Source organism: Melanerpes formicivorus, unplaced genomic scaffold, assembly GCF_026170545.1.
Source record: "Melanerpes formicivorus ecotype bairdi unplaced genomic scaffold, bMelFor1.0.p_v2 SCAF_8, whole genome shotgun sequence".
Taxonomy (NCBI): Eukaryota; Metazoa; Chordata; class Aves; order Piciformes; family Picidae; genus Melanerpes; species Melanerpes formicivorus.
The window spans coordinates 15,040,196-15,328,553 of NW_027142360.1; the positions used below are offsets into that span (position 1 = coordinate 15,040,196).

General features: G+C 38.3%; 5 protein-coding genes across 8 annotated transcripts; 1 reads left to right on the top strand and 4 right to left on the bottom strand.

Annotated features, from left to right (window-relative positions):
• Positions 1-22,310: 22,310 nt before the first annotated feature.
• On the bottom strand, positions 22,311-38,150 carry WASHC3 (WASH complex subunit 3). 2 transcript variants are annotated; one of them, XM_068142256.1, is made up of 7 exons: positions 37,977-38,150; positions 35,981-36,079; positions 33,135-33,200; positions 32,344-32,472; positions 29,807-29,914; positions 26,089-26,153; positions 22,311-23,167 (listed from the first exon to the last, which is right to left on the bottom strand). In XM_068142256.1, the coding sequence occupies exons 1-7, from the start codon at positions 38,025-38,027 to the stop codon at positions 23,083-23,085; spliced, it is 603 nt and encodes a 200-aa protein (XP_067998357.1). In that variant the 5' UTR covers positions 38,028-38,150; the 3' UTR covers positions 22,311-23,082. The 2 variants fall into 2 exon arrangements, with proteins under 2 accessions (XP_067998357.1, XP_067998356.1); XM_068142255.1 differs by having other exon boundaries at positions 29,807-29,917.
• Positions 38,151-41,829: 3,679 nt separating this feature from the next.
• Positions 41,830-65,104, bottom strand: NUP37 (nucleoporin 37). The gene is made up of 10 exons (XM_068142257.1): positions 65,024-65,104; positions 63,556-63,776; positions 61,296-61,420; positions 59,222-59,294; positions 53,514-53,608; positions 46,667-46,757; positions 44,204-44,385; positions 43,675-43,725; positions 43,183-43,276; positions 41,830-42,367 (listed from the first exon to the last, which is right to left on the bottom strand). Exons 2-10 carry the CDS (start codon positions 63,709-63,711, stop codon positions 42,254-42,256), a joined length of 981 nt encoding a protein of 326 aa, XP_067998358.1. The 5' UTR covers positions 63,712-63,776; positions 65,024-65,104; the 3' UTR covers positions 41,830-42,253.
• A 154-nt stretch (positions 65,105-65,258) lies between these two features.
• Positions 65,259-104,746, top strand: PARPBP (PARP1 binding protein). 2 transcript variants are annotated; one of them, XM_068142258.1, is made up of 11 exons: positions 65,259-65,322; positions 66,581-66,733; positions 67,817-68,047; positions 68,782-68,892; positions 70,297-70,467; positions 72,997-73,151; positions 84,911-85,094; positions 89,044-89,222; positions 92,178-92,259; positions 100,028-100,178; positions 100,931-104,746. In XM_068142258.1, the coding sequence occupies exons 2-11, from the start codon at positions 66,584-66,586 to the stop codon at positions 101,263-101,265; spliced, it is 1,749 nt and encodes a 582-aa protein (XP_067998359.1). In that variant the 5' UTR covers positions 65,259-65,322; positions 66,581-66,583; the 3' UTR covers positions 101,266-104,746. The 2 variants fall into 2 exon arrangements, with proteins under 2 accessions (XP_067998359.1, XP_067998360.1); XM_068142259.1 differs by lacking the exons at positions 72,997-73,151; positions 89,044-89,222; positions 92,178-92,259; positions 100,028-100,178; positions 100,931-104,746 and having other exon boundaries at positions 84,911-85,067.
• On the bottom strand, positions 101,421-102,799 carry PMCH (pro-melanin concentrating hormone). Its single transcript, XM_068142260.1, has 3 exons — positions 102,551-102,799; positions 101,841-102,042; positions 101,421-101,670 (listed from the first exon to the last, which is right to left on the bottom strand). The coding sequence occupies exons 1-3, from the start codon at positions 102,791-102,793 to the stop codon at positions 101,621-101,623; spliced, it is 495 nt and encodes a 164-aa protein (XP_067998361.1). The 5' UTR covers positions 102,794-102,799; the 3' UTR covers positions 101,421-101,620.
• An 11,181-nt stretch (positions 104,747-115,927) lies between the features above and the next one.
• On the bottom strand, positions 115,928-179,590 carry IGF1 (insulin like growth factor 1). Of its 2 annotated transcripts, XR_010987802.1 has the most exons (5): positions 179,308-179,590; positions 174,785-174,941; positions 139,397-139,578; positions 117,580-117,666; positions 115,928-116,528 (listed from the first exon to the last, which is right to left on the bottom strand). XR_010987802.1 is itself a non-coding variant. In XM_068142261.1 (4 exons), the coding sequence occupies exons 1-4, from the start codon at positions 179,368-179,370 to the stop codon at positions 130,639-130,641; spliced, it is 462 nt and encodes a 153-aa protein (XP_067998362.1). In that variant the 5' UTR covers positions 179,371-179,577; the 3' UTR covers positions 122,678-130,638. The 2 variants fall into 2 exon arrangements, 1 of the variants encoding a protein (XP_067998362.1); XM_068142261.1 differs by lacking the exons at positions 115,928-116,528; positions 117,580-117,666 and adding an exon at positions 122,678-130,698 and having other exon boundaries at positions 179,308-179,577.
• Between the last annotated feature and the right edge of the window lie 108,768 nt (positions 179,591-288,358).

Consider the following 288,358-nt stretch of genomic DNA (forward strand, 5'->3'; position numbering starts at 1 on the left):
AGGATGTGGTTTCTATGATTCTGTTCCAAAAATCATCTTTCTTCATGACAGTCAACAAATTAGCCTTACTTTCCTCCATTTTGTGGTCTCAAGCTAATGTCTGGGGAATATCAGTGCATGCAGGTAGTAAGCCATGGGTGCTCTCTGACTTGACTGCCAACCAAAATCAACTCTCATCTGAGATCTTGCCTACAGCTGGCATGGCTTGTTAGCTTAAAAGTGTTTAAATCAAATATTTGGGGTAATTATAGTATTATAGCAGTTTTTAAAGGGTGATTGCCAATGCTGTCAAGAGGTGAAGCTAACATTTTTTTCAGTACCCCTCCTTGCCAAACGGCTTTAAGATGTGAACATTATTATTGTAGTAGCATAGCATGTGAGTCTTCAGCTGAATTTAAAACGTGCTTACTGTTTAGGTAGACAATACAAAATCCCCGTTGCTACCTTTCCTGGAATTTCAACCCAGAGGAATGGTACAACATTATATAATCTTTTTCTCTCTCTCTCTCTTTTATTTTTTAAATCAACTTACAGTTTTACATGGCATCTTGTGTCTGCTCATGGCAGCCAGAACTGAGCACTGCCATTGAAAACAGAGAGCATGGCAGTGCATTCACTCCAAAAATACCTTCTGGTTGCAAAAATATTTAACAATGTTAGGACTAAAGAGGAATGAGAGGAAACTAAAGAAAGACAGGGTTGGAAGCTGTTCATTGCACTGTCAGATATAAATTCAATATGGAAAAAATGCATAAACAGACAAATAAAAAAAAAACCAATTTCTGGAGGGGGAAAAAAAAAAGTGCAGCCCTACAGACCACTGAGTTTCCTTGAGGAGGGGTTGAAAGATGAACGTGGGTTGACTCAAATCACCCGGTTAAATTCAGCAATCAGAAAGCATTGTGCATTCAAACATTCAACTCAGGACTGAGGACAGATAAGTCTCTCCCAGATTTTTAGAAAGGATAGAAACACTGCCTTTGCACATAACTCTGGGGTTTGGAAAAAACAGAAATCTCAAAACCCAAAATCCTAGCAATATCAGAGATGGGTTTTTGAAAGCACCCCATAAATCATGGTAGCAATGAAATAGCATGGAAAAACAGGAATTAATGATCTCTGCTTTTTCTCCAAGGGAAGCTGGAGGTGGGTCATCATCTGGAATACTAAATTATGAAACCTTATCAACAATTCCCCTACATTTTTGTCAGTTTTGTCAGTTGCTCTCAAGACATGCAGACTCAGAAACAGCTTAGAAGCTGAGAGAACAGGCAAAGTTGAGGAGAGTCCCCATGTTAGAAAAGAAAGAGTAGGATTACAGGAGATTGCCTCAGTGTTTGTGGAAATGAATATGCCATTTGTCACTGGCCACACTGGAAACAAAGAAAAGCATAAAGATCTCTTTGTTATCCTGTAATGAATATACAATCCATTCCATTAAATGTCATCTCATTACATAGAAGGAGCAGGAAGCACTTTTTCTCCAGTTTCCAGGTACCATACCTCTGTAGGTTTTTTAGGACCAGCTGTTAACTGAAGTCACAGGACCTGAAGAAACATCTGCTCACAGATTGCAGTGGATCAGACAGAGCCAGGAGGATTTCTCCCATTCTCCCACTGAAGGATTTTCAGTATAGAATTTGGGATCATGCTTGCTTGTAAAGTTCACGATGAAGCTTCTGGTGGGAAGAACTAGAAGAAGAACAGAGCCTCTGGTAGAGGATACACCAAGGAATCAGCAACACAGTAATGATATTTGTGGTGATGGGCTCCAGTCTCTGGTGTCATGTCTGGGAGACTCTGAAAAGTATGGCACTGCAGGCACTGCTTGACTGTGATGGGTTCTCCACTCCCAGCAGCTAAGTGAAGGCTGAAATACATCTCAAAGATTCAATGCACAGGAACACTTCACATCACAAGACAGGAAAACATCAAGCTAGGTCAGGAGCTTCATGCTAATCACTGAAAATGTAAATACAATAAAATAAAATAGTTTAAGAAAAATGGTGAAATGGAAACAAAACACATACAGATCTATAAACCTCTGGTGAGTTTAATGAACCAGCAGTGACCTGGTGAGGAGGAAAAGGAAAAGAGCTATGCTGATGCAGCTAGAAGAGTTACAAAGTAAATAGTCACCCATCAAATAATGTGTAATAAAATCTTAAGAGACATATTGACAATCAGAAGGAGGATAGAGACTCCAGCTTAAAAGAGTGGAGATGGCTTCTCTTACCTGTGTTTATACTGGGCTGCATTCAGGTCAATCAGATGTGCTGTCATACTTCATCTAATCAAACCTATGGAATGAAATTTCATCCCCTAAATACTCTGCTCTGTTAGTTTACTGGTAAACCACTGTTTAACGTAAAATATTGCTAATCTGAACTCACTCCTTAGTGTACAGTTTTGTGTTGCCCCAGCCATTTATTTTTGGGCTGTTGTGAATTGTCAGCATCATTTTCATTTTCTTTTAAACAAGGGAACACATTATTCAGAAAGTGCCAAACAACATCTTGATCATTATTATGGAGTCTCCTATAGAGCGTTTCCTGTTAACTTTCATCATGTTTTGAAGAAAATTCTTTTGAAGGCTTTTGTAGGCTCTTGTCCAACATATCTGGGGAGTCTGTTTTTTCAACATCTAGTTTTACACTTCAACATTTTAATTTTTTTTCCCCTAGGATTATAAAATACTTTTAAAACCAACTTACTCATCTCAGATTCACACAGATTTGAACAGAGACCAGCTAATTCACTAGCAATTGAAGTGTAATCACAAACTCTGTTCTTAACATTTCATGTACAGCTTGTGTTCTTCTTTCAAACTCCATACACAAGCAGGCTCACAGAGCTAGCTTTGTTTCAGCCACTTGCAGCTACACCAGAACAGTGCAGGATACAAACAGGAAGCTGTAGAGGCTGAAATCTATAGCAGATATTGTGAACAGGACATGAATTCCAGTGCAAGTTCCTTTCAGGAAACCCAGACTATGCTACCACCCCTTATCAGAACTGCAGTTTAAGATCCTAAACCAAACTGTAATGACAGGCTTATGTTATTTACAAGCTGCTTATAAAGATCAGAGTGGCTGGCTACTTCATGCATCTACATTCAGAATCATGGGTGCAAACATTTTTGTAATGAATCCTTTTAGATTTGAAATACAAATCTGATCACAGTCTGAAACACCCATTCTCTTGAGATCATGTCATGTTTGCTGCTGGTTTGGATTCTCCATGTTGCTCATGATAAATCAGCTGGTGCAGTGTAAACTAGTTTCCTCTGCCACTCAATTCCAGGCATAACACACTGCATCGTATACAGCTTGTTATTTCCTAACATCTACTTCTAAACAGGGATAGTGCTGTTTCAAATCAAGGCAGAAATGACTAAGCCTTTTGTACTATTGCCCAGGTAGCCTTCTGACAGCCTGTGTTTCTGCAGATTGTATTGCAGTTGACGTCAAGAATGCCACACAGAAAGAGAAGATCCTTTACCTAATGGCTGAAATATTCTTAATGAGTAAATGCTTAAACATAGCTGGAAACTGGCAGAATATGAGGGGTGTCCTGTTAAATAGGGCATCTGATTGTAGGATATTCCAAAATAAGGCCCTAGGAAGGAAAACTGTGACGTGAGAAATTGTTTGTGTTAAGGCTAAAGTGTTCAAAAACCAAGTATTGTTATTAGATCTGAATTTGTTCCTCTGATGTTACACCAAACCTTATTAGCTTTCTTTTAGCAAAAAGCTGATGCTGTTGCTTAACTTTCTGGAATGAGCCATGAATTCCATTGTTTTTCAGAGGCTGTGGTTTGATTCTCAGAACCAAAATGAATCTGATTCTGGAGCTGGCATATACCCTTAAAGCATTCCTAGATCAGGGCTCTGAAAAGAGAGGCTTTGGTTTCAAAACCTCTTCCACATTAATGGGTTCCTTATGGGTGTTAATAGTGCAATTATGAGAGATGAAGAGCCAGTCTGAGAAAAGGGTTATGCACAGTCGCCCTTTTCACAGTCATCATCAAGCAGGAGTAGAGACTGGGGGTGCTTAAATTTGGCCTCAGGTGGAAAATGAGATCTAACCATGCTACCTTGTAGCTGCTGTGTTAAGAAGGCTGTTTACAAGAGGTCTCATGCAACACCACCAAAATCCTGTGGAATCTTTCCACTCTGCTTGGTTTTAAATCACATTCTGTCCCTGTCACGCCTATCTGCTCAACATTAACAACCTTGAAAAGGCCTTCAATAGCCATTTGCAGGAAAAAAACACACCAATTAACAGTAACATATGAGACAGGTAACCAGTAGTGGTTACCAATGCCATTTTTATCTACTGACTTTGAACACTCATTGCCTACACATCTTACTGGTGGGGCTAGACTGTATAGTTGTTGTTTCCTGTTTGCCATCACCTCTCCAGCAGTTCAATAAAGTAATGAAATTGTGTCCTCATTTCTACAAACACAGAGGTGCTTTGAGCCTGGGCACGTTCAAATGACTGGCCAGGAGTTCTGTGTGATGCTGTGCAACAACAAGTAAAAATGACCTTCTCTTGAAAAGAATTAACTATCTGTACTGTACAATGACGTAACATTTAAGTGTTTCACAGATATCAGATTGGATAGCACCACATGTCCTGGACTACCCAGCTCAACACGCTGGATTAATTAGCAGATTACAACTGGCACTCCATTTATCATAGTGGAGCACCAGAAATGGTGCTCCAAGTAAAGCAAGATTGATAATCATGTATTCATTTGCAAGAGAACACAGAGCCAAAGCTAACATAAGTTTTATGCTCATTAACACTCTGCCAAAACCTACAGGCTTCACAAAAGAGCTTGCTGATACCTTTGTGACAACAGTGTTGAAATGCCCAGCACACTTGGCAGGCTGTTTTTAAGCATTCATAAGCATTTATAAGGCTGTAGATGTAGAAGTCTTGTGCAGCTGTCTTTATCAGTCCAGTCTGCATATGTGACCTCACCTTTGACCTAGCTATAGGAATAGTGTCAAAAATTATATCCCACCTGATTAGGTAGCAGTCAGAACTGTCTAAATGTGATCTGGATCATGTATCCAGATTCAACAATAGACTGCTGAATGGAACGTTTCAAAGGTATTCTTTGCATAACAGCCTTTTGAACGACTGACACTCCTCCATCTAATAGAAACACTAGGTATTTGATTGTTTTTCATGAAGTGATCTCCAAATGGTTATTTTTCTCTTCTTCTGCTGCCCCACTCCCTCCCATCAGTCCTGTATTTAAAGTAATTCTATGCTAGATGTGAAGAGAAAACTAGCAAGAGCCCAAGGTCAAACATTCATCAGCTATGATGGCAAAACCAAACTCCTCAGGCTTATACTGTGATTAGATTAGGAAAATTCTTTAATGTGCCTGGACCAAAACTGCTATGTCCTGTCTTCTGGAGCTCTTCAGGGTGACAAAGCTTCAATATTCATGTGGAAGAAGCCCTTGAAGACTGCTAAGCATGTGGGCTTCAAAGCACTTGCCTTCATTTAGGAAGGCATCCAAAAACTTACTGATTTATCTATTAACCAGCACATTAACTTTCTTGCAGTGTTAAAATGGAGAACATTTGCTGTGCAGGTTTGTAAGGCACAGGATATCATGTGTGATTAACACCTTCATGCAGGAAACAGATCTTCCAGTCTTACAGCACAAGAATGGAAGTACCAATGAAGAAAAACTTCTTGCATATGTTACACATAAATTAATACCAGTCAGTACCAAATCTTTTGTTCTTTCAGCAATTCATGAGGAATGACAAACTTTTCTTATACAAATCTACACCCTTGGTCACCAGAATTCAGTTAGACTAGACTAGAAAAATACTTGTTATTGCCAAGGAAAGTGTTCCTTGTGAATGAGGCAGTTAGGGGCAATACCACTATCCTCAATACACCAGGCTGCATCTTATGAGATTAAACAGGAAAGCTATCTTTACAGGAATTACTCTTGCCTTTTTGAGAAACAAATGGCAACAGTCTGGACAGGAAAGTCCATTTATTCTGAAAGAATACACCTAAACCTAAGAACTCAAGGGGAAAAGGAAGGAAAGGGGAAAGGAAAGGGGAAAGGAAAGGGGAAAGGAAAGGGGAAAGGAAAGGGGAAAGGAAAGGGGAAAGGAAAGGGGAAAGGAAAGGGGAAAGGAAAGGGGAAAGGAAAGAAAGGGGAAAGGAAAGGGGAAAGGAAAGGGGAAAGGAAAGGGGAAAGGAAAGGGGAAAGGAAAGGGGAAAGGAAAGGGGAAAGGAAAGGGGAAAGGAAAGGGGAAAGGAAAGGGGAAAGGAAAGGGGAAAGGAAAGGGGAAAGGAAAGGGGAAAGGAAAGGGGAAAGGAAAGGGGAAAGGAAAGGGGAAAGGAAAGGGGAAAGGAAAGGGGAAAGGAAAGGGGAAAGGAAAGGGGAAAGGAAAGGGGAAAGGAAAGGGGAAAGGAAAGGGGAAAGGAAAGGGGAAAGGAAAGGGGAAAGGAAAGGGGAAAGGAAAGGGGAAAGGAAAGGGGAAAGGAAAGGGGAAAGGAAAGGAAAGGAAAGGAAAGGAAAGGAAAGGAAAGGAAAGGAAAGGAAAGGAAAGGAAAGGAAAGGAAAGGAAAGGAAAGGAAAGGAAAAAGAAAAGAAAAAAAAGTATGCATTTATTGTCTGGAGGCAGGCCAACCCAATGAAGAAAATTGAATTATAAACTCCATGAACTTTGTATGATGCTGAGATTTGTTTATTTTTAACAAAATGGAGAAAAAAGAGGCATGAGCACCTATCTAGTAAAATGAACTTTAAAGAATAAAATAAATGTCTAAGAAGCAGTCATGCCCAGGAATCCAAAAAAGAAGTTTGTTCAAAACGTGAACACAGGCACAGCTGTCACAGTGCTGACTTAGCATTCTTCAGGTTTCAAAGGGAAGTCCATCATTATTTCCATATCCAAGTAAATCAATACCCAGCCTTAGCTGCAGACACTGCACTCATTCACACTCCCTGATCAGGGAAGCAACCAGAATGTCAGATGTCCTTGGACACATAAAACACCCAAGCAACGTGAATAATCGCACAGTGATACTGTTTCTGCCTCTGAGTTACAAGTTGTCATCATTTTAGTTGCAGTTTGGAAAAGTGATTCTCAAGCTAGTCATCCACAGCAATCCTCAGAATCACTGATGCTCTGAGCTCCTGGCAGACCAAATCTGAATGGTGACAGTAGTTCATTGTTTTAACTTCTCAAGTTATTACTGACCTGGAACATTTTTTCTCTCAATTATTTTCCAGAAAACCACTTTCTGCAGTCACTTAGGTATTACAGTGAGCTTTGGCTGCAGCAGTAGTTTAGGAAGGGTATGGGGTTTTTGTCCTCAGTACATAACTGGCTATTGCAAATTGCATGCAGGAGATTTAGAAATAAGATAAGCTTTCCAGGGGCACTTTACCTGGAGAAACCAAGCCCTATTTTGTACAGTCTGCAGGTTGACAGTTGGACTCGATGATCTTAAAGGTCTTTTCCAATAGAAACAATTCTATGATTCCATGATTTCATTTTAAAAAATGGGTGAAAGCTTGCATAGTGTATTTCCAAAATGTTCATATGTTGGCAGATGAGTAAATATAAAAAGCTAAAATCAAATGAGAATTTGAGTAATTCACTCCATTTGACTGGAAAGAGCATTTCCTCTCTGAATACTTGGCTTTTTGAAGTTAGAGGGCAGTGGGGTTATTTTCCAAAGGACAGGTGTTTCCACATCTGGCCAGCCTACCAGTGGCAGGAAGGATGGAACCACGCTTCATTTACTTGATCTTAGTTCACCAAAACAAGGTTTCAGCTGTGGTTTTAAAGAAGCAGAAAACATGAACAGCCAACAGCAGCAGCTGACGAGAACCAAAGAAGAAGGCAGCCTGCTGTGAGACAAATGGAGAGCTAGGTGGGTTAGTCTCCATTGAGCTCCTACAAAATGGTGGTTGGGACAGACACCTGGGGGCTCCCACCTGGCAGAAAAGTTCATGCTGTTTGTGAAAGATGAGCACTAGGGGGACAAAACCCCAAATAGAGGCTGTTGTGGTAAACTACAAAGAAAAAGCCAGTCTTCTTTACTGCTGCCCTCATCCTAACTTCAGTTTGTCACTATGATAATCTTGGCATGCCGAAGAATATTTCTCCTGTAACCTTCTGTTCTTCTTCCTTCTTGCCGAGTTTTTGGTGCCTTGCTAACAACACTTTGCTTGCTTAAGAAACACAGCTCTGCTGTAAATCTCAGGTACAGCTCTGTTCTCAGCAAGTTGGACCAAGTGGCAGCTCAAAATCTGGCAACTCCCTGCAGAAGGACTCTGAGTTTTCCTGCCTTTGGTGGATCAAAATTGGTGGGAGGTAATTATTGCTATTTTTAGCAGAAAGCAGAGTGCAGGAACCGTAAACTGGCTGGAAACAGCTGAAATGTGGAAAATATGAAATTATCCAAAAGTTTGGTTTTAGTCTTAATTCATTATCACAAAGCAACAAAATCTCATTCTCTTCCTATTGGTGAAAGCCCTCTTACTGACTAGTCTGCCACATGGCTGTTGGCACCTCTGACCTCAAATATCCTTGATCCAAGGTTTGTATCTGTGATTCAAGCAGCAGTGAAAGAAAGCAAATTTGTAAGTACTGAATTAGTTTGGATTGAATGTGATTTTTGAGCACTTTTGAATTGCCTGCCTTTAAAAGAAGCAATAAAGAATTGTTTTAAATTAGCTTTCTGCACTAAGGTGATTGAATCTCTTCCATCCCTCTCTCCCCGGTCACCCTGGGTTTTTTCACTCTAGTATTAGTATTACCACTTTGAGAATAAGTTCCTTATGATTTTGCTTTGTGGAAAACTATGCGCCAGCTTTAAAGCTTCTACAGTAAGTTTTTATTTGTGAGTCATTTGTACCAAAACCAGACACTTTTGGAACTGATTGCTGCCAAGTCAGGACATCTAAGGAAAACAAAACTGAAAATTTGACATTAAATCTTTTAAAGTTCCTTACAATGATCTGAGAGCAGAAAAGCTCCTGCCTCTTGTGATATTTAGAATGTAATATTTTACCATGTATTCACCTAACTGTACTGAAGCACTCAGCTGTGATAATTGCAGTAAAGGTAGTGTGTTGGCACTTTGGCAACAGTTTAGGTATTCTTATATTTGATATTTTAAAACAGAAAGAAAACTTTTGGAGTTTGGCCACATGTACACATATGCTGATGTGGGACAAAGGTTTTCTCGGTGTGAGCTCAAACTTTCTGCTCATACCCATACCTGCTGGGAATCCTAAGGGACATTTATCATCCTGGAATAAGTTGTTCTCTCATTCTGTCTTGCCATGATGAATGTATGGTCAGAGCAAGTGATGTCAAACCCCAGGAAGTTCATACCTGCAAACCACTGTTAACAACAGTCATGCTTTTTCCTCACATCTTTCTCTCCCATATGTACAAATCATCTCTGTAGACAAGAAAAGGAGCAAATGCAGTGATGGGTAGAACTGTCAATTAGAAATTATTTCTAGCGTGAAATTCAATCCATCCTTGTGCAAGCACAAACCTTTTTACTGCAAGGATGCTAGGGAAGCCAATAAGCTGATAGAATAGAATCATAGAATCAACAAGGTTGGAAAAGACGTCAAAGATCATCAAGTCCAACCTGCCACCCAACACCTCATGACTACTAAACCATGGCACCAAGTGCCACATCCAATCCCTTCTTGAACACTTCCAGGGACAGTGACTCCACCACCTCCTTGCAGCACATTCCAATGGCTAACAACTCTCTCTGGGAAGAACTTTCACCTCACCTCCAGCCTAAACTTCCCCTGGCGCAGCTTGAAACTGTGTCGTCTTATTCTGGTGCTGGTTGCCTGGGAGAAGAGACCAGCCCCCTCCTGGCTACAACCACCCTTCAGGTAGTTGTAGACAGCAATAAGGTCTCCCCTGAGCCTCCTCTTCTCCAGGCTAAACAATCCCAGCTCCCTCAGCCTCTCCTTGTAGGGCTTGTGCTTGAGACCTCTCACCATCCTTCTCTGGACACGTTCAAGTGTCTCAATAGCCTTCTTTAGTTGAGGGGCTCAGAACCGGACAGAGTACTCAAAGTGTGGCCTAACCAGTGCTGAGTACAGTGGCACAATGACTTCCCTGCTCTTGCTGGCCACACTATTCCTGATGTTGCAGGTATTGTACCAATGATGTTAATACAATTAAGACTTCCAGCTTGTCAAACAGGCAAAAATCACATAATGTGGTTTTCCTTTTGCATATTTTAAGTATGAGAAAAAGTATGGACTCTTGATCACTCAGCTCCTCTTCAGATAACAAAATGCTTCTGGATTAAGTACAGATTAATCTAAAAAATCTACATATGTAGAACAAACAGGAGTCTGTCCATGCCTGCTTTTAAATTTAAGACAGGATTGGGATGAGAAAGAAAGTAAAAACGCCTCCCTGTATAACATAAAAACAACAAAAGACATCATATCTTCCTTAAGATTGTCTTAGGAGCTTTACATAAATGCTTCTGACCATAAGGATCTGGCTGACAAAAATCATATATCAATTATACCTGCTTCCTACTGCTTTGAAGCCTTTCAAAATCAGAAAACTGATTAAAATATGTTCTTTCCAGATCCTTCCATGAAATCTTTCAAATACTCACTTTGTCAGAGAACTCAAACTGACTTGCCTAACACAAAATATCTGCAGCAGCACAGATGAACGTATTTTGCATTTGTGGAATTTAAGCTATTGCCCTCCTGGAGCTCAAAGGAATGACACAGAGTCCTACTGGCTGTCGTTTCACTAGATTGCTTGGTTGGTTGGGTTTGTGTTCACTTGGGCATTTCAGAGAAAACTGAAAACAGTTCCTCTGTGATCTCTTCTGATCAATTACAGAAAACCCGCTCCCATATGGGACACAACATCACCACGTCTGTGTTTTATTATTTGCTACTATCTTTTTTTTCTCATTAGGATTCCAAGTCACTAACCATGTTAGATGGAAAAATACAAGTTTACTGAAGGCTGTAACTGAGTTTTGACTCTAAGGAAATGCAGTTCTAACTCATTTTTGCAAGTGCCTGCCTATATATTTGGGGATAGCCAAGATACACAATTTATACCATCCAGACATCCAAAGTGGGATGCAATTTTCTTTAATCCTAGATTTGCCCATTTTTCCACTTCTCCAGCCAAAATATGTGTTTCAAGGATGTGTTATAGGTGCCTGTGGCAAGTGAGTATGTTTATCAGGGCATCTGCTGTTGCACCTTTTTACTGTTCTGTCAGAAAACTATTTCCTTTCATTATAATTGGAGTTTTCAGTTTTCTTTCAAGAAACCCCTCCAATGCTCAGAGAGCCTTTTGGTGTATGATGTTAGTGCCAAAACATAAAGTTTTACCAGACCTCTTCCCAATGTTTAATTTATATGCACCACTGCCTATTTTTTATTAGGTGTTATTTGGTATCTTTTCCACACTATCCCTACCCACACAAGAAGAATGAGTCAACCCTTCTCTCTTTGTCTCTGCCTCTTAGATGTATTAAAGTTTCAAGCCAAAACTGGGCTTTGCAACTATCATGCATTTTTTCCCATACACATACAAGCTGTAAATTCTCAGTTTTAGAGCTACCTGTGCAGTAGTACAATCTGAGCCTCCTCTGCAAGTGTACTGCCATTTGTGTTTTGATTTTGCAGTTGCACTCTGTACTTCCATAGGGAGCCTCTAGTTTCACTGTCTTCCCTGTGCAGCGGTGCAGGGTAGCCATTAGTGTCACGGTTTGGGCATATGGGATTCTGGTGCTTTTAATATGAGGGTAGCTCGGCAGAAAATGTAACAGAAATGGCCAGGGAAAGCCCTGCTGTGAGCTGCTGCACAGGTTCTGCATTCCTCCCACTCCAGTGTGTTTTGGTGCTGGGCTCAGTGCTACCATGGGCACTGTCCCCACTTGGCACAAGAGGGAAAGGGCAGGCAAAGATTTTACTACAAGCTGTAATGTTCTAGTGGGTCTGGGCTTCACTGGGAGAAGAGTGACAACTGAGGAGGCCAGTTACTTGGACTCTTGGTCAAAACTGGCTCTTGTCACCAACCCTCTTCTGCACACCTTGCCCAGGAGCTGGGGGACTGTGCTTGTGCTGGCCAGCAATGTGCCCTGTCTCAGCTCCTGTTTTACCCTCCATTAGAGGAAGGAAATCTGTCCTTGGTGATTCCTGACAAAGGCTTTCCCTCTGATCTAAAAATAAGGACAATGAGACTTCTCTTTTTTCTTTGTTTTGTTTTGTTTTGTTTTGTTTTTCTAAATGCAGAAAAAACCCTTGACTTTTTCTCCCAAACTTTCTGAATGAGACATTTCAGGAACAAGTCATCTTGTTAGGGTAAGGGTCATTATGGTTAGAGTTAGGGTCATTAGGATTAGGGTTTAGGGTTAGGGTTAAGGTTAGCTTTTAGAGTTAGGGGTAAGGGTTAGGATTAGGGTCAGGGCTACAGTCAGGGTTATGGTTAGGCGTATGGTTAAGGGTTAGGGTTACTGTTAGGATTAGAGTTAATGATAGTATTTGTGGTTAGGGTTAGGGATTGGTGTTATAGTTAGGGTTAGGGTTTGGGTTAGGATTAAGCCATTAGGTTTAGAATTAAGGTTGGGCCATTTGTGCTATGGTTAGGGTTGTGTTAGGCTTTTAGAGATAGGGTTAGACCATTATGGATAGGATTTGGGTACTAACATTAGGTTTAGGGTTTGGGTTATGTCTTTGGCTTTAGGGTTATGCCATTACAGATGGGATTAGAATTAGGGTTCAGTTTAGGCCATTTAACTTAAGGCTAGGTTTTTATTTAGGCCAGTAGTGTTAGGGATAGGCACTTAGGCTAGTGTATGCCATTAGTGTTGGCCTAACCCTAACCTTTCCTTCCTTCCTTCCTTCCTTCCTTCCTTCCTTCCTTCCTTCCTTCCTTCCTTCCTTCCTTCCTTCCTTCCTTCCTTCCTTCCTTCTTTCCTTCCTTCCTTCCTTCCTTCCTTCCTTCCTTCCTTCCTTCCTTCCTTCCTTCCTTCCTTCCTTCCTTCCTTCCTTCCTTCCTTCCTTCCTTCCTTTCCTTCCTTCCTCCCTTCCTTCCTTCCTTCCTCCCTTCCTCCCTTCCTCCCTTCCTCCCTTCCTCCCTTCCTTCCTTCCTTCCTTCCTTCCTTCCTTCCTTCCTTCCTTCCTTCCTTCCTTCCTTCCTTCCTTCCTTCCTTCCTTCCTTCTTTTGTAGCACAGAGCATTTACAAAGAGAATTACAGGTGGCTTCCTGAGAGTAATGAACCAGAAGAGGACAGGGACAGCAGCCTTACAGTTTCTTCTGTATAAAAATCTTAACCAAGATGCTTCTGTTCCCTCTCATGCAATTTTACAAAGCTGTCTTGAACACAACTACCAAATCACAAAATTATTCAGCTACTACTTTTCCAACATCCCATTAAATAATTCAGATATTGCCCACCCTACTGTTTTGGAGTTGGGTTGTTTTTTCACTTGTGTTTTGTTAAGGAATGACTTTTGTAAGGCTGACCTAATGTATTTGTGATTTCCATTTGGGACTCTTAAATGGAAGTGCTAGGGAAGAGGCAAGCTTTTATGTGGCTTTCCCTTCCCCATTTCTTCTTTGCTGACCTAGAACCATCTGATCCTGGCTTGTGCTTAAAGGGAAATAAACCAGAGCTGTAACTGCAGTGTAATGGTTTTAATGATTTTACAGAAGGTTTCAGCACAATGTTCCTCCTTCTTCCCAAATCTTGAATAACAAAACCCCATAAACCAAAGGAAAAAACAATTCAGTGCAAGGTGAGGAGATGCCAGGAAATGATTTGTGATGGCAGGAATTAGGGGAATTTAGTTGAAATTAGGGATGCTAATGTGTATTGCTATCAGTCCATGAATTTCAACAAGTCCAAATATTTTTAAAGCCCCTTGAGGCAGCAGAAAAGAGAATTTCTGATCTATGAAAACACCAAAGAAGTTTTATTGTTTTGCTTTGTTTTGTTTTGTTTTTTCATCAAGTTACCAGCTGCTATGGTTAAAAACATATCCTGTCATCATCTATTTTGTTAATTGCTTGTTTTTTTCAGAAAAAGAGTGTAACTTGTAGACTAAAACCTTATGTGGGTCACTAAGGTTGCCTACAAAACTGTGTAAATGCTGTCATAAAACCAAACAAAGCAAAATTATTCTGCCATAAATAACATGTGGTTACCATTTGTTTACAATTTAGTCCAGCTATCAAAACAAACTAAACATTTTGATAAAGGGTTCACAGTCATTTTGTAAAGAACACAGGTTGGAGGAGGTTTATCCAACATCTGCACTTCTAGTGTCAGCAGTACCCCTGAACCTCAGCTCCCTCTGTCTGGGCAATACACAAGGTACTGAGGTCAAGCTGCATAGGCTAATTGTATATGCTGCTCACGGCTTTCACAGAATCACAGCATCACCAAGGTTGGAAGAGACCTCAAACATCATCAAGTCCAACCTGTCACCACAGACCTCATGACTAAACCATGGCACCAAGTGCCATGTCTAATCCCCTCTTGAACACCTCCAGAGATGGTGAATCCACCACCTCCCTGGGCAGCCCATTCCAATGGCTAACAACTCTCTCTGGGAAGAACTTTCTCCTCACCTCCAGCCTAAACTTCCCCTGGTGCAGCTTGAGACTGTGTCTTCTTGTTCTGGTGCTGGTTGCCTGGGAGAAGAGACCAACCCCCTTCTGGCTACAACCACCCTTCAGGTAGTTGTAGACAGCAATAAGGTCTCCTCTGAGTCTCCTCTTCTCCAGGCTAAGCAATCCCAGATCCCTCAGCCTCTCCTTGTAGGGCTTGTGCTCGAGGCCTCTCACCAGCCTCGTTGCCTTTCTCTGCCCTTTCCACTGATGGGCTCTTCTGTTGAAGCCATCCTAATATCTTAAAAGAAAAGAAAGAAATGCAATTAATTTCCTTTTAGTTTCATCTAATTTTTTTGATGCAGAAAAGGATGTATAAAGAGAAGTGCCACTTTGGGGTTGACAACACATAATTTTCTTAGTACACAAAGGACTTAGGATCAGCAGTTGTAATTTGTCTGGGGGATAAACACGGAAATATTTTGCACTAAGGAGCTGTTGGAAGTGATGTGCGGGGTGGGGGTGGGGGGGAATGTCTGGTTGCCTGTGGAGGCCGAAGGGAGGCCTCCTTCAAAGCCAAGTTTCTAATATCATCTGTTTTCACTATAAAACTATGTAACAAAACAAGCCTCAGTAAAATTTTCATTTACGTGGGAGAGAATTTAATTGTTTTGCTTTTTTTTCACTGTCATGTCTCCTGTAATTCAGGAAGATGTTTGTAGGAATTTTGACTGCCTGGGTCTTGGACTTAAATAAAGAATGTGCACTGCTCAGGAACAGATGAAGTGGCACAAATTGGAGCTAAAAATGTAAACACGTTGGGAAGCTAAGAGCATGTACGTGAGAATGTGGACATGGGGATGCATTTTTGTGAGGTGAAAGAGTTTATATAATGAACATTTTCAAAATCTAAGAATAAAGACTGTCCATAATCAAGTTAACCATTAGCTAATGCATTTTTGATCCCCAGTTGACTGTACTTTCATATGTAGGCTAGAGAAAAAGAGATCAAGCAAACCACTAAGAGTGGCACTGCACTGAAGTGAATCTGCTCTGCAAACCTAAGATCAGAAATGCTGTCTGTCTTCTAGCTCAGTATGAAGTGCAGGTGTAATTGGAGAAAAGACATAAACCACAGCAGTGGGCATTTGCTTGAACCCAGAAGATGAAACATGGCAAGTATCAGCAAAATTACTGCTGATGGTAAGTTTCTCTCTCATGGCAGGGTGATAACACGTGGCAGATAATTCCTGTGTGATACAAGGTCTCAGAGATTTTTTCACACAACTGCATCTCAGGATGCAGATTGAAATATCAGGATGCAGACTGAAAAACAACCAAAGTATTGCATTCAGAGTTGCACGGCTAGTATCTGAACTGATTGTGACATTAATTGTGGCTATAGCTTGATTGTGTTCAGTGTGTGGATAAAATGGTAGTTGAGATGCCAAACAGAGGCATGATAAAAGCTAACAAAAAAGTGTCACAACCTCTTTTTAAAGAAGGGAAAAGGAAGTTTTCTTGGAAGAAGATGGGGTTCATGGCTCTGAAGTCAGGTTATTGGATCAGCAGAATCCCACTGTATACAGTCTTGCAAACCCTCCTACTGACAATGCATCCATTACTTATCACACCGCCCTAGCAAAGGCATTCTGATGAAAGTATCCAGCATCAAATGCTTTGGCAGGACTGAGAAATTCAGTCCCTCCAGGAGAGGTGAATTAGCAACAAGCCATGCAGCAGCTCACTTGGGATCCAACAAAAGGTAGCTGTACTTTGTGCTGCGGGTAGTGCATAAGGCCTGCAAATCCTGTGGAGGGCAACAGCGTGTAATAGAGCAAAGGGATGGATGCCCAGGAGAGGCAGGTCCTGGAAAAAACAGCTAGTGCAGTGCATGCTGATGTGTATGACCCTATAGACACAACAACTGAAATGGAAAGAATGTCCAGAACAGGAGAAGGACAAGTTCAGTTATGCAACCCACGCTGTTTACATGGTCAAAGTTTGTACTCCCACCTAATTTTTTAAGGACTGCCTTACACAACGCTAGCACAGTGTGGCCCACTTGTGAGGACAATACAACTAATTCCCAAACAGAACTGCCCTGTTGTTTCTGTCCTCTTTGCCAAAGTTTCGGTCGCCACAAAAGCATGGCATCTCTCTTCATCCAAGTGGGTCACATTTTGGAATGATTTCTGGTAACTGTATACTTACAGCAAGAACTTCAGGGAAATGAACAGAATTTGATTTCCTAGGGAGCTCGAGCATGTGCTCAAATGGCTTTGATTTCCAAGATCCAGGCTCCATACGTACATTTCCTATAGCAGGGCTGCAGCCCACAGCCTTGTGCTCATAAAAATCTTTTGAAGGCAATTGAATCAGCTTATTGAACCTGAGATTTTAGCTGCTGGCAATGAATCAGTATTGTGCTGTTCTGCTGAATAAAGAAAATCTGGGAGACAACCCTAAACCTGAGTTGGGCTGTACCTACAGAGATCTAAAGATCTGATGAGAGAGCCTATCTTTACGGGATAATCCTGTGTACTTTATAACACATCTAACACTGATCATTTGGGGTCTAAGACGACTTCAGCTAGGGATGCAGCATTTCTTCCTCTCAAATGCTATCACATTAGCTCTGTCTTTTACCCTGTTACTTATATTCATCAAAACCCTAGGGACCCTGATCTTTAAGACATCTTCCTCTACCCCCATACCAAAATGCAACAGGAACTAGCCAATAGATTCTGAAAGCTGAGGAAAACTAAGGAAAGACACATGTGATTCCATAGTAAATCAGGCTGCAGCACTTTCCACAACTATAATGTTATTCATAGAGTTATCCTATAAAGTGGAGGAGCTCTGAAGAGAGACTTGCATAGTGTTAACATATGGGAATAGATCAACTCAACAACATTGGAAAAGCAAGGATGCTAGGAGGCTGGAAGAACAACGACAAAGCCTGACATTTACAATAGGAGGCAGACATGAAAGCCAAATCAGAGGCAAGGAGATCGCAGTAAGAAAAATACAAACAATCACCACCCTGCCCATGATATTTTAAGTGGATTCCACTGCAAATGTCTTCTCAATATGTGCTTTTGTGCAGGCAGGCAGGCTTTTGACATCAGATCTCCAAACCACACCAAACACACAAGAAAGCATTATGAACCATTTTACACCTAATCAATTTTTACAATATTCTGGCTGATGTCTACTTCACCCTTTGCTTTTGATGATGCCAGGCTCCATGCTGGGCAAACAAGACAATGTTGTTCAAGGTTTCTTGCAAAAAATTTCCATTGTTGTTATTTGGCAGTTGCCTAAAAACACTGCACTGAAGAAAAAGCAACTGATAAAACTACTGAGAAAAAGGCACTCCTTGTTTTCTCTGTTTTTCTCCCTCTCTGCTTCTACTCTTCTAGGTGAACTGGATGAAGATAACCAAAGGATCAACTCAGCATGCAAAAAATATTCCTTTTCAATGAGCTGTTGGGAAGTTTTAGAGATAAATTAGCAGTGTGAGATGTTCACTGTGAGATGCTGTGAATAGTTTAACTCTCCCTGGGAACGTTACATGCCCCTGAAAGCAGTGTTAACCGTGCTGCAAGAAATCATTTGAGAATTATGGAATCTTCTGGGAGCATGGAGTTAGCTGAATGCTAGAGATACTTATTTGAAAGCAAAAAAGATAATCACAGGTCTTAGGAATTACTGTTTAAAATGGGCCTTACAACTTTCCTTCAGTATTCAATTCTTCGCAGCAGGGTAGTTCAAGTGTACTCAAGTTCTCACCACTGGAAGTGACACAAAGGGTAAGGTTTATTAAACAGCTGATGGTGAACACCTGCAAAAAGAACTGTTCATACTAGTGTAAAAAATTACTCCCTTTCTTCTGGCCTGTCCTTTTCAACACTCAGATGCATGCTCTTTCCAGGAAAAGATTGGTCCCGAGCCTGACATCCATGTTACTGCTAGTTCTGATTCCACAGACCATAACAGAAGGTGATAGTGAAGCACAACAGTGGATTTCTAGTGTATAGAGAACAGCATGTCCTCAGAGTAGACAGCTTTCAAATACAAGCTCATGTACTAGAATATACAAGATCTTGATAAACAAAAAATATATTAGAATCATAGAATCTTAGGGTTTAGGAGGGTCCACTAGAGATCACTGAGTCCAACCTCCCTCTGCCAAAGCAGGATGACCTAGGGCAGGAACACATTCAGGCAGGCTTTGAAATCCTCCAGGGGAGGAGACTTCACAAACTCTGGGAAGCCTGTTCCGGTGCTCTGTCACCTTCACAGTAATGTGCTGGAACTTCCTGTGATCCAGCTTATACCTGTTGTTGCTTGTCCTATTACTGGACACCATCAAAAAGCATCTATCACCTTTATCTTGACACCCACCTCCCAGATATTTATAGATATTAACATGACCCCCTCTCAGTCTTCTCAAGACAAAACAGCCCCAGTTCTCTCAGTCTTTCTTCATAGGAGAGATGTTCCTGTCCCTCACCCATCCTCATAGCTCTCCATTGGGACTCTCTCCAGTTAGATCTGCATCTCTCTTGAATTGGGGAGCCCAAAACCGGACACAGTATTCCAGACATGGTCTCACTAGGGCAGAGTAGAGGTGGAGGAGGACCTCCCTAGACCTGCTGGACACACTTATCTTGATGCACCACTTAAATGAGAGGATGCTATTATTTACCACTTCATTCCTTCAGGGAAAGCATACCAGTTACAAAGTCTGATACCAATGAACAAACAAACAAACAAAACCCACAAACAAAAAAATCCCAACCCCAAAACAACAACAAAAACCTGCCTGCAAGGTGAATGTTGGTTCAGAATTTTCCTTTCCACTCTTTAACCTGAAAATGGGAAACACACCAAATAAGAAAACTGTACAATTGTTTATGGCCAAGACACTGACTTAAAAATCCCCAACAAAACACGACACAATAAAAGGAGCATTTCATGTTACATTAGTCCTCAATTAACAATCTCCTTTTTAATTTACAGTCTCTGGAAACTTGTTTTGTCAAAATGAGTACATGGAGACACATCCTGCACTAACCTTGTTTCTGTCACTCGCTTTCTGTATGACAAGGGGTATGTTCTTTTCATTTTCTGCCTAGTTTCCCTCATCATTAACTAGCCCATGAAACTCTCTTAAAATAATATTGTCTTAGGAAAGATAGACAGTCAAATACAAGACAGGACTATCCAGAGCTTCCCAAATTAATGCAAAGGGGTTTGGAAGCACTAACAAACTTGTAATTTAGCACTGAACATCAATCACCGCTCACAGCTGGAGTAAAATCTTGGTGGCAGGAAAAGGGGCTGCTCAAGCACTGTGGTACTCCTCACATCTTCCGTTGAAGCATTCAGTATTGAATTTTACCAGAGACAGAAGTGCAAGACTAAGCAAGCCACAGGCCTGAGTTAATGTGGCAGTTCCTGTTTTGCCTGTACAGTGGACTGAATGGAGACACCATCACAAGTATTGGGAGAATAACACTTTGGACAGTAGCACAGGCATCTGACCTGCGGCTGCCTCAGACAACAGGTTGCCAGATTTTCTGAAGAGTAAGAAAATAACCACACTGTTTTGCAGACAAATTCTTTGCAATGCTGTAACCTTGTATCAGCTTTCTGGAGGTAAAAGTGGATGCCCAGAAAGTTTAAGACCATGACAACTTCTGTTCCTTGCTACATAACATTATGTAAAGTAAAATGGACCTGAGCACACGCATCAGCTCCAAGAGCTGATCTTAGTGATACTCTCTTTTGCCAAGTGCAGGCTATAGCTTCATGTGCCTTGTTTTCACAGAATGTCAGACTATAGGCTTACTCACTGGTGTATATAACACACACTGGAAAGAAAAACAAGAGAGGAAGAGACCCGGCTTGGAAAAAGAACCATCAATTTTCTTTTCAAATGTAGCTGAACAGGAGAGTTAAGAGGGAACAGATTAATGAATAGAAGTGCTCAACTAGGACTTCAGTATAAAGTTATTATCATGTCCAGATGTTGGGTTTGCCTTTGACAGCTGGTTGAGGTTTCACTTACGTAAATACAGATATGCATCTAGTCTTACGGCACCTACATGCATCTACATTGCTTTTAAGCAACTGACCTTTATACGTTCTGCACTCCAGATCACCTACAAGCTGAGGAAGACGGTGGCAGGGTTTTAACATTGAATACATAATTTAATAAAAAGCACATAATTAATACATAATCAGTATTAATAGGTGCACTCAACAGTTATTCCAGCAACAAGCCGAAGAAGTTCTCATGCCTACGCATTACAATGTTGTCCTGTATGGTGACTTCAAATCCATGTAAAAGTCAGGTATATTAGATGTGCCTGACTGACACCTTTTAATGCATTGAAAGTTCTTTGCTGCAAGAAGCTTTTTAAAAGTCATTTGAAAAATGGACTTCTTCCCTTGAAAGTATTACATATATCTGATTACTGTGCAGCCAAGTTGAAATGCTCCCTCCACCTTCTGTTCCAAAACAGATGGCAAATAATGAGCAAGTTGGAATATTCTCTGCTTATAGTATTTAGCTTGCGGTTATGGACTTTCCAGCATTCTGGGTTAGCACCACCTCACTAGAAAACTGCTGTAGATCAAGGAGGGCTAGCACAGCTGACATAATTCAGTCACAAACCAACCTTCCCATACTTAATAGCTTCTTGTGTCAGCATGTGTCCTAAGTTGAAGCATCTCAGATTGAATTTGGCCACAGCCTAAGAGTACAAGGATGTGTTTTGCAGATGAGGCTGGCAGGAAGAGAGGAGCTTAATGTGGTCAGAGGTTCCAGAGGCAGTGGAAGCACTATGGCTGCTGATGCACTGAAGGTACAAGCGAAGGTTTTGTATTTTTCACCCTTTGTACATCATGGGTTAGACACCTGGATTTTTATTTTGCAGTGTGCTACCACTCAAGTAGGAGAGGAGGAAAAATGGCAAGATTTTACTTAACATTTCTGCAAGGCTGCACTATTCCAAAGTAAACAGCTACCCTGAAAACACACACATCATAAGCAACTGAATTCACCATGCTTAGTAATGAAATCATTATTCCATAGCATAGTTAATTACCAATTAACTGTTCTCCATTTTAACAAGTGACAGTAGGCCAGAGGCTTTCTTTTTCATTCCACATAAAAATACATCCTTAGTGGTGTAAAAGGCAATCGATTTTAGGTTTTTCAGACTGAAATTACTCAAAAAGCTTCTTCAAAATTATAGATGGAAATCATACCTCTTTAAATGCGTTTTGGTAACCTCCTTTATTGTTTTATAACTAATTCATTACTGTGTCTCAAATCAACTCTTCAAATCAGGCTACTTTCTTACATAAGTTAATATCAGTTCAAGAGTATTGAACATACAATTTTCATTCATTTCAACCTTCCTTACATTTTCTTTTTAGAAGTGGCTATGGGAAGTTCAGTTCCCTGATTGGGAGTGCTAACATGGCTTAGGATAAACCCCAAACCCCTGTTTTCAAACCTCTCCCCTTCAGCTAGCAGACTGATGCAACTTCAGTGTAACTAGTTCTGGAGAAACATGAATTACAGAGACTTCTGAATACTTTTCATTATCTTGTTTAAAACAACATATGGGTATAAAACAGAATCACAAATTTGGTTTACACAGCATAGCTTTAATTATACAGATTGCTTCAATGAGTTTTCAAATAACAGAGTTAAAAAAAAGTCAGCAGTGCTTTGATATATGGTTTCTGAAATAACATTGTAACATTTACCTTTGAAAGACTTATTGTTAGTGTGTTGATATGTCACTTGTACCAAGTGTTAACTATTGAGTTTTCAATAATAATGAATGCATCACTGAAATGCCATCTCTGGGCCTTCTCTAGGGCACTTATGTTTTTGTAGGGATTCAGGCATTGCTCTGATTTACTGGTTATGAAGGGCCTAAATAGGTCTACTAGACTCAAATGGAAGCTGTTATAGGAAAAAAAGCAGCTGTTAACCTACTGAAGTAGCATAAATAACTAAGACAGAAAGATGATGACTTAGTCATAAAAGCTAACAAATTTATATACTTAAGAGTTTCAGATTTAGTCTTCTCTTGGTCTCAGGATAAATGTGAAATACCAGAAAATGAAAGATTGCCTGGCCCACAGCATTTCAGAACCATCAGAAAGGCATCTTGAATAATGCAGTATAAAAATTGCAAGGATCTCATAACTCCTCTTCCTAGTGGAAAAACTTCAGTTGAAGGACGTTTCCTGTTCAAACCTTCTGGGAGAGAACATGGAGGATCTTAGTTCTTAAAAATGCTGTCAGGGAAATCATATCACCCATGTGACCCATGCAAAATCACAGTATGCTAAAGCTCCAAGCACATTAGCATTTAACAGAGGTTTCCAAAGGTCAAAACCAGTCTCTTTAGTCACTAAATGAAGATTCACTGTCAGAACTGTCTTCTGCTTTCCCATCATCTCCCCAGGCAGGCACAGGGGCATCTGGGGTCCTGCAGGCAACAAAAATGTTCTATGTTGTAAATCACAGAAGGTGGCTGAAACACAAGCAACATAGCAGGTAATGCTAATGTCCTTTGACACATCAACTGTTTATGACTCACGAGCTCACACCTTTATTGGTATTGCTTCACTCACAACTAGAACATAAACACTAGAAACTGTAACTTGCTGGACATCAGAACTCTAGCCCTGAGTTTGAATGCACGCCTTTTGAGTGTTGGAAATAATGACAGTTCACTAAAGGAGTTGAAAGCAGGCAATACTGATTAATTCAATTTTTTTTTCAATTTTCTGAAGTTCTAGGGCTGAAAGGAACATCCTGTACACCATTAAGCAGTGTAAATAGTACGTGAAAATAAAAGACAGGAAATGAACAATATTGTATCCAACTAAAACTGCAGGGATAATTTAGAGACGCAAAAAAGAATTACTCAGAGTGGAATTTGGCTAGAACATTGGGTTAAATTTGACATGCAAGAGCAGCCATGGGATTTTTATTGACCATTAATGATCAGGCCTCTTGTACGTAGTTTTGAAGAGACTGTTTAAGATGGATCTTAACATTGTGTCAAAACATTTCTCAGGGAGTCTACTGGGAATGAAGGGGAGAGAAGCAAGCCACCTAAAGACGAACACTACTGACTGAATGTGCTCCCTGGAATCTCCCTCCCAAGTACATAATGAGTTTGACAACATCAGCAAGGCTGAACATGCTAAATTCTGAAACGCAGGCAGAAAATGCACACACAGTTATACTTGGGGAAGGGGAATAATGATCTTCACAGACACTAGCTTCCTGTATGATGGTGAACTGCTCTCTCTGATAAAATATTTTAAAGTAAGCCAGTCCCATTGTTATTTTCCTTGGGGCTACCCCTGTGTGTCATGCCACAGAATTTATCTTCCAACTTCGGTTCTATTTATTATAACTTCTGTCAGAAATCACTTAGGTGCCTTTAAAATGTTTCCAAACATCTTGGGTACAAAAATGAGAAGTGCATTAAAGAGCTGTAAGAGAGCCTGCTCCCCTCCCCCCTGCACACCTCTAAAATAAATTAAGAAAGCATTTGCTTTCTCATGCAAATACCACTTCACAATATTATTTCTTGTTGCTGTAGTAATGACAAAACAGAAGAGCTGTGCAAAGACATGTGATCTGGAGAGAACAGTCCAAAAACTCTCCTCTAGTAAGGCGAGGAAGATGGCAAGGAATTCTTTTAGTTTGTGAGAGCAGGGCAAACTGTCCCTGAAATTGTTGACAGGCAAGAGAGAGAGGCTAAGAAACAGAAGCTGAAATAGATAAATTGAGAGCTTGATAGAATAGGCAGTTTTCACATTCTGCAAAATGTTGATAAAGGAGCAACAATAGCTGAAGGAAGAGATTATAAACAGCTCCATACGATTAGAATTAGCACCTCTGCAGCCACAAAAAACACCCATGCTCAGTCACTGACAAGCAGCTGGGAAACTCTGCAGTAAGCAGTGGAATGTAAGGCAATAAATATATTTTTCTAATTTTCACTGGGGCTGAGCAGGCCTAAGGAACCTGAAGACTCAAGAAAAGTGCTGTGAATGGCAAGATACATATATATTAAAAAAAAAACAAACCCAAAACACTATGACATTGAGACAAGAAATCAAGACAACTGAAGAAAAGTCAGCCCTGACTCCTTAAAACATTGTGCACTTTGCCAAATAATTAGGGTTTGGTAACCAGGTAGATTTGCTATTCAGTTTTCAAAGCACTAACATTTTAAAGAGAATCTGCCTAAGCATTAGTAGTGCACAGATCTTTGTAGACAGACTGTGAGACCAAAACCTAAATATATTCCACATACAGTAAAACCACGCTTGATAACCCTGTCTAAAGTTCTTGCTTGTGGGATGTGGCTTTTTAAATTTCTCATTCAATCAGTACAAATATCAAATAAGGAAGAACTGCTTCAGGTTTATTTAGACACCAGGCAGTAGCTGGGAGATACAGTGATTCAACATGTGGTGCTATTTCAGTTCTCCTGTATTTTCTTTTCTTAAACAAGTCACTGGTTTCAGGATAAGCCTTTCCAAAAAACATACAAAGAATTCACTGGAAAGAAGAAGCAGACTTTCTAATACACTGACAGTTTCTGAAGAGGATGCAAAAATGTTTCAAACAGTTTAGTGGCTATCATGGAAGACTGAAAGTTAATATTTTCATCAGTTTAACAGATTCTGTGAAACAGTCAGTAAAACTAAGTGGCATGTCAAATGTAAAATCAGCCTAAAATTCATCCTTACGGCCAAATAGCTTTGCAAGTGAGTATCTATTCTTAGCAGTCTTCACATCTGGTTAGCTCAATCAACAGTCACTATTTCAAACTGCTGACTTCAATTTACACTGAGGGAAACTGGAAACAACTGTGCAGTCCCTCATCCATCCAGCAAACTAAAATGAAAATGTGTTTTTATTACTCTACAATGGTGACATTTCGTTGTTGAAATGTTGAAAGAACATATGCGTGAAAAACTTCACAGTCTCTAAACAAAACAGTGAAAATAGCTGCTGGCCTATTATTTGAACCCTCATCTCTAAATGTCCATTGTCAAATGTTACCTTGTCATTGCTATTGCCTTCTCCCTCAACTGCACCACCTCTGCTGGATGTGGAAGAAGTGCTTCTGTTTTCTCTCGAGTCTGGAAGGTAAAGCCCTGCAACTTTCTGTTTGGGAGGATGCAGTAACTACCCACTTATATTCCAGTCTCTGTATTTCCTAGGCCTTGGATTGAGAAGATGGCTCACTGCTGAGACTGCATCCCTCCTACCCTTGGTACTCATGCCTCTCTTCAGACCTATGAAATGCTACAAAATTCTCCTAAGTTTTTTAAACACATGGCTGTGTTCCAACCCTACTGAAAGTTACAAATTACTTACTCAAGAAGATCTGGATTTAGCCCTTCAGAAATCATTTTGTTTCGTATTGCCATTACAGGAACACCCTGCGTAGGAGGAGGAAGAATAATATGAAGCTACTGGACACAAACAAGTGAACTAAATTCCACACAAATGTAGGCATTCCACACAAATTTATTGCTGAACAAGACCATGGAGTGATAATTTTGCTTGCCATCAGTATGAACACAGAAGCAAGAAATGACTGAGATCAAAGGACCTTTCAATCCTTCTTATATTTAAGTCAAACCATGCAGAGAAAGTTGCAGAGAGAGAACTGGAAATTCATGCAGACAAAATGAGGAAGCTTGTTATGTATATGGATGAGAATGTGAAGAAAGCACAAAGTAGCACAAAGAGAGCAGAGAGCAGCTGTGCTAGAAAGGTAGAGAAGACTCCTTGGAGATGCTGGAAGTATGGCCAAACAGAGAGGGAAACTAAGAAAGTGCATCTGCTACAAAAAGATACCCTAAGACAGTGCTAAAAATTGGAAAAGTCTTTAAAAAGGAAGCAGCAAAAAGGCAAACAGAACAGAAGCACAACTTAAAAGTGATCCTTCTGAATACAAGTGCTTGTACAGTCAAGCTAGTTCTATAACTTGTGGACAGATTTTAGCCAACTATGTATGTGTTAAAAAAATTCCTTCTTTTGCCTCCAAGTCCTTCCACATCATCTTCATTTTACTCCTCACCACCTAAACATCCCCTCATCTTGGATCACATACCCAAGAATGTGGACACACATCGTCTTACGAGATACATTCCAACAAACTGCTCCCATGTTTCTCCCAGCACTATTCAAACATAACTCCTTGCTTTGCCATCCCCTCTTGCAAACCACCAGAAAAATCACCTGAAGCACTGCATGCCATAACAGAAGGGAATTAAAAAAACAGAAAAAAGAGGACAGAATTTCTGATCTCCAAGAGACAAAGTTCCTGGAGGTCTAGGAAGTTCAGCACAGGCCTCAGAACCTAAATGAAAGCAGTGCAGGATTCTTTTGGCACAGGACAATTACATTTTATCCAAAGTAAGTAAAATAATGATAAAATAGAGGGCAGCCATGACTAATGTTCCAGAGAAGCATGTGGTACCAGTGACAGTTGCAATTGCTAACCTGGCCAAGTGAGAGCTAAGCTAGCTGTCTTACTCCTTGTGTGGTTTCACAGTAAGACTCCCCATCAATACCTGTGCATGAAGGTTCTGGAACAGCACGCAGATAGGTATGTAGTTTTAGCAATCTATTAGGTGTATCAGCAAAAATGTGACTCAAATAGTGGCAAAGGGTTAGCTTGTAATAAAGAATAAAGTAATAGAGAATAAAGTAATTCACAACTAATGCTCATGACCATGTAAAATATTCTAGTCTAGGTTTGGACACCAGGGATTGTGTCTCTATACTTTGTCTTGTACTCTCTCATGCTTTTTACCCTCTCCTGACTGCTCTTAGAGTTCCTCTCCCCAACTCACAAGTCACTGATGAAGTGTTTATACATCAATACAAACCACATGAAAACAAGACTGAGTCAGATCAAGCAAAAAAGAACTTGTATTTTTTCTTTCAATGAAAGGGAGCTTAGTGTATGAACCTCTAAGAATGGGCTGGAAACTGTCTCATTTTTATATCCCCACTTGGAGAAGTGTTTTATTCCAAAACTGTACCTACATCTGTTTATATTACAATTAGGGCATTACAATTGCTTTATCTTTCACACACCCAAAAGTTTTAATCTGGAAAACTGGACCCTAATGCTGCTGTGTCCCTAAATCTTACTAAAATAAAACTGACAACTATTTTAAATCTAAACAGTAACTACACTGAGCCTCCAGGTCCACTGAAATGGCCCAGGTGTACTTTTCTAACACAGGAACAACGAGTACTAAATCTCCAATCGCATTTGTTCTGCCCAGTTAAGATTTGAAATAATCCAAATCACCACACGTTCAACAGAGCATACTCCAGCCCTACTCCCAGCCTGCTCCTGCAGCTTGGGAAACGTGCAGGTCCTGAGGAAGTCACAGTGCACATAGCAATCTTGTTGCAAAACAGGTTTTGGTTCTGTAGAGTGCAGGAAGTGCTGGCAATTCCTGAAGATCAGTGCACTCTCAGTCTTAAGCTTTTATTTCAGCTCTTTCAAGCAAGTATCCATCTGTATCAGGCCAGTCAGTATCTTGGCATCTATGCAGTCAGGTTCGGAATCGTGTTAAGAATATCTGCAACTTAAGTTTATCTGAAATCTTATAGACTGCTTCTCTCACACTGTCATCAGAAGTGTTCTGGACACTTGCAGTGAATATGATACTGAATATGATATGGTTTGCTGGAATATTACTGGTGCATATTTAAAACAAATGAATTTATTAAGCCTAACTGCTTCCCATTGAAATGAGATTGTTACTACTTCACAGAAAAGCTATCTTTAGTGCAAAAGAAGTCTCTCTTCACAGTGCTAATTCTTGAATACTACAAATATTGTGAGTACTAAAGAAATGAGCAATTCAAACAAATCTTTAGCGAGGAAATGTAATTTGGGCAAATAATTGACACTAACTGTAATCCTTGATGGGACGGGAAGACAGGTTTGGCAACTACAAGAACACACATTAATTTGTAGTATGTTAGTTTGACTTTCCTACCACACTGTTTACAACTGGCAGAGGAGTCGATAGGAACTGCCAGTACAAAGATTAAATGTGGAAAGTGAGATCTCACTTCTTCAGCAGACAGTGAAACAAAGAAAAGTCAAAATAATTAGCCCATCCAGCACTTTTACATCCACTTTGAAGCCTGGCATCAAATCAATACACTAATATAGTGTTCTCCTCTCTGCTACTACCCCACTGCTAGGCTTTCAAAATGGTTTGTAATAAGCTACCCATAAAGTGACAATTTGTGACTGGAATGAAAAATAAGTACCAAGCACACCAATTGTAACAATTGCTCTGAAGAGGGAGTGAAATCATCAAGTTAGTTTTTTGGAGGAAAATTTCCACTGACTGCTTGAAAATGAGGAGAGGTTTGCCTTTCTTTTTTTTTTTTTCTTCTCTCTCTTTGTTTCCAATCTCATTTTTAAGTTTGTGAATGTGAAGAAAATCTGCTCTTGGAGCTCCAGGACTCACCGAGAGCCTCCCATTCTCCTTTTTGCTCCTTCGTTGGTTAAAACACACATAAATATTGAAATTACATTCATTTATTTCCTATTTATCTGTTTAACAGCCCACAGATAAAAGAGGCAAATAAAGCCTACCTCATGAATAACAGGAAACTGAAGTGGAACCAAGTAGGAAAAGCAGTATTTGCATCTCTATTTTGAGCCTGACAGAAGTATCAAATGTTCCTGCTCTGGACTATACTAGCAAAGCTGTATTTCTCACCCTACAGCAAAACCAACATGTAATCATATCTGTATGTATGGAATGACACCAATTCTACTGGAGCAGCTACACTTTCAGCAGCATCTTATGTGACTCCAGCTAATATCACTCTGTATTTACACATCTTCACACCCTCAGTTCAAGTATATTGGCAGACTACATCACATCACTTATTTATCAGAGATGTGCTAGAAATATTTTGATGTTATCCCTGCTTAAAGATTACTGTTGCAACATGTGTCTTTGGACATTTAATGATCACTTTCTGCGTGTGCCATTCCACATAAAAATAATGGAGTATTCAAAGAACAAGAGAAATGACTCACCACTTGCACCATTTTGAGATATCTGGCATATCTTGGATCCTTGGACACAGTTATGACATTTTCTGTTACTACCTCTGTTTTCTGTAACCCTTCTTCATGCATACTGTTCTGCTGTACAGAAAGAAGGTAAGATTTTATTCATAAGGTATGCTGACCAGAAGCATGCACAGATTTCAGTCCATGAAGTCTGTGACTTGAGGGTAAAGTGCAACTTTCTTTCAAGATCATTCTGATTTATGCTCATAGCATCAGACATTTCCAAGACGTATGAATACACAAACCACAGCTTGATCATTACTGACTGTTACAAGTGTGACTTTCTACTTTTAGTCACCATTTTAAGGAATAGAATAGAACAGAACAGAACAGACTAGACCAGACCAGACCACATTGGAAGAGACCTTTGAGATCGTCGTGTCCAACCTATCATCCAACACCACCCAACCAACTAACCCATGCAACCAAGCACCCTGTCAAGTCTCCTCCTGAACACCTCCAGTGATGGTGACTCCACCACCTCCTTGGGCAGCCCATTCCAATGGGCAATCACTCTCTCTGTGTAAAATTTCCTCCTAACCTCCAGCCTAAACCTCCCCTGGTGCAGCCTGACACTGTGTCCTCTTGTTCTGGTTCTGGCTGCCTGGGAGAAGAGACCAACCTCTGCCTGTCTACAACCCCCCTTCAGGTAGTTGTAGACAGCAATAAGGTCACCCCTGAGTCTCCTCTTCTCCAGGCTAAGCAACCCCAGCTCCCTCAGTCTCTCCTATGACACACCTGAGGATAAAAAAAAGAGCCTATAATGGCCCTGTTAAGTTTGTTATTTAATTAATAAAACAGAATTATATTTAAATACTTGCAACTTTTTTTTTTAAAGTTTATATCTATCTATCTATCTCCTCTAGCAGTCCAATACATTTTTTCCTCAAAATATTGATTTGATTCCCTGACAAATGCTTCATACAGAAACCTATTTTTATGAAAAATGGGTATCACAAAAAAAATATTAAAAGAAGCTATAGTACTCTTTAAAGGATAACATATTTGGTATTAAGCTAACCCTCTGCCCTTTTCAGGCTGGGGTCAGAGTGGCTGGAGAGCTGCCAAACAGAGAGGGACCTGCGGGTGCTGATTGACAGCTGCCTAAACATGAGCCAGCAGTGTGCCCAGGTGGCCAAGAAGGCCAATGGCATCCTGGCCTGCATTAGGAATAGTGTGGCCAGCAGAAGCAGGGAAGTCATTGTGTACTCTGCATTGGTTAGGCAGCACCTTGAGTACTGTGTCCAGTTCTGGGCCCCTCAGTTTAAGACGGACATCGAAACACTTGAACGTGTCCAGAGAAGGGCAACAAGGCTGGGGAGAGGCCTTGAGCACAAGCCCTATGAGGAGAGGCTGAGGGAGCTGGGATTGTTTAGCCTGGAGAAGAGGAGGCTCAGGGGTGACCTCATTGCCCTCTACAACTACCTGAAGGGTGGTTGTAGCCAGGAAGGGGTTGGTCTCTTCTCCCAGGCAACCAGCACCAGAAAAAGGGGACACAGTCTCAAGCTGTGCCAGGGGAAGTTTAGGCTGGAGGTGAGGAGGAAGTTCTTCACCGAGAGAGTTGTTAGTCATTGGAATGGGCTGCTCAGGGAGGTGGTGGAGTCATCATCCCTCGAGGTGTTCAAGAGGAGACTGGATGTGGCACTTGGTGCCATGGTCCAGTCCTGAGGTCTGTGGTGACAGGTTGGACTCGATGATCCTCGAGGTCTCTTCCAACCTTAGTGATAATGTGATACTGTGAAAGCAGCACTGGAAAGCTCCTTTCAGGAATAGCCATTCAGGAGGCACATCTCAAAGAAAATGAGATAACTGTCATTTTGTGGCATGACTGAAACATGCAGTGCTAACTGTCCATTCTGTCTCCCACACTGTTACAACCTTTAACAGGCAGGGAAAAGCAGCAGAGTACTCCAACCACAGCAACCTCCACTAAATAAGAGAATGAGGAGAGACTGGAATTGGAGATTCCAAGAAAATAAACTATAATAGGAAACTAGGGAAAGAACTCCATCCACAAATGAGACAGAAAGCCTGACTTAGTGAAGTGGTCATCACAGGATTTATGTCTGTGTAAAAAATCAACAATAAATCAATTGCAGGGATAGGATGTTAATGTTGATGACTTGTAATAAGCTGGCATTTTCTGAACATAGCTATAGAAAAAAATCACTGTAATAACTTCTTCAACATAAATTGTGCTATAAACTCCAATCTGAGCTGAAAGCTCAAATTCCAAAGGAAGGAGAAGAGTTGGAATTATGCTATTCGAACTACTTTTTCCTTCAGTCCCTTGATGTAATTAGCGTTCACATTCTAGTGTGATTGAAGAAGGAGGCATTTAACCATTAGATTTGAGTTAGTTATAATTATTTAAGCCACATGGTTTAACTCACTTGTTAAAACAATTTTGATAGTTAAAAAGAGGTAGTTTTAGGTCTTTCCAGTTGATTGACAAGGAAAGGTACATTCCTTCAGAGTATCAGCTATGCTTCATTACTTACTGCAGACTGAGGTGATACAGCTGTCTGTTGATCCGTAGTAGCTTGTGCCACAGGACCATTTGTAACACTATTTGTATTTGTACTGGACACTTCAAATTTGACATCCTCTAGGCCAGGAATAGAGGATAACTGTATATAAAACACATCATGAAATAAGCATTAAACGTATCATAATTGCACACATACAATAAAAACTGCTTACCATATACTCCCCAGATAGGTTTCACAGTAGAAACACTGTAAATTTTTATCACTGGTTTTGGCATACTGCTTGACAAAAAAAAGATTCTTCTATTCAGGTAGTTTCTACAACAAAAAATGCCAAGCCACTCCATGAGAGCTTTCACTGTTAACCCAAGGGTGCAGTGCAGGACAGGCTTCAACACATCCTCAGCATTTTGCTACTGCACTTACCAACCAGACAAGAGCCGTGACATCTTCTCTACTTCCTCTGCAGTGGAAGAAATCATGACAAGAACAACTCTACTACCTAACAGATTGATTACTAGTTACAGATTTTGCAATTTGCTACGTCTTTTTTCCTGTTCAGTGTTTAACAGAGACAAACCCAACACTTCTAGCATGGTTATTTCCTTTCTTCTGTGTCAGCTACATGTTCAGTGTTAAACAATGTCAGTGGCAAGGCATGCAAAGAGAGAAACTGCCATGTAAGCGTTTTGCATTAGCTCCTTCAAATCAGTGAAAGCTCAATCCAGACTATGAAAAGGAAGCTAGTTCATGCAATCTAAGAGGCTGTCACTGTTGAAAGACAAAGCTGTGCATATACAAACCTTTGCATCCAAAATATTGAGCGTCATTTCAATTTGCTGGATACGGAGAGAGAGTGCCGACAATTTCTAGAACAGAAAACAATTAGGAAGGGGAAACACCCTCCTGGGTCACTTACACATGCAAATCAGTGCACAACTAGCTAAACAAAATCACTTTTGTCCTAAGTGTAAATGAGATGACAACATTATCAAATAAATGAAACCATGACATCCATTTTTACTACAGTAGCTACAGTGGCTCAAATTTTAAGTCTTTGACTAGGCAGTTAGCTTTCCCAAATGATGACTGACAGAAATAAAGAGAGACTATCTACAAAAGAAAGCCAAAGTAAACAGGGTATTACTTTGGACAACTGGAGAATAGTGACAGACATATTGTACTCTTGCAGTTATCAAAATATCTTTCTTCAAAGCTTTCTCCAAGTGTGGAAGATGAAAAGATGGGATGTGTGTGTATGTAACTGAGCAAACAGAAAGTATTTAAAAGTGATTAAAAGTCCTATACAGTCAAAATGCACAGTGAACCAGAAGTAACCAGAAGCTTTTTATGCTCCAGGTGCACCTCAATCTAATTTTGACACTTCTTTTTTTTCTAAATTACTCTAGAAGAACTGTCACTCTTTTAACTAATTGCTACCATACTCCACCAGACCTGTCCAAGTGAAGTTGGCTAGCATACTGGCTGGCAGATATATACCACTCTGACAGCTTTCTGGCACACTGGCAAGATTCTGCCTGGCTCTGAAGCAGAACTTTAACACCCTCAGAAAATGCCATTTCTGCCAATATGCTAAAAGAAGTAAAAAGAGACTGACAGGAGTTAGTCTTTTTGGATAGTGCCCTGACTTGTTTACAGATGGTTCTTTGTTCATGAAAGGGAATTTTTTCCTACTGAATGGAACTATGTGCCCTATATGTAGCTGGGGAAAGAGGAAGAAAGATGTAGGAAAGCCAGTTTTATAACTTTATAGGCAAGTTTGACTAGACAAGAGCACAGAAATTTAGAGTGAAGGATGGCATTAGCCATGATATTCTGTTGATTCAAAGTAGGACTTTTCATATTAAAACCATTTATGTACTTCATAAATAAATATTTTTTTCAAGGAGTTTATAAAGCAAGTATTTAGTCTCTTGAGTAACAACATATTTAGGTTAACTAATGATTCTTATTAAAATTATCTCACAGAGTTGCTGCATGAGGAAGATGGCTTTAAATAGACGTGCTCTGATTTCCATAGTGCCTATGCAAGCAGTAATCTTGAGATAATGTGACAACTGAGTTTTGGACAACTGACAACAGCATCACTAGGCTTCTACACTGTCCCATGCATCAAGTTACACTAAGTTAAAACATCTAGAAAAAAATAGTATCTTTTTTTCCCCTCTCTGAAGCTCCATATGTTGATGCAGTAGCCAAATTTTATACTTGTCACTGGTCTGGCTCTAAGCTTTACTAAAAAATAACAGAATTTCTCAGATTACAAGGCCTAGTCTAATTGGATTTGACTGCTGTCCTAGCCCTGCTGGCTAGGCCTCTATAATAGTCTTTGTTGAATAAACTAGGTAACAGTTACAAAAAACCTGCTAATGACAAAAAGGTTAAGCTCAAAGCCACATTAGAAAACATACTTTCTACAGAGAAGGAAGCCCTCTTGCCATGCTCAGTGGATATTTCTTGTCCTGTCAGTCTGGTATATTTCCACTGACACTAATGTCACCATACAAATGTTTACACAAAACATTTTTCTGTTTCTCTTTTTAACCAGACACTAAAACTAATGGCTTCATGTTACAACTGCCAAAAATGTCTTTTTTTTTTTGGTGCATCAAAATTATTGACACTCAGAGCTCAGTGTAGAACCCTTTTAAATTAGAGCAGTAAAATCTGGAAGCAAGTTTTAATGCAATATGCTAGGACACAAATGAGAAGGTACTGCTTATCAAAATGGATTCAGCACCACAGGAATATGGCATCCTTCTTCCTAAATAAGACAGTATCTTTAGATGGGGCTGCTCAGAACAAATTACATGTATCAAAAAGTTCACAGACTGTGCCAAGTACAAAATTTTATTGAAACAGAATTAAGTATGGTATAATCAGCAGTTCATGTGCCTATATCCTCCCCCTCTACTCAGCCCTGGTGAGACCCCACCTGGAGTACTGTGTCCAGTTCTGGAGCCCCTATTACAAGAGGGATGTGGAGGTGCTGGAACGTGTCCAGAGAAGGGCCACAAGGATGATCAGAGGGCTGGAGCACCTCTCCTATGAGGACAGACTGAAGGAGTTGGGGCTGTTCAGTCTGCAGAAGAGAAGGCTCCGAGGTGACCTCATTGTGGCCTTCCAGTATCTGAAGGGGGCCTACAGGAAGGCTGGGGAAGGACTTCTCAGGATCTCAGGTAGTGATAGGACTAGGGGGAATGGAATGAAGCTGGAGGTGGGGAGATTCAGGCTGCATGTGAGGAGGAGGTTCTTCCCCATGAGAGTGGTGAAACCCTGGAATGTGTTGTCCAGGGAGGTGGTCGAGGCCCCGTCCCTGGAGGTGTTTAAGAGCAGGCTGGATGAGGCTCTGGGCAGCCTGATCTAGTGTAGGGTGTCCCTGCCCATGGCAGGGGGTTGGAACTAGATGATCCTTGTGGTCCCTTCCAACCCTGAATGAAACTATGAAACTATATTGGTGGAAAAAAAAATTCTCTTAAGCACTTACTCAAGATAAACCTCAAACAGAAAGAATAAACTCTTCTAAGCTACCAGCATTATTGCATCAAAGACACTGAAGTGCATGGTTCTTATTTCTAGGACATTTTTATTGTATAAATTGACAGACAGAAAATAATAATAAACATACCTCTTCACAAACAGTAGAAAAGCGGTTGAGAAACTGCACTGTGTGAACCACAAACTGGTTTAGAAATGCTACAGTTCTTTTCTGCTGTATAGCAGGAACCTGCATTAAAAAAGAAAACTAAGTTAGATGACAATTCTTACATTTGGATTCAAAGATGTGTTAAAAAATGCAAACGTTTTAGAATAAGCTCTTTCAGAATCTGCTTTACATACACTTGCTGTGAATGCATACATATACTAACATGTTTTTCATGCATATATGCATACACATATAGAGCCTGTTTCTCTGAGAGTCTACTAACATGATGGCTGAAAAGTTGCAGAATACGTAGAAGAGTCAACATGATCCACATGAATAGAATAGAATAGAATAGAATAGCCCAAACCAAGTTGGAAAAGACCTTTGAGATCATTGAGTCCAACCTATCACCCAACACTATCTAATCAACTAAACCATGGCTCCAAGCACCCCATCCAGTCTCTTCCTAAACACTTCCAGTGATGGTGACTCCACCACCTCCCTGGGCAGCCCATTCCAATGGCAAATCACTCTTTCTATGAAGAACTTCCTAACATCTAGCCTAAACCTCCCCTGGCGCAGCTTTAGACTGTGTCCTCTTGCTCTGGTGCTGGTTGCCTGGGAGAAGAGACCAAGACTGTTACCTTATTTAAGAAAGTAATTTTACATTAGATTGTGACAGTCCTGAAAGCAATGTTGTTGTTTTTTTAAACACAGAGGAAATCAGAATCTTTCCTTCCAAAGCTCAAGAAGGAAAAGCAACCTTGGTCATCCATACAAACACTCAGTTATAACCAACAACATAACCAAGGAGTAGTGAAGCTCCTGTCTCAGTCTTCAATGGCTACCAATATTTTATCCTATTTGCAAGGCCAAACTATCATGAAATTACACTTTAGTGTCAGTCCTCCAAGTCAGACCTGAGGCATGCATACTTTTCAGACTAAAAGGTAGAATATTATGTTTGTCAAAAAAAATGCCTGGTGCTTATAATGTAACAGACAGTTGGCATTTTTATTTAAACTGCTATATAAGACTGGAACTGGAAACATTCACACATCTATGTATAAAATTATAGTGCCTCAGGTTACCTTGGACAACCATTTAAGTCTTAAACTACACACAGGAAATTACTCAATAGAACTGTAATTGGTTAAAGTGAATAGTTTACAACTGCAGAGTCAGGCTTCAGTCGTCCTAAGCAAGTCTGTGTACATAGTGACTCTTCACCTAAAAAGAGGGTCTTCACCTCCTCTTTAAGTTTTCCATTTGTCAGTGTAGCCATTCACTACGCTTTGCCTGCCTTAAAGAGTCCTGCTTTTTGGTAAGACTTCTGTTGATGTTATCTCAAGTTTTCAGTCTGGGGACCTGTATAGCAGGGTTTCCTCAACTTCAATTTTGTAGTTCTAACACTATTAAACATGATAAGAAGCTTATGGAGTAGTACCCACGATCGATGGGGTCATTGGGGCAACTGGGACTGTTCTATCATTATGCTCTATATTTGAGACACAAATTTAAAACATGGTTTTGCGTCATTACAATACAGGAATAAGCAGCTTTGAACGGGATTTACCTCCCCGTTTTATGACAGAAATGCTTTAACGATTAAATCTAATACTGCCACAGAAATGGTAGCAGAACGCCTTCGGCAAACAGTAACCCCGCGCTGCTGCGGACACCGCTCGAGATAAAACCCCGCTGTGGGAACTGGCCGCTGCTACAAAGGCCGCAGGTGCCGAGGGCACTGTCGCGCCAGCCCCCAGCACGTCACTCTAGGACCAGCTCTCCTGGCCGAGGCTGCCCGGGGGGTCCGGCGAGGCAGCGACCGGGCTCAGGGGCGAGCCTGACGGCCAGGTCGGGCCGGGTAACAGAAAGAGGGGGAGAGAGGCGGCTCGCCCAGCACCAGGGCCAGCGCAGCCGTCATCTGGGGAGGAAATGGGACAGCTCTAGACCCCTGGGCGACCGCAGCCCATACCTTCGTGAGGTCAATGCCGGAACCCACTATAGGCAGCCCGTCCTCGTCCATCCCCGAGAGTCTGAGGCCGCGGGACACAGAGCGACCCCACGCCCGCCGGCCACCTCCCGCGGCACCCCGGAAGCCTCAGCTGCTCCGCGCGCGACTTCTCAATCTCGGCCCGGAAACAAAACCCGTGCTGCTGCGCAGCGCAGGCTTCCCTGGCGGGGCAAAGCACCATGGGAAGCGCAGTCCGAGGGCCAGTTCGGCGAGCTGCGGTACCACGTGTTCTGACCCCGCCCCCTCCCGCCTCAGCCCTGCTCTTTATAACCTAACTCTGTCTCTGCAGACCAGCTTGTTATACCCGTATACTCCTGAAGTATAAATGCGCAGCTTTTGCCAAAACTCGTGTGGTTTACTGTGTAAATCGCCCTGGCCGGGCTGGGGTAGTTGTGGGGGGTTAGGGAAGTGGCGAAAGGGGCAGCCCTGAGGAGAGGGGAATTCAAAGTCTAGTTCTGCTTCAAGTCACATTGACTCACACCAGGGTGGACTACACAACTTCAAGGTCCTGGGTAATTTAGCAGGTTGTGAAGGTGAAAGTGTCTTCCCCCGTAGCCAGACATCAAAGTACTAATATAAAAAGCCAGTGATGAACTGTTTCTGTGCTTTTATGGACTGAGTAGTGAAGCGCCATACTTTGAATACTGAGAATAAAACAAACAAGCACTGACTGCCGTTAGGATCTTCTGAAAAAGACAGGCATGGCTGCAATCAAGTTTGGAAAGATTGTGTGCTTCGGTGGCAAGTGAGAGGACAAGAGCAAATGGCCTCAAATTGCACCAGGGGAGATTTAGATTGGATATGTGAAGAAACTTCTTCACTGAAAGGGTTATCAAACTCAGAAATCGCCATTTCAGAAGGTGTTTAGAAGATACATAGATGCAGTGATGAGGGACATGGTTTAACACCAGACTTGGCAGTTGGTTGGTCTGGACGATCTTTAAGGTTTTTTCCCAACCAAAGCAATTCTCTGTTTACCATCTTGCTGTCATCCATACATAATTTTTACTCTTTTGCTAAAATACTATAGCAAAATCTTTTTGCTCATACTGTTTGAATTGTTGAAGAACCTGTGTTTCATACTCTGTTTTTTGGGTAATGGTATGTACTTGGCAATTTCTCCCATCTCCCAAAGAAAAGACAGGCTGTTAGCACACGAAATTCAGTAGCTTGAAACTACCTCAAGTTCTCTAGTTTAAATCTGTTTATGTTATCCAAGCACATTTTAATACCACCTTGATTACCTAAAAGCCCCCACCTAATTGATATTCAAGTATTAATCTTATTTACCAGGCCATGCCACAGAAATTGAATCATGTAAATGCTTCATCAAATCTTAACTGAAGCTCCTTGTCTGTTAAGCTCACAAGAATATGCTCTTTGGTGAACTTTTTGGTACTTCCTGCTTTTAATTTGGAAAAAACAAACAAACAACAACAAAATATAAAGTGAAAAACAGCACATTTTCTCCCAACTGGAATTAGGAAATGCAGGGTGTGAAAAGTGGAAAACACAAGTAAAAATGTGTTAACTGAACTAGCTTGTTAAACTGGAACAATTTATGACTGAACCCCCAGTGGGAGGATATATAAAGAAAATAACTGAGGGATATCCAGATTTAGAGAGTGTATGATTTGAAAATATATTTTGTACCAGCCCATCCTGGATGACAAATGTCAAATTAAGGAATAAGTATTGTAGTCTGATATCTGTCAGTTTATACCCTATGTATATGCACATTTATATGCAGGTATTTAAAAACAGACATGGAAGTCCACCTTTCAGTGAAAGAAAGATTAAAGACTGTTTAACAGTTACTGAAATGTGGTTCATTTGAACATTAGTATTTGAAGATGTTAACTGATCAAAGCTTTGTCTTCATCACTAGTAAAAAATACTGTCTTGCAATCACAAGGTTTTTAGCATCATTAAAAAGTAGGGGCAAAAGCACTGAAACTGATCTGCTATGTAAATTTTATATTGCACAAAATCAGAGCCTCTAGTCAACTGCAAAACAAAACTGCACAAGCTGAAAAGAAACTGGCAAGTGCTACTGTAACTTACAATGTTCCTACGCATTTTGTATGCTTATAAACTGTTACAGGTCCCAAGATGCAGTATTCTGTTAGAATCAGCACAGAACTCAAATAGCTATACAACTGAGAGGGAAGTTAAAGAAACAAAAAGCTGATCCCAAAAATTTTCCAGACATGGTGTCACCTGATCCTCCATAGGGGCAACAGTTGTTTTTACTAAGGTAGTCCAATGAACAGCTGAAAAGGTCAGAATGTGGATTAACATTTTTTTTTTTTGATTTCCCATGGAGTCTTCTAAATCCATGCTTGCAATGAGTATTCTGGCAAAGCTTTCTATATGAAACTGATATTGCCTCAATGATATTTCCCTCCACTGAATTACAGAAGGAAAAAAAACCACACCAAGCAATTCCCCTCAATAACATAGGCATGTCAGAACATGCAGAAATTTAGCAAACAGGTTCAGAGAATTACCAACCCTTGACAGTTAATAGACTGAGAAATTCAAATGTCAGGTGTTATGGAGGTTCATTAAAAACCAAACCAAACCAAACCAGAAATTAATTGATAAATGGTTTGCAGTTCTCTTGAAAAGGGCTTTTCAAGTTTCAATTTTCCAAGTACTGTGCTAAGGCAACGTCAGAGGATTAACCAATTATTTTGTTCTGTACAGAAGAACATGGGGAACATGCTACAAACATTAGCTGCCCCCTTTTTCTTTTTTTAAATAATTCCTAAATACTCATTTTATGCTGGAGAAAAAAGTAATACGAAGAGCCTTGGACTGGGCATGATTGTTCCAATTCTTGGTAAATAGTTTGAAGTACGTCAAACCCGAGTATTAAAAGTCAGCATCCTGGCTTCTGAAGTAACAACAGGACAAAATAATTTCTCCTCCCTTCCCCCCAGAATTTGAAGAAATTCTAAATAAAAATGTGTGGTGGTTTTAGGCTGTGCCTTTAAAATTTAGTTACAGATTCTGAGCAGAAAATCAAAATGCACCTGCACATATCTAACACAAATTCCTTTTGTCAGTATGGATACTAAGGTTAATGGTGCCCCTGTCCAAACCTTTCAGACCCGCACAGAATTTTAGTTGTTTTAACTATGGATAGAAGATGAACGAAGTGATGTATCACGAAACATCCTCCAGTTTGCTTTTTTTTCTTTTACAGTTTAAGCATACACTGAAGTCAAGATTGGAACCTATGAGGAATTTTGTATTCATCTTCTAGCTGAATTTTGGTGGCAGTTGAAAAGCAGGATTTTTCAAGAATATAAGATTATAAGTAATAAAATATGCTTTACTTTAAGAGGTGACTGTAATCTCAGTTTTTGCAGTCCTAATGCTAAATTGGTTTTCTGTGTCCAGCATAAGTAGAGGCAAAAGACTGTTTTAAAAAAATCAAATTACTGCTAATAAGGATGGCTACAATGCTGTAAGGAGCTGTTAATGCTAGCTGAACATCTTGATATCACTTCACTTGAAAAGACATACAAAATTGATACTGCAGAAATTAATTACCTCTTTTCCCTTCTTTAATTCATTTCTGGACCTTGTATGGCAGGGACAAGAAAAATACACTTCTAGAAAGCAGACTGTCTTTGATTTTCCTGTAAAAGGCTAGAAGTAAAAGACTGTAGAGACCTACACACTGTTTGGCACACTTGAAGTAAATCCCTCTGTCACTTATTAAAATTATCATTCTGATTATACCATTGGCTTCTTCACGGTTAGTGGTTACTAGTTTATTCAGCAGATACATTCACAGACAACATTTTATGACAGTATAGAATTTAATTTAATTTCTTATAAGACAGCAATGGTCTAGAAAGTTTATAGAGACAGGTGTTCTTTCTGTACATACTTTGGACAACTTTGAAGTATTTGAGGTGTGTTAACCGTGTGATGTTGCCAGACTAAGATTGCTGGATACAAAAAAAATCTCTTAAACACTTAAAATTCCCCTAATTTTACACCCAACACTGTATGAAAAAAAGTGTGTCTTTTATTTTAAGTGAAGTAACCAAGTATGAGCTGCATTTTACAAAAGCTCTTGTATTTGCAAGCTAAAAATCAAATATAAATGTTTCATATTTTACTCGTTTCTTACTCGTCAGTAAATACAAAGACTGAATTTCTTCATTTTACTTGAAGAAGCACTATGCTGTGAAGTTCCATATCGAAGGCAAATACCTCTTTTACATTTCAGTTACCCAGAAGAAGATTTTATGATCTCCTCCAACTGCACACAAAGGAAGTGTTCTATGCCACGTCAAACCAGATCCTACAGCTGCAGTGCCAGTAAGAATTGGCTTTAAAAAACAAACACACACAAAAGAAAACAAAACAAAACCAGAGAGAAATATCAGTACAATGTACTACATACATAATTTCTATATACAATATACCAAGTTTCATAGACAAACACCACACTAAGTTTAGTACCCCTTAACAAATACAGGTAAAATACAATAGAAATCCAACTGAAAAAGAATTATTATCTGCTACTTAGTTCTCATAGCTACTTAGTACATTTCAGCAAGATGAAGCAAAATACTCCATGACAACAGTATGTTTCAACTATTTTCATTATTGACATTATCATTAAGGCATACTTTCAAACTTGGAAGACTTTTTCAATGAAAGTGCCTCCTGTTTTTTTAAGCATAATTGTAACTACTAAGTTTGGAGGAAATAATTTTACTGTAAAGCATTAAAAATGTAGACTAACTCCAGGACACCCAAAATATTTCCTGCGCTGTGCGTTCATTGTCTTGTGATATATTCTCATCAATGCTTTAAAATATAATTGGTTCAAACCTGTAACCAGCTGGGTTTAGCCTCTTTAGAATTAGAGAAAAATGTATTAAAAAAAAAAAAAAGGTGCTTTTCTTCCCCTTCACAACAATAAGGCAAAGCAAAATAAAACCTACATATCAAAGCAGCTTTTGAAATTGCAGGTTATGTGTAGTATGGTATTTTTTTCCCCCTGTACATGGATGACAGAAACCAAAACAAAATTGGTAACCAAGCAGTGTTTACAGATGGTTCGGGTTAGTTCTTTTGATTGTAGCTTTTAGCTATTTATGATCCTGATTTCAGTTAAAAGCTGAGCTCCAAAGTTTACCTGGGCATGTCCTAAATGATGAACAAGCAGTTGACTAGTTGTCTTTCCTGGATATCCAGTGGTTGCAAACAGATTTTCATTCACTCGGGACCACCTAGGAATAAAATTGATGTACTTTTAAAATATGCCTATCAGACTATCAGAAGTGCACACAAAGTGGAGTTCTCTCCCTTGGGGTTAATTGTGTGAAACTGTCAGATAGTTCACTGACAACAGATAGACAAATTCAGAGAAATGGCTTGTAAATTATTCACCACCCACAGCCCTGTGTGCACATCATTGTAGAACAGAAGAAATCAGGGATACATTACACATACATACTAAACAAAGGTCATTCACTAATTTCAAATGGAGCAGGTCCCCCTCAAAATTATTTAAGTGTAGACTCCCCACTCCCTAAACACATAACTGCTTGCATTGTGCAGTTGTGATATCAATCTGTGTTAGATTTTTTTATAGACAAAACCCACAGAACAGAGAAAATAGTTATACCTGAATAATCTGGCTCGATCAACATGGACAGGTCTCTTATCCTGTGGATAACTACAAGAGACACTCAGGGTAAAGAACTGTTCTGCAAACACCCACAGCTTGTACTGTAAGTACCAAAAGCATGCATCATTTAAGCAGTGAAGGGGACTACTCTGTGAAGAAGCTGAGGGAGGAGAAGAGCAGTCCTGAAGCTTACATCTCCATATGGAGCAGCAAAACTAAAGAAGGTATCCAGTTTACTATGGTTCTGTTTGTGACTTAGAATGAAACGTTATCAAACACAAAAAACATGCAGCAAGAAGTGAACAGCAGTGAGATGCTGTCTCAAATGGACAAAACCGCAAGGTTTATTTTTAACAGAAAATACCGATAAAGATGAAACAAAGACTACCAGGGAATGATGTGTATTGATTTCCTAATTTCTGGTGAATGTTAATTTGTTTACTGATAGAATACACATGCATTTAAAAAAAAAAAGAAAAAAACACTGCTTAAGAGGAGAGGAAACCTACACTGCATAAAAACATACCTGGAGCGAGTGATATCCCAAATTAACCAATCACTTCCAGCAACTGCTCCAATTTTTAGAGTATTTTTGAAACACCAGTCTGCTGACATCAGCGGCGTTTGCTCACACTCTAGGGAGAGAATGGCCTGCTGTGTAATTAGATCATAGAATCGTATTGTTCCGTTCTTCTCTGCTACCATCAGCTGTGAAGATAAATTATTAGAATGTTGTAAACTTAGCAGGGACCTTAATATCTTTTCTGAAGTCTACAGCAAAGCTAGCAAACTTTCAAGCAAATATTAGTAACATTAAAATAGGTACAATTTTCACTTTGTACTAGAAAATAGAATCATAGAATCAACCAGGTTGGAAGAGACCTCCAAGATCATCCAGTCCAACCTATCACCCAGCCCTATCCAATCAACTAGACCATGGCACTACATGCCTCATCCAGGCTATTCTTGACGATCTCCAGGGATAGTGACTCCACCACCTCCCTGGGCAGCACATTCCAAAGGCCAATCTCTCTTTCTGTGAAGAATTTCTTCCTAACATCCAGCCTGAACCTCCCCTGGCACAGCTTGAGACTGTGTCCCTTTGTTCTGTTGCTGGTTGCCTGGGAGAACAGACTGACCCCCACCTGGCTACAACCTCCCTCCAGGTAGTTGTAGAGCGCAATAAGGTCTCCCCTGAGCCTCCTCTTCTCCAGGCTAAACACCCCCAGTTCCCTCAGCCTCTCCTCACAGGGCTGTGTTCCAGGCCCCTCACCAGTTTCATTGCCCTTCTCTGGACACATTCCAGTACCTCAGCATCTCTCTGGAATTGAGTGGCCCAGAACTGGACACAGTAATTCCAGTGTTCCAATGCTCTCAGTTATGTTACACAGTGACAGACAAAGGAAGTTTATTATTAAAAGATGCCAAGAACAATGCACTGCTGAGTGTATTAGAGCTGTGAGGCTTACTAAACACATAGTCTCCTAAACACTCTTCCACCAGTAAAGAAAACCCACTTTCATCTATATTAATGTCACACTATTACTATATACGATGACTACATTATTTTAGCTATATATTTTAGCTGTGCTTTTAGAAGTGTAAAGCAAAAAGTTATCCTTCTAAAAAGTTCCTGTTCTGAATACAAAAAACTGGCATCACGCTGTAGAAGTAAACCATAGTATTAATCAGTGTAACTGCAGAATCTAGATTCATCTTTACAGATTTTATCTAACATCTTACTTCATCATAGGAGTCTGCAACAGATTTTATCTAAACATTTTTTGTTAAAGTAATACATTCTATCAGTTGTTTATTAAACATCATAGAAAGAGTTTCCTGATGAAAGCGACTTTGTCCTTGAGGAGAAAATGATTCTCAGAGAGCCATGAACAATAATTAAGGCAGGCAAAGAAGCATTAAAAACAATGCTCCAACAACTTTGAAGTGTGTCTGGAAAAAAGAGAGCTGTCACCAAAATGTGCTGTTCTACAAACCAAAGGATGTGGTGCAGTAAGCATTTTGACCTGCAATTAGCTTTTCAGCAACCACAAAGTCTTACTGAGTTTTACTAACTTTTTGAAGGGCTTTTCTTTAAAAAAAACATAATCCAGTGCCTACCCTTTGATAAGAGTCAAAGAACACATGAGCTAATATGTAAGATGGGTGTAATATTGCAATTTTTTGGTCAAATGTAGTAATTTTGTGCTAACAAAGCTGTACATTCAATTATGTTATCTCCTGAACCAACAGTTTTCTGGTTTTCTTAGTAAGGCCTCAATATTGATATTGGTGGAAAGTGTAATGGGAAGAGAGATCCTTCCCTACTGCTATGTCAATATTTTGATACCTTATTTGACTGCTTTTCTCTGGTTTAAGTATGTGTTTTTGTGGTAATCTGAACACCTATTTGCAGCCGCCTTGATTGGCGCAGCAGGAACAATAAATCCAAGACTGCAAGCTCTAGACCACTAATGAAGCCAAATATTTTGGTATGTATTAGCTGATTAATCCTCCCTAGTACAATAAACAGGTAAGTGTTAAGATCAGAAGTTGTTGGGTTTTTTTCAGCACATAGTATATATATTCTGAGTAAGAATGACAAGAAGAAAAATCCCTTGGCATGCTTTATAAGAGTTATGGTGAATTGTGTTACCATGGCTGAGAAAAACTTGGAACTTTTCTTTGGTAAATGTAATTTAATATGCCATTGGCAGCTTAGCCATCAACAACAATTCATGTATGTAATCCAGAAGGAATATTTCTGATGGGAGGATTGAAGAACTGAGAACTGAGTGATGAGAATGGGAATGAGAATTCATTTACACTGATTTCACAGTAGCAGATACAACCAATAACAAGTTATTATTTATACTAAACAGCTCACCAAACTTCAATCTTACTAAGAATATCAGAGAGGCATGGTTTAGATAAGTCTAGCCTCCTGTTATTTTAAAGATGCCAAGAGTGAAGAGCTGAAAAACACAACCTTAAAAGCCTCCTCAGGATGCCAGCAAACACTCATTCCAGGAGAACGTAAAACAAAATGGGCCTTCTCATTGCCTTCCAAATCCCAGACCCTAAAGAAAAAATAAAATAAAAATCAACAAAGCATTAGACTATTTATTTTCCTTTGACTGCAAATATGTTAACTCTCAGTGCCTCAATACATTCACAAAGTGATCAAGTGAAATACAGTTTGTGCTTTATCACTTCAAGAAGTCAGTACAGGCAGTCAGTGCTGCAGACAATGCACTTTTAAACAGAGGCTCTGCCTAGTTCATCAGTGATAAAGAGCAATATCCAAATAATTTGACAACTACAGTTGCCTAGACATGAATATAGATGATACTTTCCCACTACATTCAGAAGTCAACACTACAGCCTTTGTATTATACCATAAATAACAGAGAGACAACACAAACCAGGAAGGTCAGTATTCATCTAGCTGAAACAAGCAACCTAGAGTGAAATACCAAGCAACTTAAATCATCTATATTACCACATAAAGGGTAAGACCATGCACTATAAAGTTTTTTTTTTTCCTAATATATACATTTCTTTCTTTTTTTTTTTTTTCCTTTTTTTGGCTTGGCAAGACAAGATTGAGTAATGGAAATAAAGAAACTAGAAATTAAGCTAAAGCAAACAAAAGTATCTAAGGCAGAGGTAATACTAGCCCACAAAGGTCTTGGCAAGCTTTCAACAAATAAATCACATGTGTCAGTTTAATCCTACCCCATAGAAGCACCTACATACAAAGCAGCTAAAAAAAATAAAATTAAAACCCCCCAGTATTTGGTCAATATGGACCCACTGGAAGTGTATGCTTAAATACCAAAACCAGGCTAGGTGACAAATGAATTTCCATTGGATGCATTCAATGTAAGTGTCAATGAGCCATGAAACTACTTCCTTTATAAAACACAACAAACCCAAAACTGTGACTGTTACCTCACAGCCACTGCTCAACTGCTTTTTTTCCTACCAAATCAGTAGCTTAGTTGTAGGACAAAGACATCACAGTTGTGACCATCGGTTCAAGCCACAAACTATTTATACACATTTGTACACCAAAACATACACACGCATCCTTCCACTCTGACACATAAAACCTTACAAACATGCCACTTTTTTAATTAGAGTTCTGCCTAGTCCTTTTGAGTTAGATGAGTGGCTATGGACTATTATTGTTTATTTTAGAGGATTTTTGCTGACTTCCTCCAGACTGTTTCAGTTTATATCTCACCAGGGTGCTTAGAGGTTTATATTTAAGAGATTTCAAAAAAAACCCTCTTAAATAATACATCATAAGTCTAGACAAAATATATGGGAATAAAGTAAATCTATTTAATGAACAATGTTGTTTTCATATGCCAAACCACAACAGATCAAATATTTGGTCTCCCTGTAGAAAACACGGGGGCTCTCATCTTGACAAATCAGTGTCCTTATTAAAAAAAGTCAAAACAAAATCCTGACAACTGCTTAAAAAATGAAATATCTACTTGATTAGGTAATTTAGAAACATACAATACTTTCTTCTACTGCCAAAAATTTTGCCTTGTAGATTTGTCCAAGTCAAATCAACACTTTCCATGTGTATTTACTGTGCAGGGAGAAAATTATGATATAACAGATGACGGTGAATCATTTTGGCCAAAGGAGCATACCATCATATTTCCTCCCCTGAAGTGAGTGGGGTTATTAGGTGTTGACACAGGAATTTATGCTTTCTACCTCCCTAACTTTGTTATTTATAAAATGCCAAAATCTATCTCGTACTTGGTAAGAATGGTAAGATTGTTAGTAACAAACAGGGCAGGAAAAAAGGATAAATGCCTCATATTTTCTTCTTTATTTACTGATAACAAAGCTGGTATCGTTTAGCATTGGGAAAACAAAACAAAACCAACCCAGGAAATTCTTACCAATCCTTGTCTGAATGCATCAAGTTCATGCTAGAATGGCAGTTAATGACAACATATGTGTTCAATTAACTCTTTATGATATTTCTTGATGACTATCTCAAATAGAAGAAAACGTTCAAAGACCGAAAATTAAGCCAAACCGAAGTTTAGTTGCTCTGTTACTCAGTAATCATGACCAAATCAGCTACAGATGCTAAAAAAAACCACCTTCGATTTTCCTGTACATTCCTATCATATAAATCAATCCAGAAAGATTGATCATTTTCTTTCCCATTTAAAAGTCCTTGAAACTACTAACATTACCATGATTTTATACCAAAGCAGTGTCTCCCTTTTGCCAAACACTGTTATTTTTGGAACTTTGCAATGTGTATTACTAGTCCTGCCCTCAGTAGCCATTGTTGTACAGATTGTTGTACACTTAAAAAAGCTTCCACGAGAAATTTTAAAAGGACACAACTGAGAACAATCACAGCTGAAATACAGGCCAAAGTATGAACAATGGAAAGGCTCAAAAATATGTAATCTGCTCAGTAAATTAATTATTTTTTAAGTAACTATGGACTGAGAAGTTACATGCTGCACTGCTCACAAAATATGAAGTAACACAAAATACAGATGCAAATGCCATTGAAGAAATTTCTTGAGTATTAGTACATTTCTCGTCACTCACATCCTGTGATTAAGCAAATAAATGTCAACTGCAGTTATCTCAAAATGCAGTTATTCAAGCTATATTGTATTCTATGCCATCTATACAAATATGGATAATGACCTGTTGCATACATACAGTAATCTTATCATGCTATTGACCTTTATTAGAGTTGCAAAGCAGTCATTAGAACACCTTTCTTGTGGCAATGGAGATTATCATCTTACACTCTAACTTTCTGAATTCTGAACAATTCTGACTAGAGAACAAAACCAAACCCTAACTCAAAAAAAAACCCAAACCAAACACAACAAAAGTCTTCATTTGCAATAGTGGAAGAACAAATCTGTATTTCAACTCTCAGGCATTTCTCAAATCCCCAGAAGATGAAACTAAGAACAGGGAATTCTTTCAACAGGAGATTTCCATCAGTTTTATGGAGAGTGGTATGAGAGCTAGAACAAACCTTGACATCTTGTATTATGCCCAACCACAAACCATGATCAACAATACTTGACCCATTACTCACTGTCTGACCTACTCTTGAAAATGCCCAACATGTTTTTGTTGTTAATATCTAACTCAAACACACCTTGCTGATGTTTCTATGTATCTCCATCAGATGTAGTCCGGTGTAAGGAAAATTGTATCATCCTTGTAAACCCTAGAGGACTATGGAGACAGGAGAGATTCTTATTACAGAGACTGGCTGAGAAAGGTGAAGAGTGAAGTTGTTACCCACTGAGTACAAAGACTGAGGAGTGGAAGACCTCAGAAAAATTGTATCGCAGGTATTACTTAACACTGTGAAGAAAAAGGTGTAATAATTTCCAGTAATTTATTTTATTTTACTGGCAAAATAAATGGAGGTTTTATAAATCAGGTAATGCACTGCCCAACTAACAGTTCACTGCTGTAGAATCTGTAGCAGAATTAGGTAAGAGTTTACTATATAGCACACTGTGTGAAACAAGCCACAAAAGTGGTTACGTGGGGAGAAGGGAATTCATCTGTGCTGCCTGGCAGTAGTTCACCAGGTGCAATCCTATTAACCTATCTGACTCAGCACACATGTTCCTAAATTTGCACCTGTAGAGCATTTCTTTCACTTACTTTTGATCCATGAAATAAAAGCCTTTTCACAAATACATAAATCTTTTTTAGATAGTTGACCCATGTTCATAATTTCTTTTGGTGGCCAAAGGAAATGTCACTGTTATTAAAGAATCAATGGTTAGAATCTTTCAGATTTGGCATTAAAACCCACATTATCTCTAGCTTTGCACAGTATCTACTTGGATATGCAATCATTGATCTATCTTTCACTGGTAACTGTGAAAGATATCTGCTATAGTAGTGGGAGAAGTAAAGGAACACACATGTAATATCTGAGGCATCTCAACTGAGTATTCCTCGCTAACACGTATTTTGGAACAGTCACACTTGGAAATAAGACCACTTGATGACCATAAGAATTTGCCATGCTGCCATTATTAAGGGCCTGATACCGTCATTTTTCTTTCAGTTCAATATGAAGAAGCAATAGAAGGTTAGTGTCAATCAGATTGATTTAACCTTTAACAGTCAGAGGTTATTTTTAAGCGAGCAGATGTGACTCGTGGGTTTTACCTGGATTGTATTTTGCACAAAATAATTCAAGATACATCAGATAGTGTCAAAAGCTACCAACAGCAGAAAGGTGTCTGTTAACATCATGCTGTTTCCCAAATATTCCCTATGTTGTTTTTGCAGAGGCTTGCATCAAGTATCAGAACAAAATTATTTGTATATCTGAATTTCTACAGCCTCCTATATTGTGTTGCAAATGCTAACAAAAAAGCAGAATGACACTCAAAGCTTCACATTCTTGTTCTGGTTAGTCTAGAACTTTATTCCAAAGTTATTACCAGATGATGCATCCTAAGAACAATTTCAGGGTAGAAACTCAGTACAAACAGAATTGCTGCTCCTCTTACATGACTGCTCAAACAAATTACACAGCAAGTAAGGAATTGTTTTGGTAAGTCCCAAGGAATGTATTTTCCATTAGTTTTTGAAAGTGTAACCTTTAAATTCAATAAAAAGGTCTTCATGCTCCACATGCGTGAATGGAAAAAATACGAACTGAAGCAGCCAAAATAAAAAAATCCTACTCATTTCCCATGCCTGTTAGCCAAAGACTTCATGGCTTACTGCATAAAATGTCTTTAAGAGTCACCAAGTTGAAATCTTGGTAGCATACATCAATTGTGTATTTTTTATTTCCTTTCAATTTAGTATCAGGTAGAATATTGGTTTTAAAACAATTTTCATCACATGAACACTGAGAATTTCATAAAAGAAACAAAAAATTGCACACATTCAAACAGCTCTTTGCTGAATAAGCCCAATATTAATCTAGAGCTGATGAAGAAATCAAGGAAAGGAAATAGAAGAAGCTACAAATAAGTCATACATTTTTACTATTCATTCTTTATGATTTTGTTGGGAATATGGAAATACGTCTACAGAAAATCTGCCTACTGGTCAAAGTAGTATTTCCGAGTTCCCTAGGAGTGTTAAAATCACAGGCCTTTAAAATTTTCTGTTTATGTAGCAGAGTAGCTCAATTAAAGCTACTGAATCATAAAATCATCAAATGCCAGGGGTTGGAAGGGACCTCCAGAGTCCAACCCACCCTGCAAAGAAGGACTACCTAGGACAGGTCACACAGGAACACATCCAGGTGGGTTTTGAAGATCTCTAGAGAAAGAGACTTTGCAACCTCTCTGGACAGTCTGTTCCAGTGCTCCATCACAACTGTGATTTATATCAATTAGGATCTATCCTTTTCAAAATATCATACAGAGTAATCATTCTAAGAGCTTTTCCCTTCTCTCTTAGCAGGTATAAGATGATTTAAGTGAAAAATTATTTCCCCCCAGCTCTGAATATTACCTGGTCATTTATACCAGAATTCACAGATTGCATCAGGTTGGAAGGGAGCCACAATGGTCACCTTGTCCAGTTCCCTTGTAGTGAGCAGGGACACCTCCAACTAGATCAGGCTGACCAGGGTGACATCCAATCTGATCTTGAATGTCTCCAGGGATAGGGCCTCAACCACATCCCTGGGCAACCTGTTCCAGTATTTTACCATTCTCACTGCAAACAACTTCCTCATTATGTCCAACCTAAATCTGCCCTGCTCAAGTTTAAAATTATTGCCCCTTGTCCTATTGCTAGAAAGCCCTTCTAAATGATACTTCCCAGCCTTCCTGTAGGTCCCCTTCAGATATCAAAATGTAGCTGTAAGGTCTCCCCAGAATCATCTCTTCTCTAGACTGAACAGGCCAAATTCTTTCAGCCTGTCATCATAGGACAGGGGCTTCAGCCTTCTGATCATCTTGGGGGCCCTCCAATGGACCACTCTCTCTTGTGTTGGGAGCCCATGGCTAGACACAGTACTCCAGGTGAACACTGATATGATTTGAGATGGTATCAAATCATATTTGAAATATTGATATTGAATTGTTACAGTGGTAACTGCAATGAGCAAACATATAATTAATTATCTCAGTTCCTTAATTGAGATCTGTTTTGCATTAGCATAACTACTACAAAGAAAAGTCAAAGATAATACTTTCTCGATTCTCTTGCTGTTACTGCAATGACTCACAAAGCCTGCATAGCTGCCCACCTGATCTCCAGCTGTGACCTGCATTGGTTAAGGATAAGAATAAACATCTTTATAGATTCACATGCACTACTAGAAAAGGAGGATGGGGGATCTTTTGACAAGTTAAAACTATACTACAAAACTTTAACCAGTGGCTTTCAAAGTATATAGCCACGTTTCCCTTTTACTTCCACTAAATACATGACTGAAGCAGCCATAAGGCTGGTATTATGAGCTGCCAGTACCACTCTATTGGTATGGTACCATCCTTAGGCTGTATCATCTCTCCTCCCTAGTAAGGTTGATGAATTTTAGTAAGTGGACAAGTTCATGTACATTGAGTTTAAATTTGGCTCATCTGATGGCAGAATGCATAGTTGGTATAATTCAGTGCTGAGCTAGCAAAATAAGCTAGTCCATAACCTAGCTAACAAGAGTAGCCCATTTGTTTTCTTATTAGTGGACTAGTTTTGTTAGTGGACTACAAAGGCCCACTGAAATGAAATAACTTACTTATTTGAGCAAGCATATAAAGTATACCCAGTGAAAAAACCAAATGCTTCTACTTGAATAATGTTTTGAACAAAATACATACCTGCAGGTGTGATCATCACTTACACTTGCAACTTCTTGGCCATCTTTGGGAGCAAACACCAGATCATTAATGTAATCTGAGTGGCCATTAATTGTCTGTCAATCAGGAAAAAAAACAACAAACTTTTTCTTAGAGCTGACTGTTCCATCAGTCCACAATATAATTAATACATACTATAGGAAAGATGTATGACTGTTAATATAAAGCTATCATACATGAAAGGCAGAAAAGGTATCTACCAGTAACTGAGTTCTTCAATTCATGTCTAGATTGATACTGTAGGTGAAAAAGCCCTTCATTATTCCTTGTAGTTACCACAGTCAGCTTGATGTTCTTGCCTGACAGAGATCAGTGAATCACAACACAAGTTTTAATCCTGTTTTTAACTGCTGAATTTTGAAGTAGAAGTTAATAGATCTCAGAATAATAGCCAGAAATGAATGTATGCATGATCTACATATTTTTAGGAACTCTGATTGCTGGTTAAGTAACTCTAACCTCTGAATAGCAATTTTTACAAGAGATTCATGCAAGCAGCAAGTTTTTTCTTGAAGGAGCAATAAACCAACCACTTGTCCAGTATATGCCCTTTTTACAATCAGTCAGCACACAAACTACCTAAGAGGACATGTCCAATGAAGATAGCAGACCAAAAGGTTACTATTAGAAAAAACCTAGTGAAGGAGGATGAAACAGAAGACAATGCACACTGAAGACTAAGAAAAAATGAGTAAGAACAGCACAAGCAAAACTAAGCAAACCATACAACATCTTAGCAATTAAGCACAAGTTCTGCTAAGCATTTGAGACTAACAGACAGTGTTTTGTGCTTTCTGCTTTATAGGCTGTTGTGCTAAAGAGGAAAGAACATGGAGTACAGTGTACATTCTTCTTTTACTGTGAATTAATAAATCATCCATAGTAAATATTAAGAGATCAGTAATCATGGTGCAAACCCTTCATGTGAGCTCTCATTCAAAAGCAAGTATTTACAGTTTTATCACAAAGCATGATGTTGTTTCAAAGGGAATCTTGACTTTATAATTGTTATCACCAGAAGCTTCTTAGTCTTGACGGCTTTATGTCAGAGTACCAAGAACAATGTGATTGTAACAAACCCCAATGTATCACCATAGCTTTTCTGAATACAAGTAAAACCTCAGTTTTAGTTAAAAAAACCCCAAAAGTTAGGTATTTTTCACTTATTTCAAAGCCTTTTATGTTTTCTTGACAATAGTATCGAGACACCTTTTTTTTTTCCTCAATTCTATTAAGTGTTTTGTACTTGTTGACCGACATCAGTAATCTTTTGAGGTTTACAGTATCCTCAAAAACCTAAGCTAAAGAATTTATACAAATTTAGCATTAAGCAAGCATATGAAACTCATCTCATTTAGGGTTCAGTCAAAGTTTGAAAGTACATTCAAATTCATTCATATGGGTGCCAGGCATGAGTAAATCATCTCTGGTCTCATTAGGAAATCTATACTTAGTTATCTGTTTATTCCATCTGAGGATTTACATGTATTTTCTCTCATTAACTACAGCTATGGTCTCTTTAACAGAAGTCTCAATTAAAACTTTAAGTCAGGCAAATGTCCACTTGTAGATGATGTATCTATTACTGTTCAATCCCTTACAGCACCATTGATTAAGTCTAAAAGCACAGCTGTTCCTGTTTTGCCCAGCAAGGTACCATAAAAATGAACTTAAAATATGCTCCAGATAGTAGCATGACATGGAGAGACTGTAGACAATTTTCTACAAGGAAAACACACTATCTGTTCTCTAAATGTAGCTATCCTGAGGAAGCAAATTCAGAACTGGTCAAAAAATTAAAACCAACAGAAACAAAAATCTCAAGCATGTGCAATAACTGAATGCTGCTCTCTAAAAATTTTATGAATGCCTCGTCAATTCAATGCAGAAACATTTACAGCAGCAAACAAATTTTTTCCCCCCAATAGCTCAATTTTATTAAAACTTAGTGAACTTACTAGAATTAAAACATTCTAAGATGATGCTAAACTATTTAGACAGAAATGCCAAGTCTTTTGAAAATTTTCAGCATTCTGAATTCAATTATCCTGCCTCATTTTACTTCCAGAGTTCTGATGAAGTATGCTTTTTATTAAATAAAATTTGAAGCAGGAGAAGCAGCCAAAATTCATTTCCAAATGAAAACCTCAAAAGAAAAAAAAAAACTAAAATCCATGAAGATCCATCAGTCACATTTTACCTTTTCTTTGTTTTTCTGGGCTTGATCCAAGCCATAAATTTTGTATTAGTCTTGTTGGCAAAGTAATGGAAAACTGGAAAACTCAGTATGCTTCAAGTTCCTTGTTGATAATTACATCAAGACAGTTCTTCCACTAGGAGAGCAGGATAAGATTACTCTATCCCTCCAGAAGCAACAAATACTAATTGTTTACTACGAAAGACAAAATGTTCAGCGATTACATTTTAGCTGTAATCACATACTTCCTTCACCTTCCTTTGTACATTTTGTACCTCTCCTAAAAGTCCCATGTGTAAAGTGTGCACTGTGCAAAGTCTTCCCCATGTTCATTTTGAGTTCAACCTCAGATTGAAGCATCAATTGACTATTACTAAGAAACCACTGCATGAAAAACTTCATTGAAAGCCAGCTCAGTATACCTCACCAAGTATATCTGAACATTTGAGATTCTGCAAATACTTTAAAACAGAGTTAGGTGTTACTTGTTTCTTGACAAGTATATGGGTACAGCAATTGCCCAAGTGGAAGAAAATAAGATGGAAATAAAGATGATTACCCAGAGAAAGTATTTTCCGTAGTTTTGGTCAAAAATAAAACCCAACCAGAAGACAGTCTCAGCAATAACACTTTTATCAGCATAAACACATTAGTCCACATTCTTTCTTTTCATTAAACAGTTCCACAATATTAGGTAAAAATATATATTTTTAGCTGTTTTCTGATTATTTTTACCATTAGGCCAAGCCTGACCTAATACTAATTTAGGGCTTTATTTTTTCTCAAGCTCCAGTATATCCTTAACTTAGGCTGTTAATTTTCTAGTACTCAGGCCAAACAGACACAAGTCTAAGTATCCCATTATAATGTCCAACATTTGTTGTCTCCGTATCCATGCCTATCATAAAAAATTATTCTGATGTGTTATGCAATGAACACACTTTTGCAATAGAAGTTTATAACTGCAAGTCAGAGGATTCTCTGCAGAAGATCTAGAGGTAGATGAATTGGGTTTTTTGTATGAAAAAATAATTGCTATCTTAATGGAAATGTAAATGTGGCATTTCAAATTTATTTCTAGGCATCCAGTCAAAACTACTGTTTAATAAATTCCCCTAAATTAGAAGTGCATGCTTTAAAGTGTCATTTGTGTTGGTTGGACACCAGGAAAAAAACAAACCCAAACTTGTCAGAACTGGGAAAACAATAACCTGTCACAGAAATCCTATTATTTAAAAACAGTGCTCAGCAGACTGTGCTACTGAATTACTCCCTTTGTTTCTCTGATAGGAATACAGATCATGCACTGACAGTAACCTAGAAAAGAATCATCTCCCCTGATTTTTTACTATTAATAAGCCTTGCTGATTCTTCACTGAGGCCTCAAAAAAAGAGTGGTAAGCACAAATATGTAAACTAATATTAGTACTTGGACTAGGCTATTGTTTCAAAGGCAGAATTTTGAAGAGCATGTACACATCTAAGTGACATAGAGGTTGACACATTTTGGAAAAAAACAACAACAAACCTCCAGTAAACCAGTCTTCAGTTTTTGAGGTGAAGACATTATTTAGACCTGAACACTATCATCTACACTGAAAGAAGTGAAATTGTGTTTGAAATAGAAATTTCCTTTGTTTTGTTAAAGGATATAATATTTCCTTTATTCATAAATTATATGGCAATATTAACAAAAATATTTTAAAACTTTTATTAATATGAAAATTGCCAAATGTATCAAAAGATTCAAAGTACAGCTAGAATATATTTACAATGGGAATGTACAGTATTTGGGCAACTATAATAATTTAATGATTTTATGCAAACCGGGAGGAATATAAAGGAAAGAACACCCCAGGAGCGAAATGGCACTTGACTACATGGTGGGGAGACTCAACAAGAAGCATTATGCCAAAGAGGCAATGAACCCAGGTAGGGAGTGCTGCTGCTGTGTATTAGAGGCTTAGGGGTGCTCCCATGTGCCAAGCACAGCAGGCTGCTGGCAGGAATGCCACAGAGTCTTCAATGGCTGCTCTGGCTTCAGCAGACAGCAGGCTGTTAATGACGCTTTTTGCAACGGGTGCTGGCTTTGTCCTGGGTGAATTGAGGCACAGCAAAATCCTGGTTGCAAGGGGAAGAAGGCTTGACTCTGACTCCTAAGCTTGTGACTTCTCTCGTAGCTTGCGGTGTGTATGCTTGTGCCTTAATCCCAGGCACTGGAGCGGGAACTCAAGGCTATGCAACTCAAGGCACCTTCACGCTAGACAAGGTCCAAGCAGGTTCAAGCACACAAGGCTTGAGCAAGGCACAGGCAACTAGAAATCAGCCTGTATATAAATCTTGCCCAAGACTGACTGGGCCAACAGGGCACTGAAACCAGCACAGTTACCCTATGGGAAGGGGTTCTGCCAGGCTGTGGCCAGGACACATGCCCTTACCATAGATAAAGGGTTGTTTACCTGACACGCATGGTCCTGTCCCCTTTGCTCCTTTTCCTGCATTAATCGGGCTTTCTGCAGGAAGGAGTGGGGAGAGGGAGACCATGTCTAGACACCTTAGTGTCTGTCTGGGTTTGTGCTGGGGCCATTTGGGCCTACCATGACATGTTTCTATCTTAGAAATAAAGAAGTGACAGCCTATGGCAACATTTAGTATGCCTGTCTGCAGTTATTGCTAAATTGTGTATTCTTTCTTTGTATTTTCTTCTATGAAAGTGGAAACTGCTAAATTTGCTCTTCTTCTAGAGGAATCCAATAAACACCACCACAAAAATTTTTATAGGTGTCTATATAAAGGAAATCTATCCACCACGGTACTTGAAATTCACCTGTACAACTTTCAGTTTATATTTTAGATGATCCAGAAGTCTCTACCTGCTTTTCTTCAATTTGATGAAACTGTTACATAAATATTTTTACATCAAAAGATAATGTAGATGACCATTACAGTTATTCCCACTTTAAAGACAGAAAGGTATTATAGTACCATAGTATCATTCAGGGTTGGAAGGGACCACAAGGATCATCTAGTTCCAACCCCCCTGCCATGGGCAGGGACACCCCACATTAGATCAGGCTGGCCAGAGCCTCATCCAGCCTGGTCTTAAACACCTCCAGGGATGGGGCCTCAACCACCTCCCTGGACAACCCATTCCAGGGTTTCACCACTCTCATGGTGAAGAACCTCCTCCTCACCTCCAGCCTGAATCTCCCCACCTCCAGCTTCATTCCATTCCCCCTAGTCCTATCACTACCTGAGATCCTGAGAAGTCCTTCCCCAGCCTTCCTGTAGGCCCCCTTCAGATACTGGAAGGCCACAATTAGGTCACCTTGGATTTTCCCTAGAAAATGATGGATATAGGACTTATCACAGTTCTGGGCACTATGTCACAGAGCAAACAAAATGGAGCAGAAGGACAGTTAAACTCAACATTACTAAATATTTTTTTAAAAATCAGCTTGGCTGCCCTTACCTTAAATTCATTCTTATCCTGCAGGTCTGAAGTAAACAGCCTTATCTTCCTATCAGAAGCTGCAGTACAAAACCTACACACAAGAGACAAAGAAAAGCCCTTCAGTCAGTAAACACTGCAAAAGTTGATTTTTCATCAGTTTCCCTTCAGTTTAAACCTGCAAAGTGAAACGCACAGAAACATTCAGATTTTGAAAAATACAAAACAAACCCAAAAGCTTGTATCATAACACTTCTGCTTTGGAAACAAGCTGAGTTGTAATCAGAACTTATCTATAAAACGGTGTGCCAAGAATACTATTCCATGGAATTAAAAGCAAAACATTTTGCAAAACTCAATCTGGATCACCTATCAATTACCTGAAATATCTCACAGCTTCTTCCAAGGGAGGTCTCAATGGCAGTTTAGTGGCAGAACACAAAAAGGAACCCTCATCATCAGTGCTTTAAAATGCCCAAACACGAATTTGGAAATCAAGTTCTAACATTTTAAATGGAAGACTGCACAAAAATACAGCAGTAAGAAACCATCGCAACTCTGAAAAGGCTTACAAACTATTGAGGTCATTTTAAGAATTAAGTATCTATTAATAGTTAACTGTCTTTCTAGATTTACAGTTCAATGGGTCTCACAAATAGCATCTGACCTACTCCTGAACAGAGCCCATATTATGCAGACCATTACAAACAGCTTTATAAAGCAGACCATTGCACAGTCTCATCCTTATAAAAACTTCATTAAAGAATCCCTTCTTCTCAGATATACAAAGTAAGAACTAACTACATTTTAGGTCCATTCAAAAAATATCACAGTATCACTTAGGTTGGAAAGGACCTCGAGGATCATCGAGTCCAACCTATCAACACAGACCCCATGACTAGACCATGGCACCAAGTGCCACGTCCAATCTCCCCTTGAATGCCTCCAGGGTCGATGACTCAACCACCTCCCTGGGCAACCCGTTCCAATGACGAATGACTCGCTTGGTGAAGAACTTCCTCCTCACCTCGAGTCTAAACCTCCCCTGGCGCAGCTTGAGACTGTGTCCCCTTGTTCTGGTGCTGCTTGCCTGGGAGAAGAGACCAACCCCTTCCTGGCTACAACCACCCTTCAGGTAGTTGTAGAGGGCAATGAGGTCACCCCTGAGCCTCCTCTTCTCCAGGCTAAACAATCCCAGCTCCCTCAGCCTCTCCTCATAGGGCTGTGTTCAAGGCCTCTCCCCAGCCTTGTTGCCCTTCTCTGGACACGCTCAAGTGTTTTGATGTCCTTCTTAAACTGAGGGGCCCAGAACTGGACACAGTACTCAAGGTGCGGCCTAACCAAAGCAGAGTACAGGGGCACTATGACCTCCCTGCTCCTGCTGGCCACACTATTCCTAATGCCGGCCAGGATGCTATTGGCCCTCCTGGCCACCTGGGCACACTGCTGGCTCATATTCAGGTGGCTGTCGATCAGCACACCCAGGTCCCTCTCTGTTTGGGAGCTCTCCAGCCACTCCGACCCCAGCCTGTAGCTCTGCATGGGATTGCCGTAGCCAAAGTGCAGCACTCGGCACTTGGACTTGTTGAATGCCATCCCATTGGACTCTGCCCATCCGTCCACTCGATCAAGGTCCCTCTGCAGAGCCTTTCTACCCTCTAACTGACTAACATCTGCCCCTAACTTTGTGTCATCTGCAAACTTGCTGATGACTGACTCTACCCCTTCATCCAGATCATCAATGAATATGTTGAAGAGGACAGGGCCCAGCACTGATCCCTGGGGGACACCACTGGTGACTGGCCTCCAGCTGGATGTGGCAAATGGTCAAGAAAAAAAAAACCGAACAAAACAAACAAGAAATTAATTGCTAGTTCATTCAGAGGAGGGCCAATGGACACAAGTAGAATGAAAATAAAAACACAAAACAAAAAAGGAAAGATTCTTAAGAATGAAAACCTTGTATTGAAGTGTTCAGAGACTTTGTCAGCAATTTCTAAGAAGCTAGATTTCACTCATAAGCTTTAAACTTAGCCCAGTATCAAGGAAAACATACAAGAGACAAGGATTCATTGTACTCACTTATTATAAATACCTTATCTGGGGAGGTAAAGCATCAAGTCTAGTTTCAGGACTCCATGCTATGGCATCAACTCGGATTCCATGATGAAATGTTCTTAGCGTTTTAAATTGGATACCTTCCACTTCTGCATCCTCCTCCTACAGAAATGCTGTAGTTAGCTAATAGGGAATGCCTTGATATCCCCTAACAATTCAGATTGATACAACATTGAAAGGCTTTCAAAATTACATGCATCTGGGATATTTTTAGATTCTGACACCCTCAAGGTGAAAACCTGGAAATTGAAGGAAGAATAAACTTGAAATGTGTAAGTACTTAAAAATGCATGAAAGGAAAACAGACTCAAGTCAAGAGGACAAAAAAATCAGAACTGAGCTATGACCATTCTTTGGACAAGTAGTTATCCTCACAGATACAACTAAAGCCACCTAAAACAGCAAGATAAGTACACACTGCAATGAGAAGAAACAAAACAAAGCCAAACATGGAACTGAAACTATCTTCTCTCCAAGTTATTTTTTTTACCACTATGAAAAAAATGCCAGCACTTCACGAACAACGCTTTTCAAATCAGGAGCTAAAAAAGTACCCTACCCTTTGTCATCTCACAGGATCAAAATTACTAACTGGTAGTACATTGGATGGTGGGAAAGATGGACAAGAGTTGTGGTTATAGACTCAGTTAACCAGGTGACCTGTAAAAAACTTAAAATAAGTTTCCAAAACTTCTAATGGGCGGCCTCAAAGGGTATTCCTACAAAATTTTGTCTATGTCACGAGTCTGCTTTAAAGAACCTTGCTGTATACCCCCTGCATAACGTAGAGGCTAGAAGGAACCTAGCCAGGAAGCATAAAATTATCCACAGCTTTTCAATGCTTTTTGAAACTTGGAGCAAGGACAGTATTTTCTTCCCCTTCTCTGAAAAATAATCAGTGTGGAAAGGAAGGGAGTAGATGAAAATTATAGGAAAACCACCTTGTACTAGTGGCTGTCAAAATTCTAATTAGATTCTTCCCTCAGCTTAAACCAGAAACAAGATACAGCTTTACACAGATAACAATAAGGTTTTGTGAATAGCACTAGGTGCATTTCAGAAAACTTGCTGCAGAAAGACTGTGGAGAATAATAATAAAGACCAGTTATGTTGTTATTCATAGTGGATAAATTACAAACATAATACTGTGTAATAGAGAAGTAAGCTGAAGGAAAAAAAAAAGTAATAAAAAAGCTTAAAAGTAGATTCCAAAGGTAACAGCTGACTCCTATTGATTTTCAAACATCTAGGGAAAAAAAAAAAAGCTCTATTTAAAAAAAATCTTGGATCATATAAAAACATACAGCACATAATACTTTACATTTAAAAAAAACTTAATGTGATGACTGTAAGTAATTTCAAGGTAAGAAAATGTGAGAGAAGTCCAATAAAAACAATTTGGAAAGCAAAAAAAAATAAAAAATGAGGTAATTATTTTTACAGTCTTTCCTTAAATATCTATAAAATTAAAACAGACACTTCAGTTGTAAAGTGGAAAGGAGCTGTAATATTTGCTGTTTCACAAACTAGCTGAAAGCTTTAAAATTTAATCTAAATAGCAAATACACACAGAAGAAGATGTAACTGTGCAAAGAAGGAGCCAAGCATGCCACGATGATACAGGACAACGTACATCAAATGCTGGCACATACTTCCAAAGCTGCACACTTAAGTTCTCAGATAGCAGTCACCAACATTAGCAAGAGGAAAGAAAATTAGATTACTCTTACAGCAGAACACTTGTTTTCTTTGCAGGCTATGCAGGGAGTGCAGTGGCAGGACAGGGGGTACTGATTTTAAACTGATGGAAGGTAGATTTGGATCATGCATTAGGAAGAAATTCTTTACTGTGAAGAGTGGAGAGACAGTGGAACAGGTTGTGCAGAGAAGATGTGAACACCCCATCCCTGGAAGCATTCAATGCCTGGTTGGATGTCGTTTCAATACTCCGGCCTGTGGCTGGGAGGTGGGACTAGACGACCTTTAAGTGCCCTTCCAACCCAACTCATTCTGTTTCTGTTTAAATGGAACTTTGTAACAGCAGGATGGTGATTTATAACAATGTGTATTCTATACATATACGTGCCTTTTTTTGTTGAAGAACAAACATCCCAAACTTGTTAACATAGTAAACAAGTAAAATGTTCCCGAGTACATGAAGATAGACAGAAAGGGACCAGGGTCACTGAAATGCTGGCTAAGTTTCAGGAATATAATCAACAATAACATAAACTAACCTGGAATCTGCAGGTCGCAACAACTACACAATTATTGCCACCATATGCAATGAGGGAACAGGCATTTCCACTATCAAATGGACTGAATTTTACCACGTGCACATAATCTTCACAATCCACAGTATAAGCAATGTTTTTAGTAGGATCTTGCTTCATTTTCAGTGGGCTAAAATCAAGCTGTCACAGAACCGATGTCTTCACTAAGATGAAAATCCACATTCCTACATGAGAAGTTTCAACAAGTATGCATTAGTCATTTGCATGAAGAAAAACTGCAAAAGATTATTTGTGGCAAATAGAAATTTCCTGTCACATCATATTTAAGTATTTTTAGGTGCAGCTTGTAGTTTCATCAATCAAAAGATTAACTAACTTAACATACTTTCTATACAGGCTTCAGCAGTAACTGCAGATTTTCTGCTGCTGTGGCAACCCAATATCAAGATAAGAAACTAAGTAACTATACATGCCATGAAAGTCACAGAGAATTTTAACATTTTCAACCAAACATCAAGAAAAGACAAATTACTACTTAAAATTCCTTTTACTTGTGTACCTCTTTAAAGACTGCATGTCTAACTAAAAGCAGGGTTAATCAAGGCTGCAAAACTGTAAATGAGACTGTTGTCATGCATAATATTTAAACGTGGTTCCCATAACTTAAACCACTCCGGCTGCAGAGAAAGCATTTATACCTCTGTGTACCAAAGTACTTATATTTTATTGTATTCAACCAGTCTTAAAGGAAACCAGTTTCCTGTACTAGAACACAAGAGGCCGAGCTACACAACTCATTTCAGAACTCCTTTTAGTGCCAGCACAGATTTTACACTAGTTTAGATTTTGGGAAACCAGACCTTTAATTACACACCACGTGTGCTTTAAATCTCAGGCCTTTGAAAGATGTTGCTGTTACAATCTTAAGATCTCAGCATCCCAGAATAAATATTTCGCTTGAGAGTCACCCAGGCTTGACACAGGTATCACTGAAATGCAAGGAGGCTCTCCATAGTTGCAGTGTTATTAAATAAGCGTCTGACCACCACAGGAGTACAAATACGGTAGCTATACATCTTGTAGAGTGATGTCCCTAAGGCCAAATACAAATTTTAGTCCTTTTCTTCTGTAAAGTCTTCCCACAAACAGAGGCCGCCAGACCAGCTTTAAGTGACAATACCAGGAATGCTTTCAGCTTCATTCCTTTAGGAAACAGATTTCGGGCAACTAATCTGTGTGGGCCCCGTTACCTTCTCTCCTCTCCTCCTTAATCTCCCACTTCCTCCGTTTCTCTCAGGGCCGACACGCCACTCACAACGCGAGCCTGCCTGAAACTGTGCCGGTCCCACAGCGCTATCGGTTCTCCGGAGAGGGCCCTGACTCGTTCGCACAGCAGCTAAGCCAGCCTGGCTCCTGATCTCCCTTTTACCCTGGTATAGGTCACCCCCCGTGCCCCCCGCCTCATGCGCACCTCTGCAAGCTCCCCAGCAGCACAGCCGCCGCTCCCGCCAAGAGCCAGCAGCGCCTCCCTCCCCAGCAGCCACAACTCTCTGCTTCCGGGTCAGCCGCTGCCGCTCTCTAATTGGGCAGCTACGGAGGATTTAAATTTAAACCGCCGGGCAGGCCGCTACGCGTTCTGACGGCTTTTTGATCGCTCAGCTGGCTCCCCTAGAGAAGCAGAGCTTCCCCAGCGCCTGTGTGGTTAGGGTGCGCGGCTCGTGGTTTCCTCTGGGAGAGGCGCGGGTCCTGCGGCTTCGCGTTGTACCTGAGGTGAGGGAGCTGTGCAAGCTTGGACTCTGGTGAGGGGGTACCTGAGGCAGCTCTCCGCTGGGAGAACGGCATGGGGGTGGCGTTAGTGCCGATGCTCTTGCGGTGTGGGGCTTATTTTGGGGGCTTGTTCGGCGCTCTCTCAGAGTGATAGACCCTTGGAAACCTCCTGGATGTTAGAGGAGAGAGAAACGTCTCCGCAGAATTTTTGTCTGCCCCACGCTGACCTACACACCTGTTTCATCCTTAGTGGTCCACTTATTTCCTTCATGTCAGTGTAAAATAATAAAGTAGGATGTCCTCTCCAAATATTTTGGAGAATAATTGTATTTGATCCTTCGGTCTTACTTGTTACCCCGTGATTCCTGTTTTCTCTGCCTTTTTCCCGGTCTTGGTCATTTTTCCTGATTATACCAATCACCAAAGCACTTACTGTAGACCGTGTCCTAGCTAGGTGAAATAAAAGGGACAGTTGGTTTTGTCTTATGAAAGTATATGATATGGGGTTTGCTCCTGTACTGCAGTGTTAAGGAGCTGTGTGTCAGGAAAGCACATGTTTGAATAAGGCAATTTTTTGCTCTGGTGTACCTGTATCTTGACAAACATAACAAGGTGAAAAAGACTAAAGAATGAGCTAGTTAAATTCAAAACTGATACTGAAACTGATTTCCAAAGGAAGTAGGATACATAGTAATTTACTGAATTGAAACAAAGAAAGCCAACACAAACCCAACAAAACCTACTAAACACCAACACCCGACAAAATAAACCCCCATCAAAACACACACTCCAAACAAACAAATAAACCAGGCTGAAAAACCAAACCACCGCCACCACTACAAAACCCTATCTAGTACTCTTCAGAAATTTTAGATCTCCTTATTTCTGGGTTTAAAATATTCTGACAGCCCCTGGTCTGAATGCGTAGTGCATGAAAATAATATGGAAGACCCTCTGAGAAATTCAAACGGTCTGCTTTTAGGGACAAAAGGCTACTGTATTTGTCATAATGTTTATTCTTTATGTTGGTGTAATATACAAGGATAGCAACCACTTTTAATTCTTATCTCTGCAAGTTCTCTGTCATAGTGAAGTGAGTCTTGCTAGGCATTTGGTTTAATGGGAAGAGTTTATTCTAGGAACTTGAGCTACAAGAAGATAAAACAGAATTTGTACAGCCTGTTGAGAAATGAAGCTGCACATAAGCCTCTTGCATACCTATATTCCCTTTTATGTCTCTTAATTCTGTCTTCTACTCTAGATAATGATTGCTTTCCAGCAAAAAATTTTAAACTTGGTCAAGTGTTTTAGAAGACAATGGCCTTTATTTTCAAACTCTGAAAGAACTACCGTATGTGGAGCAGACTGCATGCTGTTGGTGTTGCAACTGTCAATGGCCGAAATCAATAAACAGGTTAGCACTTTTTCAGTACATTTTTGGTACTTAGTATGTCTCAAATATTGTTCACTTATTGGAATTTTGCTTAGGCACCTACTTGAGATGTCTGGTCACTTAAATGTTTTAACTGAGAGTCAGATGGAACAAGGCATTGAAATTAATCTGTTTAAGTACACTGGTGAATTAGGACTTGAAAAGAATCATAAGACATGGGGGAATGGGAAGTGTTTTAAGTGTCTAAACTTTGATGTCAAATAGCAGTGTATTTTTCCTGATCGTGTTTATTACCACCAAATGTTTCTTCTGTGCTGTAGATCAGAGTGAGAGAACTATGGCATTTGGGATGCATGGTAGTGAATCCAGTAGTATGAACTCCATTTCTTTGGTAAAAATGGGAAAATGTGCTATAGTTTAATTATTCATTGCATGTATTCTGAAGTCTAATTGGACTAGGGGACCAGAACTGAAAACATTTAACAGCATGATGCAGGAACTGGTACATAGATCAAAGAGCAGGGTGTCGATGAAAATGAGGAATCTAGTTGTGAAATGGGAGGAGGTAAGAGGAAGTAGTAAGGAAGTAAGAGAGTTCAGGGGGAAGAGGAGGAGGTGGTGGTGAAGTAGCAACATTATAAATGTTGTACTACAGTATGACTGTACTAACAGGGGAAAAAAAAAGCTCTTTCTTTTTTGGACATGGCAAGATTACACCTTGAAGCAAGGTAATACATCTGTCTTTGGGATGTAGATGCTTGCCATGCTGAAAACTATTTCTGCAAATAAACAACTATTGCTTGCATGGAGTTAATATATCTTTTCTTATGAGTAGAGTTCAATTTTAAAGATCAGAAACAAATATTGCATATAACAAAACTCAACCGCAAAAGCACAGCATTGGAAGAACTTCAACTACAAGTAAGACTTTTAAAAGAATAAACCTAAATATTTTGCCATAATAACTTTTCTCTCTTTTTTTTTTTTTTTTTAAAGTCCTATGTACAGCTTATTTCAGAGTTATTTTTAAAACTATGCTGAATACAAAACATGATATTGTTGCCTTTGTTTGTTTGTGGTTTTTTATTGTTTTTGTTCTGTTAGCACTTTGGAGACTTCACAGTATCACTCAGTGATGTATTGGAAACTTGGAACTATTTTTTATATGACAAGCTGGGATTATCATATGAAAACGTGAAAGAACCCGACAATTATGCTGATGTAAAAAAAGCCTATCGTGCCTTCTTAGCAAGAAGCAATATGTTAGATTTAATAGACATACATCAGAAGTACTGTGATCTTGGACTTGTATCTGAAGATGAAAGCATAGACTCTGTAAGTATTTTGTTTGTTTGATCTCTGGTATTGGTTTGATGTGTTTTTGATTCCAGTTAAGGATTTGTGATGCTTCTAAATATGCACATGAGCTCTGAATTATTTGCAAGTTACTTTGCTCTTCTACTGGAGATGCAGATGAGTTTACCAAATCTTTTAAAGAGATCTTAAATGCACTTAATTTTTTTCTGTTGTCCTATAGGATAAGGAGAACCTAATAGCTCTTCTATGAGTATGTTGCTCATTGCCATGCATGGAGCTGAAAAATGAACTTTAGACATTTGATGAGACTAAAACAAATCTTAGTGATTAGAATCATAGAATAATTTTTATTGGAAAAGACCTTTTAGATTATCAGGTCCAACCACTACCTAACTCTGGATTTAAATTTTCTTTTTTTTCCTGTTTTCATGGGGAGGATAGAGAACTTGGATTGGTTAATTCTTCCTACACACCACACAACTCATTAAATGTTCTCCAAAATGTAAGCAGCTTCTTTTAGTACAAGTGTACTATGTAACTGTTTGAGATATCTTTTCTCAGTTAATTTGAATGTTTCACCTCATTTCTCTGTTAAAACAATTGTAAAGATTAAAACTAAAGTAATTTGTAAGGGCTGTGTTAACCTCAAAACACCAGCAAGCTAATAGAAGCATAGCCTTATCGGGTTTTCATACTCCTTTTACTTTCTAGTCATCTTCATAGTGAAGTTCATTCCAATCTTTTTATTAAAGGTTCAGCTGTTGGAATTTATTTCTGGCATCATGAATGTACATGAAAATAATGGTTCTGTTCTTTCTAATCCTTCTACGCCTGTCAACAGACAGGGCCAGGAGAATATGAAGGTAAAAAATGCTTCTCTTTTGTAATTTTCTGTATGCATTTAAAATGGGGAGGGTCAAATACCAAAATGTCTATCTTGGAAGATAGTCCTTTTATGGCAGGCACTTGATGTAGACTTAATCTACCTTGAAACACCAGGGAATACTCTTTTTTTCCTACAAATACGCCATCACTCAGTTAAACAATTGGCATAATGCTGTAGGGAGATGTGGTAAATTAACTTCTTCAATTTCATTTTATTAGCTTTTTTTCCTTATAAAGGGGAAAATCTGGGAAGCTGCTGTAGTGGTAGCTGTAGCAAGGCAACAAAGGTTGGTTTGTCACAGTAGAACATTGAGGACTTCCTGAGAGTGCTGGATTCTTTCCTTTTATTCTTTCAAGTCCCCAAACAAGAATCTCAGAATACTATAGAATGATGCTTAAAATGATGGCTCTTTAGTCATTTCTAGACATGATTTGCTTCTGATAAGAACCTCCTTCAAGAGCTGGACAGAACTAAAAATATTTCTGAACACGAAAATATTTTCTGAAATAAGATTCTCCCCTAGATAGTGCTTCTACCACTGACATAATGATTTTCTTGCTGTGTAGTAAAAAATATCCTTTGCTCTTTTATATCCTTCTCTTAAATCTGTCTTTTCAGACTGCCACACATGCATGTGTGATTTTAATTTTTTTGTTTATTTTTGTTTTTTTACTGCCTATTTTTGTTGTTTCCATCTTGTTGAATGAGAAGACCTTCCACGACAAATACAGATGTTACCACTATCTTTCCGTTTGCTAATGGCCTCTTTTTGGTCTTTGCTTGAGACAAAACTGTGAATTCTACAGTTCTGGGACTTTTGTTCTTACAGGGTCTGGAACACTGCTGCAATATAAGCAATTAAAATGTTTGTTTTTTTTCTTGGTTATGTGGGTGTAACTGGGTTACCATTTATGTCCAAACATGATCAGTGGATTTTCTGTGATTGAAAATCCCTGGGAATTATGGGGAAAAAAAAGTTTCTGAATCTGGCACAGAGCTGGTGAAGTTAAGGACAAATCCTCATATGGGTCAGTAGTGTTAGTACTTTTTTCCCCCTTGGGATAGAAAAGGAATGTCTGTGAAGAAGTTTCTCTGTAGAAATTCATTGCCAGTTTTTAGTAGGTTGTAAATGTTGACTCCTAAATATTTTGTGATTATTCCAGTACAGTATATTAAGTTTTAACATATTGATCATGCTTACTTTGTCAGTGCTTCCACAATACCCACATATAAATTACATTCTGGAATTATGGAAGGTGAAATTCTTACTCTTCCAAAAATCTTGTCACTGTGTACCTAATTAGTTTTTTTTAAAAAAGGAACATAACTTAGCAGCAGCATGACCAGTTTGTGTGATGATTTTTTTTTTTTTTTTATACAGGTGACAATCCTGGCAAAGAAGTGCATTTATTCATATTTAAGCCTGTTGGTGAATTCTAAGGATGATCTCGCATTGGCTCGTGTTCTAAACGTTCCTGACAGAGGACTTGATAGACAAGCCTTCACTAACCTAAAACATGCCTCACAGATGAGAAATATGTCAATTTTCCTGGTATGTGTGTCAAATGAAATTAGCTGTAGATCAAAGGCAATGCCATGGTTTAGTTGTTTAGGTGGGTTGGATTGGTTGATGGGTTGGACGCGATGACCTCGAAGGTCTCTTCCAACTTGGTTTATTCTATGTATTCTAAATAGATCTATAAACTTAAAAACACTGTTTTAATCTCATACATGAGATTGATATTTGCAAGTCAAGATAAATTCCATCATAGGATTCCTTTAGTGCCACTCTTTCCTCCACAGGGAAATGACTCCTCCCATTCTTACCCTACTCCAGCATGGGGTCCCTCCCATGGGATGCAGTCCTCCACAAACTTCTTGGGTCCTTACCATGGACAGTGGTTCTTCACTAACTGCTCTAGTGTGGGTCCCTTCTGCAAGGTGCAGTCCTTCAGGGACAGGCTGCTCCAGTGTGAGTTTGTCATGAGGTCACATGTCCTGGGAGTGAACCTGCTCCAGGTTGGACACCTCTCTCCACAGGTCTCTTCTCTGGCTGCCCTTATGGTAGAAGTTTTCCCCCCTTCTTAAATATGTTATCACAGAGGTGCTACTACCATCAATGGTTGACTCAGCCTTGACCAGGAGTGGGTCTGTCATGGAGCTGGCTGAACTGGCTGTCATCAGGCACAGGGGAAGGTTCCAGCAGCTTCTTGCAGAAATCACCTTTGTAGCCCACTTCCTGCTTGCAAGACATTATCATGCAACCCCAGTGCAGTAGTGAGATTAAGTAAATAGCACAAAGCAGTATTAACAAAACTGTGTGACTAAAAATGCATTGCAATTTCACTTTTAAAATCTTGTATTTTGAGACATCTGGAACCTGAAGTATTTCTGTGTTTCTGCATTTCTTAAAGCAACCTTGTGACAAAAGCTGGCTTTGACATGCCCATTAGAACAGAGGCCAAAATTTGAAAGGGCAGTATTGCATTTTTTTCAGATAAGACTCAGGATTAGGAGGGGGAAAGGGGGGTAATGCTTTCTAGTCATTTACAGCTTGATCAATCTTACAATACTCTTAACAATGTGATTGATACAGGGCATTCCTTCTCATTTCATTCCCAAAGGCACAGAGCTGGAAACTGCTGTCCATACCCAACCCTTCAGTTTCCTTATAGGAATATAAAGACCTACAGCATCAATGTGCTGTGCTCAAGAGACTTTGTTGCTAAAGAATCAGGTCTGGTACATGAGGTGCATTTATACTGACAGTAGTTAAAATCAACACAGAGCCATCTCAAAAATTGTTGGAATGAGTAAGAGTTCTTTCTCTAACCATCATAGTTTCTCATATTCAAAACAACCAAGTTTTGGAAGAATTAGTGGCCTCACTGCAGAAAACAGCAGACCAAGGGAAAACAGTATGGTTATGTAAGTCACTGAAGCAGCTGTACTCAGATTTTTATGGTTGAATAAATATGGAAAATTTGTGATTGATTATTTTATCTCTTAATGCTCTGTTGACATCAAATTAAACTTTGTGTTTGGACTGGATTTATTACCTCTTCCTCACAGTTGCTAGATGGGAAACTTCTCTACTGTGTAAAGAAGTGTTCATTTCTGGCATTTGTGTCTTGTAGCAATCTTACAGACCCAGAATATTTTTCCATTGGGAAGGCAATGTTCTATGAACTGTGCTTGATCCACAGGAAATCTCTAGTACAAAGGGAAGAGTACTGGCAGGTTTACTTTCTTTGCTAGAGTAATTCCAGTTGTAGTCTTCACAGTCCAAAGAGCTTTATGATTCAGCTGCATGGTCTGAAATTACAATTTATATGTAGAATTAATATTAGTACATCTGTGTCAAACTTATTGGGTTATTATCTTTCACCTTCCTGGAGAACTCCAAAGCTTTTTGTTCTGCCTGTTGCCTTAAAATTTAAGGGGTTTTCCTCTAAACCATACTGTGTGTGGGACATTGCTTGTTTTCAGTCTCTCTAGCATATAAAAATATATGGAAACTTTCAGACTTGGGTACCTCTGATGATAGAAGGCTTAACTGTCATAATTTTTCAGATGCTTTGCACTTCTGAAAACAGATATACTACTGAAGACAATTTTTACATGCTTAGGTTAAAATTGTTCTTGGGTCACAGACAACTCTCTGAATGGAAGAGTAGTTTTTCTGAGGTCATCGTGAACATTTAAGCTCCAAGAATAACAAAACAAAACAAAAAAATCTGTGCCCTGTGTTAATAAAGCTTTTTTCCTAAGCTGTCAAAAGGCCAGTGTAAATATCAGACTAACTGGGTCACTTTGGCTTACGTGTTTGTTGTTGGGTTTTTTTTCTTTGCCTTTTTTTTGGGTGTGTGTTGGGTTTTTTGTTTGTTTTTAAATATTGCTCTACTATTGGTCTCAGAAATATTTATGGTGAGATGTGGAAAGCTTGCCATTAAGTATTCAACTGATTTCTGTCAGCTTGTTTCTGCTATCAACCAGCTGTTTGTAAATCTATAGGAAAGGCTCGCTTCAACACATGTCCATTTCATGTGCGGCTTCATACTTCTGACTGTTTCTCCTATAGATGGCAACATCCTTTATCCGAACTGTAGAACTTGGAGGAAGAGGCTGTGCAACTTCATTATTTGATCCTTTAAAAGCCCATGTAAAGGGACTTTCAAACTTTGTTAACTTTATTGACAAACTGCAAGAAATCATGGGTGAAATCTTAAACCCAAGGTAATAGAATTTTTGTTGTTTTTGTCTTGCACCTGTTATTTTATTTTACAATTGTGTATGTGTCTCAAGGAAGGGGAATGACAGAAAAGATACTAATTTACTTATTTAATAACTTAAGTCTTATTAGAAACTTCAAATGTCTGAGAAACACTTGGGGTAAACTTCACAGATTTTTGAGGTTACTCTTTGTATTGAATTTAATCAAATCCACATATGTATGGCTGTATACCAATCAGTTGGCTGCCTTTGTAAGAAGCTTCATCAGTATGTTGAAATTGTCAAATATTATAGGGCTGATACACAGCCCAGAAACCGTAAGGGTCATAGAAATGGCAATCAAAAAAGGCTTAAGTCTTGTTAGGCCATGTGAGTGAGGACTTTCTGTATATGCCCTGCATCTGACTGACAATTATTATGAATTCCTTAAGATGCAGTTTTATGTAAGTTCTCTTACTACTGTAATTTAGAGAGCAAAGGAAAAAACACAGTCATGCAGCAAAAATTTCAGTTGCTTAGTAGAGCAAACTGGTTAACTTGCCTATGGTATTGCAGTTTCTCTGATGTAGAGATTAGCCAAGCTGCAAACCCCAGGTCTCAATATTTGCTGCGCCACAAGAAAAATGCAGTAGTTTTGTTTGTTTACTTAATGAATAGAAGTTTGTTTCATTTTCATCTTGTTACAGTGAAGACCTTAGGAAACTTGAACTTGCATAAAATACAAAGTAGCCAAACAAATGTCAGATCATTGTGGAACGCAGGTTGAAAAGAGACTTTTTTTGGTGTCTGAGTCAAGTTCCTTTGCTTTGGAAACCTTGTAAATGAATTGAAGTTGTTAGACAGGGATAGGGATAGGATGTGCTGAAGAATATTTTGAACATAGTAGGAGGTGCAGTGCAGCCAAGTATCTGCTACCCTATGGAGAATAACAAAAATTTTTCTCATCCCCAAGTCATTTGGCTAAGAAAGTGAGCAGTAGATGAGATGAAGGAAGGGAAAGCTGTCAGAGTGGAAACTTAGTGAAACTATGTTTGATCCAAATATGGCACAAAGTATAAGCAGACCTGATAGTAGAAATGGAAAGATGTGGTGAGCTTTGGTAGTTTCAAGGTGCATTCACTGAGCAGAAAGTACGTTCAGGTTTTCCTCTTCTCTAACCTCCAGCTAAAGATAAGAAGAAATCTTTAATCTTTCAATAATCAGTAGCATGAACATTCCTTAGTGTTTGGGGAGGCTGTAAAACTTCCAGCCCTAAAACTATTTACAGATTCTGTATAGTGTTTATGCAGTAAATAGAGAGTTTGTGTGTTTGACTTTTTCAGCCTGTTTCTTGACAGGAAACACCAATGTATTTGTCAGTGAAGTGTATGATTATTATACACCTGAGAATCTGGAATCTCTCCTCTGTTGGTATAAATGAAAACGTGCAATACTAATCTATCACTCTGGAAATCTTTTTCTTTAAGTCAGACAATAATGCTTCTCCCATCTGAAAAGTACTTTCTTATTCCAGGTCTGGTATGATTTTTTTGAGCTTCTAAAAGATGAATGAAACTTAAAACTCTTAAAACTGAGTGATGGAAAGGGATTTCTCGTATTGGATAGTGCAATTTTTGGCTCATATAGATATGTGTGTATGCATATATATATATTTTAGAACTTTATACTGATTGTGTAGGGTAGCAAAGTTGATAGATGGGCAGTAAATTTTCTGTCTGAATTGGGCCCTGACTTCTCTCTAGGCACTGGCCACTAGGTGACAGTGTTGCACAGCTCACATTAGTGAGCTCTCTTTAATATGCGGTTAGTTGTATTGTTTCCCTTAGGGACGTTTACCAACTGTGATGCTTGGGAACGAACCTTCATTTCAGGCCCATGAATGGTCTTCCACAGTCAGTTGTAGAAGTTATGCAACTTGACTTGGTCATGTATGTGTTGACCTTTCTTTTGACAGGGAAAATGCTGTTTCTTAGGTGTTGCTTTTGTGAAGCTGTGATTGCTTTTGTGAAGCTGTGATTGCATCTGGAGCTGCAGTAGTATTTGGGAGAGAAAGCATAAGAGATTTTATCTGGTCTTGTGCTGGATGTTTTGAGTTAATTGGATAGCATTCATTGAGTCTTGGAGCTTTGTATTCCAAAGTTTCTGGAAAGTTATGCAAGTGTGTGCAAAAACATCTATAGGACTCCCTAAAGTTAGGATCGTAGAATAATTCAGGTTAGAAGGAACATCAGGAAGTATTTGGTCCAGGTTCAGTTAATGGAGTCAGCCTAGGTTAATCAGGGCTTTATCCAGTCAAACTTCATATGGTCACCATCCTCAGAGATTTTCAATCTCCATCTTGGTAACCTGTTCTACTGCTTGAATATCCTAATGGTAAAAAGTTGTTTTCTTTTCCTTATATCAAGTTAGGACCACTCTTATGCCTGTTGTCTCTTTGCCTTCCATTACCTCTCCACATAAGGAGCCTAGCTCCATCTTCTTGGTTACCTTCTTGTAGGTCTTGAAAAGCTGTTAGTAGTTTTCCCTGAAGCCTTCTCCAGACTGAACAAACTGTTCCCTTAGCTGCCTCTCAGAGGGCATGCTTCCCTAACCATCTTGGCAATCCCCTGCTGAACCTGCTCCAGTTTATCAGTGTCTTTCCTGGACTGGGGGGCCCAAAACTGGATTCAAGATTCTAAATTTGGTCCAACAAGCACTGATTAGAGAGGGATAATCACATTCCTCAGACTACTGGCTACGCTACTGTTGATGCAGCCAAGGATACTGTTGGCCTTCTTTACTGCCAAGGCACACTCCTGGCTCATGGTTAGCTTGCTGAACATGCACCAAGACTCATAGGTTCTTTTACATAATACTGCTCTCCAGCCTGTATTGTCGCAAAGACTTACCTCTTTCCAAGCCTCTGCATGTCCTGTTGAATTTCACGTGATTCATGTCAGCCCATTCCTTCTGTTTAGGAATCTCTGCCTATAGAACTTTCTTGCATGAGATTCCATGTACCAATTCACTGAAGAAGATGAAATCTCCTCTCCTAAAGTCACAGTCTTTACTATGCTACTTGCTTTCCTTACCTCCCCTAGGATCTTGAACTCCAGTACATCATGATTGCTACAGTTGAGGCTACCATTGATGTTTTTCTTGTTTGTTTCTGGTTGTTTTTTTTTTCTCTTTCCACATTTCTGGCTATTTCTCCTTTGTTAGTGAACTAGCAGACTTAGATGTGTATAACCCCATGTGTCACTCATCCAATACACCTGACACCCTCTAGAAAGCTTGTCTGCTTGCATCTGGTTGTGTTGCTCTTCCAGTGGATGTTGGGGTAGTGGTAGGGTGCCCTGTGATACAGAGCCGATGAGAGTTGCTTTAAGAATACTTTGCCTGTTTCTTCATATGTGTGGTGTTGTCTGTAACAGACTGTGGCCCCAGGTCACAAGCTCTTGAAATGTCTCATGTGTCCAATAGACGAGCTCCTTTATACTTCTGAGCTGCTTCTGCATATAGAGGGCACTTCCCAACCTTGTCTTCCCTGATCAGCTTGTATTCATTCTTCACAGCACTCCATCTGTCAGGTTCTCCTACTGTGTCTTGGTTATTACAATGAAGTTGTAGTTTCTAACCATGGGGGGCTTGTATTCCTTGGAACTTGTTTCATTCTGTTTTACTGGATAAATATCTTCATACTGTTTTAGAGTATTTGCAATGTGCTGTTTTTCAGTACAACATTGAGAATTTAGGAAATTGTCTAGAGGGAACTATTAAGTGGAATGTGTTAGGTAGAATGATGGAACTTGTAGCATGGACTACATATGGTTGTTCATTCAGAATCTTATTTTGGGAAGAATGCTTCTTCAGTTTTATAGTGACTTCATCACTAAACTTGAGCATTGCTTGGTATGGAGAGTACCCAGCATGAATCTTGGTGAGAGCAGGTACTGACAGAACACCAACTTCCTTTTTTGCTGTAAACTCTTGGAAGGTTCTTTCAGCTTCCATATCTTTTAGCTTCCACCAAGCTAGAAGACAGAAAATTTGGGCAATACAGCAAAGTGGTAGCAGTAATATGGAAAGATACTTAGCAACATGATTCTGTTTTTTGATGTGATTTTATTGTGGGCTATTGTAACAATGCATGTGCCAATTGTTTGCAGTGGAATTTTTCAGAATATTTGGATATATTTACCTATTTCTTTTGCAGATGCATTTAAAGTGTAGATTAAGTTCACTGATACAATTTTGTTGTTGAGAGTTGACATGAACAATGTTTTTTTCTTTTTTTAAATGTATACATGTAGTTAGAATAAAGCTTTAAAGGCACAGTTGCTTCTCTATTAAGAACATTTGTACTACTGTTTCTTAGACAAATTTTGTCCCACTCTTCTATCCAGGTAGATGAAGCTCTAGTTGGCATCCTGCTTCTTTGCATTTGAGAAGAGAATTAGATTACTTCATAAAGTTCTAAACTTTAAAACTGGGCAACTATTATGTACTTACCAAGTTCTAAAAGATCTTCCTAAATCCATAATAAAGAAAAAGGCTGTGACCCCCTTCTACTCCAAAGTTACTAGGTGTTTGTAATCTGCTTTAAGACATTTGTATCCACTATCCAAATTAAATAACTATATATGTGTCATCTATATTTTTATCACTCTTGGAAAAGTTAAAACAAATGAACAAAAATTTTGACCTTAGTATAATAGAATTTTGATATATTCTTTTCTGTTCTTGGAATAGGCCTCAGGAATCTGTTCTGCTTTTTATCAGGTTTTGAATATTGTCCATACCCTCAATTCTTTATTTTTTTTCTTCTGTATTCTACTTCTAGTCTTTTTAATTTTTAAATTATTTACAATATAAAAGTTAAGTGCTTCTGCACTGTATTAACTTTGCATACTAAGGCCCCAGCTCTGTAAGAAGAGCTCTTGCTGATATTATTTGCTGGAACAAGTCCAGAGAAGGGCAATGAAGCTGGTGAGGAGTTTGGAACACAAGCCCTCTGAGGAGAGACTGGGAGCTGGGATTGCTTAGCCTAGAGAACAGGAGGCTCAGGGGTGACCTTATTGCTCTCTACAACTACCTGAAGGGAAGTTGTAGACAGGTGGATGTTGGTCTCTTCTCCCAGGCAGCCAGTACCAGAACAAGAGGACACAGACTCAGGCTGCGCCAGGGGAGGTTTAGGTTGGATGTTAGGAAGAAATTCTATACAGAGAGAGTGATTGGCCATTGGAATGGGCTGCCTGGGGAGGTGGTGGAATCACCATCATTGGAGGTGTTCAGGAGGAGACTTGATGGGGTGTTTGGTGCCATGGTTTAGTTGTTTAGGTGGGTTGGATTGGTTGATAGGTTGGATGTGATGATCTTGAAGGTCTCTTCCAACCTGGTTTATTGTTATTATTTAGTATTTAGGAAGAGCTTGTCTATGTCATAATCTCTGTAGAAACAAATCAGATAAGGCTTGCAATTAGTTTCTTATAACCCAGTTACCTCAGCATAAGAAATAGATGGTTTGATGATTGGGACACAGATGATGCAAGTCAAAAGGGTTCAAACAGGCACAAGATCTGAGAAAATTTTTAGTAGAAGCAATCAGTGACATATGATTTATCAATGCCTAGTTTACAGACAGTTTTACATCATAGTTTTGTTTGTAGTTGCTTGGTTTTGTTTATTTTTTTTTTTTTAAACTCCCTTTAGCAGCACTGAGGCCACCAAAGCATTTTTGGCATGTTATTAATTTTATCTTCGTGTGGACATCTATTTTTTCTGTGCATGGTTCAAGTGAGATGAATCCCACATGCACTATCTATTCCTTTTAGTACTGTTTCATACTGAAGATGTTCCTCCTTTTTGAGGAAAATGTTTGGGTGTTTGTTAATTAAAAAACAAGGCTAACTGAACATTGTCTCTAAAACTCTGAACACTTGGAGCCTGCCACATAAGCCTTAGTTCAGTTGTCTGAGATGCATGAACAGAGTCCTTAGTTTTGCAGTCACATGCTTTCCTCTGTCCTGACCAGCAGTCCTGGCTTTTGTGGGAAGGAACTAGGAATGTAAACTGAGACTGTGTAATGGAACATGGTAGTGGTTTTTGGACCCTTTCTAGCTGCTGCAGCAAATGAAAAATAGTGCAGGCCATCAAATAATGGAAAGGGTGATGGGTTCTAGATCTATTCTGCTATGGACTTAACGGTGGGTTGCTGGGCAGACATGCTGGTGACACATTTGGACTTGGGAGTGCATTCAGTGGAAGATCACCACTGTATTGTTGGATCCAGGCTTGTGTGTCAGAATATTCCCTGCTCAGCAGTGGAGTGGAAGGTGGTTATTTCTAAAGGGTTAGGGTTTTTTTTCCACATTTATAATTACTCTGGATTTTCTTTGCTTTTTTCTATCACAGGTAAAGACAAAAGCAGGTTTCCTAGGATTCCTTCAGTTCCTACATTTTGAACAAAGAAATATTGTTGCATATGACTGTGAATAGAAAATCACTACAGAAGTTTACTGGCATTTTTGTAAATAATTCTATCTTACAACATCTGCCATAGTGGTAACTGTACACTGCTAACTGGATTTGATAAGTCCTCCTTCAGTATGACTAAAAGACCATTGTGTGAGACTGAGGCATTTTAGTCAAGAATGCTTAGTGTCAGCAACCTCTGATCTGAGTAAAACAGAAAAGGAAGCTTGTTAGCAGACATGATTACTAGACAGGTACAAAACCAACCAAACAAAACCCCCCAAAGCACCCCACACCCAAAACTCCAACAAACAAAACCAATAAAACCCCAATCCCAACCACCAAAAAAACCCCAGATCCCCACAAACACAAAAATAAACAAACCCACAAAACCCAACTAAAATTCCCCCCTAAAAATCCAAGTTGTATTTTTATCATGTATTCATTATATCTTCATGGTTTTGTTTAACCTTATTAATCCTAATTAACAAATAAATCATACTAGTAAATCTGAGACTGCTCAGGTAACTTAGTTGATTGCTTTTACTAAAATTGTTGGATTTATTGTGAATTAATTTATAGTTTCATTCTATAGTTTTGAATCTGCTAGACTTGGTCAGTTAGGACTTTATATAGTAAGCTTTGAACTATTCATGAAGTAGCACGAATGAGGTGGATTCCATATTTTATAACCACGTTCAAGGCTAATAAAACAAACCTCACACCATAACTTACTCTGTTATATCATAATCCTGGTGTAAAATGGCATAAGCTGTGGTATAGTGCTTCAATACTAATCCACACACATTAGATCAGCATTTTATGTCTTGACCTGTTTATTCATACTTCAGCTAGAATTTATATAAACTTTTCTTTGCTCCAGTTAGTACTGTGTATATCTGATGGGGAACTGGAACTTTTTCCTGGAAAAGAAGCAGCAAAATGGGGAGAAAAAGAGATTGAATGAACTCTACTTCTAATAGCAAATATCCTTAGTTGGCATTAGGTAGGAGAAGCAAGAAAATAAACATAGAACATGTTTTCATCATGATTTGATTTCCTCCCCCCTTCCCCTCCCCCCCCCCCCCCAAAAAATCTACAAGAGAATTGAGTCAAATACAGAGCATCACACTTAAATTAAGGACATGATTATTAACTGATTCATTAACTGATGCCTGGTACTGTATGTATAATCATTTTTCTTCCAGTGTGAATACTTGTATACGTATGGAAATTACAATGATATAAATAACTTCAAGAGAGACAGAAAGGACTGAACCTGGCTTGCAAAGACAACTTCAGTCAATCCCTTCACCTGTTGTTTGTCTTGGATTTCCAGGGTCAGCACAGTATTTTTCTCATTTGAGGGTATTATTTTGGAAAGTGCCAGTTTAGGGCTAAGGGAAATAACAAAGTTCAGAAAAATGCATCAGGGGCCTTGGCCGCAGTTCTTGTAAGCGTCTCTGAGACAGAGCTTTTCTTCAGTAGTGTTTTTTTCCCTTACCTCTTGACAAACTGCATGGAGTGATTTATTTATTTATTTAAAATGTCTCACCCCTGAACTTTTCCTTCCCTTGTGGTTATACTGAACTGTGAGTTTTGGAGCACAGATAGACCACTATTTATTTATTTATTTATTTATTTATTTAAATTTTTTGTTATTATCCTTTCTAAGATCAGGATGGTTCTTGACCTCTGTGCAGAGACTTGACATGGTGACTTTTCTTTTGGTTAATTGCATACATGGTGTTAAAATCTTGTGCTTTGCAGAGATTTAAATATTGAAGCTAGCCTTCAAATCAGATGTAAATTGAATAATCTTCAATCTGTACAAGTTAAAGATGAGAATTGTGTGGAAAAACTTGATTTTGGCCTGGAAAAAAGCCAAAAAACCCTGTTTTAAGTTAGCTTCAGGTTTTCAGTTATTTACAGGAGTCTTGTTCAGCCAGAATAAGCCAAAACAGCAAGGTCTTTGGCCCAGTTCCCTTCCTGTATTTTAACAGGAAACAATATAAACAAACTAGTTTTCCTCTGACTCAAATCTTATTCTTGCCTAGCTCTGCCTGTTTGTTTTATATGAGTGTAGACACAGAGTTTCATTTGATGGAGCTGCTCTCAACTAGAATTGTAAATTTCATCGTCAGAATTTAATGTGTACAAAATATACCTTTATTTCAATTTGTAAGGTATTCCTTTAGGGCAAGTAGGAAGATGAAAAATTAATCATCATCTCTCTCTTGCCTGTACCATTTGGAGTACTAAAGCCATTACCATTGCTTTGAATTTTTGGAAGATCCATGATTTGCATCATCATTCCACCATGGGTACCCTGAGATCAGGGTGTGTGAATAAATACAGGGTCATTTTGTTAAAGCTATTGGTGCCAGAGCTAGATAGACTTATATTAGGTGGTGCTCAACATGTTGCATTTCTTCTTTGATTTGGACTATAAACCTAGCTCTTTGGGGGGCGAGGGGGTGGGAATTGAAAAAATAAAGGGTAAAGTCTCAGCAATACTGCTGTTATGCTGTTAGACACAGAATTTAGCAACCTAAAATTCTGTGAAGTTTGGCTGTCCTATCAAATTTTATTAGATGTTGCAGGAAAGTGGCTAGTGTTTCTTAAAGTCTGGGAAAAGAAGTTGCCGGTTAATTGGAACGTGAAGATGAAGTATTGCAACTCAGTGAAGCAGATTGACTGCAAAGGAAGACTTCTTAGAGCAGGAGTTCAGAAGGAGCAAAATTGCTCTTTTTGCTTTTGCTACTCTTGGCTAGCATACTTAGGCTTCATAAAACAAAACAAAAAATCTGTCAGGAAATCAATCTCATAACTGAACTTAGCATCGTAAGCATATCTAGCTTTAGTGAATTTTATTTTGTTTTTCATTTTGTTGGGTTGATTTTTTTGGTTTTTCAGTCAAAACCATGGTGACTGGAAGCCTGGGGTTGCGGTGGGGTTTTTGTACGTGTTTTTGCTTAACTTTTTGAGTTACTACTTCCACCACAGAGAACCTACGTTACTTTAAGGGTATGAAATACGACTGTGCGACTTCAAAAGAAAGGTCCACAAGCACAGCATCTTGACTATGATACTGGAAATAAACACATGCCTTGTAAGAAAAGAGGAAAAAAAAAATGATACTTCTCTTGAGTGCTGTCTCTATCTCCAGTTGAAGTTCAGGGTATTTTCTGAATCCAAAGTTCTGCTTAGTTTTCTTGGGAATCAGGTGGAGTTTTTAAAGAATGGGGTTTTTATGACTCTTGCTTAGATTTTCTTTCTTTCTTATTGCATGTTATGGCTTCCATTGAAAGGTGAAAATAACTGTGTACATGGAAAAAGTAAGAGGGGAGGGAAGACATTTACAACTCCCCTGTAAATTATAGCCAAAGGTAAAATAATAACTGCCACACTCTGAAAATTTTGAGTAAAATAAAGCAGAAAGAATAACATCGAAGACAAAATGCCCCAGGGAAATAATGAAGTCCTTTTTTATACAAGTGGTATTAAGAAATAGATAAACAATTGCTTGGTGGTGTGAGTGAAATTCAGTATTCCTAAGGTTGGAAGGGACCTCAAAGATCATCGAGTCCAACCTGTCACCACAGACCTCATGACTAGAGTAGGGAGGACACTACTGCCCACTGCAGGCTTGAACTCACGACTTTCCCATTAAGGGTCTGCTGCGCTACCAACTGAGCCACCTTGATTATAATCAACTTTTTCAGTCTGTGAGTTACATTCATGTTCTGAGACTACTGATGGAAAATTACTAATAACTTTTCCAAAGAGCATGTAATGTCAAAAAGCTCTGAGAAGAGCTGCATTGTGATGTAGGAGGGCTGTTTCTTGTAACGCTTTATTTATTTACCCAGACTCGTCCAATAGTAAAACATTGGTCTTTGACTTAATGTTTTGTGCAGGTACTCGATAAAATTACCATGTTTTTAACTCAAGGTGTTTGTTCTATCTTTCATTAAATCTTTATTAAAATAGTCAAGATGTTTTCTGTCTCAGTACATCTTTTTGTGATCTGTGAGAGAAGATCTGTGATGCTCTATGTAACTTACTGAACCTTATTCACAGTCACAGTTCATGGTAGTGGTTCATAGTTACCAATTCCGTCCTTCATGCCTCCCATGTGGCTTTTGCATCCAATCCACCACACATTACACTTGAAAAATGAGCAATTCACTCCTTACCTTGGATTTTTTCCATTCTTATCGTGGATTATGATCACAAGTGTTATAAGCTTTGTTATTTTGGTAATTCAGAGCAACATTGTTCAGGACAGCACTTCAAACTCTTGTGTGAAAAGATGCACTTATAAATGGTCAGTGGAATTTTCATAATTGTAACTGCTTTTTTTCTCATTCACCAGGTAAATCAAGGCATAATGTCACAAGAACCTCAGTCCCTGTAGCCATTTTGGGGACACAAGATATTTGGCTTTTCTTGTGATTCTTCAAGAATTGATATTGATTTAATTTGTTTTATACCTCAGGGTACAAAATTAAACAGCTAAGATCTTTTCTGTAGGCATTTTTGATAGCTGATGAAAAAGAGATTGGTAGTGTGTGCCTTTATGGCAAACAGTGTTGTTGATCTAGTCTAATTACTATCTATTTAAATCAAATTGAAAGCAGAAGCACTTTTGTGGTACACAAAATGGAAAATGGAGCTTAGACAAGTGTTAAGAGTGATGTTAAAATGCGTATTTTGGTGGAGCTTGTTGTGGTGGGATATTTTACTAAGCATGTATCACTGTATAACTTTTGTGATACACAAAATGGAAAATGGAGCTTAGACAAGTGTTAAGAGTGATGTCAAAATGCGTGTTTTAGTGGTGCTTGTTGTGGTGGAATATTTTACTAAGCATGTATTACTGTATCACTTTTGTGATACACAAAAGTCTCAAAAAATCTAATAGGCTGTTAAATTGTGATGCATTTTCCAGTGAAACATTTTGCTTATATGTAACAGCAGATGAGCAAAACAATAACTGTAACTTTAAAGGAAGTACTTTTTTTCCCAGACTTCTATGGAGAAATTAGTTTTGTGTTGCAGCTCAGAGTATTGCTAAATGCTGAATACATTACCTTTTCTTACAATATTGCTTTATTATATATTTTTTTTTTTTTAAGCCAGCTTTTATGTTTGACAATACTTCTATACTGCTGTTTGATTTAAAAGATCAAAGCTGTTCTCTGAAGAGTTTTGCTTAACTGTGAAGACTGGCTATGTTCAACGCTAATAGGTATACTAAAGCACTGCCAAGATTAATGTGGAGATGACCCTGTGCCTATTTTCAGAATCGCAGGTGGGCGAATTCTGTCAACAGTGAAGATGCATTTGATAAAAGGCCGAAGCAATGGGGATCCTTTCTGTAAGGCAGTAGAGGAAGTTGTAGAAGATTTGGATTTGAAGATTAAAAATATTATCGATTCACAGCAGGAAGTCTTGACTGCCAGCACTACTGGAGTCAGTCCAGCACGGGTAATGGGATTTTTTGTTCTTATTATTTAGCTTTACAAGAAAGCAAATGTCTTTTGCCTGTTTTGTTTCCTTTTTTTATGTTTTAAAGGACTTTATATAGAGTGTTATCTTTTCATAACAATACAAGTGATTGTCCTTTCCTCTACACTGTGGTTTTAAACTTGTTGAAAGATTTATACCTAAGGATTACAGAGTGGATTAAAAAAAGCTGATTTACTTAAACTTCTTACCTCAAAATTGTAAACAAACCACTCTTCACAACTTATTTATGCAGTTGTTACAGATGTAAATATTTATAACTCTTAGGTTTGCCACTAATTTCAAGGCGGCAAAGCTGCAGCAAATTTCCAAACAAAAAGTACCTCAGGAAAATGGAATTAAGAATTTGAGGTGTATTGGCAATTGTGATTAAAATGCACTGGTTTTAATAGGCTCATCATCAAATTCTTCTGAGGATAAAGTCAAATATGAAAGAAGCTCAAACCAAGGTGAAATATGGAGTTAGAGATAATTACAGTAATTGAAAGAGCTAATGTGCAAAATGTGGACTGAATGTTGCCAGCAAGTGGAATAAGTGTTGGGAATTGTAATGATTTGTAATGATGGCAAAGGGATGAGTAATGGAGTGTGTGTAAAATGCCTGCCTCTGGTGATGTGATGATGCTGTTTTGAATTTGGTGTGGGGAATTATTTTTGTTGATGTAAATACAGTTTGTGAAGATTGTGTGATGAATGTATATTTTATTGATAATTCCCTAATATGTGACTCTTTCACAGGTGTGGTGTGGAAAATAGAGCTTAGACAAGTGTTAAGAGACTGATGTCAAAATGCATATTTTAGTGGAGCTTCCAACGTAATCATGATAAGATGATCATGGAATGGCTTAGGTTGGAAGGGACCTTAGAGATCATCTACTTCAACCTCCCCACCATGGGCAGGAACGCCTCTTGACTTGGCTGCTAAAGGCCTCATCTAGCCTGGCACTGAACACCTTCACAGAGGAGGTATCCCCAATGTCCCTGGACAGCCTACTGCAGTCTCACCACCTTTATACTGAAGAACTTCTTCCTAAGATCCAGTCTGAACCTGCTTTTCCTCAGCTTAAAACCATTCCCCTTTATCCTGTCCATAGACACCCGTAAGAAAAGTCCCCCTCAGTCTTCGTGTAGGATCCCTTCAGGTACTGGAAGGTAGCTATAAGTTTCCCCTGGAGTCTTCTCTTCTAAAAACTAAAGCTTGTTGTGGTAGACTATTTTACTAATCATGTAGAGGGTAGGTTACCATTAAAAAAACAAGCAAAATAAACCATAAGTTTTCCAAAAGAATTTGAGTTGCATAGAAGGAGAACATATTTATCATTTCATTAGATCTCAGGGCAGCAAAGATTATGACTCTGTGTTGTTTCACATAAAGCTCATTTTTCTTTTATTTTTTTAATATTTTTTTTTTTTAACTTTATGAAGAAACTTGCAAATTCTAATGCTATAACTTTTCAGGGAAGCTGTTCTATATTTAGAATAAGTTCTGGTTTTGCTAGGATCTTAAGTTGTTGGTTTTTTTTTAATACATAAAAGATTGAGTAATTTCTTTGAGTTGAAACATAAACTATTATCTTAACTGTGGAGCTGAAAACATCTCCACTGGTTCTTGTGAAGGCTGCTTTCTCATCAAATTTACCTGCAAATGACTTTGTTAGAAAAACATTTGGTTTTGTCTTGGCACTAGTAGTTTTCTTCCATTGTTGCTCAGTTTTCCTGCAAATACCTGGTTTATAAGAATTTAGAGTTCCAGGAAAATTTATTACTTTGTGCAGCAGGAAACAATACTTTGGCCTGTTCAGGCAACTGATTGGTAGAGTCCCTTGGAAAGACCATCCTGAAGGACAAAGGAATTGAGGCAGGCTGGGCATGTATCAGCAGAGTGAGAGGGGTGATTGTCCCATGGTACTTGGCACTGGTGAGGCCATGCCTTGAGTACTGTGGTTTTGGGCATGCAGTGTAAGAGAAACTGAGGTGCTGAGGGCAATGAAACTGGTAAAGGGTCTTGAGAATAAGTCTTATGAAGAGTGGCTGAGAAGGCTGAAGGTGGGAGACATTCTTGCTCTCTACAACTACCTGAAAGGAGTTTGTAGAGAGGTGGGTGATGGTCTCTCCTCACAAGTCACAGCTGATAGGAGCAGAGGAAATGGCATCAAGTTATGCCAGAGGAGGTTTAGGTTACATAACAGGAAAAGCTTCTCTACTGAAAGGGTTTTTAAAGACTGGAACAAGCTGCCCTGGGAAGAGGTTGAATTGCCATCTCTGGATGTACTTAAAAAGATGTTTAGGTATGGTGCTCAAGGGTATGGTGTAATAGTGGCCCTGGTAGAGTTAGATAATGGTTGGACTTGATCTTAAAGGACTTTTCCAACCACAATGATTCTGTAATTTCAGTGTTGAAGCCTTCATGAGTGACTAATAGGAACGGTGATTAATTTCTTCTGGAGAAAATTGCTACTGTAAATAGAATCTGGATGGTGTTTGCAGAAGTAACCAGAATAGTCCTGACTAGCTGATAGTCACTACACTTGAAAGACTGATCATGTGTTTTCCTGAAAAACTAATCTGAATCATGATTTTAAGGTTACTAATAAGCAAGATTCTCATGGTAAGGAGTGTTGTCTTGCCTAAGGTTCTTGTGCCTTGGACAATAGAATTTTGGTCCATGGTTAGTACAAGTCACTGTTGTTGTAGCACATGAGATTTCTGAAGATCAGCTTTGTGGTAGTTAGGAAGTAATGTTATATTCTAAAGCTGTGTGGGGTTTTGTTTGTGGGTTTGTTGTTTTGGTTTGTGTTTGTTTTGGTTTTTTTTTTCCCCCTTTGTGTATAATCAGTCAAGATGATGCCAAATTCATACACTTCTTATTAAGGCAAATTTACTGTGGCACACATGACATTCTATAAAAATCTATGATGTGGTGATGTAATGACTGAAGAGGTTCAAAATACATTTTGAGGAAATTGAATGGTACTGAAATAGGCCAATTCTGTAAAGCCAAGTAACAACCATTTCTGTAATTGCTATTTCTAGCTATTGATTATAACTTATAGTAACTGACTGACATCTGTTGCTATGGTTTCTTGAAAGCTACATACGCTAATTGGTGTAATGAAATAGAGAGAGAGATAGAATTTTATCTTTTCAAGACTGTATTTAAAAGCAGTTAACTGATTAGATAAATGTAGTTCATTGCTTGTCCTGCCCTTCTGAACAAAGTCAGGCTACACAATGTTTCTGTGTATTGGTAAATAGAAAGCCTATAGTTTTTCAAACCTACTACTGTGTATTAAGCACTAAATTTCTCTATGGATTTCCTAGTACTTTTAAGGAAAAGTATAGCAAACTTGCAATTCTTTGCAGTCCCATAGTGGCTATGGAGTTCTACATCTTTACTGCTGACTGTACTATTGAGCACTTCCAGATGTGGATTATTATTTTCTTTAAGGAATTCTTTATTCTTGCGGAAAATCGTGAGGAATTCATCTTGTTCCAAACAACAGATTGTGCCAAGAACCTCTGTTTTCAAATCTCGATGGAAATCTCACTTTTAACCAACGGCTTTAGCAGATTCAGTTAGAGGAGTTGAACTTCACCAGAATGTGTTTGTGTACCTCACAATACACAAATTGGTTATGAGAAAATACATGTTCAGTTCTGCTGCATAGTTTCAGCACAGATTTGTTTATTTATCTGTGACTTGCTCATCAGTGCATACCTCCAGCTGGCAGTGATCTAAACTCTACTAATTGCATGGGATGAGAGAGAAATTTTCCCATGTGCAGGTTACCTGTAAATGCTCACTGTAAAAGGGAAGGAGGGGACTCTCACACCTTGTGCTGATATGGCTTGCTTTTGAACATGCACTATTTGACTGTTCCTGTTACATGTTACTTCTGTTTACTTTCAGCCAAAACTGCATTCCATAAATCATGGCACTGTGTATTGTGGCAGAGATACTGTAAAGGTCTTACTAGTTCTTCTGGATGAAGAAACTGTCAATCCTCCTACCCAGAACAAAGCAGAGCTATTATATGACGATGAAAACGCTAACTTGCTTGGAATGACCTCTGTTTTAACACTCTTCAAGTGAGTACTTGAATGTTTCTTATGTGTGTATTGGGTTTGCTTTTAAGGACAAGTGGCTAACAAACCATCAATATTACTTGTACAAAGTGAATGACCAAAGTGCAGTCTTTTGTGAGGTTAGGTGTAAAGGGGGAAAGCAATTTTTAGAACAGTCTCAAGACTCAAAAAAACTCTACCTTCACATTTACATTTTCCATGTCTTCAAGATATTTTTGCAATACAGAGTTTTTGAACTAGTATGTTTTGGGGCTGCACAAAACCTATGAAGAAATGTCTTCTGCAGCACACCTAAATACTCATTTTTTAAGTTGAGTTAGAACTCCTAAGTTCAAATGGTGTCTGTTTAGTAGCTAATGAATTTGCTATTAAATTTGATGATCCCTCTTTTGTTTAGCTCTCACATGAATTTTTTTTAATTATCATTGTATTCTGGTTTTGTTCTAGATAGTAATTATTTTGTGGACACAACTTTAAAGAGTTAAATAGTTTTTTGTATCATGATCAGCCAGTCAGGATAGTACTGTGTGAAGGACGCTGAAACAAATTCACATGCATGAAGATTTATTAGTACGGTCTGTAGCTAATGGCATGCATCTAGTGTTGAAAGTTGCTTTTGGAGAAGAATAAAATCAAAAGAGAAGGGAGGGGAAAGAGAAAACTCTCTGGTGGCCTGCTGGCAAGTATAGCAGCCTGAGTTCCCAGACAAGCATCCTTGGAAGTACAGTGGTTGATTCCCCAATAGTTCTTTTTCCAGAATAATTAAGTTGTCTTCATAAGGACCTGCTCAAACCCCTTACTGTTTGTCCCGGCTTTTGGTGCATTTAGTAGTAACTCGGGCATCTGTTAATCAGGACAGAGGCTGTGTGGCTTGTTGCTTATTAATTTCCATGCATGCATGTAGGGTTTTTGGGTTTCCTAACATAAAAGATGATCTACAACGAAAAGGGTAGGGAAAGTGGGGAAGGTGTTTCGTATGCTGGTGGTAGTTAGTCTTTTAACATGAAAGCCCACCAAAGCAACACTATCAGTGTGTGCAGGGCTAAGGCTGTGAGTATTACAGCAAGGAAGGACAAAACTGGAAGATGGAGGATCCTAAAAAGTCAGAATTTAAGGTTTCCAATAGATTTACTGTCTGGCTTTTTACGAAAGGAACAAGCGCATTCTAATAAAACTTGGGGGGGGAGGGGAGAAAGAATTCTAAATAAACTTGTAATAATTCTTAATGTAAAAGGCAGCTTCTAACACCATATTGTTGAATATTTCTTTCATTTCTCAAAAAGTCTGTGGTAGCTGTAGCTATAAATTTCTATTTCATTATGTAACGACCTTAAAATAAGAGACTGAAATCAGAGTTCCTTTTTCCATTACTTCAGATTCAGGAAAATTGACCTACATTACTGTCTAAATGGTTTCATTAATTTAATAAGTCTGACCGTGGCTGGACTTTTATCAGAAAGAAAAGGAGCTTAATCAGATTTAGATCAATGCTCTATGTGAATGGAATCAAGGCCCACCTGAGTTCTGAAATAAACACTGTTACTCTTCAGAGCTAGAAATCTTGATCATATATATATATATATATGTAACTCTTTAATTTAAAATGGCTTTTAAAACTCTTCTGTCTGAATAAGAGTGCCCATTGAGTGCTTTAATTTCATTTACCTCATTCAGATGTTTCAGCTGAAAATTTTTGCGGTAAGGGTTCTCTCTGATTTTGCAGGTTCAACAGGTATTCAGGCTTTGGGGCAACTTTTTGTTTGCTGCTGGCTTTTTTTATATCATTTCCATCATCTACCTGTTCTAAAGGCAGTTGGTATTACCCTTCAAAATTTACTTCTCCTTAAGGAATACTTATGTTGATCTGGTACACAAAATAATCTCTCAAAACCCCATTTTTGTGGGCATTGAAAAACTAACCTTTTCATGCACCGGAGGGGCGGTGATGATTTAATCAGACGCTTATCCTGAGGGATCATCAGTTGTTGGAACAGTGGGATGCTGAGAATTTTGCCATAGTGGGTTGCAAAGAGGACTTAGGAACCAGAACAACAGTATAGGCTGGAGTGTGCTGAAGCTCCATATTTTAGAATAGAATAGCATAGAATAAACCAGGTTGGAAGATACCTTCAAGATCATTGTGTCCAACCTATCTTCCAACACCACCTGATCCACTAAACCATGCAACCCAGCACCCTATCAAGTCTCCTCCTGAACTCCTTTGACAACTTACACAGCAGAAACATTGCAAGGTCCTGCAGAAATTTTGCGACACAGACAAATTGAAGTAAATAATGAGCTAAATAAAATGAATTTTATTTATGGAATACTTGAATGAAATGAGCTAAATAAATAAAATAAATGAGCTATTTTTGAAAAAAAAAAACAAACAACTGTCCCCACATGCACACTGGCATACCATAAGCATAAGCAGAGAAGTAATTATTTACAGATGCACAGATTCATTCATATTTGAAGACCCAAAAATCCTCTTGTGCATCAATTTTTTTGCACTATATGCATAAAAAATTTTCATTATTGTGTGTAACTATTCACATACTAAAATATAGGAGGGTGCATTTTGTTTGAGTACTTCTATTGGAAAGTTTGTAAATACAATGGGAATTACTCTGGATGTCAACCAGGTGCTCTTCAAGGGGCGGGGGGGGGGGGGGTAAGTTGTAACCCAACACCAGCATTACAAATAACAATATTGTGGCTGCAGAATATTGTAAAGATACTGCAAAATGATATCAGAAATTAGAACTGTGGGTCTGTTTTCATTATGCTGTCTTCAGTTGTCACAGTACATGTGGTTACTTAGGAAGGGAGGTAACAAAGTAAAGCTTGGAGAGAGAAGATAGCTGCCTTCTTGTTCCTGAGCAACATGGTATGGTAATTATTTTTCTTAACTATTTGCTTTTATGTGCTCTAAATAATTAACTCTTTTTAATACAGATCTCCAGTACAATCAGATGGATCTTCTCCAAAACCTCTTAGACAACGTATTCAGAAATCTGTGGATGACAAAACAGTCAAGGTACTGTGTAGAGATTGCTCTGAGACTATAGATGCACTTATAGTGCTTAAACGCTAATACTTGGCTAAAAAAAGAAGCATAATTGTGCTAATTGGCCCAATTTGAACTGTGTTGTAATATAAATGGAAATGTCTAAAACTCCAGAAGGAAAAAGCTTTAAACTTAAAAGCACTTCTTAATGAAGCTGTCTTATTGGAGAAACACTGAGTTAATCTATATTTCTTCATTTAACCATCTGTGTATTTCAGGATTATAGAAATAAATCTGAACACAGGTGTGTGATTTCAGTTCTGATAATACAGGCATTCTAAAAGTGCACTTTCTAGGGGATTCTTTTTATTTGTAACATTTTGAGGATATTTCCATATTTCTTTGAAATAAAGATGCTAATGTTTGGTATTTTGTAGATGGAATAGAACACTGCAAGCATTTTACGTTTATTTATTCCTCACCCCCCCCAAAATTGTGAGATCTGAATGCTGGGATTATAGAAAGGGGCAAGGCTTGTATCTTCCACGGCATTTTAAAAGATGCCTAAATAAGTAGTGACTTAGTGTTTCCTTATAAACATCATCCAGACAACAGGTAAAAATACGAGCATAATTAGTATATAATTCAGTAAACAGAAGAGTTTTAAGCTGTTATGATTACTTCTAATGGAAAATATCTTTATGCAACTTGACATGATGGGAATTTTAACATACTGCATGTGTGAGAAGCAGGAAGTACTCTGAAAAGGATTGTCAGTATTTCCAGCATTTGTTTCACATATACTCCAACTTCATTATGAGTGGTATTTCTTTGCTTAAATCTCATAGGCAAATTATGAAATACTGAAACTGATGAAGGATCTTCTTTATATTAATTTTATGATAAACAGGATATTTAAAATGCAACTTGATGAGTAAAGTAGCAAAGCTGTGCAATGCTGTTTGCCCAATACATTGAAATAGCTTTCTTATCTAAGTGGAGATTTTGCAATTGGATTCATGAATAGATGTATTCAGTATCAAAGTATAAAAATTATCATCTTAAAGTAATTGCCTGTCACATTTCAGACCTTTACTGGAAGCTTACATGGTTTGTGTCAGAAACTATCAAAAATGAGTCTTGAGACTGATTCATATTATGAAACTATTTTAAGTTTTTTCACACATAGGTTTGTTTTTTCTTTTTTTGCTGATCAAAAATACCAGATTACCTACCCTGACTTCTGTGCCAATAGAAGGTCTTGCAGAGTTGTCTGAATAATTGAATGAATTCTACTTCAGGAGCAGGAACTGCATGCAAACGTTCATCGTGACAGTCTCCTTTGCTGCCTTAGTAGTATCTGACTTCAGTAATTGTTCTGTGACTCCTATGATCCTTTTTAATACAAGAGGTTTTTTTGCATGTTCCTACTCTTTTATGTTTTTTCCTTTGAAGACTTTGTAGGCCTTCATCACTGTTGTCTTTTCTCTTTCTATACCACCTTTGGTAGAAGTTAGAATACATCTACAAGCAGGTCAGCTTCTATACCATAGTATGAATACCCAGATGTTGATCTTGAGTTGGTATATTCATATTTCCTGGTATATTTAATGCTAAGGGTGACACAGTCTCAGGCTGCGCCAGGGGAGGTTTAGACTGGATGTTAGGAAGAAGAGGAGACTCAGGGGTGACCTTATCACTCTCTACAACTACCTGAAGGGAGGTTGAAGATAGGCGGATGATGGTCTGTTCTCCCAGGCAGCCAGTACCAGAACAAGAGGACACAGTCTCAGGCTGCACCAGGGGAGGTTCAGGTTGGATGTTAGGAAGAAGTTCTATACAGAGAGAGTGATTGCCCATTGGAATGGGCTGCCCGGGGAGGTGGTGGAGTCGCCGTCATTGGAGGTGTTCAGGAGGAGACTTGATGGGGTGTTTGGTGCCATGGTTTAGTTGTTTAGGTGGATTGGATTGGTTGATGGGTTGGATGTGATGATCTTGAAGGTCTCTTCCAACCTGGTTTATTCTATTCTATCCTGCTTGTTACTACTTCACTCAATAACACCTTTGGAATATTTTCTGCTCTACCTATATGTTTGTTAATTTTCAGTCTAGTTCTTTTAGGTCTCTGGTTTTTATGTTGTTTCTTATGGCTGAAGAGATTTTCTATATGTATCTGTAGAACTCATTATCCTCTTTGAATTATTTTTTTTTTTCAGTACCTTTAAATCAACCTCAGTCCAAAATTTAGCAGTGCTTTGTATTGAGATGAATGGCATTTATGATGACTAATTTCAATTCCTTTCTCTATGAATCCATATATTTCTTGTCTTGGGTCATAATGTCTCCTGGTAGGAATAAATTTTGTTCTGTCTTTACTGTGGAGCAAATAGCACAATGAATTCCTTGTCCATGACCATAGATCTCAAATGCTGTAGTAATATATATCACCTTCTTACACTGAATATCAGTCTTCATTATTTCATAGGACCATTAAATGGTTGCTTGTAAAATTCATAATTGTAAAATTTGTTATGCATAATGCACTCAAGTTAACAATTGACTCAGAAGAGAACACATTATACTTTTTTATTTTCCCTATAAGACAGTAGCAAGGTGATATTTCTTCAGTGTCAGTGATTTTTCTGAGCAATTTCTTATGCAATAGGTGTGATAGTAGCACAAGTTCTACAAAATTGTCCTAAGGACCTTTGTGTTGTGCTGCCATGATTAGTCAGTAGTACAAATCTGTGATCTCTTGTAGAACTTGTGCCGTAGGGGTCTCCTTTTCCATGATATTTGAGAAGGGAAGAACAACAGAGTGTTAGTTGTATGCTGAATCCCATCAGGATGTGTGTGTTGAATAAAACAAACGAACAAAAATAGTGATAAAAATCAAGAAAGTGAATGGAGAAACATTTCTCTAAAAAAAAAGAGAGAAATGAAAAGAAAACTCATTATGTCCTCTCCTTGCTTAAGAGGAACAGACATCTCAACACCTCAACTTCTGCAGATTTATGTGGAGGAGTGCCAGCTGATAATATTTAGACCTAGGGCACAACATTGTGTGTATGTGTTTAATATCTGCAGGAGAGAGTGGATAAAGTAAACAGGTAGCTGTGACTTGGAACTGGTGTTTAAAAATAAATCTGTGGGTCTTTCCATTGTGCCAAAACAAATTCCTGGCAACACTGAAAGACAAAGAAATATTTTTGTCTTTCAATCCTTATTAAACACTGGAAAAGATGCAGAAAGATCACCTAACTATAACAGCATTTGTTAGGAGGCAAAGCTGTCACTCAGCCCTTGAGGAGAAAGAAGCCTGGGGAACTAGCATGTTGCTTTTTTTCATTCCCTCCAGCAGAATCAGGTAAGAGTAATAATAAGAAACTCAGATCTTCCTTCGAGAGACAATTCAGATTTCTAGTTTTATCTGTTTAAATGTCTTCTAGAAAACAGTATTTTGTGGGAACACTCTTTAATTCAGAAAGGTTTATAGAACATCTATTGAGTTGTGTATCATGTCAGTTGTTCTTTCCTGTCTTTTCTGCTTTATAAAAATATGTAGAAAGTTTAGTTGGACAGGAAAGAAGGCTTTTATCTAAAAAGCCTTCATCCAACCTTATGTCTGATTCTTTGAGTCATACTTCCATTTATCTGAAGTGGGTAGATGCCTTATTTGACTGCTTATTTTGTTGATTTCAATGGGTTGTGTAACTCCTGCTTACTGGTGACAGAAGAATGGAAGGACTGGGACTGTAACAATCACCTACTTTCTCTATGTTAAAAAGCAACTCAAGACAGCAAAAATGTTGTATAATATCTTTATCTTTCTTCTGCACCAGAAAAGATTGATTAGACTTTCAGGGTGCAGGTAAAATACTGCTCTTGAACTAGTGGGATTGGGTGAAACAGACCTCTAGGAGTCAAGAGAGAAGGAGCAAAAGCTATTAGTCTGTGAGCATGCATTATGAGAGAGTAAAAGCTCTTTTTTTTTGTAAACTTGGGATTGTTTTGGCCTTTTGATACATTGTTTTAGAAATCTTGCTGTATTTTTAACACATTTACCCTGAAACAGCTGTAAGGACTTTCAGTAGTTTGGCATGTTTTTTTTCTTAATGTAATTGGAGACAACCTTTCCTATATGAGGCACTATTTCCCTCCAATTGGGAACATAACTGTAGTTTTAGTTTTAAAAGGAATTTGTGGCTTAAGAACTCTAACAAATCTTGGCACACTTGAAGTTCATTGTAATTTTACTGTGTACAGAAATCCTTCCAAGGATAAAGCTCCACAAAGCAAAAAATCCCAGTCTGCCTTTCTCATGTGATTTGTTCATGCCTATATAAAATGACTTAATATCTAGCTTCATACACTGCTGCTATTTTTCATTGCTTAGTTTCCTAAATGCTGTTACTTGAGAGAAGTGGTTTGCCTATTTGTGATTCCAGTACAAATAAACCGTGACTTGGAAAACTATGAACAGGAAGTAATCAAGAGTTTTCTGCATGCCCACTATAATTTTGAGCAGAGAATTCGCACTAATGGAGAAAACAATCTCCCTCAGGTAGTAGTCTCATCTGTTGTAGCAAGAAATATATTCCACTTCAAAGTAAGTAATTATGGAGAACAATAAGCCAACTAGTAGTTTCAGTGTGTGAAGAATATGCTGAAAATTAATATCAGGAAGAGAGATCGGGAGGGGTGTAAAAGGTTATCTTCAGCACAAAATCTGAAAAAGGACTTTGGTGTCAATTGATAAAACACACTTGTGTAGAAAATGCTATTTTTGTTTCTACAAGACTTCTGAACTACTTTTCTGGGATCCATAGTGGTGAGTTTCGAATATTTTTTTGAAACCAAATAATGAGCTGATTTGAGGCTAAATCAATAGTAGGTTAATCTGGGATAGGAAAAGGCTGGTCCAATGTCATTAATAGGAAAAAACCAAACAACTTACTAGTTTCAGTACAAGAAAAGCTTGCTATTACCTGAGCTGCTCAGGACATTTTTTCATGTTTGAACAACATGATGTTTTGGTTTGGTGAAGATACGTACCTTTGATTGTTTTGTTACTCTTCCTTTGCAATCCTTTCCATTTCTCAACTTTGTCTTTCAACGTACCTTATTTTTGAAAGGACAAAGGGTAAGGGTGGAGAAAAGACATTTTCTCTTTTTATCTCTTTTCCTCTTCCAAATAGTACTCTAATTGTTTGGCTAGAAAATAAAACCATGTGTTTATTGTTACTGATGTAGGTTTTCAAATTCTATTATGCCATTCCAGTGTATAAACCCCAAATCTCAACATTCTTAGTAACTAAATATTGGCAGTACTGTTTGTATGCAGATGCTGGAAGGAGATCTGGAATGGATTATCAACTAACTTTTAGAAATAAATAGAGCATGCACCATTAATATTTTGTGTAAAAGTGAAGGTTTTAGATTGGCATTTCAAGCAACTGAAAAACTTCTCTAGATACAGATGTCAGGGTAGGAGAATATCCTGCTTTATCTGCTCATTAGGATTACTAATTATTCTTCATGTGCTGAAAAACTGTCTTAAATTCTGTCACAGTTCTTTTACAGATGACTGGCAAAAACAACGACACACATTTTTTTCTGAATGCAACATAATTTCTTTGTACAGGGGTAACAGCAATATCCCACTTGCTTGTGAAGAGGAGCGGGGATAGTAAGACTGGGTTCATTGCTTGTCATTTGTGTAACAACCTGGTTAGCAAACTGAGCTCCTGACATCCTTTTGTTCTTCTGGAGCTGTGGTCATTGGGGTGGTACCTTCAAAGCAGTGGATTTCAGTTAAAGAACTCCTATTTTTAAGAACTATTTCAGGCTGTTGACAGGCTTCATTATGTGTGCTACTTAAGTTGCTCGTTTTTCTATTGAAATATTCCAGTGACAGTCTACTTCTTAATTGTTAGACTTGTGCTCTTATTCCGCCTTCAGGCTATTAAAATTTACTTGCTGCTGCCTCACTCAATATAACACAGTTGTTTTTCCTAGCAAATGTACATTCCTAGACTAGTTGCTAAGTTTGACTGCCTCAGAGAATTTGGTCATGCACTCCTGGTTTAAATATAACCTCTAGAGCAGTGGTAGCATCAGTTGAAACAGTCATATGTGGTAAAGCTTTTGTATACTGCTTGCAAATGACTAAAAGGTGTGTGATGCAATACAAAAAGTTTTGAAGAATACTCCAAGCTTCAGTGAAGTTGAAACAGTTAAATTTGTGCTGCAGGTTTTTCAGAATTTGAGCTTGACTTCCATTCTTTGACTCCACGTATTCTAATTCTTGCAATCCAAACTAGTGAAGCGTCAGATGGGGTAGAAAAAAAGAAACCCTTACGTCCTAAAAGTTAATGGGATTTATTGTTACATAATAGAAACTATCAGCCTTTCTTACTCAAGTTTGTCTTTCTTCATGCTGTGTTTATTAGAGCTTCATCAACTCAGCACAAATTGTACTTTATTTACCTCTTAAAATATGAAAGTGGTAGAACTCTGCATGAGTTACTGTGTAATTTTTGATGTGTGTTGTTTGAACAATAATTAAGAAGTTAGGGAATTTTGAGGGATTAGGTATCTATGAAACAGCAGTCATTGGGAAATATTTTTCTTAATATTACAGTAACCTTAAAGAAAATGTAAGCCCCTTGTACTGTGAATATTGTAGTTGTACAACAGGACATTGAGTAAGTTTGATCTCGATCACTGTTTTATGTTAAATTTTTTCAAGTTCTTAAGCTTATTCATGGGATAGATCTGCCTTCAAAAGACTTTGAAAAGAGTATGACATAGGCTTAATGACTCTGAGCTAATGCATAAACCTGAAGCACAAATGTCTATGTATATAGTCTTACCTTATGGTAAATGTTTTAATTAGAGAGTAGATTGACACTTACAAAAGATTAGAATTGTTGAGAGTCAGGCTGTCTGGTTCTGTGTTAAATCTGCCTTTCTTTCTCAGACTGTTACCTGGCATAGACAACTTGTGGTTTGGTAGTGATGGACAATTGGAGAAATTGAATCTTTTTAATTTTTTAAGAGAATACTGAGTTTAAAGTAAAACTATAGATGTACAGACATATCAAGGCAGAAAGAAGATCTGTGTTTCTCCTAGATGGAGATGAGCATGCAGAATCAGATACAGTAGTGTTCTTCAATATTACAGTTTTCTTCAACTTATGCTCTGTGTGATTCTGTGCTATTTGGGTATATTTTGACAAATGTGTAGACATTAGATTCAAAGAGGAAATAGCTTTATTTTGTGACTAAATGGGAAGTCTAAATTTTGGCAAAGAAAATATCTGCAATAATACTTCACATTTGCGTTTTAGGCATATGCACATTGCAATTCAGTTTATTATCTGTCATTCCTTTTCATTGTTGCTATTATGCTTTCCTCTGTACCTGTAGAGAATGGTAATTGTTGTAGCTGTGACAGCTATTCAAAATGGTAGAACATGCAGACTATCAAAACAAGGTACTAACTTTGAGAGAAAATCATGGGTTGAGGGTTTAAAAGCTCATCTGTAACTCTCTGAGAGAGAAAAAAATGTTACAATTACTGTAGGAGTTCAACAGAGTAATTTAGTAGTATTCTTGGAAGCCTTTACACTTTGTGAATAAATATGTGAAAAGGAGCATACTCGTTTTTTCTGGTATTTTAGTGATCTAAAAGCTTCCCAGACAGAAGAATAGGCAAACTTTTACTATTTTACTAGTCTTTCAGGTATTGTAATTTTGCAAATAATTAAAGCTAATACCAGATTGCTATTTGCAGATGAAGCAATCTTCACTCAAATCTCAGTTTGCATGTACGTATAAAAATGAGCTGAGTGAGATAAAGGGTCAACATTTCCTCAGCGGTAGCCAAATTCCAACTTGCATAGACCCTGCACCAAAGCAACATCTGAAAGCTGGAGATGTCACAGGTAAGTTGTAGCAGAATTGAATAATGAAATGTGATAGCTAATATTTCAAGTGTTATTAAACAAAACTGTAGTAAAACTAAAGTATAAATCTGTTTTCAAGAGGAAAAAGAACACAAGGCAAGACATGAATCATTGCTCTGTGTTTCTCCTAGATGGAGATGAGCATGCAGAATCAGATACAGTAGTGTTCTTCAATATTACAGTTTTCTGGCAACTTATGCTGTTTGGGTATATTTTGACAAATGAATTTGGCAAATGATTAAATATCTTTGAATCTGCATTATGATTTTAGTGCAAACAAAATAGACATGTATGAAAAATATTTTGATGCTCTCTTGAGGTTAAAAAGTTGATTATATTTTGTGTGTAATGTTCCTTCTTTTACAAAAGTAAGCTAAGTAAAATTTGCAAACAAAATAATATATTATTTTGCTCCACTGTAAAACACATGATGGAGATAATTTCTATGCCCTTCAAGCATATTTTCTAATATCATAAGATATAAATCTACTTCTCTAATTTAGTTGCTGTTGCGTGTTTTTGAGCAACATCGTTTTAACTTGTCAGCGCACTTAGGAACACATAGCAAAGGTAGCCTCAGTGCCCAGCATAGTTTTGTTTTGCTGATAAAGCACTAGTTTTGGCTTTAAAAAAAGATAAATCACATGTCTGTCCTCTGCTAGAAAAATGTTGAATAATCCCAGGTAACTTTTTATTTCCTCACATATGTTTTTTATGTTCTTGCATGACAGAAGGTATGAATTCATGTCTTGATGTACCAGTGCTTGGAACTATTTCTGAAAATGTTCACCAGGCTAGAAGTTATACAGAAATGGGAAGACTGAGTTGTCAGCCAAGAAACAAGTACTCCAAGAATGAACAGATGGATTTGAATAATGACAAAGTAATCTGTGATAAGGAAAGTGAACCATCTTTGCAAAAAACTGCGAAGAGACCTAAAACTTCGAGCAACCCTCAGAAGGAATTGGATAGCAGAAAGGATGGAAAAAGAAAACACAGCAAACCTGCAAGCAAGAATAAGTTGATTGCTGGTCAGGCAAAATTAACTCACTACTTCCGACTCTAAGTTTTCGTTTTGACACACATGGCATCTTGACTGGCTCAGAAGTTTTTAGGGTTTTTGTGAGAGAAGGATGAAATTCTTTTACCGCTTCCTCTGCCACTCAAATAAGCAGTAGTTGGTGTGTAGTATGAGACAAACATAAGTCTGGCTTATGCAGAAGTCTTTTATTTCATGTAATAATACATCATTAGTAATTACAGCTATGTTAGTTGATTGTAATGAAGTATGTTTCTCTCTCCAATACTATGGGAAAGAATTTTTGGATGCATACGTATAGCCACACTAAAACACAGTAAAAGATTACATTGACTTTAAAATGTTCAATCTTCAAAGTGAAGGTGGTGTGAATCAGTAACTTTCAGGCTTGCCAACATGGTCGATAGACTCTTCCCAGCATACACCTGAGCACTACAGGGAAAAAAAAAATAATCTGCAAGTTTGAATCATCAGAGATCTAGAACTCTTCTATGGCCTCTGGAAATAGTAATTTAATAAATGCTTCCTCCCCTGTTCACATTATGACATTAGAGTTGAACAAAAATGGAGTAATTTCTGTGTAAAATAAAAGATATACTTACGGTCAAAATCTCTCCTTCCTATAGGGAATTTAGGTGAATTTTTTTCATCTGCAGTATCCCTTTCCTGTATTGATTCAATATTTTGAATTTCAGTGTCAGCTGGAAAAGCCATGGCTGCCTTCAGTGCAAGATAAGGTAGTTGCTTGCTACCCATGTTGATTGCCATAATATGGTTTAAGGAATCATGTCTGGAACCTGTGTCCTGTTTAATGGGAAAACAAGAGTGGCAGTTTACTTGGAGTCAATTGTTTTCACTTTCTCTACTTGTTGTACTTTATATTTAGCAATGCATATATTTTATCTTTCAAGGGGGGAATTTTAAAAGTAATGACCTGCATTACATATTTGATGGAAATGGTTTTATGATAAAGAACATGCTGAAGTAATGAAGTATATTTGGTGAGTTAAAAACCTGTTGCTGCATATAGGGACATGCTGAATCAAGCACAAATACAGGCTTTTATTTTTCCCTCCACAAGTTTTGACTGCATTGTAGTTCTGTAAAAAATCAGGTTTCTTTTATTCATCTCTCCAAGTTACACATTTAACATCTTGGAATTAGAAAATGTATTCTTGATTATAGTATACAAAACTCCACCAGATGTATCTCCACCAGGTTATTACTTTAAGTTATTGTGTTTATTTTCTAAAGGACTATAAAGAGAATTTCCATTTTACAAGAAAGCCAAAATGTTAAACTGAAAACTCACCAAAACTTTCATATTTCTGTCATCCTCTTCATCCAAAACTCTGCTGTCTTCAGTCTTATAATGCTTCAGCAAAGGTATAGCTCCTCTGCTTGCAGTTCTATCTCCAAGAGTTTTTCCAAGATTTAATGTGGTTAGCAACATATCTTCATCTTCTACATTTTGCAGAGATTTGGAAACTGAGAGTAGAAAACCTTGAGAAAGAAGACAGAGAGAGAGAATTAACACATATGATGATATACACATTCTTAGTTACTTAATGCTTGCATAGAAGTTGAGTTTTCAAATTGTCAGAAATCTTTTCCTGTTGTAAATTAGGATGTTCCACATCTCTGCCCACTTTATATACTTTACAGATTGAATGGAAACTACTTCAGTGACTAATGAGTTCACTCTTTAAGAATGACTCATATCTAGGAGTAGCCTTTTCTATAATCCTTCTAATCCCATCTCTTGTTTAGAACTACTTAAACATTTCTTTAACATGGCTAATTTGTTTCTTTGTATGTTTTTCAAACAGCACAGATTAGTTCCTTTTGATGGATCAGTGTAACAAAGCTCACAGAAGTGATGTCCATTTGTGTTGTTTATAAAGCTTTACCTCTACTTGAGGCAATTTAAGAAAAGGAACTTACCTACAGAAGAAAGATAAGACTATTGTAAAGGTGTGATCTATCACAGTTTCTGATCAAAAATGAATTCACTGAAGAGCTGAAAAGCTTCAAGTTTAGTAATAGCTTAGGCAGCTGCTGTGTTAGAAGTCCTTATTTCATATTTCAATGTGCACCATGTCATGTTACATTATTTAGATCTTATATCTAAAACCTCTACTAATACCTAAGTAATTATCTGTCTCATTCTGAAAGTGGACCTTTCATAGTTGTAAATACAAGAAGTCTAATATAGCCTGATATACCTGCTAAGAATGTGGAATGAAAAATAAACTTCAGCTTTTATTTTGAAGTCTTTGGAGTCTACTTACTGTGCTGTGTAAATGTCGAAAATGTTTATGTAAGATACTTGGGGTTTTGTATGGTTGGTTGGTGGTGTTGGGTGTGTGGATGTTTTGTGTTTTTCTACCTAGAAAGCAAATGGGACTAGCTCAAGTTTAGCTAATTTCCTAGTGATACAAACCTCTTAGCTGGTACCCATCTCTTAAATTCAGGGTTGTTCTAACTAAACAGAAAGAGCATCAGTTCCCCTTGTTTTACTCTCTCACTCTCCATTTGACTTTTCCCATTTTCTCTCTGTGCTGTCATACTACAGGAACAAAAATACCCTTCACTAATACCTACCACTGATGTGGTGTGAAGGTGAAAATAAGATTAATATTTAACCGTCTAGAGAATTCCACAACATGTCAGTGGTATCACCTGATAGCAAAAGGCATGTATGCTCTGTGGTGGTACTTTTCACTTGGCTTGTGATACACAGAACAGGAGCAGTGCTTTGAAACTGCAAGGGCAGCAAACCTTGCTTTTTATGTGTTGGTATATGAATTAAGAATTAGGGAAGAAGCTATATGTCCAGTATAAGCTTCTGCTTATCTGAAGATACAGTACCCATAGGTAGGAAGCATGTAACACATGGCTTGCTTTCAAATGCTTCTCTTCCATTTAGTACGAAGCACAGTTAAAATAAAAATTACTTACCTGTATCGGTTGGAAAGTCCAGATATCTACAATGTGTATGGAAAACTTACAGTACTGCCCCTCCCCTTGCCCCCCAGTCTCCTCTGGTGTTGCTTGAACTGGTTGTTCATTTTTAAACTTTGAAGATCCAAGGTGATGCTTGTGGAACCTCCTAATTAGACTGTTAAGAAATCAATAGCTGTGTCTATAAACTCACTTTTTTTTCCCTCTTTGGAGCAGCAGATGATGTTTGTTACATTGCAGATTTGCAGTGCTCTGTGTACATCTCTTCATAATGCCTCTGGGAATCTTAACACTCTGCTGTCTAAATTTTTTCCTTGTTCTCTTCAGAGTTTTAATTGCAGTAAAAATGTGAAGTTTTGCTCTATCAACCACTATGTTTTATCATTGTCTATCAAATTAGTGTTTTATTTTTTGTATTAGTAGCCTACTATTGTTTGTACAGCAGTGACAATTATTTTGAGAAACACTTCTTGCTTCTACGTTGCATCTTGTTACAATGAAACATGAACTCTTATAGCACATGATATTTCAGGTGTAAATAAATCTTTGACATGCCTGCAATTTCTCTTGTAACTCATTTAGAATTCTTCTTGGAATGTATTATGAGCCAATTGTAGTATTTCTATTTGGTCACGTAACTAATTGCCATATACAAGTGCTGCTCTTGTCTGGAAATGTTGGAGCTGCTCCTTGTCTCACAGAGGAGCAGCTTACAGCTCTGTGGTCCCAAACAAGGAGCGCTCCATGAAGGGAGACAGAGGAAGTTCCATGGTTCTAGACTCCTAGGAGCAGGTCCATGGTCCCAGACCGGAGCAGGTATGTGGTCCCACACAGGAGAATCTCCAAAGAGATAGGAGGCAGCTCCATGGAGGGAGACAGGTCCTGTCTGGTACTATTTATCTTCTCTCTGGGACAATGGAGCTGTGAGCTGCTCCTGTCTCCCTCCATGGAACTGGTCCTGTGATTCTGTGACATTGAACTGATAAACAATGAACCTACTAGAATGCCTTAAAACCAAAACAAATAAAACAAGAACAACAAAGAAAACAACCCCCCCAAACACCTGCATACAGAAATAAATTTGTTTGTGGGTTTGTTTTGTTTTGATTTGCTATTTAAAGTTTGGGTCAGCATGAAGTTTGCTATATACATTTTTGTTTTTTCATAATTTAAAAAAAACCCCTAATGAAAGATCATCCCTCTTCAGTCACTGCAGTCCCACGTGAACTAACCAAAAGGCTATACTAAAAGCAAGAAACTGCAATTGCACAGTAGTTGCCTTACAATCATGTTTAAGCATGACTGACTATATATTCTGCCACTGAGAAATGTGTTAGGTAAGCAGTTAATAAGAAAGTTAAAATAACTTCGATCTGAAGCATTCGCAGTTACACCATTATCACATTTTAACTAGAACATTTGTTCTAGTGTGACCTTTCATGTAAAACAAACATATATACAGCCATAAAAATACTTTTAGTTGAGAATTTATTCTGTGGAAGCATATTTGTGCTAAGTACTTCTCAAAGTGAGAGACTGCTGGTAGCAAGAATACTATTTATGGAAGGGGTGACAAAGAACTACTACAAATGAAATGGTAAGTAATCACATTTGCTTTGTCCTTTTTAGAGCACAAAAAGAAAAAGGGATCTGTATCATCAAAGTGCTTTAGTCCATTTCTAACTTATCCAGGTCTTGAGTATAGCTGGTGATTAACCAGGGCAAATCTTGCATTTTGCAGCACTGGTCCTGTGTTACTGTCCTGTGTTACAATGATTACACTGTTCCATTGCCATCAAATTCCTAAAATAGCTTTTAATGTTGTATATCTATCTGTTCATCAGCTGCTGTTGCACAACTAGGGCAGTTAGCATACTACAGTGGGATTGCCAGTAACATTATGATAGCTCTTTCCTAGTTCCAGTTTGGGGGGATTAGTGTGGAATCAGGGAAATTTAGTAAGATAATGATACATATTAGTTCTTGTTACTGGCATTTAATTTTGCTCTCAAATGAAAAAATTACATTAGAGTAATTCAGTTGTAATACAACCCTACACTGATTTGAAAAAAAACTATTCTTTAGCAGAAGGGGGGCAAACAAGTATTTCTCTCTGACATACACTATCCCATTCAGTTCTTATATCTGGCTGGCTCCAGAGGGGAAGCTTGATGAGAAGCAAGAATATTTGCACTGCATATTTTATGTCTGCTTCACAAGACCTAGGTAATTTATTTACCTGTAGATTATTCACTGAGAGATGTATTTGTGGCTTCACTTTGTATCTGAATAGAAGCTGAATTTGTTACCTGACCTCACTGGATCTGCAAAGAGAAGGCAAAATTCACAAAAGTGTCATGATGCTATTCTCCTTTTGCCTATGGCTTAATGGTCAGGCATTTCTCCTTCTCTTCTTATCCCATGAAAGTCTTCCAAGGAAATTCATGAGGAAGCCAAAGTCACTTTCTTGAAGGCTAGTATTGTGATCATGCTTTTTGTCTTCCTCAGAAGACCCTTAACACCACCCTTTTAAAGTGGCTGAAGCCAATCCTTCCCACATGCAAGGTAGCCTGCTGAACCAGCATATGGGGGTTTTCATACCATGAATGTCTTGCTTGCTATGTAAGAGGTGGGGATGGCATGGGCTTTTGGTGAATGGTGGCATGAGGGTGTTGCATTTTATATTTCCTGGCTTTACTTTCTATGCTATTGTTATTCTTGTTGTTTTTCTTTGTGTTAAACTCTCCTTAACTCACAGGATTTTGGGGTTTGCTACCACTTTTTTTATTTCTTTTCTGATGGGGAGAGGTGACTGTCTGCATAGTGCTTGGTTGTGGCTGGGTCTAAACCTGTGACAACATCCCCAACAAGCACTTCCATGTTTGTATGATGTCGGAAGACCACCATCAGTGCTCTTCAGGAAACTCTTGTATTACATCTGCCCTGCTGCATTGTTTCTCCAGTGCATATTGAGCTGGTTCAAGTCCCCTGTAAGAACCAGGGCCTGCAAGTATGCTGCTACTTCTGTGTGTCTGCCAAAGGCCTCATCTGCTTCAATGTTCTCACCAGGGATCAGATGCACAATATAATACCACCCATATTGGTCTGCTCTTTAATATTTATTTATTAATAAACTACTCTCTCATGCAGTTCTGTCACGTGAAGAGCAACTCTACTTCCTCATCTTCCTGGCATGCCTGTTTTCTTCCATTGCAATATTCCAGGTATATGATCCCTCATACCACGTCCTCAGGATCATAACAGGATCCCACAACTGCACATAGATCTCTTAATTCTTCATGTTAATGTGGTACAGTCTGATTTCTTGCTTAGAGTTTGAAAGTTGTTTCCAAAGTGTTACCTTGTATGTAGTTCTGTGTTAACATACACATACTGGAGGTGATCCAGCTTAAGCTATTTTGTCTTCACTTTCACTCATACCACTACAAGCCCTTTGTTCATCAGCTGGGACTATCACTTCCTGATATGGCTGCTGGGGAATCTCTCCCTTCCCTGACAGAATCTAAGAGCATGAATCTCATCTGAGAATGTTTTGTCTTTAACGTATGTCTGAGGCACTTTTGAAAGTTTCACTGAAGGTAAGTTATAAGTTCACTTATTGAAAAAAATTCTTAATTTTACTTTGTCATTTAATGGTGTTCACTGAGAGATAGCTGGACAGATGTATTAGTCATCAATTGGCATTCAAGAATCATTCATACCATGCTAATTGAATTCATATACCTATATCTGGAAGACTGGAGAGAGAAGAGTTTAGCAGATAGAATGATTATGTTTTCAGTGACAATTTCTAAACTGTTTGTAAGTGTTTAAAGTTCATAAATATCTTAGGTGATAGACATTCACTTACTGATTTATATGCTAGAAGCATCTGTAAATAACCATAAGCAAGGATCTTAAGTATCTTAAGTATCACTTTTGTCCTTATTTGAAGACTTAAATCAAGGTGAAGCCCCACTCTGATAGTGTGCTCTTTACTTCTCCTAGGTATTTATTGAGTTTCTGATCATTAGATTCAATCTGTTGGCTAGCTAGTCAGGAAAAAGACTCTAGTACTAAAACCTTTATCTTCCTATATTTGAACAAACAAAGTTATCTATTTATATTAGACTCCATGGGCTGATTTTCTGCAGTTAGGTGTCTAAGATCTTGTTTTAATTGCATAAATTAATAGGTTATTTTCATAGCCTGTGAAAAACAAAGCAGCAGGTGAATTTCCTTTGCTCTAAGCAGTGAGGTTTAAGAATTCTTTGCATCAAAATATACATTGAGATTATGAACTTCAAACATATTTTATAATTAATTGTTATTGAGTTATTCTTATTTAATAAATATATATAGGCTTATAGCATATATAGGCTTAATATACCTGAAACTTTGAACCTGAAAATTAAAGTTGGGTCTTCTTTTGCTGTTGCTCACAAGGCAAATGTTGCAATGGAGCAGAGTCATAACAAAAAACAGCAACAAAAATGTATTAAAAAGGGAAAGCATTTTTGAATGTTCTGTTGATAGCTATGCACATACATAAAAGGTATGTTAACTCTGTGAAGTAGCCTACTATATGCAAGAATGCTGCTGTTTCCCAGATATTGCATCTTATCTATTCAGTGTGACAATAGCTTTAGGCATGAAATAAAACTTGGGTTGCTGCTATTTCAAACTTATATAGAAAGATGCTTATGATACTCCTGGAAACACTACATAGAATTTCACTTATTTCCTAGATTTACATTGAGATAGAAGTCATTAGCAATTTGCATTTTGAGAGCATTGTTAGTGCAATATGATGGTATGAGTCACTAAAAACTTAAGGACATAAAGAATAACAGCCTGAAAGAAAAGAAAAAAGTAGTTCATCTAGAGTCCTGCATCTGATTTAGAATAGAATAGAATACATAGAATAAACCAGGTTGGAAGAGACCTTCAAGATCATCGTGTCCAACCCATCAACCAATCCAACCCACCTAAACAACTAAACCATGGCACCAAGCACCCCATCAAGCCTCCTCCTGAACACCTCCAATGATGGTGACTCCACCACCTCCCTGGGCAGCCCATTCCAACAGGCAATCACTCTTTCTGTATAGAACTTCTTCCTAACATCCAACCTGAACCTCCCCTGGCGCAGCCTGAGACTGTGTCCTCTTGTTTTAGTATATTCGGATCAGAGATCTGAATTGCCCTTTTGTGTCTTGTTTTTCGAAATATGAATTTAGTTCTGGCAAAAGGTACTGAATCAAAGTTTTGAAACAATTTTTCTGTTGATGCTTTTGTATTCTATAATCATGATATAATGATGCTGCATATAATGGTGTTACATAATATTTGGCAAAAAGTTCTTGACTATTGTTTCGTAACCGATTTTCCATAAGCATCAACAATTTAATGGAGGGGCGGAGGGGGTTTCATTTAATAGATGTATTTCTTTAATATTTTGACTAAAAAATATGCTCATGGCTGTAAGACACATAGAAACTTCTATCATTTAGATATTGAATAGTAGCAGTACTTCCAGTTTGAAATTAAATCTTCAAACCCTTTGCCATGGTTTAGTTGTTTAGGTGGGTTGGATTGGTTGATGGGTTGGATGCGATGATCTTGAAGGTCTCTTCCAACCTGGTCTGGTCTATTCTATTCTTATTCTATTCTTATTCTATTCTAATGCAATGCTGGGAAAACATGTTGTCTATGAAAGACAGAACTCATAATAACCATCTGCACATTTATCTTCATTGTACATATGTGATACATTTTGAGAGACTCCACAAAGAACTTCAGTATATCTACTAGTTTCTTTTTAAACAGTTAAGTGTTACTCTGAATATCAGTATTTCCACGTGCATAAAATCTTACAGTGAGATTTAATGGCATATTTCTCCTAAGATGGCTCAACATCATATGTTTCCTCCAAGATCAGTATGAGTTCGTTCTGCACCATGTCAAATCCTGTCTCTGATTTAGCGTAACAAGCAGTGTATAAGAATATTTTTTCTCCCTCTTGGAAAAAATGAAATCTACAGTAATTGTTGACTGTTATTTAATTTTTACCTGGATTTTTTTTTTTTCTGGTGTTGACCTTCTCTATACAACAAATTTTCCATTTGTCAGTCAAATATACTTTCATGTTTTAAGAAAAAGTTCCTTTAGAACTGACAAATTTGTCTTTCTTTAAAAGCAAGGTATGTAGGTATTGGTGGAAGTCTCAAGCAGCAGAAGTTAAGGAAAAATAAAAGAACTTTAGTAAATTAACAAATTTAAGAAATTTGTGCTTGGATGCTGTCTGATTGCAATTCCCATTTCCTACTAGCTAGCTGAAAGCTTTATGTAATTTCCACTAACACAGGAGTCTCATCTTATATTGTTTGGCCCTTAGCTGGATTTCTTCTAATTTCTTTTCAGTTTTTGTTAGAAACCCTATTGGCATTTTAAGAGACTTGCAGTCTGTAGGAGTCATATTATACAGAACAAGAGGAAGAGTCTGTGCTTGGTCCTCTGTTTAACAGGAAGGCTGTCTTCAACAGAAGTGCTCCACTGCTTTGCTTTTGCAACATATCATTACAATCAGTATCATTTGTTCCATGCTTTTTCAGCATCTGTGAAGCAGCAGCTGGTTACTGCTTTCTTCATCATCAAAGTGCTTTCAAGGACATTGGACTAGAAACTTCTAGGAGAATTTTATTAATTTGCAAACACAGGAATGTGAGGATTTCAATGTTGGTTTCAAATGTAGGTCAAGTAAGATGTCAACAATTATTGGAGAAGGTACATCCACCATGGAGATGTGCATGTTGCTCCAACATGAAAAATCTTGGAAGCAATGGAACTTTCTTATAATTTTGGTGATTCTCCATTATTTTGACAACTTTAATTTTCTTTGTTATAATACTTTTTGCCAGGAATACCAGAAATGAGATTCATCCCTTTAAATGCAAATGTTGACATTAAATGTCTGCATTTGATACACTTCTCTCCTGGGGGTTTGCTCAGCTCTAACAAATAAATCTTCATACAGGAATCTGGGCATGTCCTAGCCACATCTAATCCTTCTGGAGAAGAGGAGGCTCAGGGGAGACCTTATTGCTGTCTACAGCTACCTGAAGGGAGATTGTAGCCAGGTGGGGGTTGGTCTCTTCTCCCAGGTAACCTGTGACAGAACAAGAGGATACAGTCTCAAGCTGCACAAGGGGAGGTTTAGGCTCAAGGTGAGGAGAAAGTTCTTCACAGAGAGAGTTGTTAGCCATTGGAATGTGCTGCCCAGGGAGGTGGTGGAGTCACCATCCCTGGAGGTGTTTAGGAAGAGACTGAATGGGGCGCTTATTGCCATGGTTTAGTTGATTAGATAGTGTTGGATAATAGGTTGGACTCGATGGTCTCAAAGGTCTCTTCCAACCTGGTCTAGTTCTATTCTGTTCTATTCAACACCTACAAGTTGCATTGGAGATCTACCTGCTTGCATTTTACTTTTGGCACTAACAGCAAAATTTGTACATCTAGATTTAGAAGGCATCGTGCTCCTCCATATAATTTATTTATTCTTATGTGCAAGTGGGATTCCATTTTTATGGTAAAGCTCTCATGTATCATTAAGAGGCTGTTACAGTCTTAGCTAATCAGCAACTTCTTTCTGATAATAATTCAAGGTAAATTTTGGGAAGAGAAGATAAAAAATGATTAACACTTAGGTGTTTTAAACAGGTAAGAAATGGTGGTATCACTTTCCCCAGAGAATCTCATTAATTTTACTCTGTTGTTATGAAATTGTGGAATTGTCATGGTAGGAAGGGACCAACCACCCTGCTCAAAGCAGGGTCAACTGCAGTACATTTTTCAGGATTGTGTATAGTTTGAATAGCTCCAAGGGTGGAAATTTCATGACTTCTCTGGGCAACCTGTTCTTCTGTTTGACTACCTTTACAGTAAAGTTTTTCCCCTTAAATTTCCATTACTCTTTTCCTTTCACTGCTTACAGCTGAAAATAGTCTGTCTTCTTTACTGCCTTTCACCTGACATGCCTAACTTCTAAAGATCTCTCCTGTGCCTTTCTTCTCATGACTAAAAATTTCTAACTCTTTCACCCTCTCCTCTGATGTCAGAAATTTGAAACTATTTTGGACAAGTGAGGAAACCATATTTTATGTCTCTGCAATATAATTCAAAAGTTTACTCAAAATCCCTTATTGATGATGTATTTTCATTATTCCTAATAATATTATTATAGGCGTGCCACTGCTGGTCCTAAAAACACCACATTTTCCCCAGCTCACTGTTGAAAGATCTCCTGTGTCCTATCCATGTGTCTGTGAAAAGTGAATGAACACATCCAATCACTGAATATTTATTACTGTATTTTGAAAAATCAAACAATTGCAAAGTCTCTGCAGTTGTGCTGCATTCAAGGTGTGGTGAGTGGAACTGATATTGTGCAATACAAAAGTATGTTTCTTTGAGAGGTCTACTCAGCTTTTGATTTCTGTCACTAGGAGGTAAAATTACTCGTAATCAGCACCAGGAAAATCTTGTCTTGCTCCATGCCTTTTGTATCCCTCTCCTAGCTTTTGTTTAGGTATTTATTGTGTTTGGCTTTCCTCTTATACATTTTATAAGATTACTGAGCAATTTTTTAATTAGCTGTAGAGGTAGAGGGTTTGTTTCTAACTTTCTGGTTCCTGCCATGTGCTGTTCTTTATGTTAACTTTCAGGCAGCATTTTGTTAAACTCATTTAAGTTAATGGTTAAATTACCTATTCTTTTTTCCCCTTTCCCCCTTGCCTATGTGATGATGTGCTTTGATATTGTGAGTGATGTTATCATAATATTGCCCATATTGTTTTTTCTAGTAACTGCATGATGCTTCAGATGTCTTGCATCAATTACAGTAGGCCAAAATCTATGATTTCTAATTAGTAAAATTCTTGACTGCAGTAGGAGTTTTGCACAATTTAAGATCTGAAAAACTTGGCCTGTAATTCTGTCTGTACTAAAAGAACCTGATCATGCCTTCATGAAATAAACCTCATATTCTTTTCTCTTGGTTTTCCCTTCCAGGATCTCATTTCCTCTAAGAAACCTGGCATGTAGAACTGGCTGACAGGAATGTTGTCTGATGCATGAACCTTGGAATGTTAGCACTGTAAAGCTTGGTGCCATATCATGTGTGTGTTTTTCATAACGTTGGGAAGGATGAGTTTCCAGTTTATTCTTGTTGACAGACCCAGGATTTTTATTCTAACAATGCTTTGACCTGTTATATCTAGGAGCAGAACCTGTAGCTGGGAAGCATACAGAAAGCCATAACCTTTTTAAGATAACCAGTCTTAAAGCAGGACAACGAAACTGAAAGGCTTGATTTCCTCTCTTGAGTGACATAAATACATTCAGAGTTATTGTAGATGTTTTTTCTATAACTGATGTTTTTACTTGTCTGTTACAGTGTTGATAGACTGTAAAAATATTTGCTTTGCAGAATAGCCATGCTTTATGTCTTTCTCTCTAGTAAAACAAACAAAACCAAACCTGAGATGAATTAAAACCATTCTTTGCTTCCATTGACCATTCTAGATTTTGGATAGAATTCTTAGGCAGGCTCATAGCCGAACTATTTTTAGTTTTCTAATATAAGGAATATGTAATTATAATACTTAGAGCTTCTGTTACCTGTTGCACATAACATATGTAAGTGGTATTACTCTGTCAGACTTGCATCAAATTTGAATTGTCATACATTCAGCTATACTGAAGGCAGCATAGAATCATAGAATCGATGAGGTTGGAAGAGACCTCAAGGGTCAGCAAGTCCAACCTGTCACCCAAGACCTCATGACTACTAAACCATGGCACCAAGTGCCACATCCAGTCCCCTCTTGAACATCTCCAGGGATGGTGACTCCCCCTCTAAAGGTACCATGTATACCATATTAGGCAGTCAAGTGAGAGTCAAATTCACTGAAGCTTAGAGAGCTGAATATACTGAGGCTATAATTGCTGCAACAAGTTAGAGAAGTGAAGGTACAGAGCTAAACAAAGATAGGATGGGGGAAGAGTCACAAAATGAGAAGGCAGAACTGAAAGCAAGCAAACAAAAAAGGAATTGTTAAAATTAATGAGGAGAGGAACCAAATGTGCACTGCTTAAGTTTCCCCTAGTATACTTTCCCTATGCACCAGTTTCTCACGCTGGTTTCTCAGCGATAACACTGCTCTTCTTTTTTGTTCATAGCAGCCTGGTACTATCTATTATGTAGGCTCCCATGCCACTGGCATATTTGACTTTCTTTTCTTGTATGGTTGTCCTTAACTCTGCATTACACAAAACTTTGGCTGCCTCACATCCATGTGATTCCAAGGGGAGAACAACAGCTATAGCAGAAGAGTACCCTACTAGCTGTGAATATGCCAGAGGGACAGAATGTCATCCAGAGGGACCTGAACAAGATGGAGAAGTGAAGACAGGGAACCTTGTGAGGTTCAAATGCAAGGTCCTGCATGTAGGTTAGGACAATCCTTGTTATCAATACATGCTGGGGCATGATGTGATAGAGAGCATCTTTTTAGAAAAGGACTTGGGGGTACTGGTGAGCAAAGAGCTAGATGTGAGCCAACAATGTGCACTCGCATCCTGGGCTGCATCAAAAGAAGCACAACCAGCAGGTCGAGGAGGGTAATCCTGCCACTCTAGTCTGCTCTGGTGAGACCTCACCTGAAGTACTGAGTCCACTCTGTGGCCATCAACACAAGGACATGGACTTGTTGGAGAAGGTCCAGAGGAGTGCCACAAAAATGATCAGAAGGCTAAAGCACCTCTCCTATGAAGCCAGGCTGAGAGAGTTGGGGTTGTTCAGCCTGGAGCAGAGAAGGGTCCTGGAAGACCTTATGGTAGCCTTCCAGTACCTGAAAGCTGGACAGGGACTTTTTACAAAGACATGTAGCAACAGGACGAGGAGAAATGATTTTAAACTAGATTTAGATTGAACATTAAGAATAAGTTCCTTACAATGAGAGTAGTGGAACATAGGAACCTGTTGCTCAGGGAGGTGTTGGGGGCCCTGTCCCTGGATACAATCGAGGTCAGACTTGACAGAGGTCTGGGAAACTTGATCTAGTTGGGGACATCTCTGTTTACTGCAGGGGGTTTGGACTAGGTGACTTCTGAAAGTCCCTTCCAACTTAGTGCATTCTAAGATTCTATGATCCTCACATCAGTGGTGTAATAAATGTGCTTTAACTTTTAGGATTTACACTGCTATGAAGGTGGAGAGCTTGCCTTGACTTCTGTGCTATTGAAAGCAAGAAAGCATGCTGAGCATAGCCTTGAGTGTCTGCTGAGAGTTTGCACCAGAGAGAACCTAAAATAATACTGAATGAATCTAAAAGTGGAGTTTCTTCTTTTCCAGCTGTAAAATAAAACTTACTCTGTTTGCATGTATGTCCAGTCAAGAGACACTTTTCAAAATTTGAAGTTAAGTTGTTTATAATTTTCAGCAAATTAGGTAATTTTATCAGAATGCTGTGTGCATGGTGAATTTCAAAATTTACATGAAACCCAGATTCTGGCATCTCCTATGCAGAGCTGAAATGTGCAGAATATAAAATTTGAACTCAACTGTGCATATCTGTAACACTCTGCTAAATGTTGAACATTTGGATTGCATTTCATGGAGTCATTAATATCACTCACCTGTCAGACAATGCAGTTAGTGGAATGCAACAATATTTTATTGTGCTTTATTTACTCTGACATATGTTTCCCAAGATTAAACAATCCCAAACCTTTCAGGCATTAAGGCGTTCACTGTTGCTGTGTAAGAAGGCTTGTCACAATTTCTCGTTCCTAGATTTTGTGCTAATAGAAAGGTGAAGAAGTAATATTTAAAATATTAATTATCTACTAAGATTATCCTATGCATGGTAGGAAAAAATGATGACAGTTTGCCAAGGACATTTTTACCACTGTTTGAAGGGAATGTCTGGAAATGGATTTTTTCAGTGGCTATATGTAGGTGTGATGTGTGCAAATCCACAGCTGAGAAAGATGGATACTTCTTGGATATTCCTCTCTTATGTTCTCTCCAGTGAGTCAAGCAGATGCTAAGGTAAAGCCAGAAGTTAAAGCTAGCAGAAATTGCAATATAGAAATCCAAAATTACTTCTTCAGTGTCTCATGATGTTTAAAATTCTACAGGGACATAGGTGTGCGTTTGTTAATATGGGTGTCCAAAATGAATTCTCTAACCCCAGAGCTGCGAACTGACAGTTAGATGTGTCCCTGGGTCAGCTGGCATTCCTCTTCATGTTCCTCTGTATGCCCTAGAACATTAAAATGACCATTTTGAATCAAATGTTTTCACCAGAAAATGCTGCTATGACAATACAGAAACCATGCATGTAAACATCTATAATGAAATGTGGGTTTTTTTCAGTGACAAGTTTAAATTCCTGAAATGTCCCATAGTATATTTCCCAAATATGTTTGATGCAGTTGTCTGACTGTTTTGAAAGTAGGAAAAAATGCACTATAATTTCTTGCTTATGAATTTGATCATAAGGTGAAATTATTTTTCTTCAGCCAGTCATAAGAGTTGCATGCCTTTACATCTTTCCTCTTAACCCAATATGTAAACAGAGATGTCATTACCAAGCCTTTGAAGTAAGAAAAACTTCAGTCCCCTTCTCAGTAAATTGCATTACAAATAATTGTGAATTAGTGAATTTAATATTTTGCCTTTTCTGTATTCAAAACCTGCCCAAATCTCATTTGATTAGGCATAAAAAGCCGCTGTGAATGCCATTAGGAGTCATGATGAATATTCAGTTTTTCCATTGACTCCTTTTGTTTTTGATAAGACATTGTTAAATTGCATGTTACTCTTTCCACGAAGACACTTCTGTTCTTCAGAGACTGAAGTAATTGTTTTCACAGTGAGAGTCTTTTTAACTATTTCCTTTTTCAATAAAGTTGGAAACTTGAATCAGCTGGCAAATTAGTGCATACTTGTTGCAGACTGATTGTCTAATGCTCTTGTTTCTCTCATAAATATACTACAAAACTCTTAAATCTTACCAGACACATGGTAGTTAGGAATCTCAGTGAGCAGTAATTTAAAAAGCATTGGCTTCTTATCTTCTTGAATTAGCTTATTTTCTGTTTTTGTCTGCTTGGAAGCGTTTGCCTTTTTGACAGAGCAATGTCTGTTATGTAGCCCTACTGACAGAGCTTGTTTTGGAAATATGTAGTGGTTGCTAATTTCTCCTAATTCAATATCACTTGGGTGTTTATTTGATGTAAATTCTTGGTTTGGTCCCATCTAGGCATTAATTTCTAAAAAGATTATTAGAGAGAGACAGAAAAACCCCTTACCATCTCTTTTGGTAACTGAATTTCTGTGTATGTTTTTCCAGGAGACTCATGAGGCTACATTTTGCCAGAAGAATAATAAAAACAAGCCTGTTAGGAGTAAATACATAGTTTAGATTGCAATCAAAACTGCTGTCTATCAATATTTACAGTGTTTGTAGAAACCTATAGCTACTTGTTGACATTTTAGTAGTCTGTGAGAACAGTGTTTTGAGTAAGTCTTCAAGGTTGAGGCCAGGATGTCAGTCTACCATCTCACCTTCTGAATTTGTAGTCTGGTACATTCTGGTATCCAAGACTTCCATACATAACTATTAAGATGATGTATTATAAGTGTGATAAATACATTTCCTATGTATATACCTTATATATTTATCTAATGCTATGTTCACATTCATGTATTAGCTTAATCTTTCTCAGAAGATACTCTGAAAAGTCTGGGTTACTTCATATGTGTATTTTAGCACATAAGCTAAATACTTCACCAACAAAGAATTTGAAGCAGTGATTGGCAAACTGAAACACCCCACAAATTTAAATGTATGAAGTAGCATTTTCCCATGCCACATAGTTAATCCCTTTGTAACTGGAAAAGCACGTTATAAACATTTCAAAAGCCAAGGCAATACTTCCCATTCATTTCAGAAGCTTTATCATCAGATCCATCCTACACTAAAATTTTCTTTCCTAATCTAGAATAACAGAATGTTTGTAGCAAGTTACTTGTTTTTAAGAGCAGTTACAAAACCAGAGTTGAGATTCTTGAGTGCTGCTCTTGGTTCTGTTAAGGACTCGCTGTAGATATTTTTGTTCAAGTTAGCTGGAAGTTGGCCTTTCACTTTTGTCTGATGAAAAAATAAAGACAATTCTGCTTCATTTTCCTCTGAAAAACACCCTGACATGTTCCATAAGTAGAAAGAATTATTCATTCATGATCTCATAACGTAATTATCTGTACTAGTTACTGTCAATTTTTTATGTTATGTTCAAATTATATGGCATACCACCTTGATAATGTGTTCAGGCTTCATCAATAAGACACCACCTGACACATTTCTAAACTGAGAGTTTTAGAGGGGCTTTCATCATAGAGTATTATATAATTACTGTTATGTTTCAGCTTTTAGATCTTTGCATTTGGCCTTTCAGTGTTCTAAAGCTTTTGAGACTTAACTCTTGCAGATTTATTCTCTGAGTGGTATCTGTAATTGTGTGTATACTCTGAAATTGGGCAGGTGGTAGGGGTAGCTGGATAGGAAAGAATCTACTGTATTTTTATAAATTATTGAATATTGTTTTTATCCAAATATTGGCAAGATTTTTTAGAATGGGAGAGACATTCTAAATAAAATCTGCCTCTGTTCCATTGTTTTCCTTGATAGATTTATGAATATTTCAAAATTTTATATTGTGCATTAAGTCAGCTTTTTGTGCAGTTGGGAAATCACCTAAGCATGTGCTTCATCTGTCCATGTGCTGCATCTGTCCATGTGCTTATGATGATTCTCATGCTTTCTGATACTTGAGAGGAATTAAGAAACTAACATAAGAGGTAAGCAAGAAATCACAAGACATAGGAGAAGCACTATGGTGTCATCAGTTATCAGGGACAATTTACCTGCATCCGACACTAGTGTGCTGAGTGATATTGGGGAAGTTATTCCATCCAAACCATATTAAAATGAGAACACCGCCATTCATTTTCCATGTTTGGAGATGTGAGAGCTACAACAAGGGAGATTTTGTAATATACTGCAGAAATTTTCAGCTCTGAGCAAATAAATTACTGTGTTTATCTGCTGCTGGGAATCTTGGAGGAATAGTGAGCACTCCAAAGGGGAAGACAAAGTTTCCTCATCACGATCTAGACTTACTCTCAGGCAGAAGCCAGATAGCATGGAAAATGCTTCCTGAAGATTCTCTGGATGTATAATTACTAGAGCATGAGGGATGGGGAAAGAATGTTCACCACTGGTATTTTTTGTATGAACTAACATGTGCATACACAAATCAACAGCTGAAAAAAAAGAGAGAAAGAAGGTGCTTACAGTACTGCTGAATGGCCAAGATAGGCCAGAAAGGTTAGTTTTAAACCAAGATATTTAATCAATGACATTTTCTGAAGTAATAATTTGTTAGCTATTTGTAGCATGCATAGAATCAATGGGAGATCTGATGGCATTCATACTTTTATCGCTCACTTCTTTACAGCAGGCTCATATTGATAGCTGGTAAGTCAGGTTTTTTTTGGTTGCTTCATTATTATGTAGCAAGAATAGGTAATATACAGAGCAGAAGGAAAAAAAGCAAACAGTGTGAAAATATTACTGAATGAAGACAGCACATGCTGAGAAGACAAGTCTTGGAGGGTTGGGAGTCAATTCCAAACCCAGTGCATTTTAATTGAAATCATTGTTGTATTAAAGGTTAAGTCCAAGCACTCCCCAAATAAACAAAACCAACCCAGTGATAATCTGGAAATCCTGCTTTAATCTTTGTTTTATCTCAGTTTGGCTAACGCTTTTCTTCCTGTTCTGCTCAATTTCTTCTCAATATTTTGGTTGTCAAAATAGAGGACAAGTGACTTCTCTTCAGAAAGCCTGCAGAAAAATCTGCATACCACTGATGCATAGTGCAACACATGCAAACTCATGAATGTTGATAGCTCTGTCACCCTCTCAGTTGGTAAGGCATACTTCTCAGAGGTAACCCCTTCTGGCAGAGATGAAAGGTTGGCTTAGAATCACCACAAATCAGCTTAATCTAAAAGATATGTGCAAGAGATAACAAGTAAAAGTGTTAAGTCCGTAAGCCAAAATTAAGGAAAAAAATGTGTGAATAAAGATATTTTTAGCCAAGTGAGAAACACAATGCAGGACAAAGCCACACATACCTGAAGGAAGTTGCCCAAGTTTAAAAAAAGCTCAACATTTAGTTCTTCACACACAGTGTAAATTGTGCACTAATAAAATAAGAAGCTTTCATGACATTTATAGCTGCTGTTGATATTCCTAATTTTTACTAAGCTTTTAGCAGTCCTGCTGGCCTTCAGGTAACAATAGATTTCTAGACTGATTTTTCTTTTCAGCTGTGATCTGAAACCAGTTCCAAGTTAGGCCAATAAATAACTCATTGATCAAAAGGTTCTATAAATTATCTACATCTAAGGAAGCGTGCAAAGACAAAGAGGAGCTGATCACTGAAGTTTTGATTTATTTATTTTTTTCCTGAAATAGTAGTAATTTCTTAGACATTGCAGTCCCTGGGGAATGTTCTTATTTTGATTGCTGCAGCATAGGCATACAATCATATTTATGAAGAAGTATGTGTTGCTCATGAAAGATTGAAAGCTTCTGCTAATGTATGCAATACATCTGATTAAAAACCTTTTACACTTGTAGCTAAGACTACAAATGAATGGATTTCTAAAATATTCCTTGGCCACTTTGCCAAATCCATAAGTTGTGATCTCTGTTGTCTGCATCTCATTATCAGAAAGTAAGAATGGAAACGTTTATTATTCTTGGGTGATTTATGTTTAAACTGAAATCTCCATAAATTATTGAAGTATTATGGTAACACTGCATGGGTTTAAAAATTCTTGTCTATGAATATTTACACATAGAGAATTTTGTGTGAAGGATTTTATCTAAGGGACTGTGTACTTAGAAATATTTTGCTTTGCGTCTATGTACTATGCCAGCAGGGTAAAAACCCAAAAGTTAGAGTAAAGATAAGATGGAGAAACCAGTTCAGGAAACTGTTTTGCACTGTAGCCAAAATCAGTGTCTAGGGAAAACTGCTAGAAAAAGGCAATGTGTAGTGAAACTTTCCTAACCTCCATTGGTTTACAGTTTAAGAATTGGCAGAGTGAACGCCACCCACAAGGAAAGAAGATGGAATTATGGAGCACTTAAGCTAAACGGAGGTAAACAAGTTTTTGGGAGTGCATGGTATATATACAAGAGTGATGAGGAAGCTCCGCAGTGTTGCTGTGAGGCTGTTCTCCATCAATTAGAAAGGTTAGGGCAAATTGTGGAAGTTCAGCAACTGAAAAAGGGCAAACATTGTGCCCATTTGAGAGGGTTGGGGCCTGTGGAGATACAAATTGGCCTCAGTACCTGGAAGATTATAGGAAAAAAACGAATCTTCCTAAAGGCTATTTTCCAAACACGGGAAAGGACAAGACGGCAATTGGGAGCAGTTGAAGTAGATTTACCAGGCCACGCTCAGCAGATCTGATTGCCTCAATATCACCCATAAACTTTGTGTTCTTACTGCTTGTCTCTTCTCCAGCTCACTTAGGAAAAGGTTGAACAGCATGGATGCTAGAAGAGATTGGAGCAGGATTTCACATCTGGTGCCCCTCTGCTATTGGCTGGCCATTTTTCCTGGTTTATCTTTTCTGCTTTTTAATCAGCAGTATGCACGTAAGAATAACTTTCCTCTCATGCCATGGCAATTTATAGTTTGTAAGAACTTTGGGAGAGGGACCCAATTTACAAGAATTTTGGAAATCCAAGATCACCCTGATCTACCTTGACTACATGCCTTTCTTTTCTTCCAAATAACTCTCAACAGATTTCTGAGCCTTAACTTCACAACATCATCTTTGGTTTCTTGCAAGACATGATGTTTATCATAGATTCTGTTTTTGACAACAACTTTAGTGATAGAGATATAGCTTATAGTAGTTTGTGGTTCTTTAAATGTCCCATGAATATCTGTGGAAGTCAGGATGCATTAGCTACCACTTAGTTCTCATTAAACAAGGACCTTTTGAGTGAGTTCAGGTATCTTCATCTGTAGGTGAACATAGTTTGTGAATATTGTTGGTTATACATTACAACTTGTTTTATTGGTAAGTTCCATAATCCCTTCTGCTGCCACTTCATTTTATCAAGGCTCTTGAGCTAGTAGGTAGCTCTCTCTGTTAGTCCTATCTTAGAAGAGAAGCCTGCTCATCCTGTTAAGGTATGTGCTGATTTTGGTGTATTCTGAGAGTTTAAATGTATGTGCCAGGGAAAAGAAAGGCAGAATGCAATTTACTGCAAATTCTATGTGGAGGAGGAATTTTCAACACATTTTTTTATTAACCATAATCCTTTATTAGACCTCACAGAGGTGTAAACTATACATACAAATACATTAGAAAGATACCCTCTTAACAGTAATGCTTCACATTTTGGACCTGATACCAAGAGGGCTGCAAACATTTCAGTACATTCTACAAACCAAAGGGTGCATTAGCCTTTACGTATACAGAGTGACAAAGCCCTTTACTGAAATCAAAGTAGATAAAAGTGAAAATCAGTCAACTACCTTTTCCAACCTTTACCTACTATAAATGCATATAAAAGCCTTTAAAAGCATGAATACACTATTATTTATGGAGCAAAGTTTACTGTTCTAGACAGCTTGGAGAGAGAGAGAGGAAGAGAATGGTCAAGACAGCATTACATGAACTGCAAACTAGCAAAAATTCTTGATTTTCTTTTTATATTTGTACATAGTAAGAGCTCTGTTTTTTGTTTTATTGGCTGTTACTAAAAAAGCTTATAAGTGCCAAATGGGGAAAATAGCGCAACAAAGACGTTGTTGAGGTATTTGGGGGATTCTGCAACACAATGATGTTACATACACAGTATGAAATATTATTTGTCATCAAGTAGTGACATTGTATTATGAGTAAGCACAAGAAAATAAAAAATAAAACAAAACAAAAACAAACAAACAAAAAAAAAAGAGAGAAAGAATAAATCCAGTTAGAACTTTAATAGAGAGTTTAAATGGTTTTTAGTGATTGAACATTTAACACTTGCCACTGTTTGGTTATAAAGACTTGAAATGTTACTAGTAGCATTATTCAGCAGTGAAGTCAGAAATTCAGGTATCCACATTCATACTTGCATTGTGGAAACATAGGTTTTAGTCAGGATACCAACTGAATTCCAATAGTGAAGAAAAGAAGGATAGTAATATTGGAAAGACTGTCCTCCTGAAAACCAAGTGCTGTTGATCTCTTCATTTAGCACTTCTGGGTGGCTTTGCAGATAGTTTTGGAGGAGAGAAAGCTCAGTTATCATTTGATTATCAGCAGTGGGTGATGCTGCTGCTTCTACTTTAACTTTGCTTCCCAGAATCTTGAGGCTTGATGAACATTTTTAATATTCAACCTAAAGACTCCAAGGATTAAGAAACTATAAAACAGAACCACCAATTCTGATAAAGCAATGTGTACAGGCTACAGGTGAAGCAGTTCAAAACCTTATCATGATGAAGTACTAGTAAGCTTTCAGTGGAGCATTTTCAGTGGACTCATGTTTGATGATGAGACTTAGTTTAATCAGGCAACTACTATCATTATACATTTTTAACTTTTCCCTTTTTTTTTTTTAACTTGCACAGGATTTTTATAGAATTAAGTCAAACTATTTCCTCAGAAAAGGTAAGAAATTCCAAGGTACGATTTATATACTGTATCATGCAGTGTAACTTGCATGTGCTTTATTATATTCAAATTTGTCTCTAAGTAGAAATAATGAAGAGTATTATAATTTTTATGCAGTATTAATGTGATTTGAAGTTCTAACCTTAAAAATAAAAGTAATATTCCTGTGTACAAAATGAGGGCATTGCACCTCTTTCCTTGGTCTTGGATCCTTTGTGTTTGATCATTGCTACAGTAGGCTTTTTCATACCATAAGCAGGTTAATGCCAATAAACAAGGAAGATTGAAGCATTCATTTGAATTTAAAATTTACCAAGTTAGTTAATTCACTGCAAAATATGAATTTCATTGAATCAGTTGTAAATATAGTTATCTGGTTAAACCTTTTTCTTTGAAGCAAGTACATGAAGCATGATCTTATTTATCACAATAGAGTCCTTTTTGTTCTGCAGGTATTTTGTTGTTGCTTTAGAGGAATGATATTACACTAATGAATGTAGAATACAGTAAGTTGGAATGTGTTTGCTTTAGTTAAAAAAAATGGTTAATATCTTTAAAATGTGGGGGAAAAAAAAGTCTCCTGACTATTTGTGCTGTTTCTTAAGAAATTCAATCATGTGTGAATATGTAAGTATCATAGGTGGGTGTAAGTATGTTAAATACTTGTAGGAAAGAATGTTTAGCAGCAGAAGTATCATGTTGATGCTTTTTATGAATTTTGTGAGCCAAGCCAGCAAAACAAAAAGTTACTGAAGATTACAGAGAAATAAAAAATTATTATAAATAATTTGGGATATAGGAATTTACAGTGCTTTTTCTTTTCCACTTCTGAAACAATTAAGAGTACTATAGAGAGGCATGGATTATTCTTACAAAAGACCACCTAATTGGCAAATGAGTAATTGAGATGACATTATTCAGTGAGAGAAATTTTCATTCTTCTCTGTTTATGCTACCCATTATTCTTACTTTGAAGGGATGCTTACACTTACAAAATCTCACTTAAAAGAAGATATCTGGAGAAGAATGAAATAAAAGAAAATGTTAAAATCAATGTTGTCATAATAAAGCCCTTAGAGTTAGTGTTTTATAGCTGTACTTCTATAAATAGATTTGTCTAGTGATAGCAAAGTGCCACATGATGTTAAAATCTGGTCATTTTTTAATGTGTGAACACCAAAGATTGGATCTAATTTGTGACACCCGTATTATACAATGTTCCTCTAAATTTGGATTCCAAATGGATTACTGAATATAATCCATGACAAATAATGTGTAAAAAGCAAGATGCTCCAATTTTACTTGAGAAAAAGAAAGAAAAGCATATTATACATGTGTACACACACATGCACATACACACATTATAACATTATATATATATATATACACACACACATACACGTGTGTATATATGTATGTATACACATACACACAACCTTTATGCAACTATTAGAAGATTTCCTAATGTAAGCATCAGGGAGGTCTTTCTTGTTTTGGTCTCTGCTAGACTGGTATCTCTGTGCTGTACAATATGTAATCAAGTTTCAGATGTTCCCATAATACCCTTCATGTAGAAGTCTGAAGATTTCTCTATATCAGATACTGTGTGTTTGGTCAGTTACAATCCAGCAGAATATTCCAATGCTGTGATACTTTAGTAGCATTACTTCATGCAACTTTCATACATGAATTGGATAATTAGTGATCTCATCAAGGCAAATGCTTTATTTTGTGTGTGGATTGTACCCAGTGGGAAAACATCTTAATGACTTGAAAGCCTTATCTTCTCCTCACCCTTCCACCCCCAAATTAAAACAAAGTGAATTAAAACAAAACACATCCCCTCAAACAAACAGATAAACCATAACATTAAGTTATAATATTGTTTTAACTCGGTTTGCTGGAGGAAGGGGGAGGGAGGAACGAATGTTGTTTTTTTTTAATAGAAGTTTGGTTTCTGGAAGACTTGTTTGCACTGGACTGTATCCTTAGAAAAGGGACTAGTATAAATTGAGTCCCCAAATAAATTATTACTATTCCTTTTCAGGCTAAAAATAAAACATTTTAAATATATTGATTATACCTTCATCAGAACACAAGCATTCTATCTAGCCTATAGGTTCCATGAATCTCTATTTGGGCTTAATTTACCACAATTTCAAAACGAAACAATGAAATGTGAAATTTTGCTCATTAGGTTGTTCATAGTGACCACATAAACTTAAAAAAAAAAAAGTAAGAAAAAAAATAAATTCACAGACTGTAAGCCATAGATTTCAACTTTTTCTCACAATTTAAAACTGCTCAGAATTAAAACCAGCTTCAGTTTCATGTTAGGAATATATACCATGTTCATTCCTTAATAAAATCGGATGCATTTCTTTGTGAGAAGGTAATTAGGTGAAAATAATATGTGCTCAAGGAATATCTCGATCATACCACGCTACTGACTTTAAGCCAAACTACCCCGAGTTCAGGATAGAGTGTGGCTTAAAAACCTTTGGTATGATCCAGGGCTCACGTTAATCTGAACAGTCAAATCCATTGTTCCCTGACTTCAAATGCTTTTCTTCATCTGTATTTCTGACTTGGAGGAAAGATTCAGAATCGCATTTCAAGTCTACGAATTTTTGTGGCATTTTGACGCTTAACTCCTGCCCCATCTCCACTGATTGAAGATATTCTTTTTTTTTTGTTTTTCTTTTTCCTGTTGCTGAGTGACAAAAAGTTGAAAAGTTATGGCTAGTTTCTATTTTAATAACCATACCTATATAATTGCTCATTTTCATACATTAAAAAAATATCTACGCTTTCTCTTATATTTTAGTCAAGTACTTTCTTAAACAAAACAATAGCACCACTTTGGCATTGTTGGCCAAATCAGTAACAGGTAAAGCAAATATGCATGCACTTTTTCTCATAGGGCAACTCACCATAGCTACTAGTTGTGTATGGACTTCGCTGCTGTAAGGAAAGCCTACCACTAATTTATCCTTTAATCTTAAAAGAAGGAACTGACACTGTACTCTGCCTTGTGGAAAAGGTGCCTGCTTAAAGGTATCTACAAGGGCTAAATACAGTACCCCTTTATTTGGTTTTTCTCTTCTCTCTTGGCTGAATGGTACACAAGAGGCTCCCCATTTTATGTGTAGGTTTGTAAGTATATTTGGAGCAAAACAGAGAATTTATTCCTTTTCTATTTAAAATATTGATGATTAATTATGGTTGCCATGGAGATGAGGCTCAAATTTTGCTGCCTTGATGAAAGTGATATGTTAGTGTCAGTAGGTCTTGATCTGTGGTTCTTTTTTTGAACTAGCCAAAAATAATGAGGCTTAATTCACTTCTTACTTCTGCACTTCAGTGACATTCTGTGGAATAATGGGAGTTTTATGTCTACTCTAGGATGTAAACATCTGCAACTTCTGTCATGTGATTTATACAGTAAGGAAGGATGGGAAATGGGATTTTCTTTACCAACAAAGTGATTTATGAGAAATAATGGCATTCAGCAGAGGCCCCATTCCTAAATATCTGTGTGGCTTTGGAAAATCCAGCAGAACCCTTTTATTTTTTTTTAAATTAGGAGTTTTTCAAGTTGTAGTACTTTGTACTTTTGGGAGGGAGATGTTTGGCTGATGCTTCAACTTCTTTAATTAGCAGATTTATTGTTATTATTAAGCTAAGGCAGACCTTTATCTTTCACATTGGCCAGAGCATCTTATCTTCCCTGCCCGTATGACTGAAGATTTCTTATACAACTATGCGTTCCTCACTTCTGCAGTGGTGGAGCAACTCTCCATTTTTGTGATACCATTTATTCTCAGTAAAGCAAAGTGTTTCCTTTGCAGCTTGTAGCAATTCAGTATTTACTGTGATGAATACTGTAGTCTCTTTCAAGAGCTATGCTCAATTTGTTTAGTCTCTTGCCAAATTCTGATGTTAGATATTGCTATGAGTCACATTTTCTAATTGTGATTTCTAAATAGGAGAGGTATTGTGGCATAACTGTGAGTGCACACCCCACAGGATAAGACCAAAATTTGAATTAGATCACAGGAATTAAATAGTGCAATGATATGTGACTATTCAGTTATATTAACAGTGCATCAGTAAAACGAAACTTGCCATCACAGAGATCTGCAAATTGCTTTTCGCACTCACACCTTTCTTTGCTCCTTTCCTTCAGAGAACTTCACGGGAGGAAAAGGACAGAAATAGTCATGCAACACAAAATGTAAATATGCATTATGTCTATGACATCAGAATAATGGCTTAGTGTTAGAATGAATTTCAGAATTCTTAACAACCAGTGAATTAAAAAAACTTTTCTCTTCATGCTCTCTGCCAAAGACAGGCCTGTAGGAGCTGTGATAGGTAGCAGAATTACTCTCTCTGTTTATTGAATTTGTGGTAAATAATTTTGGACAATTTCCCTATCTGTTTCTCTGTGCTTTCTTCCTTGTTCAACATAACTTCTCAGTCACTGACAGCTCTGACATATTCTGTTAATTCATTTACTGTTGCTTTTACATTGTGATGGCAGCCACTTATGTATATAAGCACCCATCTCATAGAAAGCAAAGGATTTAAAGAATTGCATAGGAAAGTATTGCACTTTCCTTGGAAAAATTATGAAAGTCACATCTTATATAATGGAATTTAAAAGGAACAATAATGATTTATTACATTGTTATGAACCTACTTTTCCTATCTCCCTCGCAAGAAACTATTGAGGACATGTACAATAATGCAGTCTGCAGAGACTCTTCCTTTGTGTTTTAATCACTAGTCCAGTCATCTACTCCCATAGATGTAGTAGAAAGTAAGGCAGATTTGAATTTTAAGAGAGGTGCTTTTACAGAGCTAATCTAACATCACCCTAATGGCTCCCTTCACATACTATTGTCGCTGCCCTCTTGGAACTAAGAAAGGGATGCTTCATCCCATGTCTGATTTCCTGCCTGTGGATTGGTAAGGGGAAGAGGACAAGGGGAATTATGTTTCAGTACTGGACAGGGTGGAACAGAGCATTCTCCTCCTCTTCTCCTCTCACAGAGAAGTTTATTGCTCACCTTGGGACAGAGTTGGCTACCTATCCTCTTTTACTGCATGGTCAATCTTGCACTAAATTGATTTATGAAAATGGAGCATAGGACACAGTGTTATTCAAGGTAGAATCAGTGCAGTACCTATCGAGGTTACATAACAGACATTATCCAGAAATATGTCTCCCACAAGAGTGCATGGAAGGCTATTGTAAGTAGTAGTTTGAAGGACATTATGGCTCATCTCTTCTTGAGGACTGTTTCTACATTGTAATTTGGTGATTAGATAAACTTTTCTGACTTACAGAGAGCTGCATCAGTCTAGGGAATTAAAATAGTAAAGAACTGGAGTAACCCTCTGTTGTGTTTGAATAGAATGCTTGATGGGCTACCCTTCTAAGTAATTTGAAGGCTATTCAAATTGTCTTCTCTAAGCCTTAGGAGGGTCCTATGTGTACCATGTAACTGAAACTACCACCATTCAAACATCTAAACGGGAACAAGTATCTGAATTTTCTTTTAAAAATGGGGAACTTATTTCCTTATTGTAATCTGGAGCTGGTTTAGTTCATATAAACTGAGTATTTTTATAACTATATTGTCTTTTTAATCTTTGGCTTGATCTTTCCATATTTGCTTTTACCTATTACCATTTTGGCCAGACCCTTTCATGTAACAAACTATAAAATAGCACCGTTGTACTATAAAACAGAGATTTTTACATACTGTTTGATATATGTGTATTATGCTAAATTTTACATACTGCATTATATGGAGGAAGAAAGAAGTTACCTATACTGTTCCAAAATAATTACCTGGAAGAATCATTGATGGGTTGAGAGTCTATGTATGCTTGAACTGCTTTTAAAAATCTTTTGTCTCACAAACTGCAATAAACTGCATCTTTGTAAGAGAAGGAAAAATAAAACTCTCTTAAAACAAATGCATCTATAACCCATATTCTGTCAAAATGCCACAGATGGAATTAATGGATGTTTATAACTGTATATATTACCTTACTGCTGCTGTTACTGGGAATGTCAAACTGTGCAAATATGAAGGGGCAGACAAACAATGTTATCAGACACTGTAAAACAAACAGCCTGTTGCTCATATAGAAGTGCAAATAAAAAAACCCCACCACTTAGACAAGGCTGATGAATGACTCCAGCAGCCAGTGTTCATAGATTAATTTAGTGCAATTGGATCCATCAAAGGCCCATAAATTTGTAGGCTTTTGAGGGGCACAGGACGTTAAGAGATTTGTGCAGGACATTTAAAACAGGTTAACAAACAGTAATATATCAACCACAGAATTTTTTTATCTCTGGGCTTGTTAAAATGTTCTGTTCTCTAAAGACTTAATATTGGAATGTTTAGTTGCATTGTTCAGTGGGAGAATGCCCATTGGTTGAGATTTCATCAAGCTTATTAAACCATAGGTTGTTTTTTTCTTTTTTTTTTTTTTTCTTTAAGTCTTCCAATGTTTAACAAATAATTTATTTACAGTAAAGTATCCTGCAGATGGCACATTCATTCTTCATTCTTGTGGATGGCATGTTCTTACATTCTGTAGTTTCTGTTTCCTGTGTTCCCTCTACTTGTGTTCTTCAAATGCACTTCCTGAAGGTGTAGAAAAAAAATATTATTCCAGATAGGTTTTAATATGCTGTATGACCACAAGACTCCTATTAGTGGGAAAAGTTATCCTAAATGCTGGAACTGTTAGATTCTTTCTGCTGGTTCACAAAGAACTTAGCTATTCAAAAGCTCTGTACTCTAAATTCCCTGTTGTCCTAGACACTTTAACTGCTGTCATTATTAATCTTGGCAGAAGAAACATCTGCATACTGGAACTCAGATAGGTACAAACATACAGAAGGTACCAAAGATTTTGTTTCTTTCAGAGCAAGGACATCCAAAAGCAGGATGTATAAGGTCAGGGAACTTGAGAGTTATAACTGCAGGATTTAGTACCCAGTGGCCAGAGACTTAAAAATTGCTGAGTGGGACTCTGTTGCCTACATTTTGCATAAATGGCATATTAGATATGTAAGGTTTTTGTTGGATAAGGCCTTTATGAGGATAAAAAGTGTGAGCAGGAACTGCAGCCAAATAATTTGTATTTTCAAAAAGAGACAGGGTGATGTGCCAGGTAAACCAAGAGCACTGTGGAGTGAATAATGCCCTCAGTTCACTGTCATTTCATGCACATGCTAGTTTCCAGCAGTGGAGATGAGTGTGACATGTATCTTTCAGTTTGATTTCCTTATTTGTCATGCTGGTAAATATTAGCTGGGCCCAAGTTTTTGCACATTCTGTACCAGACTGGAGGCAGAATTAAGTGACTTTCCATATTTATAATCCTCATCAGAAATAAAATTCTTACTTAACTGGGATCATATCCATTGTCATAAGAAAAGACAAAAACAACAAAAAAAAAAATCACCCTGAGAAAGGTGAGGCATGTGCATGCAGTTATACCACTGCAGTATTTGCTATTTAAACTCTTCTAAAAACAAGGGAATGCAACCTCTAATATTTAAAATTTAATGAAATTTGACTGCTTTTCTGATGCGCAGAAAGAAAATGGAAGCTGATTTGGTGCATTGTAGTAGTTCTGTGCGGTTTAAAAAATTTATTTCCTTTATCAAATTTTATTCTATATGTAATTTTGCAGTTTGCCCTGTACACTGCACTGGTTAGGCCACACCTCGAGTACTGTGTCCAGTTCTGGGCCCCTCAGTTTAGGAAGGATGTTGACTTGCTGGAATGTGTCCAGAGAAGGGCAACAAAGTTGGTGAGGGGTTTGAAGCACAAGCCCTATGGGGAGAGGCTGAGGGAGCCGGGGTTGCTTAGCCTGGAGAGGAGGAGACTCAGGGGTGACCTTATTGCTCTCTACAACTAGCTTAAGGGAGGTTGTAGACAGGTGGATGTTGGTCTCTTCTCCCAGGCAACCAGTACCAGAACAAGAGGACACAGTCTCAAGCTGCGCCAGGGGAGGTTTAGGCTGGAGGTTAGGAGGAAGTTCTACACAGAGAGAGTGATTGCCTATTGGAATGGGCTGCCCAAGGAGGTGGTGGAGTCGCCATCACTGGAGGTGTTCAGGAGGAGATTTGATAGGGTGCCTGGTTGCGTGGTTTAGTTGATTTGATAGTGTTGGATGATAGGTTGGACACGATCATCTCAAAGGTCTCTTCCAACCTGGTCTAGTCTAGTCTATTCTAGTCTATACACAAAATAAATAATAAACTGGCAAAGGAAGACAGATCTTGAACTCACAAGGGGTTATTAGTTTTCATTGCTTTACGGTTGGCTTCTGATAGATATGAGTTGAATGAAAAAAAAAATGAAAGCAGTGCTAGTTGATAGTAGCCTGAACATGAGCCAGCAGTGTGCCCAGGTGGTCAAGAAGGCAAATGGCATCCTGGCTTGTATCAGGAACAGTGTGGCCAGCAGGAGCAAGGAGGTCATTCTGCCCCTGCACTCAGCACTGGTTAGGCCACACCTTGAGTACTATGTCCAGTTCTGGGCCCCTCAGTTTAGGAAAGATGTTGAGTTGCTGGAACATGTCCAGAGAAGGGAAACAAAGCTGGTGAGGGATTTGAAGCTCGAGCCCTATGGGGAGAGGCTGAGGGAACTGGGCTTGCTTAGCCTGGAGAAGAGGAGGCTCAGGGCAGACCTTATTGCTGTCTGCAACTCCCTGAAGGGAGGTTGTAGCCAGGTGGGGGTTGGTCTCTTCTCCCAGGCAACCAGCACTAGAACAAGAGGACACAGTCTCAACCTGTGCCAGGGGAGGTTTAGGCTGGATGTTAGGAAGAAGTTCTTCATAGAAAGAGTGATTGCCCATTGGAATGTGCTGCCCAGGGAGGTGGTGGAGTCACCATCCCTGGAGGTGTTTAGGAAGAGACTGGATGGGGTGCTTGGTGCCATGGTTTAGTTGATTTGATAGTGTTGGATGATAGGTTGGACTCTATGATCTCAAAGGTCTCTTCCAGCCAGGTCTGGTCTATTCTATTCTATTCTATTCTATTCTATTCTATTCTATTCTATTCTATTCTATTCTATTCTATTCTATTCTATTCTATTCTATTCTATTCTTTAAATTAATTTACAAGGAGAAACACTGTTCCTAACTATGAGAAGCCAAATTTCCTAATAACAAAATATGTATAATGAAGGAATGTCTTGGGCAGGAATCTGCCATTCTACACATTCTTAGGCCAAAATGCAATACTATATGAGGAAGAAGAGATTAATCATCCAGTCACCATTTCCAAGATCAGTTCAGTAGGATACTGACTTGACTTCATCAAATTTTGCTAATGCCAACATAGAATAGTTTCCTTACCATGGACTGAATGCAGAAACAGAATTGCCAACAGAATTCTGCTTTTCCATAAATTAACTTTGTTGGCTTCCTACCTGTTTCTTTTCCAGCTTTAGTTTTCTCTAAGTTGTGCATTAATTTTCACCTGAAGTACTCATTCTGGATAAACCTTTACATTTTCACTAAACTCGTCATTGCAATGCTTCACAGGAGTTTGCTGCTGTTAAGAATTCTGCCTTATGCTACAAATACTTGTTTTGGTAACAATGAACTAAAACCCCAAGAATTCCTGGATGCATCTGTCCTGCTTTTTGCCTTATGCCAACAAAGCAAAGGTATCCTTTTCAATACTGGCCTTAGGTCTCCTCTTTAAAGAGAATTTATTAACATATAGGAGAAGTAAGATGCTGCATTTTATTTGCAAAAAGTAATACACTTCTAAAGACTGCATGCTTGCAATCTATAAAATGGGCAATGACAGCCTTATTATGGCACAACAGCCATTTTTCAGTGCAGTGGTTTTCAAAATAGATTGAAAATTAACTGTTTCCCAAATGAAAACATAAATTATCTCCATTGCTGTTGTTGTCTGACTTTAGAATTATTTTAGTACCCAAATAAAGGAAATAACAAGATGCAGTAGGATTTCAGTGATAGTTTTTAATGCTGACACATAGATGGAAAAATTGTTGTCATGACACACAGGCTAGCTTTGAAATTGAGGGAAGATGACATGTTACTCTTAAAACAGTTTTTTTTTTTCTCTGGAATCAACATTTGGATGAATAACTACAAAGAAGTGGTAATAGTGGTGGCAGCAGTAATTGCATGCCAGAAAATGCTTTGACTCACATAACACATTTTTTTTTCAAGTGTGGAATGCTGAGACCACTGGAAAAATAAGAAGTGTGAGTGCTTGAATCAGGTTCTTGAGCCTGCATTTGCACTGGTATAAAAAAGGACTGCCTTATTTCTCAAATCTTTGAAAAAAGGTAGCTAGAAATAAAAGTATCTGCAATGCCAATTTGATAATCAGATTCTTTGAGTTGCTATCCAGACATGAAGAAACACAATAAGCATTTCAAAGTGACAGGTGCAAAATGTCAGATTTGTGTTTCAGATCACGAACAGTGAAGGACAGACTTCTATCATCTTAAGCATGGATCTTTGGAGACAAGGCTTTGCCCTAAGTATGTCAACTACCTCAATGATAGTAAAGATCATTTAACTAAGATGGAATGGTATTGGGAAGCATGAAACAGCATTCTTATCCTTTTAGGATGAACATTCAAACCCCGTATTGATACTAAAAGTTATTTTGCTGTATTGGTAATAAATGGAATGTCCAATGTTTAGGGAATCAGGCATGCTAAGCAAGCTACGAATTATTTGAGGTTCTGTGGACAGTGTGATCAGTAACAATAATATGACTGTAAAGTAAACAATGTGAGACAATTGTCTGATGAGGCCAAGTTCTTCTGTCTCTTACACCTAAAGGTTCCCTCAATGTCTTGGGAGTTGGTATGACTGCAATATTAATTAATATTATAGCTATTGTGCATATTTTGGCCTGAAAATGTATCTGTGAGTTAATTGTGAGCCAATTACAAAAGAATCTGTCAATCTTAGAAAGATTAGTGAAATAATGCAATTTTTTCTGTTTCTAATGACATTTTCTTAAGCTAAAAATATTAATACCTTTTCCCTCTCTCAGTCCTACTTCATATTTATTTCAATTCTGAAGATTATATAAAACTAAAAAGGCACTGCTGGACTTGCTACTCATAAACCAAGAAAATTTGCTATGAAATATCTTGCTTAGTGATAGCCTTGACTGCAGAGATGACAGTGTTGTGGACTTTGGGATCCTGCTCTGCATGTGGGATGCTAGTACTAAGACAATGGGTTTAGATTTTTAGAAGAGCAAGCCAGCTTTCTCAGAGCTCAGCTAGGAGGAGTTCTGTGGAAAGCAAACAAAGAGATAGTAAGTGCTGGGAGTTTTTCTAAGAATGCTCTCCTGGAAGCACAAAACCAGTTTGTCCTCTTCAAAGGTAAGGAAAGTAGGCAGAGCAAGAGCCCCCATGTTTTAAATTTGAGCTTCTGAGTCTGCCCAAAATCCAAAAGAGGCACATACTAGGGATGGAAAAGCAGATGAATTGAGAACTACCAGGGCATTGCCAAGTCTTGTAGAGATGCAGGCAGGAAATCAAAAGTTCAGGTCAAATTGAAATTGACAAGAGATATCAAAAAACTACAAGAAAGGGTTCTTTGCATACATAAATAACAAGCAGACACATGCATTCCATTTTGCTCAGAGAGCAAGGGAATAGTATAATATTGTGTGTTGTTTTTTCTTTCCCTCTTCATTTACTGGAATTTAAAATCAGCCTTGTCAGTGTTTATGTTCATGCAATAATTTTCAAGGTAGCCTGTATACTTAACTGACAACTTTGTGCCACCACTTCTGTGACACTACTTCATTCAAACAGGTCACAGTCTTCCCTCAGATACTTAACTGTTGTGGAAATAGCTCAGTTATTTCCTTTGCTTGAATAGAGAACAGTTGTTTTCCAAACTGCTGTTAAAACTTGATTTCCATAAGGGTAAACAGATTAAGGTTTTGGGGTTTTTAGTCACTCTCAGAAGAGAAAGAATGAATGAGAGAAAAGCTACATGAAACCATGTACACTGAAGACAGAACTGTAATTCTCCCTCCTGCTCCTGTTTCTCAGTTTAAAACTCTAAACATGAACTTAGTGTAAAAACAGATGTAATCATTACATTGCTTTCCAAAAGAAATACTGGAAGTTTCTCCCTATTCCTTATTCCTACCTTACTAGCTGATGTATTTGCTCATTAAATGAGTTTTTAATCTGAAAGCAATGTCAAGAATTATTCTCTCAGTTTTAGGCTGAAAAAAGTAAATCCCAGTCTGTAACATGCTGTGTTTTCACAGTTGTGTCTCTGTTAAAAAATCAGGGTTTAGAAATGTTAATATTTAGTTGTGTTGTCTTGTCTACATTTATCCTGTATTTGGATCTAAACTACACCAATTGCTCTGTCACCTGAGGACCCTTCTCCAGGTAAGAAGAAGGAAGTGGGAAAGAAGACCCACAGGTTAAAATGAAAGCATATTTAATAAAAGAGTGAAACCAATGCCAACATGAAGTATACAAAGCTATACTCAACCCTTCAGAGGTACAATGGACCTAATAAATGGGAAAGCAGTCCACAGGAGAATAAAGAGGAGTAGGGCCAGAAGGACCCCAAGCAGGAAGCCCTTCATCCTCAGCCCTTCATTCCCCCTTTAAACTGAGTATGATGTTTATGGTATGAGATACACCTGTGAGCTAGCTTAAGTCAGCCTCCTTGTCTGACTTGAAACTCTAATGATCTGCAGACCATGGCTGCCCTATGATTCTGTCATAGCAAACCCAGGACACCTCTGATAACATCTGCTCATTTCTGTAACTGCAATAGAAGTAGAATGTTATAATGGATTTGTATTGTGTAGTTGATGACCATCTATTTTTTATCAGCTCTGGCAAGACAAATTTCGAAGTATGCCTTACTTTTCAACAGTAAGAAATCTACTGAAAGCTTTCAGAGTATTCAATTAGAAAGCAAATAAATAGAGGAGGCTTTGGGTGACCATAACTGATGAGTGATCAGCAAAGGACTGAACAACAGATTTTACAGCTTGCTTGGAATGTTTAGGGGTTTGTTTTGTTTTGGTGTTGCTTTTGTTTGTTTTGGTGAATCTGTGATGTATGATGTGTATATGATGTGTATACCATACCCCTAAGCATATCATAAGATATTTTTTTACTTTCTAAAATACTTTTGTATTTGTGAGTAAAGGTCTTAGAACAGGACAAATAATGGTCCTATAGAGAAAGAAATGTTTTGCTCATTAGCTACAAACAAAACCTTTTAACTCTTATAAATCATAATAATAGTTTCTCATACCGCTTCTCCATTTTTGTTTCCTGAATCTAATTGTCTCCATCCACAGATATTAATGAAAATGTCAGTTTGTTTTTCCCATAAAATTTCTGGATTGTTGCCAAGTTCCTTTAAAATATGTCCATGATTTTTTTTTTTTCTGTCTTTGTTCACCCTTCTCTTTCCTTTACATACAGTTTCTTTAAAGGTGGTGTTTTCTTTAGTAGTATTTTTTCCTCTAACTTCATCTTATATCATTTTTAAGCACTATCATTCATTCAGTTCTTCAATATTTGTCAGCATCTCAGCCTCTTTGATCTATTTCCCTCCCCTTTCTTTTCCTCTGCTTCTCATTGTCCTTCTAGTGCCTCTTTCACCTCTTGTTTTTTTTTTCCCCTTTTCAATTTCCTCAATGATTTCTTCTGCAGCTAGGTTCTCTCAATTGCTACACAATCCCTCTATTTTTTTTTCTTCTTCCAGTATCCCCTCTCGAACACCACCTCCTGAAAAAATATCCTAGGCTTCTCTTTTGCTCTTTCCTGTTTGTAAGTGTTTTCCTGACTGTCTTTTGAACAGAGAAGAGGACAGCTGCCTAAAGAATGACCTCATTCCTTTGCCCTCTGAGGAAAGTGTTGTGGAGATCCATCAGAGAACTGGCAGATATCTTGAAGTTACAGAATGTTTTACCGATCACCTTAGCAATAAGTATGGGAAGGAGCACACACATTACTGGCCAAGCCTGTTTTCTTCTTTTCCCACAAGCCTTAAATACATGTCTGCATAGATAGTAATAAACCACAGGGCTTTCTTGTCTGTAGTTGAGCTCCACCTGAAGAAGATTTCACTCATCATGTGTGCCTTTTGAGATGTTTGTGGCTAAGGTAATACTTCCCAGGAAGAACTATACAGCTACTACTTCAAAGAGTTGAAAACACTTGAGAAAGAGGTGAAAAGATTACATTCTGTAGATTGACTTATGGAAAAGAAATGGATGCTGGAATGATTACAATTGTTCTTTTCATAAAGAAGATATTAAGTATATTGTGCTAGTTTCATGACTTCCTATGAAGTCTTAGGATTTCATGCAGTTCCAGTTCTTATAAGAAAAAACTTTTCAGATAACTGCAGAACTGGGGCCAACATATGTGGAGGACAGACAAGGTCAACAGCAATAAAATATATCACTAGAGGCTTACAGCACATTGACAGATAACATGAAAAACAGATGTTCAGAACTTGAACAAGAGAGGAAGTTGGACATGAGCTTAATGGTAGTCTAGTCTAAAATGGGGTTTGTGCACTATAGGCTCTGTTGAGGAGTGGTGAGATTTAACTACCTATCCATACAGTATATCTAGTATGGCAGGGAAAAAAACCCTGGATACTCTGAAGCCTACATCTGTACAAATTGTACCAATGAATACTTGAATTGCTTGGATAATAGACATATTAAACATTAAATAGTTCAAATGAAGAACATAATTATTGCAATGACTATAGTTAATTTAGTGCTGATAAATAAAACAAAAAAGGCCAAAATAATGGGGGAAATAAAAGGGGGGGGGGGGGGGCTGGGGGGGTGTCATGTGTTCAATTATGTGTCAAACAAATAGTTGAATAGTTGTTCTCCCTCTTGATCTCTCACTTTACCTTTTCCTCACAATGAAGGACAACTGAGGAGCTTCTGGATAGATCAATTGTTAAACATGCAGTGTTTGATTTCTCTTTTCAGGTAAATCTTAAGTGTTAGTTATGATTGGATGATATAATTTTAGATTGGATGTTAGGATAAAGTTCAAAAAAGTTCTTTACAGTGAAGTTCTTTACAATGAAGTTCTTTGAGCACTGGAACAGTTGGATGGCATTTTCCTTCCCGAAATTAATTAGGGGTTTGGGGTTTTTGTTTGTTTCGGTTTGGGGTGTTGGGTGTCTTTTGTGCTGCGGGTTGTTTGGTGGTTGTGATTTTGGTTGTGGTTATTTTTGCTGTTTGGTTTTGGCTTTTTTGTTGTGTGTGTTTGTTTTGGTCTTGTCCCCAGCCTGGCCTACCTTTTGTGCTTTTGGCATATCAGTGTGGCGCTGAGCACGTACAGAGCGTGCAGACTTAGGTGGCTTTATTGGAGCACAGTACATCTCCAGCCTCCTCAGGTCACAACTCTGGAAGCAGCATTCATCCACTATTCCCTTGTGATGTAAGCGTCTACTGCTGGATCCATACCCTGTAGGCTTACCTATTCAAAAGACAAATGGAAAATATTTGTGTTAGAAAGAAAATGCAAAGATTTCAGAAGCAATCATGTTAGGTTGCATAATTTACATGAATCACCAATGAAAGTTATATAGAATAGAATAGGATAGAATAGAATAGACCAGGCTTCATTTGTGTATCTATACTAAGACCCTGTTCTAGGATATACCTTTGAGAGGTACTGCTGGAAATGGCCATATTTGATGGGTGATTCCCATTTAAGCATTTGGAGAAAATGATATCTTCTTTGATAAGTATTATAAAAAAATAATAATTCTTGAACTGTCTTGACATTGAAAAAGGAGAGGGGGGAAGTTGAGATCTGGCATTTCAAAGCCTCACAAAGAAAATTTGCCCTTTAGCTTTTGGAAGGAAATAGATTGATGACCTGACTGAGGTAGCTGGCATTTAAAGATCATAGATCATGCCTGTGTTGTAGGCAAGTTTTCTAATGAAAAGGCAATCTTGAGCCATTATGTGAAGTCAGTGTATTCCAAAGGGGAAAACAAATGCTGTTTACCACTACATAGGCTGTAAGATCTGCAAGCTCAAAAACTAGTGTGAAGAAGGGAATAAGGTAACAAAGTCACCAATGAAACAACCAAATACAGGAAGATGGTTGATAGAATAGAAAAAAGAAGAAGATTTTATGTTCTATAGCTTTGCACAAAATAGGAAAGTGAGCTAACAGAACATGGTGTTTCCCATGTTTTGTGTTTGCACTGGGCACTTGTAGAAACTACTTGGTTGGAAAATGTTTTGCATTTTTGCACTCATCTCCAGCTGGATGTGCAGTTATCCATTTGTAACTCACTGGAAATAAAGGAACAGTAAACTCAAGAAATAAACAGTTGCTTACTTGCTATCTCTGTTTTATGATTCTGGTAGAATTTGGTTTCAGACAGCAAAATTCTGAAAAGATTAAATGTGTTTTGCCTTTTCCAGCACTAGGTATTTCCATTTACAGAATGATCCACGTTAGTTAGGAACACGAAAATATGGATAATAGGAAATAAATTTGTGCCAAGAGCCAGAAAATGAAGTTAACATGCTTCAGTCAGCTGTATCAATTTTTTTTTTCTTGCCCCTTCTTTTCCCCCCCTTTCAGTTTAATCACTCTGACCAAAACCCCTGTTATTCACAGAATTTGGCAGGAGTTTACATTTTAAGAAATTGTTCAGGCTACATAAAGGATAAGAGTGCCAAAAAAAATGAAAATTCAGTTTCTCTTTGGGAAATTATTGCCTCCAATGCTTATACAGCAAATTCTAAGTTAATATCCATATACTTATCTTGCAGTTGTCAGTTTGAAGGCTACACTGCATTTTGTGATTCTCTGTGTTTAAAACATGTGTCCGCTGATGAAGAGCCCTTGAGGCCTTAGTATATCCGTAAATGAAAAGACCTCTAGTGGTACAGCATGTCTAACATTTTAGCCAGCAGAACAGTCAGCTAAGAACTAACTATCCCTATGAGCTTTGTAAACCCAGACAATATGTTTTAAAATGTCCTTTTTTTCCAGGGACTATAAATTAAACAAAAAGAAGAATATGCTTACTGAGTACATTGTAATCCGCTGAGGGTCTCTATGCTGTACGTTGCCTGCTAAATTTTTTTCATAAGACCATAGAGGACAGCAAGCCAGAAGTAATTACAGTAATATTTTTATTTGTGTGTGTGTTGTTTGCTGTTTCTCACTGAAAAACTATTATAAACATTAAGGAACAAAGCTGCCTCCCCCCCCCTCCCCTCCCCCCCCCCCCCCCCCCCCTTTTCTTCCTTTCTTTTTTCTAGACTATTTCCACTCACTGCATTGTAATATAAAGTACAAGGTTCTTTTCCCCTGGAGATTTTCCTGAAGTCTGTTAATCAGGTCATCTTAGCCCAACTCGTTTAAAATTTAACAGTTGTAATAAAATGTGGAGTGTCATTACTATGTGGGACATCCAGAGCTGTTCCATGTTTTGTCTTATTCCCACTTAAAACGTGGAAGGTCAGATTCTGTTCCTGGATACGCAGGTGTAACTCTTCCTAATAAATCCAGCTGAGGCATAGGTACAAACAGTACAAAAGCTGCTGTTAGAGAATTTGCCTTTAAATGGTATTTTGGAGCAGCTAACAGGCATAGAGATTAGGTTGAATCCCTGGCTACTGCTACTAAAAATAGCAAAGGACAGTTCATTAGTTAGTATTATCTGGATTGTCATGACCTTTGTCATGACCTTTCTGCCCCCCCAAATAAGTTACCTATTAAAAAAAAAATAAATACAAAATTTGTCAATCCAATAGAAGATTTGAGGGTTAGTAACATTTTGCACTTCTAAGAATCTTGCAAATATTAGCTGTTCATGACATTCATGCTAAGTAGATAATATTACCTTTAGGTGAGAAATTTTTTGTATCAATAAGATGAAATGTGTTGCCCAGAAGCTTCCGTGTGTTAACAGAACTTGATAGAAGAAATCTTTCTTCCATGAGTAGCAAGACTATAAAAGCCTAATGATTGATAGCAGTGCTTTTCATAGGATCCATTGGTATATGAAGGGGTTATAAAGGAAATGGTCAAATGAAATGTGAAGTTTGCAAAGTCTTAAAATTTTGTTGTTTAATATGGTTAGCACTTAGCTTTGTCATGATTAAAGTCAAAGACGAACTGGTTAGTAGAGGTGATTATTTTCTCTAAAATCTTTCGTCTCCTTTAACAGTCAATAGTTCTTTCTGATTTATCTGTTGTGTTTTTGTATTTTGCCATTTCAAATTTAGTTCTGTCTTATTTTTAACTTGGCATAAGATAAAAGTGACATGCAATAGCACTCTCTCAATTTATCAGTGTCATTTTTTTTTATTGTATGAAATGTATGACTTTTTGGTCAATACAGTCATTTCAACAGGAATGTGTTTGATTTAACTTTGATGGCACACAAAGGACCTAGGATTGTGTACTCTAACTTGTCATAACATCAGTCATTTATTTGTATATGATGTCTTCCCAATAAGCCAAGCAGGAACTTAACACAATTATTTAGTTAGCTGGAAGCTGCCAATCTGAGTTTAAGTCTCATCTGGCTACAATTTTGTTGTGTGATTACATGGAAGTTATTATATCTTTCAGCGTGTGAAATTAACAATTTATAAAGTGGATAAAATATCTTGGATAACCCATGGAGTATTGTTTGCCTTAGCAATCTGTAGCAACATTTCTCCACTATCATGTGCATAGCTACTACTCAATGAGTACTGGAATCTTTCAAGTTATCTTTACTGTAGCCTGACCAAAGAAATCTATGGGTTCGCTGTTTGCTGTTTGTTTCTGTTTTGTTTTGTATTCCATTGTTGTTGGTTTTCTGTTTTGTTTTGGCACTGTTTTTTAATTTATTATTTTTTTCCAGAATATTGATCTTATGAAGGAGGATATCATATGCTCTTCACCATGAGAGTGGTGAAACCCTGGAATGGGTTGTCCAGGGAGGTGGTCGAGGCCCCGTCCCTGGAGGTGTTTAAGAGCAGGCTGGATGAGGCTCTGTCCAGCCTGATCTAGTGTGGGGTGTCCCTGCCCATGGCAGGGGGGTTGGAACTAGATGATCCTTGTGGTCCCTTCCAACCCTGAATGATACTATGATACTATGATCTTATAGTTCTTTAAAATACTTCTATGGTATATGTAACAAGCTTGGAATGGAATCACTAACACACGAGTGATATGGTCAGAAATGAAACGAAATGAAAATAGGCAGGTATTATGCAGCATAGTAAATGCTCACCTTTCATAAAGAAGGGTAAGAGTACTATGGTGAAGTCAAATGGTTTTATTTGTTTTTCTTTTAAAAAATGTTTTCTCCAGGTTTTTGAAAGACCTAAGTAATCAACCGTACTTAAAATATGCGTGAAATACAAAGTGTTATTCTTCGTCAGTAATCGTGATTCTATGTTTGACTTTTGTGAGGCACCTGATGCCCAAATTTATTGCCAGGCAATAGATTTTAAATTGCTGCTGTTCTTTTTAAGTGTTGCAGTATGCAAAGATACTATCACACACAAAGAGAAGATAAAGGATTATAAGGAGATACTATCACTTCTACTGATATTATCAATATTTGACTCATCTCCTCCTGGAAGGACTGCAGGATCAGATGATTGTAGTTCAAATTACCAAAGTATGCACATAGGTCTAGGCAAATCCAAGCTGGATCAAAACACATTCGACAGTAAGCACACGCCTGAGTGCTCTCTTACATAGGGACTGATGTAACTAAACACTTGATTTAATCTCTAGACCAAAATCCATATTAGTAAACAAAAGGCTGGTGGCTCTGCACATTAAATACCATTTTTATGTTACTTAATTTCTTTTTATGATATTGCCTTACAATCATGGCTGATCTTATTGTGTCAGTATTTTAGACACCCATATAATTCTTTCTCGTCTTTCTGACACAATTGAGTGCTGCTTTCCAGCTGTTATCGAGTTCCTTATATTTACTTGACCTTAAAAGTGCTGCCTGTGGAAGTATAACAATCCTAGGAATTCCATTTTCTGATGTACACTGATTTCCTTAGAGGTTTCTTTCCTTTTTTGTCAGTTGTTAGCTCAAAAGAGGTTCCATATCATGTAGGTCAGAGTTTACTTATAGGAATTTTTGGCTCTCATTAAATCTACCGCACCAAATATATGAATGTTTCTTTTCATGTGCTAGAAGCAGATACAAAGACTAGCCACACTGCTCTGAAGTCCCCTGAAAGCAGGCCAAGGTACAGAAGTCCAACAGTTAAACAGCTGGCTTCTGTACTAACAGCACTTCCCTGTAAATAGTGCAAAGTCAGTGGATTAATTCAGCAGGGCTTGACTGTGTTTGATTTCTTTGTTCCCCTTCTTCTCTCCAAAATATCTCACTGGTGTTGCCATTGGTTCTGCTCCACTGGTGGTTTCAATGTGAGAAGCACTGGTGTAGGTGGGCTATAGAAGTTTCAATTGCCCAAATATCTAGGCATTCTGTGGAGAATTATAATCTACTGTTCAGCATTAATGTTAGAAATTGCATGAGAAGTAGCCCAGGATAAACACAAAGCAAATCTACTGTTTAGAGGGCTCTATGAAGAACTGGAGTAAAATGACGTAGAGCTTTGATGTGACTTTGTATTTCTGTACACAGCGTTTCATCTAGCCTAGCAGTAGAACTCAAGAATGCCATTTAGACTGTAATTCAGAAAAGCATCATAAATCTGAAAAATAGTGAGCTTGTTCCTGACATCCTATTACTGTCAATCTTCAGCTATGACTGTAGCTTTTAAAGTAATGTTGAAAGCTATTGACCTAGTCTGCTATAATCTTGTATTGAAAAGCTTGAAGTATATCCATCAAAACATCTAGAAAATACAATTTGTTCCAATTTGAAGCAATGATGGCAAGTTTGGGGTGCTTCTTTGAGGGATACTCCAGAGAAGTGTGATGAGAAACTTATTTTTCTCTCATTTACCACTGTGTCCAGTTCATAGGGTATGGTACCTGGTCATACCTAAGCATGTATGCCCCTGGTGGAGTATGAAGCCATTCTCTCTTATTTCCATTTTAACAATAAAAATAATGACACACATTGTTCTAAAAAGTGTATCAGCCAGCCTACTGTTTCATTCTCTGTCACCACTCTTTGACTATGTTCTGCATGTAGGCTAGTGTTCTTGTCTATTTTTGCATTATAAATACACGTACATGCAATATGAGAGATTATTGATATCACTTTTAACTTCCTTGTGATCTTAGATGAATGATTTAATGTTATATTGGTCATACCTCTTGAGGGTACTGTGGAATTTCTATTCTGTATTTGGAAAATTGTAAGCCTTCAATCAGCAGGAAATGCCAGTATTTTGATGCTTCTATGAGCTGCTAAAACAAACAAACAAGCTAACAACAAATATTGTGAACTGTTGTAAAGCCCCCCTAACAGAGTAAACTCAAGGTTTAAGCATTGCAAAGTAGGCAATCTGATTTTCATGTAAATAAGCTGCATGTATTTTGAAGCTACACTATTTAATACTTAGCTTCCATTTTCCTTCAATGTTTGTAAGTGCCAAAAAATAATTATGCTTAGACAGACTTTTGTTTGTATTCATCAAAATGAGCATATATTAGCATTTATAAATGCTCAATGAATGGATGCTTTAGCTCTGAAGTCTAATTTAATATGCATGAGAATGGAGGATAAGCTTTATCAGTATGCACAAGTAAAATCTTTATGGAAGCATAGGCGTTTGTTAATACTGAGATATTTCACTAGAGCCACTGCTTTGTAAAATATTGGATTGCATTCATTACTATGTCTGAGGTAAGATGATGTTTGTTCATTGATAAGGGCTTTTGCCTCTGAAATTCTAGGCAAGTGAGACTGGGAGAGCATAGACATTCGATTAGTACTCATCTATATGAGAAATCTATCAAGACTTCAGAGTGTTTTTCCTGCCTAATTAAGATGTAGAAGCTGCACCTTGTGAAGAAATGAAAACTCTTTGATGTTTCAAATGAAGAGTAAACCAACTATTTTGTTTCTTTAAAGTCAGTTGGCCAACAAATGTAGATTTATTTTTTTTCCACAAGGTGTCTGAATTTTTAATTTGTATGTCTGTGTTTGTTTAATCAGCCACACAGTTGAAGAATCTGTTTTCTTCCTCCAGAAATATGTTTTCAGAATCATTTGTTTTTCTTCACTGGAAAAAAAATCTTCTTCCCCTAAACTTATTTCCAGAAGACAGCACTTGTACCAATTTCCTCTCACATAGTTGCACTGTATTCTGTTCTTTTTGTGAAGCAGCTGCTTTGGAGGCCATTAAGTATACTAAGCTTGTGATAGAGCCATTATGCTTCACACAGTAGTTCTTAAGCCAGTTGCAATGTGTGAAGAGAAAGACCTATACTTTTGTGAGTATTGCACTGGGATATGAAAAGGAAATTTCAGAGTTTAGAATTCTTTTGAGGATAAAAGTGACAGAAAGAGTGGGAAACAATATAATGTATTATTTTACAGCAATTCAGTGCTCTAGAGGGTGAAACCTTGCCAATCTAGCACAATTTACAAGCCTACATCAGATTCCAAGTCTGGAAAGTGCCAGATGCTGCCAAAAAATATATGCTTACTGGAAAGAAATTCACTATTGCAAGAACAGGTTTATCAGGATTTAGGACAAAATAATTAGAAACCTGTAAGTCATTGCTACATTTGAGTATTTCCCCCTGTAGTGCTTCAAAGAGGACAATGTAATACGGTCATCCCTTCATCCATAACGAGAATACATTCTCTCTTCTTCTTGTATATGCTCTCACAGTAAATAATTACTGTTTACCCTTGCTTGTGGTGGAAGGGTGATCAGTTATGATAGGAAATGTGATCAGTTATGATTGGAAATGTGATCAGTTATGGTAGGACCTTTCATAGCTGTCTTATGCCATAGCCAAAGTAAAACTGTCTTTTATTTCAATTAGCAAATTAATAAGAATGCAAAAACCATAACTGGATGAAATCCCAGCATTGGTGAAGTCATCAGGAAATCTTTTAGTGTAGTCAGGCTTACATTCTGATGAATTGGGTGCCAGAAGCTATTTTTATATAACCTGATCCAAGATCTATTGAAAACAATGAAAATACTTCTGTTGCCCTTAGTATGGTTTGCATCAGGCTGGTAATGAACAATCATTTCCATTGTCTTGCCACCTTGCAGTTCAGTGAGTAAATACAGTCTTGGTGGCTTTTAGAGAGATTTGTGGGGAATGGATGTGATGGGACTACATGAAGCAGGTAAGAATGTAAGAATGCTGATGTACAGTGCGAAGCAGAGTGACTATTATGCAGTTAATGCCACTGACCATGTAACAGTACATCTGCTTTGCACTTTGTGATCCAGACTTGTCTCAATAGGTATCCTTTCTCAGCTGCATTCTGAGAAATGAAAACAAATGAAAAATATGGTACTCTGTTCTCTGTGTTTTGGAAACATCTAGTTAGAGGCAGAGTGCATAGATGGCTGTTTCACTAAGTAACTCCTGTTTAACACCTTTCATGCTATCCAGGAGTGCGCCTATTAAGACACATTACATTTTTTTTCCTGTTTCTACAATAGTGACACTTACAGGAGAGTAAGCAGTTGAGCATAGGCCACTGTCACTTTATGTGCTACAGAGGTAGGAAATTTCCCCTTATTAGAAACCAAATAAAGGCCAGGCTCACTTCTCACTTACACTAGTTCTATATTTGTGTAATGTAGTTAGCTTCACTGGGTTTACTTGGATGTGCTCTAAGCTCTAGAGCAACAAGCTCTGTTTAGTGAGATCTGATACTACTGTCAAGGGCTTTGTCAGCAAGAAGTGTTCATCCTTGTGGAACAATATAGCAACAAAGTGCGAGCAATAAAAAAGATTCAGCTTTGTACCTGTGCAGTGCTGTCTGAATCTTGTTTAGAGTTTCTGTTATTGTACTTTTCTGCCCAAGACAGAATGACATTAATTACTTCAAAAATGACTTTAAGTGTTGCAAGATGACTTAATGCTTTTGATAAAAATCCAACAGCTTTTTATGGCCAACATTTTAATATGAAATATTTTCCAGAAAACTTATTTTTGATTGTCTGCTACTTTTGGCATATGGGGATACTTTTACATGTGAACATTGACTTAAGAGATTCCTGATTACCAAGGAGAAATTAACCACTATATTCAGAAAGGGAATTATGTGAGAAAGGTTTAGGGGAAGATTGTTTTATCTTCACTTGTGTTAAACAGTACTTTATTGTAAATTAAGAGAGCTCTTTCCAGAGAAAGACAGTACTTAATTTAATTAATATTTATGGAGCCTATCTTTCAATCTTCTGCAAAGCAGAAGGCTGTGACTGTGCCAGGCCAACGCTGTAACTATATACCTGTCTTTCTTTAACCTTATTTTTCAATTAGTAGGTCATGTAAAAATCTAATCTTGAAATGAAACATTCTTTTGAGGTCATGATGCTCCTGTTAAATGTGTCTAATGAGATAAAAGAAAAAGTAAAATGTTCCAGCGGAGTACATAACCATTAGGGAGTGAGGATGAAGTCATTGCGATGAGAAAGGGACAGTGAGTTGTGTCTGGAAACAATACCAGAACTAAACCTAGCTAAAATATACTGTTATGCTTGATTCACTTTTCACACTGTTTTTCTTCCAGTTGTACCTCTTTAGTGCAATGCTGCAAAGAAGGAGCTAGGAGAATCAGTTCTAGTTACAGGAACATAAAGGAAAAGAAGTCACTGCTTAATAATCAATGAAACTACTCTTAGTAGTCTAGACTGTACAGCTCACCTTGCTATTGCTGAAGACATGCAGGGGAATTGTAAAGAAACACTAGTTTAGTGCAGGGAAAAATTGGTTCCAGTATAAAATCTTAAATACCAAAACTACAGTTTCTGTAGAATAGTTGACAATGAAGTGCTTATAGGCAATAAAGTTAGCAAATAGGAAGTAATCCTTCTTTTATAAGGCTGACAATGTCTTCCCAGTCACAGGTTTTAAAAGGGAATGTGGTCTCTGGGTAGATTTTAATTTCTCACTTGCTAAGTTACAATGGCCTTTGCAGGGAAGTTCAAAGGTTTTAAAAGATCATTTCTGTTTAAAGAGAAGTTTTTCTAAGTAACTAGATATATTATGTTCTTTTATTATTTCCTTTCCAACTTGTTTAGACTTGATTATTGATCCAAACCTCTTTATCAGTTAATGATGTTTTTCAATGGCTTCTCTTATTTTACAATCTTACTATCTTCTTTCACTAGAAATGTTCTGTGGGCCCTACAGGAATACCATAAACTTTAAAAGGGCTATGGCAATGTTGATCTGGCTTTTAAATGGCACTTGGTCACTGCCTTCTTTTGAGCCACAACTTTGTTCATCCACAATCATTTAAGCAAAGGAATCCAATTGAGCAGAAACAAAAAGCAGGATGAACATGCATGCAATGGTGTAGACTTTTAAATTTGTCTTACTGGTGTACTAATGTGTAAACTTACTGGTGAGTTCATATAAATGCTGTTAGATGTGTTTCAGTTTACAAGATTTTATTCCCAATGTTGGGCCAGTATTTTTGCACAACATGAAATTCAGTTCATCAGGCAGAGCCTATCTGCTCTGGATAAAACCAAACCAAACCAAACGAGGCTGGTGAGAGGCCTCGAGCACAAACTCTATGAGGAGAGGCTGAGGGAGCTGGGATTGTTTAGCCTGGAGAAGGGGAGGCTTAGGGGAGACCTTATTGCTGTCTACAACTACCTGAGGGGTAGTTGTAGACAGGAGGGGGTTGGTCTTTTCTCCCAGGCAACCAGCACCAGAACAAGAGGACACAGTCTCAAGCTGGCAGGGGAAGTTTAGGCTCGAGGTGAGGAGACAGTTCCTCACAGAGAGAGTCGTTAACCATTAGAATGTGCTGCCCAGGGACATGGTGGAGTCACCATCCCTGGAGATGGTTGAGAGGGGATTGGATGTGGCACTTGGTGCCATGGTTTAGTAGTCATGAGGTGTTGGGTGACAGGTTGGACTTGATGATCTTTGAGGTCTTTTCCAACCTTATTGATCCTATGATTCTAAACCCCATAAAAAGTATTGTGGAAAAATGAAAACCAGAAAACAAAAAAACAACATCCAACTTTACTTAAGTATACTTGGCCAGTGGTGGGCTTAAGTGGTATCGCACAAAATAAGAAAGTAGAACCAAGTAATTCCTATGAAGTGCATTTCTAAAGAAACCTCTTTTCTTCCTGGATTGGTTATTAGAAATGATAGCTATTTTTAATTCTCAGATTTTCAACATCTAGCATTCAATGTTTAGTCCTTTAAATGCTAATAAAGCCTGGAGGACTTTGAAGAATGATTTTTGATCATCTGAAAGCACAGATTTTGAGTTGTGCCTAAAGATATTTCTTTGACATAGCCATCAGTATTAAGCCCTCTTCAAATGTAGTGTGTGTTGGTTGGTTGGTTTGATTGTTTGTTTTTTTGTGTGCATGAGGCTTTAAATATTTAGTTCTAAAGTTATGAGTTACTTGTGTATTTGAAACCAATAATTCAGTATTCAAACACGACATTAAGGGTCAAGCTGTACAAAGAAAAATTCTATTTAGACATCCTCTGTTGGTACCTTATATTTGACTTAATATTTTCAAATAGCTATCCTTGAGTAGTTAATTGTAGCTAATCCTAAAATTAAATCTGATATTGATATACATAAACCAAATCAAATGTAGTAAAAAACAATCACAGAATCACAGAATGTTAGGGGTTGGAAAGAACCTTTGGAGATTGTCTAGTCTGATCCATCTGCTAAAGCAGGTTTATCCAGAACAGATTGCACAGGATCATGTCCAGGCAGATTTTTAATATCTCCAGGGAAGGAGACTCTGAAAACTTTCTGGGCAACCTATTCCAGTGCTCCATCATCCTCACAGTAAAGGATTTTTTTCCTTACATTCAGATGGAGCTTCCTGTCTTCTAGTTTGTGCCTGTTGCCCTTCGTCCTGTTTCTGGGCACCATTGAAAAGAGTCTGACCCTGTCCTCTTGACACTTGCTCTTTAGATATTTATAAGCATCAATAAGTCTTTTCTCTAGGCTAAACAGCCTCAGGTGTCTCAGGCTTTCCTTGTAAGAGAAATGCTCCAGTCCCCTAATCATTATTGCCGCCCTCTGTTGGACTCTCTCCAGCAGTTCCTTCTCTCTCTTAAACTGAGCAGGTCAGAACTGGACCCAGTACTCTAGAGGTGGCCTCATAAGGCAAAGTAGAGGTAGAGGTAACTTCCCTTGACCTGCTGGTCACGCTCTTCTTAATGTACCCCAAGATACTACTGGTGTTTTTGGTCAAAAGGACACATTGCTGACTCACGGTTAACTTGTCCCCCAGAACTCACAGGTTCTTTTCCACACAGCTGCTTTCCCACAGGTCAATCCCTAACCTGTACTGCTGTGGGGAGTTACTCCTTTGTAGGTGTAGAAACTTATACCTGGGTAATTTTGCTTCATTCAGCTCTCTAGATTGCCCAGGTTACACTGAATGACAGCACAACCTTCAGCCACTCCTCATCAGCAAACTTACTGAGGGTATACTTTATCCCTTCTTCCAAGCTGTTGATGAGTATGTCAAACAAGAGACCCAGTCTGTGAAAATACTTCCACACAAAAAACCCTACCAAAACACCAAAAAAACTTCTTTTTTCACTTCTTCTAATTTGATAAGACTAAAGGAATGAGCAAATGTCCAGGGGAGGTTAAGTGATTTTCAGATATTATAGATACGCAGGTAAAATAGATATGCAGGTAAAAGTAGAGGATTTTATATCGTACTCAAACTTTGTCCTTAGCCAATCCAATGTCATTAAAAAGTGGAAAAGTCTTTCCTCTGACTGCCTGCTAAAAGTGCTCTTGCATGTTTGTGGTAACACTTGCAACCTCCTGTGCTACTGGTATTTATGCACTTGGAGTGTGGCTGCAGATGCCAGCAGTAGTGTTTCTTTTTCTTAGTCCTTCTGCACCAAAACTTTATAGAGTTCTTTCCGTTGAGAGTGACTTTTGGATAAAATATGACTACTGCTTTCACAGAACCAATGGTCAAAATGTATACCAGATGAAACTTTCTGTGGTTTGGTAAACTTGGAATAAATTTTCCCCCATTGATTTTCATTTTAGTTTCCTCTGACCTGCCCATTATTAGCCAGAAAAAAGTGGCTAAATAACTCAAGAAAGCTGTGCAGCCTGTCCCAAAGTGAGGGCAGTTTAGTTCATGTAAGATTTCCAGCTTAAGGGACTTAACCAGGACAAAACTTTAATTTTGAAGAACTCATTTTCCTCAGCTGTGAAATTCAGAAAAGTTTCAGGTCTGTATCCAGGATAAATCCTAAATGGAAATGAAATGAAGTTACTTTCTCAATTCTGTTTGTCTGAGCTTTTGCTTTGTTTCTAAATGGTTATCTAAACTGCATCTCCTGTGATTTTACTCAATTATTTGCAATCTCTCCTCATCTGTCTGTGGCTTATGCCTCATGCATTTCTTTTTGTCTTCTTCTAATGTCACTTCATAACTTTTCTAATGAATTTGCTAAACTCATTCCATCATTCTAGGTGTTCTTTGTTTATCCCTCTAGCAGTTAAACAGCAGGGTATTAAATAAGTTTTTATCAATTTAAACTTCATAATTGTTTTGACTTCCCATCCAGCATCATAAAACTGCTATGCAATCAACTGTGATCACTCTAAAGATTAAACCCACGAAAATAAACTGTTGCATATGGTTTCCTCTCTACAACTTCAGAACAGTCTTGTGTTTAGATCAGATACATTTAACGTATATCTCATTTAGAACTAGTGACAATAAAACGCAATCAACATCATCATCATCCTTGGTATTTTTTTGCTAATCTTAGTGACAGCATCAATCAAAAGTTTTGTGCAGGAAATGAATGTATGTTATGGATTTATCTGTGTGGGACTGAATCTCTGTCTTTCTGTCTTTACATACCTCTCTCCTACTTGTGTGTGACTGGGATCTTTTACCAGCAGCTGCTATTTAGTTTCTTCTTAGGCTACTACAGGTACCACAGAGGCATATGCTGTCTCTTCAATGGCTTTTCATGTTTTCAACTGTGCACAGTATGTTAATATTACATGAATTACATACTGTAGTAATATAGGTAGAAAAGTTTTTCTCTATCATAAAAGACAGAGATATGGACCTGCAGGAATGAAGTCATCTCACTAGCAAGTAGAATCATAGAATCATTTTGGTTGAAAAGACCCTTAAGATCGTCGAGTCCAGCCATTACTACTCCACCAAATCTGGTGCTGCAACATGCCCATTAGGACCATACCTATTTGTCATTTAAACAATTCCAGGGATGGTGATTCAACCACCTCCCAGGAGAGCACATTCCAGCGCTAAATAATCCTTTCAGTGAAGACGTTTCATCTGACATTGAATCTAAATCTCCCCTGGTGCAACTTGAGGTCCATTTCCTCTCATTCTATCACTTGTTACTATGGAGAAGAGATTGACACTGACCTTACTACAACCTCCTCCTTTCAGAGGATTGTAGAGAGTGAGAAGGTCTCCCCTCAGCCTCCTTTTCCACAGACTAAACAGCTACTTCTCATAAGACCTGTTTCCAGACCCTCCACCAGCTTTTTCGCCCTTCTCTGGGTAAGTTCCAGCAACTCAATGTTCTTGTGGTAGCAAGGGATGCAAAACTGCACACGGTATTCAAGGTGTGTCCTCACCAGTAGCACATACCGGGGGTCAATCACTTCCCTGGTCCAGCTGGCCACACTACTCCTGATACAGAACAGGATGCTTTGGACCTTCTTCGCCACCTGGGCACACTGCTGGTTCATATTCAGATGGCTGTTGGTCATCACCCCCAGGTCTTTCTCTGTTGGCCAGCTTTTCAGCCACTCTCTCCTAGGCCTGTAGCATTGCATAGAGTTGTTGAGATCCAAGTGGCACTTGGCACTTGGCCTCACTGAATCTCATACAATTGACCATTACCCCTCAAATCCAGCCTGTCCAGGTCACTCCGTAAAGACTTCCTGACTTTGAGCAGACCAGCACTCCCTCACAGCTTAGTATCATCCCCTCACTTACTGAAGGCACTCCGTCCCTTCAGCCACATCACTGATAAAGATATTAAAGAGGACTAGCCCCAGTACTGAGTCCTGGGAAGCATCACTTGTGACCAGCCACAAACTGGACTTAACTCTATTCATCACTGTTTGGGCCCAGCCATCCAGCCACCTCCATCATTGGAGGTGTTTAGGAGGAGACTTGATGGGGTGTTTGGTGCCATGGTTTAGTTGATTAGATGGTGTTGGATGATGGGTTGGATGTGAGGATCTTGAAGCTCTCTCCCAACCTGGTGTGGTGTGGTCTGGTCTGGTCTATTCTATTCTATTCTATTCTATTCTATTCTATTCTATTCTATTCTATTCTATTCTATTGATTTTTTTCCCCAGAAAAGTCTTCACCCATCCAAGCCAAGAGCAGCCAGTTTCTCCAGAAAGACGCTGTGGGAGACAGTGTCCAATGCTTTACTAAAGTCCAGGTAAGCAATATCCACGGCTTTTCACTTGTCCACTAATCAGGTGACATTTTTGTAGAAGGGGATGATGTCCACCAAGCAGGACCTGCCCTTCATGAACCCATGCTGACCGGGCCTGATCACCTGGTTGCCCTGCACATGCTGCATAATGGCTTTCATGATGATCTGCTCCATGACCTTCCCTGGCACTGAGGTCAAACAGATCCAAGCACTGGAATTTCCAGAATGTTGTTTATAGTGTAGAGCAAACTGGCTATGCACCTGAAAGATTTGAGTGTTCAGCACATCATAGATAAATTTTGTCTTAATATATAAGATTTATAAAAGCATTTTCTGTCCTTTAAATGCTTTTTATCAATTGTTCTTAAGGTCAAGGTCTATTGAAAAAAACCAAAAACTTATTTGACAGAGACAGTATTTTCTTTCTGTATAATTTTCAAGTTGTTTTTCAGTTAAGTCCTGTATTGTGGCCAGTCACTCATTAGCCCTGAAATCACATTACCTGTAACATCCATTAAGACTAGCTGCAAGTACATATACCCTTTTTGCTTCAGGTGAGATCCAAGATATTTCATAATTGTTGAATCTTCTGGGCCATGTGTGTTGCTGAAATTCCTGAAGAATGACAGTGGCATTGTAGTCATTGTTTTGCTGCATTATTTGTGTGCAAAACACGGGTGGTAGATTCAGTTTCATTTTTACACTAGAGGGCTCCTGCACACTTGATTAGCAGTGTGGCAGCACCTACAAGTCAGAGCAGTGGAAACATGCTGCTGTGTAAGGATGTGCCTGCACTACAAGATGCGCTGTGTTTTTGCTTCACAGAAATTGCTGCTGTATGTCATGATATTGTCATTTCATATGCAGTATCAAAGAGGCTGTGATATTTTCCCCTCCTTCTTACCACGTAAAGTGGGAAGAACAGAAACACTGTGGAACTATTTCTGAACAAAGAGAAGATAAAACTCTCTCTGTGTTCAGTTTACACATGCATAAGAGAATGCCAAATACCATAGTCAAGACAGCTGGCAAACTTGAAAACTTATCTTGTGTTGTTTCCTGAAATTATGGTCTCTAGGTAAGTATTTTAGAGGCTGTTGGAAATTATGCCAACTTATCTTTCTGCTGTTGGAGTGGCTGAGTTAATTTAACTTCAGTAGGGGGACCAGTATTTTTACAGGTTGAAGAAAACACTCATGCTAGCTCTGCATGTTGCAGTAGTTTTTTCTCTCAGTATTTGTATCTTGGACCACTGTGGCTCAAATAACAGGCAAGAACTAGAAAGTAAGAAGAAAGCTTGACTGTTGGAGGAAGGCACCCCTAAGTGAAAAACCCCTTTGACCTGTTTTAGACCAGAATTGCCAATAATTTTGACCTGTAAACACAGTATTTGAAAAATAAATTTGTAGTGGTGATGTGCAAATCAGGAAGCAAAACATTTCTCAAATATCTGTCCTGTACTCTGTCCTTTGGCCTCTTTTCTGAATTATTAATAGTTTTCTTAATTGTCTATACAGAAATTTCTGAGTATTAATCAGGGTAAGCTTTCTTAATTTCTATTTTAATTGAGGTATTACTGTGGAAGCCCAGGAATTTTACAGACAAAATAGCTCTGTGCTGTAGTCTAGTAACATTTTAAGTTTCTATAATAACTGAAATTTGTTAAGTGCAGGTGTTGTGTAGTAAACATTTTGTCCATTCAAATAACCATATCAGAAATTAAGGTTGAGTTATGCTGATATTTAAAAATATTGCTACTGATCTTCACAGCTTAAACACTTAAACCACACTCTGTTCTGTCAGCTTCATGCTTGGGATATGTCACTGGAGTGACAGCTGGTGGAGTGAATTCAAAGAGCAGAGAGCAAGCTTTGAGAAATGCTTGGAACGCGTTGCTGTATTGTAAGGAGAAAAAGTATTAGAGATATAGAAAACAATAGATGGCTTTTAAATCCACAACATATTCCATCCTATGGAAAATACTGTTTATTACTGGTTGTTATTGTAAAAGTTGCATGCATTATGAGCAGTGTATTTATCAGAACTCCTTGCCATTCCTCAATAACACAGCAACAGGGAAGATTATCTTTTCCTCTACTCCAGGGTGACGTCATTGTACTGATAAGTCGGACTTAGAAAAGGTTTATGTTCTTAGCACTTGAATTAAAGAATATAATGCTCCTTTTGTATAGCAATTTCTAGGTCTACTAAATTTCAGTGTTTATCTTGCAAGATCATTAGGAAATTCAGAGATCATTTCTTTGGTTTGAGAAAAAAAGATTGGGGTGATCTAAGGATAAATAAGATCTCTACTGTAGTGTTCCTCTACAACTGTATCACATCAGGCAAGTATCTACAAAGTCTTTCAAAGTGATATGCTGTAAAATTGCTAAGAAATACAGGCATAAAAAATTCTTCATACTGTTAACATCTTAATGTTGAATCTGGTAGTAATTATTAAATACTATATTTGTTTCCTAATAGAACAGGTGTTCTTAATTTATTGTCTTACATCGTAAATTTTCACATTGGACACTGCACTGGCTTCAGATGAAAAATCAATGATGTGACACTTGTTCTGTTCTTTCTCTTTGTTCAGCAGAAACAAGCCCATGTCCTGTGTCTTGCTCAGATTTATTTTGACTCATTTCCTCACAGAAACTGCTGAAACCTCTCCAGAGTTCTTCATGGACCATTCATTCATTATTGTCTCAGTGCTCTGGTGCAATTATATAATGTCATGTTTAGTAGATGTAGAATAAAGAAAGATTAAGCGTTAGCTCTTCTGGATGGGCTATATGGCATCTGGTATAGCTCAAGCTGGAATCAGTAAGGGGCAGCCCAGTCCCTAAAGAACAATTCATCCTGTCTTATTGCACAAAGTGCATGTAAGTGTTTGAAAACTAAACACTTCTGCAAAAGCAAACTAAACATCCTGTAATACTATCATCAACTGGGCAGCAGAACACAAAGTTTGGTAATCATGCATATAAACTATGCATATAAATTGTTTGGCACCATAACATTGCTATGGACAGTAATTGTTGGAGCAGGTAACAACACATTAGTTTCAGATTGCCTGACAGTTTCTAATGTTAATATCTGCTCTAATGTTATAACTTTACCAGCTAGGTATAGGTATTTATCAGTACTGTATGTGTATTTACCAATTCAGTTGTCTGAAGAGTTGACTACCACAAGTATTTTTCTTTCTATACTACCACAACCCCCAGGAAAATTTCAAGTTATTGTCATGTGACAACTCTCCTGACCTTTGGAATGGCTGCTGTCGGTTATTACTGCTACCCTAACTGAACCTGCTCTCTGCTACCGACACTTCCTCATCTGAACAGTGAGGTTTTCCCAGAAAACATTTATATTTGGACTCTGCCGAGACTGAAGTTAATAGAGACGTAGCCACTTTGTGGTTAAGCGATCTACGGTGACTATTTCTACAGAGATGCTTCATCTGTGCTAACCAGGACTGTGAGACTGCTAGCTATCCACTGCAATTGCCAGTACACAGTGCAGTCACTGCTCAGCCCAGATCTGGTAGGAAAAATTGGACACAGTTGTATGTGCTGTAAGTTTGTGAGAGAACTGTCCTTGAAACCTGGTTCAAACATGATTCACTCTCATAGGAATCAAAGTCCTAGTTCAGGTAAAGTAGCTGCCAAATACAGAACTTTATTAGCAACTTTTAAAGACTCCTCTGTCTTAAATCATGTTTTCTTTTGCTTCATCGTTTTTACCTCTTTCCCAATGAATTTTTCCAGCCTTGGTTGTACCACTTTTCTCTTACTGCTGTTTTTTAAGACAGATATACTATACTATTGACTTCTTTACATCAGTGATGGATATCTCAAAACTCAGATTAAGGAATTGATTTTTTTTCCCCCTGTTGTTCCTGCCTTAAGAAAAGTGGAAATTTTTGAAACAGAGTTTCTGTTAAGTACAAAAGAGTAAAACTTTCCTGAACTGGTTTTCCCAAATCAAAATTACTTAGCAATTCTGAAAATGAATACCTTCACAGTTCATTAACACAATGCAGGGAAGTCACTAACTTCAGGGAAGTTAACCTCATGGGAATACTGATAGAAAGAGGGTTAGGAAAAGAGCATACAAGGCAAGTGCACTCCTCTTTTCATTTATTGCCTCATCTCTGTGTTAGCATTGGCAGAATGTTGTGGAGAATGAAAAGAAATTGCTTACTAGGCTCTACCATTTTACTGAGAGGATGCAAGGAAACTGGTGTGAAAAGTGGCATGTGTGGGGAATTAGAGTGAGAGCACAGTATTTTGTTGCTGGCAGATGTCTGCTAGGCTTCACCATTTTACTGGGGTGGTACAATTCACTTGTTATGACACATCCAGGAAGAAAAACAGAAAACACGAGTTGGAGGATTGGAGAAAATTAAATGATGATGACTCAGAACTTATACCCCAAAGTAAAATGAAGATTGAAACACTGCACCAGTTTGTTTAGCAGAGGAATCTGAAGCACACATGAAGAAGTGAGCCTCCAATTTAAAGAAGCTTTGCACTGATCTCCAGATGAAGTGGGTAATATTAGACAGCTAGTGTCAAGGTGAAAGGCAAGGTTAACTACAGAATAACTGCAAGCTGAGCTTATGGTTTTGCTGCCATTCTCTTTTCAAAATATTCTTTTTGTTCAGCTTGTAGTCAGCCCCACATCTGCTTCTACTGAAATCCAAGGAAATGTGTTTCAGTGCCTAGAAGTGTTATTGTTTGACTTGTTTGGCTGAGAGAACAAGTCTCAAGTAACCTATGAACTTTGTGCCATATACGTGCAGTAAGCCGAGGGCCTGCTGGGTTGATCTACTTAACTGGCCAATAAGTTTTATATAACTGTTACTGTATTGTTTTAAAACTGTTTGAGGGATTCTCTGCAGTGCTATGACATACATTAACTCCTATTTTGAAAGTAGTAGCCAATTTTTATCCCTCATATAAACAGATCTATTTTTATTGTATTTACTGAACAGTCCTCCTAAGTCTAATCGGCTATTACCTATAATTTATCATCCTTACTTTAATATGGCATTTTGCTTAGAAGTTTAAATCTTCAAGTGGTTTACTTATGTATAAAGAAGCTTCTAAAAAAATAGTGTTTGGATGGATCTGAATGGTTACCTGAGTCAGGGGATTTCAAAAGCATTTTAAGGGTGCATAAATATCATTGCCTCATTTTCACACATGATGAAAGTAAGACAAATACAGATAAAATTGGCTCGTTCAAGGTTATGTTTGCTTGTTAGTTCCAAAGCTAGAAATAGTCATAGCCCTTCCAGCTGCTTTATTCTTTATCTATTGCCTATCTACAGAAGCACTTGGTCTGTCCTCTGAAATATGAAAGGTGAGAGGGAGTTTACACCAATTAGGCTTCTCATACTTTGAAGTCTTATTTCTGGATTCATGGATTGCACAGAAAGGGGCTGTGTTATTCCAAGTTGTGTAGTGCTGGACTCATGCATTTCAACATCTCACCATGGCTTTTTATGGGTGCAAATTTTATAAATATATATTCTGTATGTATGAGAACTTGGTTAGCAACAAGATCATCTTATGCAACACTTATAGAAATCGAGAGCCTGTGGGTTTAATACTAGTAGTAATCTGTGTCCAGAATTCTTGTGCACTTTAGGCAGCAGTTACAGTTGCCAAGTGTTGAAAGACCAGATGATGATATTGTTGTGACCAGAGAAATTAATGTCCTTTTATCTTTGCCAAAGAAGCTGTAATTCAGTCTCCCATAGATGATGGTGTTGTATGGGGCACATCATCCCTTATCTGGTGAAAGTACAGCCTCAAAACTAAATGAATACTATGCAGGTTATGGTGTATAGTAAGCCTTTATTTCGTATTTATATGTGTCAGTGGTCTCAGTGGATTATTAAGAAATCAGTGGCTACATTACAGCACTGCTGATGACTATGATCACATAAAGGGACAATCAGTCCAACACAATGCCTCTGGTTTACAGCTCCACTAAACTGATGTTCTAAAAGGACAGGTAACAGATAACACCAGCTAATGCCTGCTACATGTCCCTTGAGGCAAAGGGTACGTGTCATTACCTTTTCTAGTACTTGGCAAACCTGAATTCTGTTTATCACCAGCAACTTGGCAACAAAAAGTATTCCTGGTCAGTGCTTTGCTGCTGCCATGCACAGCAGCTGCTCTGGAATTTCTGCAGCTCTCAAGAATGAGGCAATTCTGGTCACTCTAGTGAGAGCAGAAAGAGGTTAATGATTCTCATGAAGGGTGCTTACTTTGGAAGAAAAGGAGATTAGGCCCAGTTTCTGCTACATGCTGTTCTTCATAGGTTATATCTGTCAGGCCTGATCTGTAGTAAGTAATCTTGGGCTGCTAGAACATCTATTCAACAATTTGGGAGTACTATCCTCATTGTGGACTGCATACATTTAGGTGAATTGTGACCATTTATAATGTAGTAGGTCAAGTTTAATGTCCATTAAAATGGTCAAGATTAGTTCTTTTACCAGACTATATTACTATGAGTTATATTGGTGACGAAACCTGTTATTACAGTATCTGTTGTCTGAGTCCAAGATTCCAGTGTTAACATTGGCTTAACAAGCTTTACATTTTCTTTTCTCATTATAAAAAAATATAAGGAGCTCATATTTCAAAATAAATCTTTTGAACTGGTCTTTACTTAACATCTGACACAGCTGAGACTTTAAGCCACTGAATGCACATATAATGCATTTTTAAAAGTGACATTGCTATGGTTATGAGTTACACAACAACATGATGTCAGCCCTCTGATTGGTGCCATGGTATTTAGCAATGCCACTTGGACAGGAAAGTTCACACACAGAAGCCTGTCCAACAGTTCTAAGAATTTTATATCTTTTGAAGTATTCAGTATATTTCTTTATGTGCTGAAGCACTGGCCTTCCAAACTCTTGTTTTTATTTTCCATCAGTCTCAGTGAACTTGAGGTCATCAGATTGCTTGCTTTCTCACTGGCTGCACTGAAATCAAGCAGCTATTAGCTATGTTACTAGAGTTTAAATGTGTCTAAAAAGAATTTAAAGCAGTATTAATGTTTTAAACCAGAATTATGTCTCTGCTTTCAACAAGGCACTAGGATGTAACACAAACCAGAGGCTCTGGTGGTGTCTACCAATACATCACAAAATTACTTGAATGAATTCTCATCCATTTGGTGGTTTCAACTGACTACCCAAGGATAGATAAGCCTTATTTATGCTGTCATTACTGAGAATATGAAATTACTTATTCCAGCCCAAGTTTAGCATGCAACTCTGAGAGGTGTTTACACAAGCACAGTACTTCATGAACATTTTATAGGGCTTTTCGGTCCCACCTTTCATGAGTCCATTCATTATCTGAAATGGAAAATAAATATTTTAATGGTCTTTTCAAATTGTTAACCTTTTCATCAAAAAAATCAGATCTGCTGACCAAGAGAGTTCAATCATCTAAAATTTTAAATGATTCTGCACTGAATTCTATTTATCACCAGCCACTTGGCAACAAGAACTATTCCTGGTCGGTGCTTTGCTACTGCCCTGCACAGCAGCTGCTCTGGAATTTCTACAGCTCATAAGGATGAGATCATTCCAATGAAAGCAGAAAGAGGCTAATGATTCTTTGGAAAGGTACTTAAATTTGAATAAAAATAGTGAAAGATTACGTTACTTTTGTTTCCAGCTCTCATGGCAAAAATGATTTGTGAGCTCAGGTAGGACAGGGTATGTGCCGAAGTTGCTTTTGAGCAAGTGATACATTTGCAGTAGCCATCTGTATTTTCCTTGTTTCCTCATTATGAAAAGAAGAAACAACTTTCCTGTATCCCCAGGTTAAATTCATTGACGTTGGTATTCTGCTCTGAGCACACAAAGTACTAGCAGAAATGCTGAAATGGTGCAAAAAAATCCTTGCATCTCCAGCTAATATGCATTTACTAGGGGAAAACAAAAAAAGAAACTGTTTTCCTGGGAAATTGTAGGGTATAATATATTTGTTTGCATGCTGCAATCAAATACTACTATAATAGGCACTCTAGAAGAGTTTATGAGGAAAATATTAATCTGTATTGTCTGTAGCATTCACGTCTTGGAAGTCAATAGGGTAAAAGAGCACCCATTAAGCAGGGAAGAGAGAATAAACATTTGAATGTTTTTTTTCCCTTTTCCCAAAAAGTGTGCATACTGCATAACTACAAATACAATTTTTGTAAAAGACTGCAATAACTTACCAATGGACTGCATCATAACATAAAACCGATCGGTCTGTGATCAAAATGAAGGCTAAGATTCTCTGATTTTTAAGAGATTTGTTAGAACACAGCTGAAGCCAAGAGTCCCACCATTAAAATCTTTAGTTTGAGTTGCAGCACATCTTTAAAGAGGTGTGTTCAATTCATACATTCCTGAATTCTTTGCAGTTAAACAAACTAATACTTTTTCATTAAACCTACAGATTCTTTTACCCTGAGTAGCACAATATATGTAGAATTACGCAGTAAATTTAGGTGGTGTCAGACGGTCTCATTGCTATAGAGACTATTTCGAAGTCACAAGTACAAACTTCAAAATAAGGTGCCTTAAAGAAGTTTGAGGTATTTTAAATTATAAGACAAAAAAAAAAAGGAGAATACAACAAAATATTCATTGTCTGCAACTTCCTGCAATGATTATAGTTTTTCTGATCTTCAATCGTTATCCCATATTGTTTATATACCATGTTTAGGCTTTGGCATCTTGCAAATAAGGTTAGTAGAAAGGTAGCATTTGCAGTACTTATTAACCAATGTCTGTTCCAAAATGTCTCTTAGAATATTATTCAGCCTTCATTATTTTTAGCTCACTTGGGAAATTATTAGCTTTCATCTGATGCCTCACATATTTATGCTAGAAATAAGAAGATTTCATACTAAGCGTATTAGTATGTTTAACGTCAGAGAGGAAGCCAAGTCATTATGCCAATTCTTATTTTAAGGAGCTTTTAATAATGATAGCTTCTTCACAACTAGTCAATAAGGTCCATAAGCAAAATTTCTGCATGTATCAAAGGACCCTGCCTTGTATTTCCAAAGATACTGGAGGTGGCTAAAAACACAGGCATATGTCCAGAAGGATTAAAAAAACCCAGCTGCATAGATCAGCTTATCACCAGTTTCAGTGGAAATTAGACACCTGACTGCTTCTGAAAAATCTCTTGACTGTCCACCTGCCTCTTCAGTGCCTAAAAACCATTGGCAATCTGCCCTTTTTTTGCCTTCAGGAGTCTCCAAGGTCTGACTGAGTTTTCATGAGACATGTTCTAATTGTTGAAAATCGATTAAGACTTGTACAAAGTTTGTTTTTTAAAACATAGCTGTTTACATGCCATAAACCCAAGACCAGTTTAGGCACTTCAGCAAACAAGTGTTTGCTGATATAAAGAACTGATAGAAATTTGGACTGCGAATTGTAGATTAACATCAAAATTGCACTACAGACCTTTCAGGTTGGTTTGAATGAATGCTAAGAATGAGGATTTTTTTAATGTACATATAACTTTTTCAAATCAGGCACAAGTAGTATCTACAGATTGTTCAAAAGAGCCTCTATTTACTATATTTTAATACAGAAGGAGAAATATCAGAAGTTCTTCTGTCAGTCCTAAGGAAATACATGGCTAGTTAGAAATCTGTGGGAATCCAGTCAATGGAAATGTTTATGGTGTAATGATGCCTATGGCCAAAAGACCTAGGAAAATCAATGATCAATGTTTTCTTTAGTGAGCATAGACAATTCCTCAACTAACTCACAATATCCACAGTGCACTGAGCCGAAGCCTATTGAAGTTAACAGAAAACTTTGAGTAAATGTCCATAGACTCATGATTGTGGATTATGAAGTGAAGAAACTCCTGGACAGGGCCAGTCTGGATTATTAACATCACTCTTTTCCCCTTCTTTGGTACCATCTTTGCCCTTCTTTATTATATTATGTATCAGCTTTTTCTGGACAATAGGTTTTTCCTCTGCCAAATACACTTCCCCCCCCCCCCCCCCCCCCCTTTTTAAATTTTATACATTATATCCTAAAAAACCAACAAGGGCACTCCCACCTGTTTCATAATCCAAAGATAATCTTTTTGCTTTCAAAATCTGTTGCAGGTTATTTAATTCTTGATGAGGGATTCAAGCCTGATTTATTAAAAATAAATTTGATCTTTTTTTTTTTTTTTTTTTTTTCCACAGATCTAAGCTTTATCTGTTTCATACCAGAATATAAATGTATATTTGTAAAGAGCAGCAGAAAAGCAGCTGGTGTTCCCCACAAACAGAACACATTAGAGAACATTAAGGAATGCAGTTCTCTTTGTTGTGGTTCTGTACTGTTTCTGTATTGCCTTGGATGACTGGAGGAACTGAAGCAAGGAAGATAAAAGGACTTTATGCTGTTGATGCAACTCATTCATTGGCTGACAACCTAAGTCAGGGTTCTGTCCTACTCCAGTCATATTATTGATTTTATAGGTGAAATCTTTAGGTGAGCAGTAGCTATTTTTTTAATCTTCAAATTGCCAGAGTATCTCAAGCTGTATGCCTGTTGCATCACTATCTGAAAACCGTACTTGAGCACCATACTTTCTCCATTCTAAGAGAGAAAATGCTTCTTTAATGATGACTGATATTTAGACATCACTCTAGATTTTAATTATTATTGTCTCAATTTGTTAAGAAACTGCTGGGCCATGCATATTCATAGGAACAGAAACTAATCTGTGTGACCAGCAGTGTAAAAAATTGCTTCATTGTTTATGCATGGATAAGTGCACCTTTTCTCATTATGCAGGAGTTAAACATGAAGGAGAGTTATTTATTATGGCATGTAAGAGTATATACTATCTATTACATCAAGAAAGAAAACCCTTCTACTTTTACTGTCCCAGAGGGGAGTGCTTTCTCTAGCAGGAGTCACACTTAAATCAGACTACAGCCTGCAAGTTCTTAAAGGCCAATGGAGCAACTTTAACTGGTGCTACCTGCATGAGGCATATTCTGGGTCTTGTCTTAACTGTATTATATGATGGCAGCTTCAATAAGCATGGATTTGCTTTGATCTAAAATGTGGTCCACATGAATGCACCCTTATGTCCACAGTGAATTCCACTGTGTAGAATTTCACCTCTGAGTAGAGGGTCCTTACTCAACTGACTTAACTAACTTAAGGATACAATCACCATACCTTCCTTGCTTAATTTAGTAGAGAAGGAAAAGTATGTCCTATAGGATATTCAGAACTTAATGAAAGTTCTGAAAATTTCATGTTCCTTTCACTCATTGCAGAATAAGTTTGAGTGGGCTTCTAACTCAGATACCTTATTTAAGTGCCCAAAAGTAGATGGAATGGATCTGAACCAGAATCTCCTTGTGTATGTTGGATCAATCTCTGTTTAGTCACTGTTATTCAGAAGGTTCAGTCTGTGTGTGGATAAATGAAAATTATCACAGATAGTCTGTCTAGAAAGAACTGAATTTAAGCCTTTCATCTGAAAAGAGATGAAAGGTACAATAGAGTACACAACACAAAATACAAAAGGGAATTTGCCTAATACATTTATCCTTCTCTGTATGAATCATGCAAGTGTGAAAACACCACCTATTCCTCCTACATCTCTATGCTCCTTAAACAAAAAGAAAAAAAGAGGAAGAAAGAAAGAAAGAATGCCACCAAAAAGTGTCAGAAAAGAATACTGTGATATTATTGAATTCCAAGAGTGCAAATTATTTCAGTAGTACCACTGTTTTCCTTCAGTGCCCATTAATTTTGAATAAAACGCCGGAAACAATTAGGAATAATCCAAAAGTGTTCTAAAAACAAAGCTATATGGTATTTCTGAATTTAACCTTAGCTATATATTTTGAGAACAAACATGGCTATTATTCATGACATGTATTTGCCAATAATACATCTGATTAAACTAGGAAAATTAGACATACTATCAGTAGCTTGCTCCCAAATTACACAAGGAGAAATTAGATACATTTTCAGTAGCTTGCTCTCAAAATCTCTTCAGTCTATGAGTCACCAGATTCTTCCTGCCAAACTAAATATGTCTGTGAAAGGCTGGAAACTTTAATGGAAAGAAACATAAAACTTGAAATACGTAGGAAAAACTAAGTTTTTTCATGGAAGATCTGTTGACTAGTAATTCAGGAATTCAGGGGATGTAGAAACAAATTATTACATCTTACTTGTCTACAGAAGTTTCAAGGTATGAAATGCATTCAATTTAAACCTGCTGTCTTAACCTAAAATAGGTGTCCTTGTTAGCTTTCATGTAACCTCAAGTAATCAACAAAGACATGCAAAAAGAAATAGAAAAATTTTGTTACAATAGTAGAAACTTTTATCCAGTCAATTTGATGGAGCTGAGTTAAAAGAAACCTTCAGTACAGTTAATGCAAGTCTGAAAAGAATCCCTCTGTTTTTAGTTAGAAGTAGTATACATAGTTCCACACAGCCATGAAATCTAGCTAGGAATCTAATCTTTTCAGATCCACAAACTTAACAACTTCTTTTCTACCACGTCCTATACCACACTTATACTTTTTCTACATTTGTACACACCAAACATTAAAAAATATTCTTTAGAGCACAGACTTGTTGTAAAATGTGTGCTTAATTTAAACTTTAGTAGGATATGGATGTTAATTAACATTCATTTGAAGTCTAAACATTTTGCCGTTTATAGAAGCTGTGGGTGTTACTCAAGTGCTTACTTGTTTGGAGATAGAGATAGTATTGGTAGAATATTTATTTTCAGAAAGAAAACAGTTTTGTTCACTGAGCTGGATTGAGTCAGAATGGTCTGAGTCAATCCCTTCCTTTTTCTGCATTCTGAGCAATGTGTCAGTTTCTGCCTAACACACAGAGACACAAACAGTATAAACATAGTTCTATATATTAAATAAAACTTTACATATATATATATATATATATATATAATTTCAGGCTTGGGTGTAAGACATAATTCTGTAATGGAAGTGCTGTAAGAGGACACTCTTCCCCTACTTCCACACTTTCATGGCCACATAAAGAAGCAAAAGTCTGTTGTCTGGAGGTTTTCTCTTACTCTAGAACAGTTTTATTACCTAGATGGGAAAACTGGGATCACACCTAGGTTTCAAAAGTAAGATGGAAAATATATTCATATGCTGTAGACTCAGAAAAAAAGAAACACCACTCCAACAAACAGAGAAAGAGATGAGTTCTAAATTGTTTATTTGATAAAAGTTTGATTTGATTCCAATTTCACTAGCAAAAGATTTAACAGGAGGCAAACATACAGAGTGGAAACTCTTTTGTAAGATCAAGAACATTACAAGTACATAAAATTTTACTGTACAGGATATTCAATCAGAAAATGCAGTAAGTATCTCAGACTTACATCTGATTTTGCAAGAATTTGGCTTTACTAAGGAATTAAAAGCAGTTTTCTAAGGAATTCCAAACCAGTTTTGCAGGAACCAGTCTTGGAGAAGCAACCAGAAATTTAACCTGAATGTTGCTCAGATAAAATTGGGGAGATAAGCTCACCTGTGTAATTTGCCTAATGCTTAAGGAAATCTGAAAAGATTTCACTTTTCTTACCCTGATGCAGAAAGAAAAACAATTTATCCTATTGCTCTGAAAGTTATGCCTTAACCAGTGCCTAAGGTATTGCCTATTGGTCAAAACAAACATTTAGTATTTAACTGGATTCATTTTTTTTAAACTTTTACTTAAAATGACAATGCAAAGTTTTCCCTAAGTTGGAGTGATCCACGGGTGAGTATATGCTATGCTCCTCCAAAGGCTATAGGCGTGTGAGAATTCTTGTCCTCAGAACCTCAGTCACTATGTCTTTCATTACTTAAGAATTAGACTCAGTACCAGTACTTTGGGCTGTATCTTTTGTGTGGTGATCTGGCACTAAATGCACCATGAACAAACAATAAGTAAATGGGGTGGTGTTTGATTTTTTAAAACTTTACTTTTATTTTTGGCATGGAAGTTCCTGTGTTTATTGCCAGATATAAATTTAGCATGAATTCTCCAACAGGTATACATTTGATGTATGTCTTTTGTCTTGATTTCTAGACTGAGAAAATACTTATCTGTGGGCTACCCCTTCCATTGGTTGCCACGTTTTTGAACCATTCAGCCTGTATCATAGGGAAATATTGAGATTTAGGTTATGGCTTAATAAACAAGTTCATCCTTTTTTAGCAAAGCTTTGACATGAAAATGGCTTTACATCTGTATTTGATTTTCAGTGGTGTGAGAGGTTCAAAACATATATAAGAGATGAAGTGCTGAATAAATTCTGGAGAAATGGCTGTATGAACTTCCAAGCCCAAGCAGTTAGGGCAATCTAGTTGAATTAAGAAACTATGTTGTTCTGCTAAACTGAATAATTTGCTTTGTGATTCTTCCTGCAGTAGATCAAATATTGCAAATCCATTATTGATACCAGAACGAATTAAGTGGTCCATATGCAAAGGTTCTGGCCAATTGTATAAACCATATGTGAGAATGGAAGCCAGTGAAGGGTTCTTGGTATTTAAGATTCAGTGGAAAATACGAGGGGCAGATATGCCAAGGATTAATGCTGATCTTGCCAAGTGCTTCTTTGAATTACTTTATCCAATATGAGACTAAACAACGTATTAAGTACACATATAGCAGTTAGGGAATCAAATGTCAAATAACAGCTTTCTGCAATTTGAGACTAAATTTGAAACTTGGTCTAGTGCAAACATCATAAAAAGCTTTAGCATCTCTAACATCTAGCAGTTAATAAGGACACATAAATTGAACTTCTGGAGAGACTGTACTTGTTTGGTTTTGGTAGTAGGCACTTTTTGCAGGGATGTTTCTTGCTGAAATTTTGATCAATGCTTTGCTTCCAGCCACCTCATTAAAATTACCATTACTACTACACTGCCTCTTAATGAAAAGGCTGAAAAATTGTGAAATCCTTGGTGATCTGAGAATTAGCTGTAAAGAAGACCTGTTTGCAGAGCCTAAATTTAGTATGTTTTAGAGGCTAAATCCTCCTAGTCTCGCTGTGTGATCCATGGAGAAAGAAGGTGGAAAATCTCTGTCATTTAAGAGGTAACTTAAGAAGCTTAGCCTCACTAAACTAATGTTAGCCTTTATGAACTCTCTCTAGCCTTTCTTAATGTGGTAAAAAAGGACAAAATTCTTTCAGAGACAGGTTTATTTTTAGAGAACTTTCTCAATTATTACTACCAGAGGCAACAGAGCACATGTCAAACTTATCCATCAGTAATTTGACTATGTAGTAACACCATTCCAGGGGCCAAAGCTATCTTTTTCCTTACAGAGGTATACCAATAACTGTGCTTATAGTCTTGCTTCCCTAAGTACTGACCCTGCAGACCTGGCTAAAGTATGTCTTAGTTCCTTTCCAGGCTAGCTTTCCTGTAAGAAGTAAGGAACCTGGGAATAAAGATTGAGGAATACACTCAAATCTTCCATGAGTATGGAAGTGGGGCATGAATGGGGCATGTAGCCAGACCAAGGAACTTAAAAATATTCTCAGATCTTGCTGTGTGACCATAGCCAAGATGACCAGCATCTCCTTGCAAAGATTTATAAGACTGTCATTGACACTGGGCAGTGCATGTCCACAGCAGCTTTTTAGCATGCCTCTCCGAGGCTTAGAACATTAACATTTCTCTCCATCAGGGCCACAGGGAGGAACTAATGACTCATAGCTCCTACAGGTATGGAATATGTAAAGAAGTAAGTGCCGTGCAATCTCTTGTAATTATGTTGATAGCTCTGACAGGCCTAGAGACTTTAATAATATTTTAAAAGCAGACTTCCCAAAGTAAACAAGAACTTTTTATGTAATGGAAATGGAAGAAGCAAAACCTAATTGCCTATTGCAATGTCAGTTATTTCCTCCTTTGTAAGGCCGCAGTTTGTCCAATATACCTTAATTCTATAAAGCAATGAGGTCTGATGACAGCTCTGATTACCCAAACCCATGCTTGTTGTCTGATCCTGATTTTCTGATTATTATAAACAGTCTTCTGTTGCACACAGCTGGGGTTATTCCCAAACAATTATGATTGTCTTAGGTTAAAAATTCTAGTATAGCACAAAATCTGTAGATTCTGTAGATCTGTAGATTCTTCACAGTTGCCACAAAGAGCATTAGTCTGGACAGCAGGAAAGCCTGTCTTTTCTTGAATTCACTCTTTTACATATGGAAGCTAGAGCACTGTCCATTCTCTGAAGAATATCAGAGAACTCCATTGTGTTAGGTACCTAAATTAATCTCATTCTTTTCAATGCAAGGTGATGCTTCAGAATGCTCACTGTATGCAGTGTTTTGTTGGTTTTTTGGTGTGGTTTTTTTTGGTTTTTAATATAAAAATGTGCTTTTTAAAATTAATTAAATTGATTGCATGGCTTCAAGCAAGTATTTCCACCTAACTTGGGCTTCAGAAATTAGAATGACTGAAAATATCAGTCATTAGAAATTAGAGAACTATTTCTATATTGACACACATGTATCTTGTTAACAAAACTGGTATCCATTTGTTGGAAAAGATCTATTTTCAAAGGAGAAGAAACTAGATTTAAAAGGATATAGCATTTCCTCCTTAGAGAAAACTGCATTTGTTTTCCTATCTTGTGATCCTAATAGTCCTTAGTAAACAACATGAGGAAGATTGAATGATTGTCCATGCAATTCAGCTTGTATGAAGAAAAGAATAATCAGTTTTAAAAAAATCAATCTACAACTAAATTGCTGTGATAAGATCATACTACTTCAATAAAATTTCCCCCCTCCTGTGTTATGGCTTCTGTGAGTTTCCTATATTTAGTTCCTGTAGTTTGTCCATTCATCTTTTCCAACAATCTCTGCCCCTAGGAAATTGCTTTGTAATAGCAGTGGCATGGTAGACCTTTCTATTGCACTAAAATTTAAACAATCATAGCAAGCATTCCACTTTGCTTCATCACTTTGCTTCCAGTTCTGGGCCCCTCAGTTTAAGAAGGACATCAAGACACTTGAACGTGTCCAGAGAAGGGCAACAAGACTGGGGAGAGGCCTTGAGCACAAGCCCTATGAGGAGAGGCTGAGGGAGCTGGGATTGTTTAGCCTGGAAAAGAGGAGGCTCAGGGGTGACCTCATTGCTCTCTGCAACTACCTGAAAGGTGGTTGTAGCCAGGAAGGGGTTGGTCTCTTCTCCCAGGCAACCAGCACCAGAACAAGGGGACACAGTCTCAAGCTGCGCCAGGGGAAGTTTAGGCTCGAGGCGAGGAGAAAGTTCTTCACCAAGAGAGTCATTTGTCATTGGAATGTGCTGCCCAGGGAGGTGGTGGAGTTGCCGTCCCTGGAGGTGTTCAAGAGGGGATTGGACATGGCACTTGGTGCCATGGTCTAGACATGAGGTCTGTGGTGACAGGTTGGACTCAATGATCTTTGAGGTCTCTTCCAACCTTGGTGATACTGTGATACTGTGGTCACTGTTGAATCCAGAGTTTTTGAGACTAAAGAAACATAACGAGAAGAGTTGTGTTTAAGGGCATCCACTTGTTTAGCTGTTGTCAGGCTCCCTATTGGTTTCTTCTGACATAAGCTGTCAGACAGGAATTTGAGTAGCAGAAGTTCTGCTAGAGAGGTTTTTCTGGATGACAAGTGGCAACAAACTGTTCTTCACTAGAGCATCATGGGAGAGAAAAGCTTTCCAAGAAGTAGCCAGTGCTGGCTGGGGTTAATAGTGACCAAGAGAAAAAGCAGATGTTCTGTTTGGGGATTTATGCAGTGTTCTCCCCTAAAAAAAAAAAAAACCACCCACTTTAAGAAATGTTCCTTGCCAGTCTACCTCACAAAGAAAGTGAGTAGGGGAAACCACATTTGACTTCCTCCTGAAGTCAATGCTTTGTGTGTGGTAAGCAGCTGGGGCATCTCTTCAGAAGCCATAAAAAATTTCCTTTGATAGCTAGGAAGATGGGAAGAGTACATTATATAAATGAAATATTTTTTTCTTCTAGTCCTATCCATAGCCTTATGACTGTAGAGTACGGAGTTTCAATAGAAAGTAACTCAATTATTTCTATCTTCATTTCTATCCACAGCTCCCAAGGAACAGTCAGAATCCTTCACCCTGAATCCGAACCAGGAATTTGACCTCAGTCAAAAAGTATTCTTTATATCTGGAGTCTCTAGTGAAATACAGAGTGACAGAAGCAAAACCTTCCCTCACAGCTATTTCCTGTGCAAGGTAAGGGCAAACATTACCATTGATTATACTTGATGTAGAGGAATAAGAAGTATGAGAATAGAAGGCTTAAAATACAATTTATGCTTACATCATTTTCACAATGGAAGAAAAAAAGCTCACTGGATAGTTACCTCTGCAAATGAGATAGCATTCTTTAAAAGTCCCCAGAAATGAAGCAACGCTTTTAGCTTCCAATAAAATGCTGCAGTCTGTAGCACACTCAGTTTGAAGATCACAGGTTGTTTTACCAATGTTTTTGGATATACTTTTCTATAGTTCTGTATTTTAGATCACACACAAAGAGAATGGACAAGACCAAACTAGATTAAATTGCTGCCTCATGACAGAAGTAGTCAGGTAGAGGACACACATTACTTAGCATCCAAGGGCCACATATAAAAATGACTGTTGAATGTTGCAGTTGCAATCTGTTGCTTACAATAGTGCAGGGTGGTCATTCAATAGTAAAACTGAAATCCAGACTTCCTTAAATCTATTTTTGTTTCAAGCAAGGAAAAAAAACCAACAACTTGAAAGCAGTAACTCCATGAATAGAAATGGAGAGGGTAAGGTCAAAAGATAAAATAAATTAATATAGCTTAGAAGGTAAGAATTATTAGGGGGAAAAAAAAAAAAGAGAATTATTAAAAGAAGATAAACAAAGAAAGCTGGGCTGTACAAAGAATATAGGAATGGATAGGAAAAAAACCCTCTTCAGTAAATTACTTATCTTTATAGCCTAAACACCTCATTTATTATTTCTTTTTTTCCAGTTATACTCTCGTTTGGAAAGGTAACTGAGGCCTAGAAGGAGATGTAGCTTCATGGACTTCAGATAAGCATGTATTATTAATAAAAGTAAACACTAACTTACAGTGGCTCTAAAAGCACAAATTCTTGCATGTTTTGAATAAACATATTAATGAATGATTTCAGAATTAATATATTCCTAGCTGAAAGTTTCATTAACTTAGGGCTCTTTAAGTAGCAAATAGCTGAATATGAGAAATAGATTTCTATTAGCTGCAAGTTGTGTATTCCTTATCTTGACAGTGCTCGCAAGAAGGTATGAAGATAAAAGAGCTACTTATCTAACCACTGCAGCTTTGCATAGTCTAAAACAGAAGGAGACATGTTGTGATATTCAATTCTAAAGTGTAGGTCTTGCTCCAAAAGTTAGATGAATAGTAATATGTCTGTGCTAACGCAGACTTCATTTTGTGTGTTGTCTGTACCAGTGTTAATTATTGTTATCTCACCATGCATGAACTTCCCTTCACCTACATTTAACTGACTAAGCATGTGAATACTTGGATTGTGGTATCTTTCTGCTTTCTGCCTTCCAGCTTTACATTTTTTTCAAATCAGATGTTGAAGCTTAGTATGTTTTTAACATGACGCAGCGTGTACCTAAATTGTTTATAAATTAAGAGGTACATGCAGTTCTGCCCTATGAATATCTTGGGTCTAGTATGTGGTTTCATTCATTTAATTTCAGTGGCAGGTTAGCAGAAAGCACTGATACAGCAGATGGAATAGCAGCAGATGGAAAGTGGTTAAAACTAAATTTGTCAGAAACTCAGAAAGGCTGAACATAAGTCACAGCTTTATTCTTTACTGAGACTTCATGGTCACTGAAGGTTTGGATATCTCCAAGACAGAGGATGCTAGTCATACCTGGCAGCCTGGTTTGATAATTTCTAAGCTCACTTAGAGCAGTTGCAGACTCCGGTGGATTACATGAAAAAGTTTAGCAGTTGAATGAAGCAAAGAGTTGACTTACTGAAGTAAAAGCCTCTGTCTCCACACACAAACTGAAGAGCATCAACCAGCTCAGCACCACAGAGTGTTTCTGGGCCAGCAGCAGCAGAACTGGTTAAGGTAAGCAAACACAGGCCAAGGTAGAAGAAATGAATGTAGGACACAGTGTGCATCTTCACCTGCCAAGGAAGCAAAAGCAGTGTCAGATTTTCCCAACAGAGTCCTAAAGAAAATGATTCCTGCACCCTTGTGAGCTGAGAATGAGTATGTATTGTAAATTGTTAGACAACAAACACAATATTAGGAAATGCCTCACCATAATTTTGCAACTTCCTACATATTTCTAGGCCATGTGTTTTGCCAACTGATCATGTCCTTTGGAGAATTTTCTTTCACATTCACCCATAGTTAGAGAACTTTGTAGCAACTATCATTTATAGTTGCTCCTGCAAAAAGAGAATATGGAAGAATGTAGTAGATATGCAAGAGGAAGTCAGAATAATAGGAGTAAGGAAAACTAGATAATATTGAGTTATTTTGTCTGAGACCAATAGGCTGAAATGGAATATGATAGTTCCATGTCAAAGTATTGTGGGAGATGGAGGTGACATATGACAAAGAGTTATTCACACTGAAGACCAGCATTGGCACAGGAATAAATGGTTGTAAATTGGATTGAAAGAAATTTGGCACAGTAGGCAAAGGATTCATAATTAGTACTCCATGCTTCTCCAGCCACCTTAAAAATGGAAATACCAGGACAAAGCAAAAGAAGTTTCAAGGCAGTTTGCCAAAGTTACAGAAGAGTTGGTATAGGACATTCCACATTAGGGGACCATGCTGAAGGATTCTTACAGTTCTCTGTTACTAGCATTCAAGAAATTAAGAGGAATACTAGCAGGAGTGTTAAGGATTTGTATTTTTACTTGATGGAAGCTACTATACTTTCACTGACCTCCTCCATATCCTCTCAGTCAGGTTGGACTATAAAGTATCCACAGAGGTGATAATTCTTTCCTCAGTTACATTTGGTTACAGACTACCTTTATCCTGACTTATGACTTAAAAAAGGCCAGTCTTCAGTGAGTGTAAATTTGTACCACTCTGTTTATCCATTTCCTTTTATATCAATTTATATTGAACAAAGATCTTACCCAATAACTCAAAGAAGATGGCATTATTTAAAAAACAAACAAAAAAAATAGGAAAAGCTATTTATGTTTAATTGCAAGACAGTGAAGACTGTGCTTAATGCATATTCTGAACTCATTTACATCAAAAATGCTAGTTTCAAAAGGTGTAAATCTGCATTTAATTTCATTACCTCTCAAGGTTACCATTAGTATTGCAGTCAGGTAAGAAGTTACATATCTTTCTTGCACATACAGTTAACCTTGGCTTTAAACTGTTATGCATTAGCAGACTGGTGGAAAGTAATTGGAGTAAAATGATTAATCTTCTCTGAAGTTTCTTTCAGGGACCATTTAATCTTATTTTTTTTTCACTGCACTTCTGAAACAACAATGAAATTATCTATTGTCTGCTCACATGGGATCTGATTCAGTGGGTTATTGAGCCTTTTCTAGTCAATAGTTTTTAAGAATTCTTATTTTCTTGGCAAGAGATCTTAGCACCTTGCTGGATGTGTCCCCTACTTCAACTTAAGTCAGAGCCAAGTAAGAAACAATACTATAAATAAGTCAGAATTTATCCCCACTTTATTCCTAATATTTTCATTTGAAAATAGTGAACAAATCTAAATCCCATGATATATCACAAAGAAAGGAATAGTTATTTTCCCATGCACAAGAATCTTGAGCCAACTTTGTCATGCAAAGATCAACAAGCTTTAATGCATTGACTTCAATGGGCAGATGGAGGAAGATCAGATTATAAATGAGTGATGGTAACATGAAGTACTATTTCCCGTAATGATTCTATATCTCATCAGTATAATTTTTTTTCCCTTGCCATATTTTTTTCATTTCTAAGTGTGATGCACCTGCAGGTTAAGATGGTTTCCAGTTCTGAGGAGGTGAAGATGTTTAACACACCACCTCAGGAGGCTGAAACACATTACAAACACAAGCACATTATGTATTTAACAATTTGTTCCTGTATAACATTTAGGCCAGAAACATAAATCACAGAATCATAGAATGGTCTGGGTTGGAAGGGATCTCCAAAGGTCATCTTAGACATTTAACAATTCTGTATTTTTCAATACTTCAGCTGGATTGCATTTTCATATAAATATCAGCACTGAACTGCAATGAAACAGATTATCTACTGTTTTCCCTTTAGTGAAAGCCAAAAAGGCTGCACAGTACAAACCACAGAAAATGTCTAGCTTTATCTCCAAATTTAAAACCAGTCAAGAACTTTCAAACAAGTAAAAACTTTGGGGAAAAGAAAACAGACTCAAATGTTTCTAAGGCTCCATTACTTGTTAAATTCAGTGCTGCTTCATGAAAACTCATTCCAAAACAGTTTAAAACTTTAACGTTACTGCCTCGTTTTAATTAAACATTAGTTGATTGTGATAAAATCAAAGTTCCCATTTATGTGCGAGGAGGATATATTTAAGAAAATACAAAGCTGTAATCCAATATTGCTTCAGGTTCCTTACAAACAAGCAGAGAGCTTGCAATGTCTCCAATTCCCCTAGAAAGTTGAGAGTTTAAAAGAAAAAGCATTGGCATGTGGGTGGGGTTTATTGAAGCATCTAATTACATTTGGAAATTGAATACAGGTTCAGGATGAGCCTGGTTAAGCACTTCTTTTAGTTGCATAGAATGACTGACCATATTTTCACAGCTGGAATTTCCTCTTTTCTTTTTTTTTTTTTTTCTTCTTTTCCTTTTTTTTTCCTTCCCCAGTAAAATAACCAGCTTTTGCTGCATTCCTCTTTTAACAGCCCAGAAGAGTGGCACCACAGAGGAATGCCATGTATGAACACTCTACATCTCTTCTTAGTACTTCTAAATAAGTCCTATTTGTCTAATGAACTACCAGTTGGCATAAGTTGTGCATAAGAATTAATCACATGCTTGCTCATTTTAATAGCATAGGGGAACACCTACAAGAATTCTGAGTGTCTTGAAGGGAGCAACATTTCTATGGGTGGTATATGCTGTAGAAAACAAGAAAAAAAAGGGCAAGAATTATATTTAAAATTAGATTCTGTGTCAGAGAGGCTGATCCTAACCATAGTAGAAGTATGTAATTAGTATGTAATAGCAGCACCCACTACTAATTATTATATAAATACAGCATGTATACTCTAGAATAGATCAAGGTTTAAATGCTGCTAACTTTGATTAGGGAATCTGGGCTACATCCTAACCTTAATCGGTATGTTCCATTGATTCCAAGGGAGCTTGGCAGGATACACCAGCTGAAGAACTAGCACATTACTTTTATGTCTCTTAGTGCTTTGCTCAGTACTTAAAAAAAAACCTCACCTTCCTCTTTCAAGTATATTGGAAGGGACACCTATTTATACACTTGTAGTTTCATCCGCTGCAAATACAGACCTGCTCCTCTGAATCACATTAAGGAATGAGCTAAGTGTGTTTTAAGTAGAAGACACTCTACAAAATAATTAGGCCCAGAGCAATTAAAACAGGAGAATTTTGTCAACTGCGTGAGTGTCCTTGTAAAATATTAAAGAAAATAAGTTCTTGAACAATATAAATTTGCTGATAATGGAACGTTGAAATAGGGCCAGCTGACAGAAACAGAGGTCAATGCACCTAACTGAAGCCAAATTTACTTAAAGACAGTTTATATTAATGTGCAGGAATTATAGGGTCGTAACATGAAACTTCACATGCAAACTTTCCTGAAACAGTCCTTCCTACAAGGGAAAACTTGGAGATGAATATGTAGGGGAATTTCCATTTTCTTTATGTACAATTGCTTAAGCTACACAAATATGCAAGGTCAGCAAGAGGCACAGCTGGTTTCTAATGTAGAAAACAAACTGAACTTCACATTTACTTTTAATTTATGAGAGAAAAAAAAAACAAGTAAGTGCTACAATGCTGCCAGAAAATTGTTGCAGTGACAACATCCCTTAAAAGTTTCCCTGTGAAAGCATGAATATTTTATCTGTAATTCTGTATAATAAAACTGCAGAAACTTAACATGTGAATAATACCTATTTTCCTATAAAATCCTGCACCTGCAAAAAACAGCTAAAAGTTCTTGTTTTCAGAAGCATTAATTAACAATACAGACAATGATGTAATTGGACCTTTTAATAATGACATAACTGAAATATTGCAAAGTTCTCTGAATAGAAGTGAAATTCAAGACATGTATCTGCAATAGTTTACCCTTACAGTTATCTATGTAATTGCAACTATTACATACAGCCATTTTCCAGATCACATAAAATTGCATGTTCAGCAATTTATAAATAATTCTCAGTTCTAAAATAATGCTATTGAAAAGTGCACAATACTCCTCAAACCAGAAGCAGACAATACACAGTAAAATAAAACTGAAAAAAAATTATTTGAAATAGTAATAAAGATTTACCTTCAAGAAATCACAAAAGCAGCACTTAACTAATTGTGTTGAAAGACTGTTGATTTTTTCCATTGCTTCTTAAAAGTGCAAAGTCTGGAAATGAATTTGTTAGCAGTAATGATGAGAAAAAAGAAATCCAGAGAGATGTGAGATGTTGAGAGCAATGTCACATTTCAATATTGAGGACTTTATTCCATTGCGCAGGCTCTATCTGCTCTGATTTTAGCAGTGACAGTGAGATTTAGCAAACAGAAGAGGGATTTAGAGAAAATCCTCACATTTATCTACATTACACAGACACTGTAGACAGGAAACAGCTGGGGGAGCATTTGCCTTCTCTCTCTCTCCCTCTTCTGGCAAAGTTACCGAGTAAGGACTTTTTTGGGCATGGTGACAAATAACATCATACCTTTGCATTTTAAAACTAGAGCACAGAAGCATATTTTTTTCCCTTTAAAAGAATGTGAATTAGTGACTGAGGGGTTAGCAGACAAAAAAGCTTGTGCTGCCATGAAAAATAAGAAACTGTATCCTGGTTAACTTTCAAATGGCTATGTGTGCATTTGCATTCATATGTGTGTGTGTGCGTATGCCTGCATTTCTAATATACAAGAACTTCCATGTGCAAGGGCATTGTATACGTGCTGACATTTGTAAGCATGTAAACATTTTATTTATGCATAGAGGCGCAGGTATTTTATTCACATAGCACAGAAAGACAGGCAGTTAGTTATCTACTTTTTTTTTCTTAATGCATCTTTACGTTGTGAAGCTTGGCAAGCCTGTATGCTGAGTAACAATTAAAACCTCCAACTCTCTTCGCTATTAACCCTAAAATAGCAGTTTGTAATTTGCTAAAAATAACAGAATTGTTGAGTACTACTTGTAAATAGAGCAAAATAGCTTTGTGACCTTTTAACAACCACACAGGAGAAGCCATATCATTTCCTAGAATTTACAGTTCTATGAATATAGTAACACAAGTAGCCCAGTTTGGGGGGTTTCCATAACATTTCTCTTAAATGTGCTGTTCTAGTTATTAAATGATTTGCCCCCCCCTTTCTTGTAGTAAACTTCATAATTACTCTTGATAACAATTTATATGACACTGGGAAAGAAAGAATGCAATGTTGTTTTTTTCTGCAATACCTAACTTTTGCTTTTTTGTTTTACTCAATTATGAGCATATTATAAATAACACCAGCTGGCCAGCAACATGCTCTCACGGGTTATGATGTCATTCAAATCCCTCAACTGTGTTAGTGGCTTGCAATGTGCTCCAAGCCAGCTGTTTTTCTATTTATAATGTATGCTTGCATTTCAATATTTAGCTGTTGAGAATAAAGTTGTGATGCTGTTTTATAGATACAATTTGTACTTGTTACCCTTTGGTTTTAAAAGATGGCATTTAAAAGTAGAGGACTAAGCAAGACTGTAGCTCCAGAGACAAAATGCATGTCACAAATAGTGTATGATTTCCATAAAAGCTGTTGTAGAGCGTTGGATTTTGTTCTTGTCCCCTTCCACACAAGTGAGAGTTGCACGCTGAGGTGCTAGCTGACCTTTATTATTGAAAATAACAATTGAGATCCTCTTAGCCCCAGTCCATTCTCAGTTTTCAGATCCACTTTGAACTACATGGTGCTTGCCAGGCAGAAAGGACACATTTAGTTATTTGTATCCTCCATGAATGGTTGACATTCTGCTCTGTGGAATTTTAAGAGGTATATGCTTAGCTAAGCTGGTTAATCTTTAGAAGAGATTGCTTCTAATGTAGCATAATGGCAGAATCATGGCGGGGGGCGGTTTCAGCTAAGTTTGTTTAGTTCAGGTAATAACACTATTTGAAGTTTTCTAATACACACTTGTACTGCAAATTTATATTTCAATATTCTGGTCTGTTTTGGTCTTCCCTCTGCATTTCAGAATAGTGGCACCATTCTACACATAGCCTGATATAGCCTGCTGCAACTCATGGCACATGTCACCTATTTCACCAGTCTAGCAGAAGAATATGGGAAGAAGAATTATCAAAGTTCTGATATTCAGTGTTTTATACTTTTACAGTACTAAGGATGGGTGTGCATACTTCTGCCTTTTTCTTCTTAAATAACAGAAGGAATCCACTCATTTATCACTTACTCACTCCCTGAGCTTCAAACCCTAGTTTCTTTCCTCACTGCTTGCTTTCTCCCACATTTCACCTTGCATCACGAGAGGAGCGTGCAATAGAAAAGGCAACTTTTGGCTTTCAGGGTAGGCAGAGAATCATCATGTCTACAACAACTGCTAAGCCACTCTGAACTCCTATCCTCATTCCACCCAACTGGATTAAGTTTCTGATACACTTCTTTCTTTTAGTTCTTGTTTTGAAGTGGTATTGTGAAAAGGCAGCAAAAGAGAGAATAGACTCAAGAGATGTTTTGGATAGAATTTTTTAGACTTACTTTCAGTGCAGTGCTTTTCCTTCCTAACAAGTAATTCATATTTATTTATTTTTTTAAAGAATATTAAGTATCCCACAGGGCATATTGATCTGGGGATCACTACTTTTCTAGTTCTAGCCAGTATAGCAGTCTGCTAACTAATGGAGCTTATTTTTGTTTCTTCCTTGCTAAGTAGAATAGTTTTTACTTTATAATCTATTTAGAAAGAAGTACTGTATGATTACTATTTTATGATTGAAAGTTTAAGTAGTTACATGTAATTCATTGAATAAAATGCACCTGTAAACATAAATGTGTAGCAGTCATCAAAATACTCACAAAAGTTGTCCAGCCCAAAAAAGTGTTGTATTTGGAATGTATATAACTATTCTACACCAAAAGGCCATAAGAGAGAGGTCTTTGTGTGACTTCTTAAGTATAACCTTCAGTGATATAATAGCCACTAAGTTTTATGAAATGCGTTGGACAGATACTCAGATCTCTGGGAATTTATGTGTTCTGATGCTCATCTTTTGCTCTTTAATACTCCTGTGATATCACTAACATGCTGTAACACTGTAGAGCTCATGTGCCATTTTTTTTAATGGAGAAAGCCACGGTTTATAGAAGACCATTAAAAAGCTACAAATTAATAACTATCCTAATTAATATATTATCCCTCCTTAAATCCTTCCTTCAAAGGTAGGAATGTTGCCATAATGCCTGAAAGGATCTGAACTATAAGGTAACCAGTATGCCATCATTGGTTATTCTATATGACACCATTCTTACCTATATGCAGTTATTTGTTATCTGTAACTGCTGTTTCTTTTCTTATGTTGGCATTATAAATTTTCTGGAGCCAAGATGGAACCACTATAATAGATATCACCTGAGAGGGTGGTAGGGTTGAGAGCCTGGTGAAAAACAGGATGGAAGGCAATAAACAGTGGCTGGTGAGCAGCTGTTTTTCATTATGTGAAAATAGCAGAGACAAGATTGTCTTTTATTGTGTTGCTTTAAGGACATTCATCCTGCATAGAACATACACAGATGCAGTAAGATTCATGCAGTGTGAAGAGATGAGTGAGCTATATTTAATGCTAGTGGTAATGTGTCCCCTGTCCTCCCCATGCCCTACCAAAAAGCAGAAGAGCCTTTTTGGAGGAATGATGTCTTTCAGTCTTTCCTTACCTTACCTTACTGACTGGTTGCTGAATTCAGTTCACTGGGGCAATGGAAACTGGGGGTTTCTATCTTTGGTTGGTTGGGTTTGGTTTTTTCTGTTTTAGGTCCCAGTCATGATATTAGACATTAAGGGAACTATTAATTTGCCTAAATTCAGATATCTAATGTCATTTTTAGTGCTGTGCAATATCCTGCATGCCCCCAGCTTCCACTACAGAGTGACAATTATTTCCCATAATTCTCTGTGTCCTATCTGCTGACCTTGTATAAATTTCTTGCATACTTCAGGGCATCTCAAATGGCCTTCAGCACCTGCAGGTAACTGAACCCCACCATAAGGCCTTCTTTTGGAACGTTGATCTGGAATTCCTGTAAGTGCAGCCTTTGGCCTGAGTATTACCTTTGGCTTCCTCATAAATAGAGATACTCTGTCTTCTGTCATTTGCTATTTTTGTGATCCATTTCTGAAGTGGTTTTAAAGTGGAGAACACAACAATTTTCACTGAGCTTCAGCATGATATGTGTGTTTTTTCCTTCTTCTCCTTTGCTAAGCCTCCACTTAAGCTCTTTTGGTTTGGAGTTGTCTCTTTTTATTTGCTTCATAAATCAACTTGATTACTTTTGGATAAGATAAAACTTTATTTACAATGTTAGTATTATTTCCTGAAACACACAAATGGTTGTTTAGCTTGTATAGTCTCTAGTGAATTATTTGTAAAATATTAGGTGCTTACTATTAGAGGAGTTTGGCTTTCTTTTCTAGGAAACAATTTTGGAGAGAGGGGTAAAAGGCAGTATTCTATTGATATGGAATGTTGTGTTGAAGTTAGTGATAAGTCAAGTATATGGTGGAAACTTACATCAAGTTAAGAGAGGCAATCAAAAAAATAAACTTATTCGAGCTAATGAGCTGTTTAAAAAAATAATCCCACAAACAGCTTTTCTCTTTGTGGCCTAAGTAGCATCATCACTACAGGAAAATCAAGTAGCAGATTTAATGGGGAGAATGAGGGTGTGCAATTTGAGTTGTTATTACATTGAAGTATTGAAGAGACACCAAAGAGAGAGCAGTGCCATTAAAAGCAATGTCTCACTTGGGCAAAACAGGGAAAGTGCAAGTTTCATGATTAAATGAAGATCAGCTGATCAAGAAAAACATGTGCATTTCAAGAGTCTGAGATGCGTGAGTACCTCAGTCCAGAATTACTGCTTACAGGTGGCAGCAGAAGAAAAGTTTGGTTTAAATAATGGATCAATCTGTTGACTTGTAAGATTATGAGAAGACAAGGACATTATTGCTTGTAACCAGGATGCAGAGAAAGTGTGTAGTTAGAATGCTGTGATGAATAAAATGAAGTGCTGTATAATTTTAGTGTATGCTAAGAGTTAAAGTAGCTACTGTTTTGAATATCCTTGTATTAGTATGATCCCTCCCCACCCCAGGTTTTAGAAACAATTACTGATAAAAATAATGCAAAGCCATATATTGATCTTATTTTCCAAGTGAAATGAAAACACAACCACTATTGTTTTCACAAATTACATACCTAATGCCCCATCCCTGGAGACATTCAAGATCAGACTTGCTGTGGCCCTGGGAAGCCTGATCTAGTTGGAGATGTCCCTACTCACTGCAGGGGGGTGGACAAGATGACCTTTGTGGTTCCAACCCAATGCAATCTGTGAATGTTTTAAATTATACTATCTCATGGAAATTGCTACTTTTCTTAAGTATTAATAGTATGAATTAAATATTCTTATGCATTAAATATGATGACGATGATGATAATGTAGTTATTACTGGCAGCATAAAAATACAAAATGCCGAAAGAAAGTTTAAACAAAACTGAAAAGCTCAAACAATGCATTTCAGCATTTCTGAAAGCTTTTTAAAGTATGGGGTATTTTTTAATTTCTGTTTTGTGGGAAATTTTGAAATAGCCTGTTCTGATTCAGAATACCAGAATTTTCCATTAAACTGGAAATTCCCAGTTTCAGCTGTCTGTAATCTTGCTCTCCCTTTCCCAATGCTAAGCACTGAAGAGATTATGCTCAAAAACATTAAATTGACTTCTTTCTTATTTCTAAAGAAGAAAAAAAAAAAAGAAAGGACAAAAAGTCAGGATGAACAAAGAAACAAAACTAAGAAATATTGACTGCATAAGATCTGTGCTTGCATGCACAGAAAGAAGGCTAAACAAGTGGGAATTGTGATACACTGGTGTTTACACATATGTGTATAGTTTCCTGAGAGATGGAGGGTGATTTCCACCAGTCACTTAAATGTCTGTATCACAAGAAGAAAAATACATGGCCTTAGATATTCCTTTCAGTTCCTAAACGTTTATCTCCAAATCTAAGTGAAATGTAGAGACCTATTTATTTTTCTCCTGAGTCATCTCAAGGGTTAATCTATAATCAAATATTTCTATAAAATACCATCTAGTGGCTGTATGTAATGGCATTTTGCTTTTTCCACGTTTGACATCTGAATGCTAGTAGCTATTTTGTTAATTTTTAATTTCTTTAATGTACAATCAATCTGGCTTCTACTACACTGCTTAGGACTCTTTCTTCTAGGCTCATTTCTTTTCACTCCCATGATTTACTATACCAAAGGGGCTTATCTCATAAAATTTATACAGTGTTTTGTGGACTGAAGCCAGTATGTCTTGCACTTTCAAAGACTAAGGCCACCACTGACATATTTATTTTTTCCAGATAGAAATTGCAGATACATTGGTCATTTCTACTTTGACCTATTAGTTATAGTGATACTCTGGTTTGATCAAGGCATTAAAAGCTCATGAAAAGAATAATAGAAACTGATAACCAGCCTCACCTAATTAAAATGTCTACATTTTGGCCAAATCTGCTTTCATTAAGAAACTACTGAATAATTCATTTAACTCCTGAATGACTAAAAGGAACCCACAGAATGACAGAGTTGCCCCAAATAAAAGTTGTATTGATTCTCATTAATGAGTAATTCTTTATAATGAAGACCAGTGTCAGATCTCAGCCTATATTGTAGGCCTAGGATATAGCAACAATCTCTTCAGTTGTTGTTATAAGTGATTTTGCTTGATCAAATGACTATTTCAGATTTCCTTTCCCTCTTTTCATCTTAAAATACAAAGTATGTTGGACTACAGCTGAATGAGGCTCTGGGTTTAGCAAAACAGGAGGAGTCAATGTATTATAACTCATGTGAGGATCCTGTGGTTCTGAACCATACCTGCTTAGTAAGCTTGCTGTATTTTTTCACCCTTTGTTTTCACCAGCTGTGTCTTTCTGTAAGGTTGTCTTGCATTGGAAATGGCTTAGATTTTCTGAAAGACAGTGACAATTTAGGCCACTGAGACTGATCCTGGAAATCTGTTGTTCTGTATTTCAGGGTATTCCCTATGTGAGTGCATTAAAACAAAGATGCATCTCTGATCTCTAACCAATATTAAATATGATTGCTTTGAACTTTGGCCCTTATCATTTCTACCTCTGAAGTACTGGATTGTCTTGAGCTACTTTAGCCATTTCTTCAACCAGTTCCCTATTTTCTTGTCTGTGAAACAGGAATAACAGTTCTGAAATGTACTGAAACAGTTTTGTGATGTATTTTGGGACTCATAGAGGGAAAGCAGAACAAGCCACACTATGTATTTTTTGGAAAACATCATTGTGGCCAAAAAACACCTCTGCATGTTTATAGGAAGTGACAAGTTACTGTGTTAGCCCTGTGCACATTATGTCTCTGTCATCTTCCAAAAGTGTTAAGCATAGCTGGAAGAATTCCCAACAGATGCTTCCTTTTACTTATTTTCTTATTTTTTCTTTTACACCATTCACAAGTGTTCTTGTCAAAGACCTTCTTTTTGAAACTGTTTTTGGAGTGATTGTTCTTTATACGATGCTGGTTTTAAAGTGGGATGGAAGTTTATGTTTCATTGCTCTGTTGTTTAAGAAATCAATGCTTCTATTTCGGCTTATGTAAGTGAGGAGTAACATATCTGAAAACAATGAAATCTAACTGGGAAGGGAATTGCATTGCCTGAGGTGGCAGAGAGTAGTGGTTAGCTATGTATGGCTTGGGATGTCTAGGGAAAAAAAAAATCATAAATGAATTCTTAGTCTAAATACATCCACATGGCTGCTTTATAGAATAGTATCTTGAATCTACAGCCAGACTCATTAGCACGACGCTTTTTTCCAGTCTGTGAACTTGCCTATGGGTTGGGCCATGACCCTGTGCAGAAGATAAACCTGTTGGTTCCTTTTCAGTGGTCATGAGTACCTTCAGCAGCTGACTTGACTTGTTTCCATGCTAATAGGTCGTTACCATTTCAGATTGGTCAGAGGGATTTGCATCTTTCTTACTCTTTCTCGAGCAGTTTAACCCCTTTTCCTTCAGTGGTCTGCAGACTACTAGATATTCTTAAAAAAACAAAATAACAACTCATGATATGAACGGGTTTATCACATCAAAAAACACACAAAGAAGAAAGCAGGCTTTATCTTTGTTACAGTGAGGCAAGTTCTGTGAGAAGTATTGCGGTTTAGAAGTTTAGATGATAAAGAGAAATAAGAGGCTGAAACCAAATTAATTCATTGTTTAGAATTTTAGCTTTTCTCTCAAAGGATTAAGAGAAGCAGTCGACATTTATTTCATATTCTATGTTGCCTATTTAAACAAGATTTTCATGTTTCTGGGTCTACTTTTACAGCTATCACATCCTTACTTTGGTTTCTTTGGTTTGTTTGGTTTGGTTTGGGTTTTTGGTTTTTTGTTACAGAGGATATCTTGCAGAAGAAAGTAAGATTTTTCTAAGAAAGCAATATTAATCTATTTAAAATCTTCCTTTTTGTGGGTAACAGCATCATCACTATGTTAAAGAACTGAATTTTGTTGCAGTTTTCAGATGCTTCCAAACAACATCAGTGTTTCAAAACACTGCCTTAGTATTTGAAACGTTTAGCAGGCTGTATAGCAGGTTTTACTATTGGAGCAAAAATCTGTGCTTTTTGTTTGGTTTTAGAGTTTTCTCTTTCTATATACATTTCTATTTGCATTCTTCTGGGCTTTGATACAGAAGAGAGCATGCATACAAGCCTGGTGCATACCTATACTTTGCACTGTTTATGGTGTTTTTGAAAAAAACATATATGTCTTTTCGTGAATGATTCAAATTTTTAATAGACATTTTAAAAATGACTCTATAATCATTAATACCAAATCTATATGCTACTGGGTTATTCAGAAACACATCTGAGCCAGATCAGCTGAGAACACAAGATCACGTTTCAGCTGAACAAGGCAGAGCAGAATTCAGCGTTGATGTGGTTTACTGCTGGTTGCAGAAGGAGACATGGCTTTTTATTCTTTATCACATTGGAGGAGTACAGGCAGTTCATCTGTAAGTTGGCATAAAATCTGCAGGCAGAAAATTAACCTGTCAAAACTTGGGCAAATTTTAACCAATAGAGTTTCATTTTCAGCTTCGCGTCATGTGTGCTTGCAATATTTTTTTGTAGTACTGAAAGCCCTAAACCTGAGTGTACAACTCATTGAACCATGGACTCAGGTGAGACTGGAAAATACTGCCTTAGAATCATTGGCATTTTAAAAAAAAACTCAATAATTGCCTTTGAATCTTTTTGTAGATGGCAGTGCTCTGATAGGCATGTTAGGTTTTGGATTCTTTTAATCTGACCTTTATAACAATTTAAATAATTTTCTTCCATTTGTATTCAGTAAATTCTTCAATCAGAAGAATATAAGTCATTGCTGCTGTAAAATAACACCACCTTCCCTCTAAATTAGCACCATCACCTTCCCTCTAAATTAGCACCATCACCTTCCCTCTAAGCTAACACCATCACCTTCCCTCTAAATTCAGGAGGGGAGGTTTACAGGTGAAAAATTAGGTATATGATATGAAAAAATAAGATTTACACTCGCACCTGAACCCTTTCATCAGCACCCCACTGAACATTCAGTTCCTTCCCTGAATGAAGAAGGAATTCTTTGAGGGAAATACTCTGTGGTCATGTAATTACAGATTAGTAAAAGAATGGACTCAAGGCTACATGCACGGCTGCATTTGGCTTTTCCAAGACCGTCTTTTAGTCTTGCAAAATATCCATCTGAATAGCACACATGCTGTCATGTCTTGGGCTTTGAGCATGAGACTTTTTGCTCATACTTTGCTCCTCTTGCCACAAGTGGGAACTCACCACCATTTAGTAAAATTATTATTGCTCTTTCTTGGCTGCATATGGTATGCAGTGCCAGTCTGTACTGTCATGTTCAGTGCCATACTTACCAACAATATTATTTTTGGAGGATGTGTCCACACCTCACAGTGTGGACACCATAGGCACCACTTTGGAAATTAAAGCAGCAAAGGGTGCATTCTCAGGCCTTGACTCAAACCTTTAGATGTGGACAGGATGTGCATGTCAGCTGGGGAACTTAGATGAGCTCCTAAGTTTCACTGTTAGCATGTGGTTAAAGGAGCCTTACTGACTAAAAATTGCATGGGAAACAGCCTCCTATAATTCTAATGTGGCTCAGTCTTCCTGGAGGCAAGCATCACATGACCTTGTATGTAAAAAAGTCTGACATGATCCAAATTCCTTGTGCATTAATTACTCATACTTGCTAACTCCTAGTGGATTTTCATAGATGTCAGCTGAGTTGAAAAGTGTAGAGCAATCTTTACTCTGAATATATGACATCCTTTTGTAGCTCAGCTGGCACATGGCCTGTCTCAGTGCATTACTTTATACAACATATTAACCAAGGTGTTCTCATGATCTCTTTGGGAAGTTCTGTCAAGAAGGTCTATCTGCTAAAAGAAAAAGGCTTAGTGATGCCATTATTCTCCATCAAGGTGTGAAGACAGAGATGGATTCCAAAAGAGAAGGCTTTAGCAGATGTTAATGATAAGTTCTAAATGCCTGTTTTTATCCTTGCAGTTACAGAGAGTTACGTTTTCCTTTCCTTCCTGTCTTGTACCGGTAGACCATGGTGTGTATAGCAAAAAAGCAGTTATATTTCACTGGTGCTCTATACAAGGAGACATTTTCAGCTTTCTCAGAGACCCTTCTGGACACATAATGATGATGAATATTTATTAATTTATTTCAAATCTAATGAAGACTATGTTTGGGTTTTATCTTGTGTGGTTCTTTTTAAAGGCAGTGAATAACAGGGAAGACACAGTAGCTTGATACAAACAAAAAACCACATTCTTTTACCTCTCGCATCCAAACTGATCGATGGCTTGCTTACTACCTACAGAAGTGTAAGCATGCTTGCATTTACACTTAAATACTGTTCAGTGTGGTATGGGTAGTGAAGTCTATGCAGACAATAACTGGTGGAACTAGTAAGTAACACTAATATTAAGGAAAATGTTCTCAAAATCAAGCATCACAATACAATATTTTAAATACACATTTATGTGAACACTTCTGGTTTAAGTTGATTTGTGTGTTATAAGAACCAGCTGAAGTTCATTATGTAACCATGTTAACACTTTTTAATAGCTTTTTGAGAACACCACACAATTGTGTTAATGATAATCAGTTAAAGACACTATTTGTTCCAGATGTTACTTTCCTAGGGGTGGGGGGTAGGGGGGGGAAGATTACAAAAAATAGTTTTAATCTGTCCTTGCTTAATATCAGTTACTCAGAAAGGTCCTAATGTAAACCTAATCTTTCTTTAGATAACATACTAGCAAGCCATAACTTGAATTTGGTATGTGAATACAATTGTGAAAGGAACAGAGATGCCTAGAAAAGCATTTTCTTTTTTCTGGCATGGGCATTGAGTTCCCAGTGGCCTAAAGTCCCACACCACAAAATCACTATAATTGGCATGGCTGGCAACTTCTTCTCTTATTGTCAAACAGATCTCTTACAGTAAATTTGTAGGAACTCTGAAATTGAGCTAATACCAAAAGATTCAAAAGGGGAATAACAAAAAAAAAAAAAAAGGCAAACCACACACAGATTCAAGCATACCATTAAATGCCTGACTTTTGATAAACTGTAAGACTAATTGACCTATAGTGACAAAAAGAAGTAATTTTTTTTATTAGTTGCTTCTGTTTCAGAGGTTTCTCTGAGAGAAAGACACTCAATGCCTCAGCAACATGGTTACATTTTAATAGATTTATGGTAGATTAGACGTGTCCAGACTTGTTGATAATGTTAAGCAAACACTGATTGCAAGAGTTACAACTTCAGGAAAGAAAAGAATCAGGATCTTGGAAGGTGGTGAAACAATGTATATAGGTCTGTGTTGCAGTAGTAACTGGGAAATATGGTTAGTTGTTGCAAGAGGCTGTAAGAAATACCTGTTTCTGAAACTGCATGAATTAGGAAAAGGTATGATGGCCCCAAAATTTTCTTGCACTAGGACAAGCTCAAGGAAGGACGTTATTTATGGGTCCTAGAATTCCACTGTTATATGGCTTCTCTGCCTTGATCCAGAGGATCTCCCCAATAAGGATGCCTAAGGTAGAGGAGATGTACAAGATCACAGCAGATATCTCATGATTTTCAACCGCACCATTCATGTTCATAAGATATCCTTGGGAGGCAGCTTCTTGTAGCACCTCTTGTAAGGATACTTCTCTTCTTTGCTCTATACCAAAACCAGCCTGTGGTCTATCATGCTGCTTTTCATAAAGGCACCTTCTCACTGTTTCCCTTCAACATTGTCATTGATCTTTCTGTGCTTGCATGTTCTGACTAATCAGGATTAACATGGCTGGAGAGGAGGGAGGGAGGGAGGAAGCAAGAGGCTCCAAGATAGGAGGTGAATGTACTGCTCAGAAGTAAATCAGCATTCTGCCACCCTCTGCACATACGGTCACTGTGCCTTTAGGACTGTGTTCCTCTGGGGAGTGCATATTTTAGTCAAGCCCCAGTTTGTCTTTGCTGCACCAAGAACATAAGTGTTCTGATCAACTGTGTCTTGGCTGGTCCAGGCAACCATTGTGGGCATCCTTGGTTCTATCATACAGTGAGACTACAAGGAACTTACCTACATGAAACAGCAGCCACATATCTACTGTTTTCCACTGGTTCAATCAAAGCACAGAGGCATTGTCCACAAAGCAAATGGGCTGGCTACAGATGCCTTCAAAATACCTATAGGGAGAGCTGGGCTGTTACTGTTTATTCCAATGCAGTGAAGACCTTGACCTTGGTAGATACTGCCCTTGCAAGGTAAGGGAAATACCATCTGTATCAACACATATTGGGCATCAGGCCAAAATAATGGAGTTTTTTTCCTAAACAGCAAAACCAATTAAGTCACTTCTGTTTTCCAGTTTAAGCAAATTTCCTTAACCTTACACAGAGAAATAATCCTAAGAAGTATTGAATCTGAAAGAGAAACCTTTTTTTTGTCTCTAATGTTAAACACAAATACATCCCTTCCTGCTCCCTGACTCTACTCCCAACGAGCAGAAAATATTTTTTTACCACTATGGTCAGAATCTGCATAAAAAGATTACCCATATTATTCACACTCAGATCAAGCACTGACTTTTTACAGGAGCACTGTGCCATATTTGTTTTCTAAAAGGGCTGTCTTATTTAGATGTTTTCACAGTGTTAATGAATGTTTGGGATTTGATCAGGAAAACCCAGAAAATTTAAATACACTTCATGTAGTGACAAGTTTTTTTCAAAGTATGCTGAATCTGTATAGAATTGCAGTAAACTGACAGGTGAGATAGAGTAGTGCTGCTCTGTGCTTAATCCTGCTGAAAGCAACCAGTTTGGTCTGCACTGATTATTTACTTTTGCTGAATAGTGATCCTGCCTACCAAGGCTGTCCTTGTGTCTTAGAAGGAAGGAGCATATGGATAGGAGAGATGTTCCACTGCTTTTATCTGCATTCTCATAACTGTAGACCTAGGTATCTGCCTCATTGCATTTCCCTTCCCAAGGAACAATGTAGTCTACTTCCTCTTGCTTGCCCCTGAGGTCATCATCATGTCCTCCCAGTTGTGAAATTCTTACCTGCAAAGGGAAAAATACCTACCTCATAAGTTTGGTGTGTTCAGAAGGGTTTTGGAAAGGACATTTCTTGTATAGATGTATGAGGCTTAAGCAGTCCAATATGAGGTTAGGGCAGGATGGGCTCTGCTGCGCCAGGCATGATGTTCTGTAATCCTGGGGAGGGCTTGCAGGACTGCAGATTGTCTAAGCTATGTAAAGAAACCAGAATATTCTGGAGGAGAGCTCTCTTAAGGTTTATTTCTTGACATTGAAACTGCAGTGTTCTCAATTTCACATAAAGGAGATTCGAAGTACTAGGCAATGTGGGCAGTCAGGGAATCTAGTCTTGAGTGTGCTGCTGAAATTGTAACAAGACAAACTGCAACTGCAACACAGCAGTTGACTCGGCTCATTCTGGCCATAGCCCTGGCATGGCTGTTTTAACATGTGCCAAGCTGATTATAGTCTGCAGGAGACTATGTGCCAACTGAGAATTGCTGGAAGGCAGGCCAACATCAAAACAGTTAGAGGGTAAACTGCTTGTTGACTTTGTGAGTGACTTCTGGGAAGGGGGGCAGCCTCTGAAATTGCTGAGGATGGAAGGAAGTAGTGTCCTCTCAGAAATGCAGTTTGGAGTGGTTATGAGAAAAAATAAACCTTGTGCCTCTTTGAGACAGAAGTTATGAGAAAGAGTTCATGGACTTAGTGTGGGGGAAGGAAATGAAGAAACTTGATGGTTTTCTTAGGAAATTGGTTATTTTTTCCTTGCCCACTCTAGTTCAGTCCAGAGGATTGGGGCCCTATATGAGCCAATGAAGACTGGATGCATTCCAGGGATGGTTTGGAATGCATTGTCCTTATTGGCTGCAAAAGCCACAAAAGGGAACTTATTTAACTCCAACCTTTTAATAAAAGTGGACAGATATCATGCAGGTACCCCTGCATTTGATTCTTTCTGCTTGTAATAGGTTGACCAAGACCCCTCAGTTGATCATTGCCAGTCTTCTCATGAGGGATGAATTCCATAAATCATAGCTGTATTTCCTGGCTTTGATCTGTGCTTAAAAGCATTACAGATGGAGCAGGAGTTGATAGGTGAACTTGTGGCACTTAAATCCAGGCACTTACTAATGATAAAATATGTTTAGTTCATTAAATCAGTCTCTCTCTGAGCATTTTTCTTCTGCCCTCAATTCCCTGTATTGCTACAACCAAAAGGAGTTGTAGTGTCTGCATATTTTTAAAATAAACAGAAAAATCCTTGATGGTGCTGGACTAGATGTTCCTGATAACATGTTGCCAACAGAAAAGTTCTCATCCTTGAAGAAACTTTTTAAAGTGGTCATGACACTCTCAATCACGTAAGCCTCTCTTCAGAACAGACATTCGGTGCCCTCAAATGACTCTTCAGACTTGGCTCAGAAACAGGCTGACACAAAAGGGGCTAATTAACACACACATTTTCATGTGGAAGAATCTGGTTTCCAAACAGATTTTTACCAGCAATATAGCTGATGAGCTGAATCTGCTAGGGCTGTTTCTTCCGTCCAATTTGAATGAAAATGGAAACAAGGGAGAGGAGAAAAAGACATTTCATTCCAGTGATGATACAGACATGATGAATTCCTTTGAGCTCAGCTTCTGGCATGTTATATTTCTTCAAAAATGAAGCAAGCCAGGCACAAAATATCAGAGGAAACAAATTAAAGTATAGATAAATGTTACATATGACATCTACACATCCACAGAAAATGTGAGCATGTGCATTTCTGGAGTATGCATGTGTTTATGGAGAAGATGTAGAAAGGGGGCAGAAGGGTGGTCCTACAATTGTGAAGACAACACTCCATTTTTCTCTTCTGCTATAGAGTTTGAATCCTCTAATTCCCTTATAATGACTGCAGTAGTATAGCCCTACTCTGCACAGAGTTTTAAGGCTGCATGTGTATTTGTCAAGACAATTGTGCCAGAACAGTGGGACAAAAGCTGTGAATTTGATAGAACCTAGAAATCAAACATAATCACCTCTACATTGGTGAGGAGATCTTAGTGTGAAGGGCCTTAGGTGCTACAATTTACTTTCATATGCTCCTGGTTCTACTTGGATTGATTCTGAACCAATTATTATTTTACTGTCATCATTATGGGAAATTATATCTGCTGCTTTCTCTATCATGGCAGCAACTACCAAGTTTTGATAGCTAATTGCTCCAGACTAATCTACTGCATGTACTCTTGTATCCGTCAGGGTATTGTAGTGGCTGCTAGTAGAGGGCTCTGAAGATAAGACCAGATTTTCACATGTTTTTGTGTATCACAAGGAGTCCATTGTAACATTGGGCCCTTTGGATTAACATTAAAGAAAAAGCCTTTTGTCAGTTTATCAAAGTAAAATTAAAGTTCCTTAGACATCAGCTACATTGAATCTGAGCCTTTAATCATACTGACAAGAAAAGATAGAGAATTTGAGCTAAAAAATGTTTTCATAGCCTTTGTGTTGGATGGCTGGTATTTAACTCTCTGTAAACTACAGGAGCTAGTTTTAACTCACTAGTGCACACTTATGTATTGTTTCAGTTAAAAATATTCTACTCCATTTTTCACTATACATTTACCCTATACAGTAGATTGGATTTTTTTTCATTCCAAAGAATATTAGACTAATTTCTAGAAGCAGTCCATTCAGAAACCAGTTTAGTTTGCATCCAACAAAACAAAGAACTCAAGTAGAAATTGCAGACATATTTGGGGGGGGGGGGGGGGGGGAAGTCCCAGTTTTCAGTGACACTGCCTGGGCAGTCCTTATTCCACATGAAACACTATTTGCAGTACTACTAGATAGTAATGTTCTGAAGGCTGTTATAAACTGGTACTGGACCAACTCCCAGAAAATGCTTAATGAAAAAAAATGTTGTATTTCAAGCCTTTCTTTAAGAGAGCAAGAGAATGCTAAGAGAAAATCATATACAAAGAGAATGTGTTCTGATTAGCAAATTAATTTCTGTACAGGTTTTTTCCACATGTAACTGACAGAAAAATGAGCAAACAAGTTAAAGTTGTAGAGAGAGAGCCTCCTGGACAAACAGCTGGGGGTAATTATAAGACCATGAACAAGCCGTCAACAGTGTAGGTATTACTTTCAGATTGGAGCCAAAGGGAAGAGGAGGCAGTTAAAAACAATCTCTGGGGAGAAGGAATAGGAAAGAGCTGTAAATAAAAGTACTAGGAATAAGTAGAGAGCATACAAGGAATAGAAAATATATGTTCAGAAAGAAAGCACATTTTTACAAGGAAAAAAACTGTGGAAATAGCTTGAGAGTTGTTCTAAAGTCAAGCTGAATCAGATGTTACTGTATCTCCCCACAAAAACCTAAATACAATTATTATCCAGTTTTCTCTTTTACTATTCTGATAGTGGGCTGATGGCATTTTATTCTCTCTTGGTACACAGTTTTGTGTTTTTCCTTTCTATATATTTTGCAGGGAGTATTTTGTAGCTCTCCTGTGTTAGGTGCTCTTCTTCACTTTCATTAGTGTGCACTTCTATGGATTTTCTGTCTCTCTCAGTACAGATTCATTTCACTGCCATCTATTTACTAATTGCAACCATGCTGAGCATTCAGGATAATGCTCTTCAATTGCAAAATGGTATATAAGAGATTTTCCTTGGAAAAGCTTTGCTTGTAATTAAATATTTTTTTCTTTTTTAAATGAGGAATATCCAGTTATGGAATGCCACAGGTGATAAACTAGTGCCAGCAAAAGCATTCAGTTAGTGTTAAAACTCTCAAGCCCAAAGCCTAATGGGAGAGAGATTTGTGTGGCATGTCCACTGAAGAAGTGGTAGCTGAAATCTTATGGATAAAGACAAAATACTGAGAGATGGGATTAGTGGTGAAATTAACACGAGGAATGATAGCAAAGACTGTAGTTTTGTCCAAAATGGGTGAGGCTTGAGCAACCTGGGTCCAGTAGGAGATGTCCCTGCCCACGGCAGAGGGGTTGGAACTAGCTGATCTTCAAGGTCCCTTCCAGCCCAAACCATCTTATGATTCTTGTTTTATGTTGTTTTAAAATAATATAGTGTGTCTCCAATGTCTTGCTGAAGCATTAATCAAAACTAACATGGAAGAGTATTATCCATCCACCAAATTAACAATAGTACTATGTGTCACAGCATAGATATTCACTGAAATTCTAACATCTGCATTTTTGGACAGGTACAGTCATGCATTTTACACTTCCCATGGTCTTTACTCAACAGATTAGTGTTATAGCCAGTATCATTAAATAGCCAAGAGGACTGGAATCTGAGTTTCCATTCATATATACGTCTTCAATTCTGTAGTGATATAAGATGCAGAAAGAGATCAACCAGTTTTGCTGCTTCAGAAAGAGTAATTTTTCTGTGTGAACATATGAAAATACAAGAAATGCTGACCAGTTCCACACCTTGGAGGAACTATGAGAAAAAATTCAGACTCTTACTGAGATTCAAAGAAAATAATGATGAGAGAAGATAAGTATACATCTGTACAAGAAAATGGGTAATGAGAATGAAAGTGGCTAAAACCTGTCACTAAGAAACTTCATCTGGAACACTTGCTGCATGCAGCCCCCTGGTTTTGTTTCAGTTTTACCAAGTACAGCTGAATTTTAGTTGATTTTGAATTCATACACATTCTGATATGTTCTCTTCTGTCAAGTTAGTTTTCTTTGGGTTTGTGTTTTTTTATCTTTTCCCCTTTCACAAATTGATTGCCTGCTCAGATTGTGCAATACATTAGTTGTAACTTTGGAACTAATGGATAATGCTCCGAAATGATGAATTATGATTTGAATTACCCTAGGAGGAAATAGGTATGAGCATTTCTTGATGTAAATTCTTGTGGGAAGCACCTTGCAAACACCACCAAAGCTTTTGAGAATAGATGTTGAACCACAGGAAAAAAAAAACCCAAACAAACCAACAAAACAAAAGCAAAACCAAACCCAACCTCTACAAAAATGAACAAAAAATGGTACCAATAACTTGTGTTGGTGTGGACTGAGCAGGTATCCTTCTGCTTGGGAGCTGAGTGTGCTATCTCTTCCAGAGGCTTTTATAATGGCTGAGATCTAAACTTGACCCAAGTGCATGTTTAGCCAGATGTCATTTGTGATTACAGGAATTTGGACTGCCTTTCAGCTAAACCACAAACCTGGATGAATGAATGTTGTTTCAGATGCATTATCTCATAATCCTAAAGAAAATAGATCTCAGATGAAAGGACTATAGAACTTTCTTTTTGTATGAGCCTTGAAAGCTAAGGCTAATCCTGAGATCATTGAGGAGATTTAACCTACCACTGTGTGAAATTTTAGCCAAACAGAACTTAATAGTTTTAACACTTTTAGAATCCCCTCAAATTAGTTAAGAAATATTCAAAATTCATTGAACTTGTTCAGTGATCTTGAAAAGTAGAACAATTACTCAGTTTAAAACACTTTGGTGTATTATCATGTTTGTTAATGTCTGTTGTGCTAGTAATATCTCAATTCTGTGTGGAATAGTCTTTATTGTAGGGAATTCTACACAGAGTGTTATCCAGGAAGGTCACAGAGATGTTATAATTCAACAATGTCTTTACATAAAGACTGGTGTTCAATATCTGGAGAAAAAAGAACTTGGCAAAAGAGAGGGAATGTTTTTGAAAGCTGCATTTTGTCTCAAATCAATTAATAGCTACTGTAAATATCTAATACGAATATATTGAGCACAAGCCCTATGAGGAGAGGCTGAGGGAGCTGGGATTGTTTAGCCTGGAGAAGAGGAGGCTCAGGGGTGACCTCATTGCCCTCTACAACTACCTGAAAGGTGGTTGTAGCCAGGAAGGGGTTGGTCTTTTCTCCCAGGCAACTAGCACCAGAACAAGAGGACACTGTCTCAAGCTGCACCAGGGGAAGTTTAGGCTGGAGGTGAGGAGAAAGTTCTTCACCGAGAGAGTCGTTAGCCATTGGAATGTGCTGCCCAGGGAGGTGGCGGAGTCGCCATCCCTGGAGGTGTTCAAGAGGGGATTGGATGTGGCACTTGGTGCCATGGTCTAATCATGAGGTCTGTGGTGACACATTGGACTCGATGATCTTTGAGGTCTCTTCCAACCTGGGTGATAGTGTGACACTGTGATATAGACATAGATATATGTAGGATATGTATATATCTATATCTTATGAGTGCTGACACACTCAGTCTTACTTCTCTGTGCTCCAGATGACAATACAAGCTACTACTTTAGTTACTAACTTCTAGCTAATTATAGATCTTGGGTGACACCACCTTCCCCAAAAAATATTCCAGAAGACACAACAAGAAGCAGAGCTTTCAAATAGCAGTGAAAGCTTCTGTACAGCTGAAGAACCAATGCTGTTGGTGCTGCTCTTATTACCCTCATTTTCAGACCAAGTTATGATGCTTTGATGTGCTATTTTCCGTCAACTGAACTGTTACAAATGTAACTGGATCTGTAGTATGACCAAAAAGAGCCTTAGTTCAAGTTTTTTCCTTTGTGAACTGAAGTAAGTTGCAGTACTTTCCTTTTGTTTCTGGCTGAGGGTGAACTGGCAAAGAAAAAAATCAAATGTTGTGTGAGAATTGTCAAACAACTTGATGGTGTGTTTAAGTCCTCAATGATAAATACCCTGAACATTCTAAACCAATTTATGCCTGGTAGAATGTATCAAGTAAGCTATTTATATGCATTTCATATGCATATATTGTATGTATATGCAATTTATATTCATATGCAGTAATAGACAAAACCAGGCCTGTGTTCTTAATAGTGGGACATTATATGGAATTACTGGAATCAAAGACTTTAAATAGGAAAAGATAATGTATATATCACTAAAAGGCTAAGTATCATTGGTGGTTTCCTTGGTGTCACCTGAGTTTTTACTAGTCTTTGAACTAGTGGAAGCAATCACAAATGGACAAATATAGAGGTATAGGAAACAGTGACATGAGATAAATACGCAGGAACTGAAAACCAGTTAAGCTGATGATATCCCTGTGAATACCTCAGAAAAAAAAAGACATATATCTTAGAGATATCTGTATTAGCCTGATGATGAAGGATTAGCAAGACTCTCCTCAGTAGCTAAGATGTAGAGGTATGTGTCAAAAAAGAATGGTATTCTTTTGGGTTGGGAATTTGACTACTTGTTATAGGTAATTCAGAGTGTATGATAGAACTATGTTTTTTGATGCTACATTACAGTCTCCAATAATGGTCATCATCTTTAGAACGAGGATCACAAAATTGAGTAGTCACTCTAGCTTTATGGCTTCTGGATAAGAAGTGAAAGTCTCCTAACACGGTATTCAATTATTTGCTTACTTTATTAACATTTAAGCTGCAGCAGCCAGTTTGACCTCTTGTTGACACAACTAATCCTTTCCTACCACGGACACTTGAAAAAGAAAAACAACAAACCCAGACACCTATTTAGTTGAAATGAACTTCCTTCTGCTTTTGTTTCATGATTTATTTGAACTCAAGTGATACTCTCTTCATCTTGGGAAGAATAAATAATTACTGGCTTTGAGAGACAGGCTAGTGAAAGAATGATAAGAAGTAGATTTCAGTTCTTTACCTGTGCAATATAAATCAGAAAACACATGTATTACACAATTCAAGATATTTTTTCCCCCCATCCCCATACATACATATCAGTTAGCTGCAGGATAATGTTTTCTAAATATGTAGTAACACTGCTGAGGCAAGTTGCGTTTAAGAGTGCTGAGGTAGCTGGGAAATGTCACTGCAAGGATGCTCTAAAAAATATTTAGAAAGTCATGGCAGTTGGACTGACAGACAGCAAAGACTCTTCTGTTTCAAGAAGGACAAAAAAGAAAGAGATTTGACTTCAGCAGAGCCTTCAGCATTGTCTCCTGAACTGATAAAGTTCGGACAATATAGATAGCAAGGTGGATTCAAGACTTGCTGAACTGCTAGCACCAAAGGGTAGCAGCATGAAGTCCTGCTGGAGGGTAGTCACAGGACTGGATACTGGGAATTAAACTATATAATATCTTCATTTATGATCTGGGCAGAGCGCGCACACAGCAAGTTTGTGGATGATGCAAAATTAGGATGGTTGATACACTGAATGGCTGTGCTGCCTTTCAAAGAGACCTTGAAAGGCTGAAGAAATAGGTCAATAGGAATCTCATGATTTCTAACAAAGGGAAATTTAAAGTCCTGCACCTAGGAAGCTGGAGACCAACCAGCTGGAAATCAGCTTTGCAGAATTAGGAAAACCATTGCCAGTCTTGGACTCCTCCATATACATAAAGGACACTAACATACTGGAGTGAGTCCGGTGAAGAACATGAAGATAATTTAGAGACTGGAGCATTTGACATGTGGACAACAGAGAAGAGAGATTGTTAAGTCTGGAGAATAGAAGGCTTAGGGGTATCTTATCAAAGTGGTCAAGGGGAGGTGGAATGAAGAAAGTGAAGCTAGATTCTTGTCAGTGTTATCCTGAGAAAGAATAGGAGGCAAACTGAAACACAGTATATTCAGATTAAACGTAGGAAGATTTTTATAGTGAGAATGTTCAAAGGCTGGAAGAGGTTGACTGTAGAAATTGCAGTCTCCATGCTTGGGGATATTCAAATCCTGAATGATGAGCAACCTGCTCTAGCTGACCCTGCTTAGACTAGAAGGGTGGTGGATGAGGGAAGAGCAGCTCATATTGTTAGAGAATTGTCTAGTGTTCCCTTCCTGTGAAATGACTGAAAAACTACACCTTCCACATACTGCCACACACTATGTAGACTAGTATGTGCACATAAAATGTCATGACTTACATGACTGAGGCAATCAACAAATGTGTCTGAGAAGGCAAAATAATGTTTTGTGAATTGTAGTGCATGAGAATTTAGCCTTGACGTTTTTCCTGGGGTTGTGTGAAATCGGTTGGGTATGCAAGTAGCAGAGAAGTACGATTCGGATCGTTGGTTTGAAGAAGCCTATTTTGTTTCCTTTTGTAGCCCATGAGAAGGTTTTGGCAGTTGTCTTAGTGTTCAATTGTTTACAGGGTCTGTAAAGCAAAAGTCTGAAGCTCTTGAGCATTTTTCAGTTTTCATGAGGCCACAGTCCTTCAGGCAAAGTAGACCACATACACTGACTAATTAATAACTAGAATGTTTAATATTTTTCTCTTCATATATAAGAGTTATGAAAAAGCAACATTTCCTGTGGCATACCTTACAAAGTATTGCAAAAACAGAGAAGAGCTGCATTTCTATTTCTCAGTATTTACTTGCTGGGGAGAACATATTTATCCCTTGTACAGATAAAAATAGCTGTGAAAAGCATACTGTTATTACTAGCTTGGCTGAAGTCACAATTATGATGTTCAAAACTAGACAGTACTTCTACAAATATATTGCTTTTTTTCACTGTCTGAAGTTTTATATGTTTTAACTTTCAGCAGAAAATGTGTCACTCATCCAGAAGCTTCATCCAGAAGTCATAGTTGGCACACACTCCATTATACCAAATAATACTAAATAATGAAGAAGAATGGAGACTGATTATTAATGCAAAATTACTTGAATAAGCGAATGAACAGAATGACAAAAATAGATTAAATAACTGAGTCTCAGAAAGGATGTTAAAATGTACATCTTACATAAATCAAAAATGAAGTGTGTACGACACAGAATGAGTCATCCTGTGAATAAGTGGAAGATGAATTCAAATGTTATTTGCCAGTAGTAATAGATGGTACCACTCTGTTTCTGTCAATCCGCTAAATAATGAAGATGGACCTAATACAGGAAGTCAGTAGGAGTTTTGCTTGGCTAAGGAATGTATCATAGAGCACTAGGAAAGTAGTGGATTTAAATAAGAAATAGCTATTGTGTTGGCTTACATTCTAATCTTGCCTCTAGTGAATTAAATAGCAAAATGAGTTTTAGCATTACTGGGAAGAGGGAAGAACCCCCCTCTTATTAAATAGCAAAATGTTTTTTAGCATCACTTGGAACGGGGAAGAAACTCCTCTTGATTGATACAAATGAATTCATGTGTTAGCAGCAAAGTAAAATGTAAGGTAACCTGTAAATATCCTATATGTTATTTTTGGTAAAAATAGTGAAAGCTTTAACAGGCTTTTTTTTTTTAGTAATGTACATCAGTGAAGGACAAAGTAGGAATGTTGTTCATTTTAGAGGCAGGAGAAATACAAACTTTCATCAGGTGCCACAGTACACATGAAAGAAATAACAAATCTATAGTTCAAGAATAGAATAGAATAAACTAGGTTGGAAGAGACCTTCAAGATCATCATGTCCAACCCATCATCCAACACCACCTAATCAACTAAACCATGCAACCAAGCACCTTATCAAGTCTCCTCCTGAACACCTCCAGTGATGGTGACCCCACCACCTCCTCGGGCCTCCCATTCCAATGCCCAATCACTCTCTCTGTGTAAAACTTCCTCCTAACCTCCAGCCTAAACCTCCCCTGGTGCAGTCTGAGACTGTGTCCTCTTGTTCTGGTACTGGTTGCCTGGGAGAAGAGACCAACCTCTGCCTGTCTACAACCCCAAAAATATTTGTAAGACAGCCTACAGTTGACACCATCTTATCAAATCTGAATTATATAAATAGGTATAATTAAATTAATAACTGAGCATTTTATTTTTTGGATTAGAAATTGAAATTATATAGCATCTCCATATGGGTTTCTAATTAAGGATAAGATAACACAGATGAGTCTTTAATGCTTCTATTGTTTTTAACGGTGCCTGGATTGGGTCAGTTTTTCAAAACCTCCTTCTTTTCTTTACATATTGGGGTGAAAAAAAAAATATGACAATGATGGCTATGTATTGTGTTTAAAAAGAATTTGCATTCTCTAATTTTACCTTGTCACTAGTAAAAGGTGGGGGGGAGAAGGGGATGCAACAGAAATTGTGGCATAGTTTTAGTGCACTGAGAGTAGAGAACTAAAACCAGATTAGAAGGCCAGAGGGGAAATAAACTTGGGGGGGGGGGGGGGGGAGGAATAAAAAAAAAATCATGACGTGCAGGAAGGTCAGAACAGGAGAGAAAGCTTGGAGGAGACAGATGTGCTTGGGAACAAAAAGGGCAAATGCAATTTCTGGAGCAGAGCAAAGCCTTGGACTCATTAAAGCAGAGAAAAACAATCAAGAAGGAGACTTTGGGGAGCAAAGAGAGCAATCACACCTTGGAAAGAAAAAGAGAAATAAACTGGGAAGTGGGCCTGAAAGAGAGGATAGCAGAGGAGAGTTGAGAAATGAGGGTTTGGGAGGAGAGATAGAGCTTTGCTAGGATGGAGTTAAGCAAAAAATATCGCTAAAGGCTCCAGCTTTCTGAAATGTCAGCCAAGGTGGCTGTCTGTAAATTTCTGGGTTTATTTATTTGTCTTGCCACAATATATAAAGGAATTTATTTAGTTAGTGAAACGCATTTTTATGGCATTCTGCAGAGGCTATTCTCCCTTCAGTGTACATGCTAATGGGAAATTGTTTAATAAATCGATGGGAAAACAGATGTCTCTGAGTAGTTTTCCATTGACATTTTTTTTTTCTTGCTATTTAGAATTTTTAAGAATATGCAGGCTTTTGGGAAAGTCCACATAGAATCTGCCTAATTCATGCAGGCTAGAAATACAGCCACTCATACCTAATTATGAAATATGGAGGGCTGATAAATGGCTAGATGATATAACTCTGAATCACTTAATCACTAACATGATCAGATTGTAAGTGATGTTACTCCAACAGAAAGTGTTCCCCTACGTGAAAAACAATGGTACACTGTATTCCCAAAGACTATCTTGGACAACAAATTAAGGCTTTTGAGTGATTAATGGATTTGGCAAATACCAGGATAGATTAATCAATCCTTGATTATGGTGTGTTCAGAGAAGTAAAGAAGTTATGGGGAAAAAAAGAAAAAGAGTTCTGCTAGCAGTGTGCTTCTTCCATTGAAAACTATACAGTTGTGTAGAATTTGCCCAATTACACACAGGTAGCCAGATATATCACATTAGGAAAAGTCTCCTTCCTTTGCTCCTAACTATTATAATGTCACTGTTCAAGTGGGATAGCTAAAAGCCGCAGAAGGCCTTGAGAAGTAATATACTGCTCTTCAGGTTAAGACGAGGAGGCAATAATGCATTTTAAAACTCCCTTCATTATTTTCCTTTTTCTTACTGTGTATGAGAGTGCTTTGAAAAGTTCCCTCCCTTGTTTAATCTGATTGCTGCAGCCTGAGCTAATTCAAAGCAACCTAAACCCCAGTGAATTTTCAATATCTCATCTACTAACACCTACATTTTTCACAAGGGTTTCATAATTCGCTAATTGCATAAGGCTGTTGTTTGTACCTGTTGACAAATCTATACCTCACATATTCTGAAGAGGAAAAAAAAAGAAGGAAACCAATTTCTTCACAGGAACTAACAAAATAGACATTTTCTTCAAATATTTTGTTGTTATTATATTTTGAATAAGGCTATTAGGAACCAAAGATTAAAGTCTTGTACTTAGGAAACATACCTTGTTTGGCATTCTTCCTAACCATGCTACCTTGTTCTGTTCAGTTAATAAATAAATAGATGTACATATATATACATGTAAGTGTATACACATGTATATAAAGTTTTTACCCTCTTTGGGTGTTAGGCAGACATACATACACACACAAATTACTGTAAAAGCAACAAAGGGAAGTGAGTTACAGAACTCCTTTACTGGTTAGAGGATAGAGAAGACAAATCATGGTCAAAAACTAGAAGGTTTCTCTGCCATGTTACTAAATGGAGGAAAAAAAGCAAACTTAGATGAACTGTATGCAGGAATTGTCAGGTTATGTGTGTTGAACCAGCTGCCTTCAACAGAGTGATTTCTGGCATTCTGTAGGAAATTTGCTGGTGGCTGGTAAATGGAGCCATAAGCTCCATATCAGAAAGAGGGAAACTGTATCTTTGGAGTTCGTTTAAATGATAGAAAAGGGTGTTTATCTGTAGCATGGATTGCAACACAGGTTGAATAGAGTCCTGTACAGTTCAAATCTTGGCTACAAGAAAGATGAGATGGATACAATCCTTGTTTTGAATTTCTACACTTTGAGGTACCCACCTCAAAACCAGACCCAGGAACTTCTGCATGGTGCGAATGAAAGCACTGGGTGTACAAAAGAGGCATGTATCACAGGACTTGCCTTGTAATTGACCTCTAGAGTTTTCACCCACAGCTTCCCAGAGGGATCTGAGTGAATACTAGACCCCCTACAGGTCAGAAACTTCTGCCAACTTGCATCAAGTTTACATTACAACAAGAAAGAAAAACTAAGCTCTCAAACCTTTCAAATGGAGAAATGTTTTTTGAATTAAGATTTATTACTTGGTTTCATAATCTGTTACTTGACAGAGGCTGGCTATGCAAAGTGTGGAGTCTATTGGATTAGTTAATATAACAGATGGTTCTGTTTTCAAATTTACTCCAAATGTTTAGATGCTAGTAAATTCATATTTCCCATCTGATAATACCCCACAGGCTCAGCTTTAATCTGTGGTCTTTTAACAACAACAACAACAAAAGAGTTAATAATGACCACCAGGAATCATTGACACTTGATTTGAAAATGACAGCCTGGAGATGGACAGGATTAGGGTAATACATATATGCAGTGGCAGTCAGAGCATTGTAGTGAGGTTTAAGGTAAAACTGCAGTCTATGCAGTGTTGCAGTTTACTTCTCAAAATAATTTTATAGGAAGGTTTCGAAAGGTATTTCATGTGTTAGGTGTGTTATGTTTCTTGCACTGAGTGAAAACCAGTCCTGAAAGTGCATAAAGAGAGGCGGACCAGGACAATAAATTCATTGTGTCCCATGAATGCTCTGTAAATTGAGTGAGGTTATCAGTGTAGCAGAACACTCTGTTGCAGTATATTAATTGTAATAAGTGGACCATGTTATGTGTTTTGGAACCACTGGGGGGGAAAAAAAAAAATTCAAGACAGCTTCTAAGGACCTGCAGGCAGTATCTTGTGTTGTCTGTTTCTTACTCAGCAGTCATACAGAGATGTTCTACAGCTACATGTTAACCTTTTATCAACTTAAAACTCTTTTTTTTCTTGAGAACACCTGAAAAATAGAAACCCTTGCTAAGACATAGTAAGAAAATAGAAATTGCAAATAGTGAAGCTGTTGTTTCAACAAATTTGTTCTCTGTACATATATGTGGTATGATACCAGTTTCAACTACCTAGCAGTTTTAATCAGACAGCCACATCCTACTTTTCCTGCAGAACTCAAACCTCATTAATGGTTCTGACACATGGTGCTCATTGAAGAGTGGCCTTTATTCGATAGTTCTTCATGGTCTCGTTTTTCAATATGAGACCTTATGCATTATTTATCATGTGCCATCCAAGCCCTGTCCTGAATATAGACATTTTACTGTGTACGGAAATATTTCTACTGGGCTCTCACATTACTGCCAATGGATTAGTTCAAAAGGTTTTACACCAGTTTCTAGAACTATAGAGTTATGTGACCAGACTCTATACATGATATAAAGGAAGAGTAAAGAAATTTCAGATGGTTGTGCAAATTTGCCATCAAGTTGAGTAGATCACTGTCCAGGGATGACACATAAAGAATCATTGAAAACAAAAGTGCTGTTCAAGTCTTTCTACTGTGGAAACTTAAGGATCTTGCTCAAGGGCACAGGAAGGCAAATCGTTTCACTTTGGACAAACGCCTCTTTTCCTCACCCTCAGTGAGGTGTCTAAGCTCTTGCTTTCAGTAAAAAGCAAGGAACATTACTATTTCCTCATGTAGAGGAGGAGGCAGCAAGGAATTTGATGGTACTGTTAGGGTGATGCAGTAGTTTACTAGTTAAGCATTCACTTGTCATGTTAGAAATCCAGGTTTGGTTAGTTTTCATATCTCTAAATCTCTGGAATCTCTTTCTGGACTTAAATGTGTAGTCAACAGCCATTCAATGGTGCAAAAAAGCACTGAAGCTGTACTTGATTGGGAAAGAAAGAGGACAAGGTGAATCATAATTAATTATTGTTATTAATTTAATAATTAATTTAATAGCTAGAGAATGCAGTTGGAAATGAGGGAGGAAATGAGTGAACAGCTGCTGGCCAAAATAGGGAATATCTATTTTGCTTTTTTCCTAATAAGGAGTTCTTTAAAAATATAAAAAACATACAATGGAGTACAGGGCTTTCTAATCCAGCCCTGCTGTTTCCTAGAGACTAACAACTTGTCCAGAAGGTTTATATGCTTCATCCTTTCATGTTGTGGCACAGTTTCAAAAGGAACCAGTGTTTCTACTCTCCCTTCCTCACATTCCCCAAAAGTCTGTTGCAGGGAAGCTCTGATGATGACTCAGAAGAAGAGGGAAACTGAGTCTGCACCTCCTACATCCCTGAGAAATGTCATAATGGCTAGACTGTTACCTAATAGGGAGCACCACCTTCTTGGCCAGTTAGGTTTTAATAGAAACCAGTGGGAGTAAGCCTTTTAATAGACATAGATGTGAGTTTCTAGATTCAAATCAGCTGAGGAAAGCCTGTATGTTGTAATAAGCCCTATTGACACAGACTACCTCTCTGCAAATGTGCAGCAGCAGAATTTTAAATACTTGTTACACGGTGATGTAATTGAAACTTATGGAAATGAGGTGTTTCCAAGACTGGGAGGAAATGGAAAAGGGTGGTATAGATCGCAGAACAAGAATTACGTTCTGGCTTAAATCCACATGAAGACCTACTGTGATTACTTAAGTCATTTCAAGCTGTCCATAGCACTTAAAAAATATTGATGATTTTATTTTGGTGTCAGTCCTTTTCAGTAGAGACCATTTCTACCACAGAACTGTGGCAGACAGGTGAAACTGTGAGAGAACCTAAGGTGGCCAGTCTGACATAGATGAGTTGACATAAAAATGGTCTAGGAACAGAGCTCATCTCAAGACTGATGTGAGTTACAGGAGTAGGAGCTTGGCACTCTTGCTGTGTGGTTTCATACTGCACCACAAATAAAAAGCCATCACCTTGCCCACTTCAGAAAAATTAATGTTATTTGACTCCTTAACAGTGCCTAAGAGCTGCAACAGAATACATTTACTATGGAAACTTTAACTTCTCTAGCCTTGAGGACATCCCTCTCCCTCCTGCATGTTCCAGTTTCAATGTTATGCTTTAAGGCAAGACTCTAGTAGTTCTCCTTATTCGTCAGACAGCCCTGAGTGCCATGCACTAAATAAGGTCTGAATTCAATTGGAAGAACTGTATTGTCAAGGTATTTGATTGCATTCATGTAAGTACGAAAGAGGCACATCACAACTTCATAAAACAATTTACATTGCAGCAACAATATTGGAACAAAGATTAGACTAAAAACAACACTGGACTTTTAGTCCTGTGAAATACTGTGGGTCATCACTGAGTCTGGGTTCTTGAAATGTGTAACACATCTGTTTAGCACTAGGAGCTAGCAAAGTGATTTGTAGTAGCAGAAGGCTTTTATCTTCTACTAGGGGTGAATGGATACACATTGCTGGGGAATTTAAGAAATCTTTACCATCTCACAAAGAAATAATGAGGCTTGGGGATGGTAGGTTAACTGGTCCTAAGGCAAGGATTAAGAAAGTCATAGTCTAAAAGTAGAAACACACCCCAGAAATGATGTTTGATTTCCTTTCATCTGTATCTGGGTTTCTGAGAGCTTTGGGATATGCTCAGGTCAAACTTTTTTCTTCCACAAAGGGGGAAAAAAATACAAAACAAAACAAAAAAAGAAGAACTAAGACTTTAAGAAAAAACACCAAGAATTGCAGAGATGCAGGGTAGAAGTGTCTGAGTAGGTTAAACATAGTGAAATATTTGGTGACAGAAAACAGTGTCATTAGTTCAAAAGTGCTGAGCTGCCTCCACCAAAAATCATTAATGGTGCAAAGATCCCAGTTCTGTGGTCTCAGATTGCCAAAGTTAGGAGGGCTTTTGGATTCGGGTCTCAGTCAGGCTCCCAGTCCTGGAATGTGCTGAGGGCCTTTGACTCCCTAACAGTCTTGACTATGAATGCTCTTCTGACTGTGTCCCCCTGGGCTTCAGTCACTGCTCTCAGTTTTTATTTTGCCTACCCCTGTTCATTCTTCTATTAATGTCATTTCTCTTCCCTTTCCCTCCCTTATGGCACTGAACTTTCATTCGCTTTTAGCCTCTTCAGTTCCCAGTGAAATCAACAAGTGCTTTGCCATTGACTTCCATGGGAGCAAGATGTGGCCTTTCCTATTCTTTCTCTTCACCCACCCACAGCTGTTGGCTATCTATTCTTATACTGCTTCTCTGTATTTTTTTTTTAGCTCTTTTTCCAATATTATAAATTTAATTAAAAAGGAAAATAAAAAATCACCCTGCACTGTAATCTGAACCTCTTGCTATTTACCCTCCCCAACGTTTCACACACCCATTTTCTCATCCCTTTTTTATTTTGTTTCTTCTCCAGCTTTTGGTTTTCCTATTTTAACCTCTCTGAAATGGGAAACAGAAAAAATAAATGAAAGACTAAGAACTTCATACAGTAGCTGGATGAGGTGGTGGTTTGGATTCATCAAAGGGTATGCATTTTTCAAATTTTAATAGCCTAGATAGGAATCTTGTTCATTATTCATCTGTGTTATAATTGTAATGAAATGCTGCAGTGGGGGGAATTAAATTTCTAGACAGATGCTTCATAAATAAAGAAGCATTTCATAAATATCAAATTATGCCACTATCTTAGCATGTGCAGGTTCTCTGTCATTACAGAAATGTGATAATTATCTCTGATTATTCATTATAATTTAAGAATGGATAATGAGTAGAAAATGTATTCATGAGGAGGGGAAATACCTGTAGCACTGAGGTTTTACCTTTTCCTCTTTTATATGTGAGTTTTTTGGGGGGGGGGGGGGGAAGGTTCAGTATTAATTCAATATTTATTTCAGCAGAGAAAGTTAGTATGTTGTTAAGTAGTATCTCTGTTCTATAACACATTTTAGCTGTATGTTTCAGTAAGGGCTGAATAGTACTCTTTCCTTGTAACAGGCTCTTTGAACAGTCCTCTGTTCCCACCAGGGCTTCACAGATATAGGCAACATGAAAGCCTCTTCTGTTGTTTTTAAGAACAGATTTATGAGCAGAGTTAAATATTTCCCAATTTTCTTTTGTATTCCTGACAGAAATTATCTATTCACTATTCTCACACTCTTTCATGCCAAAGTATCTTTTTTTTTTACCTGAGGGACCAGTTTTAGGAATGGGAGCTGAGATAACCTGCTATGGTACTGCCGTTCCATGAAATTTCTGCTGGAAAGGGTTCCAGTCATGGTGGTGGTTGTTGACCCATAGTATTTGTAACAGGTATTTGACAGACATTCTCTAACTTATTTGACAAAGGGAAGTGAACTGCTTATGGAGTGCTAACTGGTGAGTAATGCATTTCTGTCACCAACTACCTAATCTAGACTAGAACTGTGGCCAGATTTAAGAGATATATAGACAGGTAATAAGACTGTGAGTAGTGAAAGCTCATTTCAGCAGGGGAGGAGGTTTCCCAGTGTGATGGATGTAATTTCTTAGGAATCCAAGAAATACAATACAAGGCCTAAAATGAAAGTAAAAGGTTAACAGAAGAGCATGCTATAGGGAAAATTTGACTTTTCATATATAAAGAGGTAATAGAGTGTGCTAATATATCTGCTGTAGCTCAGCTGAGCTAGCACAAGTAGCACAGGTGAAAAAGTATTAAAAATAAGGAGAAAGAAAGGAGGAGGCAGAAGATTCATGGGCTTGACTCCTTCAGAAAATCACACTGGAAGAGAGTTCAAGAGAGCATCTAATCGTGCCCTATGCAAACAGGAAGCATATGCCATCCTAGAGGTACTCTGAATAGCAGATAAAACATGAAGCTGCTTTGTGATTGCTTATATTGGAGCCAAAGGATTTTTTTTAATGGAAATGAGACTTGAACCAAAGAGGGTTGAGAAAAACTGTATTTAGTTCAGTATTCATTTCCTCAGCATGTTTCACTATCTCCAAATTATTCTTGACAGAATACTTCCAAGCATTTACCTCTTTCATACTGATTACATTTGTATTTCTTGGAAAACAATTCTTTTTCCTTGTCCATATCATATCTAGAATGTAATGAGACCTTTACAATTTAACTAGGATTATTACAGAATAACAGGCTGCAAGTCTTACCATAGACTGCAAGATGCCACGTAAAATCTATATGCATGCAGTATTTTATTATCACATGAACAGGCAGGAGAATTAGGCTATTCATCATTCAGCTACTTGAGAAGTAAACAGAGATATCAAGGAATTCTTATCTGCAAAGTACCACAACAGTTACGTATTAACAAAACGTTAAAGCCCATTTTGGGAACTGAAGAGTGATTTCAGTTATAAATCACCTGTGGACAATATTCCTGCATCAAATTTGCTTATAAGTATAGCAGTAGATTCATCCTTATACGGTATTGATGTTAATATTTTGCGTGTGTAGAGGTGTGCTTAGCATTGTATCACTTCAAATCATGTGGTATCACTTCAAACCCTGTGGTAAATCCGCTCTTTCGTGAATTTGCGTGCAAATCAAGTACTCCTGGCATTTAATTTTTATTAATCACAAAGTGCTCTAAACTTTCTCAGAGTCTGATCTTTTCATCCTAAGCTTATTTGATCTTCATCCAAGTAACCAGCATGATTCAGTATTCTCCCAGGATATAATATTATAGTTTGCAAAGTGATTGTTAAATGCATTAATAATTTCAGTGGGATCATTAATAACATCTCTTGTCAGTGACCTAGCTTGGGTAATAACTTTCTTGTGACTTGCATGAAGTAATTTTTTTCATTTTTCTGGGGGAGGGGTATTCTTTTTCCAGACATTTCTAGATGCCTTTCAGTCGTTTTCCAGTGACTGAAATAGCTTTCAACTGTGGTATGTCTTTGAGGTTTATTCATTTCTAAGAAAATGTGGTAATTGGTCAACCAACCATTCCTCTGTCTGGTTGGCCTGATTGCTTAACCGAACTACTCCACCAATATTTGATGTAAATATCACTAATTATATGCATTTCTTGTGAGAATGTCACATTGTTAGATACTAATTTAAGGCAGCAAGTGTCTATTGAAATAAAGCACATAACTCTATTGAAAGAGTTTATTGAAAGCCATATAAATCTATTACAACAGCATGGCAAAGAGGTCTCTTCTGGAACTGAAAATTAGTTAGGCAGAACTTCAGTTTATAAGAGCAATCACAGAATGTTAGGGCTTGGAAGGGACCTCCAGAGAGCATTGAGTCCGTCCCCCACTGCCAAAGCAGGATCACCTAGGGCAGGCTGCACAGGAGTGAATCTAAGTGGGTTTTAAAAGTCTCCTGAGAAGGAGACTCCACAAGCTCTCTGGGCAGCCTGTTCCAGAGCTTATTCACTTCCACCTTGAAGGTAGCATCATCATCATCATCATCATCATCAGTATTTTCTGTCAGGATGGTCACATACTTGCAAAGGGCTGTTGGTGTGCTATTGAGAACTCCAAAATGTGCTCTAACTTTGACAGAGACCTTAATAATCTTTGTCTCCCTATTTACCCCTGCCAGTGTGATGGATCACTGTCTTGCAGAATTCACCTTGCAGATCACCATATCCTCCTGCAACAGTGACAAGGTTTTAACTCTTGTTTTCCATACAGTGAATTAAGTCCAGCTACTTGTATGCCTTGTGAAGAGATTTTCACTGTTCAAGCAAGGGTCACTCTTCTGTCTGCTTTATCTGCCTTGGTATGATATGTAGCAATGCAGCCAAGGACCAAGGTGACACCCTTTACCAAATAAAATAATTTAAGGGGAAAAAATAGCTATGGAAACAACAGTATAACCTGCTGAAATAACGATGGGGAAATCTCTGCCAAACATTGACATAATTCTTCAACAACCAGTTCCATAAATAGTTGCCTCTGTGTGTTGTCTGGTGTGAGAAACACATTTTTCACTGTGGCAGGAAAATGAGAATGTTCTTAGGTAAATCTGTTTGTAACTGTCCTTCTCTGGACACATTCTGGTTGTTCTTCCCTACTGTGTCCTTCCATGTGATACATCCAGTGTTGTGTAGCCAGTTTATTATATATTATCAACAGCTGTCCCACCTTTGACCCTTTTGCCCATACATTGAAAGGGCAGAATGGGGTCCGTAGTAGCAAGTCTATAACGTTTACTGTGGCTGGTGTCCTTTGGAAAGTGAATGAAGTTGATGTGAAGCTAATTATATGTGCAGAAACATTAATTTTACTGCAGGTTTTCTGCATTTCTAGATCTTAAAATTTTCATAACATTTTTCAAATGTATATTGCTCATATTGGACTGTTTGGGGATTATATTAAACTTGAGGATATTATTCTTCAGTCCATTTTCTAGATCAGGTTAGAGTCATCCATAAGAATTTCCATCTTCGGTCAGCAACCAGGGGGTGTAACTGAGTTGGTTATAACAGCTGTGGAATGCAGGCACTGGTTCAATGACTGTGTCATTGTATGCATTGGCATAAGCATCACTCTAGGAACTTTACTGTATTGTGCTTACCCTTTTCCCTTACCTTTCCCAGAAGAACAAAAAGTCCACCTCTGGCTAGTTTGTTGCTTTCTGCTTCTGAAACATTCTACCAAAGCAAGGCCTAAACACAACAGAAGGGTTCCCAAATTGTTAAAGGCAAACTCCAGATAGGCCAAGGGCAAGTAAAGAGTAAAGAAGACTTTAATCTGGCCTTGTGTTATGCAGTCCCTATAGGTGCTTTTGGTTGACAAGATATAAATTATGTGGTTTCAGTCCTGTGAAGTCCTGTATTCTATAACTTTAATCCTTCTTTGCATACAGGCAAACTGGGTAAGTACTTATCTCCCCTCTTTAGACAAAAGGCTGAAATTTAGGTTGTTAGCATTAAAGAATCATAGAAATTAAAGATGGAAAAATTTTGTTAGATCATCTACAGTAGTTCATCATCCTGCCAATACAAGCATTTTACTATAGAACAATGATTCTTTGCCCAAAGCCGCAGAGAGAATATGTCAGAGCCAGGATTAAAACTCAAGGAGTTCCTGGCTCCCTGTCCCTCTACTCAGACAGCAAGAGCATACTGCAGCAAAGCTAGATTGTCCAAACATTAAACAAAAACAGCAGGGATGATTTAATTAATTCAGTTTTGTTGCTAAAAGGCCTGTAGTGGTTTTGATTAGCCCTTGGGCCCTCATCAGGCTTAGAGGGGTGTGTGTGGAAAATTTCCTTTTACCACTATACTACCTAGAAGATCTTGAAGTGATGTGTGTTCTTGAGAAATGTACAATTAAAACACTACTTCAAGCAAATCCCTGTGAATATCTGGATCAGTATCTTTATGACAAATAGGTCAGATTTAATCCTGTAAGCTCTTGAAGGCGTGGGTCTGTATTCAGTATGTCCATACAGTGCCTTACTGGACACTCTAAACAGTACCATGATGTATATTAATAATAATTAATACTATTTATTAGACATGAGAGATGAAGTTAGAAGTTATTTCTGAGATGTAGCTTCAGGTTTTCACAAGCAATTGCACCATGAGAGTTCTATATGCTTAGTCCACAGGTCTATGTTTATCAGTTCTTCTGCATCCTACATATATTTGTGAACAGAGTATGATATGGAATGTGCTCATTATTGTTACTATTACTGCAGAGCACTCAGTATATATACTTCTATACATGCTCATGTAGCCTCTACAGAAAGAACACTTAAAAAGTCAATATTTACTGCACAGCTCAATTTTCACTTCAACACCAGAATTTTCATACACAGCTTTCAACAATAAAAGTATTATTATTGGGACTGGAAACGCTGCCTACTATTAAAGTTTTCAGATGTGTCTTGTTATAAAGTCTTGTTTTCAGTAACTAAATTTTAACCATTTAAGGAAACTTTTCAATGCTATGTATCTACCTCAGGCAGGGTTTTTTAAATGAAACTTTTATTCTTAATAGCCCATTTTTTTTCCTAAGAAACTATGAAATAAAAAGTTAAAAGATAACTTTTTCAGTGAGAAGATTTGAACCCTTGTGTTTTTGAGCAGGGGTATATAAAATCTGTCAAAATGTGGTCTTTATGTGCTCTCTGTTTTCTTGCTGTCTTGAACAAAAATTCAGGATGTAACGACTTTTTCTGGCAGCAGCTTTTCTTCACCCAGCTTCTTCTCACTTAAAAATGAAACTTTCAACAGATCTAATTCTGTTTACCCTTGAACACCAAGACTTTTACCTCTTCAGTACTCTTTTGGTCCTTCCACATTTGTCAGATGACTTCTTAGATACTAAAAAAATGACACTTAGTGTTGAGTTTGACACTGCATGTTAGAAAGAATCTGAAAATGAGTGGTTACACGCTGTGGCAATGCAGAAGATAATGAGAATAGCTCTCTGCATGTAACTAAGATGATGTTTTCACAATCACTTGAAGATGATCTAAGTAGATGCTTCTGCTAAAGTGGTGACCTCACCTATCCCCAGACAGTGGTGGCATAGTCCTGATTCTTGACTATTAGAGAACTAATCCAGATAAAGTCTAGTAACTTTTTGGCTGAGTGAGTTTGCTAATACTGTAGCCATGCATGTGCAGTGGCAGTAACACAGTTTGCCTATGAAGTGCTAGGTCATATAGTCAGCAGTTGAAATGATCTTAAACTAATCAGTAGTCACATCCTCCTCACTATTCCATAAGACTACAATCTTATTATTCAGCCAACAGTCCAATTAGAGATTGGTTAACAAGACATGGCTTGGAAACATCAACAACTTCTGAATACGCTAGTACCAAACCTTATCTGTTACTGGAAATTTATGAAGGATAGTCACAGGAATTCTCTTGTATGCCTGTCCTTCCTTTACTGAATTACAGTCTGCCTGATTTGCACATCATTTGGCCATGAGATTCATTTTACTGAATTCTAGATGTCTGTAATGTAAACATTGAAAGCTGAGCTGACTACTTAGGCTCCCTTTAACCATCAATTAAATGTCATTGGGACTTCAAGATTAGGACCTATTTCAATAATCTCTATTGAGAAGGATTAATCATGCCTTAGAAATGCTTACCACCTTGCTTTATTGAGTAAAGAAAGTAATTTAATTAATTGATTGATTAAATAAATCCTCCATAGATGAGTAGTCAAATGACAGCATAGACACTGTTACATGAGATGAAGCCAATCAAAAAGCCTAACCATCTAACCCAACTCAAGGATTGGTTAGGTAAGGAGATTTGGTTAGACAGAAACCGGAATTGGTTGGCAAATTCATGATACAGCTGGGAATAGATGAGGCTAAAGGCGAGATTAAACAATAAGAACAATCAACTACCAGCTCCTTTCCTCTTCTAAATTATAGTGTTCTGTGCTATGTAGCTTGATGTATCAGCCCTGCTCATGACTCATGTGGGTATCAAAATAATGCAACTCAACTGATGATGTAAATTTCATGCTTTGCTGTTTTAAAAGCATAGAAATTTAGTCAAATACTCTAAAGTAAGAGTTGCCATTAAATTCATTCCCAAAGAATCATCACCCATTACTACAGTCTTCATGAGGTGGAGGTATCAGTGGGAGTTTATGCTGTTCTTATTAGAGATCAGCATATTTACCTGAATTTAGTGTTTGTACAGGCCTATTTAAGAAAATGCAAAGCAGATATGCCTAGGAAAATGAAATCAGTAACTTCTCCCCACATTCCATGAGATGGAAAAAACAAGCAAACCCATGTAAGGCAATCAAGCACGCTGTTATACTGCTATGTGCAAAAGACAAAGAGATTTAAACAAGTAGAAAATATTTTTTAGAGAAAATACCAAATTTTAGAAAAACTGTTTCTAAAAGCTTTATAAGTACTTTTGTTTTAAACCACATCTAACATCTAAGGGTGTATAGCAATATTGTCATACTTCCTTTGGTGTTACGTATTATGGACAAACGCAGTGGGAAATCTGTCTACATAATAAATATTAGGCAAAGTTTAAGTATTCATTGAAGTGAGACAAAACAGTAATGTCAACATATTAATATCCAGTTAAATTATGTTTCAAATACAAAAATTAGAACTATATTAGCTGCAGTTGAGTAATGTGTGAGAAATAAACAGCTGACTTTCCAGCTGGGCATTTACAGCCTTTGGCCTGTAACTAGCAGTAACTTCAGTGAGATTTAAGTGGGTAGGTTAAGCACTGTGCATAGGAGCATGAGGCATGACAACAACTTCAGTGTATGACAACAGGGGGTGGTCTCAATGAGAAGCACATCTGTAAGTTTTGCATACTGTGAATTTCCTGGCTCCAGTTGCAGATCATGCCATTGTTTCTAAACAGCTCTGAGATTCCTCCCTGTGTCAGTGCAAAGCATTGTTTAGTACCACTTCTGTGATGCTTGTTTTTTTAGCTCTCTTGGCACACCCCGATGAGGAAGAGGGCTAAAACTGAATAACTTCATTAGACTAGGGCCCTCTATTACTGGGCCAAATTCTTAATCTTTCAACTGAGCAGAACTCCCACTACTTTGAAAGGAACTTTCGTTCAACTGACACCATAACTTGATTCATTGTCCCATGTTAACCTCTGTTAGCTTAGTTAGTCTCTTTGCAAAATTCAAAGCCACCTTAATCTTGAGTAGCTGAGCCTAAAAAGGATCACTAACAGCCCTAAGAGCTTTTTTATTCTAGATTCAGATTGATTTAATATTCTCAGTTGCCAGTGATGCAGAATACCTCTCAAGGGCTTGTTTTTGAGTTGTTACTGCTGCATGTCAGGAAAGCAAGAGTAAAATTCTTGATTCTTTTTCAGTAAACCCCCAAAGTCTAGTTGGAAATGACTTGCATAATCTTGGGAGATGATTGCTCTTGTTAATTCTGCTAACTAGCTCGGTAATTCTGCATGAGCAAGACCCTGGGAAATTTTGTTGTGCTGCAGTACAGGATGCTTGCATTTCACTGATGGATAAAGCAGGGGTTTCTCCCTCTGTGTCTCTTTCTAACAGTAAACAATCTGATCAGGAATACTTCTGCAAGAAAGGAATAGTGCTGTTAGAAATACAGTTTTAAAGACTGTTTCCTAAGGCTTCTAATCTGGCTGCATGCACTGTTACTTTGTTCACAAAGAAAAAGTACCTTATAGGAGAACTATTAATAGCATTCTATTGCTTAAGGAACTTATTATTAGAAGAATGTAAAGGAGAAAAACAGCCACCTCCTTGTCAAATGTCAGCTTCTGTGACAGTAAGGGTAAGATTCTCAGAAGTCCTCATATTCATACTATTTATTCTCTACTCATCAGAAAAACTTGTATTAACATCAGTGGCATTTAGTCCAGAATAAAAGTAAATACATAAATAATAATTAAAAAAAGGTCATTAGAAATCTCAGATAAACAGAAAATCTAAACTTGCATTGTCATCTGTTGGTCTCATATGTTGACATCCATGGAACTTTTCCCCTTGAATTGTGATTGAGGTCATTATAATCTTATTCTAAATCTTATCTTAATAACTTTACTCTTAAACCCCTTTTGATGGATTTAGGAAAAACAGTTCAAGATATTTCTTTTCTTTGTCCAATGAATTAAAGTAGTGAATAATTTCACCATAACAGATGCACCTTATCTTTATTCTCAATTGGTCAAGCTTCAATTTCTGGCTGTTAGTTCTTGGTATTTCTCTTCTTTTAATCAACCTCCCTACAAAACTACTATGGAAAGCCTTCTCATTTAATCAATAATAAACTATTATCAGGTCACCTAGGTAGTTTCTCTTGGATAAATAAACTGAACTTCTCTGTTTTGTCATCCTAAGTCTTTCCTGCTTTCTTGAGACCTACAAAAAATATTTGTTTGTTTTTGTTTTTTTTTTAAGGTTTGAGCATCAGAATGACACAGACTATTTCAGTATGACACAGACTATTTCAGTAATGGCCTCACTGGTAAGAATCGCATGTGAGAAATTGCTACAAAATGCATTATTCAAATACTGTTGCAGTAGGAGCCAGACAGTGCCAAGCTACCCTGATAGATATAAAAGCTGTAATAACATTCCATTCCAGCCTTTTCTTTGGTTTTGGTTCCTGTGGTTCTATGCACTCACCATGTTCATTCTGCTTTGAGTTTTGGTTGTGTCAAAACTGTAAAGTGAAACCCATCTCAGCCCACAGTTCTTCTCCTTCTGCCCCCTCAATTTTATCCTGAAACTATGCAAAAATGTGCATTTTTGTTATTTTTATTTAAACACAAAAATAGTTTGGCACAACTATGCTGAAAAGTGGGTCATGGCTTGTTCAGAATATTTGTAGCCCTTTCAAGGAACAGCATTTTTACTAGGGTATGCAATGAGTTTACAAGTGGCAGATATGAATATTGTCCTGAGTCAAATGACTGTACTTTTTAATGGTTCAGAACAAGCTACTGTAAATTAATTCCTGTTAATCTTCTTCTGGTGAACTATTGATACTAAAAGTTAAAATATTTTCAGGGGCAAATCATGCTTGACTAACCTGATCACCTTCTATGACAAAGTAGCTTGCTTGGTCAAGGGTGCTGGGCCATCTCATTTAAACTACACTGTCACCTAGACAGTTTGGACCAGTTGACATTTGGATCCCCTCCCAGTCTGGCATTCTGTGATTCTCTGATTCTGTATTCAGCAGGTAAGTGTGAGCTGGAATGCAGTTTGCTGAATGCAAAAATTACTCCATAAAAAAATGACACTAAAGTCTGTTTTTACAGTAAGATTAGTGATTGTGGTTTCCTCCAAATGCTGGAGGAAAACACCTTCTACAAATTGTGTTCAGAATGGTCAGGCTGAGGATTCACAACAAAATCACAGCAGCGCAATAATTGCAGCACGGGAGGATGGTTTCTGCTCAAAGCAAACAAAAGGTCATCCCACAGGAGTGTTTGGGCACATGGTTGAATTACAGAAGCTTTTTATTTCCAACCTTGGTAGCTGAAATACTGTTGTCCTCTTAGCCAGTCAGTCATATATTAATAAAATAAAAGTAATTTGCAACTGTTCAGTCTAGCTCTGAAAGCTGAATGAGGCTAGACTTCATTGGAAGAGTGGATTCCATGCTTTAAATGTGAATAGGAGAATGACAACAGCTTTGTACTTTCATCATCATTACTCTGAGAACAGATGACAGGACAGCTAAACGGAAGCTGTCATTTCATTTATGCTATTTTTATACATGAGTGTTTAGAAGAATTCATTTTCTTTAAGGTGTAAGGAAATCAAACCTTAAAAATGTACTTTTAGCTGATAGTGATCACCAAAATCTCATAGTAACATAAAGGGATTTGCAAAAGCAAATCTCATGTAGATCATAACTTTATTAAGCCTCTTTGCTATACATTGACATTAAAATACAATTTCCAATCCAAGAAATATGGAGCTATTATTCAGATCCTCATGCAAAGAAGCCCAGAACCACAGGGTATTTTATGAAAAGCAATGAAGCTCACATCAAGAAATAGAGAATCCCTTAAAACTCAGCAAGTTGTGAAATTGATTTCAAATCCAAATTCAAGACTCAATCCAGCTCTCTCAGATGTCTGGGAAACCTTGAAGCAATTCCTGGTTTGAATTTTATGAAAGTGTGAATCAATGCCTGAATGGACTGTGGCTGCCCACGGAGGTGGTGGAGTCACTATCCCTGGAGGTGTTCAAGAGGGGATTGGACATGGCACTTGGTGCCATGGTTTAGTCATGGCGTCTGTGGTGACAGGTTGGACTTGATGATCTTTGAGGTCTCTTCCAACCTTGGTGATTCTGTGATTCTATGATCAGTCACCATATGATTCTGCTATGATGAAGTTACTAATGTGTTCCTGTGAAATTCAGTGGATGGACTGACAGAACCAGTATGAACACTCTCATGTAGATGCCCTCATATCAACAAAGATGTGTTTTGGTTCTTTTTTCATGTAAATATTCCTCAGAATGTAACATCTCACATAGACAAACTAATGAAGTATGGAGTATTTACAGGGATGCAAGAATTACTCCTAATATTTACTAGAAGTATTCAGAGAGTGGTCAAACCTAAGTGGAAATTCTGAATATTTTTCAGCTCATGACAGCAACCACAAAAAAGCTTTGAGTGTTCCAGAAAGTAGCCACTTTTCACTTTCTCAAACATAAGATATAGGTAGAGCTAAATAAAACATTTGCATGTAATTTTCTGTTTCTCTTTCTTCACAGCTTCAACTCAAACTGACACAACTCATTCTTCTTGGCTATCAGAGAGAAATGTCTTTCAACTAACCCCTGTAGCTAATTTTCTCTTTTTAGTTGCTTCTTGCACTCATCCCTTCACTTGTTGTTACTTCTTAAGTGTCTTTTTCATTGAGTCTTTCATGAACGAACAAAATTCTCTATTAGGGATTTACTGCTAGTTATCAACACGCTTCCCTGCTTGTGTTTTGGCTGCTATCTCCAGCATACTCAAATATCAATCACTGTGATCACCTGCTAGCTCACTTGTACAGTGACACAGGTTAGCCCACTAATCATATGACTCCCAGAAAAAAAAATTACAAAGGAAATTATCTACCTGAAGTCCAGGAACATGGATCACGTAGTTAATCAGGTAAGGGGAGACACGCAATCCATTATTAACATTTGTTTCAGAGATCTGGTGCATTCACCAGCCTATAAGAATGCTCTAGCTTGACTGATTGACTCTACCCAGCACAGATAAATGCCAGATTTTGTGCTAACTTTCATAAACCAAACCCATCATGTCTCACGTAGCTCTCCTCATATCTGCTCTAATACCTAAACAAAATGGGGTGAAATAAGGACAGAGTTGCAGCCCTCACTCTGAATTTCCTAGCTTTTGTGGGCTTAAGTCATACCCTTAATGTTATTTGAAAGTATTTTTTGTGGTTTAATATATACTATAACTTGTTCTTTTGTGACAACTGGATTTATACTGGCTTCATCCCTAATACCACTGGAAACTGGAAGCAGGTCGTAGTGTGAGCCTGTATTCCAAATATTTTAAACAGAAAGTCACCATTTTGCACTCACTGCTCTTGTTCTTCAATAAAAGTTCAGTGTTCCATATTAATTAGAATGGTACCTCTTATGTCAGTACCACATCCAACTTGCAGATTGTCCTTCTGAATGTTAAAGGCGAACAAACCAACAGAAATCTCTTTGTACTTTGTCTTTTTTTTATTCATACAAAAAGACCTGGGGTTTAACGAAAAACAGAGGTGAGTTTTTATACCATAAATTATTTTCTTGCTTTTAATTTGGTTTTCATTAGCAGATTCTATAGCTGCTCTGTTCCGTGTTGCAATATTTTAATGCTGCAGGTGACTTTCATGTTTGCAAAAGCCTGTATATTTCTACCTGTAAGCAGTGTCTAATGTGTCTTCATATTAAAACCATAGGCCTTAGTTTTCTGAGTAACATTACATCACATGGCAAAATAAGCTCATCTTTATATGTGAATGTTGACACAAATCCTGTGTTGAAGGCTTGCCTCCTATTGACTGCTCAGGTTGCAGACCTGAACTCTATTGCTGGAAGTCACTTCCAGCAGGATGCTCTTCCTCCCACATATATACTTGAGGCTTTTAATTTTGAAAAAAAGATTATTTCCTTTTCTTGCTGCACCAATCCTGTATGGGACTGATTGCATGAAAAACAAAATATGTATTGAACCCACACACTTCCTCCTTGAGGAGGAGGATGCTGAATTTTCTCCTGTATGGGTAGAGCCCAGTTTCATGAAAACTAAAGGAATGGAGATATTTGTAGGAGAAAATGAGTGAGGTAACCAGGGGAAGGACAGTTGGAGAAGGAAGATTAGACCTGGAAGAGTCCATGGGTACTACTTGTGTGTCCCTACACAATCAGAGAACAGGAAGCTCTAAACCCAAACTTCACCCACTATTATGCCATACAGTTTTCCTTTCAGGGGGTGATTTTACAGTCACTTTGATGCCACATGGGTGAGAGCTGTCACTGAAACAACTATCTTTCTTTTCCCTGCCTTCTGACTATATGTTCCTATCCTGCCACCTCTTCCTTACAGGCATTAAGGAGAGACTATTTAGTAAGTCAACTCAGTGAACTGATATGGCTGCAAATAGGCCCTTTTTTTTGCTACTACTTTTTTGATATCTTTTTTCCATGCCAACATGCACATGAATTGCACTAAAAAAGTATGGAACTTCATGCTCTGTTGTGCTGTCTGGTGCACTGGTGTCTGGTGGCCTTGTTTTGTTTGTTCCAATGATCTGTTTGCAGTTCAGCACCACAGACACTTGAGATAAGAAAAAGGGGGAAGAGGAGTGGACAGAAATGCTGTAATTTTCCTTCACCACTGATTGAACTGCAACATTCACATTCATGTAGCATTCATGCAGCATTCATCCAGACCCAAGACAAAACTGGATAAAAGGAAGTATTGCAGAGACAGAGAGATCAGAAAAAATCTTGAACAGCTAATCTGCTCTCTGAGCAAAGAAACTTCACTAAGTGACTTTTGTAACCCAAAAGCTTTTGTTGTACATCCAGAAAGTCAATAAACATTAACTTATTTTTGGAAAGGCAACAATTTTTTTTTTTCTTTTTTCCAAATTACTTGGTTCATTATCTCTTCATAAAGGTGGGAATCAGCATTTCAAAGAAGATTAGAGAAGGGCAACGAGGCTGATGAGAGGCCTCGAGCACAAGCCCTGTGAGGAGAGGCTGAGGGAGCTGGGATTGTTTAGCCTGGAGAAGAGGAGGCTCAGGGGAGACCTTATTGCTGTCTACCTGAAAGGTGGTGGTAGCCAGGAAGGGGTTGGTCTCTTCTCCCAGGCAATCAACACCAGAACAAGAGGACACAGTCTCAAACTGCACCAGGGGAAGTTTAGGCTCAAGGTGAGGAGAACGTTCTTCACAGAGAGAGTTGTTAACCATTGGAATGGACTGCCCAGGGAGGTGGTGGAGTCACCATCCCTGGAGGAGTTCAAGAGGGGACTGGACATGGCACTTGGTGCCATGGTTTAGTAGTCATGAGGTATTGGGTGACAGGTTAGACTTGATGGTCTTTGATGTCTCTTCCAACCTTATTGATTCTATGAATCTATGATTAAGATACCTTAGGACCTGTGATTTTCAGGCCTGTTCTCAAAAGACATGGACTCCTGTGCCAGCCACTAGCTAAAACTTGTTGCTCAGGACACTGTGGAAGAGCTATATTTGCAGGAGAAATCTCTTTTACACAGTTCCAAGACAGTTCAATACTGTCTAATTTAATTAAGAGGCACTTAAGAAAGCTTTATTTTTGCAGCTGTCTTAAGCTTTTTTTTCTCCAATAAAATAAACCTGTATAAACACCTTCTTTGTTGTTTGGTGTAGTTTTCACTTTGAAGAACATCTCTATTATGAAGGAGAAAAAAAAATCCTTTTTGCTCTTGAAAGTCAGCACTGTGAAACATCATAATAGGCATTTGGCAGATCAAGTGCTAGTTTTTTCATCATCTTATTGTACACCAGTGTTTCTCACCTGTTCTGAGGTCCCCATACTTACTCCTTTTATCACTTCCCTGCACTTCTCTGATAAAGGAAAGAGGTCAAATCATTTCATTTACTACAGGGGAAATCCAAACACATAGAAAGCTCTCATAGTGAACCATGTTACCAGGATTACTTCTTCCACCTTTGTTCTTTTTTGGTGCTTTAGCAGAAGTGTGCAAGTGGCTCTGGCAATCCCAGACTGAGAAAATAGCTTCCTAGTAACTGGTGCAAGCTGTGTTAAACTTTAGTGTTCTATTCATGTGGTTTTTCTGTCCCAAGTAAGGTGACTTCTGCCAAGAATTTTGTAGTTGGAAAACCACTCCAAAATGACAGAGGTAACACTGTGGCAGGTGAGTAATAGTAAGGTAGTTGTCTTGCTGTTTCTCCAGGACACAGAATATCTTTTTATTACTGACAGTGGTATTACAGTATTACAGTATATGCATGCATCTTGTTTCCATTCTTTTGGGATGGACTCTGAGTAGCAAAAGGAGTTTATGTTTGCTGCCTAAAAGTACAATACAGAGGAATATATGTGTGTGTGCACGCAGGCACACGCATGTAACCACACATAAACACATGCAAACAAAGAGGTTCTAAAGCTAGTTAAGTGTAGCTGTGAGGTGGAGAAAAGAGAATCCATAATAAGACTGAATGAAGTCCCGGCACCTCCGAAGATCTGAGAACAGAAAGCAGTTTTCCAAGCTTTCATGTATGGAAATACCAGATGAGTCAATGGATGTTCTCTATGCTAGGAGCTTCCAGGGCTACTTTCTCTATGTCAGCAGCATTGCCCTATAACTTGTTTCTAAAGGCCACCCAGTATCTGGAGTTTAACTGGAGCTTTTGGGTGCTTGGTATCCCTGAAACTGGGTTTATGGCTTCCATGATACTTCAGGAAAGGCAGCCACATAAGAATGATTTAGGAAAATTAACATCTGGCGTTTGGGTTAACGTAAGATTTGCTCAAGGTGACAATTCCTAGTAAAAAATTACACTTGAGAGGAAAAACAAGAAAAAAGAAAAACCCCTGACTTACTCATAGTGTAATAACACTGTGCTTTCAAAACACTTTTAACCACAAACAGTCTGGAGCAACCAGCTGCAGCCCAGTTTCAGCTCAGAGAGATTCTACTTTTTCCTCAAACCTTTGCTGTACATGATAGAAGGTTTTTTTAGGAAATTCACACATCTTACTGAATTTGAAAGAATTCATTTCTACCTTTATGAGGATAAACCAAATAATATGCATAGCTCCTAAAGACGTTGGAAGCTAAGGAGATTTTTCACTACTGATTGAGGGATATATCCTATAGAACAATATTTTGCTTTGTCCTTATGGAATTTATTTCTTTTTAACTTCGGAGACAAACCCAGATTGCCTCATACAATTGCCATTATGTGGAGCTGGAACTTTTATCATGTGTTTTGCTTTGTGATGAGTAAAGTAAACAAAGTTTGCCTTAGAGAGTATATCTATATAAACCTAGATTATTGTTTTTTCAATATCTATCATATATGAGAGAGATTTTTACGTATAAGTTACATTTGTTCCTCTTGAAATAAGTAATGTAGGCAATATTTTAATACTATATTGATACTTTTAACCACAGCCATTCTTTCAAGAGTCTCAGTAAGAACTGAAACTTGTTCATCTCAGTGTTGATGAGCTAAATTATTCTTGCAAATTAATACAAAATTCAATTATATTATTGGTAAAATAACATCCCTACATAATTTCCATCTCAGAATGTTGTTATTTCTTCTGATGTAAAGTAGGCAGTGTTGTTCGAGTAACCTATTTGGAAAGTCAAGAAACAATAAAATCTGATGACTAAATCCTGCTTTTCATGGATTTACTGAGCCCTTTATATGGAGAAGGCTGATTCACATTGTATCTGACTATGTTAAAATAACAGTTCTTGTAGCTAGAAATACAGACATATAGAACACAGCTAGAAGTGTTCTGTTATGCTTAATCAAAGCTGATTAAAGACAATTAGTTTGCCTTATTAAAGGATTCACCTACTATTCTTCCTCTCTTCATCATTCAGTTTTTTCAGTTAGGAGCATAAAAGCATCTGCATCATTCACAAGATAAAATTTATGAACTAGAGTTTAGCATGATTGCTGTCAAAACAATATTCATTGGTGCCAGATGAGGGGCCATAGGAGAGTGAAGATTGGGTCTTTCCTCACATGGATGAAGAGGCAGTAGGAACAGGAGACCGATCTAGCCTGGAAACCACTTCTGACTTTGGAATGAGTTGTCCAGGGAGGTGGTCGAGGCCCTGTCCCTGGAGGTGTTTAAGAGCAGGCTGGATGAGGCTCTGGCCAGCCTGATCTAGTGTGGGGTGTCCCTGCCCATGGCAGGGGGGTTGGAACTAGATGATCCTTGTGGTCCCTTCCAACCCTGAATGATACTATGATACTATACTATGATACCTAATTCAGAACAAAACTGTCTTCAGCTTGATCTTAGTAGCTAACCTATGAAAGATTTAAAAGAAAATGCAAATAGTGGAAAAGCAGTACTTGGAAGCATCTCTCCTGGTTGTTTGTTTGTTTTTTGCAGAGGAGTATAATTAGATTTTGTTTCTATTACATGCAACCGTTGATAGGATCTACTATGTGGTGATGGACATCTTGAGTGTATTATTTGGGGATGTGCTAGAATTTGTCTTTTTTTTAAGTCTGTCTGTGAATATTGTTCTATACACTGCAAAACCAAGCAGTAATCATCAGTGTAACATAAATGGAAGGTCAGGTCTTCTCAATGTGCCCCACATTTTTTACAGGATCATGTAACTGAACTGTGCTTAATTCTCTGAAATTTTGCTTTGTGGTTGACCTTTTCCAGATTATTGAAACAGTTTCAATGGTAGGATACAAGAGACAAGTTACAATGATGAAATAAAAACATTAAGAGAAACTATATATGTATTGTTGCCTAGCAGAGGACCAAAACATTTTTTTTCTGAAAGCCACATGAGCTTATTTTCCAGGTCTTGAAAATGGCTGTGAGTTGGACATCAACCGAAATGAACTGGAAGAGAAAGCTGATCTGTGATACTTGTGCTTTGGATGGTGATTACAATTATTATGAGACTTTTCATATGAATATAACCAGTGAATTGGCAAAATAGTGCCAGAGCATTAAGGTCTCATTCTGGCCAGATATTTTAAAATGTGCTTCACTTTACTGACTTTAATTGCTGTCCCTTTAAAATCTTCCTACCAATTTCCAGATGTTACCTCAAATCTGATATGGATAAATGAAGACTCTAAATCTTTTCCCTCTTAATCCCTTTTACCTTACTTCTAATCAGTGTGAATAATGCTAATCTGTTTATTCAGTCCCATAACCCAGGCATAACCTTTGTCTTGGCCATTATTCCAAATCTTCGCATCCAGACTCTGCCATCTGAGAGCTCCATTCTGAACTGGAATAAATCTGTCTCAGAACATGCCTGTTTGTGTACCTGAACTTCATGTAGACAGCAAAAGCAAGTAGTTTGGATTAGATAAGTTTTTAGCAGGCTGTACTTGGATAAACTGAATCCTTTATGACAGGGATTTAGCATCATGGAAGAATCGCAAAGGTGGAATATGAATGAAGATCTGGAGAAGGAACTTTAAGGCATAGGATCATTTTGAGACATCTAGGCAAAGAAGGGTTGTTTTCATTCTGCCTTGAGTTACTATGAGTTTCCTCTGAATTCTTTTTTCCTGAAGAAAGATAGATCCACAACTTTTGTTCCCTTCAGAGCAGAATGAAGATACATATGTTTGAGGAATGTTACTGAAAATGAAGTCACACAAATTGTGAGCATTGAAACAACAATGAGCTTTGAAAATGGCAAAGAAAAGCTCAGTGTTTACACTAGACAAGGAACGGGTACAGACATGCAACATCTGAAACTGTGTCAGAAAGAGAGGGGGAGAAAGGCCTCTCATTTTCTGATGTTTTGTGTTTTAAGCTCTCTTTCCTGTGAAAGGAGCAGGGCTTTTTAATAATAACTTTTGTGTTGGTTTGGTTTAGTTTGGTTTTTGTTGAACGTGATCAGAATACAAACTTAATTTTAAGCAGGAAGTAATCAGTTGAGTTATCCTCTCCTTTCTCTGAAACCTGATTCAAAGCTATCTTTTCCTGGAGATCTTCAGGTGGCTTCCTCCTTCTCTTTTAATTTTAATTTTGGGAAACTGTTTTATTTTCTCAAAACAACTGATGCTAGGCATACTAGCAATAGTGGCGGTGTGGTTACCAGACTGAAGATAAAGTTGCTGGAGATACCTCTGGAATGTCTCCATACAAGGAAGCATTCATACAATAAATATATTTAGTGTAAATCCGTGTTGTGATTCCTTCCTGGGTGGAATGTCTTTTGCTCTAAAAATACTGCATCAATATAATCAGAGGTGGGTCTAAGCTAAAAGAACCACGGACTTCAATTTCTTCAACACAGGAGCTCTGCATATGAGGTATTGGTTTGCATTTGCAAATGGTTCTCTGTTTTGGGTATATGGATTCCAATTTAGAATAAACCTTTATTTAGAATAAACCAAACCAGGTTGGAAGAGACCTTCAAGATCATCGTGTCCAACCCATCAACCAATCCAACCCACCCAAACAGCTAACCCATGGCACCAAGTACCCCATCAAGTCTCCTCCTGAACACCTCCAATGACGGCGACTCCACCACCTCCTTGGGCAGCCCATTCCAACGGGCAATCACTCTTTCTGTATAGAACTTCTTCCTAACATCCAACCTGAACCTCCCCTGGCACAGCCTGAGACTGTGTCCTCTTGTTCTGGTACTGGCTGCCTGGGAGAAGAGACCATCATCCGCCTGTCTACAATCTCCCCTCAGGTAGTTGTAGAGAGTGATAAGGTCACCCCTGAGTCTCCTCTTCTCCAGGCTGAGCAACCCCAGCTCCCTCAGTCTTTCCTCATAGGGCTTCTCCCATTCCAATATGGATTCCAATAAAATCTGATTAAAATGGATTTTTATTTATCTGATCATATTCTATGAATGTTAATAGGATATGTATATTGCAGGAATTAATATAATTTCTTCAGGCAGACAAAGTACATAAATGCATTCCATGTTTCCAGATATTTTTAATACATCTCTAGCAATCTGACAAAGTAAATGCATTCTGTATTTCCAAATATCTTTTCTACTTCTCTAGCAACTTGACAAAGTTCTTATCTGCCTCTTCCAAACTTACTGGCCTCTACCACCTTGTGATGAAAAAACCCCACAATACCAAGAAAAAAAAAATGCATGAAGATTAATTTACAACCCCCTCCCCCCTCCCTTTTTTTTTTAATCCCTTTCAAACAAATATATCTGTTGCCCAGATATCAAAAATCTCCATCATGTATTCACTGCAAGGGCTAACTGAATTTCAGAAGGACTGGAGTTAACAGATTTCGTAGGCATTACTTCAGTAAAATTACCACCTAAGTGAAATAGGAAAACATCACATGAACAAAAACAAACAAAACTGTCTTGTAAAAAGATGTCTTAAAGCCCAAATGAAACAGGAATATCATGGAGTCTAGTTAAAAAATCGAGGTGAAAAATTGGAAGAAATTTGCCAGGAAGTTTGCCAGTTTGTTTTACAGAAAACGAATGGATGCTTTCCCATTTCTGTGGAAAATTTTGGAGGTACCTCACATCATTTATAATTGATTTTCCACTAACCCGTTGAAAAATCTATTTTTTTTTTTTAATTTCTTTTTTTTTTTTTTTTTTTTGCTTCTGCTGCTAAAATGCAGCACCAGCAAAAATCTGCAGAACATCTTGGCAAGTTCTTCAGCAATGAATTCTGCCTCAAAAACCTGAAAGCATGATGTATTTTTTTTTTTTTGTTTTTCAATTTGAAAAAAATACCATGAATGTGTAGAATACATTAGTTTTTGCAGATGACACCAAGTTGGGGGCAGGAGTTGGTCTGTTAGAGGGCTGGAGAGCTCTGCAGAGGGACCTTGATAGGCTGGACAGATGGGCAGAATCCAACAGCATGAGATTGAACACATCTAAGTGCCAGGTTCTATACATTGGCCAGAACAACCCCATGCAGTGCTACAGGCTGGGAACAGTGTGGCTGGAGAGTGGCCAGGCAGAAAGAGACCTGAGGGTACTGGTTATAGTAGGCTGAACATGAGCCAGCAGTGTGCCCAGGCAGCCAAGAGGGCCAGTGGAATCCTGGCCTGCATCAAGAACAGTGTGGCCAGCAGGAGCAGGGAGGTCATTCTGCCCCTGTACTCAGCACTGGTTAGGCCACATCTTGAGCACTGTCCAGTTCTGGGCCCCTCAGTTTAGGAAAGATGTTGACTTGCTGGAACATGTCCAGAGAAGGGCAGCAAAGCTGGTGAGGGCTTTGGAGCACAAGCCCTATGAGGAGAGGCTGGGGGGGCTGGGGTTGCTTAGCCTGGAGAAGAGGAGGCTCAGGGGTGACCTTATTGCTGTCTACAACTACCTTAAGGGAGGTTGTAGCCAGGTGGATGTTGGTCTCTTCTCCCAGGCAACCAGCACCAGAACAAGAGGACACAGTCTCAAGTTGTACCAGGGGAAGTTTAGGCTGGATGTTAGGAAGAAGTTCTTCATAGAGAGATTGGCCATTGGAATGGACTGCCCAGGGAGGTGGTGGAGGTGTTTAGGAAGAGACTCGATGGGGCACTAGGTGCCATGGTTTAGTTGATTAGATGGTGCTGGGTGATAGGTTGGACTCGATGATCTCAAAGGTCTCTTCCAACCTGGTTAATTCTATTCCTATTCTATTCTATTCTATTCTATTCTAATTCAGTAAAAGGCCATAGTACTGTAGTTACATCAGTATTTTTAGCAGAATGTTTCAAGTGATACTTTGAGGTAAATGTTGCACTTTTTATATTTGACATCTAATTGTATCTTTTTAGAGCTTTTTATAACTAATCTATGCCTTAGATGTCATACACCAACAAGTGTCAACCCTGCATTTGGTTTGCTGTTTCCTAGGTTTCTAAAAGTCTGGATGTTAGAACTTAAAAGAATCATCTTGTAGGTTTTATTACTGTCTTTTAAATCTGAGCTGCTGAGTCTCTGTTAGAACTTTGCCCACAACTTCAACACAGTACAAAAAGCCACTAGAATGAACCTTAATTGAGAACTTCACTAGAAATCAAGGAGAAACAGTTATCTTTCCTCTAAGGTATAGTTTTATGTCCATTTCATTGAAATCCCCTCTTTGATGCAGATGGGAGTGACATATAAATTTTTACTGCTTGTATTGTAGCTGTGCTATGGAGGAAGTAGTTTTCAACTAAAGCTGAAGGTCCTTTGTTGCTAGTGTCAGTAAGACCAGGATCTTGTCACAGAATCACAGAAGTAACCAGGTCGGAAAAAACCTTCAAGATCATCAAGTCCAACCTATCACCCAACACCATCTAATCAACTAAACCATGGCATTATGTGCTTCATTTTAAACACTTCCAGGGGTGGTGACTCAACCATCTCCCTGGGCAGCCCATTCCAATGGCATAATCACTGTGTGAAGAATTTCTTCTTAACATCCAGCCTAAACTGCAAAATTGTTTTAGAATCATAGAATTGTTGGGGTTGGAGGGGACCTCAAGGATCATCCAGTTCCAACCCCCCCTGCCATGGGCAGGGACACCTCACCTTAGATCAGGTTGCCCAGAGCACATGCAGCCTGGCCTTAAAAACTCCCGGGGATGAGGCTTCTACCACCTCCCTGGGCAAACCATTTTATTGTCTCACCAACCTCATGATGAAGAATTTCTTCCTAATAACCAACCTGAATCTACCCATTTCTATTTTTTTTTTCCATTCCCCCTAGTCCTATCAATACCTGACACCCTAAAAGTCCCTCATCTGCCCCATTTTTCCTCTTTTCCCCCTCAAATCCCAGAGCACCTGGGCTCTGTTGGAATCTCCTCCCACCCCAGGTGTGGCCACTTTGCCCTCCCCACCCACTCCACTTTTTAATCCCCCACCCAGGAAAGACAGAAGCCCCAAGCTGAGGCCATCTGGGCTGGAGGATCCTCCTCTTATCACTGGTGAGTGCCCATGGTGTGCACTGGGTGATGGTGGTGGTGACAGCAAAGGCCGGGGGGCCTGGTGGCCCCCCGGTTAGGTAGGGAGAGGCTTGATGGCTCCTCCAATATCTGTTGGTTTATCTTTCAATCTTTTGGGGTCAGAAATTGCTTTATAAAACTCCACAGCTCTAGGGTCCTTAGGTCTGTGCCTAGAGATGCAAGTGAGAGGAAGATGCAGTTACAGGTTGAAAAAGACCTTAGGTATTGAGTCCGATTTATCACTCAACACTATCTAATCAACTAAACCATGGCACTAAGTGCCCCATCAAGTCCCTTTTTAAACACTCCCAGTGATGGTGACTCCACCACCTCCCTGGGCAGCCCCTTCCAAAGGCCAGACACTCTTTCTGTTTAAGAATTTTTCTAACATCCAGCCTAAACCTGTCCTGGTTCAGCTTGAGACTGTGTCCTTTTGTGCTAGTGCTGGTTGCCTGGGAGAAGAGACCACCACCCCCCCACCTGGCTACAACCTCCCTTTAGGTAGTTGTAAAGGGCAATAAGGTCACCCCTGAGGAGTTGAAAAGATGCAGCACATCAGGTGGTGCTTTTTAAACAAGAAAGCAAGAAACCATGGGGGAGGTTTTATCTGCCCTGCGTTTCACTGGCACATGGAAAGGGAAAAGTGGGTGTGAAGGCAGGTAAATGGGATAAAGCTGGTATTGGTTTTGAGCTTGTATAAGACTTTATAGAAAGATCCGCGGGGTTACTCGCTGTGGGGGGAAGTACCCTCTAAAAGGAAACCTTTTGCCCTTATTGAAACAAGGTCCTCTCTCCTTCTGTTCTGCTCTTTTTTCAGTATTTCAAGTGAAAAGATTAATCAGTCCTCTGCTTTTGGCTGCAGCACCTATTCCTAGTGCTGCTACGCCCTTCCAGCCTAATGATGGGCCATTAACACCCCATGGTTTGCATACCCTGCCTAAAAGGTCCTCACAGCTGGACCTCCTCAGTCCCAGCAACTACCTCCATCCTCCCACTTACAATGTATTCAACAGCCAAGCTCTCTGCATGCCTATTCCCTTGCAAAGTCAGAGAGGGAGCACTGTCCAACAACCCATGGACCAGGCATGTAGCTTTAAGCAACAGCCAAAAATCTGAGTGGGAGGAACACCTGCAGCTCAACAGAAATGGGTCAGCAAAAGTGCTCAAACAAAAACAAATATTTATTCCCTGAGAGAGCCAACATGACCCATAACTTGTCAGGAGATGAAGAGGGAGGGAGATATTTTTTTTTTGGTGAGTGAGTGAATAGAGAAAACAAACACACAAACAAAACAACCAGAAAATGAAGTGGGGAAGTCAGTATGCCCACCATGCAGAAATTCCTTAGCAAGGTAGCATGGCTCACTAGGGACTAAAAGTATCCCCAAAATGCCAGTATAGAAGTTCTTACACACCCATGATTATTGGGAGGACTGGAAAGGCCACAGCAAATGTCCTGCTGTGAAGCCTGCTAACATCCCTTGCTCACCTGGGCTGATTTGGATGCCTGGGGGATGTTTCTGAGTACTGAAAATGAATAACTTTGGAGATCTCAGGTCAGTACAATGAGCCATGACACTTCTACTGGGTAATCCTGCTGCTGGAGAAACTTCTGGTCCTTTTGCCGTGCAGGTGTCATGCTCTTGGATGCTTCGGTGACACCTTCAACATGACATCTTAAATGGCTGGCCTTTGCCACTGAGGAAAACTGCTTTTGAAAATGTGGTGGGAAGGAAAGACTCTGAGCACAGAAATGAAAAATAACAACGTCAGGTAAAAAAAAAAAAAGGTGGGGGGAGGATGTTGAGGGAGGAGAAAAGCTGGATAGATGAAGTGCAGTTTCAGACTCTTGAGAGCTCAGGTACAACAGCCACATAAAGGCAAAGAGAAATTTTGCCATTTTATATCACATAGGAAGTGCTTCAGAGTGTTAGATGTCAACAGTACAAGAGCACTGTGTGTTATTGTATGTGTGGCTGTGAAAATATGGAAGAATTTACACCAATTCAGTCTCCTCATCAGCAGTTGTGCATTGGTGGGCAGTTACCTGGACCAGAGTTTCTTGCTTGGCTGCACAATCTGAACCCATACCTGGGAAGCAGGGGGTGAGTGGAGCACTTCCTTCAAATGCCACACTAGAACTTCAATGAATATTTGTACAGATTTGTCTGTCCCCAGGGCTGTTGCTTGATCTGATTTACCATTTGTTTTAAACTTCCATTTCAGGAGGACATTGCCTACATTATTGATATTTATCTTTAAATGTTATAAAATGCAATAGTAGAAAGAAACAGGACAGCCTGTTGGATTAAATATCTATGTTTGTATTGCATAATTATTAGAATCACCATTTGTTTCTGAAAGATGCTCAGTCCTTTTTCCACATTCAAGCTAATTGACTGCTATATAATACTAAGGTACTTTGGAATTCTGTTTTAGTGAAGCTGTTTTCATCAGCACTGTTGTAAAGCTTATGTGATTATTTGCATATCTTTGTCACACTTAATGAGATTCTTTCTGGGTTGTTTTATTTTTAATTTGATTTTGTCTTCTAAGGTCAAGTTATTAATTTCTTTAGTACTACTGTTCAGCTGTCCTCTATTCATATTTCATGTCTTAGTTGGCCTTAAAGTAAGTTGCCTGAGTGTGCTGTGGCTCAGTTGGTAGTGCATAAGACCCTTAATGGGAAGGTTGTGAGTTCAAGCCTGCAGTGGGCAGTAGTGTCCTCCCTACTCTAGTCATGTGGCCCGTGGTGACAGGTTGGACTTGATGATCTTTGAGGTCTCTTCCAACCTTAGTGATACTGAAAGTATCACTACAGGCTGGTTAAATAAAGGAGTGTATGTTGCTGAGGTGAAGCCCACAATAAAAGACTTCTGTTTATGTGTTTATTATAGTCAGTATTTTGCCATAGTAAACTTCACTTTTGTTGCTCAGGATGATAAAGATTTACCACAGGATTCTGTCTAGTGATGATTTTCTAGTCTTCTGGAATTTTTCTAGCACTTTTTAATGTTTTCAGAACATTATATTGGTAATTTAGAGGTTAGTAAATTATCTAAAGACTCTTGAACTTAAGATACCTTGACTTGGTGGTTCTGTAAATGTTTAATTGTCACAAAGCTACTTAACATCCTTCTTTGTTACTCATGGTTGATTTTGTGATCTGTCAGTAATACATTAAGAAGTGGGTTCATAACTTGATTCACTCCAAATGCCACTGCAATGCAGAATGAACATTTCTGGTTTTTATACTTCACCATCTTGATTTCCACATTCAGCTACTAACATAATTAATTCACTGAGTTCATAGTTTCTGGAATGTTTTTTAAATGTCTTACTATTTAGAATTTGTTGATTTATAACAACTCATTTATTCATCTGACTTACTGGCTTCATTATTTATTTGTAGTTTATAATCATTCTCATTTCATTGTTTTTAAATTCTCTTTCCATATATATACATGCACACATGGGTACCTATAGACATGTATATACACACCAAGCTGGGGGCAGGAGTTGATCTGCTGGAGGGTAGAGAGGCTCTGCAGAGGGACCTCAACAGGCTGGACAGATGGGCAGAGTCCAACAGCATGAGATTTAACACATCCAAGTGTCGGGTTCTGCACGTTGGCCATAACAACCCCATGCAGTGCTACAGGCTGGGGTCAGCACAGCTGGAGAGCAGCCAGGCAGAGAGGAACCTGGGGGTACTGGTCGATGGCAGGCTGAACATGAGCCTGCAGTGTGCCCAGGCAGCCAAGAGTGCCAGTGGAATCCTGGCCTGCATCAAGAACAGTGTGGCCAGCAGGAGCAGGGAGGTCATTCTCCCCCTGTACTCAGCACAGGTTAGGCCACACCTTGAGTACTGTCCAGTTCTGGGCCCCTCAGTTTAGGAAGGAGGTTGACTTGCTGGAGATGTCCAGAGAAGGGCAACAAAGTTGGTGAGGGGTTTGGAGCAGAGCCCTATGAGGGGAGGCTGAGGGAGCTGGGGTTGCTTAGCCTGGAGAAGAGGAGGCTCAGGGGTGACCTTATTGCTCTCTGCAACTACCTTAAGGGAGGTTGTAGCCAGGTGGATGTTGGTCTCTTCTCCCAGGCAACCAGCACAAAAGGACACAGTCTCAGGCTGTGCCAGGGGAGGTTTAGGCTGGATGTTAGGAAGAAGTTCTACACAGAGTGATTGCTCATTGGAGCGGGCTGCCCGGAGAGGTGGTGGAGTCACCATCATTGGAGGTGTTCAGGAGGAGACTTGATAGGGTGCTTGGTGCCATGGTTTAGTTGATTAGGTGGGTTGAATTAGTTGGTAGGTTGGATGCGATGATCTTGAAGGTCTCTTCCAACCTGGTTTATTCTATGCTATGTACTACATGTTTGTGTATGCATATGGGTGTAAATACACAATTTCTAGCTTTGCTTTCAACAAGAGAGATGTCTGCTTCGTTTAAGTATTTCATTTTCTTAATCTGACAAATCTTGGCTTCTTGGGCACCCAGCAAGACATGCCCCAAAATTTCCTGCTTGTTTTAGCACTTCCTCAGTAAAATGCATGCTCCCACCTAATCTCAGTTGTTCCTCTAAGTTTCAAAAGCTGCAGGTTTTAAAAGACCCAATAAAAGGTTTTTCAGGTTGGTGACATATCCTGTTTGCATTAAATAAATCAAACCTCCTTTCATTAGGCAATTTTTCAATTTTTATAAAAGCCATTAACTGCTCCTTATTTATCATAATGAGGTCCATTATGGTGAGTAATTGATGATGGACATTAGGCATTACTGAGTTACTTGATATCCCATGCAGGATTTCTGTGCTAAGAAAAAAAAAAGAAAAAAATCCATTATTTTTAGAAATTTCTGAAGTTGTATTACTGGTGGTGTGGACTGAGAAAATGATCTGCAGGATGAAAGATGCTTATGGTAACAAAGTTTTCCTTTCTGCTCTTAATAACCAGAATTTTTTTGAGGGGAAGCTTGTCCTATATTTTTTGTGTGTGAGAAATGTGGAATTCAGTTACAGATATCTCCTACCTGATTTTGTTTAACCAGCTGATTCTTTAGGCACAAACTTTGAGTTCACTTAGTCGTTTATGACTTTCTAATCTTGTAACAGGATATTGGATGCAAAACATTGCCACCACCTAACCTGGTTTTCCACTAATGCAACACATTGGACATGAAATGCAGTCCTCCAAAACCCATAGGACATACCCTTTATTAGAATAAACCTTTATTTAGAATAAACCAAACCAGGTTGGAAGAGACCTTCAAGATCATCGTGTCCAACCTATCAACCAATCCAACCCACCCAAACAGCTAACCCATGGCACCAAGTACCCCATCAAGTCTCCTCCTGAACACCTCCAATGACGGCGACTCCACCACCTCCTTGGGCAGCCCATTCCAATGGGCAATCAGTCTCTCTGTGTAGAACTTCTTCCTAATATCCAGCCTGAACCTCCCCTGGCACAGCCTGAGACTGTGTCCTCTTGTTCTGGTACTGGGTACCTGGGAGAAGAGACCATCATCCACCTGTCTACAACCTCCCTTCAGGTAGTTGTAGAGAGTGATAAGGTCACCCCTGAGTCTCCTCTTCTCCAGGCTGAGCAACCCCAGCTCCCTCAGTCTTTCCTCATAGGGCTTGTGTTCCAAACCCCTCACCAACTTTGTTGCTCTTCTCTGGACTCGTTCCGGCAAGTCAACATCCTTCCTAAACTGAGGGGCCCAGAACTGGACACAGTACTCGAGGTGTGGCCTAACCAGTGCAGTATACAGGGGCAGAATGACCTCCCTGCTCCTGCTGGCCACACTGTTCTTAATGCAGGCCAGGATGCCATTGGCCCTCTTGGCTGCCTGGGCACACTGCAGGCTCATGTTCAGCCTGCCATCGACCGGTACCCCCAGGTCCCTCTCTGCCTGGCTGCTCTCCAGCTGTGCTGACCCCAGCCTGTAGCACTGCATGGGGTTGTTGTGGCCAATGTGCAGAACTCGGCACTTGTATGTGTTCAATCTCACGCCGTTGGACTCTGCCCATCTGTCCAGCCTGTTGAGGTCCCTCTGCAGAGCCTCTCTACCCCAACAAGTTTCTCTATTACTAATTGTGAGAAATTGTTTTTAATATTTGGCTTTTGCAAGGGGAATTACTGGGGACCGTGGGGTTCATTGGGCTGATTGGTTGGTTCTGTATCGTGTGGGGTATTGGGAGAGAAAAGTGAGGCGCCAACAGGTCTAAAGACTGGCCAGGTCAAAAGTGCAGGTTTTGTCTGTCCTGATGGAGAGGGGTGGGAGCGTGCTGGGCAATATGTACGTTTGAATATGAACATGCATGTTTGCCGTCTATGTAAGTTCAACTCGTGTTGTTAGGGTGCGCCTCTAGCAAACTCGCTCTGCGCCCAGCGCTGTGTTGCCTTTATTTTATAATAAACTGGTTATAAATTTCAGCAGTGAGTTCGTTTCTCACAATATCACACAATTCTTTTTGTGTAACCACTTTCAACTACTCTTAGTGACTACCCAAGTTCCAGACAATGGTATTCACAATTCCTCCCAGCGTACTTATCTGTTTTTCAGTGTGTCAAAAAATGTTGCTTTCAGTTTTCTCATGAGCTTGGATATGTATGTCTTATTCTATCATCATGATTCTCTCCTTTCATGTACTTTGAGTAGATTAACTCTTCCTGCTTACTTAATCTGTAATAGAAGACTGGTACATATTTTGCTGAGATGAAGGTCGTGAAACCCACATAATATTTTATTTCTTTAGAGGTTACCTTGCTATCTTATTTAACCAAGATCTTTCCTTATTTCACTTACCCTCCCCACCCCCTATTGAGCTACATTATCTTTTGCCTGCTTTTTAATCTCACTTGAAAATCAGCTTAATATTTCTGAAGTATCAGATGGGTTAGCTGTTTTCAATTTTTTGCAGTTCCATCATTGATGAATGTTGTTAGTGGCTGAAAAAATCACCTGAAATCTTCCTAACTTCAAAGCTTTTTTTCCTGTTGGATAGGAGAGGTTATCCTCCTGTCTGTGATGTACTGTGAAACACAACTCAGGCACATGTCCAAGACACTTCTGGAGCACCTCTGAGTACACTGGTTTGAGATGAACATCACCACTGTGAACTAATTGATTGGTTCTTACAAGCTACACTTTTCTGATGTATTTTCTATAGTTATTTGATGCTTCCAGCTTGGACAACAGCCTCTGGAGACTCTTAAAATTGCAGTAAGAACAGACCAATCTCTGTATTTTCTCATTTGACCTAGTTGTCATTGGAAGACTGTGGAAGATCTGCTGTGATACTGACCTAGATGATCCACTGAGGAAACTCATAAAGGCACAGCATATGAACATCAGTATCATGGACTTCTTCCCCATTTTGGCTGCCAGACTGAACCTCATGTAGAGGTTAAATAACTTCTTTTCACAATGCAGGATACAGATAATACTAGATTTGGTGTTGGTCATAGAAAATGATGACTGTTCATCTCTGTTGCTATAGCAAAACCACATGTATACAGCAAAGCTTATAAACACTACTCTGCAATTTCTGATGGAAACTTTGTTGCAAACTCCTCTATTTATGCTTCACAGCGTCTGTGTCAGTTAGCTTTTATTCATCATTTAAGTCAGTCCCATCCTGTGTCAAGTACTGTCAGCAAAGTTCAAACACCAGATGAAGATCATATGCCTCAGGTGATAAGTGTGAAAAGCAATGACACATTCCTGTAATTGTTCAGAAAAGATCCAAACAGGAGGACTTTACTGAGCCCTACAGTCAGCTTTTTCCTCTCATGATGATATACCACTTAAACTCCACCTTTGGTCTCAGCCTGTTTGCCACCCTGGCTGCTTTGTAGCCTGGTTCTGCTCCTAGTTGAATGTGGAAGCATTTTGAAATCATTATGCCTTTGTTTTGTGTGAGGGAAAATTTATAGGGAAGGTAATATCCTTTATTAGATCGTTTGGTTCATTTGGAAAATTTGGACATTCTTGTGGGGTCAGAATCCCTTCATTACACTTGTTTTCTGCCTGCTTGGTTTTTCCATTTCTGAAAGCTCTGCTTAGAGAAAGCAAACCTGCTCATTTTGTCCTTTGCAGTTGTTACATTTTCTTCCAGTGTAATCGAGAGAACACATGTACTTGTGCTTTTTTGTGGAGACTTGTGTGCTTGTTTTTCCAAAATCCAAAATAAAAATAATAAAACCCATTTTAGGCCAAGCATCTGTAGTTTGGCCCTGGCATATGGAAACCTCACTCCCTCCAGGTTTTTTGGAAGAAGTCCTGGACTGATATGATCAACTTCTTTTCTTTTTTCTTTTATTTTGTTGGTTTTTTTTTTTTTTTCCTCAAAGGAAAAACCAAAATCTTCTTTACCAGTTACATAAGAGGCAGAGAGAGGCCCTGTGGAGAATAGCAAGGTGTATGTATTGATTTTTGAAATTACAAGTAGAAACACTCCAAATATTTGCAAATTATTGCTGCTGTTGCTGCTTACCCCCCCAAGTAATGGAAGCACAATCCATGTTGAGTAAGAGACTGTAGATTGTGAATATTTTTTTAAGGTCCAATGCAGTCCTGAATTCCAGATGCATGCAACTCCTCAGATGTCTAGCGGAGTTTATGTAAGTTTTGACTGAGTTAAATACCAATATATTTTTGCTTGACAGCATGACCTGTACATAGTGGGCAACGAGTTCTTACACTCTTCTAGTAATTCCATTTTATGCTTTTCTCACTGTGTTTACTTCTCCCTGAAATGACTGTGACCTTCTGCCAGATTTTCTTGAAGGTTATGATAATCTTTATTGGCAAGAGAAACAGTAGCTGGAGCAAAAAAGTGAAAGAGAATGCCGCATGCAGAGCGTGAGAAGTTTCTGCAATAGCTGGAACTGGAGCAGCTTTGTCAGCATGCAGTCCCCAGAGCAGTAAGTGGGGATGCGCACATTGAAATATCTCAGAATGAAATCTGAATTAATTTTTTGGTACTCAAAAAGACATTTAGGATAAACCTTTTTCCAGGGCAGGTGGGTTACATCAGGTACTTTCTATACACATTTGCACCCTAAATCTTATTTCTGTTGTGTTTAAAACCAAATGAATGTGTATATCTGGCTTTGTGAACAAATGGATTAAGATATTAATATCCATGTCCCTGTTGCCTGAGAATTCTGTGAATAGCCTTTCACACATAAATGGCAAATGTGTTTATGTGCTGCCAAAATAACTTCCCATAAAACTCTCTGACTTGCTATCAAATAACCACAGCTTAAAATGTGGCCAAAATTAAGCTACCTCATGTTAGAATCATGCTGATCAGCATACTTAACAAGAAGAAATAATCTCATGGAGTAGGAGGAAGGGGTTAATGACACTCTCTTTAAAGGGCCAGAATTGCTGCTGCTTCCTAGTAGATCCTCAGCACTGCAGTTTAAGGCACTTCAGGCTCATGAACGTTGCAACATGTGTAGTGTGGTTCAGGGCCAAAATGCAAACAGTTATGTCACATCTACTTTGTAAGATGGAACGTGGTTTAACCAAGTTGAGGGACAAGCATGATGTAACGAGGCCCCACAATATGTTTGTTTTTGTAGTGCAGATGAACCCTAAATTAGTACCAGATGTCAGTACTAAACCTGCTGTATAGGGAACACAGCAGGGAACTAGCAATTATGGTGGAACCACTGTGAGGCCGTACTTAAGGTTGCATTCTGTTTTACACTTAGAGTGAGACAACTCTGTCTTCTCTTATTATAGGAAAAAAACCATATTGCTCCCTTCACTCTTGGTACATGTGTGTATCTACTGCAGGATGATGATGAAGTGTCTTGTGCTCTCAAGCCAAGTCACTTTTTTTCCCTTTGGAGTGCCCAAACAGCATATATTTGCCCCATTTTCATTTGTGCTCTGCACGGAGGTCACAAAGAGTGGTGCAAGCCACTTTCAGCTCCCTTTGGCTTCAGATGTAACTCTGCTCTCATCACAGGCTGCAATGTTTTTGGCCTTGTGACCATTTTTCTGTCATTTTGCTTGTTAGTTTGTTCATTAGTTACTTAGCAATTTTCTTTGTTTTTCTGGACTTCTTTTATTGCCAAGAACTTCCCTCTTGGCAAACAGGGAAAAGACCAGATTTTCAGTTTGAGTTAAGCCACGTAGCTTCAAATGACCTTTTAGTCCTCTGCCTCAGAACAATTTAGTCCTCCCTCCCACATGGCTTTTTTGTGACAAGGTCATCTCACTTGTATGTCCCATCACATGTATTGAGAGCAGATCTCAGGCAGAATCCTTACTGTCAGGATGGGTGGACGGGGCAGTGAATGGGAATTGGTTGGACAATTGCACGCAAAGGGTAATGGTCAAGGTCTCAATGTCCAGACTGGGTGACAAGTGGTGTCCCTTGAAGGTCTGTACTGGGATTAGTGCTATTCAGTGTCTTCATAAATGATATAGACAGTGGGATTGAGTGAACCCTCAGCAAGCTTGCACATAAGAGTGAAGGATGGGATGCCATCCAGAGTGACCTGGAGAGGTTGCCTGAGGAGAATCTCCTGAGGTTCAATAAAGCAAAGTGCAAGATCTTGCACCTAGGTTGGGGCAATTCTTGATATTAATACATGCTTGGGGATGATGAAATTGGAAGCAGCCCTGCAGAAAAGGAGGTGGGGGTACTGGTGGATGAGAAGCTGGAAATGAGCCAAAAATGCGTGCTTGTGGCCCAGAAGGCAAATCACATCCTGAGCTGCATCAAACTAAGAGTGGCCAGCAGGTCAAGAGAGGTGATGCTGCCATTCTGCTCTGTGCTAGTGAGACCTGACCTAGAATACTGCATCCAGCTCTGTGGCTCCCAACACAAGAGTCATGGACCTGCTGGAGAGGGTCCAGAAGAGGGCCTCAAAGATGATCAGAGGGCTGGAGCACCTCTCCTATGAAGATAGGCTGAGAGAATTGAGGCTATTAAGTCTGAAGAAGAGAAGGATACCGGGACACCTTATAGCTACATTTAGATATCTTAAGGGCACCTACAGGAAGGCTGGGGAAGGACTGTTTAGAAGGGCTTGTAGTGATAGGATGGGAGTTAATGATTTTAAAGTGGAGAAGGGTAGCTCTAGGTTGCACATAAGGAAGTTCTTTACTTGGGGGTCTAGTTAAGGCCCTGTCCCTGGACACATGCAAGATCAGACTGGATGCAGTCCTGGGCAGCCTGATCTAGTTGGAGGTGTTCCTGCTGACTGCAGGAGGTTTTGGACAGGATGATATTTAATGGTTCCTTTCAACCTGATGAAATCTGAATCTGTGTTATTGAACATCGAGGCGCTCGTCATGTTTTGGTAGGAGACAGCTGCAGATATGTGACAGAGGACAAATAATTTTCCCTGTTTGTGGGCACGCTCCGTGCACCTGGTAGCTTTACCTTTCCATGCTTTTCTTCTCTGTTTTGCATTGAAGGTGTTACACAAGTAACTGCAATGCCCTTACATGTGGTATTGTGGCACATTAATCCAAGTGAGCCATGGAAACACATGCTGCCGCAGAAGGAAAGTACATTCACCTTCAGTATGAGATGCTGATCTGAAGAACATTCTGTAGATTTTCAGTGAATAAGGAATCTCTTTTATGACTACTCTCAAAAGAAGACATCTCTACCATGACTTGAAGCATCCTGTTTTGGATCCAGAGTTTTATATGAGGCTTTTTTTAGCACATAAAGGAGGTGAAGTGTTTGTTTCTTCCTTCAGGTAATCATGCCTCACATTGCCAGAGCCCAGCCTGTGATGAAGGTGGTGTTGTGCAAGGAGCTTGCCAAATGCTGGTTCCATGGAACATCAATCATTAGTCTAGGCTAATGGAAGGCTTTTTCAGCGTTAGAGAAAAACAGGCATAGCATTAATGATGGTGAAATATATTGTATGACTCACTCTGAGCAAATTCTTCCCAAGAGACTGAAGAGTGGGATTTCTGATGTTTCTAGTAATCAAATGAAGGGGAGAGTATTCTGAATATTGCTCTCTTGGATGATGTTCCAGTTGATACCGATGTTGATGAATGAAATTAGGGAATGGGGGAGACATGGCCTCGCATGGTGCTCTCTTTGAAAATCCATAGCACAATTACAACACACTGCAACATAAATTTATTTCTGGAGCTGTCAAAAGTTTAGAACTCATGTACAACATAACAGCTCTTTTCAATTTTTACTTATCTGGGAGAGAGAAAAGAGGAAATGCCCAAAATAGGTTGCTGTCGGTGTCTCAGATGTTTTTTGCTTTGGTTACTGTAAGCTTCTCTTGTCTGGCCCCATGGTTCCTCTGTTCTCTCCCTCACATCTGTCCTAAATGTTTCTGCTAAAGTCATATTCTTTTCCTCCCACACATTAGCACTCCATTGATTTCCTGTCACTTGCCATGTCAAATTCAAGCTGTTCATCTTTACCTACAACACCCTTATTGTGTGCCCCCACTTATATATCCAGTTTCATTTCCTCTGACTCCCCCTCCCACATCCCTTATCTGGAAATGACCTCAGTTCACAGGATTTGTGGCCTACAAAAGAAAAAAAAACAGCAATGAAACTGCTTTTTATCAAAGTCCTGGTTTCCATAGTATGTCATACCTGCCTAACTGAAAGTGTAAACTTAGGCCAATATAATCAGACCGGAGCAGCTTTCTTTTGGGGTATGATGATACATACATTAGTCTGCATCGGCATGTGGAAGCTAAACTGATAAAACCATTCTGAGAGCAAATAGGCCTGTTAGTATTGAAAAGAAAATTATTTCCTTCCCTTGAATATTTGTGACACGTCATAAGAAAAATCCTCTCTCCCCATTGAAACAAACCTCTCAAAGCATTGCTAAAAATGTAACAATCTAATTATCCATCTGTGTATGGCTCTGTGGGTAGGTACACCTGATCTTTGCTATGTCCTGATACACAGTGTATCTTCTTCCCACTCTTGATGTGTCTTTGCATGTAGTTAATCTAGTTAATTCAGCCTAACACCTAACTTCTGAAATCACTTGTACTTTCTCATTTACCTATCACTTTTCCAACAGTGAAATCTGATTACATGGAGGATAGAGAAAATTAACTTTTTCTCATGTCTACACTGAAACAAAAGGCTACACATACCCACGTGTACACAGGTAGTACTCAGCTCCTAGTAGATCCCTGTCTAATTTTAGGTACCTAATCACTTCACCTATTTTTATGCAGGTTTTATGCTTAAGACATGTTGATTATTTCTTTTTCTCATTTGCAAGAAGATGTATATCTGGGGAAGCTTTCCTGGTTTAATGGGTGTATGAGTACATTTGACGCTCTTAGAAAACACCTGCAAAACGCATCACAGAGCGGGCGTAAAGTGTGTCCCAACTATTGTCATCCTACCAACATTTCTGTAGGGGTGGCTATGAATGTACCATTCTCTTGAAGTAAAACAGATGAAGGGAGAAGCCAAGAACACACTGCATGTGCATGTTTGTGTGATGGTGAGAGTGGCTTTTTCTGAATTTGTTTGCTTTGAGACTGAAGGTGAAAACAAGTGGAGCTGTCTTTTGATTAAAGATAAAATAGGTCACCCACAGTGTAAATGTGCTTAGGCTTCCTAGTTTGTCCCACCTGAGCTAGCAGTGACTGTTTTTCCAGTACCTTTATTCCGGTATCAGCAGAGATAAAGCAAGCTGAGGAAGGAGGAGTGGGGGCTACACTAGAGGCCAAGGACAGGGAGCTTTTCATGCAGCCTCTCGAACACATTGATTGTAGTTTGAGATTTTTCAAAGCTGCACATGTTGAGTAATATCTGCCAATAAACACAGCTCAGTGGGTGAGAAATCTGTCTGCCTCTTGCTGAGGATTAGAAGAGAAAAGACACCAAATGAGCAGTTGCCTCACATGTAGGTCATGCCCCTCACTGGGGTACTTGCCCCTGACCTAATCCTGTTCTACTTTGTCTCCCTCACTCCCTCCTGTCTTCCTTCCCCCTTCTACTCCTCCACTGTTGCACTACTGGTGGTCTGGTGCATGCTGCACAGATGTTTTCCCCATGCTATTATAAGATTATTTTTCAAGTGGCTTCTTGGAACAGATGTTCCAGTGTGTGCACTCTCCTTCCCTTGGCTGAAAGTGCTCTGTGCAAATAGCAGATTGCATTGCTGCTGTCCTTTTGATCTAAAGAAAGAGTGCGAGAAAAAACCCCATACAAATGATACTGGTTTTCATTTTAGGCTGCTTGGCAATGGTGCACCTGGGTGTGTGTCTCTTGCTTCTTTTCTCCCCCATCACTAGTGCTGCTTGCAGATGTTTTTTTTCTCCTGTGCCTTTCTTCTTCAGCCCATTTTTTTTTCCTCTGTGACCCAATACTTTACTTCCAGTGCTTTTAAATTTTCTTTCATCTAACACTCTGTGATTCGTGCTTCAAACTCTTTCTCTACCCATTGCCAGCACCTCATCTTCATCTTCTCCTTCCTTTGGCAATTCATGGACTGTTACAATGGATTGGTCTCCTGTGTTTAGGTACAAGGCCTGTCCCCTTTTTTGTCTGTTTATGTTGAGCTTAGATTCATTGCTTAGTTTCTCTTTCATTGCCCCAGTGAGCTCACCTGAATATTGCTGCTTCTACTTTCCCATTTTATTTCCCCCATTGGGTCAGGAACATTTCAGAGAGTCAGAGATCTTGCACTGTCAGGGGAGCATCTTTTTCAAGTGCCACTTAATTTATAGATACAACATAAACATAACACAATGAGATTGTGAAAGGTATGCTGCATTTTAAGATCCTGTAGCTAAACTTAAAGTACTGAAATTCATTAAAAAATATAATGAAGTCTTTATTTGATTGCATCCAACATTTCAGACTGACAATATGATAACTTCCATTCCATGTGTTTGTCTGTCTTAAAAATTCAACTTACATGAATCCAGTCTGCAGGGAGAAAAATATTTATTGCAAACCTTTTACTGAGCCTGTAAGATAGAGTTTGGGACTGAATTCCTAACCTGCTATTAATCATCTTTAATTGATTTAGGATGATTTACCTCAATAGATAATTTTGTTTGGGTTTGTGTTCAAAAACAATCATTAGTATCCTTGTTTTGGTACGGCCAGCATTGTATCTACCTACTACCTCTTTTAATGGTCTCTTGTGGAAAAGCCCTGCAGATTTTATTGTGAAGTGATAACCTTGTGTAAGAAGGTATAGGACTCTCTAACCAGAAAATTATTCTCTATTGCATTCACAGTCTGTCCAAGGTTCCTCCAGAAATGTTTATACTCTCTGTTGATTTATACACTTGGAGAGATCCTTCTCTAGAACTCAAGTGGGCTAAATACAGTAATTATCATGCTTTCCTGTGGAAGATTTAAACCACACTTACAATGTTGTGAACCCTCTCCTTTTCTAACTTCATTGGTAAGGTTGTCTTGTGGCATTGTACTGCAGCATGTATCAGCATTCAATTAATAAACAAATAAATACAGGGATATTTCCAACCCACTAAAATACTTCTACCTGTGAGCTGAGCCTACAAGAGCCTGCTGAGAATGTGATGCACTGCTCTCAAATCTGACTTGTGGCTATCAAATCGCCTACAGTCTAATAATCATTCAATTTGCAGTCACATTTGGGACCAGTCCATGACACACCCTCCTTCTCTGGAAACTCAGAAAACCAGCCTCTTAGTACTGTTGATGGCAGCTTACTTTGTGATAGCCTTGCATTCTGCACTGAACTATTAGACAGAAGTCTTAGCTGGCTCTGTATTGTTGGTATCTAAAAGGGTAGTGGAAGGGAAAAGGTAAAGAAGAAAACTAAATTAATTAATGATGACTGTCAACAGGCTTATGAAAAAAGATCATATGACATAAAGCATATGATAGCAGGAAACTGAATTCTTGTGGTACAGGAAATCCAGTTCTATTTCCTGAGCTTTCTGTGTGACTGGTGAAGCACATGACATTGTAAACATCAAGCATGAACCCAGGGTTTGAAAAAAAATCAGCAACCAAACAACAAACCAGCCAACAAATCCCCACTGCAAATAAAAATCAAATTAAGTTAAATGTTCATTGAAAATAGGCTGAAAAATAGCCACATGTTGGCTATCCAGACCATGCTTTTCTAACCCAAGGTGAGGTCATCTTGGACAAACATTTTTTTGCCATCTTCTCAAAATTCTCTGTTGACAGAGATGCCATAGGCATGCCAGACTCTTCCAGTGTTCAGCCATTCCTGCAGTCCCTATCATGTTTTAAGTGCTTAATGACATTTGTGGTTGCCATTGTACAGGCAGCTGCATTGGCTTTCTTCAAAACCTCACAGGGTAATAGTAGGAATATCAAGACTATCTGTTTGGCTTCTTTAAACCTCTGATTTAGGTCTAGCCTGTTATCTTAAACCCTGGGGCAGAACTCGGGGGGTTGCTTCATTTAATTTTGTTCGCTTAGATTAAATAATAGACAGGAAATCCTCAGATGACTTTATTGCCTTATTTATTTATTTTTAATAAATAAATATTGATATACTCATGTAAAATAAAAAGTTGTGGTTTCTTCAGTTGTTGCTTTGCCTTCCAGGAGACCTAAAAATAAAGCCTGTGGAAATATTATTTCTAAAGCATGAAAAAATTCAGTGTTACTGACGCTAATTTCTAGCTGACAGTGTTCTTTGTGAGCATGGTATTTTAGCTGCCTTTCTGTTTATCCTTCTTCAAAAGAATTTGGAGCACTGAAGAGGGTCCTTCAGCAGAGCCTGCTGTTTAAACTGTACCTTTCCAGAAGATGGAATCAGATGGCTCTGATGAAGGTGTGCCTCCACGTCAGATATCATCCTGACTTCAGTGTCGAAGAGGAATAAATCTTAAAATATTCTTGATGTGAACTGATCTGTACTGGACAGAAAGATGTGAAGAACCAAGATTCTACTTGTGATGGGCCTGTGTGGAGGTAAGCAGCCGCAACAGCAGAAATCAAAAGCTGTACAGCCTCTGCAGAGCTGCTTGGTGATTTGCTACAGCTTTTAATAATAATTTAGACAAAGTAATAATATAGCCTGTAGTGAACAGGCAGATATCTGGATTTGAATGAGTTGTTGGCTGTCTCAGGACTTTGTCCTGTCTGTTCAGTTTGTTTTTAATACACAGATTGTCCAACTTTTATAACATGCTTCCATATATCTCACTTTGGGAGTCCTTTTCAGGTTATATTACATTTCTCTGTCTCCACATCTGATCACCTCAAAATTCCCTGTGAGAGGTAGCGCAATCAGAGCTAGGGCAAAAGAAATTTCCACTCTATCTGTCTACAGCTTCCTGAGCTCCCCTAGGTGATCTTGTTCTGCACTGTGGAATGGGCTTCTTTGACCTGACTTTGCTTAGAAGTAGGGCTGTTAATTTTGGCTTGTGATTGCAACCAAATATCAAATAAAAACAAACCAGTAAAATACACCCTCCCAAGTACTGCAATGATAAACCAAGAATAAGTACTATGTTCCTCCTTTTTTTGTTTTCCACTGCAGTGCAATTGATTTCAGAGAAGGCTTAAATGACATTCCAGAAGTCTTCCTTTGTAAGGGGCGGCCAAAAACTTCTTTGGCTCACCTGCCATCTCTGTTCTGCCTCTTGTGTGTCACACAACTTCTTGCTTGCATCATGCTGTTGGATGACTACTGAGTTTATGGGAATATTTGTGACCACTCTTAATTGGGATGAAGGCTACCACTGTAGCAGCCAACAGCAGGCAAACATTGGCTGTCTAAACCACGAGCACTCTATTTTATAAAGATGCATGATAGTTTCTGGCACTTCCTAGATGTTTGAGCTCAAGTGCTGGAGACTGAGAATGGGACATTGTGGCTCATCTGTTTGCTGTATAGCATTCATTAATATTTTGCACATTTCTCTGCAAGAACTGTTATAAATAATTTTGTGGAAAGCAGATAGGAAACAGTAAGCACAATCCTTGCTCAGCCCACTGGGAAATAAACTTCACATGACCCCTTCCCCTTTCTTTCTCTAACACACTTGCTGTTCCCTGGCTGCTTTTACTACTGGGATAGTGGCCCCAGCCTGGGTACTAGTGGTGCAGGGACTATTCACCTAATGTCATTGAGGGCAAAGCACTGTAAAAAATGCAAAGAGCACAACTCTGCCCCTACCTCCAAATGCCAGCTAGATCAAATGGCTGATTCAGGGTCACAGAATCACCAAGGTTGGAAGAGACCTCAAAGATCATCAAGTCCAACCCATCACCACAGACCTCCTGACTAAACCATGGCGCCAAGTGCCACATCCAATCCCCTCTTGAACACCTCCAGGGACGGTGACTCCACCACCTCCCTGGGCAGCCCATTCCAATGGCTAACGACTCTCTCAGTGAAGAACTTTCTCCTCACCTTGAGCCTAAACTTCCCCTGGCACAGCTTGAGACCGTGTCCTCTTGTTCTGGTGCTCTAAGTCTGTGCAAACACTTGTGTTTATTTCAGTGCCTTTTCACCAACATCTGTGTACACAGATGAAAGGAAGCTTCCCCCCCAAAAGGGACAAAGACATGCTTGCCTTTCATTGAGAGAAGGGGAGAGCTGATACCATCTTCCTTGCTTTGCTCCAGGGACTGTTGTTAAGACTAGTTGCTGATCCCCAGAGAGTCTTCCTCATTCATATGCTCCCATTCTTCTTGTTATGAGATGAAGATGGTTCATGTTTTCTGCCTCATAGTTTTGAATGTTAAGGGGCTAATATATGACCAGAAATGTTTTATGGAATGTGTCCATTCCATGAGAGGGAAAATGTAAGCTTTTGTTTCTCACAGCTGCTGTCAGTGTGAGTGGCAGTAAAGCTTAGTTCTAAAAAAACATACATTCCACTTGTGCTGCCATGCAATTTTTGTCTTCTCCTTAAAGCCTTTGTACCTAAAGTTTTGTGAGTTAATTGATATTTTTGCTAGTGTGTTTTTGTTTTCATTTGGTTGTTTGTTTTTCCAAAGAATATAGGAAGTTGCAAGCAAAGACACTGAGGTTACAGTCCAGGTAAGTTTACTGTTTCGTAAATCATTTAAGTTCATATTCCTGGACTTCTCTGATATTCTGCATAGATCCCTGGCATGACGCAGAGTGTAGTTTATTTTCAAGGGTTACATATTCTCCATATTCTAGTCATCAGGATCAGCTGGGGGGGCAGGGAGAAAAGTGGAATAGGGTCAAGCCCCAGAGAATTGCAGTTTGTTTTTCTTTTCAAAAAGCCTTTATAAACCATGATTTGTCAGTTTGCTGCTGAGGTACGAGCCAGTGTTTAATCCAGCTCCTTCACTTTAATTGTATGGTTTCCAAGAGTGTCTCAAAGATTGATCAAGTCACTCATTATAAAACTATGTTTTGAAATGTGGATCATAAAAACTTTCTTTTCCATGTTGTCAAGGTCCTAATGACGCTCAGATTGCAACATTAATTTTATGGGATTAAAAATTTATTCCATATTGTTGATTTTCTGCTGCAATTAAAAAACAGTTGTTGGGTTTTTCCCTTTTGAAATGCAGAGCTCAGTTATTCTGTTACTAGAGTATGTTTTATCAGTCTCTTACAATCCATCTCCAGAGAAGATTCTGGATAAAACACTTTTAAATTAAATACTTGTAGTTTGGGGGAAACATACAGCATGGTGGTTTTGAGAGCACCTGTAATGTTTTCATAAGTGACAGTATTTTGACAAAGGCTAAGGTTCTGTGTTCTCAACAATACAACATTTTCCAACTCTTTATGGAAGCCAGTCCTACTTGGGACAAAATCCTTCTAATTGATTACCTGCCTGTGACAGCATCCAGTAAGGACCACTGGAAGAAGTCAGCAAAGGTCTCTGCCCCTTCCTTTAACAAGAATGAAATAGGAACATTATAACAAGCTAGAATATCCCTACATATTCTCACTCTCTGCTATGTCTGAGTAAGAAAATGTCTCCTTTTTTAATTGCTATTTTGCTTCACTGCTTAACTAGGCTTTCTGAAGACATATGAAGTTGCCTTTCAGCAGGTGTAAGAGGAACCCAGAGAGATTTCCTTCCTATGCTCTTGTGGTAATGGTGAAGAATTGGAGGAGGTGATGAAGGTGGGAATGATTGTGGACAACACAGAAGAAATTAGGGAGATACTGGCAACAGGAGTCTGCAGCAGTGACAGACAGGGAGGTTCAGAGAACTGTGAGGAGTCAAAAATCACAGAAATGGGGGCTGTTTACTGCTGAGAGGAGAAGATTCCTCTGGAGACTTTAAATACCCACCTGGATGTGTTTCTGTGTGGCCTGCCCTAGGTGATCCTGCTTTGGCAGGGAGGTTGGACTCTCGAGAGGTCCTTTCCAAGCCCTAATACTCTGCAGTTCTCTGAAATTTAGAGAAACATGTGAGAAGTCAAAATTAGATGATTTTATTTCTTTTAAAAATTATTTTCTTTTCCCTCCAGTCCATAGTTATGACATCTGTATTCAGAATCTTTTCCTTGGGCAGATAATTTGAAGTGCTTTCACTGTAGGATTCCACTGACACATAAGATGTATCAAAATCTCTTTGGAAATAATGACTGATGTTGTACTTAGTTGGGACAAGAATTATTATGTGCTATAAAAATCTATGTGCTTTATGCCAAGCAAAAAAAGCCTTAAATTGACTGAGAACTAATACTCAGTTGGGATGAGTATTTGGGAAACCTATGTAGGAAACCTACTATGATTTGTGCATTGTGACAAAGGAATTTGACTGAACATGAGTGAGGTAATTGGACAAGTGGAAAGGCTTCAAAACAGAAAGGCCACCCAGAGGTTCAAAGACACATGACTATTTCTAAGCAAACCTTTTCCCTGATTTATCATAAATATTTTGCTGACCATATTGCTGGGGACAATAGTGAATGCTGCTGTGATTACAAGGGGATAGAGTTGGGGAACTGCCACAAAGCAGCTGAAATTAATTTAATGAAGAATCCAAGTTGGTACAACCCTATGTTGATTACAGACTGCCCTTCTGAAAGAGCACAATCTCAGGGCACATCCTCTCAACACACAGATTTAACTGCAATAGAACTATACCCAGATTGAGAAATACAGCTGCTGGTTATTGGATTGACTTATGAGTGGTTTCCTGAATATGTTTGGTAAATCACTTGAGGTAAAAACAGACCATAGGGCACAGGAATCTATATGATAGAAACTATTCTACAGATAGCCCTTTTAGCCTCAGGAAGTGTCCACAAAATTGGAATGAAACCCTTCAATTTCAAATCCTGGCTTGAAAAGGCCATGATTAGAATATCCATGATTAGGAGAGGAAACATAAAGTGGTGTATGAGGGCTCTTTTCAGGGAGATCCTTGCCTAAGCACAGATTTTTGCAAAGGTGTTGGAAGTGTAATGAAACATGCTGAGATCGGATGAGTGTCACTAGGTATTGTCAAAATGTCCCTGTGCCAACTGTTGGAGCAGTGCTAATGGAATTTTAAATAATCTCTTCTGCTCCTTAGGTCTCCTAATGTGTAGCTTTCTTTACTTGAAGGACCTGAGTGCGTTATCAGGGCTTAAGCATTAACATGTTTCTAAGAAACAGAAAGCCAGAAAACAAACAAGGACTTCAAACAACAGGAAGATCTTGCTCACTTTTGTCTGAATTTGATTCATAATTTGTATGAATTGCATTAGTTGTTTGTTTGTTTTAAAAAGGTCTTGTTTAAAATTGCTGTATGTTGCCTTTCATAAAGCAATCATTTATAATTTTGTAGTATAACCCCCTCCCCTCCACACATACAGGGTTACAGATGAATTAATAACTGATTGTGTTCAGCAGCCCATAAATTTATCCTCTTTTCAGCCAGCCTTTTATGAATATTTCCATGGGTTAGCAGAAATAGTTTGGTTATGAGAATATATTCTGGAGAGTTTAACAAATCCATTCACATGGAGCACTATTGCAAAACATATCCTGCATCTCACTGTAGAGAGATGATGTTAGAGGCTTAGGGACAGAAGAACAAACCTTCCAGTGCCAGAATCTAATGGGTTTCTTGAACTGAAGGTGGTTAACAATGGCTAGCCAAAAGAACTCTGTACTTCAAGAATGACAAATAAGGCAGATAATGTATTCCAAGAGTATACAATTTTAGTATATCTGAGAATATTTCATGAACAGCAATGGGACTTCTGTTAAGGGAATAAGCTGATAACAATATCCTTTCTTACAAGCACGAATGATGGCAAATGTTCTAAGAAGAGAACAGCAGAAGTCACTGGCTTTCTGTTTCCTGAAAACAAATGTGAAGAAGCCAACACACTCATTAGAAATGGAATGCCACAGGATCAGCAAGTATGAACCTCCAGCAGATTCCATTTTCAGAGTTGGCTAGGCAGCCTTGTGAGCTTCAGAGTGGATAGTGGCATTGGGATAGTAAAACACTGAAGATCAGAGGTGATTATTCCTAACAGAGATTCAAAAGACATCTCTTTTAGATATGGGGGAATTCTGAGAGCGTACCATGCCTTCTTTTCTATAGGTATTGATTTGTGCTTTGCTAACTGCTTGAATTCATCTGTGGTTGGTTTTGGTTGAAACATTTTCTTTTTTAATCTAATTTTCCAAGGTTAAAAAATATATATCTGGAGGGCAAGGGAATATAATTTAGCAACTAAATTATGTGGTTGGGTATTTTATGACCTTATCTATATCCTATGGCTAATGCCAGGAATAACCAACACTCCTTTGTGCTACATTACAATGTCTATCATGCTGAAAGAATATTGTCTTGGATTACATGAATCAATCTTTCAGCAGCTCCTCAAATAAGTCCTATAACCAGTCATTTTTCATTCATCAGAAAAGGCTGATATGCTCACTTTCCAGTTCAGAAATGTTGGACAAACTCTGAGCCATAAGAGTAAGACTCTATTAATGGGTAATCTACTAGTGCCCCAATACTACTGGTGCCCATTGGCGTGTCACACCCCTCTTCAATGAGGCAATGTATCTATTTAGAAGAAAAAAACCCAAGCAACCAATGTTAACTCTTCAGTGATGTTGCCTGTACTGCTTCTCAGATTCAAACAACTTTGTCTAGAATTCTGTATGATTGATGAACATTTCTGATGTTGACTGCAGTCCTTTTTAATCATCTTGTGCATGCGCATACATTCACCCCTGCTGAAAGCCTTTGGTATTAGAGAAAGTGTAACCCCCACATTTCAGTCAAGAATGGGAGCAATTATATTCCTAGAAAATGAAAAAGTTCAGAAGGTACTTCCTGCTTGTAAATAAAAATGACAGCAGCAGTTTAACCCATGCAGACATGGGAATGAAAAGTAATTTTGGGTCCTGATGGATTCAGAAAGGTTTAAGTATAGTAATTTGCTTTTATCAGTGCTGAAGCAGTATCTGTAAAAACTGTAATGCTGGAAACTGTCTTTGACAGGGGTAATAAAGTTTCTGAGGGAAGGTTAATTGTGTTTTCAGATAAATGGGAGAACAGTACAACCTGAACAAAATTGTTGAATGCTATAGTAACACAGATTTCAGCCTTTAGTCACCAATATAAATTTTCTCATCATAGTTAAGAATCAAAGGTAAACCAAAACATTTATTTGTCTGCCAGTTCAGGGTTTTTTTTCAGGAAACTAGTGAAAATTCTGCATACAGTCTAATAGATGAAAGATGTAAGCTATGTTGGGAGCTGTTGAGATAAACTGGACAGCTATCAAATCAGACAAAATCTATCTGCCCTAGTCTTCTGTCCCTGGCTGATGGCAAATACTTGGGGAAAGAACAGAAAAACATAACATGTGGATAGATACTTCCACTGGTATAACTCCCTGAAATAGGAGCTTACAAGCTCAGGCACTCAGTATTTAAATGCATGTAATTTATTTGTTGTATATAAAAAATACATCAAAACACTTCATGACCTCATGTATGCAATTATCTCTTGACAAATTCTGCGGCAAGGAGTTAGGGGGAATGGAATGAAGCTAGAGGTGGGGAGATTCAGGCTAGATGTGAGGAGGAGGTTCTTCACCATGAGAGTGGTGAGACCCTGGAATGGGTTGTCCAGGGAGGTGGTCGAGGCCCCGTCCCTGGGGGTGTTTAAGAGCAGGCTGGATGAGGCTCTGTCCAGCCTGATCTAGTGTAGGGTGTCCCTGCCCATGGCAGGGGGGTTGGAACTAGATGATCCGTGTGGTCCCTTCCAACCCTGAATGAAACTATGAAACTATAAACTATGAAATAGCATTGTATCAATTTAAATACTTATTTTCATTTACTTCAGCTAATTACTGAACACTTTATTTTGATTTTGTCTGTTATAAGCAGTGATAATCATGACTTTATAGAAGGTCTTACATGTCTTTAGCTTTTATTTGTCTGTTTTTCAAGGCTGAGGATCTCTAGACTTATTTCTTCTCAAACAGAGACTATCCCACGCTTTTGATCCTTCTTATAACATTTTTTGTACTGTTTCTGGTTCTGGCATATTTTTTTAAGAACTCCCCAGAGCCATTCACATGGTGGATTCATGATGTTTTTTGTTCTGCTTTTGACAGCAGATGCTTAGGGAAGTATATTAGAGAATGTTATCATGTAGAATCACTCAGCTGCTCCAGTGCCTAGAGTTTAGTTAGTGTCAGTTAGAAATGCCTATAGCAAAGACTAACCCTGATTCTCCTATTCAGTTAACTGTGTGGGCCTGTGTTTTTCAGGGCAAACTTAATTTAGAGAGGGAAGCAGTGTGAAACTCTGGCCTAAGAAATACAGTCTGCATTAGAATTGTAGAAGTTGTTACATTTGAGTTTTTTTTCCCTTTTAGTTATTTGGGGCTGGAGGGGGAAGTTTGGTGGTTGAACCCAAAATAAACAAGTACTTGTGGTCAGCCCCAAATCAAATTTTTGTGTGAATTCAAACAAATAGTCATTGCCAGTATGAAGGTTCAAACCCATATGGAGAAAACTCAATTTTTAGGGTCTGATCGCAGCAGCAGAAGTTCTCAACAAATATTCACCTTTTGCACCATATACTTTCATGACCCGTTGTAACCCTCCATCCTGTTGCTGTGAGTAGGAATAAAGGCTTTCCTATACATGTTTTCATTTTTCCTGTTTCTGAAAGAAATGAGACGTTGTTTAACAGCAAATCTAATTTGGATGTGATTATTACTGTTGAGAGAATAAGTGCTGGCTGGTTGGATAGGGAGCCAAGAAAGGTTTCTAGCCACAAGCAAAGAAAATAGCAAAATGGGACTCAGCAGCTTCAGACCCTTGCCAAAAGGTTAACACAAAGTTTGAAGGAAGGTCTCTTTCACAGACATAAAGAAAAGACCTTTGCATATTGGGTACTGGAGTATGCCACTGATGAATTACAGTCCCAAAAGTCCTCTAAATGGGAAGAGATTGTAAGTATCTGGCATTTGTCGCAAGAAGATAAACAGGAAAGGCACAGGACTGTTATTTCTTTAAACTTCTGTGTGTCTGCAAAAGAAACAGGAGTTTAGAAATTATTTTTTTTTTCTGAGGGGGAAAACTTGGATGATTTGTTCCAGTCACTAGTACCAGCTTGGCTGTGGTTGTTTTGAAGGAACTGGGAAGAAGGGCTGAGCCACTGTGTTTCTCCCACCTCCACTGGTATTACAGCTGTATCCTACTCCAGACAAAAAGATTCTAGTATGAGAAAAGTAAATAATTGTACAATAACTGTGAGTTAGAGGTCAGGGGGGAAGTGGTGGGGAAGAGATTGAGGAATTCAGAATACTTTCCCTCTCCTCCAACACACACCCAGTTCTGGCAGGGGACCACATCTTTAAGAATAGACAGCAACCTATGCGATCTTGGGTCCCAGTTAAGTAAGATATTTAACTCCGTTCTGAGAAATTCCTCAGGTTGTACTCAGTCCCCAGATTCCCAGCTTCCTTGCAAATTTGTTTTGACAAAACTTTTTTTGACAATGAAGAACCAGAGCAAGACTAAGTGAATGTAAGAGAATACTGCCCCAAAATAGTGTCTTGCTTGTGCAGACAATAGGTTTTATAACCTGCATGATTCTAAAAGCTATATTTCATTTTAGATACAATGGACTTGCTGTGAGTCAAGTATAATCTCTTCCATACTGCTTATACCTCCATTGCATGCTTACATCACTACAGCTGCAAAATGCCTACAGTCTGTACTAAGCCAGTAGCTGCTACTTTACATGCCTAGAGTAGTACCATGAATGAGAACTATGTCCTAGTTAAGCTGAAACAGAGAGTGTTTAGTAACTCACTGAGGGACTGTGTTATAAAAATAGAAAGCATTACTTAAAGCAAAAATAGTGATTGTCTCTCTACATAGGTCAGCTTATAGAGGTTATGAAGAACTTACTATTGCAATTATTAAAACAGTTTGGGTGGAAATACTTTTTCTTTAGAAAATTCAGTCAGAAGTGAAAACTGAATCTATTTTTTTAAGCTTCTTTTTTATTTTTTTAACAAAGTACTAAGAAATTCTCCTACAGAAAACAAGTATCCTGCAAGAAGTTGTAGCTTTGGTTTTGGTTTTTTCTTGCCAAATCCCTGATTTTCTATTGCATAGTTTCAAATTTTTCAGACAGCCCAAAGAATAAGGAAGAGCAAATGAAATCTGTGAAGTGCTCTAAAAATTCAGAGGAGGGGTAAAATTCTACACAGGGTAAAAAAACCAAACCTGTTGAGCTCTTTGGACCACAAAGGAAGAACTGAGGAGTGTACTAAGACTTGTCAGTGCCTTGTTGATTTGCCCTGAAACTGCAAAACAACTACTGAAGCAAAAGTTTGACTCAAACACTTTCGTCTTGCACTCACTGAAAAAATACTTGAAGTGAAACACTTCAATACAAAATGTTTGTGTGTGGGTTTTTTTTTTTCCCAAAATGAGAACTTTCATGAAAAGCTTTCAGTTTCCTCTAATTTTTTTAGTTGGAATAAAATAATATTTGGATCTTCTAACCCTCTCCTTTTTTAAACTTCTTTCCTGATCCTACTTACATTAAATGCAGTGTGAAGACTACTACCTAGGAATGTCAATGTAAAGGCTAATGTCTAATGGGTAATGTCACTCCCACATTTTTCTTCATTTGTTTGGTTTCTTGGCATTTTGATTGTTGCTGTGTTTTGTTTACACAAAATTTGTGACCTTCCAAAACTTTCTCAAACTCGGAAATGTTGAAGAGCAATTAAAAAATAAAAAAAGAGAGAGAGTGAAAAAAATTATTTTACTTTAATCCTGCAACTCTTTCAAAGTTAAGAAAGCTTTGAAAAGTTGCAGAATAGCCGTTTTTCTGCTGGATGAAATTAGTGATGTTCACAGAAAGAGAATGAGCTCAGAAATAGAAATTTAATTTAAAATGTGACAGAACCCCTCATACTTCAAGCCATGTATGAAATCCTATTGTCTATACCTTCTGTAAAAATGTGTTCTCCAGAGCCCTAAATTTCAGGGTCATGAAGGAGCATCAGAATTTCCAGTTTTCCTGTGAATTGCAGGCCATAGTAGGTCAGAAGTTATTCCTGTTTGAGCCTAGTAACTGTGACAAATTAGTATGGGACTTGGGATTGCTCGTGGACCTCCATTTTGTTCATAGGCTTTGCAGGGTTGGCAGGTGCTGTTGGCCACCACTCAAAACTTGTCTAAAATAATCTTGCCGTTGGCGAGTAAAGACTGGACAGCTATAGGCATGTGATATACTTTCCTCAAATCTTACAATAACTTCATAGTAATGGCTGAATTTCAGTACAGATGTACCTGAGTTCCTTCAGAAACACCTAACTTTGATATCAGGATTTGTGGCTGCAAAACAAACTCAATGACCTGAATAAATGCTGAGGCATTTAGTCTGCACTGGGCTCTGGGCAGCCTGATCTAGTGTGGGGTGTCCCTGCCCATGGCAGGGGGGTTGGAACTAGATGATCCTTGTGGTCCCTTCCAACCCTGAATGAAACTATTGAAACTATGACTCCAACCTGCTGCAGATGAACTGCCTGAGGCACCTCAGGTCTTTCTGTGCTGCCATTCTAATTGCTGAAAAGAGATCTTTTTAGACAAAAACTTAAATGTTTTACTGACTCTAGATCATAGTTGGTATAAAAGATCAGTCAGAGGAGTAATCAGGATTCTGGGAGAACAAATTGGCATAATTTGTGGACTGAATGTGAACGAAACCTAGGCAGCACTAGTAACGTCACCCTGATTAAAACATCTGAAGCATGCCCCCAAAGAAGGACAGCAAATTACTGTCAGAGCTTCTCAGGTGTCAAGCTGTGAATGCACCAGGCTCTCACTGATATCTCACTTTAAATTTCAAAATTTGCCAAGTTTTCCAACCTCTCATTTGACAAGCAACAACTACATGACACCATTGCCATGATCCCACCATGATGAAATCCATTGACACCGATGGGAGTGCACTATTCTGCTGCCCTCATCCAGGAATAATTTTGGTGTTCACTGTTACCATTAGGGTTTTTTTTTAATGAGATTGGGTAGTGGAAAGTCTGAGAGAAGAGTTAAGGTGCACAGAGACAAGAGGTGATGGAATGGAGCTACAGTTATGAAACAAACAGGAAAGATTTTTGTGGTATCCTGAATTTTAAAGAATGGCTGCAGGAAAAGTATGTCAAAACAAAGCAACAAGTAGCTGTCAGACTAGGAAGTCCAAGAATTATTTTAGATTGAAAACAACATATGATTAAAACTAAACACTAAAGAAAGAAAACAGTTCCAAAGAATATGAGAATCAAACAGAAGAGCTTTTTGTAGTTGTGAGGATGGGGGAAAAATATGTAGGAGAGAAGAATTTAAAGTAGAGAAACATAATATAGGGGAAAAAGTAATGATTTGAGAAATGTGTGTCAAAGTTGATTCAGAAATAATAGCTTTGAGTAGGTGTGAAGGGAAGAAAAAGGATCACAGTGGAAGTGGCAGGGGATATAGAAAAGAGAAGGGGGTGAGGAAAGAGTCAGGAGCTCAGAGACATATAACAAAGAATTGTGAGGAAGAATATTTGGGGCTAAAAGGCAATGCTGATGTAGGCATATGAAGAAGACATTTTTTCCCCCTTTCTCCTCCTTTATTTTTTTTTTCTCTGCTATTTGTTTTTATCTCACCAAGCATAGTCAGGTCTTTTTACTTTATCTTGCTTTGTGGGATAGCCATACATATCACTGGGTGATTTAGTGTGCAAAAACTAGAAGAATATGACTGTACATACTGTCAAGCTAGCATGCTTAGCTAACAGCACAAGAATCAAGCCTAGATTGACTCTAGCAAATTAAGCAATGCCAGGGAATGTTCCTGAGAGCTGAAGACCACTTTTCTCTATGAAATTGTTTGTGTGGATGCTGCAACATTCTGACCCAGGTCAGATAGCACTCTCGCAGACAATTCCCAAGTATGGCTTGGGAGTTAGGGTGGGCCAAGGGCAGTTCCCAGTAGGCAGTTTGGATGCGCTCGCCCCAGTTTGGCAGGTAAGGGAAGTGAATGGGATTAATGCAGTCTGTTCCATGCCAGATGTGTTGTGGGCCAGGGAACATTCCTTAGCACATTTAGTTTACTAGCATGGATGCAGTTAAAGAGTGCATTGTTTCCTCTCTTTAAAAGAGAATGCAACTACTCCTTAGCTTAGAACAAGGCCGGCTTCCTTTAGATAGAAAAAGATAAAGTGAAAGCTGATGCAAGAACAGCCCCAAGTTTCCGACATGATAACAGCAAGATGCTCACAGAATAGCAGAAGCACCTTCAGGCAATGGAATAATGGGGGACTACGAAATAAGCAACTGTATAATTCTGTCTGCCATGATGAAAAGCACTAATTTGTGCAGGTGCTAACATAGGAGGTTTTGTATGTGCCCACATTTATAGGTACTAGGGCAGCATACAAGGGAGTGTGCAGTTACTTGTTTAGTGTCTTCTCTAAAGGCAATGCTCATGAAAGTACATGTAGTGAATTGTGCTGCTGTAGGCAGGACACCCAGTCTAGAAGCAGTATGAATCTAATGTGAATGGAGAATAGGTACTTCCAAGTAAGTACACAGCTTTCAGGTCTTTCTTCATCTCCTGTTACCATTAGTTAATGACCACATCATACTGAAGGTCAAAGATGCTTTATAAATTTACAATTAATGTATTTACTGGCTTAGGTAGTTTATGCCTTTATACCTGGATCCAGCCCAGCCAGTTAGTTGTGATAAAATACTTAGTAAATTTTAATGTGAATACTGTGTCAGTGAAAGCAGCTCCTGTTGTGCCAAAGTGTTGCTCGTCTACATTAGCAAGCAGTCTACAGGAAGACTCTCTTCTTCTGCAGAACATTGAAGAATTTAACAGTGTAGCACAGTGCTGTGGTCATGTCAAATGAAATCCCCTGGACTTGCATTCACCATCTGTTTTCATTCAGATAAGTGCATATGCTTCTCATTTATTACTGTCTGTTATCTACATGACAGGAACACCTAGAGTCCCCATCTAAGATCACCTCTTGCCGATTCTAGACACACATACAGAGACTCATTCTAAGGCACAGCCCTTAACTCAGAGACTTTATTTGGTTTATTCTAAATAAAGTTTATTCTAAACCCTGACTGATACTTTATAATCCAAAGTGTTATGATAAAAAAAAAAAAATAAAAAATAAGTCCTGCCTTCATATCTATGAGTTCAGTCATTCATTTCCGTGTGAGCTGAATTTCTTCCCTGGCTGACTTGTCCAAAACTATAGGGGAAGTCTGCATCACAAACAGGAATTGAACTGTGAGTCTCTGCCTGGTGACATCACCTTTCCTCACAAAGGGATAGAGTTATTTAGATGTCTATGACTCTCAACAAAATTAATGCCAGTTGTGCATATCAAGGCTCTACAGGTTCAGGCCATTCATCTCTTTTACATTCTTTCCCTTCGCCTCTTTGTAGAACCTCTGAGTTTTGACTGTGAGAGATCAGTATAGTCAGCAGGTTCACAAAGAAGGCACACATGAACCTTCTGCAGTTTGAGTGTGAGCTTAGGGTTGGAAGGAATTCAAAACCTCAAAAAGGAAATTCAGCTGAGATGACCAAGTTTTTGCCTGGTTTGGGGTCAAAACCTAGTAAAAACAATACTTCAGATGGTTTCTATATAAAAAAACATCAAGCCACCCAGGTTTATAGAAAACCACCTCAAATTTTCTTACTGTGCAGCCAGGTTCAGAAAGAAGGTATGGAAAATTGAGTAATACTGCTCAAGTTCCAGGCTGATGGCAGAGTTTCAAAATATTTTAAACCTGCTCCACTGTGGGTTCATTTGATTTCTAAAGCTTGGCACAAATCCAGCAGCTATCTAAAAGAGGATAGTACCCAGATACTTACCAGACATTCACAGTCTCCTCTACCAAACCATTTGAGAAGACTTTCATGGTCTTGGGGGCTATTTGACATGTACATTCAAAACCCTTTCCTCAGGGACACACAGTGATCCTGTTAGAAAACTCATGACTTCAAATGTTCCTTGGAATTTTATTCTAAAGGATTTTATTTCCAGACAGGTCCACTGCAGCAAAGGAGTAAATTACTAAGGTCTAAATTAAGTATGGTTCAAGAGTTCTTCAAAACAGGCCACCAACAGGTGCCTGTTGAAAAAGCAAGCTCTAGAAATGCTGCAAATTATTGTGATGGAGATAGAGCTCCTGCAGTCTTGTTCTTGCAACAGTTGACAGCTTGCAGCTTTGGTGCTCTATGAGGTCCTTGATTTCTTGGTGTAATGTGAGACAATGATCCTTCCTGTGGACTACAACTATATTTGCTGCAACTTCACAGTGTTAGATAAAGGTCTGCAAACAATAATGTATCAGGCATTTAAAGACAGCAAGAGCCCTGCCAAAGAACAAATCTACCCCTTAAGAGAAAAGGGTCCTGGTTCAAATCTCACTGAAAATAATATATGCACTGCTTTTTTCTTAGCATGTCAGTACTTCACTTAATTCCAATCTAGGCAGTCTCTTGTTTTTCATTCAGTGATGTGAAAAAAAAAAAATTGCTATGATTTCTATAGTCTTTCTTCTTCAGAAACTCTACTAATGATTGCACTTTAATGAAGCATTCAAAAAAGTAAGAATTCACTGAATGTTGTTAAAAGCCCTTTCTGAATGAAAAGCTGTATGCACAAACATACTTGAAGAATTCTGGGTAGAATTTTTAGTACCTCTGGTTTCTGTGCTGCCTGTTATCCATAATGAGCTAAGGAAAGCTACTTGGCATGGAATTTGAGCAATGTGCTTATTGCAAATGCGCATTAGGATAGTACCTTTAGTCCAGGAATATAACTCAAAAGCAGGTAACATGGAGAAGAAAAGTAGCTTCTGCAGAAGGCAACACTTCAGTTACTCTGTGTGTGTATTTTCAGTAGTTTTCTGGTTGTCTTTAGTCTCTTCTGGACCAAGAGCAAGGTTTTACTAGGAAAATCAACATTGTATTTTCAGTCTTACTGAATCTAAACCTACTAAAGTTAGAAGTAGTGGTCACATTATATGAATACCATTCTTTCTGCTAGTCTGTCTTATAATGAATGAGGGAAAACAAAGCTACGGTGGAGGAGAATGAAATAAGTAGATATAAATTGCAAGTGAACTAGATGACACCTAAGCCATGAAAGATGATCCATCTTGGATCATTCTACTTGTGTTTGTATTATACTTCCTGTTGGATAATACAGTAGCTGGTAGAGTACAGATAACCTAAGGAATAACCTACAATTAGATCCTGAAAATATTACAAAGGAGGAATTTTGTCCAACCTATGAGAATGATAAGTGCCTTGATAAGAAAACTTCTGATTTCATTTCAGTGCTACCATCTGGTGGGCAAAATGTAGACAGCAAAAATCACATTGTAACACTGGAACATTCTGATACAGTCAGTTTTTGTTTTATTTTGTGAAGGATACATAAGATATTATTAAAACAACTCGAACATCTGGTTTGGGGATAAAGTCATTTTGCAGTGTTGCTGCCAAGCCTCAGGGCCAAGCACAAAGAGAACAACCTTCCCTTCCAGCCTCCCCATAATGCATAACACCAAACTGTAAAACTTCATGTCCAACACAAATGTAGAACAAAATATACTGGAGCTATAGCTGTACACATCTGAAGAAGTTCACCTGATAGCTTGAAAACCAGGGAACTGCATGAGATTAAAGCCAAAGAGTTTAAAATCCAGGAGCAGGGAAAGGAATCATGTTAATTTTAGTATGGGTAAGTTAAAGGCAAAGTTACATCAAGCATTCTGAGGAAAAGAAGTGGAAAGACAAATCACCAGGAAATCTTTGCAATTACCTATTGAAAGGCTCTGTTAAGGTGTAATGAAGATCGTATTTTCTTCAGTACACTTGGAACTTACAACATGAAGGTGGAAACAAGGGTCAGATCTGACCTTCTCCAGCTACTGCCTCCACTTTGGGGATATGGGAGAAAAGGGACTACTTGTTCCAATTTTGTATTACTTACTTTCAAACTGATCTGGCCTGAAACCTCAACCATTTATGCAAACTTCTCGCCTGTTAGAATGTAGGTAACTGTCATAACCACAGGACTTGATTTTTTACAAGACCTTGGGAAAAGTTGTACTGAAAAATATTTGTTCAGACTTGAATTTCTAGCACCAATAACCTTAGGATGGCTGAGATTTTACCCCTGCCATTCTTCATCTTTCCAATACTGTCATTTTTGTGCATGAAAGTAGCTGGCTGCTGATGTTTCAAATGCTTCTACTCCCTGTTTGAATGCTCTTTGGTCACCTGCCTGCACCCAATAATGAACTATTTTTTAAAACATAATTGAAGTTGTATTATACAATCTGGGATCCCTGTGACCCTTAACTTGGCATAAATCTACAACAAGGCAACCCAGCTCAGCAAAATTTAATCAATAAAGGATTTTTTTATTGGAGCAGGCATACAGGCATTCACACAGGTGTGAATGTACAATTACTGGTCTCTCAGACTGGTACCTTAAATCCTTTATCACATCAGACTTTATATAACAATATTCTGTGTTTAAGTGCTGATATCAGTACATTTTGAGTTTTGGGTAATGTGAATCTTCTACTCCAGTAGGTCAGCCAGTAGGTGACTTAATGTCTCTAAGAACTTCCACTAATGAGTACAACAGTAATTCATGATAATTTCAGCTGTGGTAATAAGGTTCACAGAGGTCTGGTCAAGCATTCCAAAACTCCAACTTCATCTCATGCAGTTGAATGAGAATAAATAACTATGTTCTGAGATTTGTCTTATACATTGTTCTTCTGAGTTCCTGCCAGCCTGTAAACTAGAACAAATAACTGTTCTTCCATTATAGATTAAAATGACTTCTGTTTTTCCTGCTACAGTCCTGTCCCTTGACTCACATCTAATAGTGATCAGATGCAAGAAAGACACAGATGACTTGCTGTGTTATATGTAAATAAATAGAGACCATTTTTTGACTTGATAAAATATGTTTCTGAGATTTGAGCCCCTCTACAAGTTACATTGAAGAGGCAAATATACCCTAATTCCCCTAGGAATGGAGTTTTCTCTGTGTAAGAGGCACTATTTTGGCTCTCCCTCATGATGAACTATGATCAATTGACAAACCTCCCCCTTCATTTTAATGTCTTCCTGTGTAACACTAGCGATCAATTATTCCCTAGGAATTCCTTGATTTAACATTTCTTCCTTTTGATTGCTATGGCACCTTCTGGAAGGACATCCAGTTCTAATTTGAAGATATGATCTGATAAATTTTTCTTTGCCTCCTCAACATTCAGCAACCCTACTACATATGTCCTTATGCATTTATTTATTCCTCGGCTTCAAGATAAAATAGTATGTGGGCAGGGAAAAGACATAAATACCATGCCCAAAAGAAAAGGATGAAAAGAAAATGGTAAGGTTTGTTTACTCAGGTTTTAGTGTCTTTGGGCGGGGGGGGGGAAGGTTTTTACATTTCCCACAATTATTGGCTTGCTGTTCATGATGGTTTTACCACTTTGAGCTAAGCATTCCTTATAGAGCAGGATTGGAAACAACATCAGGATAAGGTGTTGGTTGTACTATGGGAACAATATTCCTGTGTGATAATCCAGGATATCTGGGAGGTTTTTCCTTTCATCATACTGTTGTTTTTTTTTTTTTTTCCTGATGACCTACTCATCTGAGTACTTGAAAGTTGTCTTGGGTTCTCATCTAACATAGGCAGCATGCTTCCTCCACAGGGGTTTCAAGATGATTTTTAAGCTGAGAGTAGCAAAGATGGAGTCCTGCAAAGACTACATTTTTTTGGATATGTCTAGCAATACTAGATTTGAGAGAGGCAATTTCCTGTATTCAATGTTTTAGCATACTGAGTGGTGAAGTAATGACTATTTTCAAAAACAGAACTTTTTTTTTTCTCCCTTTTTTTTTTTTTTTTCTTTCCAGTGGAAGCTCATTCCCTTTTCATACAGCAGCTGCTTCCTACAGGGTGACTTTAAGGCTGTATACATTATAAAGAGATATTGAAAGCGACAATGGCTGGATGTGCTTCAAGTATAATTGGAAGAGAACTCTACTGGCCCTCAAAGTGCCTGGGGTGGGTGGCATGGGATTGGGAGGTGCAGAATGGTACTCCTATTGGATCCAAAGCTGCAAGAGTCCATCTGCTGTGGGTTTTTGTTATAAATCTGTGCATTAGCAATAATTTCACATATATTCTGTCAATTCCCCAGGCTTGTCTGGTTGTAAGGTTCCTTCCGCCAGATTTTTCGGCCTGTGTTCTGGAGCCTTTCCCTGGGAGATTGCTCCCACCTCCTTTATGTCAGAATGGATAACAAGGCAATTACCTCTGTAAGCCAGCAGAGTAATACAACCTTTCCCAGCAGGCTTCAGTTTGGATAATGAGACAGGTTGTCTCTGGCAAGGACTAGTGGCTTGTGATACAGGCCTTTTAAAAAGCTACAATAAAATCAGGTTTACAGTGATACTGGCTATTGAGAATTTGTTTTGTTCTGATACTGATAATAGAGGGGATTTTGTCCTGTTGTTTAGGGGTTTTGGGGTTTTGTTGTTGTTTTGTTGGTTTTGTTGTTGTTTTTTCTCTTAGCAATAGTATCTATTGATTTTATGAATTTATCACTGTTCTTACGATCCTTTTGTGGTCAGCACAAGAATCATGTTTGGCACTAGAACATTTGATTACAGACAGCACAAGAGAAAGTGAAAACGTAACCTCCCTATAGAAATTGTAGTGACTTCAGGGGAGAAGATATATTGGAGATACAAATTACAGGAAAACCTTCCTGTTCATCTGGCTGGCTTCCCAGGTTTTTGCTGTTGGCGCAGTGTATAATAAATGGCACTATATCACCAGTTACTGTCCTTCTGCTTTTTGGCTTTTAACAATACTACAGCATAATGAGTGAAATTCTTGGATTTCTGCATTAGCTTTTTCAGGACCCAGTAGACTCTAGTCCTTTCCTGCTCCCTCTAAAGCACCAAGCACAAGCATTTCACTAGACCTATAGAACATATTCTAATGACTTACTTGAGTTTGTCATTACACTTCAACTCTACAGATAAGGAAAGAAAACTGGTTATGACTGTTGACATTTTCAAATGCAGTGTTCCCCAGAGTCTAAGAGTGGCTTCCTGCCCTGCTATCTGTGACAAGACTAGAAAAACATGGAAGTTTCATAATAATTTCATTAAAATATTATTCCCAGAAACCCAAAACTACCAGTGATGTACAGGCTGAGTACATTCCTATGGAGGTGGAATGGAATGGAATGGAATGGAATGGAATGGAATGGAATGGAATGGAATGGAATAGAATAGAATAGAATAGAATAGAATAGAATAGAATAGACCAGACCAGGTTGGAAAAGACCTTTGAGACCATCGAGTTCAGCCTATCACCCAACACCATCTAATCAATTAAACCATGGTAGATGATTATGTCAGCATGTTGTCAGTAGGAACTAAACCATGGCATTTTACACACTTCTAGTTATATTCCCTTTTACAGTAAGAGAAAAAACTCTGGGTTTTGACTCACGGGAAAGGTAATGAAGAGTTGGGAGGGAAACCTTAAAAGAGAACCCTGGGATTAAGCTAATCCTGTGCTGTGGGTGATTTAAAAGCTAATCTCCACTGATCAAATCTGTGCATAAGGAGTGACATGATATTAAACATTCCCTGTAGCATTTTTTGATAATGAGTAAACTTGGAGAAACTTTCACATTTTTCCTAACTTATTTAGATCATGCAGATAATCACAGTGAAATCAGAGGTTATTCTGGCCTTTTTAACCATGTATGCAGGAGCAGGGCACTCCACATTAAAATCAGTCTGAAACACAGAAGGTTACTTTTATGTAGAGGTCTGAAGAAGAGCAAAGTTATCATGTAAAAAATATAGAAAGATATTTTCATGAACCTGTCACAAAAAGTTTCATTGTCATTTAAGTTGGATCTTGTCACTTAAACATAATTTGCTTGTTGTATTAGTATGAGCTTCTATTAAGACTAATAATTGCACACAAGCCTTCTGGCATTGTATTTGCAATTACACATACCCTTCCTTGTGCCTCTCTGTTGAAATCAGTTAAAATCTGAGTCTGGGACAGAATCATTGCCTTTCTTTAAAGGTCAACATGATGGTTTGATTATTCTTTTTTCACTACTAATTTATTCAGAACAGTGGACATCTCATTTTTCCTTTGGAAATTCCTGAGTAGAAAGAAGGAATTATGTAGTGTAACATACAATCTCGTGTACTGGGCAGCTTTTCTCCTCAGTTGCAGCAACATTCTTTGCTCCATAAGGAGAGTGTGGCCTAAATGAAGCTTTAAAATCAGAGCCCCTACAGAAGATGAACTCCTGATCCATGCTGCATGTCTCAGGCTAATTTCTTATAGACTGAAAAAGAAATGGAGTGGGTAAAAACTGCTCCTTACTTCCCTGAATTTGGGATTAGGGCGGTGAGTATATAATTCTCCCAGTGTAAATCCTTGTATATACCTCTGTTTGTAGACACAGTGTCTTTGTTTGTAACGTAGGAATGCTCAACTAGTCACAGACATCTGTGACACAGAGAGTAGACAAAACTACAAGCAAGCAACTAAAGTAAAATAATCACAGACAATACATTTCCATAAAGGCAAGATAAGGTTCAAAGAGAAAGCTAGACTGAGACAGTAATTTATAAGAGAGATTTATGACTGTACTGGAGAAATATTTAAGTATGACTTCTCATGTTTATGAGGAAAATATCAAGTTCCCATGCAGATAAATAAAATGCATTTCAGTAGTCTTATGCCAGTCGGCTTATATGAGTTTATGCCAGAATTCAGACTAATGATAAGGATTTACTATTGCAAATAACTAAAGTTTAATCCAGATATTAGTGTTGGCTTTTAGAGAAGATGTATTGAAAGCAGTGGAGAGCTGCTGTTGATGGTTTCTTATCTTTAATATTACATTTTGTAATATGTGATAGGGATGAAAGCAATGCACAGAATGGATGAATGACATTTCAATATTTGTCATGGAGCAGTTAGTAGGCAACAAATGTTGTGCTGAGTATTGGATAATCCACTCTATCTCCATTGCTTCTGTTGAATTCTCTCTTAATTAAAAATCTGGTTCTCCTTGTCAGTTTTGTTGTTATAGGGGAAAACATAGTGGCTTTGATGTTAAAACTTAAGGATTAAATTTGTGTGGGACAAATAGCAATAGCAACTAGAGATTCTATTCTATTATATGATCATGAAGGACAGAGAATATGTAATGTAGAAAAAGGATCACCAAAGCCCCATTCACTCTTCCAAATGTTTGAAACCTTCTAATTTATAGCCCAAATTTAGTCCTGGCTAATTTATTACCATTGACATTGTTATTGTGCTTAGATTTTCAAATGTCTTCTCTGTTTCTTCTTTATATCTTTTCCCTTATGTCTGCTGAACCTACAACCACTGGGACATCTGGCAGCCTTTGATTTACTAAGATGGACAACCTGTTGATATAGGTTCTCTTCTACAAGGTAGACTCTTATCAGCTCTGTGGCTATTCTCTGTACCTGTTTCTCTTTCAATACCTCTTTATTGCACATGGGTTGTCAGAATTGTATTGTATTCATTATGGAGGCATGCCAAAGCCTTTTGCAATGACCTTAAAATGTACCGTTCTTCAGCAAGACATGTTAGAGTCATAGCTGTCATTGTGGCTGCATCATATTAATAGCTGATCATCAACCCATTCCTTCTTCTGTCCTGTTAGAGCTGCCCTAATAAAATCTGTAGCTGTGCACTGTAACAAAGAAGATATATTAATTGCAGGGCTATGCTCGGATATTGCCATAAAACCTTTCAATAAAAAGTTCCTTCTGTTGGCATTGTTCAAGGAAAAATTACCTGCTCACCCTGACCTTGGTTGCTAAAAGTTTATTTTAATTGGTGTGGTATTCATGGGTAAAAAGTCAAACAAATTAGGTTGATTTTGTGGTTATTTCTCCCCACACCCCCACCCCCCTTTTCATCGTTTCCTGTAATTATGACAAAAAAAAAACAGGGAGTAAGATGAGTAAAGTCAGGCTATGCTAGTCCCACTTCTATCTGATTTGGAAAGCAGGACCACATTATTTAGGTAATCTACATCTTCCTCACAACCATTGGCTTAGTGACCAGCAAACTATGTATACTCTGGTGGCAGATCCTCACCTACTGCCATGTTATTTGACAGCTGTGCACATGGTCACAGCTGGCGCCTGCTCAGCCCTGCCTGCCTTCCCTTACACCTACCTGTAGGTATTGCCTGGGCCAGGCATCAGAGGAATACACAAGTGGGGTGGAATAGAAAAGCAGAACCACAGATGAGAGCTCCTTATTCTTTTGCTAGCACACATCTTCATGTCACCAAATCATCACCTTGCTACCCTGTATTACCATTTGCTCCCTAATGGGCCTCAATGCTGATCTCTCAAGTGTACAGCCCCAGAATACCTATGAAACTGCAGAGATCATAGAGTCTTAGAATGGTTTGAATTGGAAGGTACCTTTAAAGTGTATCTAGTCCAAGCCCTGTGATGCAGGCCATATGTTATTTAGAATAAACTTTATTTAGAATAAACCAAACCAGGTTGGAAGAGACCTTCAAGATCATCGCGTCCAACCCATCAACCAATCCAACCCACCCAAACAGCTAACCCATGGTACCAAGTAACCCCATCAAGTCTCCTCCTGAACACCTCCAATGACGGCAACTCCACCACTTCCCTGGGCATCCCATTCCAATGGGCAATCACTCTTTCTGTATAGAACTTCTTCCTAACATCCAACCTGAACCTACCCTGGCGCAGCCTGAGACTGTGTCCTCTTGTTCTGGTACTGGCTGCCTGGGAGAAGAGACCAACCTCTGCCTGTCTACAGCCTCCCTTCAGGTAGTTGTAGAGAGTGATAAGGTCACCCCTGAGTCTCCTCTTCTCCAGGCTGAGCAATCTTAGCTCCCTCAGTCTTTCTTCATAGGGTTTGTGTTCCAAACTCCTCACCAACTTCATTGCCCTTCTCTGGACTCATTCCAGCAAGTCAACATCCTTCATTCATCCCATCTGGGAAAAATATGTAAATCATTCCAACCTGGTTGATCCTGTGATTCCATAATTCTGTATGTTGCAGTCGTGGTTGTTACTGTAAGGCAGAGTTTGGAACATTGGAATAATTGCTTTTACCAACAGTCCCACTGAAATGGTGCCACCTGGTTCCTGGTTGATATAATGCCCTGAGACCCTTTCCTTATATTTGCAGGGAGACACTGATCCTTCACAAGGAAAACAGAGTCAGCGGAGAGTCATCCTCCTCTCTGTCTTAACCTCACAACAATGGCAAGCATTTCCAGAGTGCATCCTAGTTTGTTTTGAGCATCCATCTCTAAAAAAGGCATAGAAAAGCAAGAGGAAATATTAGGACAGAATAAATAACAGCCCATTAAGCCAGCAACAACAGCATTTACTCCCTTTGCCTAACTCTTCGCTGGTTAGAGGATTTTAAGAGGCATGGATAAACCCTCTGCCCCTTCTTCCAGTGTTAGCAGCTTAAAATCTGGACAAAATAAGCCCTAGTTAATGTCTTCAAAATGGATTAAGCAGAATCCATTAGGATTCACTAGAACTCCATTAAGAATAAAGTTTCTCTCTTCAGAGCTTATTGATCTCTTAATGCTGCTGCTATTGCTACTATAAACACCAATAATGAAAATCACAGCTTATACAGTAGCTGAAGGACACCTAAGGCTGATATAAATATATATTTTAGATAACACTTCATTCAATATTTAATCCTGGACATTTGTTGTTGACATTGCTTATCTTGTCACTGCAGCCCAAGCTGTTCTTCAAGGCGTGATCCTCTGTCTTCCTCTCATGATTAATTTGTTTTGCTTTCCAGCTTTTATTTCCTGTGGGTGGAAAATTCAGCCATGAGCAACAACTGACTCTCTTGAATTTAAGACACAGGACTCTCTTTTGTGGTAAAACCACTGTGCTTGGGCAAAAGCAACTTTACTGCTATGCTCACACTCCCATGGAGCATTTGATCAAGTGGCTTTGCTGCCACTAGAAGGCCCCCATATTATGCTGCTCACAGCTTCTAATGGGCTACATCTTCTGCTGAAGAGTGTGGAAAAGTATAAGGTCTTTCCACTTACAATGTCATTATCTCACTGCCTGACCAAAGGCAGGGAGGTGAGCAGGGTGCTACAGTATCTCCAAATTGCCACCCTCTTTAGTAGAGAAATCTTCCCATAGGTGGTGAGGCCAGTTGTGATGTCTGTTTATGTCACTGGCCTGCTGCACAGTAGTCCTGCCAGAGCTGGCAGGCTGGCTTGGACAGTAAGCATATTCTGAGAGGCAGGCAATTCAGAAACTCAGGAGCCACTTCTCTGTGTGCTGGCCACAATTCCTGCTTCCCCTGCCAATATACTTATGGTTTGGCATTTGTAGACACGCCACAGCTGTCCAGTTGATAAACTGACACATTCTGGGTGGCCCTCATCTCTTGAGATTTTACAACTGCTGCTTGCTCCACCAGACATGAAATAAGTCTTCCAAACTCTCCCACAGAGACTTTCCTGGTACTTTGGTGTCAACTTCAGAAAAAGAATCCAGAGCAGACGTTTCTGTTCCTCGTAACACTTGTTTTCTTACACTACTTGTCTCCTTCAGTTAACTGGTGACTGTGACTTACTCACACTTCTGTTCACTGGTTTATCCTGCTCAGCAGAAGTCAGAAGTTATTTACAGTACTGTCCAACCCAGTAGCCCTCTACCCTTGAAGGAAAAAGGAATGTATATGCTCTACAGTCAAACAGGATTACAGATGAAATGTTTTGCTGTGCACATACATTTATATGATTCCTAAGCCTCTTCCTGGTGTTTCCTACACCTTCATTGTAATGTCCCTAGCAGAGATCTTGAAAAATTAAACTGCTGCACTGTCTGCATTTAAGGTAAATTTTGTAATAGCTTATAGTGACTGGGAAGTGTCTTGGATCTTTTGAGTATTCTTTATTTACTCACACATTACTCCTGAAATATGTAGCTACTTCAGATAGTAGAAAAAGAGAAAATCAAAACCAGTACCCATGGGAGGTGATGTTTCAAGCACAAGGAACTGCGATAGTTGGATTTTTAGTGGCCACCATTAAAATTTTGTCAGTATTGTTATTTTATGTCTCCCACATCATGGCAGTTGAAAATAGATTTACAGATAATTCTAATTTCATGCCAAATTGATACCATAGTAGAGAGACTGTTGGATTGTGGACAGAAGGAGAGGTATTCATTTCCGTTTGCCACTGCAGTAGATTCATTGAAATGTGTTAGCTCAGCTGTGTGCATATAAGCTGACGTAATCAAGCCAGGTGCATGCACAGGATTCTCTAAAAGGATGTGAAGATGAGTCTAGATCATGTAAAGAGGAGATGGAGACTGTGCAGGATGTTTAAAGGTCACAAGGATGCTTAACATTTTGTACCAGACATGTGAGGAGGGAAAATAGCACAGGGGCACATAGCTGTTAATATTCTGAATGGCAAGAGGGGTATGAGCTAGGCATTTAAAGGTCCAGAATTCCAGATCATATATGGTGTGAGGGAGAGAGAAGAGAACTCTGCCCCTTTGTGAGTTTAGATAGAAAACATTAGAGAACCTGGGATACTTATAGGAAAGGCAGGGAATGGAGTAAGGTTTAACTAGGGAGTATTTTACTATGCACCTGAAACCAATTATACATTCTAGTAGGCAAATTGCTACCAGTAAAACAGCCCCAGAAACAGCTCTCATAAAATGTGTAAGGGCTTTTCTCAGTCATCCAAATACAGCATTCTAGTTAAGCCTATCTACTTTCAAGGGGAAGTGTTTTTCTTTGCCTTCTCAGGAGCAAAGCTAGATATGAGACAGGATTGTACAGGAGGCTAACCAAGACTGAGGTTGTAGAGAAAGCTTTCCAGCTTGATTCTTGCCACCAGGGACTTGTATACGGTTAAACTTCCTAGACAGCCTCTCAGACTGTCTAAGTGAAAAAGACATTACATAAACTGACAGCATTTTTCTCTTTTTCACCTTGAGAACCACCCTTCTTGGGACAGTTGTAAGGAATTTAGTAGGGTTGGCTCTAATAAGTTTCTGTGGATAGTACTCTAAAGATACAGACAAACAATGGTCTTTTCTTGTTTAGTTTTTAAACAGCTATGGAATTCTACAAAAATTATATGGTTATTGCAAAAGTTTTATAGGATACTATGGGAAATCTTTGTATTTTCATTGCATTCTGTTAAATTTTCAGCATAGTGGAGGTACTGTCAGTGGAAGTGGGTATCTGTGTTCAGGTCTCACTAAGAACTAGTTAGATTATATACTTAATCCCAAACCTTCCTGTGAACTGATGTCATGGATTGAGTCGAATCTGCTGCTGTTATTCATTCCATGCTGCAGTCAAAAATGAAAGTACTGTGTCAAGCAAAGTATTATGAGGCTTGAAGTTCATATTATAACATGTGAGGCTTCCTGTTCTGGTTGTGGCTTCTGGGTTCCAGGATCTTGGCTATTGGTCCTTTCGAAGAAGGGATGGGGGAGTAGTTTTCTATCTTGGGCTTTTGGCTCACTTGCTTCTGATGGCTGCTGCTTTGCTCCATGCTTTTTCTGCAGATAAACTAAGGTAATTAGGCATTTTGTGCTATGATTATCCAATTTTGCTCAGTAAACCTATTCTTATCTCACCTTCACTCCCCCCCACCCCCAATCTTGAGGTTATTATATGTTACTCTTCTACTCACTTCTGTGTTGGGAAAACAGACAGGATAACTTGCTGATGTAGTTTAACCCATTTTGTTCTGATTTAAAACATTACACCAGCTAATCACAGCCTGCTTCAGTTTGGCACTCATAACAACAGTCCACCACTTTGATGGGAATTGCTAAAAGAAATTACATACTGTTGGAGACCCAGGAAGCCTTCTTGTCCAACTGTAAGTTCACAGAGTAGTTGTATGACAAAGTCTTATGTGTCCATGCCAGTAACCAACAGTGGCCATCATAAATGAATGTCACCTTTGTCTACCTCAAGTAAAAACACACTATGTTCTCTCTCGCTTCTAGATGACAACTTCAGTCTCTTAACATCGACATCTCATGAATGGCTTCAGTTTGGATCCTGATGTCTATAGCCTGTAAACCTCTTTTAACTCCTGTTTTTCCCCTAGTTTCAGTAAAAATTTCATGATCCATGAACCCTTGCACAAAATCCAAATCCAGTTAATTCAGTTTCCAGGTTCTATAGAGGTCTTAGATCAGTTTATCCTGAAGAAGTGAAGTTTAACATACCAAATAATGGGCATGTAAAGCATCACCCTCATTTGTTTCAACCAGGAAGCTGCCACACTGATGCCTGCCACTACCCTTCATGAAGGATATAGGGCAATGCATGACCTCCCGCAAAGACCTGCCACCAAGTCACAAAGGAGAGCACTGCTTCTTACCTGTCTCACATCAGCTCTCTCTCTTGTCTCCTCCCCCCCACCATGGGGTTGCTCAAAATCAACTGAATTATGCAATGAAAACTGACCGAGGTCTCTGTTGGTAAATCCAGCATTACAGACCTTTGCATAATAATTCCAGGACCAGTAATTCTCTCCATCTTCCAAGAAATCTGATAGTTAAAGATTGCCATTGCTGAATGACTTTTCCAGACCAATGACCACTCTCAATGAAGGTTTCATCTGTCACTGGATGTTTACATTTACTTTGGAAAGAATGTCTTCTATCCCTTTTTACCTACACCAATTTGGTATCACCAATATTGCTACCAAGGTCAAATCTGTGCCAGCATTCATTTCCATGAGAATCATTAGTAACCTCTTAAAAAAAAAAGATCTCAGAAATTACAATCTTTATCAAAAACATTTGGAGGAGAGCAGTACCATAGACACATACACATGCACCCTGCAGCTAGGGAAATCACTCTGTGTATAATTTTGGTAGCAAAAATCTTGAGTGGGAAAGGAAAAGATAACATCTGAGTTGGGATGACCAAAGTAGATAGAAAGAATAATTCAGTCTCTTACAATACTGTGAGAAGTTAGATTCCAGCAGTAATTCAGATGAAGGTAGGGGTTTGGGTCACGTCCAAACATCCATGCAGTCCCAGTGACCCAAGCTATCACATGTGATACAGAATCATGAAATCATATAATCATAGAATGGTCTGGATAGGAAGGGACCTCCGAAGGTCATCTAGTCCCACCCCCTCTGCAGTAAGCAGGGGCATCCTCAACTAGATCGGGCTGCCCAGAGCCCTGTTGAGCTTCATTTGAATATCTCCAGGGATGTGGTCCCAACCACCTCACCAGGCAACCTGTTCCAGTGTTCCACTACCCTCATTGGTAAAGAGCTTGCTCCTAACATCCAATCTAAATCTCTTCTTTTCTATTTTGAAACTATTGCTCCTCGTCCTATCACTACAGGCCTTTGTAAACAGTCTCCATCCTTCTTGTAGGTCCCTTTTAGGTACTAGAAAGCTACTATTAGGTCTGCCTGGAGCCTCCTCTTCTCTAGACTGAACAACCCCAGCTCCCTCAGCCTGTCTTTGTAGCAGAGATGCTCCAACACCCTGATCATTTTCATGGCCCTCCTCTGGACCCAATCCATCAGGTCCATGTCCTTCCTATACTGAGTGCTCCAGACCTGGACACAGTACTCCAGGTGAGGTCTCACCAGAGCAAAGAGGCAGAATCACCTCTCTGGATCTGCTGGCAACGCTTCTGTTGATGCAGCCCAGGATGTGATTGGCCTCCTAGGCTGCAAGTGCACACTGCCTGCTCATGTCCAGCTTCTCATCCATCAGCACCCGCAAGTCCTTTTCCACAGGGCTGCTTTCTAACACTTCATCCCTCAGTCTGCATTGATAGAGAGGATTGTTCTGGCTCAGGTGCAGAACCCTGCACTTGCTGTTGCTGAACCTCATGAGGTTCACCTGGACCTACCGCTCCAGCTTCTCTAAGTCTCTCTGGATGACATCCTGTCCCTCTGGCATATCAACAGCACCACTCAACTTGGTGCCACCTGAAAACCTGCTGATGGTACACTCAATCCCACTGTCTATGTCACTGATAAAAATATTAAACAGCACAGGTCACAGTACAGACCCCTGAGGGACACCACTTGTTACTGCTCTCCATCTGGACTTCAAGCCATTGAGCACTACTGTCTGGATGTGGCTATCCAGCCGATTCCTTATCCACTAAACAGTCCACCCATCAAATCTATAACTCTCCAGCTTGGTGAGCAGGAGGTTGTGGGGGACAGTGTCAAAGGCCTTGCAGAAGTCCAGATAAATCAGATATACCTCACTTCTACCTCACTTCTTTATTTGCTTGTTTATTCTGAATTACTACAAGGGCACTTAATGTGATAAAACATGGACAATGTCCTGAGTTCAGCTGGAGAGAGTTAGAATATTATCTTTCTGGAGCTTCTCCCTGCAGTAATGATGATACCCATTTTAGGGTTAATTTTCTGTTGAATAAGCACATCAGGTTTTACGGCACTAGTCCAGATTGTAAACAAGACAGTCTCTTTGGAGCCTGCTTTGGCAGCTCAGCTGAGGTTGCTATTTGTATTAAAATATTTGCTAACCTATTCTTCATAAAGCCAGGTATGTTTCTGTGAAAAGAAGAGGCAATGTTGACGTCTGTCCTCTTGCCAGCAGCAGCAATCACTTACCTTGTTATCTCAGCTAGCCCTCCCCCATGCTGATACACTAAACAAGGCACTGCTGAAATTCTGGCCTGGGGATGATTACATTTCTGCTTCACACACAACTAAGTATCTGTGCAAAAGGCAGGAGCGACTCGGTCCCACTGTTCCAGTGGCAATGAGATCAGAATAAAACTTACTGCTGAGAGAAATCAGTGATAGAAAGCTCTCAAATGTAAATTTTACATGAGGTAGAGATTTTTCACATGTGGCTGAAAAACAATTTTAAGCACTAAGGAGAGTTCAAGAGGGAGTTAAGTGGTCCATGTAGATATACAGATACTAGAACAATTTGGATGCATTTAGAATGCAGGATGGACAAAGAATTCATTTAGTCTCCAAGCTGTTTGGAGCTGTGACTACATTTTGACTCTCAGCTTGTACAGAGTTTTCTATAATGAGACTAGACCCAACTGTAATAGATCATTGCAATAGCTCTGGTCATAGTATGAGGTTGAGGAGTGGAAAGCAAGCAATCTAAACAACGTGAGACTACTGTGATTCTTTCAACTGTTTTTATAGGTTACCCATAAAATTGTAGGCACTTTTCAGGCATAGAAAAAGGCAGAGACTTGGAGCTAGATCTTAGTTCAAAGCTTGAGCCCAATGCATTCACCTTGTACTTCAAAACTCCCATTGACTGCAGTAGAAGATCTAGGATAAAATACAGGAAGTTGAGGGGCAGTATTTCTGCTTCAAGATTAAATTAGGTGTTTTCAAGAAGGAAATAAACCTCTTTCATATAAGTGTGCAGTCTGAAGACATAGGAAGCTTTATCTGGTTGAGATATTTTGCCATTTGATCCTTCAGTTTGCCATTAGGTAGTTAGTGATAACTTTGCTTAGACTTCCTGTTCTCCATTTCTTTGTGTGATGCACAGTTCAAAGTCCAATGAAGAAGTATTAGAAATAATCGATGTTGTACCCACAAACAAGGAGTTAAATCAAGCACCCTGTTGTATGATTTTTAAGTGATGGGAAATTCATGCCTATAAATACCTTTTACACAGAAAATATTTTCATTGAAATAAGTAAGACTTTTCAAAGCACTTGGGTCTGGTCTCATCCTGCTCACACCAAAGCGAAAGCTCAATACTTCTACTCAATTCAATAGGAGCGAAGGTTGGTAAATGATGAACATTTCCTGTCAAGTGATTAAGTATGCTGCTGGCCAGATCCCGAAATGACTTAACTAACGCAAATCTGTATGCATTCACTTTACTCAGTGTAGCTGGATCAATTCATATCTGACCCACCATTCTGGGAATTCCTAGTGACAGTATTGATATAGCTATGATGGGCTAAGTAAACAGACACAAACAGTTTTGTGGGAAGAGCTGATATATCTGTTACTCCAGCTTAGATTGCTGGAAAATCAGACAACCTTCAGGGCACATAAATCCCTTTTTCCATTTCATATTTGAAGGTTTCCCCATATTTCTGAAGGCATGCTTGTTTTTCACTAATGCTATTCTTTGGACTGATGTGAGATACTATCTTTCCCATACAGAGATTCCTTCATGACATGCCTGTTGCATCTTTTTCTCAGAAACCACTCTGGCACAAGGCAGGCTCCTTTTTTGTTTGTTTGTTTGTTTTCCACTCACTATTGACTGCTGTTCATTTCTGCCTTTTTTTTTTTTTTCCCTTTTCCCCACTTCTGCTCATTCCTACCCATTATGGTTCACTTCTTGTAATCATCATAGTATCATAGTATCATAGTATCATTCAGGGTTGGATCATGCTGAACTCCTATTTAACTTTTTCCCTTATTTGGTGGCACAGATGGGCTTGCTCCACAAAAGACAAAGCACTCCACAGTATCTTTATTATTGTGTTTTGACACTGTTTTTTATTCTTATGTAATTATAGGCTGAGTTACTTTGATATGGACCTGATCCAACATCTGAGTATTTAATTGGTTTGCATACTGTCAGTGTTAAAAATTACTTCTTTTTTTTTCCCCAAGTGACAACCTTCCCTTATTTTCCCCATATTGTTTTCATTAGCTTTTCTTTACGATAGGTTGGGTTGGGTGCTTTGCTATCTTTGCTGCTTCTCTCAGCTCCTAATGTTGAAATGGACTTTTAGAGAGGCCGTTGTTCTTAGAGCTGTCAGAGCAATGTTTGTATGTGGAATAGATTACTTTTTTTTTTCCCTCTGTCTTCTTTGCTGTCTCTGCTTCTTGTCTTTTTGGTTTGTCTGTGGCTTTTGTCTTTTTGGTTTTTTTGGCTTGGCTGTTCAGTAGCAGAAGCAAAGTTATTGTTAACTCTGACTGAGAGAAAATACAAGACACTTCTTTCTTCTATGGTTTAGTTGGAGTCTAGCAAGAGCTTTCATTCTGAGCCTGATTTTGAATCCCACCCTGGCCTTTCCAAGCGGAAATGAATCCACCTGAAATTTCACACAGCAAACTTCTACGTGAGGCTGCAAATTTTCAGGAAAACTTGACTGATAGGAAAACATCTGTGGGATAGGAAGGCATTTTAAAAAGTGCGATGATCTCACTTTCTGGAGAATCTCCTAATATTTATTCTAAAAAAAAAGCCATGACTCAAAACCAACTTTGTTATCCCTGACAAGGGTAGGTGCTTTGGGCTCAGTTTAGAAGGTATGAGGGGTGTTATAATTTAGAGATTAGTAGCAACAATGTCTACATAGATTAGAAGTCCATTGGTTTTCTGAATACCACATTTTGACTTCTACATTGTTTACAAACCACATACCAACAGCCTTTGTGCTCTTTAAGCAGTATGCAGTGCTACATGCACTTTAGGAAGCACATAGCCAAAGGCTACCAGAAGCCTGAACAGTTGCCATTATATCCATCAAGCAGGATATAAGAAGCACTCAGTTTGAAGCACGTACTGATCTCCACATGAGTTTCTACAGAGTCTGTGAATTTCATGGGCATTCTCAGCACTGTACTGGCTAAGAAACTCACCCCAGTGCCTCTTAGGGCATATCCCAAAAGCAAGATCTTAACACACGCTGCTCCTAGCCTTCCATTTGACTGTGTGTCACTTTCTGCTTTAACTATGGCTTTTAGGGAAGCCCTTACACATTTCTCTTAAGCCCCAGAATACTGAAATTTGGAAGCTCCCTAATCTAGAATTAATTCTAAGGGAAAAGCTGTAGTTAAAAGAGAAGGTGGAGATGTGAAAGTAGTTGTAGATAAAAGGGTAAACATGAAATAATGCCATTGCCTGAACTCCTCGGCAGACATTCAGAAAGGATAGTCTTAGAGTAAACTACCCCTAAACATCTTGACAGAGAAACTGACTTTGTTATGCTTGAATCTTAATACATTTAAAGGCCACTTGGTCTGCCATGTGAACTCTGCACGGCTTCTAATATTCCAGTTCGTAATTCCTGGAGTCTCAAGTTTGGGTTTTTTGGGATGTTCTGCTCTTAATCAGAACTGATGTAGGTCAACTACTTTATTAATGGATATTATTATGACATATGCTTGCATATGCCAAGAGTGAGTCTTAAGTGAGCTTTGATTCCACTGAAACATGAAGGCAGCAAGATTTGCCTTTGGCTGCAGTGAAGTGTCAGGAGGGAAAGTCTGGTCATGGGAGCAGAGAATTCAGCAGAGGCTGCAAAACCATACCAAGATGGGCAGACTAACTCTCAGAAAGATCCTTGCTTGCATGGTGAGACAGCTATCATTGCATGGGCAAGGTGGCTCAGGTTAGGTAGATTTACATTACAAAACTATTGTCTCCATGGAGAGAAATGCTGAAACATTTTGACATTCTTCTAATAGCAATTCATAATGAGTCTGTGATATTGTACCACCTAGTAAAACCATAGTCCAGGCTTATTTGGAGTTTGAATGGGGTAATTAAATCAAACCAGTCCAATCAAATTCACTTCCATTAAAAGGAGACCAACACAACTCCAAGATACCACTTCGAATGCTCCCCTTTTGAACATCCCAGTTGTCATGGGGAATGTAGTGAACCTGAATGCAAAATGCTATTTCTGAAATCCTCTGCAGAGCAGTGAACTGATGAGGAAGATAAGTTTTCTTGTTGTGAAAGGAATGTATTTTGCTATTTTGGACCCAGGACTTCTGTTACACTCTGGAGGAATGAGAAACTAATTTATTAAACTAATGAAATTGGCAATGGGTACCTCTTCAGTAAAGACCTTGTGTACTCCAGTGATTAGATTTGTGATAAGTTGTCCTGGACAAAGGTAAACAAAGCTAGAAAATTAAAGTGCATCTTCTGAGAAGTGCTAACTACCTTTTACCTTTGAGAGGTTGAATTTTTTAACAAGTTAGGATTTTCGAGAACACAGACTAAGTCTCAACTCTGTTTGCTGTCTCCTTCAAGCAACATCAGAAACAGTTTGAGGATAAAGGGTAATTTTCTAGAGAATACTTTGGTAAGACAAGAGATCTCTAGCCAAATATGACAATAGGCAATGTAGTTTCTTCATGTACTTCACAGTTAAGGAATCTTACTAAAAGTTCAAAGGATTGGATTAAATTCCTTTTGGATTTCCTGTGATAATCTCAGTTGGATCATCTGTTCTTACATGTTAGACCTCAACAATGTCTGACTCTCTTAAGGAAAAATGACATTTATTAGACACAACTTTTCGTTACAAACCTTCCTGATCTGGTTGGGGCAACATATGCTATTTAAAAGGATGTCTTGCACCTAATGAGGATTTTGCACAGAGAATTGAAAATTAATATCAGATGAGAAAAAATGAACTGCATTAGCCCTTTACCTTAAAAAAAAAAATAGTATTTTGGACTTTGCTTTTCTCTCTCCATATGCTAGAATCTATTGAATGGATACTGCAATACCAATTTTGTTAAAGGTTACATTCATTCCACTGTGCATGGCTGCAGGACCTGGTTTGAAACAGTCATACCAAATTCTTTACCAGCATGCTCAGGAGTAGTAGCACACAATAATGTTTTTCAGCACCTGTGTGCCAGTCTCAAGGTCCAAAAGGAGATTCAGTACACATAATTTGGTAAATATTATGGGTCAGAGTTCTTGAACATAGACTTGTATTTCAGGAGCTGCAGTTCGTGGATGTTGAAGAACAGAACACCAATCTAGAGGAGTGATACTTCTTTGGGGCAGAAAAGTTATTATTTGCATTTGCTCTTTGTGTTTTTATTGGCATCCCCTATTAGTTGTTTTGGGGTTTTTTTAGGGTAATTTATACTTTGGGAAGGGTGATACAAATTTGTTGTGTTCAAATCTAAATAGGCTAAATGTTCCGCTAATAAAGATCATCCTCGCCCCACTGATATTAAAGTTTCTCAAGCGTCTGTTCTGGTTTATGTGAAGCTGTTGGAAGTCTTGCTGTTGACTTTAGAAGACCAGATTTCACTCTTTTAAATATTTAAACAATTATATTTTCTTTTAAATATTTAAACAATTATATTTAGGAATAGTGACCTTGATGAGTGCTTTAAAATAAGGAAATAAGTTTGTGATGCGTCATACTTATGCGGAGAGAGTGCATACATTGCTATTTTGTTTCATTTAGTCTATTTTTTTGTAGAGTACTTGGGGAAATATCCATAAATTTGAGTAGTTTAGTCTACCAGTTAAGTAAGCGAAGTTACCTCTTTTGGGACAGAGCTTCCTGTTTCCTCTATTTCTAATGCAGAAGTTCTCTTGTAAAGATTTACTTATATGACAGAGGCAAGTTTGCTAATTCTGTTTAGTAACAGACATGGATTTTTGTTTGAGCAAGGTAAAGTAACTGATAGTGATCTACATCATGACTCAAACACAAATATGGAAGAAAGTTTTTGCTGGCTTCCCTGAAAGAATGCTTTTGCTGATTTTATAGGCTCAATCCAAAACCCAATAACAGAACTCTTCAGTGCCATTAGAGAGGCAGAAGCATTTCCAAGAAAAAGGAAAAACTGAAAATCTGCATTTTCAGCAGTGACTAGTATTGGTTATTTGTCAGTTTCAAAGTTCAGAAGCAGAGAATTCAAAGGAAACTTTGGAAGGAAATCCAAATGCAAAGGGGCCCCAGCTTCAGGTTGTTGGTACTTTCTGCTTTTCAGACTCCTCTTTTAAAATGTCTCCAGCCAGGCAATTGAATCGCTAGTCACTTCAGAACTCTTAGGCTCATTCTTTTCTTTTTTCCTCATCCTTTTTTTTTTTTTTCTTCCCTTTTTCCTTTCCTCTTCTCTTTTCTATTAAGGTCAAATCCTGCTTCTTCTGATGCCAATAATAAAACTCCCATTGATTTCAACATGAGCAGGAAATATGCAGTTTACTATTTACCACAACCACCACAATGAATCTCTGGGAAGAATTCATTTATATTCATTCCAACGATGCCATGAAAAATGAGCCCTTGCTATTTTATCACATCCAAACTGTTGTTCTAACTGTAACATCCTAGCTGTTGCTAACAAGTCAGTGATGATTTGTAAACCAACAATTTATGGTAACCACATTCCATCCCTATTATGATGTGTGGTTTGGAAATGGAAAAGTAATCAAGACCTCCTGTTAAGAAACTTTATTTCAGTTAGATGTTTCTGTAAATAAAAGCATTCTGAAAGGATCATTGCTATATGTTTCTAACTCCAAATCACTCACTTGATCAAGGCCCCCATCTATACTCCAGATTGCTGCCAGGATCTGTCTGTCAGGACTGTGAGATCCCCAGTGGTGGCATCAGCATGTTGGCAAAACTATTTCCATCAATGTAAGTATTTTCACTCAACTGGATAGTTTCATTAGACTGGAACAGCAGTTCCATTTCTTGGAGACAGCTCTGTCCATTCCTTGGAATGCTTCATAATACTTTATCAGCATACTATAAGGGTACTCTGACATAAATAAAGGCCTCCTACTAGAGTTACAGTAACAGATGAAGAATTATAGTCAGACCCATGGTATGTAGTAATGCCCTTGGGAAGTAAGAGCCTGCGTAGTTTGTGCAACACTTTGTCTTGGTTGTAAGGATTGTGGGCAGTCACTATGACACTAAGGAGGACTTTCCAGCATTTTGATGGGAGACCACCTCAAATTACTGGTAAATAGACTAAACAAAAGAATTTTATTCCAGTAGTAGGTTTGGTACAAACTAGGTTGGAAACCCTCATTTCATCTCTTTAAAACTAAAACACTCTGTCCTTTCAACCCTGTGTAAGAAGCCTAACACCCTGAGTTTGGGGTTAGAGTCACTTTTTTTTTTTGATAATCTGCTAAAGGAGATATCAAATTAGGCAGTCTAGTGAGTGCCCTAGTTAATCAGTACTCACTATAAAGTGATATGCCTTCCTCTCCAGCAAAAATAACTGTTTGATTAGTTTACATATCCCAGAAGGGGATATGAGTGTTTGATCACAATTCACAGGGGCTAGGACATCA

What these genes read in the sequence shown, in the direction of transcription:
- PARPBP (XM_068142258.1), top strand. Translation starts at nt 66,584, where the DNA reads ATGATTGCTTTCCAGCAAAAAATTTTAAACTTGGTCAAGTGTTTTAGA. An exon ending in TGGCCGAAATCAATAAACAG is followed by an intron (nt 66,734 to 67,816) that starts GTTAGCACTTTT and finishes TTGTTCTGTTAG; the next exon opens with CACTTTGGAGACTTCACAGT. An exon ending in GAAATATGTCAATTTTCCTG is followed by an intron (nt 70,468 to 72,996) that starts GTATGTGTGTCA and finishes TTTCTCCTATAG; the next exon opens with ATGGCAACATCCTTTATCCG.
- IGF1 (XM_068142261.1), bottom strand. Translation starts at nt 179,370, where the DNA reads ATGGAAAAAATCAACAGTCTTTCAACACAATTAGTTAAGTGCTGCTTT. An exon ending in AGACAGAGGCTTTTACTTCA is followed by an intron (nt 139,579 to 174,784) that starts GTAAGTCAACTC and finishes TCTTTTGAATAG; the next exon opens with GTAAGCCTACAGGGTATGGA. An exon ending in ATATGCCAAAAGCACAAAAG is followed by an intron (nt 130,699 to 139,396) that starts GTAGGCCAGGCT and finishes CTACACCTTCAG; the next exon opens with GAAGTGCATTTGAAGAACAC.
- NUP37 (XM_068142257.1), bottom strand. Translation starts at nt 63,711, where the DNA reads ATGAAGCAAGATCCTACTAAAAACATTGCTTATACTGTGGATTGTGAA. An exon ending in GCTTTACCTCCCCAGATAAG is followed by an intron (nt 59,295 to 61,295) that starts GTATTTATAATA and finishes TCTTGTGTGTAG; the next exon opens with GTTTTGTACTGCAGCTTCTG. An exon ending in GATCGAGCCAGATTATTCAG is followed by an intron (nt 43,277 to 43,674) that starts GTATAACTATTT and finishes TTTTATTCCTAG; the next exon opens with GTGGTCCCGAGTGAATGAAA.
- PMCH (XM_068142260.1), bottom strand. Translation starts at nt 102,793, where the DNA reads ATGTGTATATCATCATATGTGTTAATTCTCTCTCTCTGTCTTCTTTCT. An exon ending in ACAGAAATATGAAAGTTTTG is followed by an intron (nt 102,043 to 102,550) that starts GTGAGTTTTCAG and finishes CCCATTAAACAG; the next exon opens with GACACAGGTTCCAGACATGA. An exon ending in AGGAAGGAGAGATTTTGACC is followed by an intron (nt 101,671 to 101,840) that starts GTAAGTATATCT and finishes TTTTCCCTGTAG; the next exon opens with TGCTCAGGTGTATGCTGGGA.
- WASHC3 (XM_068142255.1), bottom strand. Translation starts at nt 38,027, where the DNA reads ATGGACGAGGACGGGCTGCCTATAGTGGGTTCCGGCATTGACCTCACG. An exon ending in CTGTATCACCTCAGTCTGCA is followed by an intron (nt 29,918 to 32,343) that starts GTAAGTAATGAA and finishes CTTTCTGTACAG; the next exon opens with CAGAACAGTATGCATGAAGA. An exon ending in CTAAATCCAGATCTTCTTGA is followed by an intron (nt 23,168 to 26,088) that starts GTAAGTAATTTG and finishes TGTTGCCTGCAG; the next exon opens with GACCCCAGATGCCCCTGTGC.